Source organism: Castanea sativa, chromosome 3, assembly GCF_040712315.1.
Source record: "Castanea sativa cultivar Marrone di Chiusa Pesio chromosome 3, ASM4071231v1".
In the NCBI taxonomy this organism is placed as follows: domain Eukaryota; kingdom Viridiplantae; phylum Streptophyta; class Magnoliopsida; order Fagales; family Fagaceae; genus Castanea; species Castanea sativa.
The window spans coordinates 11,664,744-11,914,378 of NC_134015.1; the positions used below are offsets into that span (position 1 = coordinate 11,664,744).

A 249,635-nucleotide genomic window follows, 5' to 3' on the forward strand; every position below is an offset into this window, starting at 1 on the left:
ATCAGAAATTTTGTTTTATAATGCTGATGTTTTAAAAATAATGATGACATGGAAAATTGTGGAAGCTTCAGAGGTTTTGGTTTTATATATATATAGATAATTATGGCCCATAAAATTCGTTCATATGTTTTTTTTAGTAAAAGGGTTATGTTAACTGGTGCTTTTAGAATAATTGTTAATAAACCATATCAAGAAAATTTTAATATTATTTTTATGAAAAATATAAAAAAAAAACTGTCAAAAAAATAATTATTTTATCATTTTTCATTAAATTTTTCTAAAAATAGTTTCTAAACCAATATTCTCAAGATTGACATTCGTTAACATTTCCATTAATAAAATAATTAATTTGCAATGGCCTTTCACATTTATTGCAACGGCTAAGCACATTAAAGTTTGTACACTCCTTTCTTCTCAAAAAAAGGGTTATACACTCACTACGGGCTGAACAGATGCATAGTTTTTCTTTATGGTCATGGCCCTTCACATTAAAGTTTCCTGCATTAGACAGATGGTGTATTCCAAAGTCATAACATAAATGATGTTGCATAGTCAGTGTGATGCGGAGATATATATATATATTCTTTTTCATTACAATGTTGATCCATATCTTCTACACTATATTTTAATTTAATCCCTAGCATTCCAATTGTGTCAATTTGATCTCTAATTTTTTAGCGCTGTGCTAATTTAATCCATGTTGTTATCTCTTAGATGAAAAAAGCCAATGTGTCAAATGGAATAATAAAATAATTATCATTTTTACTACATCAATGATCAACTATATTGCCACGTTAGATTAAAAAAAAAACTAAGATATGTGAAATCCCACCAACCAAACCCATCAGCCATCTCCATCTCCTCTCCCTAAAATTAAAATTCCTAACAACGGACACATGAGAAAATTGACAATATGTAACTAGAGCAATAAAATAAAAGTTCAAAATACCAAATCAAAGAGGGATCCATTAATTGTTCTGGTCCACTGATAAAAATCGGTATTCAAAGTCCTAACTCCTAACTACTATAAGTTCCACTAATAATCTTGGAAAATATGTGGACACAAAAAAGCAACTAAGCTCCTCTTGAAGATATAAGATCAGAGGAAATAAAACTATCACCAAATCAACACATAGTCCAGAGGAAATAAATAAAGAAAAGAAAAAAAAAATCATAAAAGCACAGTCATTCTTCCAAAGAGAGAGAACAGATAAAGTAAATGGTATTTATAGGAACAACATTCACCAATTTCAATTAAAGTTGATCTATGAACTTTTTCAACAAATTAGACTTGCGAACATAGTCTAAACTTTAACTAAAGTGGACAAAATATGGTTGTCCTCCCATGTCCCAAGAATTTTAGTTTTGTTGATTTGAATACCAATAATTGTACTTACAACATAGCCACTACAAAATAAGAATAATTCTTAAATACTTTCGAAGCACGGAAAATAGTGTCTCTTCTTTCACATTCATGGTAGAGTTCACTTATTTAATTCATGGTAGGGTCCACCATGAACATAAAAAAATGGAATACCATTTCTCAATATTTGAGAGTACCTAATTATGAATTTTCCAGCAAAGGAACTGCAAGCGACCGCAAAGACAAAGGTGCTGGTAACGAGAATAACTGTGGCACTGGAATCACTAGGCCTAACAGCAGCACTAGCACTGCTCCTATTACCAATGTCACTGCCACCATGGTTATTGCTATTGCTTATATTTTCACACTCTTGTTTTACAAATAGGGACTTTGTCACTATGAAGCACGGGTGCGTTTCGGGACTCGGGTGCGGGTGCGGGACTCGGCAATTTTTGAAAAAGGTGGGTGCAGGTGCGGCGGGACTGAGCAAGCATAGTGGAAAAAAGAATTCTCCATATTTGCTTTCTTGGAATACAGACTGAGCAAGCATAGTGAAAAAAAATTCTCTTTGTATGTGTCTGTGGCACCAGAGAGATTCTGACATTAAAAGAATGATTATTGAGAGAGATATTTGTCATGTGCTCTTATTGAATGTTAATAATTAATACCTGTAAATATCAAGCTTGTAACTTTATAAAAATAGGAAACAAAATAATTATTCTGCTTCTCATGTGAGAGGAGAAGTATTACTCACAGAAAATTGCAAATTTGTATTCAAGTGATGTCTTTATACTAATGCTATCAGTACCATTTCGGTGGGTGTTCCAAATTTGTTAATGGTACAAGATGATTAATTGAAAATACTGTTAATTTTTATATTGTCATTTCAGTCAAAAAGGCATTCCTTGGTATGGAAACTGCATAATTACAAGTTTGGAGTGTAAATTTTAAAAAATAAAGTTGTGGAAGTGTCATATTGACACATCCTTTTCATGGCTTGCTCATATGTTCAAGTGGCAGTTTTGTTAGGTGACCATGTATTTAATAGGTGCAATAGTTAGGTAAGCATGCATATCCGGCTCCTTTAAAAGCATTGATTTCTCCACATGCATACCTGATACCTAATTACATCTACATACCATTACTAAGTTGCCCTCACACTTACAACTGTTATATATCAAAATTGAAATTCCTTGGCCTCAATTAAGTCACTGCAAGCAAACACACTCAGCAATCAGCATGTTTGAAGTAACAACTGAGTCCAAATCTTCTGTCCCACTTTTTCTGCTTCACTCTATACTCCACCAATAAAAACTTGCCACGTGTTTACCTAATTAATTAAATACTACTATTATTGACTTATTTAATGCTACCGTTATTAATTAATAGTAGTATTTAATTAATTAGGTGAACACGTGGCAAGTTTTTATTGGTGGAGTATAGAGTGGAGCAGGAAAAGTGGGATAGAAGATTTGGACTCGTAACAACTATTTAAGAGCAATTACAAGCTACAAATTATGTACAAAGCTCATTAGTAATCTGTACGAAATGCACAATGACTGTCGTTACTTTGTGTGATATGTGTCTTTATAGTGGAACTCAGAAATCATTTTAGTTAGATTCAATGGTATGTATAATCAATTTCCATTTGAAGCAACTAAAGCAAGAGGCAAATTGATGAAAACAGAGAGGAATTGATGAGTTCAGACCTGTGGGCAAAGTCCTTTATTATTAAGGAAGAAGTAAGAATGATGGTTTACCAAGTATCTAAGCTGAAAAATTATTGTTATAGACCCCTACGTGATTAACAATATGGAAATAACAAATTTATTGATTAATTACATAAAATAAAGGTATACCAGCAGATTATATGTATATAAAATAAATAAAATCAACACTGAAAAGTAATAAAAATAGTAACACAAAGAATGATCACGAAGCCAAAACCTGAGGAGAACATCTCCAAAGGAAAAAACCATTGCAGGAGCAAAGACAATCCCATAATAAAAAAAAATCCACTACTAAGGATTTACAATAGTCTTACAAAACCTTTGCAAAGTGCAAGCCTCTATATAATAAGAATAGTAACACAGAAAATGATCATGAAGCCAAAACCTAAGGAGAACACCTCTAAAGGAAAAAGCATTAGGGGCAAAAACAATTCCATAGAAAATCTACTAGTAACTAATAAGGAGTTACATTAGTCAACAACTTACAAAACCTTTGCAAACCTCTATACTCTATGTAATTTATGCAAACATCCTGTTGACCTTCCTACCTCAGAAACCCTAAAACTTCTTGGTAATAGAATATGCATTTTATCAAGCACTTGGCATGGGTTTTTTTGTGATCCTAGCTAAGACATAGGGATAGTAAACAAGATCAAGAACAAGGTTGGAAGCTAAAGCATAGGCTCACTCTAATCTCTTTAAATACAGCTTAGGAGCTAGACTAAAATGGCTTCAGCACCTATGAAATCCCAAAGCCCTTTGTGTGTTTTGTAGTGTTTAGCTCAGGAGCAGTCTCTCTCTGCCTCTTCACTTACAGCTTCAGCTAAAGAAACCAGAACCCCAATACCCTTTTGTGAAAATTAGTTCAGCAAATGGCATGGAAGATTTCATTGTGGTGAAGTTGGCTATGCAAAGCTCCTAAAGAGGTAAGCTTGTATTTCTCCAAGTCTGTTGTGTAATCTCAAGCTGTGTAATAAAACTTAATTAGAAGATTACTGTAACTTGATGTTTATAGTGTGGGTGTAGGCCTAGTGTCAACCATGTAAATCTTGTGTGTGCACTGTGTATCAGTTTATGACTTCTATGTGTTTGATAATTTGTCTCTTAGATTCCATATTAGATATCTTGCTAGCTTAGTCTTGGTATTTGTTGAGTTTAACTTCCGTTACCTTTGTGTTGATAAATTCACACTTGGTTGACAATATTGAGGGAGACTTTGGTCTCACCAAGAAGTGGGTGGCTTTTCCCAACAAAAACAAACTTAGAACGGCTTGATCAAGTGGGCCAAAGGCATACTACAAGCGATATCTCTGAGAGTCTGGATATTGTTCATGGCTGATTGGCTCGCTCGATCAGGGCTTGCTCTCATTCGAGCGATAATCTTCAGTTTCTAAATTTCAGAGTTTTTTGTTTCACAGAATGATTAAGGAATGCAGATCCATTCCAAATACCCTGTCATGGTAAATTGTCAATTTAAATACTAACACTAGCTATTCTAGGAGCTAGAGTTATAATTGATAGGCATTATCAACTGCTCTGATCCTTCATTGAATTACTTAGCAAGAAAGCAAGTGGTAACTGTGGTATGCAGAAATCGTGGGAGAAAGACCAAATTGGTGGTAACTTTCATTTTATAATTTTTAGCATATCAAAGCAGCCATCCATAAGGCTAGGTGCACGAAGAATGGGACCACACCATGTTCATAACCAAATGCCACAGACAGCATTAGAAAGGGCTCACATGATCCTAATCTTTCATTAAATATTATTAGAATATTTCTCCATAATCTTGAATTTGTTATTAGATTTATTGATGCTGAGTAGTTTGCTTCATACATGTCACTAGGGTAACTACCATACCCTTCGCTGCTTGCTGCTTGCTGCTTGGTGATTCTTATTGCAGATTATGAGTGAGTGATGCTTGTATTTCTTCTAAAGCTCGCCATCTAGTCTCAGGTACCAGTTTTGCAGTGAACAAAACACCCAAACCCGACATGCTTGCATATAAGAAAAATGTTCCTGAAATATCATGCATAAAATATCAATCATCATGTACTACGTACAAGAATGCTTAGGAGAGTGACAGTATACATGAGAAAGAAACAGCTGCAAAGAAGCCAACAAAAATGGAGACAAGGACGCATCACCTGCTGAGCTCCATTCTACTAGAAAGTTAAATGTGTATGAAACAAGCCAGGAACAAAACCAATTGACCAAATTGCAAATGCTTCCAGCAGAACCCTTTACATTTATGGGAAATATCTGAAAGGGATAAAGAGAAAAATCATTTAACAGGAGCTACACTGTAATTGCTACAGAGTTATTAATCAAAAAAGTTCTCACCTCTGATATTATAATCCATGGTATTGCTCCAACACCCAATGAATAAGATGCCTTAAAAACCTGAATTCAGAAACCAAGTAATTCAATTATACAGATCTGAAATAGCAGGAAAAGTGAAGGCAAAAAAAAAAAGGATGGGGCGGGCGGGGGGGGGGGGGGGTGTTTAAATTCATGAACCAAGTAGTTTAATGAACTTGAATGAAATCATTCCAAACTCATTACACTAATGGAAAAAGGATCAATTGTTTTTTACCTTGTCCTCATCATCCATATTCTATAGTGACAAGAAAGTATACAAATATGATAATTACAATTGCATTACCAATATGCCCGAAAGCACCAAAGTAGGAGTGGCTTCAGTCCACCAGTTAAGGCTCTGCTCGTGGAAACTTTAAGTTTATAATTAGTAATTCATCAACAATAGACACCACACTTAAGAACCAACCTGTCCCCTTAATAAAAAGATACAGATGCATTTAAATTCTATGTTAAAGAACCTGCAATAAGAATGATAGTCCTGTAAGGACGCAACCTAAGCATTCCCCGGTCGCAGAAATCTGCAAACGTTATTGCAAAGTTTAGAATCAACTCTTTCATCAACTATGTTTTAAACTTTGGACATTGTTTTGTATTCTAACCATCAATAGTGTCCGTCTTCCAAATTTTTCTATCAAGATTGATCCCAAAGCAATTGCTGGAATCTGCACAGAAAATCTGCAATATCTGATTATGCACTAAAGGGGATCACAACATTTTAGTTACACCAAAAAGATTTAGAACCACCTCAGGAATGGATACCACTATAAACCCAATAATACTTGGCACACCTGTCATAAACCCAAAATTGTATAATCAAATATCAATTCAATGCCGTTCACATTTGTCTATCATAGAAAGCATCATTGTAGTAGGCATTATTTACCAGCCAATTCAAAAATTTCGTCCATATAAAATGCAAATCCATTGAGCCCTCCAAATTGTTGCAGTACCATTAGTCCAATTCCAACCTATATCAAGTTTGAGTCATAAAAATTGATAACAAATCCATGTAGCAGAAATGGAGCAACTTTGAGATGACTCTTTAAAGCTTACAATGAGTTGATAAGCATATTTCTGCTGAAACAAATGAAGGATTTTATCTTCTGAGATCTGTTGGATGTTTTCAGTATAATCCTGTCATACAATAAAACCTTTCTTCAATTTCTTGCTTCAACTCTACATATATAGTTAATGATTCCTTTCTTAGTTAAAATGAAGTTAATGTGTTACTTTGATATCAGCAGCCTCTTCAGAAGTATTAACATTCTTTCCCCTAAGGCGTTGTAGTGCAGCTTCAAACTCTTTTTCTTGGCCAATCTTTGCCTGCAGCCATTTAGCTAAATATTTGGAGCACATTTGGTGGGAACATATTTTTAACTTCAAAAGTTTCATTGAATTTGGTGTGAACATATTATAACTCAATATGCATTAGATATAAACTAACTAAAAATTAAAATTCACTGAGCAACATATAATAATATAAACACCAACAAACTCTAAAATTGCACTCACCAGCCATCTAGGGGACTCTGGAATGAAGAATAGACCAAAAAGTAGTAATAAACTTGGAATAGCTCCTAGGGAAAAAGAAGAAGAAGATCATAACTATTATGGAACTATATTATTGGAATATAGTGTAATAGAAGGTACTAGAAGCTACCTATTAGAGCCAAGGCACGCCAGTTGACGACAGAACCAATCAGATATGCAACTGTTACACTAAACGGTATCATTGCCTGTAGAATGGACAAGAAGGAGCCACATAAGGAAAAAGTACATTTTGAAGCTAACATTATTGTAAGGATAATTTACCATGGTGACTGATGTAAATCCTCCCCTAAGATTCTTGGGTGTAATTTCTGATAGGTAAGTAGGTGCCTGTTAAGAAATAGAATTCAAATTTCATTATCTATCATATGTACCATAAGTTAGTGCAATTTAAAGTCTAAAATCTTACAACGTTTACCACATAACAAGTCAGTCCAAATCCAAATCCCAAAGATAGTCTTCCAAGGTCGAGCAACCAAGCACCCTTTCAACAAGTACTGAACATTTAGTAAATGGGTTGAAAGCAAACAATATGATATATGATTTTAACTAACAAATATAATATTGTTTTCCAAGACTCTTTTTGCCATTTTGGAAGTCCTATCTAATTTTTGGAAATTTATTATATTATATTCAAATAGAAAACATGTACTGATTATGGTTTCCTTTTTGTAGAAGTGGCAATTGCTGGTAGTTTTACATTGAAACAAGAAACTCTGCTCAGAACCATAAAAGACCCAAAAGTTCCTGCATTTCTGCCTGGGCACCAGCTCTGCAGATGGAAGTGGGGGGAGAAAAGAGGAAAAGTGGGCAGGTAAAATTTGAACTTCATTTTGAATAGCTTATATTCCTTGAAGACTACATGGTGAGAGACCATAAGTCGGTGTGACGTAAGATGATAGAACCTAAATCCCTTTTGTGCCACTGCATACAAAAGAAAGCAACAAAACCTAGAGAGGGAGAGAGTCAAGTTTGATATGCTCATGAGGTTGGAGTTTTATGAAGTATCCAGAATCAAAGAGTTTTAGGTGATGATAGTTTGGGTGGAGCCAAATCACCTCTCAAAAGGGTCAATTGTCAAGCACACGAGTGAGAAATTTGTTATGGAGTATATAGCTGTGAGTGCAACTTCTTCATAGAAAGGTGTAGGGACAACAGAGGAATAGAAGAGAGCATGAATAGTGTCGAGGATGTGACAACGCTTACGTTTGGCTCTCCAGTTCTGCTATGAGCCTGGACATAACAAGTTGTGAACAATGTCATATTGTTTAAGTGCATTTTGAAGTGCTTGTTGTTGAGACTCCAAACATGGCATGAATGGGTGCACTTGGAAAACTGGGTTTTAATCATCTTGAAAAAAAATTACAATAAATAAATAATAATTCCAAATGAGAGATACCAGTTGATCACTTGATCTATAAGGCTCTTGGCACATGCTGTTTAATTAGAATTGCTATGAACTTCAAAAAACTAAATACATTTTATGGATCTACGTTAGCTTCCAATGTCCAATTTTTAAGAAGCCTAGGAAGAAAATGAAAATCAGCATTTGGAATCAAACAAAAATGATTAAAGCAGAAGATAAACAACCTTAGCAAAATATATTGCAAGCCACCCCATTATGTAAAATATATCCAGAATCCACATAGTCTGCTTCAAAGATTAAATCAAAATTCAAGTGAATTAAGAGCTGGTCAATACACTTGGTTAAAACATATTCAACACTAATCCTACAGATAATAATTTGAACATTTAAAAACTCACATATTTACGACCAATGATATCTGCCAACTTCCCACTTATTACTGCACCTATCATTCCACCAATTGTCATTATGGAACCGAAAACTGAATACTGCAAAAGGGAAGAGTGAATGTGTAAGGAAATTAATAGAACTGACTGGAGAACTAATACACTCTACATTAATCAGATAATGCACCATTTTTTCAACAACAATCACACTCACCAAGTACCAAATTTTTTTCATCCCATATTACAAATATTATAATCTTAATTTATATATGTGTCTCTGATTTCCAGTGTATAGATAAAGGACATCTAATCCCAATACAGCGATGGTCATACACAATCAAAATTCTTGAGTTCTTTCCATAAAAAAAAAAAAAATTTTATTGAGTTCCTTACACTTTTTTTTTTCCTTTTTTGGTAACTATTTTTTGTGGGGTTTTTTTTTTTTTTTTTGGGGTAATAATTCAATAGTTGAGGTGGAGAGATTTGAATTCTAGATGTTTTTATTGAAAACACCCAGAGGTGTCAGTTGAGATATAAAATTTTTGACAAGTATATTTTGTGTTTTAAGTATTAACCTTGTTATCAAACTAGAAATGGCATGTTTATTACTATGACCCAAAAGATTCATATGAAGCAAAGGATTTATATGATCAAAGTTTATTTAGGCAAAATAAGTTTTTATCAAGATTTATTTCAGGGATAATGTAATTTTTTCAACAACTTTCCTCAATTCCTCTCTTGCATTTCTGCAGTTGCATGTGTGAGTGTGTTTACAATTTATGGCAATGAACTGAATAAACTAATTACGAACCTCAGCCGTAGAAAGGCCCAAATCAGCTACAATTCCTGATTCAGCAGGTGCTGAGTACCCCACCTGCAATGTAATCACAAGGCAGAATTTCACTAATACATATATGCTGAAACTATAATACGGTTTTAACTCATTTTTCATTACTGGGAGTTGCTTGGTGATGGGACACTCTTCCACTTTAAATTTCATCTCATTTTATACTTTTAACTCCTAAATTACAAAATGCATAATCAACTCTCTAAACTAAAACCTGTTAACACTTTACCTCTTTCTATCATTTTTTTTAATTAAGTCTAATGGAACGTAGTATTAAAAGACTAATTTACCCTCCACTGATTATTTTGCAAGTAGGGATAAGTTAGTTTTTTAATACTAAATTTCGTTAAACTTAACCTCAAGACAGTAAGGGTTAAGTGTTATATTGAGTTACAACTTTAGAAAGTTAATCATGCATTTCAATAGTTTAGTGAAGTAAAGTGTAAAATAAAATATACTTCAGAATGAAAAAATTCTCAAAAACTAATGCATACATCCCATGCATACTGTCCCACAACTTGTCGTGGATCCCATATAAGACCATATAAGAGATGCCATCTTAACATATACCAACATATGGATTCTCCACAGAACCACAGGCCATATGCCAAATCAATTGTACTTACCACAAATCCACCAGTAAAGGCGCTACAAGCAGTGACAAAGGCACTAAGAAGAAGAACACCGGTGACACCACTTGCAATTGCACCAGTATCATTGGATCCAACGCCATTGCTAATAATTCTGATATTACCAGGCTGTTGTGCAACAAGCAGAGACTCTGTTAGTTCCTCGTCTTCCATATGTTGCTATTTTATCAGGGACAGAGAGGAACAGAGAGATAGAGATTAGAGAGAAACTAATTGATACTTTGTGTTTGATAAAAATGGTTGAAGTTAGTTGACTGACGGATCAACCTGTCATTCATTCAATAATTTTCAACTATATTTCATATCATGATCATCTTTTGCTAATTGATGGTGGGGTCTCGTTATTTGATTTGTTAAAAATGTCCTCGTTGTTAATTAAGACATGAAGTACAATTTATATGACAAGACATGGGATGTTCTTTTTAGGTATTTTGTAAGAAATTATCTTATGGTATTTGTATGCATGTGTTATAATATTTGGATAATCAACTTTAGTTATATGAGATGTCATTAAAAAAAGAGAAATTGAAAATTGTTAGAACTAATATAATTAAAAATTATTGCTTGAATGAATTGACAAATATGTAATTATTTCTAGTAACTTAGGCACATTATATTTTTTTAATATTCATTTTTTTAGATAATATAGACAAAAGACACAAGGACATGGTTTGGAAACTCGGACCGTTCAATAAACCGTAAAAGAAAAAGGTTCAAGATTTTAAAAGTTAGATTAAGGTTCAACCGAGGTTGAATCGTGATGACGTCATAAATAATTTAATAATTAAATAAAATAAAAAATGTAATAAATTTACAAAAATAAAAAATATTGATCTGAAAATATAGAGTATTTGTTCAAAAAATATAGAATAGTAAATCTCTTTCAAATATATTTTTACAACTTTTATATTTTAATACTTTTAGCCCAAAAAAATGTAACAAACCGAATGAAAAAAACGAAAACCTACTGCCTTAATGCCATGAGCCAACAAATGTCTTATCTCTTTTTTTTTTTTAAAAAGAAAAAAAAACTTTACCCCTAATCAGGGAACTTACTGTTACTTTTTATAAAAATTTTAAACAAAACAAGAAACAACCAAAAAAATCTACAGCCACTTATGTATATTATCTTATTTAATTAAAAAAATTACTATTTCCAAAGCAACCCACTCATATGTTATATCACCCTCTCTTCAATAAAACATCAGACCCAACTTGCCCCCACTTACCACTCTCTCCTCTTCCTTTTTCGTCTTCTTTTCACTTTCATTGCCCAAGATTCTCTCTATCCCCATAATCTCTCTTTACGAACATAGATTTATCCTCCCTTCGACAGAAACTAAACGGCAAGAACCAGTGATAATAGAGCAAGATCCAGTGATGGTGAAGCATTTTGGCTAAACAAGATATCAGGCTCTGGCTTCTAGTGAAAAAAAAAAAAAGATAAACCACCGTAGATTTTTTTGCAAAGTATTTGTTATCCAACTGGTAAAACCATGTCCAGTCTTGCAAATCGAGAGGTTTGACCGCAGTCCAAGCAGTTTGCTGCAAATTAAAATTTTTCGGTTTTGTACTTCTAAAAATCAGACTAATGACTAGTTTCCAGTTACCACGGTCTGACCAACCGATCTGGTCCGGGTTTCAAAACTATGCACAAGGAATGAAAAACGAAGGAGTGGAAAGACAAGTCTCTAGAAGGGAGATTTACACATATATACACTTAGATTAGGCTAGAGTAAAATTACTATCTTGTATTAAAAAAAAAAAATTAAAGCGTAACATTTAATGTTGTTTCACTCCTATTAAGTCACATTAGCATCACATCATCAAGCATTTAATTATTTTTCTCTTTATTAATTTGCTAATTTACAATTACAATTTCTCCAACATTTACTTAGTTTTACCTTTTTATCTCCCCACTACTCTATTCCTTAACCTTAAAATTTCTCCATCCCTTCATCTTCATTTTATTTTGACTCTTTTTCTCCACATTTTTTTTACTATAAATTTTTTTCTTTTCCATTTAATCCATATTCTACTCACACAAAAAAGTGAATACTCTCTCTCTCTCTCTCTCTCTCTCTCTCTCTCTCTCTCTCTCTCTCTCTCTCTCTCTATATATATATATATATATATATATATATATATATATTCTTTCTTTTGGTGGAGGTTTAATTCTTTCAATTGATGAATTTTTATATTTAACACTACTTTAGGTTGATATGATTTGATTATATTTTAATTTATTTTATCTTTTTACTTTTATTTTCTTTGTTTGTTACATGTTATCCTATGAAATTATAAAATGATTTAATGTTATTCTATTACATAGCATGACTTGAATAATTTGGTGTTTACAAATATACATTTTCTTTTGAATATTCTTCTACTCATCTTCTTCTATATAAGTTTGTTATTTGTCTCACATTCTCTTCCAAAAAGGTGATTGTTCTCTCTCTCTCTCTCTCTCTCTCACACTAATTCTTTCTTGCAACTCTATTTTAGATTGATGAGTTTTTTTTTTTTTTTTTTTGGTCTCTCTACTTTTGGATGATACACCTTGGTGGTGTGTTTTTTGTGTTATTTATCACATGTACTCTCTATCCCTCTCATAATTTTGATTTGAATTAATTTTTAAATATTTTAGAAGTGACATGATTATGTATTTGAATGTCTCTATAAATTATTTGAGTAATATCAATTATAAATTTGTAATGAGGTTTGGTTATCATGATAATCTTTTTAAGAAAATGAGATATTCAAATAATTAATTTTGGACTTAAAAATTTTAGTTGTAGAAAGAAAACAATAACACACTATACAAAAGTTTAAATAATATAGATCACTTGAAAAAAGAATGCTATTCTATCTTTTATCTCAAAAAAAATAATGGAATAATATCAATCAAATGCAACTGAGTTTTTCAACCAAAAAAAAAAAAAACCTCAAAATAATAGAATGATATATTTGTAGAGATTGATAAATGAAAAATAATTTTAAAAATAATATCTCCAATACGTTTTAGAGAATAAATCATACATTATACCCCATTACAAAATAGCTGTATATTCCCACGCATCACGTGGACCTGCAACTAGTTTACTTTAATTTCCAAATCATTTACTATTATAGAATTTTATATTCCAAATCATTTGTTTCTTATATCAATCTTAGAAAAATAACCATAAAAAACCCCATACAAAGAAACGAAAAATAATTATTACATCATTTGTTTCTTAAATCATTTATTTTTTCCCTAATAATAATAATAATAATAATAATAATAATAATAATAATAATAATTATTATTATTATTATTATTATTATTATTATTATTATTATTATTATTTCTTTCTTACATTTATTTCATTGAATGTATATTACACTAAGTCCACAAAAACCCCATACAAAGAAACAAAAAAGGTACCACAAGGCTCCTTTGGTTTGATGGCCACTCTACAAGTACAAGTTCTTGTGGGTTGGGGGGTGAGGGTCGAGATTCAAGTCTGTGAAAGAAAATTTCATACACATAAAAATTTAGATTATTCCATAGTAAGATTTCTATCTCAAATTTAAAAAATAAAAAATAAAAAGGGTAAAGTTGCACCATGTAAAAAATAAATAAAAAGTAGTTCCAAAATTTATGACAATATGATAAAATCATAAATAAGCAATAGGTACAAAATTAAAAATCAAGATACCAATACCAAGAGTTTTGTAATTCAACTAACACTTCTTGTTTATGTTGTTTCTAATGAGGATATCGAGGGTGTAAATTATTGCCCCAACTTTTGAATTATCAAAAACAAAAACAAAAACAAATGGGGATGCCATCTTAAGTCTAATGCATGTATGTAAATTTAATATAACTAGTCGCTAACCCGTGCAATGCATGGAAAATTCAAAAAAAAATGTTCGAGAATTTTTTTTAATTCATCTTCCTCTAGATTGATGAAAGCTATAAGATTAATTCCTAATATTCATGTACTTAGATAGCAAGTTTAAATGGTTAAATGTTGCAAGTTTGATGAATCCAAAATCATAACTTTTAAAAATACTTCATTCCAGACTTATAAAAGTAAATTTATGAATCTTGACTCCTCCTTTGGCAAGCACAATTATTTTCCAAATAAATTTCCTTTCAAATATTGTTTCTCATTATTGGTACATTTTGTAGTTGGAAAAGAGATATGCAATTCTAATGTTTTGTTCATATTGCAAAGTTACGTGCTATTTATAATTTGTTTATAAGTATTTGAAGATTGATCTATTTAATGAGGCATGTTATATAAACTAATTCATTAAAAAAAAAAAGTCAAATGTTTCTTGAAAATTCAATTGGTTAAAAACACAATCGGCGCTATCTAACAAATTTCCACTTTGAATTCATTATATTTTATTAAAATGCAAAACTCCATTTAAGACTAACAGGTATTTGCTAAACTATCTAGCCATGCAACTATATAATTTGATAGTGTATATATTGTGTGCGGGAATGTGGATATGCATACACAAAAACACACAAAATTAAAATACAAATTCTGTGTTCCTACTTCTCTATAAAATCTAAAAGGCAATAAAAACCAACATCAAAGTGGAATAAAAATTGTTTCCGAAAACATAATATAAAAGACATTTCTTATTAACTTATATCCCAAAATTTTAAGGAACATCTCAACTAGTTTAGTAGCTAAACATAGCTTTTAGTAACTATAGCATTCAGCAAGAACTTTCAATATCTAACCTAATTTACAAATTTTTTTTTTCAATAAGTAGCCTAATTTACATACATGACAGCTTAACAATTGAGAGAAGACTTCCACTGAAACTTCTATGGCACCATCAAACCCCAAACTTGTCAACATGCGCTAATAGCCTTTGAGACATTCGTTGGTTCCTCTCTCCTTTAGATTCAATTTTGCCACCATGTTCTATAATAAGTTACATACAATCATCATAGAACTCCTAATCATAACTTGAGGCAAGTTTTCAAGAACTTCATAGAACTAAAATTATTGTTTTCTTCCACTCTATCTATGTGTGGGAGTGCGTCATCAGGTACACAATTCAATGTAAATATTCATCTTTAGTCTAGAAAAAAAAAGGTAAATAATCATCAGTTGAATTATTTCCATTTAAAACAGATTTTGGGTGCATGTTTGATTCAATAACTAAGTAAAAAAAAAATTAATAGGAGTTTCTTTGAATATATTATGTTGAAACTATGAATATATAAGATTTCAAAGAAAATGTTACCCATTTACAGCTTAATATAAAGGAAAAACAAAAACCTTGAGATAGAAGACAGGTAGCTCATTATCTTTGTCTAAGTCCCCCCACATCACCATTCACATCCAGTAAATCAATACGAACTACAAAACACAAACATAGAAAACTCATCAAATTTTTCCCACAAGTAAAACAATAGTACAAATAAAAAATAAGTTTGTCACTGAATCCTTAACATTAAAATAGTAAGCAAGGGAATTGATGTTAGTTGCATTGAGATCTATACATAAAATAAAAATCCATAAACAATTTCATCTAGAATAAGAAAATTGTGTTATTTCAATTTCAACTAACAAATCAAACGACAAAGCTATATTAGGGGAAGGAAAAGAATTGAAACAAAAACATGCCAACAGACTACCTAGATGTTCATGGCTTTCATGTTGGACTTAAGTTGTTCATGGCTTTCTTGTTAGACTAAAGTTGGCTTCCTAGACAATAAAAGTTTATAAAATTTCCACACTATTACATTCCCCAAAATTCACCAAATTTGAAACAATATTCTAACTACAAAATGTATGTACTAAAACCCCAGTAACTTGCTCAAAATTTAAAAATTAACAAAATTAAAATTCTTTCATTTAACAAAAAAAAACCCTTTCTGGTTAAACTCTATAAAATAAGCAAATTTAAGAGGAAGAGAGAGAGAGAGAGATTTCTCGTGCACAAAATGCTTTCACCAATTTATTACAATTATTTAACATTTCCAATAATCCTACAGCAATATCAGGATCTACATAACTTTTCTTATATTTCTTGATCACTACATCAATTCTATGTCCTATTTCATTATCTGTATCATAGTTATAAAGTTGAGCGAATGTAGTTTTTTCCCCTTCAATAGGAAGAAGTGACTCAATCCTATGATAATTTTGGCCATTGAGATGGAAAACATATGGGCTTGTACCATTATTTATCGATTTGTCTACTTTACCACCCAAAGGTGTAAAAGCAAACAATGAAATTCTTCCAAGCAGAGGTATATTTTCTCTATTTCTTGTCTTCTTTGTTTCTTAAATTTATCATATATTTTCAACTCTTTTCTTAAATTTATATTTTCAACTCTTTTCCTTTCACTTGTGACTCATTTAACTTGAAATTTCATGGAATCAAATAGCTAAATATATAGATAAACAGCAGATTTACATACTCTTTCTAAGAATAACTCCGTTGCCCAACATTTTCATTAATCTTCTTAGTCAAAGTCTAATATAAAGAATATTAAAAATAATAAAAAATATTATTTCTATATAGTATTTTTATAGAATTCAAAACAGGGTTTATATTATTTACGTGTAATCTAACATACACATATTAATGCATTTGAGATCTGAAATATTTGATTAGTTAACTCATGTTAAACATTACTAACATCTCCTTGTTTAAAATATTGTGTCAATTTTTTTTGGTTTGTCTTTTGGTTGTAGTTGCATATTCTAAACACATTGATTCTAATTCCTTTTCATCTATTTGTTAGTAGAGTAGTAGAGCTTAAACAGAACTCATTTGTGTGAGCAGTTGGATTTTTTATTTATTTTTCTTTTTTGTCTCTTCTTTCATTTTTTACTTCAGTAGTTTAGATTGATTTCAGCGTTCTCAAATAGTGGAGTAATAGAATTTTCGTTAGAATCAATTTTCTTGGAGTTGTGAATTTTCTTTATTTACTTATTTTTTATGCAGCAGCTGGAATTTATATGCTTGAGTAAAGTAATACAATAATTTATATAAAATTGGCTAAGCCACAAATCAAAAACCATTGTACAGTGATAAACTAATATTAATATAATTATTATAAATAAATAGTATCTCTCTCACCAAACAATGGATATTCAAAGTACTTAAAATTATTATCCTAATTGTACAATGCCCCACCAATCAAACTACCAAATATGCTAGAACTCGAGTCCTCCATCAATTCCAAATAATGCATATTCTTATGTTATGATTAGGGGAAAATACAAAACAAAAGGGTAACGTGAGAATTGTAGAGAGTAAATGGCAAAAAACCAAAAGCAACACAGAGCAACGCAAATAACCAAAAAAGCAATGCAGAGCAACCCCAATGAAACCAAACGGCATGCTGAGGCAGAGCAAGAGTGATAGAAAAATCAAAAACAAAAGTCAACACACCGTAGCGTCTCACCAATGAAACTGTCTTAGTCCCTAAAACTTGATCCGTCTCAATCACTGATTTGACGGCATGCCGAAAAGAGTGTATACGGCTGATACTCAGACATTGTAAATGCCAACCTAAACCCTGTAAATGGTTTGAGAGGCAGAATCCTCAGACAATGTAAATGCCAACCTAGGCTAAAACCAAAAACACTACCACGTTTAGATTAAAACCAAAAAAGAAAAAAAGGGCACTCCCACACAGCCACAATTCTACACTCCCACATTTAGATTATAAAAAGAACACTCCAATGCGACGGAAATACACTCCCACGTATAGATTAAAAAGAAACATTCCCACCCAAAAAAAAAAAACACTCCACATCCCACGTTTAGATTTAAGAAAGAAAAGAGAAAAAAAAAATAAAAACCCAATCCCTAGTTTAACTCGAATACCCCAAACTTAAAGCATTCTTACCCATATTCCTTAATCAAAATCAAATTTAACCCAAACACCGAATTCAATATCAGTCCGACCAAAATATAAGTATATAACCAAATCCATTAAATCTACATTGACACACACGAAAATTGTTTCAGCTGCAACAATATTGCCTTATTTTGCACATACTACACGAACTAATCTGAGTCGCATCACAACACTCAAGAGGCAGTAGGCAGTAACAAAATGTAAGAAGGGAATAAAAACATCAAGCAATCAAGCAAAAAGAATATAGCAGAAAATAAACTGGGATTTAGAGATACCTGAACTGAAGTATCCAGCTTCTGTTAGTATATATAAACTATGAGGAAAGGGGTAAGGAAGATAGAGAGGCTGCCGTTAGAAGGTGGGGGAAGGGGAAGGAACATATTTTGCGTAAGAAGTTTGCGGTTAGAAAGTGGGGAAGGGGAAGTCACACAATTTGCGTGAGAAAACTGCTGTTAGAAGGTGGGGAACGGGAAGGAACACGTGAGAAACAAAGGGGAAGGAAATTAAGGAGGCTGGATTTTTTTTTTCAAATAACATTAAATATTAAAAAATTTAGTTAGTTGTCATGTTTTAAAATAATGATGAAAAATAGCATCTCGAGTTTCTAAAACTCGAGTTCCAAGATAAAACTCAAGTTTATAAGTCTCGATTTGCAAGCAGTGGGAGCTAATGTGGACGAAAAATCCACGTGGAAGCATTTAAGACTCGAGTTTTAAAGACTCGAGTTTTACCTTTCTTCATCTCTGTTCTTCCTCTCCAGGTTTCTTCATCTGCTGGGTTTCTTCTCCTTCTTCTTCCTTTTGTTTTATTTTTTCCTTCTTCTTCGTTCTTCAACGGCAGATTTGTAGACCAGATCGTGTCTCTTCAAGTTGTCTCTTCGTTCTTCCTCTTCAGATCAGATCATGCCTCTTCAAATTCAAATCGTCTCTGTTCTTGTTTAGATCGTTGCTGTTCTTCAAGTACAAAATCGAGTCTTAGAGATTCGAGATCTATGTGGCATTATACAGCCAACTCACCAAGTGGGAATCGAGTCTTTACCACTCGAGTTTTAGATTGAAATCGAGTTTCTGAAACTCGAGATGCTAGTTTGCATCATTCTTTCAGACCCGTCATAACTTACGATATGCTTTCTCCTCACATTGCTACTCTGAAAATATCCCCAAGGAGGCTGAAACCGTGATTTTCAAAGGGTTTTCAGTTTAGAAGGGTTGGGTTTAGGCTTTAAGTTAGAATTTAATTTATAAGTGGTGAGCTGGTGGAATTAAATTTAAAAGAAGTGGGCTTTATGGTGGAGATAGTTAGGAAATAATTTTAGTTTTATTAGTATTTTAAAATTGATAAAAATTATTTTAAAATTGTAGGATAAATTTAGGAAAATGATGGGAATGACAGGACTGCTGACGTGGCTCAATGTGAGCGTAGCAACATTAAATGCTACACATCAGCTTTTAGTAATATATAGATTAAAACAATAGATTAAATCATTCAGGAAAAAAAAACAATAGATTAAATTAAATTCTTCCAACTACATCCATTAAGGAATTTACAATCAAATTATAAATGAAATTACCACTTTTGAAGTTAAATCACCAACTCCTTAATTTAATGAAGTTTCTGTTCTAACATAAGATTGAGCAAATTCAACATGTCAATGGTACATAAATAAATAAAAAATGCTGATGAGATGGCTGGAGAAAACATGCTGATTCAGCAAAGTAAGTTTGGTAGCATGTTTCATAATATAAAAATGGCTCCCCATAAACAAACAGTCCTAAAAGCATTGATGTGTACTGTTACCAAATCCCAATGGTACTGAAAGCCAATTGGAAACTATCTTGTAAATGGTACCAAATCCTGATCAATCATCGAAATGAAGTAGCCACCACCACCTCAATTTTGCACATGCCTAACTACCTTCCAAATGTCCATTTCTGTTATCAAATCCTGATCATTCCATTTATGTTACCTTTTAAATGGAAATTACCAAAACACCTCTTAAAAACAATCAAACTAAACTTGTTTGTTTGTTTAGATCTCTTGAAAATAGATTAGTTTAACATAATGAATTAGCCAAGTATTTACTTAGTTTAATTATGAGGTCTAGGTTAAACTCATGTAAACATATTACTTAGTGCAGAAAAATTAGAGAAAACAGTAATATAATGACTCAGAAAAACCAATAAAACTAACCGTTTCTTGGTAAAAACCTGAAGAGGATTTAACCTAATTATCTTCAAGATAAACAAATCCACTATGATAGAATGGAAGATTACAATAAATTTAAATCCTAAATCTAAAGCTACCCCAAGTAGAACTTACTAACACAATCACGTGCAGCTCCGACTCTACGGACTCTTCTATCTCGGATTTGTTGAACACAAATGGAGAGTTTGTGACTTTTAGACCACTCTTGAAGGTTTAAATCATCAACTATGTATGATCTTGCTGTTGCAACTTCATATCTATCAGTTCTAATGATATGAGAATGATTTCCGGTAGTGACTTTGAAAGGAGAAAGCACAATACATTTTAGATCTCACAAGAGCACTAAGCACCTCCAAAGTCTTTACAAAACGTGTTTTATATGACGTTTGGTATGGGGTAATGTTTTAGGATTTTCAGGAATGTTTAAAGATTCTCATGTTTGGTTGCAAATCACGCTAGGAAATCAGATGCTAGGGGAATCTGGATTCCCCCCTTAAACCCCTCTCAGTAAGAATGTGGATTCCCTTTAAAACAGGTGGAAATCCAGATTTCCAAGCTTAAAAGAAATTGTATTTTTTATAAATTGACTATTTTAACCCTTTTTCATTATCATTTAAATAATTAAGATAAAATATAAAACAAATTATTATGCATTAAAATCTTTTAAAATTATTATTAAGAATAAAAACATTTGAGAATTTAAATAGTTATTTTTGTATTGTATCTGTCATTTTGAAATGTTAGGCTATAATTTTAATGAATTTGTCATAATTAATAGTTTATATTTAGTTTTTTATTATTTATTTAGAGGAAGATTTAAAAAAAAAAAAAAAACTTGGTAGTTCACATTCAAATCTAAAGATAAAATGGGAAAAATAAATAATTTATTTAAGATTCCTGGGAATAAACCAAACATTATCATCTCATATTCATAGGAATCTTAAGAGATTCCTAATGAAACCAAACATAGAAATAACTACATTCCTAGGAATCACATTCTTAGGAATCTGGATGCCAAGAGTGATGTAGATTCCCTGTACCAAACGCCACATTAGGGTTTCTTTTAAATACTATGTGAAATATATCTGAAACCTTAATCACTTAATGGGCTTGATGGACTATTGGGCTTTAATTAAATTCTACAGAACTCATCGTTCGATCGGTCAAACCTGGCATGTTTTGAATTCTTGAACCTGTAGCTTCCTTTTTCTTGTATTCTGACTTGCAACACCTTGAGAATTGTCTAATCGAACTTATAAACTTAGGAATCTATATCTAGACAAGTTTGTGCCCATGATTTGCCAATTGTTCTAAACTTTTAGAACCTAACACTTGTAATTTGAAAAAAATAAGAAAAAGTAAAGTTTTAAAAAGTTGTACATAAGCTAAAATGCAAAAAGCTAGCTTATATGTTTCCAAACACACACTAAAGCTAAAATTAGAAAACAAATCTGATTGAACCAACCACGAAAATCATTGAATAATATATCATCAGAATTCACAAAAAGAAAGAACTCATATTGCATTGAAAGAATTATAGTCTTAAGGAAAAAGTTAACGAATGTCCTAAAAGTATTAGTTAAGGAAATATTTTTAGAAATTTTTTATAGAAAAAAGAAAAAAATAATTAATTTTTTTGATGGACTTTTATATTTTCTATGAAAGTGGTGTAAAAAATTTTCTAAAATGGTTTATTAGTAATTGCCCTAAAGACATCAATTAACATGATCTTCGTCTTAAAGCAAACATATAGATTATTATACAACCACAAATCACCATTAAACCAAAATTCTTCTCAAAGAAGAAAAAAAAACCATTAAACCAAAAATCAATATTTTAATTTCTTTCTAGTCATTACTCATAACCTCTTAAGTCTTAAGTCTTAACCTTGAAAATTCTATCGACCTTATTTACTCAATTAAGTATTCAGTTATACAAGTTTTTCAACCACATGACCCAAAAGAAGCCCGGGTGGTTGTGGCGTGAAAAATGAATGAAATTTTATCTAACTAACTAAAAGGTTCATTTCTAGATCCTAATTTGAAGAGCAACAATTCATTTGGAGCCACAAATCAATTCGGTGACAGGAAATTATTGGAATCTCAGGAAAAAATTATATCACAAATCACTAACATATAATGAAAGTGAAGTCATTAATTTGTTGGAATTTAGGAACCTCAATGGTAGAGGTCGTAAATGAACCAAGTCGTTTATAATTAGCTTAAGCTTGAGCTTTAGTTTTAGTTTTAGATTTGTTTAATAAATGAGCCAAGCCTAAAAAAAAAAAAAAAAATGTTCATGAACAGGCTCGTGAACATTAGCGCTAAATACAAAACAAACTGAGACTAGGCTCATTTATGAGCTTGATAATAAGCTTAACAATTAAATAGGCTTGATAATAAGTTTGACATGGGCTTGTTAATGAATTTGAGTTGGATTTTAAACTTAAAAGTTTGATATTGAACTTGAGTTCAACTTGACTAGCTAATGAAAAAGTCAAGTCAAGCTCATACTTTTAGACTCTTTGACGAGCTCGACCTCGAACATTATTTATAGCTAAGCTTGAACATTTTATTTTACATTCATTGTTGAGCTGAACCTAAACACTCACTACTCGACAAAACTCAATTTGTTTACAGCCTATAGAGCAATAGACTCGTGTGATCATGCAATATGCATGAATTGCTATGCAACAAGCTCAACCTTCCAAGTTCCTAAATTTCCCCATTCTCCTAAAGATACAACCTTAGTTTCACACAAACACTTATGTGCTCTCCGATGACTTGCATTTAAAGGTACTAAGTACTAACCACCCATTTGAGATAAATTCATGGCTTAAGAAGATGGAAAAGATTTTCACAACTATGGGAATTAGGAAGCATGAACACTTCATTTGGGATGTTGTACCCATGTCAGACACTTGACACTCCTCGAACACTTGTGCATGTGTGTCATAGCCATGTCCTTTTTTTAAATATAAAAAAAATGTAGGACATGGGACAAGAGGACAAGAAAAATCCAATACCCTTTCACCAAACAAACAGAGTATTCATGCTCTGAATAGTTTTAGTGCATTTGAAAATTTAATAAATATCTTAATTCTTGATTTTTATTCTAATTTCCAAATATACTTTAATAGTAAAGGATTTGCTTTATTATCCATTATTATTCTTAGTATGATATATATTTAACATTATATGGAAATAAATTATTAATAATTGTTAGGTTCTAAAAGTTTAGAACAATTGGCAAACCGTGAACACAAACTTGTCTAGGTATAAATCTTAAAGTCTATAGAGTTTATTAGACAATACTCAAGGTGTTATAAGTTAGAACACAAGAAAATACAAGCTGTAGAAAGAAGAGTTCAAATTCAATGAAATCCGACTGGTTGAAAATCGCAAACATGAAATGTTTGCAAAATTCTAGTTTAGCTCGAACTCTACTTAAACATTTTGGGTTTCAAGTGAAACACTTCTAGTATATAAAGGAAAAACCCTTACTATGTTTTTAGAGCTTTTGAGAGACTTTAGAAGTACTCTTGTGAGATCTAAAAGATATTGTGCCTTCCTCTTTCAAAGTTACTACCAGAAATCATTCTCATATCATTAGATTCGGAAGATCTGAAGTTGCTGCATACAAGATCAACAATTGCTGATGATCTAAACCTTCAAGGGTGGTCTTGGAGTCACAAACTAGAGAGTTTGTCTTGATAAACCTTTGAGTGGAATCTCAAAGTCACAAAAGTTGGAGTTTGTGTTCTACAAATCCAAGAAGAGAAAGAGTCCATGGATTTGGAGTTTGCACATGGTCGTGTCAGTAAATTACTACATGAGGTAGCAATAGATTTAGGGCTAAATCTAATTGTAAAAATTTCAATTCTCTTATAATGGATTCACTTTACCTTGAGGATAGTTAGGTCAAATCCTCCCCAGGTTTTTACCTTCAAACAGTTCGTTTCATCGGTTTTCCTAGGTCATTATATCATGGTGTTATTTATTTTTCGCTGCTTTGCATGATATGATTTATTTGTGTTTAACTTAGATTTGAATAATTAATCTAGGTAATCACTTGGTTAATATATTAGGTTAAACAATCTGGTTTAAGGGGTCTAAATGAACAAACGATAATATATAGAAATATGAATAAAAATATATTTATTAATTATTTAATAGACGTATCATGCTGTATATCGTGTCCGAGTCTTCCAAAATTCCCGCGTTGCCATTTGGTACCTATACCCGTACTTGTATCCATATCTATATCCGTGCTTCTTAGCATGGGAGGCACTAGTGAGCAGCATGTGAATTTTTTGCCATTTGGTGGGATGAGGGATGAGGGATAGAGATTGGTTGAATGAGACTGAGAAATAAGTCACATGGGAGGCATTCTTAGAGGCATTATATGAGCTCTACTTAATTTATTGTTCTTTTTTTTTTTTCTTTGATAGGAAGTAAATCAACTTTATTCATTAACTGAAAGAAAAGATACATCATGAGATAATGCATGCTCTAAGAAACATGGTTCTTCTTCAATCCAAGTAACAAAATTGTATACTTTGTTGTTAGTACCAAAGATCAGTTAGAATCAGAATTTTTAAGACATATACAAGGGAAGATTGTATGTCTTTCATTTTACTAAAGATTATGTAGGAGATGGTATCTCATGCGCTTGTCGGATACAAGAATTTTGCATTATGTAGAGGCATCACAAACAGCTAGCTGTCACATGAAAACCTGTCATTTTGATAGAGTTGAAGGTACATATCATGGCTAAAATCTCTTCCTTCAGCTGCACAGCATAAAGATAGTCCCATCTTGCAATGGCAGTTCTGTCTGAATATTAAGAGAGATCCCAATCCCCAACTGCAATTTTTTCTTTTACATAAATAATGAGGGTATTCTCAACACAGACAACACCCATCATCATAGACCACTACCATGACAACAACACAGACACACCCATCAACATGTAACGAGTAAAACTGGGAAATCCAGTGTGGCGTTAATTTGATTAATCAAAAATAAATTTTTATTAGATTCGTTGTTACTGATGCAGTGCAACAAGCACATGTTATTTGGTACCCCTCTAGTGCTATGCTCCTCATTGCAGAATGTCAGTTAGTGATGATTGTATTTCTTCCAATGTTCGCCCTTTAGTCTCTGGAACCAGTTTTGCAATGAAAAGAACACCCAAACTGCAAATGCTTGAATATATGAAAAATGTTCCTGAAATGGCATTCATGCACAACTAAATCACCACTAGGAATAAAAACTCTGGATGACACAGAGGAAGAAACAAGTGAGAGGCATCACCTGCTGAGCTCCACTCGAATAAGAAGTTAAAGGTGTAGGAAACAAGACAGGAGGCAAACCAATTGACCAAATTACAAAGAGTTCCAGCTGAGCCCTTCACATTTATAGGAAATATCTGGAGAAAGAGGAACATTATTCAGTCTGAGCTATACTCATTGTTAATTTAAATTTCCATTGAAGTGATGAAGATATCAAGCTAATTAATGTTAACCAACCTCTGAGACTATAATCCATGGTATTCCTACCATGCCAAATGAGTAAGATCCCATATATACCTGATTTCAGAATCAATCAGTTCAAATTTAAATATATGAGTCAAATACAAGAATATGAAATTATCACCAAGTGTTTGCATTTCACCAAAGTAGTGATGATGGTTGTGTAACAATGCAAGGATGAGAGAGCTTTCTCTGTCTAAAGAGTAAAGACTAGAAAACACTAAAAGAAATTGAAAATGAAATAACAAAAAAAAAAAGCAATTAAACTTGTACAAATCTTCCAAACTTGACATTAAAAGGTGTATGTGGTTACTGATCTACTGTGTTGGTTATGCTAGGGGTTCGGGAGTTAGCAGGCGCCAAGAGGGGACTCATATTGCATCCAATTGGCATCTGTATTACTATTGGGATATTTCCAGTGTTTGAGAATACAGTAGAAGTACTCTTAGGTGCACTAAGGTAATTGGGATCATATATATACCTATGATCTTTGTAACTCCTTCCGGAGTTCATAAAAACTCAATGAGTGTAGTCCTAGTGTGGGAAAACCACGTAAACCTGGTGTTCTTGTGTATGTGCTTTGATCCTTTCTTCTGTTTTTATTGTTGGGGGGACATCAATTCAGAACAAGGTTCTTGCCACTGATCAAATGAAGAGAATTAGGCAGTTTTAGTTCAATGTCTTGCCACATTGTTCAGTTTAACTATTTTATTAGCTTACAGATTAAACGAAAAGGAGAGGGAAAAAAATGCTACATAACAAAATATACATATACAAAAGAGATTGTGAAACCAAAAGTTACCAATGATAGTTAATAGTAAGAAGAAAGTATTAAAATGTTTGACAATTAAAATATCATTACCAATACTCCTACAAGGGCCAAAATGGGACTGACTCCTTTCCACCAGTTATGGTCCTGTTCACAGTATATTGAAAATTACAGAGGGTGATTGATCAACACAGAAATGTCAAATGTTCAAGATAATGTTAAGGAACCTGCAACAAGTATGCTAATCCTGTAAGGAAGCAACCTAAGCAATTCCCCATTGCAGAAACCTGCAACCATTGCAGATTCTCCTATTAAATCTTTGATCAATTAAGCTCTAAACTTAAGAAACTTATTTTGTAGCCTAACCATCAAAATCGTTCGTCCTCCAAGTTTATCTATCAGTGAGGCGCCCAGAAAAATTGAAGGAATCTGCAGAGGAAATATCCACTCTTCTGAGAAATTCCCTGAAAAAAATCACAATAATTATGTGTGCGCGCGCGCGCGCGTTCAAGACCTACCAGGATAACAGCCAGCACCATATACCCAACAGTACTAGAGATACCTGTCACCCAAAATATATATACACACACACACACACATGTAAACATAAGTTTTGTGCTTTGTTTAGTTTTGTATGAAGTTCTGTTAATAATCTCCATGATTTACCAGCAGAATTAAAAATTTCACTCATATAAAACAGAAACCCATAGAGCCCTCCGAGTACTTGCACTAACATCAGCCCGACTCCAACCTGTCCATTAATTTAGTCATTTACATGGATTAGACATATTATATAGCAGAAAAGGGAGTAACACAGGATATGATTGATTTTTTCAACTCACAATGAGTAGATGAACATATTTTCGTTGAAACAAGTTCTGAATTTTGTCATCTGAGTTTTGTTGAAGGTTATCAGTATAATCCTATACAATGCATGATAGACAACTGGCTCAGTTCACTGTGTTGATGTCAAGAATATGGTAATAATGAGTCCAAAAGAACTTTCAATGATATGTTACTTTGATATCAGAGGCCTCTTGAGAGGTATCAGCATCGACTCCCCTGAGGCATTGGAGAGCAGCCTCAAATTCTCTTTGTTTGCCAATCTTTGCCTGCAGATATATTTGCAGTGATCATTTGAGAATGTTGATGCATTCTTGTACTACCTTAAATGTGAACTACTGCAATTTGATTTAATTTTAACATGGTTTTAGCTTTGCTCATCTCTAAATAAAAAACAATGAGAATTCTGTACTCAACTAATAAATTTTAATTAAATTTCAATTGAACTCACCAACCATCTAGGGGACTCTGGAATGAGAAATAGACCAAGGAACATTAATATACATGGAATAGAGCCTGAGGATGAAAATATGTAGAAACCATTAAATAAGAAAGAACCATTAGTTTGTAAGTATAATGTGCAAACAAATCTACCTATTATGGCCAAGGTGCGCCAGCTGATAATTGAACCAATGAGATATGTGAGAGAAGAGCCATAACTTGTCATCGACTGTACAATGAAAAATATGATCCACCAAAAGAAAAAGTAAATTAGAAAATTAAATAGGTTAAATTAGAAAATTTACATTAGAATTTGAAATATATTTCCTTAATTACAAAAAGTTTCTTAAAAAACAAAGTACTTCAATACAAAACATACCTTATCCTTAGGATTCATATAATTCGATTTAGGCGAAGTTTCCATAATGTTCAAACTTCAAATTGTTAATTGGCCATATGTGAGACTCATTTTAATGTAAATCTCATGATATTGCTAGTCCCTAAATGGGTTTGGCTCTTTGTTGGAACACATGGATCATGAATGAATCTATACATACCTAGCTTTTGGTATTGAATCGATTAAAAAACTAAGGTTTTTAGTGACAGTTCTATTGAGGATCGATGAATTTTATTAGAAATCAAGGCTGATCACGGAGTGATTGGATTTATGGGAATTAAACTAGGTCAGTAGTTGGGGCCTTAATTAGTTAGGAACTTTAAGATATCATTGAGCTTGTGGTTAAGGGCTAGATGTTTAAGCATAATGGATGGAACTTATTTGAAATATATTAATACTAAACACAGTATAAAGTTGGCATTTCGATGATGTAGATTGTTTTTGAGTTTGTTAAAGAAACGATACATGGGCATGAGCCGTAGACTCTTACCTGTGATTATCTTCATGCGGGACAGATCTAGGCTTACTGAAGTTAGGAGAATTCCTAAACCTCATTAGTGACAAATATATCTAGAATTGAGGTTCACTTAGTGACCTTTATATATAATTACTTAATTAGGAAAGTGATGTGGACCCATTAGATACCTCCCCGGATGATGCACCCGCACTTCACGACTAGAACATCTGACTGACTCCTACAAGCTCTTGAAGATTCGAACTCTGCATCAACGCTAGGATGATGGGCGGCTCTATGGCTTCAGCTCTTGATCTCACTAGCGAGAAACAACAGGGAAAATGTCTCTATTGAACTCACAAGTACACAAGATGAAGGCTAAAATTTTCTCTCTATATTGCTTACATTATCAGCGTTTCCAAACTTATGAAAGTTGTACTTAATAGGTCATTTATACAGACTCTCACAACACCGCATTTAGTAATACACATCATAATTTTGAGTTCCCGATTTTTGATCGATCAAGCCACAATTGAGGGTAGTCAAACTTTGATGAAGAGTAGTTGTGTCTTTCTAAACTAATTTTCTTGAGCTGCTTATTGCAAAAATGGTCTTGAACATGATGTAACTTGTATGAACTAATGACACATTTGACAATTACAGTGTTATGGAATTTGCCAACTTTAAACCTAACACATACATAATCTAAATTCCACATTCTATCCACAATCACATTAAAAAATATTGTTTCATCATCCAATCAAAGAATAAAACCTTCTTCATGAGTATATACACCTATATTATAGTGCGATTTTTGTCACATACCTAACTTATTAAGTGGGATTCAAGGCATGATACAAAAGTTTAGAAGGATTGAATATACCTGAGTTATTGACATAAACCCTCCCCTTAGATTCTTTGGTGTTATTTCTGCAAGGTACACAGGTCCCTGTTCGCAGTGGGATGATAATTCATTATCGGTCATATTCATGAGTGTATGAATTTGAAAAATCAATCTTACTGCATTTATACCACATAACATGTAATGCCAAATCCAACTCCCAATAACAGTCTTCCGAAGTCGAGCAACCAAGCACCCTTTCAGCAAGCACAAAACATTTAGTATTATGAAATAAATGCAAATGATTATGTGAGATTAAAATTAGCTAATGTATCCGGATTGAAATTAGGTGCAATACCCTAGGTTAAGATTGAGAGTAAAAAAGTAACAAAGTTAAAAAAAAAAATTGTGATAGGAATGAGGAGTAATGGCACCACATGCAATACTTAAGGTATTGCATGGAATCCTAATATCCACACTTATTAAGAGGGGAGAAAAAGATACAGTCTTTAGAATATAATAAAAAGGGGAAGATATGAAACCTTGGCAAAGATTATTGATAGCCATCCCATGATGTAGAATATATCCAAAATCAAAAATGTCTGCTTCACAATATTAATAAAAGTAGAAAGGAATTATAGAATCGCCTGAAATTTTTGAGTTGAAAATCTTAACACCATTAACATTTTGTAGAAATATGGCCTTGAAAAACATACATATCTACGACCAATGACATCCGTCATCTTTCCACTTATTAGTGCACCTATTATTGCTCCAATGGTCATTATTGATCCAAACAGTGAATACTGCACATTTGAGAGAAAGATATAGAAGTCAAATATATCAGTATAAAGAAAAATTAGCAATTTACTTAATTAATTATGGAAAAGCTAAGGAATGTCTTAGAGGAGAAATTATTAGGTCTACTAGGAGAATTGCTGACATGGTCCTTCCTGACCTCCCAATAAAATGCTATTATTTATGCAAATGTAACATCATCTAGTAATTTTTATTTTTTATTCCTTGTGCTAATTAAAAAGCTCATACATGCATTTGCATAGATAACATCATCTCATTGGTCGGAGAGGGTCACATCAGCAGTCCTCCCAGTGTAAATAATAATTTCTTGTGGGTTATTAAGAAACTTAAATAAAAAAAAATTAATAAAAGAGAATTTGAATATATCAAGAAAAAAAAAATTTTACAATTTCCTTCTACAAGTTTTCAAGTTTTGAATTGTTACATAATAGTTCATTATGAGTATTTATTGCCAATGTGGGTAGCTATGACCATTTTATTTTGTTAAGTTAGTCTAACAATTTTATTTTTATGTAGTTATTATTATCTATTAATTTGTCATTTTTTTATAAAACTATTTTAAACTAAATGAATAAACTTAACTCATTGGCTCTATATTAATTATTGACGCACACAACAACATTCATTCATTATAAAATAATACACTACGTGTCTACTTAACCAATTAAATGCTTGAACAATCACTAATTTTACAATTTTTCTTCTTGAACTTTTCTGACTTTATAACAAAAAGTTATTATAACAAAATAACAATACACACATGTAATAAACCGTCTTTATTTCCTAATTATTAAATTATATAAAGTTATATTATATTTATATTATACACACAAATATCCACACACATCATTATCCACACAAATAACATTATAACAAAAAGTAATGCACACACTTAATATTAGATATACTTACACACATATAACATAAATTTATAATAAAAAGTGACACTTACAGTTCACAAACACTTACTCGTACTTTTAAAATTGGAAATACTTGTAGTAAGGGTGTAAAATATTTAAATTAGGGTGTGCAAAAATATTTTTAAGAATAAATTAAAGAATTAAACTAACAAAGAAAATATTATAAAAAAAAAAAAATATATATATATATATATATATATATATATATATATATATATTGAAGTTAAGGGGTTCATTTGAAACCCCTGCACAAAGGGTAGAGCCCCCCTGGACATGGAATAAGTACATATAATTATATATAAAAAAAAGAATAAGTACATGTATTATATCATACCTACGTATTTCATTTGGTTCAAAATTTTAAAAACTGTTTCAAAAACTTTGTAATATATACTTTTAGTATCTTTATTTGATATGATGTATAGGTATACAAATTTGTATGTACATGCAATATACAGTATACTATGTGTGTTTTCACTAAGTATGCCCCATGTTTGCAATATTTGTATACCTAGCGGTTAGCAGTTGTGTAAAATGATGAACGATATACGTAACTTGCATTTGAACCTAGCTAGCACTTATCTACTATTTGCGGCCAATGTTTGTGAAGATAAATTTTAGAAACAATGTAATAATTTCAACTTCATTTAACTTTCGAGGTCTGTGTGTGTTTGTGTGCGCGGACATGAGTACTTCACCTCTGCTACAGTGAGGCCCATATCGGCAATGATTCCATTCTCAGCAAGTGATGAATATACCGCCTTCAAAGAAGCCACAAACATCAATTTATCAGACAAAAGAAAACTTCAATTTCATCCATATCAGATCATCATGTAACCGATGGCCCCAAGCTCAAATAGTATCTCTAGCTGAATCCTACAGCACTGATGTGAATTTATATAACTAGGTTAGAATTAATGTTTGATAGTAGGTAATAGCTTTTTATTTTTTGGCATTTTTTTTTCTTTAATTAAAATTTTTAAAAAAAAATTTCTTTCCTTATTTTTTTATTATAACTTTTAGTTTTTTACTTGAAAAAAAAAATGGAGCTTGACATTCTATCAAATCATCTATACATATATATGAGTCCAGTTAATGTGTGCCCTAAGGGCATACATTAAAACATCCATTTTTGGATACAATTTATTGGGAATTGAAAAAGCTGTTAATACTTTTTCAATTCCCGAGAAAATTTTTTCAAAAATAATTAATTATTGTGTGCCTTAATGACACATATTAACAAAATCCTATATATATATATATATATACACGCGCACGCGCACACACACACACATATAGCCAATGCAGGGAGAAAATCCAATTAAATTCTAAATTAGAGTCTAATTTTGTCCAGCGTGTTTCATTTAATTCTAAAATTTTGGGGTAAAGTGAATTATTAAGTGCGACAATCACAGAGTCTAAATTCAATTAGATTTTAAGTTTGACTTTCCATATTCTGCTTGCTGTTATAGTTCCCTAGGCACTTTGAACCAAGAGAACAATGATTCTATGTAAAAATAAATTAAAACAATGAATTAGAGTAATGGTTCTCTCAAAAACAACATCCCCCTTCCCCTATATATATATATATATATCTGTGTGCGTGTGTTTCTCAAAAAAAAGATACTCAATATTGTTGAGTCATCCCACATCGGTAAGATGTGATATTGAGAAGGAGTTTATCACTTGCTCTGCGACACTAACTGCCGCATGCAGTTTTGGTGTTGATGTGTGAGTGTATTCCCTTATCTCATCCCCTTTCCCTATATATATATATGTGTGTGTGTGTGTATGTGTGTGTGTGTGTGTTTGTGTTTCTCAAAAAAAAAGGCGCTTTATTAATGTTCTATCTCATTCTCACAGCTGGTTTGGTCACTTTGATTTCACTGATTTTGTATTCTTTGGAGTTTAATTTGTATGTGTTTGTCTATGCTAATCACCCATTTTTCAAAAAAAAAAAAAAGTTTGTGCTTTTTATTAAATATATGCACAAAAATTGTTTGACAAGAGACCTTAGTATTAGATTTTCTTCTTTTTCTATAATCTAACATTGTAAAATGTCTCTTTTACAGGTCTAATACATGGACATAAAAATAATATGTATTTTATTGATCATAGTAAATAATAACCAATAAATTAGATAAGTTTTCAATCTGACTTATTATGACTAGTATATATAATAAGTTTTGAAACAATTTCCTTTGTCTCTGTAGTTAGAGGCTTAGCCCAAATTCTATTTTATAAACAAAATAATGTTCTAATATCCTTTTTGGAACTTGTGAACCAAAAAAAAAAAAAACACCTTTGTGAACGATTTAAAAAAAAATGATAAATTGGTTATAATGACAATGATAGGAATGAGTGGAAAATCTAACTTTGAGAAAACGTTAAAACCAAATAGTTTGATGCAAAATATATAGCACTTTCAATCTTACTTTATCGAACCTACTTAGTATTATATATATGTTTTACTCACTAAATTAAAAACAACACCAAGAAAAAAAAAAGTTTTTTGAAACATCATATTTTTTCCATTCTTTTAGCTATAGAAGTATCCAAAGACAAAAACACCGGCCGTGAGCCTCTACTTTCTTTATTTTTATTGTTATAATAAAAAAATTTAGTGAATCGACTAAAAAAATAAATTAATATAAAGATTCTTAATATTTTTATATATATAAAAAAAGAAAATTTTCAAATCCAATAAAAGAAGATAGAAAATATTGTTAATATATATTTACTTTCATACCCCTATAAAATAAAAAAATTAAATTAGAAAAAAATATAATAAAAAAATTTATTAAGAAAAAAGAGATGAAAAAAAAAGGAATGAGAATTGAGAAGTATCAGAAAAAAGACAAAAAAGAAAAAGAAAAAGAAAAATACAAAACTGAAAACATATGATAACAGAAAAGGACAAAAACAGATGGTAAGAGAAAACTAATGAAAAAGAAAAGGACAAAAAATAATTGAACCCAGTTTTTTTTTTTTGAACGTCATTATGGTCCAAAAAGCAGCTCCTTTTTTGTTTCTTTTTTTTCTCTCTAGTTTTCTTTTCAATTTTGGAAAAAAATCTTTTGGTCCCAAAAAAACATCTGGTTTCTACTAACTTTCCTTCTACAATTTTACTGGACCAAACATCCCTATAAATTACTTTTTCTCTAATTTTCTGTCATTCTTTTTCCATCTTCCCTAAAATCCATTTAACCAAACTGACCCACCAACTAATAATGTTACTATTATTTGTAATTTTGAGGTGAAAAATAGAAGAATTTTACTATAATAATTGAATGAGTAATTATACACAAAATGAGATTAAACTTACAACACTGCCACCAGTGAAGGCACCGCAAGCTGCCACAATGGTGCTGATAACGAGAATAGCTGTGGCACTGGAATCACTTGGCCGAACAGTAGCACCACCATTATTATTAGCACCATCACCAACATGGCCATTGCCATTGCCATTATCTACTATGTTACTACTCACCTCTTGTTTTACAAGTAGAGACTTTCTCACCACTTCATCCTCCATATTTCTTTCTTGGAATACAAAAGTACTGAGGCAGAAAACCTGTAGGGAAAGAAATTATGTTCGTGTATGAGAGAGAATCATAGAGAGACTACTATATGCTATGATGCACGGACACGGACACGGACACGGACACGACACGGACACGGACACGGCGATACGACAATTTTAGAAAAACAAGGACACGACACGGCGTGGACACGGCAATTAAATAATTAATTAAATTTTATATTTAGGCATATTTTTAAATATTTTTAGACATAAAATACGTTTATATCTAGAATTTAAATTATGTAAGAACTAAAAATAAGTAAACTAACATCCAAAGTAGTACAATAATACACATAAAATGTTTAAAGTACAAACCAAAAGTTTAAATAGTTTACCTTCAACACCAAACTAAAAACATAAAAGGAAAACAAGCTTTAAACTTTTGGGATTAAAAAAAAAAATTATATATATATATATATATGTAGTGTGAGAGGGATTTAAAAAAAAAAAATTATAACTTAAGTGATATAATTTTATTAAGTCACTAACAATAAACTAAGTCACTAATATGGGCTAAGTCACTAACAGTACACTACTAAGCCACTTTCTTTTTATATCATGGGCTAATATGGGCTAAGTCACTGTCTTTTTTGGGCTAGCAGTGACTTAGCCCAAAAAAGCCACCATATATACGCTATAGAAAACGCGTTATCTGAAAGAAAGAAAAAAAAAAAAAAAAACAAACAGAGGGAGAAAGGAGAAGAGATCGGACTCAGCCCTGTCCACGCCGAGAGAGAGAGAGAGAGAGAGAGAGATCGGAAGGGACAGAGGGCACGGCGTCGACAGCGACTGTCTATGGAGCTCGCCGACTCGCCGATCGGCCCGATCTAGCACCGGCGACTGTCTGGGTTTCAACTTTCACCGGCGACTGTTACAAAATTTGTGATTTTCTTTTTTCCACCTGGCGTGTCTACCGTGTCGGAGCCGTGTCGGGGCCGTGTCGGAGAAGAGAAAAAAAAAAAAAAAAAAAAAGAGACACCGCTCGGACACCGGAGTCCGGCGAGTCGTGCCGGTATCCGTGTCCGACACGTGTCGGACACCGGTACGTCGCCAAAAATGGCGTGTCGGTGCAACCTAGACTATATGTGGGCTCTCCCACGTTCCAGGAATAGCAATAATTGTACCTACTAGAAGTTACTTTAAACGAAGCACTTTGGACCCATAAATTATTCTACAATATGTTTTTTGGGTTGTGTTGGCGCCCTGTTAACACACTTTTGAGTAATTTTTTTAATTTTTGGTAATTTTTTAGTTTTAGGCATTTTTTTTTATAATTTTTTTTTTTTAAAGTAAAATACAAAAAAGAAAATGTTAACAAGTACCGCACGGTACTTATTAATATTTTCCATTTATTTTACCAAAATTGTGATATAACAAACTATGAATGATTAATTATGATTTACACATAAATTTGCTATTTTTTTTTTTTTTTACCAATTGTATTCTGTCATATTACCGTTCATAGTAAAAAGTTATGAAAAATTAGATGTTTCTTGACTTTTCCCCACTACTATTGCATTAATTATTGCATACTGCCACAAAGGTTTTGAATCTTTTGATGAAGATTGGCACTAAAATCACTAAGCAGAAACAGTAGTATCAGGACCAGCGTATTACCACTGTCACCGACACCATGCAGCCTTTGCTAAAGTTTTTTTGTTATCGTATCATGGTCTTGTTTTAAAAGTAGAAGCAGAGACTTCTACCATTATGGTTCCTAGGGAGAAATTAAACCTCCTAAAGGAATAATGACGTGGTCCTCCCAACTCCTGCCACTCAATAGAAAAATGACATCTACCTATTTTTGTTGACTCAGCTCCATACCAGCACTTACCCATTGCCTTAACTCTTGTTAGAAAATCAAACCAAGGTTAAAACTAAAAGACCCAACTGGATTTAACCTCACCTATAAACACAAAAATTATTTCCAAACACCAAAACAAAAGGATGAATCTCATCTATAAACACAAAAATTATTTGCAAATATGATAACTAAAAGCTAACATAGCCAGCGACGGAGCTATGCTTTGGCATTGGGGGGCAATGGCCCCCCCCAACTTTTTTGAAAATTTGATATATATATATATATATATATATATATATATATATATATATAGACACAAGTTTAATATTTGATTCCAAAGTATATACACTTAGCCCCTCTCCAAAATATTTACAAATTACCACATGAAACATCCAAAAATAATAATAATAAAAATCGACTGACCTTCCTTTTTGCCCAATTGCCCCAAGAATAATTGAAAAACCTTAAGACAAAACCTTAAAACTAGAAAAAAAATAAATAAATAAATAAATTGATAAGGTTACATTAAGTTTGCCCCCACTAGGTTGGAAGTCTGGCTCCGTCCCTGAACATAGCTAATATAGCCTAACATACAAACTAATGCAAAGATAACTGAGCTTCTAAAGAGCATTTACAACTCCAAATTAAAACAACTATACCACAACCACATTAACAATTCACATCAAAACCAATTCCTCCAAGTTAGCATCAAGCTTACAATCAAATACCACTAATACAATCTTCCCCACATTACAAATTGAAAAGAACTTAAAACACATATATGCCTTCATCTCATCAACCATGTCCCTGTTAAGATCAAATGTCCACGGGTCTAAAAACCTTAAACCCAAAATTCCCATGTCCCCTACTAGATCGAGTACAAAACCGACCATCGTCTTCCTCTGCCTCTCAGCAAAGCTTAGAGATTGTGTTTATGGCTTTGAAGTGATTCTCCACCGATTTGTCAAAAGCTAAGACCGTAACCTTTTCGCCATTGCAATTCTCTGCAAATCCCGATGGATTCTCAGCGTTCGCTGAAGGAACTAGACCGTCCTTCTTCTTCTTCACTGCTCCTTCGGTTGTCGTCATCGTCTTCTTCTTCTTCCCGCGCTTCGTGCTCAAAAGCTCGGAAATTGGAGGTTTCTCCATATTTTGAAATTATCATTACAGAGGAACCCTATGTTCCGTGTACCGGTTCTCACTTTCCCACCAAATTCGATACCCAAACCGACCGCCATGGAACTTGTTGGCTTTCCCTTCGGCCCTCCACTGACTGTGTCACTGCTAGCTAGAGTTCCTATGGAGATGGTGATAGGTGAAAATAGCAGCCTTCCATGGCCTAACAATTCTATAAATTTTAGTTTCATATAGAGAGAAAAGGGAAATTTCTCCTCTAAAGAGATTTTGGGGAAATAGAGTTAGAGGGAGAGAGGTAGAAAGATGCAGATAATGTTTAAGGGTTTGAGAAAATTTTTGAAATTATTGTTTAGTTGATCTTGGATTAAATCTGGTTGGGTCTATTAGTTTTAACCTTGGTTTGATTTTCTAACAAGAGTTAAGGCAATGGGTGAGCATTGATGTGGAGCTGAGACAACAAAAATAGATAGGTGTCATTTTTCTATTGGGTGGCAGGAGCTGGGAGGACCACATCAATAGTCCTCCTGGAGGTTCCAATAATTTCTCGTTCCTAGGGCCGGCCCTAGACCTAGACCATTTATGGTCTAAGGCCCCTAACACAGAAAGGCCCCTAATTAATATGGGGGCAGTAGGTTTTTTTTTTTTTTTCTAATTAAAAAAAAGAGTGAGTTACTTGCTTTTTTTATTTTATTTCTATCTAGTATGTTTTATAAGTTGACATGTTACTAATTACAATAAGTAATTCAATACTTTTTTTTTATTATTATTATTATTGAAATGTCATATCAAGTTGTAAGTTTTTTATAACAAAATTTGTAGAACTTTAGCATCTTTTTCACACACAAAAAAATTATGAATTAATAGAAATACAACACAATCACCAATAGACCATTAAGTGAGTGAAAAATGCTAAAACTAATACAAATTTTATGACAAAAAATTAACAAATTGATGTGGCAGAAATATGATTGATGCCACTCAAACAATATAATAAATTGAATGTTTAAAATAACTTTTTTTTTATTAGTGACACGTCAGTTTGTAAAAGCTACATAGTAAGTACCACTAGCTCACTCAGGATGAATTAGTCTTATTAATTAGTAAGAATTAATAATAGATTTAAAATTAAAAAATAAACTAAATATTATTTAAATGATATTTAGATATAAAACGCCCCTTTAAAATTTTCTGTTTTAGACCTCAAACTATCTTGGGCTAGCCCTCAGGGTTCCTCCACCATATTTACTTTATTGGAATGCAGAAGAGAGAAAATTTATATAATGGGGAAGTGATAGTGTTTGCTAATAATGTGTTTTTGAATTTGAGACTTGGTTTTCCAATTTTAGCTAACTACTTTTTAAAACACTCGTATCATCATATTAATTCATATTCTAAACCATATATCATTTAAATATTAATTTTTCTTTTGTTTTTATTATTTTTTTCACTTTTCCAAGGAAAACTCTAAAGACACACATATCCACAACATGATTCGGCATCATCTTGTGACACACAAAAATCCTCAACCAAACAGATAGCCTAAAATAAAGAACCTCCTGCTAATAATAGAATGGCAAAATTTTGCATTCAATTCATGAGTAGAAACTAGAAAGGCTTACCCGAAATTCTCAATTCGCCTTGTAAAATTTTACTGTTAATTTTCACTCCATCATTTCAGAATTTTTTTTTTTTTTTTTCTGAAAATGAAGAAAAAAGAAATGGGTATAGAAGGGGGCAACCAGAGTAACTTCTCTACCTGAACGTTACTCTAATCAAGGGCAGCGTCAAGTACTAATGAGGGTGGTCACAAGACCACCATGAATTTTTTTTTAATATACATTAAAAAATTTTGAGTTTTAAATTAATATGAATCTTTTGACCATGCTAGAAAAAAAAAAATTTTTTGATCGCCCTAAAAAAAACGTGAACACCCTTAATAAAAATTGAGCCCATTAAAAATAAAACTCAACCTTTCCAAAATTTTGGTCCAATGAAAGTTGAACAAAAAAATTGCAAGAAATGCAATGTTCACAATATTTTCGTAACAAATTCTAAATAGCAGGTTGTTACTAGTAATCAAAAAAATAACTTCAATGGTAAGTTCAAATTAGAAACAAAAAAACTCACTATTTAAAATGTATACTTTTTAAATAGCTAGTCTGTTATTGCTTACTTTAGTCTTTAGCTGAATTTGTTGGATTTATGTGATATTTTTTTTTAAAAAAAGATAATGCATTTTGTTCATACTAGTACTTATTTAGGCAATACGTAGTAATTGAATGAGAGATCAGTAACATAATAGTTACTTGGTTTCTGGATATTGAAAAGATGTAGTTGATAATATTGATAATGAAACTATCATATCACATAATAGTTTCAAAATATGAAAACTTATGAAAAGAAATTTTAAAACTTTATGTATTTGCATATATTTTTTTTTTGTGATGTTAATATATTCAAGTTTTATTATTGTTAAAATTTTTTAATTTAATTTTTTTTAATGACCATCCTAAAAAGAATTTCTAGAGCCGCCACTGACCCTAATAACATCTTACCCTCTGAATTTGGGTTTGCAAGTAGGGGAATAGTAAGTCATAGTTGTTATTCCAGCCCCACGAGGATGCTAATAGTCGAGCTAGAGGTGTGGGGTTTTTTTCAAGCAGCACTTTTCATCACAGGATTCGAACTTGAAACCTCCCCTCTCAAACCACTCCAGAGCAAGACCAATGATCACCGTACCACCACCATGATGGTTTTCACTTAACAGAAAATTAATTATGGCCCAAAAAATTCGTTCATATGTCTTATCAAAAAAAAATTGCAATGGCCCTTCACTTTAAAGTTTCCTGCATTGGTGCGTTTCACTGGAGTGACAGTTTGTAGTTTGTACACTCCCTAGAGGCCAAACAGATGCACAGTATTTCTTTTTTTTCTTTTTTTTCTCCTCTTTTTTTGGATTTGATTTGAGGGACTGTATTCCAAAGTCATGTCAAGAATAAAGTTACATAGTCAGCACGATGCGGGAGTGATTTGGCTGTGTGTGTATATATATAGGGTCCGGTTAATGTGTGCCCTAGAGGCAAATATTAAATCATTTATTTTGAGAAATATTTTCTCAGTAATTGAAAAACTATCAATACTTTTTCAATTTTTGAGAAAATATTTCCAAAAATAATTAATTATTGCGTGTCTTTATGACACACATTAGCAAAATCCATATATATATATATATATATATTACTACTTTGTCATAAGTCTTAAATTTATTATGAAATTACCAAATATATAGCCGACTTTGAAGTTGATTAACTAGGTAATTTTGCATTGCATGAGGTGGTAGGGTCTGGGGACATGATGAATTTGGTACTTTTAGTATTGAATTTACTTCTAAGAAAACGAATTGGACTGGTCTATTTCCTCCTTGATTAGAGACAGTTTAGAAATTAGAAAGAGATTTTTGAATAGCAATTTCTGTTAGATTAGTGGAGTTTGTAATGCTGCAGTTCATGCTACAGCCAAGCTGAAAAAATAAATTCTCTGTGACTTAGAAGCTGAAATCGCTCTCTCTCTCTCAACAAAACAGAACAAAACAATACATAAAAAAAAAATAATAATAATAAAAAATAAAAAAAAAACTCAAACCTTTATTTTTCTAATTTTATTTTGTTGTTAATATCGCTAGAAAATTTGCCCTTTTTTTTTTTTTTTTCAATATTTGCCTTAGGCCCCAAAATGCACAAAATCGCCCCGATTAGTTTCTCAGCAATGCACAGTGCTTCTGAGAGCTTGTTGAAGTCATAAGGGGACTGTGTCCCATTCCTCCATTAACTTGGTGAAGTTGTAAGAGGAATCACTTTTGTTTTGACTAACAGTTGCAACATGTGATGCAAACTTGTGAGATCTAATGAAAAGGTTTGAGATTAAAGTAGTACCCAATGTACAAAATTCTCACATTGTGGGGTTCTAGAAAGGTATTATGATGCTAAGCAACATTACACTTTTTTTTGGAAGGGGGGGGGGGGGTTGAGAGTGATTTTGGTAGGCAGTGTTACACTCAATTTTCTTTTAAAAGACAACAGAAACATTTTGAGATTGCAATTTAAAAAAAATTGGAGTACAACAAATTTAAATTTAATTAAATTGATTATTACTGAAGAAATGTTAAAAGCAAAAGTCCCAAACTACGTTTCTCTAGAGCCAAAGGCGTGCAGAATAACTTGTTGAAGAATTTAATCTCCTTAACTAACAAATTGGTTAAACAATTAATCTAAAGCTCATCCTTCCCCAATAAGGCAAGAAGAAATGCCTTGTAGTCTCCTGATGTGTCCCTCTCTATGGCATTCTCCAAAGTAACATTGTTTCTCTTAAAATAGATTTTCATGATGTCCTTCAAATCCTTTTCTGCACGAGTGATGATCACACGGCTGAGAGCATCTTCATCAGTTCCTACTGTATTGATGGCAGTACGCAACACCTGAGTTCCAAAAAGAGTCCAATATACATACGTACTTTATGAACTTTTTCTCAATCAAATTATGTACTAATTATATCCTCCAAATTGTAAAGCTAATTTAACTAAGTCTCATAACTTAATGATATGTTGCATATATACCTTTGCATAGTACTTCTGAGGGTCTTTGATACATCGGATAGTTGTACGCAATGCCGCGAGATAATTATCAGTTGGGTCGCCCAACAAACCCTAAAAATTAACATTTCAAACATTTTAATTATCATTTAATTCCAAGGTCCATGAAAATTGAGATACAATAATAATAATAATAATCGTATTGAAGTTGATGAGACCACATTAATTTTGATTTATAAAAGTGAAATTAGACCATTTAATAAGTCAAGCATCTATTATATGTTAGACAATTGAGTGATTATAATAAATTCAATGTTTATTTTATTATAGAGTAAAGCTTATTTTTTAGCTTATATATGTATAATACCATCACTGTAAAAATTTCAGTAAAGATCTAAATCATTATATTTAAACATTGGTCAATTGTGTTATATAGATTTATTTGAATGGTTTAGATTCTACTATAAAAATGAAATATTAATGGCTCCATTAATTAATATTAATTTGTTAAGCCACCATCCTATCATAGTTTTCTCTAATGATAATTAGAATTATTAATAAGCAATTTGTAAAAAACCTGTACTTTCCTAACACCTCATGGATCCCCCTTAGTTGCCATTTCTTTCTTTTTTTATAAACAAACTTTCTATACCTTGGTAATGGATGTGCCATGAATATCTCTGTAGCGGTTGAAAGTTCCCTTGAGCTGTGCCTTGCTTCTTGTACTAAGAATTCTAATCAACTCTTCATGGTTAAAAGCCTTTCCTTGGATTTCCTCATGAAGAATACCTGCTTCTGAATCTGCCATTTGCATATCTAATTCATACCCGTCATACCTGTAGGCGCTTACTACTGCCAAGAGAATCTGCATCAAAGTCCCATAGACATAAAGTGGAACCATTCTTGATTATTTTATTAAACTTTTTAAGCCAAGAGATTAGAAAAGCATTAATGTTCCATATATAATGTACTATTAATATATGCATGGTTTGAAATTTGATTTGATATGATGCAATTCAATCTATCCAACCTATATATATATATATATATATATATATATATATATATATATATATATATGAATGTATTAAAGAGTAAAATGTTAGTGTTACTAAATGGAAAAATGACTTATTTAACATTGGTTTTGATTAACTTGTGAATTCTATTAGTATCTTGACATTTGACACATACTTTCCTAATGTCACCAGTTGTGTAAGAAGCCACATCTTCTTCAATAGAGTGCTTGTAGCGATGCCGATAAGCACGTCTTACTGCCAAGAGCTCTTCTGGAGATCCAATGCATGCTATTTCAATGATTAACCGGTAATCGGGTACATCCTTCTTCAGTGCAGCATTGGTTAAGACAGCATCCCTATCAGCAGGGTCCAGTGTCCAGTGGCATATAGCTCTCTATGTCCATGTCATTTTTATTGTCAAAAATTTCAACATGAAAAAAGAAAACCCAATTGTAATTACATTCAATCATAGGTACATACATGTAATAAATAAATCTAAGTTAAGGATAATCTGAATATGTCATCTGTATGGATATGTAGATTGATAATTTTTGTGGAAATATAAACCTCAAAGTCCCCGGAAAGTTCACATTTAAGCTGCTGGATGAGATCCTCTTGATAAACTTCCTCATAAGCTAGTCCAATAAGCTTCCTCTGATTTGCATTTCTGTGTCCCAGTATGGAAATTAGAGCCCTTTCATCGGTTCCCCATCCTGAGAAGGATATCCAAATAACAGAGGAAAAGGATTAGTATAGTCATTGACTTTTGACAAATATATCTTTTCTCAAGAAGAATTTATACATGTATGGTAAAAGTAATAACTTCATTTTTCTTGCGATAGTAAAAAAATGAGCAATCATTCAAAAATTTATATTTTTTTAAGATGAACATATTTTTGAGGGTGAAGTTTCGGTCCAATGTTTTAATGCAAAAGATGGGACACGAAAGTGACACGTGATCATTTTTGGACACATATAGTATCTGTTTCACTATACAATTTATTAGAACACTGGACCATGAAAGGAAAACCAAATCCTATTTTTGGTTTCAAGAATATATATCAATAAATAAGTTTAGAGAATAAATATGGAGTGCTTTTGATATTTTATCTAACATAAATTTCCCCTTCTCAGTCCTAATTTGCAATGTAGTGCTACAAGTAAAGAAAAATGAAATATGTATGAGCCCGCCTTCGCAAAGTGTCTTTTTTCTAGATACCCCTTTGTTTCCTTTTATATATATATATATGCTTAAATAAAAGCATATAAATGAAAGGATGTTTTCCATATAAATCAGTTTTGGATTAGTAGTTGAACATGTTTCTTTTTTGATAAATATAATTGAACAAGTTTCTACATCAAACGAACATAAGAAACTGTTTATGTAACAAAATCTTTTAGCTGCCATGACAGATTGTTACTGTGAGGACACTAATCGGACTTATCCGCTTTGGGGAGCCAGTCCCTCACGGTTTAATCTCAAGCGGCGTGGAGAACGATACCTGGAGCAAGGGCAGACCTTGGAACTCGGCAGGCCGTCCCACATCGATAAGAGATCCCTCCCACACATGGTTTATAAGCTTCTAGAGCGACCATGTGTGTACCACTACAACATGGCCCTTTTAATGTGAGGACACTAATCGGACTTATCCGCTTTGGGGAGCCAGTCTCTCACGGTTTAATCTCAAGCGGCGTGGAGAACGATACCTGGAGCAAGGGCGGACCTTGGAACTCGGCAGGTCGTCCCACATCGACAAGAGATCCCTCCCACACATGGTTTATAAGCTTCTGGAGCGACCATGTGTGTACCACTACAACACATGGGATCTCTTGTCGATGTGGGACGGCCTGCCGAGTTCCAAGGTCCGCCCTTGCTCCAGGTATCGTTCTCCACGCCACTTGAGATTAAACCGTGAGGGACTAGCTCCCCAAAGCGGATAAGTCTGATTAGTGTCCTCACAGTTACCATTTCTTTTAAATGGAAAATCAATTGAATAAAATTGTTCAAGCAATAAAAAAATATTTTCATTTTCATAAATTTGATGAATAATCTCAATAAATAATTAATTAAAGAATTAGAAACAACAAAAGGAAATTTAATAGAACTTTTTAGCCATATTACCAACATCTGAAATCAGCAGCATATTTGGCATTCACAAAATAAGGATTAAAATAAGAATAACCTAGACAAGCCTTCTTGATATTCTCTGCATCTTCAATCGGGGAAAATTCCTTGGGAGCAATTATGGTAGCCATTGTTTGCTCTTCCCTCTTCCTCTGTCAAAGCTCTGACTATTGTTTTTTTTTTTTTACTTCTTCATTTATAGTGGCCAAACATTTACTGCATCCGTTTCAAAATTAATCCCAATATATGTTGTTATTCACAGCAGTAATTAATAACATTTGCATGTAACTTATAAAGAAGTTGTACCGGTTCCCACAGTGATTATCTCACTTGTATATTTCATTACAATTACTGATAACAGAAAAAGTTAGAATGATATAGTAGCACTTATGACCAAGAAATATGCACAAACGAATGTGCAGCCTCTAAAACCATAGCAATTGAACTACAAAGCTCTTGGCATAACCTCTTTATCACTTGTGAGCATGAAGAGGTCAGTTGTTCGTAGGACAAAATATATGTACAGCAGTTTCTTAAATATTGTATATTAAGGCTGAGTTTGGATACAGCTTCTTCCGCGTTTGCGTCTGAGTTTTTTGTTTTTTTTGTTTTTTTTTTTTTCCTTCTTCTGTTGCAGCAGCACGGGTCAGGGGGACAAGGCTACTGTTCATGTTACTGTGCATGAACAGTAGCCGCATTTTGCTGACTTTCAGCACATTTGTGGGTCCCGTGTACTGTTCATGGGACCCACAAACTTCACTTTACAGACTTTTTTTTTTAATGGGTTCCACGGTACTATTCACATATTTAAAAATTATTTTGCTACAGTGTTTTCAGTTTTCAGTTTTCAGTTTTCAGCAATAAGCTCTATCCAAACGGACCCTAAGTAATTAAGTTTCTCAATTATATTCAAACACATAACTGCATTAAATTTAATTCTTTTTGAAAAGATAATACTATTTGTAATACATTAATCAATGCAACCATGTGTTTGAATGTAATTGAAGAACTTAATATACCGTAAACCAAGGAATTGTAATCTCAAAGAAAGAAAGATGGCTGTTGTGGGATTTCTTACTTAACATTCCGTGAAGATGACAATTTCCCTCGGATCCTTGCATTGTACTACTACCTCCCCCTCCATTTTCTTCTGTTAAATTCCATAGCTTCGACCAGTAGATGGCTCGCCAATTTGGTTGGAGAATGACACATGCACCCTGAGGAAATTGAGTCTTAGGCATGTTGTCTTGTTCCTGTTTTTCTTTGGCCGCGATAAAAGAGCTGGTCAAATGAGTAGCCCACGATACGATTTCAGTAACACTTAGCTGTTGCGCACAAAACAAACTTGATTTCTGTTGTATCCAAATTGGTATTTGAGAATGACACTAAATAAATAGGCAAAGATTGAAGTATAGACTAAGAAGTACTAGTCTTCCTCCTTGTGTTAGTAGCTTATTAGCTTTTCATTTTTGGAATTTGTTGTTTACCCTATCCTCCTAGGGTTGGAATAAGCTTTTTTTTTAGAGGAGCTAAGGTTTAAGTTGAAACCCAATTATTTACCTGGCCTCTCTGTCAAAGGCACTTGTTGTTGGGCTTGGTGGAGCCTAGTCGTGTTTAATCAGGTTGACGACCCGACCCGACCCAAATAATATTGCGTGATTTTTAATGGAAGATTTTCTGAGGCTTAGTCCATGGAGCGGAGGCTTGAGCCGATAGGCCCAAGCCTTTAGCCCGTTTTGTAGCCTATTGTAAATCATATGCGAAGAATATAGAAAAACGATGTTTTAGTGATTAGGGTGGTTGTTGTTTTTGAGAGTGAAAAACTATAGCCGCACTTTGTATTTTTTTTTCCTGATAATAGTGAAATCTCTGCAACTCCGTGAATGTAGGCAAATTGCCGAACTACATAAATACTGTCTTGTGCTGATTATTTTTCTTTGGTGTGTGTTTTTTCTCTATTTTTGTTTCGCACTGGTTTGGGAATTTCGGGTTAATTCCCTACACTTCTAGGATTTCCACTAGTGTTTGCTTGATTTCCTATGCTGTGTTGGGACTACATATCATATCAGATTTGTAAGGTTATACTTTTAGACCCAATAGAGCACAATACCAGTTTATCACTGCTTTGAGTGTTTTATTATTCTGTATGTCAGCTTTGAGGAGAAGATGGTATCACCCACAAACATTAAGTGTGTATTGTTCTTGGGCTGTGCTGCCTTATGGAAATTCCAATAAGGTGCCCAGATTTCTACCTGCATATAGACAGGGCAATGGATGAATAGGTAAGCTATGAAAGGGAAAAGTTGTCGTTCTATTAACTAAAAGGGTACGTGTGTGTGTGGGAGAGTACTGTGAGATTAATTGCCTCCAATGATCACTGAGACACATATTTTTTTGAACTCCCAATATAAAATTCTAACACGTAGGCTTTGGACATATCCACCTTCAAAACTACCCACCTAATTTTTCCTTTTTGTCAACTTAAGGTTATTTTGTCAAATTTAATAAAAAATTAGATTTTCATTCAACTATTTAAGTTCAATATTTATTAAATAATTACAATTGACACAATTGAGTATAATACTTCAATTATTAAAATGGTTTAAATTTAGTCCTTTAATTTTGACTATAATTTTCAAATTGGTTCTTCATCTTAAAATTATTATCAGTTTAGTCCATTATTTAAATGCTCTTTTTACTATTACAAAATTAATGAAAACATTCAATTGTTTCATTAATATTAATTTATTGAAAAAAAAAATGCTTAAATAACGTTATGGACTAATAGATTTAGACAACCACCATGCACCCTTGGCGTGGTGGTCACCCCATAAGTATAAATGTTTGTAGAGGGAAAGATTAGGGTTCAAGTCTCTAGGAGGGAGTTTCACACACATATACACTTAGATTAGACTAGAGTATATATTCTATCTTGTATTAAAAAAAGATAGATTTAGACAAAATAATTAAATTAACTCATTTAGTTATATACTAATAGATTTTACAATTAATATGTACTGAATGGATCAAAGTGGACCAAAATGAACAGAATTGGACTAAGGTGGATGGAAATAGAACGAATGGACCAAACAGGACTGAAGAGGACCGAAATAGACCAAAGTAGACCGAATTGAACCTAACTGAAACAAAGTCGACCGAAATGGACCAAAGGGGACCAAATGGATCGAAATGGTCTAAATGGACCTAACGGAACCAAAATGGACTAAAATGCTACGCTTATAGATTTGGACAAAATATTAAATTAACTCATTTAGTTATTTACTAATAAATTTTACAATTAAAATGGACCAAAGTCAATTGAAATGCTACGCTAATGTTGCTCAATAAAAACGTAACAAGAATAAATGATACACTTCAAGATATTATTATATAGATTACGTCTTATAATAACAATGGGATTCCAAAACCACAAGAAATCCTTTAAAATTCCTTTCATCATGGGCTAGACTTAAACAATTTTTTTTTTGAAAATTTTATGGATGGTAAATTGTCCCATTTTTAGTAAATTGCGAGTTTGGGGGTGCTACAAGTTAAAAGCCAATACATTTTCCTCATAAATTAAATCAAAGATGTCTTTGCTAGAAACACTAAGAAATGACAATTGACCTAAAAGTCATTGACTTATATGATTACATTTTCTTACCTACCAAATTGTCATTAGATTCATTGATGATTAATGTCATATATCACAAAACATTTCTTATTGCAGGGTATGAGTCATTGATGCTTGGATTTCTTCTAGTGTACACCCCTTAGTCTCTGGCACCAGCTTAGCAATGAATAAAATTCCCATACCACATATGACTGCAAATATGAAGAATGTCCCTGAAATGATTTTCCCAAAAATATCATAAAATTAATTATAAAAACAAAAAATTTAATTCATGCTGTATGGTCTAGATGAAATAAAAATAAAAATAAAGATGCGAAGGAAGACTAATGGGAGGCATCACCTGCTGAGCTCCAATCAAATAAATAGTTGAAAGTGTAAGAAACTACCCAAGAACCAATCCAGCTCACCAATGTCACAAGGCTTCCAGCTGAACCCTTTATATTTATAGGAAATATCTGAAAAGCCCCATTATTAAATTTCAAGCCAATGCCATGCTGTAATGTCACACTCTCGCTTAAATTTGTAATAGTTATGGAGCAGAAAAATGAGGCTTAAAAAAGGTGCTCATACCTCAGACATAATAACCCATGGTATGTTTCCCATGCCTAGCTCAAAAGAACCCAAGTATACCTAATTACAGTATCGTATAATCAATACACTTTTATACACAACTATACATTATAGAAGGAACACTCGAAAAACTTGTGCTCATTAACTCTAAGTTCTCATTGTGACCTACTCTTGAGCCAATACTTTGTGCTCCCTAGTAAATGTTGTATGAGCAACTGTGCAAGACAGGAAAGATAAATCAAACATTCATTTATGTGTTACATTGGTCTGTTTTTAAGTGTCGAGAAGTAAGATTGGTTTAGCATTGTTGTTTGATTAAATGCTTAGGTAAAAGGAAGAAAAATGGATTTTGGGTGTTAATGAGAAGTGAAAAACAGACTAATCAAGATCGACCACAACTTGTTTAATGTAATAGAAAAACTAATACATAAATTCCCATGTTAGATTTAAAAGTATGCATATATATATATATGAGAAATGCTAGGTCCACTACATTTTTACATCATTTTTCACAACAAATCCTAAATAGCAGGTTATTACTGATTGTTATTAGTGGGGCAAAAAAGTAATTTCAATGGTAGATTCAAATTAGAGCTAATAACAACTAGCCACTTATGATTTATTGTGAAAGTAGCACTTCTATATATATGAAGAGTACTAAAACCTTGCTTTTGGTATTTCAACCAAAAAAGAAAAAGGAAAAGTTTGCATATGGTGGGTTTGCATTACCAACACACCAATAAGTGCCAAAATGGAAATGAGCTCCTTCCCGCTTTGAAGATCCTGCTTATGGCATTTTCAACTTTTTAGGATACAGTAATACTTTAAAAGAAATCAAACACACTATAGAGGTTTAACAAGTTTGCTTAAAAAACAACCTGCAAGAAGAATGCGAATCCAGTGAGGACACAGCCTAAGCATGCTCCAGTCACAGATATCTGCAGGCATTGGCAGGATTCAGTATTGGATTGTCAAATAACTGCAAGCATAAATTGAATTCTGCTCAGCTCTGACCATTAGAAGCGGCCATCTTCCACACTTATCTATCAAAAGTACTCCTAAAGTTGTCATTAGAATCTGCGGAGGAATGATTACTCAATTTTAGAAAAGATGAAAGTTATAAACCACATATATAAAGAATTACATCAGACCTGAACAACTGCTGCAGCTATAGTCCCAATCTTACTTGAAAAACCTGTCATACAACCATTATGTCTTCATTTTTCTGTGATATGTTTCTTTCAATTAACTGTAAAAAATTACAATATCACATTAATTACCAGCTGACTCAAATATAGCACTTGTATAAAATGCAAACCCATTAAGTCCTCCAAATTCTTGGAATACCATCAGCCCAACTGCAGCCTAGAATGGTTTCAAATTTTCTAGACACCACAAAAGATATTGAAGAAAACAGGCGACAGATAAGAATAATTTATAATGCTAACTATTATAGAATAAGCATATTTTTCCTGAAATAGGTATAGAACTCCATCTTCAGAGTTTAATCGAACTTTTTCAGTATATTCCTAAAACACGAAGAAGGCCCTTTGCATCACTTGTTATCAATGTTAGTTACTCCATGAAATTCAAACAAACAAACAAGATATGTGTGTGTGTGTGTTTACACGTGTGCATATATATTACTATGATATCAGCTGCCTCTTTGGAAATATCAGCATTTTTCCCCCTAAGGAATTGCAGAACAGCTTCAAACTCTTCTATGCGACCACGTTTGGCCTGAACACAATGACACTTATCATATGAGCATACATGGTGATGAATAATATTGCTTCATTAATTCCTGAACTAATATTGCAATGCTAAATTCGGTTTTTGCTTGTTTTAGGCTTCAATAAGTAAAGGAAAAAGAAAAACAACCAGATATTTTCTCCCTTCTTGATTAATGAGCAACATGTATATGCCAACATTATTAAAAATAAAAATAAATAAATAAAAACTTCTAATAGATATTGAATTGGACTCACCAGCCATCTAGGAGACTCAGGAATGAAAAATAGGCCAAGCACATGTACTATACACGGAATGATTCCTGAGAAATGAAAATTATATTACATACAAGCCAAGCTCATGGAGCTATGTTCTGATTGTATTAACAACTATACAAGACTAACCTATTAGAGCCAAGGTGCGCCAATTGACAAGAGAACCAATGAGAAATGTGAGAGCCTTGCCGCAACCTATCATCAACTATAAAATGGATACATATAGACACATAAACGAAGAGGCTGACTAATAATTCAAATCTATGATCAAAACATACCTGATTAAGTGATGTAAATGTCACCCTAACATTCTTGGGTGTAATTTCAGCAATATAAACAGGAACCTGTAAAAGAATTTGTAACTACCTTCATCACATGGATATGTGATCAATTTGAAGTTTAAACCTTATAATTGTAATTACCACATAAGAAAGAACCCCAATTCCACATCCCACTAAAAATCTTCCAAGGTCAAGCCACCAAACATCCTGTTAAAAATCACACATTTTATGTTATGACATTTTTTTTCCACTTTTTGCTAGAGATGTTATGATTTCATTCAATTGTTTTTTATGTCCCCTAAACAATCTATTCTCCATGCACTATGGTTCTTGACCCAACCTTCACTTTTGTTCTTTAATTCAGTCTTTTTATTATATGGTCCTTAATTATATAATCATTTACAATCTGATAACATGAAAACTGTGTCGAGGAACTTCAAGTAACTAAAATTATACCCAAACAAATAAAAATTATTGAAAATATACTACTTTGTGGTCTGTTTTGACGTATATCTAGAATTTGAGCTTGAAGCTCAAACAAAAGCAAAGAATAAAATATGACGTTTTCTAATGTTAAACCCGAAGCTATTCTTCAACTGGGGAAAGAATGTATACTGGAAAATGAGACAAACATAAGTGAAACAAAAGTTTTAGAATCGATATTGGGATTATGATAGAGAGAGAACCATAAACACACAAAAATTAATTTGGTTTGACTTGGCAGCCTATGTCCAGAGCAAAAAGCCTTGAGCAACTACATCTTTGCTATATTGAATAGTATATTATAATGAGCCCATTGGAGGTAAATATAAAGAGATTAAAACTAGGCTAAACATAAAATGACCTGCTGAAGTATGGTACAAGTTAGGCTTGCAATATAAGCATTGTTATTGTTAGAAATGTATTTTACCCAGAATAATATACATGAGTGCCTTTATATAGGAGGCATATGAGTGCTGTATAAGTAAATATGAGTGCAGTACAAGTAGTACAATGTGTGCTTTACAAGTAAGTGATCTAGATGGGCTAAACCCACAGATGAGTGTACGTTAACAGCCCCCTCAAACTCAAGGTGGATGTGAGACCAACTTGAGGTTGTCAACAAAATCACGAAGGTGTCCCTTAGGATGGGACTTGGTAAAGATGTCTGCAAGTTGATCTTTGGAGGATACGGAGAAGAGCTTGAGAGCACCATGAACAAGATGATAACGGATAAAATGACAATCAATCTCAATATGTTTAGTCCGTTCATGGAAGACATCATTGTGAGCAATGTGAATGACACTCTGATTATCACAATAAAGAGGTGTAGCAGAGGATGTAGACACATCTAAGTCTGTAAGAAGCCATTGTAACCAAAGAAGCTCAGATGTGGTATCAGCAAGAGCACGATATTCTACTTCAGTACTGGAGCGGGCCACAAAGGTTTGTTTCTTACTTCGCCAAGAAATCAAGGAAGAGCCAAGTAGAAAACAATAGCCAGTGGTAGACCTACGATCAATGGGATCTCCTGCCCAATCAGCATCAGAGAATGCACGGAGTACAAGAGGAGATTGAGCTGAGTAGAAAAGGCCATGGAAGAGAGTGCCCTTCAAGTATCGAAGAATGCGCAGAACAGCAGCATAGTGAGTCGACTGTGGAGTAGACAAATACAGGCTGACCTGATGAACAGCATAAAAAATGTCTGGACGAGTAACTGTGAGATAAACTAGGCTGCCAACTAATCATCTGTAAAGAGAAGGATTAGACAATGGTTTCCCCCCCGAGGGAGTCAGATGTGCATTAAGCTCAACTGGGGTGTCAATAGTCTTGCTGTCAGTGAGTCCAGCACGAGACAAAATATCAGAAGTATACTTGGCTTGAGTAATATAAAGACCATCCGAGGAACGAGTGATTTCAAGACCCAAGAAATAGCTAAGATGTCCAAGATCTTTCATCTCAAACTGCTGACTAAGAAAATCCTTGAGTTCTTGTATGCCACTAAGGTCATCACCAGTTATGATCATATCATCCACATAGAGGAGAAGTAGAATGGTGCCTTTATCAGTACGACGAAGAAATAAGGCAGCATCATAAGGACTGGCAATGTAACCCAAGCGAAAAATAGTAGAGCTAAATTTTGTAAACCAAGCTCGAGGGGCTTGTTTAAGACCATACAATGCTCGGCGAAGGCGGCAAACCTTGTTGGAGTCAATGGAGAGACCTGGAGGAGGTTGCATGTAAACTTCTTCACTCAAGTCTCCATTAAAGAATGCATTTTTAGCATCTATCTAAAAAAGATCCCATTTGTTAGCAGCAGCAACAGCCAGGAGGGCACGAACAGATGAGATGCGGGCAATTGGAGCAAAGGTCTCTTCATAATCAATCCCATACTCCCTTATAGCGCTCAATGGACCCATCTGAGCGAGTCTTAATCTTGTAGATCCACTTGCAACCAACCATAGACTGTCCAAGAGGGAGCGTAACTAAGTCCCAAGTATGGTTTTTGGTTAATGCATCAATTTCCTCTTTCATTGCAATATGCCATAAAGGGTCAGTGGAGGCCTCACGATAGGTTTGAGGCTCGTGAAGTGTAGCAAGTGCAGTGTAACAATGGTAATCAAGTAAATGTGTAAGAATGGATCTTACCCGGGTTGAGTGACGAGGTGGAATATCTTGTGGAGGTGGAAGGTCTTGTGGAGGATCTTCAGGCGGAGCAGGAGCGAGGGACCTAGGCTCGAGTTGGGGTAGCTCATCATCAATCTGCTCATCTTCGACCTGTCCAGAAGAGACATTAAAAGGATCGGGTGTTTGTATATAGAAGTCTAAAGGAGGATCAAGTGGAGTTGGAGAAGGAACATGAGACTCCTCTGGAAAAACTTCAACTACAGATGAGGTAGTGAGGGAAGAGCAAAAATGAGAGAGTTCAACAAACAAGCGATGTTCCCAGAAGACAACATTACGAGAAACACGAAGGCGATGAGAGACAGGATCATAACATCGATACCCTTTTTGTGTTTCGCCATAACCAAGGAAACAGCAAAGTCTAGATCGAGACTCAAGTTTGTTGTGCTCATGAGACCGAAGAAGAACGAAACAAGCAGATCCAAAAGAGCGAAGGTGATGATAGTCAGGGGGTGACCCAAAGAGACGCTCATACGGAGTTTGATTATGGATGACAGTGCTTGATTGGAATTCGGTTGATGGTGTGAACAGCATGAAGAGCAACTTCACCCCAGAATGGAGGAGGAACCTTGGCAGAAAGAAGAAAAGTACGAACAGTGTCAAGAATATGACGAAGTTTACGTTCAGCTCGACCATTTTGCTGAGAGGTACCTGGACAAGTTAGATGATGTACAGTGCCATAGGAGTGTAATAGAGCTTGAAAAGCATATTGAGTGTATTCAAGAGCATTATCAGAACGAAATATTTTGATTCTTTTGGAGAATTGGGTTTCAACCATTTTTGCAAAGTTACTGTATATTGGCAAAATTTCAGAACGAGATTTCATAGGAAATATCCAACTGTAACGAGAATAATCATCGATGAAAACAACAAAATATCGAGATCCACCAATACTAGCAACAGGAGAAGGTCCCCAAACATCAGAATGAATTAACTCAAAAATACTATTAGAAATAGAATCACTATTATTATAAGGTAAAGCTGGCTGTTTTCCGAACTGGCATGAAGTACAATCAAAATTGTCTTTGGACCCAGAACCTAACAGACCCTTAGAAGCTAACTGTTGTACCCGAGAAGAGGGTGCATGACCAAGACGAGAGTGCCAAAGTGAGAGAGAGGGTAAGGAAGACACCGCAGTAGCAGCAGCAGCAGCAACAGCAGCAACAGACACCGGAGCAACAGGTGGAAGATGAAGATTGTCCACTAGAAACATACGCCCAACTCTAGGGCTGGTCCCAAGCTCTTGCCCCGTCCTCGGATCCTGCACAATACACCCAGAATAGTAAAAAATAAGGCGATAACCTAGTTCAGCTAATCGTCCCACAGAACACAAATTATAGGATAGGTTAGGAACGTGGTAGACCCTAGGAACAGAGAGGTTGGAGGTTGAAACAAAACCAAGACTATTCCCATGCATGGTGGAACCATCAGTTATGTGGATATTGAGGGGATGTGGAGCAGGGTCAAGTGTGGAGAATAAGGACGAGTAAGGTGTCATGTGATTGCAACAGGCAGAATCAAAAAGCCAAGTTTGAGACTTATCGGGTAAAACTGAGAGAGAGCGGTGGAAAGAGATGCATTACCGGCCCATACGAACGGCTTGAGCTATGATCTCCCGTAGGTCAGGTGGGTGAGAGGTTGATAGTGGATCCGAAGACCGGGACTCATTGAAATGGGAGGCATTGGCGGAGTAGACTCGAGTGTTGCTTAGCTGCAGTAGTAGATTTGTTGCGACGGTAACAAGTCTCAATAGTGTGGCCAGGGCGCTTGCAATAGTTGCAGAACTTTTTATTGGTCTGTCTGCGACGATTGCTAGAGCCAGAAGGATCACCTGAATGCTGAGGTTGCTCTATGGAAGGAGTAAGGGCCAGAACATTAAACTTATCCTGGGCTTGAAGAGTTGCAAGACGAGCTTCTTCTCTGACTAACTCATTCACAGCAATATCGAGAGAGGGAGGAGGACAACGATTCAGAAGCTGACCTCGAATGGGCTCATAGTCCTTGTGGAGTGACATCAGGAACTCATAGAGACGAAATTCATCTCTAATAGCAGCATATTGTTGGGCATCTTTTAAGCATGCCCAAGTTGGATCAGAAAGGTCAATTTGGTCCTAAATGAAGCGAAGCTGATCATAGTAGTCATTGATGGACTGCCCCGGTTCTTGCCTGAGTTGATGCAATTCAACCACTAACTGATATTTCATGGATTCGTGAGTGGTAGAGTATCTTTTGGCCAACATATCCCATGCTGATTTCGCATCATCAAAGCTGCCCAGCAAATTGGAGATGGAGGGAATAGAAGTATTTCAAATCCATGTGAGGATCATGTGATTGTGACTATCCCATTCAATCATGCGATTGAGAAAAGCAGCATCTTCTTCACTTGCCCCCTTCACAGGAATAGTGATTGCACCAGTGCAATAATGCCAGAGCATGCGACCCTTAAGGAAATTGCGCATAGCTTGAGACCAAGATAAGTAATTCCTAGTCCCCTCCAATACAGTATTGATGAGGCGAGGAAGAAAAACATCCTTTTATCCATTTAGAGACACAATATGCAAAAACAGACTGCAAAAATGAAATATACGCGAAAAACTGAGTAAGGAGAACCTGGACTGCAAAAAAGTCAACTCCAGGAAAAGTCAACTGTCAAAGTCAATGGTCAAATGTGACGTGGCGGTGACGTCAGCAGCGCGTTGGAAGGTGACGTCAGCGATGACGTGGCAGACTGACGTGGCTAGGGCTGACGTCAGCAGGATCAGTCTGGCGCGTGGAGGCGCGTGAGCAGGAGGTTCGGCACATGGCAGTGCGTGGCGGCTCGGTTTGGCGCGTGGAGGCGCGTGGGCGCGTGACCTTCAGTGCAGAAACTTTGGGCGGCGCGTGAGGGCGCGTGGAGACTCCGATTACTGTGAGGTTTTCACGAACAGGTAGATCGGAGCAAGACGATCTTCATGGTACCTTCGGAAAATTTTTCGGAGCAATATTCACAGCGATGCCGAAAAAGGCAGTAGTCTTTGCAGTGTTCGAACTCTTCAACGGCAGCTGCTACAGGTCTGGAACCTGAGGAAGATGTCTGGAAGACTCGAAGGTTTAACGGCGAAAGGCTGTAGCAGTTGTTGTGACAGCGGAAGCAATATTAAGAATGGAGTTATACTAATAAAGACAAGACTGCGAAGAAAATGTCAGAGCAGTGGCTCTGATACCATGTTAGAAATACTGAATTCAATAGTATTGTATTTTACCCAGAATAATATACATGAGTGCCTTTATATAGGAGGCATATGAGTGTTGTACAAGTAAATATGAGTGCAGTACAAGTAGTACAATGTGTGCTCTACAAGTAAGTGATCTAGATGGGCCAAGCCCACAGATGAGTGTACGTTAACAGTTATACTAATAAAATAGCCTGGACATATATCTTTAGCAACTTCCGTTAAACTCAAAGGTGGAAGCTTGAAGACATCTTGAATCTGAAATGAGAGATCATGAAGGAAACTGTGACCATATAGGACCAACTGGACGTCAAATGAACCAGACACAGTATAGAATGGAACATGCGAGATAATTAATGTTGGCCACAAATGGAGGTTGGAGAACAACTGCATTAGTGGCCAAATTGACAGAGGAACAATGGAGAGGCAATGGCATACTCAAGACAAATGGCAGTGATATACAGTCAATGACAAATGGTGATTAGAGGACCTCGACACCAGTAGCCAAAGCTGAAAAGCATAGCTGGTTAGAAGACACCAGCAAAAGATAGCATCAAAGATACCGCAGAGGATAGCCTACTCACAATAGTCAAAAGATATTGGTCAAGGATAACGAAATATTCTAGGAAAGATTATTATTATTATTTTTTAAATACTAAGTATTTTAACATACACATGAGACCACCGGGCACCCTTGGTGCGGTGGTCACTCTACAAGTATAAGTGCTTGTGGAGTGTGAGGGGCATGGGCTGGAGTTCAAGTTTTTAAGAGAGAGCTTCACACACATATACACTTAGATTAAGCTAGAGTAGAAATTCTATCTTATATAAAAAATAAATAAATAAAAATAAAAAACATACACATGAGGAAAGGGGAAAATGTCTTAAAGAAATTGATAGTAGTATATATCCAAAAAGGGATACTTGCTCATTTTCAATATTTAAGGGGGTTAATTGCTCGATTTAAAAGATTGTGTGGGGATTGTGAACTACACAAATTTATAAAAAGGGAAAAGTGTCTTTTCACCTATAATAATCCTTTTTTTTTTTTTTGAGAAACTATAATAATCCTTGAGTGCAATTAAAGTTAGTTTCATACTACAAAAATAGTAATACTAGTACAATCAATTTGGATGGATATTTCTAACAAAAAGAAAATTTAAATAAAGAAAATTATCATAATAAATAAATAAATAAACCTTTGCAAATACTATTGCGAGCCAGCCGAGGATGCATAATATTTCTGAAACTCCCATTGCCTGCTTTAAAAGATAAACTAATACTTATTAATTGAAAATGTTGGTAGAATGTGAAACTAAAAGTTTAGGGGGTGACAAAACTATTTAGAACATGAAATAACTTACGCCTCTCCTACCAATGAAATCCGAAATTTTTCCACTAAATACTGCACCTAACATTGCTCCAATCGTTAATATTGAACCAAAAATCGAATACTGCACCATATGTGAAAACGAAAATGAGGAAAAATGAATATAATAAATCAAGGAATGTAATAGGGAGAAAAACAAAAAACACAATTATGAACCTAAATCACTTTTATTAATGTAATAATATGTTTTACTAATCAACACATGACTTACCTAACAATTATGTAAATCGATATGATATTGTATTAAAAAATTAAAGGTACCACCGGTCCACCTCTGAATTTTTTTTCCATTTAGCTTTATTTTTACAATATTTTAGTTAGTTGTCTAGTTTGCAAATTATTCAGCAAACTAGCATCTCGAGTATCTAAAACTCGAGTTCCAAGATAGAAATCGAGTTTTAAAAACTCGAGTTGTAAGTGGTGGGAGCAGACCTGGAAAAAAATCCACATGGAACTCGAGTTTTTAAGACTCGAGTTCCACCTTTACTTATTTATGCTGCTTCTTCCCTTGTTCTTCTTTCCTTATTCTTCTTCATTGGATCAGCTTGTGATTCTTCTTCGTTGAATTTGCGTTCTCCAAAGAGGTGAAATTCCGTCATGGTTAAAAGAAGTGAAAATATGCGAAGAGCCTTTTAGCTCCTCTGTTTCTTCTCAGAGTTTCCGAAGATATTCATCCCACAACCCAAATATGAATCGAATTTTCAAAAAAAAAAAAGTGAACATACAGGTGTCTTTTAATGGGTGCGATGAGTGGATGGGAATTCTTTTGTGCCTTGTTTTTGTACCCCGCGAGTGTCATCGATACCCACCTGAAATTGAAGTTTATTCAACTGAAGTTGATGGACGGCATGAGTATTTAGTGCCACTTAGATCTAGGATTGGGGAAAGTTATTGTAAATTTGAATCACAGGCTGATCAGTACTTCTGCTTCTTCTTCCCCTGTTCTGCTTCTTCTTCCCATTTCTGGCTCTTCATCTTCATCGCCATCTTTGTACGTGTTCTTCTTTGGAACTCGAGTCTTTAAGACTCGAGTTCCATGTGGCAAAAACTTGTCCATCTCAGCAATCAGAACTCGAGTCTTGGAGGCTCGATTTTTCCACCGAACTCGAGCTTGTGAGGCTCGAGATGTTATTTTCCTCATTTCTTTCCAGTTCTTGCTAACTAACTATATTATGTGGCAAACTCCTGCTATTCTGAAAATTACCTCGTCCACCTCCACCGGACATCATGGTCCATGTAGTACCTCTAGGGGTTGGAGGGAGGGAGGGGGTTTGAGTAGTAGTAGGATCATTTCTAACAAATATAATAATAAATAATAGAGGTATACTATAAATTACCTCTTTATAAATTTCCTCATAACTACAGTTTTACTTTACTGGATATAAATATATCATGTTTTGAAACAGTAAATATAGTTTTTTAAGCTCACTTTTTTTTTCTTTTTTATTATTAGAACAACCTCACTTTTTTCTAGCTACAACTTTTTCAAACATCCATTTTCAATTTTTTTTTTAAATGGTTATATCAAAAGTATACTTATACGCTTAGCATCAGCTTTTTTTTTTTTTTTTGAGAAGGATCAGCTTATTTAGCTTATTGCTAAAAGTCTGCTAAAATATACTTATACTTCAAAAATGTGAAGTTTTAAAAAGTTGTACATCAAAGTTATAAATAAACAAATAAAAAGACACAAATGGACAACCATTTGAGTGAACCATAGTTTTGAAAGCATGACATTTTTTTAACAACTTTACTATACATTCTACAGCCCAATATGAAGGACCAAAGAAGTAGAAGAAAGACAAGAAAAGCCATACAATTGCAATGGGCATAGGTCTTAAAGATAACCAAAGAGCTTACCCAAACCTCAGAATTTTAATTTTTGAGTAAATTTCACTAACTACCCCTGAGGTTTGGACAAATACCAAGGAGGTCCAGAAGATTACGAAACTGACCATTTCAATCCTTAAGTCCAAATGGACTCTAACACCGTTAATCTTAGCCCTCTCATCCCTTTCTCTTTGCTTTCTCTTCTTCACGCCAAAAACTCTCTCTATGTCAAGCTCAAGCTAGCCATAAGGTTTCAAACTCAACAAAGGACCAATAAGACAATCAAACACATATCAACCCAAACAAACAACCATCCAACTTCAAACCTCAAACATATCCAGATCAAAAACATTTCAAAACAAAACAAAGACCCATAACAAAGACAACCCAGCTACTGCCGTCCACCATGGCACCACCTATCACTGCCCACTCTTCCTCCTCAAACCCAAATAGTTCCAACTGTCCAACATCATATGATTCATTGTCCAAACCCAAACAAACCCAAATTAACAATTTTTTTTAAAAAACCCAGACCCATGACGACGAGATCTGTCATATTAGGATCTTGCTACCACCAACCACCACTCATCGCGACCAACAAAACCTTTGCTCAAACCAAAGCAAACCCACCTCACCGATCCAAGCCAAAATCCACAAACCTCCACTGCTGACCCATTGCCGATCCAAACCAAAATCACAAACCACCACTGCCGACCCATAACCGATCCAAACCAAAATCACAAACCTCCACCACTAACCCACACCAAAACCCACGAACCACTGCTAAGCCATAACACGACGTTGCCGCTCAAAGACCACAAGAACCAACACTGTTCCACATTGAAACCCACCAACACCGATCCACACCGAAACTCACCAAAACTGCTTACCCACACCACCACACTGTCGCAAAGACCATGATAGAAAGAAGAAAGGGACATGAGAGTCAAAGAGAGATTTGAGAGTGGAAGAAGGATGAGAGACTTAGAGAGAGTAACCAGAAGAAAAGATTAGAAGAAAGAGAGTGAGAAGAAAGAAGGACCCGTGTGAGGGTGAGAGAGAGAAACTAAAAATAAATAACGGCATTAGAATCCGTTTGGACTTAAGGACGGAAATGATCAATTTTGTAATCTTCTGGACCCCCTTAGTATTTGTCCAATCCTTAGGGGTAGTTAGTGAAATTTACCCTTAATTTTTTATACAATCACTCAAAAACATTTTTTTTTTTAATCTTGATGTGAAGTTTTATTTAAATATTCTTTTCGCCTTTTTTTTTTCTTTTTTTTTTGCTAGGTAAATCTATTAGTGTGATATCCATTTATTGAACCACCACAAGGTAAGTGTGTATAAAGACAAAAGGCAATTGTCTATTTAAATACTGTTTAATTAATGTATTGAAATTTTCAAATAATACTTAATTTAAATTTAACCTCAACTGAAGTAAGGCCAAGGTCATCCTCAATTCCGGATTCGGATGGTGACGAATACCCCACCTGCAAAACAATCATAAATGATAAATCATTAGTTTGAGTGAGAAATAACATATGTTATAATACTATGATAAATTATCACTTTTTTTCAAATACTCAGCTAGTTAAGAAATAGTAAATTTAATTATTTAACCATTATTCTAACTCCAAAAATCAATAACTATTGAATAGAAAATGAATTTCCTTTACCAAAAAATGAGTTCATCTTTATAGTACTAGACATTTTCCCTCAATTAAACTAAAATAACTACTCTGATGGGCCAAGAAAGCCTCTGTAATACAAACAATTTGGATCCTTTGTTGTTGGAGAAGTTCTAGTACCATAAATTATTCCACAACTTTTTTGCCACAACTCTAACGTGGAAGATTGTGAATGGTTAACTATCACTTACACATAGACCCACAATTTTTTCTTTACTAATCACACATTGCCACGTCACAGTTATGGAAAGAAGTTGTGAAAAACTATGTTGTCCTAGACTTTTCCTTGTTGTTGGGTCTATTTTAGAGAACTTTGCCAATCTCATCAGAGCCTAAAGGCATGGGTGTGTTATGGGCAAGGTAGTCAATACCGTACTAGTACCGGTTGTATCGGCCGGTATGTATCATACTGGTACATATACCGGTATCGAAATGTCAATATTTCGTACCGGTTTAAATAGGACGTATCGACCATGTACCGACCATACCGACCAATTTCGGGCAATACTAACCGGTACAGAAAAAAAGTTTTTTTTTTTTAGTTTTATAATTTTAAAATTTTTGTAAGAGCAAAATGGTAATTTATTTGCATTAACTTATTAGTATTATTTTTTTTCTTAGTATGCAATGAACAATTAAGCTTTTTATTTTTTATATTTTTTTTTTTTTTTAATTGATGCTAAAGTCTAAAATCATGAATAATTTATTTTGAATTAAGGTAGTGTTTTATGGTAAACTTTTATATTTATTATAATATACATACACACACATACATAAATACATATATATATATATATATATATATATATATATAAAATAACAGCAAACTCAAAACGATACATCGGTATTGATCGATACCGAAATATATCGTTCCACTAATCAAACCAATACATCCTCCAGTACGAGATTAACTCTCTTGGTTGTGGGCCACAATTGTAGTAGAGAGAGAGAGAGAGAGAGAGAGAGAGAGAGAGAGTGAGTGAGTGTGTGTGTGTGTGTGTGTGTGTGTGTTAAATTACTAATTTAGTCCTCCAATTATTAGGTAAAGTTCAATCTGGTCCATCAACTATTAATTGTGTTAATTTAATCAATATACTTTCAAAATCAATTCAATTTGATCCTTAGATCTTCTCTATGTTTAAACTTTAACAACAATGAAGCATATAATAAAAAGGTTATCATGGTAAATGTGAAATTTTCAAAATTAAGGCATTTTCAACTATTACATCTGTTAAAAAGTTATATAGAGACACCAGACCAATATCAAGGATGAATTTGACTTAATTTTAAATGTTGAAAGATTAAATTAACAAATTTAATAGTTGAGAGTCCAAATTGAACTTTGTCCAATAGATGAAGGATTAAATTAATAATTTAGTCAAATGAGAGAGAGAGAGAGAGAGAGAGAGAGAGAGAATTCACTAGTGGCAAAACAATAATTTAGCATGATATATATTGGCCTCGTACACCAAAAAAATATTAATAGAGATATTAAATTGTCACATTTAAAATATTTTAAGAGTAAATTCAAAGTTATCAGGTAGGAGGCCTTGATTTCCCCTTGCTTGTAATTTCTTTTCATCAAAAAATTAAATAAAAAAAATCCCGATGGTCATCAATATATATACCAAATTCATATTTTTAAGTTTAAGGGATTAAAATCAAACTTGCTTTAATTGAAAGTATAACTTTTTTTTATAAACTTATTAGTTGAGCTAATTAGAATCCACGAAGGTAAAATCTCTAAACCCACATAAATATGCACTAACAAAGCATTTGAGACACAAATTAAAAACATAAAAAATAAACAATAAAAAAAATTACCCAAGCTTCAACAATGATTGATGGCAACTCCATGTCACCAACGAATAAGAAGGAACATTAGTTACCTAGTTCTTGAAATTAACTTGTATAAAGAAACCCACGCGGTGCTCCCATGCTCTTGTCCATGTGGACGCAGTTTAGGTCTTGCAGTGTTACCTTGTAAGAGTTTTAGTGGTCTCCCTTTAGGTGAGGCTCTGCATCTACAAACACATGGCGGACGAGTTGGAAACGCTATGGAGGAGGTTTAACCTCACTAAGGAAGAGGATGAGGGGATTGAACTAGCCAGTAGCAGTACTAAGGCAGCAAAAGAAATAGGAAAAAACTATCTGGTCATGAAAGTATTAACACAAAGGAGCATCAATCTTGATGCTCTAAGAAAGAATATCAGAATGATGTGGAAACCCAACAAGGGGATTCTTATTTCTGAGATAGAGGAGGACTTATTTCTTGTGGAGTTTGGAGATGGGAGAGACAAGAAGAAAGTTCTAGACATGAGGCCATGGAATTATGACAAACAGCTCATCCTCTTTCAAGACTTTGAAGGTGATCAAATCCCAAATTATATCTCTTTGAAGTGGTCTCCTTTTTGGGTTCAGATTTCAAACCTTCCACTCAAGAGCGGAACTAGGGAGACAAGATGGTCCATCGGGTCCAAGCTAGGCGAGGTCTTAGACATCAATGTGCCGGAAACCAGTGTTCAGTGGGGGAAATATCTTCGGGTCAAAGTCCAATTAGATGCCACGAAGAAACTTGTTCGAGGTAAAAAGGTGACGATTGAAGGTGGGGAGAGCAAATGGGTTAGCTTCAAGTACAAGCGACTCCCAAATTTATGTTACAATTGTGGCTTATTAAACCATGGCATCAAGGACTACCATAAAATTACTCAGAAAGATAACCTGGTAGCCTTTGAGACTCTCCAATATGGGGCATGGCTGCGAGGTGAGCCAGCGAAGCAACTTACTAGGGAACCAACCAAATATGGGGCACCAATCAATTGGGATTCCGTAAAAGAGTCGGCAAGGGGTGAGGAGGATTCGCCAGCAGTGGCAACGCAGACTCCGAGGATAGAGGACAGGGCAGGCAAAAAGCTCAGACCAATCCAACCGTTTATGGGGGAGGGTATCATGGAGAATAAGACAACGGCCTCAGAAGCATCGGGACAGGATCCAGGGGCTTATCACGAAGGAGGAATGGTCAGTAATGGAAGTGAAGAAACAGAGGCTAGCCCTTCCATTTTAGGAAGTGAAAAGCTCGAGGTGCGCATGGAACATAAACGGGCTGAGGAAGGGATGCAGTGGGAGAATACAACCCAATAAGAGAGGGAATCCAGGTTTAACTTCATTTTGGCGCCAACTACTCTTGAGGGTATTTCCACGAGGGGCCCAGACCCTAATAAAACCGAATTGGGCCCAATGGCAATGATGTATGAGCAAGGTGTGGGCTGGGTAGCAGAAAAACTGGGCCCGAAGAGTGGCCACTGGAAAAGATTAGCTAGGAATACAAAACCAAAGACAAGTGATACTGAACTCGGCCCAAGTAATCAAAAAAGGAAAGGCCCGACGCCTTTATCTGATTTAGATCCTTACATCAGTGACCTGAAGCGAAGAAAGAATCAAAAACAAAAAAGCAACAAAGCTGAAAAGGGAAGCTCAAAGGATGGCAATGGCTGCGTTGCAGCACCGCCCAGCCCAATGTGCGTCCTAGCTTGGAATTGTTGGGGTCTCGCATCTTCCCCGGCGATTTGGATTCTCGTCAACGAGGTGAAATCTAGAGACCCGACACTAGTCTTCCTGGCGAAGGCAAAAGCAAATCTAAACCGTATGAAGGGATTTCAAAACAAGCTGCAATTCACTCAAGGAATTTCTGTCCCCAACAACGGCAGAATTGGTGGACTAGTGCTCCTATGGAAGGAAGGCACCGACGTAGGGTTTAGAAGTTGTTCAAATTCCCATATTGATGTAGTGGTCTATGAGGGCAATGGCACCAATCCGTGGAGAGCAATGGGATTTTATGGGTATCCTGACTTAGGTAAATGTTATATTTCCTAGGAACTCTTAAAATCTTTAAAGCTTCAAAGTAATTTACCATGGGTTGTCTTTGGAGATTTTAATGAGATAACCCACTCCAATGAGAAGTTGGGTTGGTTGGACAGAGAAACCAAACAGATGGAAGACTTCCGAAATTTCTTGTATTTGTGTGGTCTAAACGATTTGGGCTTCGTGGGTCAAAGGTTTACTTGGTGTAATGGTCGTTTGGGTGAACAAAGGACACTCATTTGCTTGGACAAAGTGGCTGCAAATGCAAGGTGGATGGAGGCCTTTCCTAATGCTAAAGTCCACCATGTATCTATGTTGGCGTTAGATCACTGCTTATTGGCCTTAACCACGAGAAAGCCTCGGGTTGAAAAACAAAGGAAAAGAAGATTCCTATTTGAAGCTATGTGGACCAGAGACAACGGATGCAAAGAAGTGATTGAAGAAGCCTAGGACCCTTTGAGAGCTGACCTGGATTTTCAAATTCAGGACATAATCAAGAGCTGTCAAGCCCAGCTTAGAGTTGGAACCGAAATGGCTTTGGCAATATCAACAAGGTTCTTAAACAGAAGAAAGACCGTCTCCAATTTCTTGAATCACTGAATTTACTCCATGATATTGTCGAAGAGATACAAACCTTGAAGAAAGAAATCAATGAGACTCTTATTAGGGAGGAGATGATGTGGAATCAGAGGTCTCAGGCTCTGTGGATTAAATGTGGGGATCATAATACTAAATTTTTTCATGCAACGGCTAGTCAAAGATGCAGGAAAAACAACATAGACAGGCTTTGGGATGAGGAGGGGGTATGGAAGGAAGATCAAAGTGAAGTAGAGGGTATCATACTAGAATATTTTGCTAACATCTTCAAGATTGACCTTCCAACCAATGTTGAGGTATGCTTGGATGCAGTAGAAATGAAAGTTACCCAAGAGATGAATGAGGCATTAATCAGTGACTTCAAAGAAGAAGAGGTTCGGTGTGACCTCAATCAAATGCACCCCAAAAAATCCCCCGGCTCGAACGGTATCTCCCCCATCTTTTTTCAAAAATATTGGGATATTATCAGGCCTAATGTTATTAACTGCATCCTTAATTCTCTAAATTCTGGTGTGTTTCCTAGAAACTTAAATGACACTTACATTTGCTTAATCCCAAAGGTTAATTGCCCCCAAAAAATCACAAAGTTTAGACCTATTAGCTTGTGTAACGTACTTTACAAAATCATTGCCAAGGTGCTTGCTAACAGATTAAAGAGGATTCTGCCGGATGTGATCAATGAGTCTCAAAGCGCTTTCGTTCCTGGACAACAGATTACAGACAATGTGATGGTGGCATTTGAAACTATGCATTGTATTGGTCAAAGGAGGAAAGGAAAAAAAAGGTTTGATGGCAATAAAATTGGATATGAGCAAAGCGTACAATAGAGTGGAGTGGTCATACCTTGAGGCAATGATAAGGAAATTGGGTTTTCATAATAGGTGGATCTCTTGGATGATGATGTGCATTACCACAGTTTCCTACTCCGTGCTAATAAATGGGGAACCGAGAGGGAAGATCACCCCATCTAGAGGACTCCAGCATGGGGACCCCATATCACCCTACTTGTTTCTGATATGTGCAGAAGGATTATCAGTCATGCTCATGAAAGAAGAGAGGGAAGGCAAGCTTAGGGGTGTCTCGGTCTGTAGGGGTGCACCCCAAATATCCCATCTCCTTTTTGCAGACGACTGCATCATCTTTTGCAGAGCCACAGTCGAGGAAGGCAGAAATGTGATAAAAGTGCTAAAGGAGTACGAAGGGGGTTCGGGGAAAAAGCTGAATAAAGAGAAAACCTCTCTTTTCTTTAGCAAGAACACTAGCAGTGACACCCAGGAAGAGGTTAAGACTATGTTTGGAGCCCAAGTAATTAAGCAACACAAGAGATACTTGGGCCTACCCGCTTTGGTTGGCCGGGGTAAAAGGAAGGCTTTCAATCGCATAAAGGATCAAGTGGGGAGGAAAATAGCTGGCTGGAAAGGTAGATTGATGTCCAACACAGGGAGAGAGATCCTTATTAAGGCGGTAGCTCAAGCCACTCCCACCTACATGATGAGTTGCTTCAAACTCCTGGACTCGTTGTGTGTGACTTAAATTCTATGATGAGGAATTTTTGGTGGGGTCAAAAGGAAAATGGCTTGGGTTTCTTGGGAAAAGCTCTGTAATCCAAAATCTAAAAACAGCATGGGATTCAAGGACTTAAAAGCCTTTAATTTGGCCCTATTAGCTAAGCAAGGTTGGAGGATTCAGCATGATAGCAACTCCCTCATGCATAAAGTTTTCAAAGCAAAATATTTTGCTAAGTCCACCTTTATGGATGCTCAACTAGGAAGTAGACCATCTTATGTTTGGAGGAGTGTCTTTGTAGCAAAGGGGATCATAGACAAAGGATCCCGATGGTGTATTGGGAATGGTAGAGAGGTAAGGGTGTGGGAGGATAGGTGGATTCCCTCGCAAAAAACCTTCAAAGTAGTAAGCCCGAGGCCCCAAGTTTTTGACATTGATGTAGTGGCTGATCTCCTAAACAAAGAGAATGGCTTATGGGATGCAAATCTGGTAAGAAGTACTTTCCTTTCCCACGAAGCCAACACTATTCTGAGCATTCCTATAAGCCCGAGTCTCCCCCCAAACTCACTAATCTGGGCCTGGACCAAAAATGGTTGTTTCTCGGTCAAGAGTGCATATCAAGTGGCCCTTGGATGGTTGAAAGTAGGCAAACATAAAGCCAATGGAGAGGGAACCTCAAACTCCACAAAGTTGGAGAACCTGTGGAAGGACATTTGGAATTTGAATTGCCCAAACAAAGTCAAGCTTTTTATTTAGAAAGCCTGCAGAGATATACCACCCACAAACCATCGCCTCAAAATAAGAAAGGTGCTCACTAAGGACAGTTGGCCCCTCTGTCAAAGGTGTGAATCATTAGGACACATCCTTTGGGACTGCAAGCTGGCTTCTGAGGTGTGGTTTGAGTCAAACTTAACCCTCCCAATTCTCCCCGACTCTCAAAAGGAGTTCATTGACGTTGTTTGGTTTTTTAGGGAGACCCAAAAAGTAGCAGATTGGGACCTCTTTGCCTTCACAGCGTGGAGCTTATAGAATAATAGAAATTCTGTCAAGCACGAAGGAAGGTGCAAACCAGCAAAATAAATTGCAAGAGAGGCTTTAAACCTTGCTAACGAATTCCGGCAGATTTCCCCCCCCCCCCAAAGCACACTCCCATACCAGAAATTTCTTTTTGGAAGCCCCCTTGTCAAGGTTGGTATAAGGTTAATGTGGACGGGGCAGTGTTTAAGGAGTTGAATTGCTGTGGCGTTAGAGTTGTCATTAGAAATGAAAGGGGACAAATGAGGGGGGCAATGAGCAAAAAGCTCGAACTACCCTTGGGGGCGTTGGAAATAGAAGCGAAGGCAGCCGAGAAGGGAATCCTTTTGGCCAGTGAGCTTGGTTTGAGCCCAATCATTATTGAAGGTGACTCACAAAGGGTCCGTTTGGATAGAGCTTATTGCTGAAAACTGAAAACTGAAAACACTGTACCAAAATAATTTTTAAAGGTGTAAATAGTACCGTGGGTCCCATTTTTAATTTAAAAAAATCTGAAAAGTGAAGTTTGTGGGTCCCGTGAACAGTACACGGGACCCACAAATTTGCTGAAAGTCAATAAAATCGGCTACTGTTCATGCACAGTAGCATGAACAGTAGCCGCTTCTCCTGTGAAACGCGTGAAGCAGAAGGCCAAAAAAAAAAAAAAAAAAAAAAAAAAAAACGCTGAACGCAGTCGCATAATTTTTCATCCGTATCCAAACTCAGCCAAATAGTGATGAACGCCATTTCTAATCCTGACCCGCCTCCAAGCTCCATCAAGAAAGTCATTGAAGGAATCAAAAGTTGGCTCTTGCATAGCAGAGATTGGAAATCAAATGTCGTGCGAAGGTCTTGCAACGTAGCAGCCCACAGGTGGGCTAGACATGCTAAGCTTGTGTCTGAATGTATTATTTGGGTGGAAGATACTCCACCAATTTTGGACTATCAAATTCTAAAAGATATAACCCATTTGGGCTTTGTCCCTTGTCAATGAAAGTTTTAGACCAGTTTGAATTTTTAAAAAAAAAACTTGTATAAAGAAACCAAATTTACGCAAACCAAAAGATAAGAGACCCCAACTCGAATTGTCATCGACCCAACAAAACCTTTTAACTACTACAAAAGGATAGTAATAGTACTTAGTACAGTACTTACGGCATTTCCAAAAGTGTATGATCCACATACGGCCACTAATGTGCTAATAAGCACAACAAAAGATGTGGTGGTTGGTGAAGATTCACTTAGCTGCACACCACCGTGATCACTACTGCTCCGCTGGTCCCTGTTATCAAGCTTTTGTTTGAGAAGCAGTAACTTTGTTGTCGTTGTTGCTTCTTCTTCCATGCTTTCTACTATTTTCACTTTCTTTAGTGAGAGAGAGTAAGGGATAAATTTGATGAGAGACTGACTAAATGTAGCTTTTTAAAGATGTTGAAAAATGGTTGAGGCAAAGGAAAAATGTATCAAACATACCTTATATCTATTTGAGTGATCAACAATGATCTGCATTGACAGGTACGACTGTGGGATGAAAGGACATTCTGACCCAGCAATTCATTTCCTGTGAATTTGTTGTAGAAATATCAGCATCAAAGTGCTATATCAAAGGCCATTGTGTTTGGGGCTTGTATTTGGGGTCAAATCTTACATCTTTGGCTTTGCTAAGCAACAAAAAAAAATTATTGAAAAAGTTTGAAAGGTGCTGGAGTGGTCCAATACAAAGTACTTTTTTGGTTTTTTCAGGATATGACCCCATAAAGAAAACAATAATACAACAGAAAAAGGAAAATGATCCATATATAATGAATCAATGATATTTTATGAGGTTAATTTAACTGCTTCGCTTTGCAATATGCCTCAAGAAGCTGCTTTGTTAATAACTCTAATTTTGGTTCAATATATCTAATCCTAATTGATTAGCGCAATACTACAGCAATATTATTTACAATTGTTGAAGTTAACAAATTTTTACTAGTTTTCATCTGAATCTACCATTAATAAAACTAGTATGTAACCCGTGCTACCGCACGGGAATTGATATAATTTAATAAAACAATGAAAAAAATTGTGTTTTATTATTTAAGGGATACTATTGGTTTTATTTATTTATTAATCATGAGTTTATTCATGTTTAAAAGGCTTAGTTAAGTCTAAATTCATGTTTAAATATTAAACGGGAATGAATATCATTTAATAAAACAATGAAAAAAAAATATTGCATTTTATTATTTAAGTGATACTATTGGTTTTGTTTTTTTTATTATTATTAATCATGAGTTTATTCATGTTTAAAATGCTTAGTTAAGTCTAAATTCATATTATTAACCAGAAAATTTCATTAACAAAACTTAGCATTATGTAATTTTTTTACAATTACATGGATATACTTAAAAAATACACATTAAGATGCATAGTATAATTCTTATATATATAATGTAAATACTATTGATAAATAGTTATCCTTATATTTTGTTAAATCTTTAAAAAATGTTGTAAGGATATTATTAGGTAGATTTATTCATATTTAAAAGGCTTAGTTAAGTCTAAATTTATTTAATTAACCAGAAAATTTTGATTAACAAAGCTTTGTATTATGTAATTTTTTTTTACAATTGCATGGATATACTGAAAATACACATTAAGATGCATAGTATAATTCTTATATATATAATTTAAATACTATTGATAACCGCACGAGAAATGGTTAATTGTAGTGATACTATTGGTCAATTTCTTTTTGTCTTGTTGGGTTTATCACAAAGAGGATGGAATTAGATAAAACATTAAAAATATATAATGCATTTAACTACAAATTTTTGATAATCACAAGGATAAGGTTGATTACACTTTGAATTTTCCACAATCTATAATCATTGATTTTGGCAAACCATTAAGGAAATCATATATAATTGTAAAACTTTTGCAAAGCTTAACAAACAATTAACAATGGAACAGAATATTGTATCTTATTATTTAAGTGATGTTATAATCAGAGTAAAAAAATACAATAAAAGAGATTTAAAGAAGCCTATGCACCAACTTAAACATTTCAAGATCGATTGAGCATCTTTTGCACGTCACTAGAAATTCTTCATAACCGTAAAGATAAGGTTCATTTCGGTTCCAATATCCCATTCCAATTTTGTGGCATGCTTGAAAGTTTGGAATTTTATACATGTTGGTTCCTGCACTAAGTAGTCGAAGCATTTTTTGGCATTTGACAAGCCAATGCTTCCCATGTTCATCATTTAAAATTTCCAAAAGGTTATCAATGCCTTCATTATTTGACTCACAAAGTAGCATGATTCCAAAAATATAAGGTGCAATAAAATTGCCACATGGAAGAGTTTTTTCAAATTATTTTTTTTCCTACAACAACTTTTTCATTCAAAAAATATTGCTAGCTTCCCACAATCAGTAGCGCAGAAGGGATTTCTGCTTCATAACATGAAAATATTAAGTTTTTTTCTTTGTCATGCAGTAGAGCTGGATGATTGAAATATGGAGTCAGCTCAATTTGTTGGAGGACTAATTTTTTTTCTGTTAACTTCTTGAAGCGTTTGCAACTAATTAAGACAAAGGAAAAAATTAAATTAATAGACTGAATTATTTATATAGAGGGAAATGAATAAGTAGATACAAATTGAAGAAATAGTTTTTTTACCTTAACTTAATTTTTCCTAAGAGTGTTGCCGAATCTTTGCCCACTTTCAAAAAGATTTCAACCCATATGTCATTAGGAAGATTTTTTAAAGTTTTCGTATTGTTGTTTTGTTTGAAATAATATTATAACATTTCATCTACTATTTATAATAAAATCATTTTTTAAGGTTCATAGTATGATATTAAATAACAATACATAATAATCACGTGTTTAAGAATTTTGAAATGATTATACATGAGTTTGATGGTGAAATGGTTCAATTCGTATAGAATTTTGTATTGCAATTGGTTCTTAATGAATTTCATTGTTTCTATCCGTTAATATTAATACTTTACAGTTAATGTTAGTGGTTAATTAGGTTAATTGAATTGCTGTTTTAGTCCCCTAATGATTCACAGTATTAGAAAGTGGGCAATGATTTGGATCCTAGGAATATAACATAAACCAGTTCAATGAATCAACAAAAATGAAAATCAATATAAAACATAAAGGAATTGAATTTGCTTAGAAGGAAGGGAAAAAAGTCATAACATAGAGAAGAAAATTGATCAAACTTATTAATTATTACTTATTGAACCGTACAATGAGAAGAATCCAAAAACAACTATAAAGATAGATTCAGAATTGGGTCACTGCTTTCTTCAAATTTATATTCAAATATTGGTAAATTATTAAAGAGTGACAAGACATGTGATTCATTTAAATCACTCAACATATTATGTATTCAATTTCAATTAGTATATATCTAGTTATTATGAGTTTAGTCATGGATGTTTATGTGTGATCTTATTAGTATATGTTTAAAGTGACAAAAAAATGAAAAAGAAAATAAATACGAGTTATTATCATGTGATATGGTGAAACCTCCCATCGAATTTGACTCTTGTCATAGTTTATAGTTTGGGAAAAAAATTATCAAAGACTTGTGGAGTTACTGCTCAATGTGACATGAATTATTAATTGATATGATATAATTCTTGTCATGTATAAGTCAGTATAACCTTGTTAGTTTCTGTTCAAATTGACAAAAATGAAATGAAAGAAAATAAAAAATCTAGCTTTTTACAATGCAACGTGGCAAACCTAATTAACAACTATGTAACCATGTCCTAGTCTAACTTAAAATAAAACTACGAAAAAAATGGTGGAGTTATTACTTGATTTGTAATTTTATAGGCCAACATGAAATAGAAAATAAAAATAAATTAAGTAACTGAAAAAAGTTGTTTAGTTACCCACTTGATTTAAGGTTATCAGCAAATGTAACAAATTAAGTTACTGTTACCTTTTTATTAATTAACTATTTAAATACAATATGATTGGAATATATAATATTTACTTTATAATGATTATTTTTTATCATTAGACCAAGATATTAGTAAATTAAAATTATTTATTTATTTATTTAATCGGGGTTTTCATGCACTAAGAAAATAATCTTTCTGAACATAGATCTTTTCTACAATTTTTAAAAAAAATAATTGAATGGTTATAAAAATTATGAGAGATTTGAACTATGATTCAACTAATTCAGGAAATGATGCTATCCATTGAGTTACAAAATACTCCTGGCTTATCTTAAACTTATAAATTATGTTCCGTCTAATGACTATGCTTTTGAATTTCATATTTGATTTGTCTTCTTTTCAATATTTACAAAATACTCCTGGCTTATCTTAAAATTAAAAATTATGTTTCGTTTAATGACTATGCCTTTGGTAAGAAAATCAGTAGTTCTAAAGACTCAGTTCGTTGGCAACGAAGTTTCCAATATTATGACAATCTCCTGTGGGGGGAAAAGCACAGCAAATTAGGACATAAACTATGAAAATATAAACAATCTTTGTCAAGACAATAAACTGTTTACAGTATATACTATTACACAATCAGGGGAAACCTAATTAACATAAGCAAACGTAAAAACTTTTTTGAAACATGAAATAAACATGTAACATCAATCATAGGCAAACAAAAAAACTATTATAATTAAAAAATAAAAATTGTTCACAAATAGGACGGAAACAATAGGCAGATGAAAGAAATGAGTAATCAAACCTTAAGAATGGTTGGAATTCGTTTTGCAAACCATAAATCGGGACCATTAAAATTCTGGGTTTCCTTGCAACTTGTTATGAAACAGAAAATAAACATGCAATATCAATGATAGGAAAACAAAAAAAATTATAATTAAACAATAACAATTATTTACAAAAACGAACGTAAAGTATAGGCAGATGAAAAAAAGAAGTAATCAAACCTTAGAAAGCATAAACCAGGACCATTAAAATTGTGAGTACAAGCCGAACCTATGGAAAACCTCTTCTTATATAAGATACAAAAATACCCAAATACATGCATCATTGATACCGAGAGATTCTTATCAAATTCCATAGCATTCATTGAACAACAAGGAAGCTATATATGTTATTGGAGAAGGGGAGATGAACCTTGAAATACGCAGGTGTGGAAAAAAAAACACCGGAATTACAACTAATTCACTTAAATTTAGACAAATGAAACCACATGAATCTTGACACATGGCACAAAATTAGGATTCTAATTTAGAATTGCAATTGGAGTTTCTCTCTGCTTCACCTATTATATATATATATATATATATAGACTAGATGATATCCCGCACTATATGCGGATTACATTACAATTTTGTTTGAAATCATTTTTATGTAAGTTAAGACCTACATATAATACTTATTATATTGTAAAATATTTATATTTACCCACAATGTTCTTAAATACTTTGAAACTTGAATTTCTTAATTCATATTTTATTGAAAAAATTTGTATAACACTATAAGACTATAACATATTATAATATTTGTCATTAAAAGTAGATTTTATTTTTTAAACTGATTAAATGATTTTGAAATCTATAAATAAGAATTTAAAGCATAAAATACTTTTATATTCTAAAATTACATAAATTTAAGCAATCTCTCAAACACTTCCTTAACCACTCTATTCTCACAACCAAATGTGGAGATCTCAATCACAAATACCCAATTCTTTATCTCAATGAAATTAAGGAAATCATTTGTAAGTACCAACATAAAGAGAACGTGATTAAACAAAGAAAAATTAGTTAAAAACACATCCATTTATAAAATATAATAAAAAATAGTTGGGCTTCCGTATCCTTTAAAAAAATAGAAAATACTTTGAAATCTTTATTGATTTTTGTTATTATCACTATGGTTCATACCGCACAAAATAGCAGTAAAAAACCTACAAAGAAACTTACAAATTATGAGTTCTAACACACACACAAAATAAAAATAAAAAACTAACTTCATAAATAATCAATTAAAATGTTTCTTATTCTTTTTGTTTTCTTTAGTTCTAAAACAAAATACATTTATGACTTTCCCATACCAAAATCTCAAACAACCAAAGACTCAAAGCGAATCACAACCTTCACAAAATCCACAACATTCAATTTCAACATCAAAACCATAAGCCACCATCACTGAACAAAAAAACACAAGCCCTCTTCCTTGGTCATAGCCTACTCATAAGAATCAGAATCAATTGGTACCACAATGTTAGAATTATGTAGGTGTCGTTGAAAGCCTGAAGGTAAATGACATGTTTTATGTCTGAGTGTATTTGCGATGAGATGGCATAAAGGGTTGTGGACATGTGTATATAAATGAGTAAAAGTGAAAAGGGTGAATAGAAATGCAAAGAGTTACTTGTAAGTGAAAGAGAGGAAAAATCTTGAAACATTGAACTAAATAAAACAAATAATAGTCTTAAAACATTGAATAAAAAAATTAACAAAAAGTAGTCTTGAAACATTGAACCAAAAGAAATAAAGAGTCTTTATTTTTAAATTTGTCCTTATCTCTGATGTGGCTTAAGAGTATTTCAATTCTTTTCATAAAGTGCACCACATGGCAGAACCCCATGATTTCCCACATGAGGTCTCTGCTTTCATATATATATATATATATATATATATATATATATTGATTAATTGATTGATAATTAATTGATGATTGATTTTATATTTACCATTAACATCTTATCACCTAGACATATTTAAAATTATTTATGTACATAGATTTATTGAAATCCTAATTAAAACTCCAATAAATTAATCATAATGTAAATTGAAGTTCAAATTGAGTATTTGTTGAGGTCCAAAATATCATGATATTGTATCAAAGCCCAAAACAATAAAAAAAGATTGAAATCTAAGAACCATTTGGGCTTTCAATGAAAAGGCAAGGCCCAAATCCATCAAGAGTCAATAGGGAGGGACTCAAGCCCATTAATGGGCAAGCTTTGGGTCTTACAAAACAAAGAAAAGAAGAAGTTCAAATCAGCCCTTAAGGGAGAAAATTGTCGGGGAACTAGAGAGAAATCTGAACTAGGATACCTAGGGATTCCCAGAAGCCTAGGATCCTCATGATATGTAGCAAGGTCAGGATGGGATTGAGACAGCACAAGAGAGCATGCCTGAAAACATTTAAAAAAAAAAAAAAAAACAAGGGCAAATATGTCCCATCAGCCACCCAATGATGCAGCAAAGGGGCAAAAGACTTGGGAACCAGCAACTCATGAATAAGGGGTTTGGTACCTCGGGGAACCCCGGAAGATGGACCATGAAGGAAGGTAACTGAGGATCTTTCATCTTGATAGGAAGGAATTTGCCCATTTAGGAAAATTAACAAAAAGGAAAGCAACCAAAAGGTGGTATCTAGAAGCTTTGGAAAAAGAAGGATTAAAGGTCAGCTCTTTAGGACCCCCCCAGAACGGGAAAGTCAGCTAGGGGCTTTTGAAGAGGGAACCTCAAAAGAGAGAAATAATGAGAAAATAAGGAAGGGACCAACCACTAATGTTGCTGACACAACATTGATTCTAGTACCTAGGGCAGCAAATGGAATGAATCAGAGGTACACTAGAAACCCTAGGATGGCTCTATAAAAGGAGGGACAACCAACAGTAAAAGGCATTCAACAACAGTGAATCAGAGGGAAAAGATCCTTGAGAAAACTCTGTTAGAATTCAAAAAGAGAAAAGAGAGGAAAAACACTGTCCGGGATCCTAAAATAGCCACTAGAGAATACACTTGGATTCAAAGGGATTCAAACTTCGCAAGTCTTAGAGGCCTGAGGAGTCTTGTAAGTCTGTAATTTTTGAACTTATTTGGACCTTGTAACATATCCTAATGAGCGTGATGTATCAAAAACTTAAGAAAATAATGAAACATTCCATATCATCCTAAGGATCCCTAACGTTTATATCACTTCTTCATTGTTCCTTGCTGTAGAATATGTATATGTTTTCTGTGTGTTAGTACGTATGTGTTGTAGGATCCACGCTTTGTGCACAACTTGGTTCGAAATCAACCCAACTTAGCTGCAATGAACCAAGCTCAATCCCTTAAACATAAAGCATTGGACCCAGGATCCTTGCTTTCTACTTGAGCCTGTGTGCTATTTACCCAAAAAAAAAAAGAACCCTCACAGTATCATAATCTTGTAGTCAAGTATTATAAATTTATAACCACGGTTTATATTATTATTAGTTTAGAGTTTAGTCTCCTATTATTAATACTCTTCAATAATTTCTCCAAAAAAAAAAAAAACTCTTTCATAGGTCCATTGTAATATGCTGCACACTATGGAAGCACAACACATTCCTTTTCAGTAAATTCCTAAGTGGACACTCTAAATTTCTTAGAGCAATGGTAACTACACAAAAAATTTCTCAATATTTTTAATAATAGTTTTTTTTTATTAAAGATTTTTAATAATAGTTAAGTTAACAAGTTTTTACTAGTTTTTATCTAAAGCAATGTTATAAATATAAAAAATTTCACAACAGATGAATTGGTAATGTTTTACTAGTTTTCCTCTAAATCCATTACCGACATCACTATCTTACCTACAACTAACAATCTGCCACATTAGTTGAGTGTGAAGTTTTTTGTCAATATTTTTGTGTATAGAGTATATACTTTCTCTTTTATCTAAGCTCATTATTAAGGTCATTTTTTTACCTACCATTAACAATCTGCCATATAAGTTGATCTTGGTCTAAAGAAGTGTTTGCGGGTGAGCAAGACTCGACCACTAGACTCATGGATCTCTATACTAACAATGGGCTATTTCTAGGCGGAATATGTAGTCCGACCTTGAAGCCCAAGTCAACATATGAGCAAGGCCATATAACCTTGGTCGCAGATCCCTTTATGGAAGAATAGGTTCTTTCCCATGTGAGTAAGGGTGGATTTGGATAGAGAGGTTGGCGTCTGCGTTTCACGTTTCAAACCTTTTTTTTTTTCCTGCGCACAGATTTTAACAGGAGACATGGCGTACTGTTCACCACTGTGCGTGAACAATAACCGCACAGTGGTGCACTGTTCATGTACTTTTCAGCTTTTTTTTAATTAAAAATGAGACCCACAGCACTATTCACACATTTAAAAATTATTTTACTATAGTGTTTTCAGTTTTCAGTTGTATCCAAACGGACCCTAAGTGCAAAACCTTGAAACCCAAGTGAGCAAATGAATGAGACTAGTAGGTCTTTATGGTGATGGACCTTTTTATGGACAAAAGGGCTCTTTATGGCTGATTACATGTTACACCACTAAGAACCCAATTCATCAGACAAACCATACACAGCCCCTTCAGGCCATGGGCCTTGTTCCTCTGCTATGGATGACTTGAAGTCCCTAGACCCTAGTGACCCTATTCAACCACAAACGATATTTGCCTGATATCATAAGGTCATATGCAGAGAGGGCAAGAAAACATGCTGAATTCATGTGTGACAACCTAACTCATTCCCAAGCCTTTGCAAAGTTCATAGGCTTGGCCATGAGCAAGTGTCGCAGTGATCGAGTGAAGTTCAATTTTTATGATCACTCGAGCGAATATCATGCAAAGTTCGATCAAACTTTCTGTTTGCGGCATTTTAAGCTTCGCGCGATGGTCTAGTTGAGTGAAGCTCGAGCAAGGCAATTTCCATGAGCGAAGCATCTAATAGTGGAATGATGATAAATGTTTTGGTTTACATTAATAAATCTATGGAACCAAGTAGTTTAAAGTTTTCACCTTATATTATGTTTCGCATTATGGACACATACCAATTCATAATGCACCCAAATTGAAACAAATATGTTTTTAAGGTTTGGAAAATTAAAAATAAATTAGAAAAAGGTCAAACCTAGTTAACAGTCAAACCACAGTTCGGTTCGTGAATCGTTTAACCGATTCGTCAGACCAAACTGTGGTTTGACCATTAACGAGGGATGACTTTGACCTCTAAAGTTGACTTTTTTACTACATTCTTCCAAGCAGAGGTGGAGCCAAGGGGGGGCGAGAGGGGGCAAGTGCCCCCCCTGACTTCTCCTAAAATATTCCATATTACTACTATTAGGAATTTTTTAAAATGCTTTACCTTCCTTGATGCAGAAATCAAACACAAATCAGGAAAAATGCTTCCTGGCCTGCTGAAATAAAGGGAAAATGACAAGCTTACCTAATGCCCAATAAGTCAATGATAGCGTGTAAGGAAGGGGAAAAAAAAAAAAAAGGGAAAAAGTTTCTTGACACAAGAAAAAATAAATGGAAGAATTTCCCTTAGGAACAATAACACACTCCAAGAGTTTTGACTTGTCAGCTGTTAGCTTTTAATTATCATGCACTTACCATAATAATAATAATAATAATCATCATCATCATCATGCATTTTAGTGTCTTTCTTATGACATTTCAATTGATAGTCCTATATTTTACACAATTTTTTTTTTATTGTCCTCAATTTCTTGACATTTCAGTTTTAAATTGTGGGTTTATGTTATGAACAAAATTTTAATTATTTTTAAAAAAAAAATACAAAGTCGAATTTTACCTATAATTTCAAAAACAATTAAGAAAAGATAGTGAAACGTGTATACAATTTTGCAAGTAAATTGCTATACTTTTAATATTTTTCAAATTAATTTATTTCCGCAATTTATTTTATAGTATTAACTTAAATGTCTAACTATAGTTTAGGTTTAATTAGTTTTTGTATGACACCTATAGTTGTTATTGATTTTTTTTGTTAATATAGATTTTTTCTGTTTTTTTTTTTTTTAGTATTGACTTCTAATCTTGCCCCTCCTGAATTGAAATCCAGGCTCCGCCACTGCTTCCAAGCTAATTTTTGCGTTGTGAATTCATTTTTGCATTTGAGATTCTCTTATGACACTATTCTTCATACCTCTTTCACTGGGATGTTTTCGTGCATTGGCTTCCAAACTCAAGCTGGTCTCCATTCTCTCAACATAAGTTTGAGGGAGCTATTAGAATATAAGAGCAATTGGGCCATTGCTCTAAGTTTCTTGTATATTTATATATTCAAACCTTGAAAATGACAAGAAGTGGTAGTTGTCCTAAAAGGCTATTGTCCTTGTGTGATTGCATTTTCAAACTTATCAAATTGTGATTAGATACATTGATGATTGATGACATATAACAACAACAACAAAAAATTATTGCTGGATATGAGTAAATGAAGCTTGGATTTCTTCTAGTGTACGCCCCTTAGTCTCTGGAACTATTTTACCAATAAATAAAATTCCCACACCACATATAACTGCAAATATGAAGAATGTCCCTGAAATGAATTGCCCAAAACTATCATTAAATTCATTTAAAAAAATTAGTGTATACAATATAATCTAGATGAAGTTTGATTGTAAGAGGCATCACCTGCTGAGCTCCACTCTAATAAATAGTTGAAAGTGTAAGAAACAACCCAAGAACCAGTCCAGCTGACCAATGTCACAAGGCTTCCAGCTAAACCCTTTATATTTATTGGAAATATCTTTGGGGGGGGGGGGGGGGGGAGACAAAAACATTAATTAATTTCAAGCTAATGTCTTGTTGTAATGTCACACTCGTGCTTAAATTTGTAATAGTTATGGAGCAGAAAAATGAAGCTTAACAAAAGTGGTCATACCTCAGACATAATAATCCATGGTATTCCTCCCATGCCTAGCTCAAAAGAGCCCAAGTATACCTAATTGCATAATTATATGTTCAATACACAACTGGACAAGTAACACATGAAAACTTTATGCTCAATTGCTCAATAACTAAAGCTCCCTTACTCGAGCCAAAACTTTTGTGTTCCCTAGTAAATGTTGTATGTGCAAGGCATGGGAGAGATAAACCAAACAAAAATGGATCTTGGGTGTTAATCAGATGTGTATGTCACAGCAGTTGGCGTTTTAAGATATAGGCAAGCATTGCTACCAAGGCCTGACCAGTGACTCTTTGTTTTGGGAGCAATAAGGTCAACTTGCTTGGACTTTGGCTTTAATTACTTTGATTTATTTGAAATTGCTTACAACTTGCTTAATGTAGTAGAAAAAACTAATGCAGAAATTCCCATCTTAGATTTTTCTTTTTTATTCTTTTTTTTGAAAAACAAAATTGGAGGAAAGTAAAACCTTTCTTCTGGTATTTCAATTTAAAAAAATAAAAAGTTTCCTTATAGTTAGTTTGCATTACCAACGCACCAATAAGCACCAAAATGGGAATGAGCTCCTTCCCGCTTTGCAGATCCTGCTTATGAAATTCTCAACTTTTTAGGATGAAGTAATAATTTAAAAACATTTAAACACAGTATAGATGTTTAGAAAGTCTGCTTAATATTTAACCTGCAAGAAGAATGAAAATCCAGTGAGGACACAACCTAAGCAAGCTCCAGTCGCAGATATCTGCAGGCATTGGCAGAATTCAGTATTGGATTGTCAATTAACTACAAACATAAATTGAATTTTGCTCAGCTCTGACCATTAGAAGCGGTCGTCTTCCACACTTATCTATCAAGAGTACTCCTAAAGTTGTCATTAGAATCTGCAGAGGAATGATTACTGAATTTCAGAAAAGAAGAAAGTTATAAACCATTTATAAAAAGAATTACAAACCTGGACAACTGCTGCTAATATAGTCCCAATCTTACTCGAAAAACCTGTCACACAACAACTATTATGTCTTCATTTCTCTATGATTTGTTTCTTTCAACTAACCATAAGAAATTACAATAGTCACATTATTTACCTGCTGACTCAAATATAGAAGTTGTATAAAATGTAAACCCATTAAGTCCTCCAAATTCTTGAAGTGCCATTAGCCCAACTGCAACCTAAAACAGTTTCAAATTTTCTTGACACCACAAAAGATATTGAAGGAAATAGGTAACGCATAAGAATAATTGATAATGCTTACTATGATTGAATAAGCATATTTCCCCTGGAATGGGTGCAGAACTCCATCTTCAGATATCCATCGAAAGTTTTCGGTATAATCCTGAAAGACGAGGAAAGCCAATTGCATTACTTGTTTTCAATGTTAGCTGCTCCTTCATGAAGTTTGAACAAAAAAGAAATTACAATGATATCAGCTGCTTCTTGAGAAATATCAGCATTTTCTCCCCTAAGGAATTGCAGCCTAACTTCAAACTCTTCTAATCGACCACATTTGGCCTGCATGTAATGAGACTCATCACTCATCATATGAATATGCATAGTGATGAAACACTATTGCTTCATTAATTCCTAAACTAGAATTACAATGTTAAATTTGGTTTTCACTTGTTTTAGGCTTTGACAAGTACCAGGAAAAAGAAGAACAAGCAAAATTTTCCCCCTTCTTGGTTAATGCACCGTGTACAAGCCGACCTAGAAAAAAAATCAAGAATACATTGAACCGGACTCACCAACCATCTAGGAGACTCAGGAATGAAAAATAGGCCAAGAAGATGTGCTAGACATGGAATGATTCCTGAAAAATGAAAATGATATCACATACAAGCCAAGTTCATGGAGCTTTCTTTTGATTGATTAACAACTATACAAGACTAACCTATTAGAGCCAAGGTGCGCCAATTGACAAGAGAACCAATAAGAAATGTGAGAGCCTTGCCACAACCTATCATCAACTGAAAAGTGGATAATACATAGGCACATAAACAATGAAGCTAACTACTAATTCAAATCAATGATCAGACCATCTACCTGACTAAGTGATGTAAATGATCCCCTAACATTCTTAGGTGTAATTTCAGCAATATATACAGGAACCTGTAAAAGAATTTTCAAAAATCATTCTTCATCACTTGGATAAATGATCAAATTTGATGTTCAAAACTTTGTAATTATAATTACCACATAAGAAAGAATCCCAATTCCACATCCCACTAATAATCTTCCAAGGTCAAGCCACCAAGCATCCTGTTAAATCACAAATTTTATGTTATGACCTTTTTTCTACTTTTTAATATCATTCACTTCTGTTTGATTCCACCTAAACAATTAATTATCCACTATGGTTCCTGACCCAGCCTTCACTTTTTATCTTTTATTATGTCTTTTTATTATTTGATCCTTATATAATCATTTACAACCAGATAGCCTGTAAACTGTGAAATTATTCCCAAAGGAAGAAGTATTGCAAATATCCTACTTGGTGACATGTTTTGAAGTATATCTAGAATTTGAGCTTGAAATTCAAACAAAAACAATGAATTAAATATGACTTCTTCTAATGTTAAATTCGAAGCTATTCTTCAAAATTGGGGAAAGAATGTAGGGTGCAAATAATCAAGCATAAGTGAAAAGAAAAAGTGTTAGCATTGATGTTGGGATTATGAGAGAGAGAGAGAGAGAGTACAAAAACACACCAAAATTAACATATTTGAGCTAGAAATTCAAACAAAAACAATGAATTAAATATGCCTTCTTCTAATGTTAAATTCAAAGCTATTCTTCAAAATTGGGGAAAGAATGTAGGCTGCAAATAATCAAGCATAAGTGAAAAGAAAAAGTGTTAGAATTGATGTTGGGATAATGAGAGAGAGAGAGAGAGTACAAAAACACACCAAAATTAACATGCTTTGACTTGGTGGCCTATATCCACAGCAAAAAGCCTTGAGCAACTACATCTTTACTATATTAAACTACATATTATAATGAGCCCATTGAGATTAACCCTAGGCTAACCATAAAATGACTTAGAGTATGTACAAGTTAGGCTTGCAATATAAGCATCATAATATAAGTAGTAAGTACAATAATCTGGACAAATATCTCTAGCAACTTCTCTTAAATTCAATGTGAAAGCTTGAAGATATCTTGAATTTGAAATTTGATTTCATGAATGAAATTAAGTGTGACCATATAGGACCATATTGGACGTTGAATGAACCAGGCTCGATGTACAATGGAACATGTGAGGTAGTCAATGTTGGTAATGAACGGATATTGGAGAAAAACTGCATTGGTGGACAATGGAAAATGGTAGAGGAACAATCACCAGAAGGTGGCATATGCAAGAAAAATAACAATGGTATACAGACAGTGACAAATAGTGGTTGGAGGACATCGAGACCAATAGCCTGAGGAGAGAAGCACAGCTAGTCAGAAGACACCAACAAAGGATAGCATCATGGGAGCCGAAAGATAATAGCGTACTCGCAAGAGTCAAAAGACGTTGGTAGAGAACAATGGAATATTTTAAGAATCAAAATATTCTATTAGGATTTAATAGATAATTTAATAGTAGGAACTATTTGCTCGTTTTTAGGGAAAATTCTTAGGTAGTCCCGGAGTATAGTGAAATGGTACTCCCTCCTCTCACATTCATGGTGGACACCACTATGAATTTAATGAGCGGACCCCACAATGAATGTGAGAGGAGGGAGCACCATTCTCCGTGCTCCGAGAGTACCTAAGAATTACTCCGTTTTCAGCACTTAATGGGAAAAAAATGGAAAAAATTGTTCGGTTTTTTATTGTGAACTGCCCCCAAAAATAAAGAGAGAGAAATGTTTTTTCTCCTAGATATATTAACCCTAAATTAACCATAGAATAAATTTGGTTAATTTAGGCACGTAGTACAAAAATTGTAATACTAACACAATAAACTTGGACAGGCGTTTCTAACAAAAAGAAATTTTAAATAGAGGAAAAGGTCCTAAAAGAAGTGTTAAAATGGAAAAAGAAAAAAAAAAAAGCAGATTACACCTTTGCAAATACTATTGCGAACCACCCGAGGATGCAGAATATTTCTGAAACTCCCATTGCCTGTTTTACAAGATAAACTAATATTAATTAGTTGAAAATGTTGGTAGATTGTGAAATTGAAAATTTAGAGGTTGCAGAATTATTTAGAGCATGAAATAACTTACACCTTTCCTACCAATGAAATCCGCAATTTTCCCACTAAATACTGCACCTAACATTGCTCCAATTGTCAATATTGAACCAAAAATTGAATACTGCACCGTATGTGAAAACAGAAATGAGGAAAAATGAATCTAAATCAAGGAATGAAACAGGCAGAAAACAAAAACAAAATTATGCACCTAAACCACTTTTATTAATGTACATGACTTGCCTTACAATTATGTAAATCGATACAATCTTGTATTAAAAATATATATAAACTATAAATTACCTCCTTATAGATTTCCTTATAATTTCAGTGGATTTAGTACTCATTTGGCATCCCATTTTGAAATAGTAAATGTAGTTTTTAACCTCACTTCTTCTTCTTCTTCTTTTTTCTATTAAAAATTTAAAACAGCCTCATTATTTTCATACTACAAATTTTTCAAACAATCCATCTTCAAAAAGTTTTAAATAAAAATTTAAAAAAAAAAAAAAAAAGTTGTATGAAATGGTCACCAAGTGTCCGTTTGAGTCAACTAATGGTTTTGAAAGCATGATTTTAAAAAAATACAATTGATGATATAATAAAATTCATGAGAAGTGTTATTGATGTGAAAAGTTGTGGTGCGAGAACATAATTTTGCTTTAAAAACAACACTTTTTAAAAATTATCTCATAACTTCATGGTGGTATTGGCCTAATCAGCTTTTAAGGCCTCATAATCTTGGATTTGAAACCCTTAGCCTCAAAAGATTTCTTAGGGAAAAACTTCACTTTATATATATTTTTTTTCCTTTTGATAATTCAATAGTTGGGAAAATGAAGATTTAAAAGCCAAACTTTTCTATTAGAAACAGAATAAACTTTCAATTGAGTTACAAATTTCTTAACAAGAAAAATCATACAATTGTAATGATGGTAGGTGTTAAACATACTTGAAGAGCTAACCCAAGCCTTAGCTTGGGTTGGCTACTGGCAAATTAGGCCCGACCCATAAGAGAGTTCATGCTCATGGCTCATACAACACACCCTACACTATTTTGGGTTGATTGCAGTCTATTAAGACACTATTGGCTTGTTCATCTTCCACACCCCCCCCCCCCCAACCAAAAAGAAATTTTTAATTTTTAATTTTTTTATTAGAATTACTAACTAATGTCTCATCTATTCTTACCTTTCTCTCCAAAAAAAAAAATAATAAAAAAATAAACCAATCTCAGGCTCATTACCCTCTTAAGATATCAATCTCCAAGTGGTTGACAACATCCATCACGATGCTTTTTTGAACCGCAACTAGTATCTTTCTAATACTATGTTAAAAAAGATACAACATAGCCATGATACCATGTGAAAATCGAGAAAAATAAATAAAATAGATGTAGAGAGAAAGAGGGAGAGAGATTACGTGATTCAGAACAATAACCTGCCTACATCAACAACAAAAAAAACTTTGATAACTACATATTTATGGTTAAAGATATCAAGGCCAAGTTCTTTGGAATCGAAAGAAACTCTATTTCTCTTATTGGACTTGGGTCTTGACAAGAAATTGAGCATTGATCTCTTTAATATGTACAAAATTTTCTAACAATTTCTTTTTTATATATAATAAATATATATATATATATAATTAAACAATCACTCAAAAACTGTTTTTTTTTTTTATATTATCTAGATATGAAGCTTTGTTTAATTTTTTTTTTTTTTTTTTTTTTGGCTAGGTGAATCTATCAGTGTGAAATCCAAACATTGAACCACCACAAGATAAGTGTGTACAAAGACTAAAGGCATTGTCTGTTTAAATACTATTTAGATAATGTAATAAAATGTTTAAATACTACTTTAGTTAAATTCAACCTCTGCTGAAGTAAGGCCAAGGTCATCCTCAATTCCAGATTCGGATGGTGAAGAATATCCCACCTACAAAACAATCATAAAATGATAAATCATTAGCTTGAATGGAAAAGAACTTCTTCTATAACAGCATAATACCATGATAAACTATGACTTTATTCAAATACTAACATGGTTAGCGAACAATAAATATATTCATTTAACTATTATTCTAACACCAAAAATTAATAATTATTGAATACAAAATGAATTTCCTTTACCAAAAAATGGGTTCATCTTTATAGTACCTACTAAACTAAAATTACAACTTTAATGGGTCAAGAAAGCCCTTCTTTTTTTTTTAATAATCAGGCCAAGAAAGCCTCTTTTTTTTTTTTATAATCGGGCCAAGAAAGCCTTTGTAACACTGATGATTTGGATCCTTCGTTGTTAGCTCCACGTTTTGTTAGGGAACTTTGCCAATCTCGTTAGAGCCATTAGTGGGCATGGGTGTGTTGTGGGCCTCGATTGTAGGAGGGAGAGAGAGAGAGAGAGAAGAAGAAGAAGAAGAAGAAGACGATGAAGAAGAAGAAAGAGTTAAATTACTAATTTGGTTCTCCAATTATTAGGTAAAGCTCAATCTGGTCCATCAATTATTACTTGTATCAATTTAATCCATTAAATTTCAAAATCATTTCAATTTGATCCTTAAATATTCTCTTTGTTTAAATTTTAACAAGAGTGAAGCATACAATAAAAGGTTATTGTGGGAAGTGTACAAGTTTCAAAATTAAATCATTTTTAACTATTACTTCTTCTTCCTCAAAAAAAAAAAAAAAGTATTACTTCTCTTCTTCTTTTTTGAGAAACGACTATTACTTCTCTTAAAAGTTAAATAGAGATGAGAATTATGGATGATTTTGACTTGATTTTAAATGTTGAAAGTCTAAATTGACTTAATTAATAGTTAAGAGTCTAAATTGAACTCTGTCCAATGGATGAATATTAAATTAGTAATTTAATCAAACTAGCGTGTAATTCCGTGCATATGCATAGGTACATTTAAAATCAATCTCAATGATACATACATACATATATATATATATATATATATATATATATATATATATATAATTTGGAATCTATTTGGATCTAGACTCTTCAATTTTTGCACCCAAAAATTCACTTGCCATAAAAATTTAAAAATTAGATGGGGCACATGGCACAAAGTTAAACTTCAATTAAAATTCAATTTAGAATCTAATTGAATTTAGACTCTTCGATTTTTGTACCTAATAATTTACTTGACACAAAAATAAAATAAAAAAATTAGATGAGACACATGGCGCAAAATTAGACATGATTTAGAATCTAATTAGATCTAGACTCTTCAATTTTTGCATCCAATAATTCACTTGCCACAAAAATTAAAAAATTAAATAGGGCACATGGCACAAAATTGAATTTCAATTAAAATTCAATTTAGAATCTAATTGAATTTAGGCTCTTTGATTTTTGCACCTAATAATTCGCTTGACACATAAATTTAAAATTAGATAAGACACATGACACAAAATTAGACTTCAATTTAGAATTTAATTGTATTTTCTCTTAGCTTCACCTATTATTATTATTATTATTATTATTATTATTATTATTATTATTATTATTAGGAGAGAGAGAAGGAGAGAGAGAGAGAGAGAGAGAGAGAGAGAGATCACTAATGGCACAACAATGTATTATTTATTATTTAACATGCTATATATTTGGCCATATACATACACAAAAAATAAAATTTGATTTGAAAAGTAATAAAGATATTAAATTGTTACGTTTATAATTTAATGATCAAATTCAAAATTTTGAATTTAATGGATCAAAGCCAAACTTACCTCAAGTGTTTGGAATTGGAAGTATAATTTTCCCATAACAATATATAAATTTTTTATTCCTGTAAAATATATATAGAATTTCTAAACCCACATATATATACAGAAACTAAGCATTTGGGACACACCAAAAAAATAAATAAATAACAAATCTAAATACTCAATACCCAAGCTTAAGTATATGTTTAGATAGAGTTTATTGAACTTTTAACTAAAAGTACTGTAAATAATAAAAGGTAAAAGTTAAATAAAATAAGAAAGTGACTTACGTGAAACCTACAAATAATAAGAAACATAAGTAAAAGTTAAATTAAATAAGTAGATAATTCACGTGAGATTTGCAGATAGTAAAAATAATAATAAGCAATAAGGTGGCTTATAAGTGCATTCCGAACGAGCACTTAGTGTCAAAAAAACTCTTAGCTCAATTAACATATTGTGATATTTCGAATGAAGATGTTCAAGGTTCAAATATTTTACCCCAACTATCAAATTATATATATACCCAAACTTCAACAATGATCGCGATCCCATACCACCAAGGAAGACGGAACATTTCCTAGTTCCTGCAATTAACTAATATAGAGAAACCATACATACCTAAACCAAAAGAAAAGAGATCCCAAACTCGAATTGTCCATCAATATGCTTCCCCCATTATCACCATATGTATGAAATTAATACATTTTACCACTCAACTTATTAATTCAACAAAACCTTTAACTACAAAAGGATAGTAATAGGTTCATCAAAAAAAGGATAGTAATAGTACTTACTGCACTTCCAAAAGTAAATGATCCACATACGGCCACTAATGTGCTAAGCACAACAATAGATGTGGTGGTTGATGAGGATTCACTTAGCTGCATACCACCATGATCACTACTGCTCCATTGATCATTATTATCAAGCTTTTGTTTGAGAAGTAGTGACCTTCTTGTTGTTGCTGCTGCTTCTTCCATGCTTTCTACTAACCTCACTTCCTTGTGTGTGTGTGTGTCTGTGTGAGATGAAAAGTAAGGGATATTTCAATGGGATAAATTTGATGAGAGACTGACTGATGCAGCTAGAAGAAGTTGAAAAAAGGTTGAGGAAAAGGAAATAATGTATCAAATAGCACCTTATTTCAAAGTGATGAGCAATTCAGCACCACTATAGAGACTTGTGAGATGAAAGACTTTTTATGTAAAAAGCATTCCGACATATGATATAGAAATATCAGCAGCAAAGTTTTATAATCTAACACTTTCATGAATAGAAAGAGTTGTCAATGAATTTATCAATCAATGACCTATCTTTCTGGGGGGGTTTGTATTTGGGGTAGATTCCCTTGTCTTCACCGCTAAGAACCAAAAATAATAAATTAATTAATAAATCTCTACCAATGTTGTAAAAGTTTGACCCAATAAGAATGATATTAAAAAGAAAAAGGATCAACATAGAGGTGATGAGAGTATGGGACCCTAACTCATCATTTTAAAAAGTTAATTTCACTGCTTCTCTTGACAATATGCCTCTAGATTAGAAGCCGGAGAGCTCATTGTTAATAACTCTAATTAATTTTGGATTATTGAATATAATCCAACTTAAATGTAAATAAATTTTGGATTATTAATCAAAATGCTGCTTTAGTTGTAGTCAAGTATTATAACTATGGTTTATTTATTATTAGTCTAGGATTGGATGTAGTCAAGTGCGCACTTGACTAATTATAGCATGCTCTAATTAATACTCTTCGATAAGTTCGTTGTAATACATAAAATATATATAATATATAAAATTTTAGATACGATAAAATTTCAATTTTATAATATATGCTATATAATGATTGTTCTTTGTTATTAAATCAAGACTAATTCATTTTTTGTGTAGGCAGGATGGAAAATAGAGAAAGGAAAATAAGTTGGAAAATAACATTTTTCACTGTTTGGTTTAGAGGGGAAGGGGGAGAGAAAAGTGGTGGGACCCACCAGTTTTCTTTCCTCCCCCTTCAAAATACAATCTCTCCAAATTAAAGAGAAAATTAAAGTGAAAAGTGAGAAAAATATTTGGACAAAACTATCCCCATCTCTAATTAATGTTTCTAGCTTTGCTTTTTTTCTTTTTTCTAGTTTCCTGTAATGTTGGCTTGCTCTATTTTTTTTCTTTTCTTTTTTTGACTTTTCCAGTTTCCTTTGCAACGTTGGCTTACTTTTCTTTTTCTTTTTTTTTTTGTAACATTGGCTTTTTGTTTTGTTTTCTTTTTCTTTTTCTTTTTTGGTTTTATCAGGTGGTGGGTTCTTCTTCTTTTCCTCCTTTTTTTTCTTAATTTTTATTTTTATTTTTATTTTAAGAAAACACTTTTGGATGATTTTTTTATGTTATTTTTGGAAATGTCTACTTTCATCTATATACAATTTTTTTTAAAAGTATAATTTATTACATTTTGTTTTATTTAAGAGGGACATGATGGTAAACTTATACAAACCTTATTTTCAAATAAACCAAAAAGTTTTCCATCCTTCCACTTTTCCACCCTCTCAACCAAACACAAATGAGGAAAATTAAAAACTTTTCTATCCTCTCACTTTTCCATCATCTCTCTATTTTCTATCCTCTCACTTTTTCATCCTCCCAATCAAACGAATCCTAAATCTCTTATTTAATGACAAGAGAATGTAAGATATCCTAAAGTTTTAAAAAGTCATTAAGGACTCTATTATGGGAATTCGCCTTTATCCAAAAAAAAAATTTTTCTCTTTGCTCTTTATTTTCTACTTCATACTTTCTAACATGGTATATTATATTCTTTATTTTCTTTGATATATTTATATTTTATATATTTTTTTTAATATGGGATATCCTAAGATCAAAATATTAATGCACAAGTGAGATTGATGTGGCTTAGCATTGTAAAATGTGATTGAAAATTCAGATTTATAAACTTTTAAGTAATTGAAATTTTAAGGTTGTACTCATATTAGTACAATACTAAGTGTACTTAACATTGACCACTAGTTGGAACATAATGGATTTTTTTTTTTTAACATCTATCAAACATGTTACAATATATTAGGATATTATATATTAGGCATTAAAAAAAGATATAATATATTATTAGGATCTTACAATAAATATGTAGGCTATTATTTTGTAAAAGGGAAAAATTTGGCAACAAACTTTGTTGTAGCTTAAGGCTACAACCCGCACTAAAGAATTTAACAATATTATATATTTTGAAAATCTAATCGTTGAATTACATACTCTTTATGTTCTTAACACATATGTCAAATTTCAAATAAATTTTATGTTATTTACTATTCAATCCATAAATTTATTTTTTATGTATAATTTTAGACTATAAAAACTTAAAATTTAAACAATTAATTGATGACAAAGTTATTAATTTTTGATCTTCTAAACGTTTTGCAAGTATGAAGTATACAATAAGAAAATTTAATCCAATGGTAAATTTATTAAAATTCAAATTTAATTAAAAGATATTGAGTGGAGCTATAGGAGAAGCAAACTCTCCTAAGTGCTAATTGCTATTGTTCTAATGCTCTTTTTTTTTTAATTAAAATTAAAAATGGTCTAACCCAACCCACATGGATTGGATTGGGATTTTTTTCAACCACTCGTGATGGGTTGGATTGAAAAATCCCCTCAACCCAACCCAAACCATATGCACTCTTGGTTATATATTTTAGTTAAGCACAACCCATGGAATCTGTCATCATCATGATCCTCCTTGAGTGTTACGGACTAGGTTAATAAAGTCTTCCAATAGAGGGAGAAAACAAAAAAACAAAATAAATGCAATAAGGCTAGAGAATTTGTTTTTCACAAGTTCATATTTGTGATAAAAATAACCAATTTTCATGTCGGAAATGAAGATCTTAGAACCAATTTTTCTACAAACAAAATGGTTAGGTGGCCCGTCAGACTCAAGCCCAGCAAAATCATATATGTGTTAGTAATTTATCACAGATCAAAAGTAAAGAAAGTGAAAATGAATCATTAATTAGCCAAGAATTTCTGGGTTGAATTCCATGAATGGATATAGAAAACTCTCATCGATTACACATTAGACTTTTAAGGCCCAAGTCAGTGGATGTCTATAGAGACGAAACTGATGAATGGGCTCTATTTCTTGGTGGAATATGTGTCCGACCTTGAAGCCCAAGTAAACATTATGAGCAAGGCCAGATACTTCGGTTGGAAATCTCTTTATGGACGATTACATTGTTTTTCATATGACCCAAGTCAGCTAATTTTTGTTTTCTGATTTCATTTTTTACAGTCCATTTTTGCATTCAAGCTTTCATTATAGCACAATTCCTCATACCTCTTTCACCAAGACATTTTCATGCATTAGCTTCCAAACACAAGTTGGTCTTCATTCACCCAACATAAGTTTGAAGGGGCCCATTGCTCTAGCCTTCTTGTATATTTATATACAATTCAGATCTTGAAGATGACAAGAAGTGTTGGTTGGCCTAAAGGCTATTATCCTTATGTGATTGCATTTTCAAAGTTCAAACTTATCAAATTGTGATTATGTACATTGATGATGGATGCCATATATCACAAAAATTTTCTTATTGTTGGATATGAGTAAATGATGCTTGGATTTCTTCAAGTGTACGTCCCTTGGTCTCTGGAATCAGCTTATTAATAAATATAATTCCCATACCACATATGACTGCAAATATGAAGAATGTCCCTGAAATGATTTGCCCAAAACCATCATTAAATTGATTAAAAAAAAAATAGTGTACTATAAATATGGTCTAGATGAAGTTTGTATCACCTGCTGAGCTCCACTCAAATAAATAGTTGAAAGCATAAGATACAACCCAAGAACACATCCAATTGACCAATGTCACCAGGCTTCCAGCTGAACTCTTTATGTTTATTGGAAATATCTGAGGGGAAAAACATTAATTAATTTCAAGCTAATGCATTGCTGAATTGTCACACTCTAGCTTAAATTGGTAATAGCTATGGAGTAAAAAAATGAAGCTTAACAAAAGTGGACATACCTCAGACATAATAATCCATGGTATTCCTCCCATGCCTAGCTCAAAAGAGCCCAAGTATACCTAATTTCATAATCATATGATCAATACACAACTGGGCCAGTAACACATGAAAACTTTATGCTCATTAACTCAAGTTCTTACTGTGATTTACTTGAGCCAAAACTTTAGATTTCTCTTTTTCTTTTTTTAAGAAAAATAGGGGGAAAAGTAAAACCTTTCTTCTGGTATTTCAATTAAAAAAAATGAAAAAGTTTCCTTATGGTTAGTTTGCATTACCAACACACCAATAAGCACCAAAATGGGAATGACCTCCTTCCCGATTTGAAGATCCTGCTTATGGCATTTCCAACTTTTTAGGATAAAGTAATACTTTAAAAATAATTAATCAAAGTACATATATTTATAAAGTCAGCTTAATATTTAACCTGCAAGAAGAATGAGAATCCAGTGAGGACACAACCTAAGCATGTTCCGGCCGTAGAAATCTGCAGGCATTGCCAAAATTCAGTTTTGGATTATCAATTAACTACAAGCATAAATTGAATTTTGCGCTGCTCTGACCATTAGAAGCGGCCGTCTTCCACACTTATCTATCAAGAGTACTCCCAAAGTTGTCATTAGAATCTGCAGAGGAATGATTACTCAATTTTCGAAAAGAAACAAGTTATAAACCACACATATGAAGAATTACACCAAACCTGAACAACTGCTGCTGCTATAATGCCAATCATACTTGAAAAGCCTGTCACATAACAACTATTATGTCTTCATTTCTCTGTGATTTGTTTCTTTCAACTAACCATAAGAAATTGCAATAGTCACATTATTTACCTGCTAACTCAAATATAGAACTTGTATAAAATGAAAACCCATTAAGTCCTCCAAATTCTTGGAAAGCCATCAGCCCAACTGCAACCTAAAACATTTTCAAATTTTCTTGACACCAAAAAAGATATTGAAGGAAATAGGCAACACATAAGAATAATTAATAATGCTTACCATGACTGAATAAGCATATTTCCCCTGGAATAGGTGTAGAGCTCCATCTTCAGATATCCATCGAAGGTTTTCGATATATTCCTGAAAGACATGGAAAGCCAATGGCATAACTTGTTTTCAATGTTAGCTACTCCTTGAGGAAGAAAAAGAAATTACAATGATATCAGCTGCTTCTTGAGAAATATCAGCATTCTCTCCCCTAAGGATTTGCAGCATAGCTTCAAACTCTTTTAAGCGACCACATTTGGCCTGCATTTAATGACACTAGTCACTCATCATATGAATATGCATAGTGATGAAACACTACTGCTTCATTAATTTCTGAACTAAAATTGCAGTGTTAACTATGGTTTTCACTTGTTTAGGCTTTGACAAGTGCCATGGAAAAAGAAGAATAAGTAAAATATTCTCTCTTCTTGATTAATGCAACATGTACAAGCCAACCTAAAAATAGATAAAATAAAAAACAAGAATATATTGAATTGGACTCACCAACCATCTAGGAGACTCAGGAATGAAAAGTAGGCCAAGCAGATGCACTAAACAAGGAATGATTGCTGAAAAATGAAAAAGTCATCACATACAAGCGAACTTCATGGAGTGATGTTTTGATTGTATTAATATCTATACAAGACTGACCTATTAGAGCCACGGTGCGCCAATTGACAAGTGAACCAATGAGAAATGTGAGCGCTTTGCCACAACCTATCATCAACTGCTAAGTGGATAATACATAGGCACATAAACAATTAAGGTGACTACTAATTCAAATCAATGATCAGACCATGTACCTCACTAAGTGATGTAAATGTTCCCCTAACATTCTTGCTTGTAATTTCAGAAATATAAACAGGAACCTGTAAAAGAAATTTTTAAATATCATTCTACATCACTTGAATAAGTGATTAAATTTGAAGTTTAAACTTTGTAATTGTAATTACCACATAGGAAAGAACCCCAATTCCACATCCCACTAAAAATCTTCCCAGGTCAAGCCACCAAACATCCTGTTAAATCACAGGTTTTATGTTATTACCTTTTTTTCAGTTTCTGATAGAGATGCTATGATTCCATTCACTTCTGTTTGATTCCACCTAAAAAATGTATTCTCTTCTATGGTTCTTGACCCAACCTTCACTTTTGTTCTTTAATTCAATCTTTTTTATTATTTGATCATTATATAATCATTTACATTCAGATAAAATGTTGACTGTGTTGAGGAACTTAAAGTAATAAAAATTATACCCAATGGAACAATAATTATTGTAAATATCCTACTTGGTGACATGTTTTGAAGTATATCTAGAATTTGAGTTTGAAACTCAAACAGAAACAATGAATTAAACATGACAGGGAAACAGAAACACACAAGAATTATCGTGGTTCGACATAGCAGCCTATGTCCAATGTAAAAAGCCATGAGCCCATTGGAGATAAATATAAAGGAATTAACCCTACGCTAGCCATAAAATGACCTAGTGTATAGTAAAAGTTAGGCTTGCAATATAAGCATTGTAATACTAGCGCAGTAACCTGGACAAAAATCTCTAGCAACTTCTGTTAAACTCAAGGTGGAAACATGAAGACATCTTGAATTTGAAATGTGAGATCATGAAGGGAAGTGTGACCATATTGAGAAAAATTGGACGTTGAATGAATCAGATGCGGTGTGGAATGGAAAGTGAGTAAAGGATAGCGCACTCATAAGGGTCGAAAGACTTCAGTAGAGGACAAAAAAATATTTCATGAATCAAAAGATTTTGTTAGGGGTTAACATATAATTCAACAGTAAAGGGGTGTTTGCTCGTTTTTAATACTTAAAAGATAGGTGTGTCAATTCGGGTTAACGTGTCGGGTTCGTGTTGTGTCGAGGTAGGGGTATTCAACTAAATGGCTCAACCCTAATCAAACCCATTTAATAATCGTGTCATTATCCTTCAACCCTAACCCGACCTATTAATAAGGCGGGTTGACCTGATCCAATCTATTTGATACACTTAATAAACGAGTCGTGTTGGGTCGACACGAATATAACACAACCCATTTCAACCTGCATAATATCAAATATAATATCCATCTAGAAATTTTTTTTTTTTTTTTACATCCCAAAAGCAAAAGCAATGCATACACTTTAGGTCTTCAACTCACATTCAAAATAATATAGTTCAACAAAAATATAACATTCATCTAAAAATATAACATTTATAAGAAGGTTTAGAGATTTAAGATTTGTAGGGTTTAGGGATCTAGGGTTTGTAAAGTTTCAATTTCAAATTATATCTCTTGTAAGTTTTTGTAATTATTCACTTTTCTTTTTAAATTTAAAATATATGTTGAATATAAAAGGTATTTGACAAATCTAAAATAAAATGAATATTTATTTGTTATATGAGTTAAACGGGTTGTGTTAAGTGGGTCATTTCGGGTTGACATAAATAAATTGGCGTATCAAACGTGTCTATTGCAAGTTACGCGGATTGACCCATTTCTTATCATGTCGCTTTCGGATCGACCCATTTATGACCCAAACCTATTAAGGCCCAACCCTAACCCGCAAAAACCCATGTCGCGTTCGTGTCATGTTTGCGGGTTGGGTCAAATATTGACACCCCTACTTAAAGAGAAAGATTATTCAGTTTTAAAGTTTAGGGGGGTAATTGTGAACTATCCCAAAATAAAGGGGGCCGGGAAGTACCTATTCTCCTAGATATATTAATCCTATTTAACCATAGAATAAATTTGGTTAATTTAGGCTTGTAATACATAATTCTAATACTAATTCACAAAATTTGGACAGGTATTTCTAACAAAAAGAAAATTTAAATAAGGAAAAGGTCATGAAAGAATTATTAAAAATTTAAAAAGAAGAGTAGATGACACCGTTGAAAATACTATTGCAAGCCACCCGAGGATGCAGAATATTTCTGAAACTCCCATTGCCTGCTTTAACAAGATAATTAATACTAATTAGTTGAAAATGTTGGTAGAATTATAGGGGTGACAAAATTATTTAGAGGATCAAATAACTTACACCTTTCCTACCAATGAAATCCGCAATTTTCCCACTAAATATTGCACCTAACATTCCTCCAATTGTTAATATCGAACCAAAAATTGAATACTGCACCATGTGTGAAAACAGAAATGAAGAAAAATTAGTCTAAGTCAAGGAATGAAACAAGGAGAAAAACAAAAAACAAAATTCTGCAACTCAACAATTAATGGAAAGTTTTTGATAACTACGTATTTATTGTTAAAGATATTAAAGGCCAAGTTCCTCAAAATCAAAATATCCTCTCTCTCTTGCTTGCAAGCCAAATAGAATTGGACTTGGACCTTGACTAGGAATTAAGTCTTGATATCTTTAAAATGTACAAAATTTTCTAACAATTTCTTTTTTTATATATACATAATTAAAGAATCACTCAAAAACTAATTTTCCATCTCCCTTTGAAGCTTTGTTTTAATATTCGTATCTATTTTTTATTTTTTTACTAGGTGAAGCTATTAGTATGAAATTCAAACTTTGAACCACCACAAGGTAAGTGTATATAAAGCTAAAAGACCATTGTCTAAATACTATTTAGTTAATGTAATGAAAATTTTTAAATAATACTTTAGTTAAAATAACCTCTGCCAAAGTAAGGCCAAGTTCATCCTCAATTCCAGACTCGGATGGTGACGAATACCCCACCTGGAAAAATAATCATAAATGATAAACCATTAATTTGACTGGGAAAAGGATAGCAATAGGTTCATTAGACTAAAATTACAACTCATATGGACCAAGTTAGCCTTTAAGCTTTAACTACAGAAGGATAGTAATAGGTTCTCACTGCACTTCCAAAAGTAATTGATCCACAAACGGCCACTAATGTGCTAAGCACAACAATAGATGTGGTGGTTGATGAGGATTCACTTAGCTGCATACCACCATGATCACTAGTACTGCTCCATTGATGATTACTGTCAAGCTTTTGTTTGAGAAGTAGTGATCTTGTTATTGCTTCTTCTTCTTCTTCCATTCTTTCTACTAACTTCACTTTCTTTAGTGTGTTTGTGTGATTGTAAGAGAGAAAGTAAGGGACATTTTAATTGGATGAATTTGATGAGAGACTGACTGATGCAGCCAAACGAAGTTGAAAAATGGTTGGGGAAAAGGAAGAAAAAAAAAATGCATCAAATCGTACCTTATTTCCAAGTGATGAGCAATTCAGAACCACTTTAGATGAAAGGCCTGTGAGAAAAGCATGTTGACATATGATATGTAGATTGTAGAATTCAGTAGAAATGTCAGCATCAAAGTTTTATAGTCTAACACTTACATAATTGAACAGAGTTGTCAATAAATTTATCAATCAGCATCAAAGTTTTATAATCTAACACTAACATGACTAGACAGAGTTGTCAATAAATTTATCAATTAAATAGAAGAAATATTCCCTCCTTTAGACAAGTGTTTTACAACAAATTAAAGCTAATGCAATATATATATATAGCAACAAACTTTCAAAGACCTTCTAGCTAGATGTCTAATGTCTTCGGGAAGAGGGAAAAACAAAAACAAAAACAAAAAAATGAAGAAGGGAAAGGATTAATATAGTGATTACGAGGTTAATTTCACTGCTTCTCATTGAATCTAATCCTACTTAGTTGTAGTCAAGTACTATAACTCTGGTTTTTTTTATTCGTATTAAAATAGGATTTAGTATTCTATAATTAATAACTCTTCAATAGGCTCGTTGTAATACATATATAAAGTTTTAAATACAATAAAATTTCAACTTATAACATCTATTTTATGTTGATTGTTCTTTATTATCAGACTAAAATATCAATCAGTTTTTATATAAACAGGATTCGAATCTCAAATCTCTTATTTGACGATAAGAAAATATAAGATATCCTAAAGTTTAAAAAAAGTCATTAAGGACTTTGTTATGGATATAGACCTTTAAAGCCATACTACATTAATTCCCTATGTTTTTGTTTGCTCTTTATTTTCTGCTTTATATTTTCTAATATAATATATTATATTCTTTATTTTCTTTGATATACTTTTATTTTATATTTTAATATAGGATTTCCTAAGATCAAAATATTAACGCACAAGGAGCATGATGTGGTTAAGAATTGTAAGCGCAAGATTCAGAAGTGATTGAAAATTTAGATTTGTAAACTTAAATAATTAAAATTTTAAGATTGTACTCATATTAGTGCAACACTAATTGTACTTAACATTGACCGTTAGTTCGAACATAATGGATTGTTTTTCAAACATCTGTCAAAACAATAGTTTTATAAATTAACATGGGTTACCATAGTTTATAATTGACAGGGATTAGAGAGTTTAAAGGGACTTAACCTTCTTCCTCTCTTTTTTATTGCCTCTTGCTTTCTGCTTATATAAATTGTGAGTTGAAGACACAATTTAGAACTTGAAATCATGTCTTCAACAACGATTTTTCAGTTGTTTTTCACTTGTGTGTATGAAAATATATGCAAGTTAGTGCATGTAATTAACACTTTCCTTTTAGTTAAACACATCCCACAAAAACTGTCATCATCGAGATCCTCCTAGAGTGTCATTAAATAGGTTAATAAAGTCTTCCATTAGGGGAGAAAACAAAAAAGGAAAGTAAATGGAACAATGCTATAGAGATAAAATTATTTTTCACAATCTCATATCTGTCCTGTTGTATTTGGAATTATATTTCTTTTATTTCAATTCATTATTGACACCACTTATATTATGTACCTATGGGGTCTTGGGCTTCGGCCGAGAGCGTGGAACTTTGGCCGAGATCGTGAGTAGTCCAAATCTGAGGAGGATTATCTCCTCAGATAAGCTAAACGCAAATCAGGTATAGATCCTAATGATCAAAGTGACCTTCCAAGAAGTTCTAATGATAGGGACGAGCATCATGAACGTACAAGAAGGATAAAGACTCAAAAATATCTAAGGGAAAGCTACTACACCGCATTGAATGCCCTGCAGCTAACTTTCTGACCGCATTTATGTGGAAAAGACCCTTGAACAGTGCTACCTCGGCAACCACAACTCACAGAAGGCCAGAAAGGATGTCTGATGGAACAAACATTCAAGTGGTGGCTCAAAAAATCAACAAGTGTAGGATTAAGGTCATCCAAAAGGAACTACATAATGGAGGAGGCCCTTCATAAAAAGAGTATGGAAAAAGGAGAAGAGAAAGCACTGTAGCAATCTCAACAACTCCTGTAACCATTGTCATCCAATATATACTAGAACAGAGCTCCTCGGACTGTGCCGAAGACAAACTTTCTTGCACAAACCGGGTTCAATTCTTGTTGACTCATCATTCAAAACTATATTAACTGTTATCTATGCACTAAAACCTAACTCTTTGACCCACTCTCTACAAATTTATTGTATTGAGTTCACTGGGTCAAGATCCCTTACATTTTGGGCTTGGTCTGAGAATCGTGTCCCTACAGTACCAATTATGACAAACTATTTTACCAATAACATAATATCAACAACAAAAAATTACCAACAACAAAATTGAGAAAAAATTATTGTTTGAATGTCTAGACATATTGAAAAGGAAAAAAAGAAATAACTTATTATGTTTAAGGATTTTTTTAATTTTTTATAACTATTTTTAGTTTATTTAATTACATGGTCTACTTGTCATGATTTTATTGGTCCAACTAACGCATGTGAAAAGCTTAGGTGTCATTTAATTAATGAATACGTCAACAACAAAATGATGGAGGAGCTAACAATCCAAACAACATATAACTTTAGAGATTAACATTCAAATTTTGAAACAAGTAAAAGTGAGAAATGGTGTTTACCAAAAAATTTAAAAAAAATAAAATAAAATAAAATAAAATAAAAAAAAAGAGAGAGAGAAATGGTATAATTGTTTGGTCAAAGAATAAGTATGTAAGTGAAGCTGATCATAATTATGATTACAATGTTTTTTTTTTCGGGTAATTGATTCAAATCTAATTTGTTAGTGAAATACTGTATCTTTTTTTTTCGTTTTTGCTTTTAAATGTTTAATTGAGAAAAATCTTTCTTGATATTCAAGTCTGAAAAGAAGATTTGAGAACCAATTTTCTACAAACAAAATGATTAGGTGGACCGTCATACTCAAGCCAGAAAGTCATTTTGCAAGAATTCCATGTATTCACACATCAAAACTAAAGAAAGTGAAAATGAATTGGAGTCATAAGTGGGTTTTTTTTTTTTTTTTCGAGTGTCTAAGAATTTTTGGATTGAATTCCATGAATGGAGTCATAAGTGGACTTGACTATGTTTTCCATGCACTAATTTAAAGATAAACCCTACAAACTACTTTAAAATTGTAACATGTATCTTTTCAACTTGATCTAACCCACCCTAATTTGAGATTTTTCATTTTTTTTTTTTAATAAAACTCAACTAACCCAACTTAACCATAGGTGATGTGGGGTTTATTTTGGTCAGGTTGAAATGACACATGCCACAATTTTAAAGTGGTTTGAAGGTTTCTTTTTCAAATTAATTTGAAGAAAAACGTTGTAAGAACATAGTAAAAGTCTCATCATTACACTATTAGACTTTGAGGCCCAAGTCAGTGGACAAGCAATACAAGCCCACTTGGGTAGTGGATCTCTTTACAGAGGAAACTGACAAATGGGCTCTATTTCTTGACGGACTGTGTCCGACCTTGAAGCCCAACTAAACATTATGAGCAAGACCAGGTCACTTCGGTAATTCCTTCCCAGGTGACCCAAGTTAGCAAATGAATGAGACTAGGCCTCTATGGAGATTGATCTTTTCATGGACTAAAGGGCTTTTAAATAATAGGAAAAGAATGTTTAAAAGCAAAGTATATATAATATTATCCCAGATATTATTAGAAAAAAAAAAAACTGAAATAAATGTGTAAAGTCAATCGTTAATCTTTCTCAAAATAAAAAAGTCAATCGGTTAATGTTCCTCAGGAAAAAAAAAAAAAAAGTCAATCTGTTAATAAATTTAATATTATCAGAATTTTTATATAAAATAAAAAATATTATAATAAAATAATAATAATCTAAAACCCTAGCTTTGCGCAAGCTTGGAAACGCAATCTGGAGACTGAGTTCGCAGGTCTAGCCCAATAGATAAAGGGCTAGGGCTTTTTGTTTGGTTGATGGTCCCTCTTTGTGCGAAAAGAAGAACAACAAATTTTTGGGTTTTGGGTTACGTGGGTGGGCGGAATAGAAAAGAAGAGAAAGAGAGGAAGCTTGGGTTTTAATATTGGGCAGCCATTGTTTAAGCTCCTGAGACGAAACTTTGAAGCAAATAAGAGATGGACTTTTGCTCCTTTGCCCATTAGCCCAGATCAGATCAGAGAGTGCCCAAGCCTTAATTTCAAATCTTCCTCTCCCAATTTTTGTTTTGCTTTTGATCTTGAGCAATATTTTTGTATTTCCATGTTATAGCCAAGATCATTCAAAGTGAGCTACTGAACTTTCCTTTTGAGAGTATGACCCCATAAAGTTAAAAGTACAAGAGCACAAGAACACTAATGGGGCTTGCTAGCTGTCACTACTCAAACTCACAACTCTTAAACTTACAGGTGTGATGGGTCACGAGGGCTTCCTACCACTAGACAGCCACCTCCCCAAGTGGTGAATTGTTAATCACCTACCTATTTTTCAAGTATCTTAAATAATGAGCATGTATATTGTAGTTCTTTCTCTCACACATTGCAAAATGATATTTTTTGTCTCCTCGCTGATTGGATATTTAAGTTAAGGCATATATTGTTATCGCAAAATTGAAAGCCATTACATTAACATAGTTCATAAATTGAAATAGAAAGTAAACATGTTTTCAAATCTTACAAATTTTTTAAAGGGTAAAGGCAAGAAAAGAGAGAACGTTTACAAATCCAAATGAAAAATGCAAAAAAATAAGAAAATAATGATTTATTACAAACCTGCTAACTGCTTAGTCTTTGGTGCTGATCTAAAAGACTGGATGAATTATATGATTTCTTCTTCTTCAAATAATTATTGTCATTCTTTGGTTTTTCTCTAGTTTCTTCTTTGACTATGCAATTATTACTATAAAAATAAAAATTTGTACAGAGAAAATGTGGCATATAGTTTTTTTAGTATTAATCGTAATTATCTTTGTTTGGACAAGTTTGCTACTAAAACATGAGTGTTTCTCTTAGCACCAGTAATTCTTTCGAAGCCTAAAAAAAAAAAAAAGTGCTGCATTTACTATAAATCTTAGACACTCTTCCTCTCAAATAGGGATTAACTATGCTTGGATAATTTCCCCACTGAAACCAGAAAGGATCCCATTTTAGTAAGACAAAAAGATAAAGGGATTCTCATTTTAGGAAAGTTCCAGCTAACGAGCGTCCTTAGAGTATTTGTTAATAGACCATTTTAAGAAAGTTTTAATATCACTTTCATAAGAAATATAAAAAATTGTCAAAAAAGTCAATTGCTTTTTTCTTTTTTCATAAGAAAGTTTCTAAAAATATTTCTTAAACTAATACTCTTAAGACATTTATTAACTTTTCCCCTTTAGTAAAACTATTAGGACTATGCTTCTTTCCAAGCGAGAAGGAATATTATTGCATTTTGGCAGACATTCTTCTTCCCAAAGAAAAATAAAAGATGATATATCATTGGTGGCCTATCAGAGTTAAACTTTTCTTATTTTATACATAGGAAATGTTAACAAGCATCGTACGATACTTGTTAAGGTTTTCCTAATGTGGGTCTTACGTAATAAAAAATGAGATAAATGAAAGAAAAAAACGTAAAAGTATTTATAAAGCTAAAAAAAAATGACATAAAACTACAAAAAAGACAAAAGAGTTGTCCAAAAAAAAAGTCCAAAAAAGTTGTTGTTAAAGGGCACCTTGCGGTGCCCATGTACACAACCCTTAATACATTTCAAGTGAGAAAAGGGGACTTGAACCTTGAACATTGGGTTGGAAACACCAAGATGTACCATTTGACTTGAAGGTCATTGACCACGAAAGTTAAACTTCAAATGCTAAGAAGATTGTACTTTGTTCAGTAAACAAGGGAGCTTGCACTTTCTTGGGTCGTGGCACACTAATTATTTTTCAAGTCTAAAATGATTGTACTTTTGTTTAGTAAATAAGGGAGCTAGCACTTTCTCAGGTTGTGCCAATGTTATAATTTTCAAGTCTAAAGAGGACTAGAAGGAAACATATAGTTTAGATATATTTTGGACCCATCAATGAACATGAATGCAATATAAGTGATTGTCACTTTGAAAACCTTGGTGGCCTCACATGAATTTCCGGACTCCAAATGTACAATCTTCTGTATAACTGATAAAGGAGAAATGACTTTTGCTTTGGCGGCTTCATAACACAAATTGATGAGAGACTGCTTTTATGACATTGTTAGCCATTAATCTTTCAAGTCTTTGGACAGCCTGAATTATGACTGAGGCCTTTGGCCAATTGGCCTTGAACAAATATTGCTTTCAAACTCAATACTAACCAATTTAATTTATTTGAGTTCTAATCTCTAAACAATGCAATTTTTATGATGAATATCCAATGGTGTTCTACAAGAAGTAAAACTATAAGTGAATGGACTGAGCATGCCAGAGGCAAAAACAGTCACATAATGTCAAAGGACCTACCTACTTTACAATATAGTAGGGAATCCACTTCATATCTCCCTTTGGTAAAAATTTATAATGCCAGTCTCAATTTTTGCGGATTTAAGTGGCTGCTGAGTGAAGAGTTAGACAAATAACCCACTGCTAGAAGAGCCTGAATACGCTCCAATTGGCAGAGTCAGTCTCCAATATCTTCACAGCCTGCTCCATTGTTGGCCGAGCATGTAATACTGGATGAGCACAAAGAACTGCAATGAGAACATATTGTTCCATCATTTGGCATGACCCCAACTCAGGCATACCTTCTTCAATGACATCCAATGCTCTCCCTCTTTGAACCAATGACCAAGCCCAATCTGTCAAAAGGTAAGCCTTCCCCTCATTTGTTTCAAGTGCTTTTTTCCCACTCAGGAGCTCAAGAAGCACAACCCCAAAGCTGTAGACATCAATCCCCTCGGTTAATTTCCCACACAAGGCATACTCTGGGGCAACATAACCAAGAGTTCCAGCCACCCTGGTGCTCAAATGTGTCATTCCCTCTGCGTTAAACTTTGCAAGGCCAAAGTCTGCTAGTTTTGGCTCAAATGCCTCATCCAAATATGTTACTGGCCTTAATATCCCTGTGGATGATTGCTGGTTGGGCTCCATAATGTAGATATGCCAGCCCACGTGCTGTTCCATTTGCAATCTTCTGCCGAATTGGCCAACTAAGCTTCTTAATTTCTGATCCAAAAAGATGGTCATAGAGGCTTCCATTAGGCATGAAATCACAAACAATTATTCTCTGGTGACCTTCCAAAGGCACTGTTGCGGTACAATAGCCTCGTAATGAAACAAGATTAACATGCCTAACACTTGCAATAACCTCTACCTCATATGAAAAAGTTGCATCCCCAGCAGCTGAGCAATTCTTGGATCTTTTGAAAGCAACGTGGGATCCATCAGGCAATATTCCCTTATATACATTCCCATATCCTCCCTTCCCAATTAGATTCTCCCTAGAAAAGTTCATGGTTGCCTTCTTAATGTCCTCATATTTGAATTTGAACAAGTTGGTACTTCCACTGATTGATCCCAGCCCCAGAATCAAACCAGTCTCATCCTTTGCAGAATTAGTCTTCTCTCTGATAGATTTCATTCGTCGAATCCAAAGAAACCAAACTGTAGAACAGGCCCCAAAGATTCCACCGAGGAAACCCATTATAGCACCAGAAAGTACAATGGTATGTAGCTTCATGTTGGAAGCTCGCAATGAAAAATCCAGTGAGAATAAACACTTTGCAGTTGTTGCATCAGTTGGTCCAAACTTGTTAACTACAGCAGCTGCATACATAAATGGATATTCTGTACAATCTGAGACATTAGCTCTTTCAGGACCATGCAGATATGAATCACCAAGACCCAGCAAAGTTTTGGTGCACAATTCACAAGCAGAAGTATTCTCCAGAGACTGGTTACAGTAAAGCTTAACTGCCCGCAATTTGGATTCAGGAATTAGGCTCTTGAACTCTGCCTTAGATGTGATATTTTTGCAGCCCTTCGAAATCCATTCTGGATGATAGCTACAAGAAGTTTGGATATCAAAGCCAACAAAAAACTTGCCAATTAGGCTCTGGTATGATTCCCAACACACCTTAGAAGCGGTAGGAGGAGGAAGAAAGTACCCATTAGTTCGAAGATACTCAGATCGAACCAGGCGTATCCCCTCAAGAAAGTAATGACACTGAGTTGGAATGTCACGAAATGCAGGCCTACGAACACTTTTAATGACCAGTTTCCTATGAACATCAAAGTTCAAAGGACAAAAGGCTTCAGAAGGGTCTCTTTGCAAGATTTTGTGTTTATCAGCAACTGAAAAACTGAAGCCAGAAAATGCTAAGCCTAGTACCAAGGCAAAGAAAAGGGATGATAAGGGGGACATTTCCGAAGCTACGGTTTTTTGTGTTTGAAGAAAGCAATAACCTTCTTTGCCAATTCCAAAGGGAATATATTGGCGGGAACTTAAAGTTTAAAGGAGTCTTAACTCTTTAACTTTTATAAACATGGAAGAATCTTTTATTATACATAATCCTATGATATCTTTGAATGGAAATAGACAATTAATGGGGAATAACTTAATTCAGAGTCTAACTTAATTCATAAGAGTGGAAAGTTTCAACTTGAACTCAAGTGATTCTCCTAACATAGTTATCCTCAATAAATAAAAAATGGAGGAGGCTTAATATCAATAAGAAAATAACTTGGCCTCCCAAGATCCTAGACAGGTGAAACCAATACCATCTTATTATATCTCTCTCTTCTTGTTGCAGAGTCACTTTCGTGGTACTAATTTATGATTAAACTGATATAATTATATTCATTTAAAACAAATTTAGGGAATATTAATTAGAAAGTAACTTGGCCTCTTAAATTCTAAACACACAATACAATAACCTTAATACATCTTTCATCTTTTGTTGGGGTCACTCATTCAATAGCAAGTTTTTATTATAAGTTGGTGATAAGGTGTTCAAGCTGATGAGGACTTCTTCAAGGTCGGCTGAACAACCTCCAGAGGGCATTTTAAGCTTTTCTAGATAAGATAGTAGCTACATCAAGTGGAACTGGTGGAATTCTAGAAGAAAAAAGACGGTGCAAGAAATGTAGGACAGCATTGTTGTCCATTTTCACTTTTACTCAATGCAGTGAATTAGGAGCGACTATATATATTGATTCACTTGACAGAGAGAATGTGACACGAACTAAGGAACAATTAGAACTGCCAAAATACAACAGAGAAATGGAAAAGGTCAAGAGGACGTGAGTAAATCTGCAATGACCAGACTTAAGTAGTTGAAAAATAGGCAATTAATGCTTAGATTATGCATAGTATCATATATGATGCACTACATAATTAGGTGTATATTTATAGATTAAGGAGCGAATAGCACTGCCAAAAAACAATAGACAAATAGGAAAAGGTCAAGAAGACAATAATGGAATCTACATTGAAAAGACTTAAGTAGTTAACAATTAGGCAAATAGTGTTTGGATTATGCATATTAGTACTTTAGTTTATGATTCACGGTATACACATATATTGATCATACAATTTAAACAAATTGCAGCTTGGGAAGATTTTAATTAAGCAGTGACAGAGTTTCTTAGGTCGACTATATATGGGAAGATTTTCTGCTAAAACAACTTTCAGTTGCTGTTAAACTCTCTCATACCATGGTGCATTAGCAAATGGATGCAGGAACAACTATACTTTTAGTTCTATTTGCAAGTGACATATTTTGGGGCGTCTACAATTGCAATTGATTAACATTTTGGATAGTTTGATTCTTTCATCCTTCTTTTTGCAATGGACATTTAGCAAACTGTATAGAGACAATTGGCTCTATTTGAACGTCAGCTTGACTCTAAATTCAGAGGGGACAAAAGGAAGTAGAATTATTAATATGATCTCATATAACTAATCAAGTAGAACAAAAACCACAAACTCAAGTTATCTCTCACTTTCCATAACAATGTGTGCTCTTCTTCAATGACAAGCTAGCACTTTGACTACTGACCTAATAGATGCAAATTTAGATGCTAGAACTAAGGCACAAACCTGTTACTGCAATGGATCACTTACAAAACGAAAAACTTTTCACCTGTTTTGTTTCTGTTTTTGATATAGAACAGTAAGTGTAAATAAGTGTAATGAACTCTGGAAAGATATGTTTCTTCCATTAACAGAAAGAAGATTATTGGAAAGGGGGGAGGATATATTGTTAGGAAAAACATGACTGAATTAAAATTGATGATCACTATAGAGTACATGAAAACTGTTAGAATACCAGCCCAAGCTAACTGTACTTAATTTTTACCATACTCCTATTTACTTGTACTCACTCATATTCCTGTCTAATAAAGGCAGCCCTTTTTACAGTTTTACACTTTTTTTTTAGAAACCAGTTTTACACATAATTCAATACACAAATCTCTAGTCTTTACATGGTATCAAAGCCTGTACTCCAGAAATTTTCTCTTCTAGGAATTCACCTAGTATTTGGCATAAGAGAAGAGAAGTTGCCATCTCTTAGTCATACGTCCACCATGGAGATGGGTTTTAGTAACAAAGAGTATGATCCATCATCCACGATGGAAAACAGAGAGAACAAAAATCTTACCAAGATAACCGGTCAAACTATTATCTACTGAACTAAAACATAACTTTGAACAATGGTATCAATAATTCCTTTCTGAAAGGAAGAAGTTGATTTTTTTTTTTTTTTTTCATTTCCACAGGGACTAGGGCATTGGATCTAGCCATAAGAACAATGCTTGGCTGATAAATAACCCACTTCTTAGTCTCTGACCCCAATGCCAGCAGCCTGGTGAAGGTTGGCTGTCCAAGACAGCTTAGGGCATGGCCAACTGGGCTTGCTTCTCGCAAGATTAAGGTAATCATGAAGGGGTTCATAAACCAGACAAGCAAGCGTTTGGGCACATGGTAGAGGGGAATTCACAATTCAGTGGAGCATATTCCTCAGAATTTAGTAACTTCAACTCCATAGACAAGCTCTAATGAATCTTTTTTTTCATATTACACCCACTATCTCACTTCCATTTCATCCACCACAGCTCTTGCCAGAGTTGCAGGTACTTCCCACAGTGGTGGAACATCCCAGTGCTAATGCTTTTTTTACATCCCAGTATTTATGTGGTATCTATGATAGAAATGAAAATTTAAAATTTTTCAGTTATAGAACTTGCAGTTGCAGGTTCAGAAACAAATTGAAGTGAAAAACAGGAAGACGTGCTGAAAAATGCTAACAATGCTACTATGGTAACCCTGCTTCTCTACTATTCAAAGAGTTCCAAATCTCAATAAAATTTCTCTCTCTAATAATAAAAAAGAACCTAATCCTCCTATATTGACTACATTAACATACACACTCTGACGCCAAAAGCATAATGTACAATAATGTAAACCAAGTATGCAAGAGGCAGATGAAACTCAAATATCCAATCATCCCTAAGATTTAGAATGGGATGATCACTCTTACAGAAAAATGGATGGCTACAGGAAGGCTTTTTAACTAGAGCTTGATGAGAGCTCTTTGCTAGAAGAGTAACAGGACAGTCTGGGATTGAAGGAACTGGAAAATCAGTTTCCAATATCTTCACAATCTGATCCATACTCGGCCTAGCATATAATAGTGGATGAGAAGAAAAAGAACTGCAACCAAAACATATTTCTCCATTACTTCTGTTAGGCCCAACTCGTGCATCCCTTCATCAATAACATCCAATACTCTACCTTCCCTCACTAACGACCAAGCCCAATCTGCCAAAAGTGAAGCTCCATCACTATCAACTGATATCACTGCTTTCTTTCAAAAGCTCAAGAAGTACAACCCCAAAACTGTATACATCACTTCTCTCAGATAATTTTCCATACAAAGCATACTCAGGCGCAACATAGCCAGGGGTTCCAGCCACCTGAGTGCTCATATGTGACAATCCCTCTGGAGTGAACTTTGCAAGGCCAAAATCAGCCCGTTTTGGCTCAAACATTTCATCCAAAAGTATACTACTAGCTTTAACATCTCTATGGATGATAAGCCAAACCAGGAGCCACTCCAAGAGCAATGTTTTGACGAATTGGCCAAGTAAGTTTCTTCATCCCTGACCCAAAAAGATGATCATAAAGGCTTCCATTACAAATTAAATCACACACAATTATCCTTTGGTGGCCTTCAGGATTCACTGTTGCAGTACAGTAGCCCCTCAATGCAACAAGATTCACATGCCTAACATTAGCAATAATCTCCACTTCATGTGCAAAGCTTTCATCCCCAGCAGCTGAGAAATTCTTGAACCTTTTCAATGCAACTTCAGACCCATCTAGTAATATCCCCTTATAAACACTCCCATATCCACCACACTCAATTAAATTCTCTCTAGAAAAATTCTTTGTAGCCTTCTTTATTTCCTCCAATGTGAACTTAATCACACTATTATTTCCATTGATCATTTCCATCCCCGAAACTGAGTCCCTCTCCATTGAATCAATTTCCTTCCTCTCCCTACATCTCTTATGCCTTCCCCAAACAAACCCAAACCACCAAAACTGCCCCAAATATGCCAATAATGCAACCTACCGGTAACCCCCAATATAGTATCTCATTTTCCTTTGTCTTTCCACCATCTGAACTGAAAGCAAGCATGCAAAAACACTTGACAGTCCCTAAATCAGTTGGGCCAAACTGATTAGCAAAAGCAGCGGCATACACGTATGGATTGCTAGCACAATCTGATTCATTCCCATCACTAGCACCAGGAAAGAAAGATGAATTGACACTCAAAAAACTATGCACACATGATGCACAAGTTAAATCATTCTCCAAAGATTGATTGCACTTATCTCTAATTTCCTGCAATTGAGATTCAGAGATTAGGCTCTCAAACTGCTCCCGGGTTGTAATGTTCATACAAGTCTCTGAAATCAAACTGGGCTTATACCCACAAGTGGATCAAACAATAAAACCCGGTATGTACTCAGAGATTAAACTTTCAAATGACTCCCAACATGCCTCGGAAGCATTTGCAGGCGGGAAAAAGTACCCAGTCCTTTGGAGATAATCTGATCGAAGCACCCAGATTCCTTGAAGTGTGTACATGCATTCTTTCTGGACATAAACAAAGGTGAGGGGCTTAGTGTTCTCAACAATAAGCCTTCTAAGAGCATCAAAGCTATTATCACCCAGTTTTCTATGTGGGAATTCATGGTCAGTGACAATAGAGGAACTTAAATTGGGAAAGCCTAAGGCTAAGCTCAATCCAAGAAAGAGGAAGAATAAGAGAGGCATTTGGGGGGCCAGGTTTTTGGTGAGGGGATTGGAATGGCATCCGTTTGAAGATGTGATTTGTTTGCTTGTGAGTGCTGAGTTTTGACTTGTATATAGTATATACATACATTCTTTAGTCTTAAATGGGGGTTGGTAGTTGAGTTATTGGAGGTAAATGACTTGGAAGTTAGAAGTGGATAGCTGAAATTTAAAAATTGGAGGTCTTGGATATGTGCACTTAGACCCATGAGCACACTTTTTCTTTTTCTTTTTTTTCTTTTTTGTTAAGTGGATATAGATATTGGGAGCAAAAGATCCTTAATTTTAGGTAAGGATAGAGATTTTTAAAAAAATTCATAATATATTTTATGAGACATGACAAGTTATGATTGGAGTAATATTACTTCTACATATAGTTATTTATAATACTATTTTTTTTATTAGCACCAATCACCGTGTAATTTAACAATCACAACGTATCAATATAATAGTTAGAAAAAAGATAATGAAAAATTGTGTGCCTCAATACTTGGCCATAAGTAATTTGAAGAAGAAGATGAAGACTGAATAAGGTGCATAGAGTCTTATTCAAAGCCTATTTTAAAAGTATTCTACAGGAAATTTTTTCTTTATTTTGTTAAAAGCCCACTATTCCATGAAATGTAGAATATGATTTAAATATACTCCATATTTGTATTTCTCATTGCAGCCCTTTAATGATGATGCAATTAAAACCATGGGGATTCTATTCAATAAGAAATATAAACGAAACAAGAAACACTGTAGAATTTCATTGACTTCAAAAAGAATTTACAAAAATAATCACACCCTAATGGCTTCTTCGGGATAAAAGAATAAATAATGGAGTAGACTAAACCCTTCTGTGACGCACCATCCGATCCATGTTATCGTCAGGCGTAGCCGTAAGAGGAGCACATCTTTTCATCCCAACCCGAACAACCTCCTTTGCCTTCTGATCATCACTTTGGGCAGTAGCAGCAGCAGCAATATTCTTTGGCTTTGGTTGACGTAGACCAACACAAACGTCATAGTCTTCTCTATGCTGCTCGTTACCCAGGACCGCCCACGCCTTGTCCATGAGTCTGAGAGCCTCATGCGCCATTGGAGAGGAAAACTTGCTGGGATGCACCCACTTCGCCAAATTACAATACCTTTGTTTGATGAAGTTATGAGTGATTAATGGATGATTACCGGCCGAGAAGCCCAGGAGTGCATAGAGGTCGGTGTAACCAAGCTTGTTCTTCTTGAACTTGCCGGCGTGAATGATAGACATAGCAATGTAGTAACGCTCCACTCCTTCAAAATACGGATCATATTGTTTGGCCATCTTTGCCAATTCGTATGCTTGCTCGTATTTCCCTTCCATCCATTCGCTCTCAACCCAACTTAGCAGACTGTCAGTCATGACTTCACAGAACCAGAGAGAGAAAACAGAGCGGAAACACAGAAACAGAGAGAAAGCAGAAGCAGTAGCAGCGAGAGCAGAACACTAGAATGTGAAATAAACAGAGATTGATTTATAGGAAGAGAATCCTACTCCTTATAGGAATAAGGAATCCTGCTCCATCAAGGAATAGAATTATAATACTATTCCTACTCGGAAAAGGGAAATAAATATTATAATTAACTAAGATAGGAAAAACATTTAGCTTTTTTTAATCTTATAAGTACGTGAAGCAACTCGTCAATAATATATCTGATTTTTTTTTTTTTTTTTTTGGATTCAGGAGCTAAAAATTGGACTAAAAATCACTAAATAGATATGAGAGATAAGGAGAATGTGTGAGTCTAAAAAAGACTATTTAAAAGAAGCTGAGATCTTTGCCGCCATAGTATATAATTATATTGTTGATGATATATTTATATTTATAATTATTTTATTTTCTTAATTGATTTGTGTTTAATTTTGTAATTTTTTAAGTGGTTGTGGAGTACTCTATTATTATTCCTGTTTTAGTTTTTTATTTAGTGTATAACTTTGTGAATATTAATGCTATATACACAAATATTTTACAAATTACTTTCACAAACTACTGATATGTCACACTTCATGTCAGCTTTTAATTTTTAATTTATATTTAAAAATGCCAACTCAATATCTTATAAAATCCACATTAGAATATGCAGTATATTTTATTACAGAAATTTTAAAATATATATATATTAATTCCTAATTTTATTGAAAATAATAGTAAAAAAAATCTCAAACCTACAATTTTTATTTTCTTTCACTTTCTCGGTTACCAAACACTTCTAAAATTACCGTTGCCTTCCCAAACTCGAAATCTAAGCACCATCACCACCGATCTATCCTCTCTTTCCTTTTCTTTATCATCCCTCTCCTCTTTCCACTTTCTCAAATTTTCTCCACCAAACCCATTTTACAATTCCACACCCATTCCAACACAGTCCACGAAACACTCTCATATTACTAAAACAACAGGAAAGGTACCCTCAATTAACTTTAACTCAACGAATGAAACAAACCTGTAGGGATGAAAGGCCCAAGGTGCATTTTTGGACCATGGGCTTTGTCTGAGGTTGCTTACTTGTCTGAGGATGGATTGATAGCGATAAAGATGTCAAACCTAGAGACCCACAAGCAAATTATGATAGAAGAAGCTAAGGGAAGTAATCCGAGGAGGGGTATCTCATCGGCTAAGCAAAGTAAGGATCAGATAGTACGTCATATTGTCCAGAATGATCTTTTAGGAGGTCTTATGGATGAAGATATGTTTCACGGGGACATAGAGAGCAGGGACAGCTGTGAAATATCTAAGAGAAAGCTGCTACCACCACATTGAGTGCTCTGTACCTAAATCTCTGGCCGCATTAATGAGGAAGTGATATATGAACAGTGATTTTCAACCTTACAGCTATTACCTAAAGACCTCCGGAATGGGCTGATGAGACGAGTATCAACATTAGCAGTCTACACCTACACGTGGAGAGTAGAAACGGGAGAGAGAATGAGAGAAAATACTATAGACTAAATATCTGTAATCAATCTTTAAGAAATAAGAAATATAAGAATCTGTTCCTCGGCTTGAGTCCGAGGACAACTTTCATCATACAAACTAATACATCCTTATCATTTTGTAATCTTGGGTCACTGTTGTTGTCATTTAAACTCATTAGAAACAAGATTTCTAACCCACTCTCTACAAATTAATTATATTAGGCTCTTTGGCCCTATACCCTTCCTCTTGTTGGGATTAGGTACAAATTGCGATCTTACAAAACCAGACCACACCAAGTTTCGGATTTTGTTAATTAAAACAATATACATGTGCACATCTAGTTAAAAAGCTATATATATGTGTGTGTGTGCGCGCGCGCGCGTGCGCGCATGTTTTTCTAATTAGATTTAGACGTAGCATTTTTTTTTAATTTGATTTGAGAATACCTGTTTGTTGCTAAATGGGTTCAGTGATTTTCTACCATTTTGATTCTTTCTATTTTTTTCTCTTTTTTTTTATCCAATGGAGAATCTTCCTAAAAATGTATCTCTAGCAAAACACAATTAGCCAAAGGGATAAAAGAGAAAGAAGAGAAAGAAAATGAAGTTTTTATTTTTGGGTCTTACTTTCAATCCAAATATGAGCGCCCAACATGTTTTAATTTTGGGTAAACTATATATTTGATCCCTAACTTTTAAGTTGAATATTAATTTGGTCTTTAACCTTTGGGTATTATATTAAAATGGCCCTTACAGTCAAGTGGTTGATAAAAAATATTGACATGACTAATAGTCAAAATAAAATATTGTTTTTAGACTCACAAATTACCACTTAGACAGTATGTCAGCCTAAATTAAATAAATAAATAATACTCAAATTTGGTTATTTATTTATATATTAATTTCGTAAATTTGATCAATTTGGTCCCTGTATTTTATTAGCGGTCGATTTGATTTTTGTTATTTTCAAATTACAGTCAATTTAGTCATTATTGTCTAAACCAAATTGACTAAATTAACTACTGCGAGAACATATGGACCAAATTGTCAATAACACCAAAATATAAGGAAAAAAAAAATAGTGAAGGCAAAGAAGGATGCAAATAAAGGGCCATGCCCTCCAAAGTTCAAACCATACATCTCCAAATTCTCTAATGGGCTTCCCATGTAGTTTTGGGCCACATGAAGATTCAAGGTGGAGAAGATACAAATAATGGACCCTGAGCTTGTGATATTAATGTGCCCTTTAATTTTCACTTGGGCCGCTTGGGTCAAGCTCATCAAAAAAGATGGGCCCTTTTGACAACAAGTAATTTGTATCTATAATACTAAGAGATTCCCTTGTTTGAGATATTAATTTTTTGGTTAAAAAATGGGCAAAAACCACGTTTTCGTCTTTATATTTTTATGCGATTTTCATTTTAGCTTCTAACTTTTATTTCCACCACTTTTAGTTCTTATCTTGGAAAACGCGTCTCGTTTTTGTCCCCGCCGTTACATCAGAGATGAAAAATGCACACGTGGCAAACAAAATGCTCTGTTGGCACACTGATAGCTGACGTGGCCATTAAAATAATAATAAAAAATGTTATGTCTGCATCTAAATTAAAAATAATAATTTATTAATTTTAACTAAATAAAAAAAATTAAAAACCAAAAATCACATTAATTGAGATCTAAGTGAGTCTTGAATAAAAACAGATACAAGATCACAAACCCATAAATTTTTTTAAAAAATCAAAATCAAAATAAAAAAAACAAACCCAAATTTTAATTCCAAACCTTTCTTGTTAACCAAACACAAACACAAACACAAACATAAACTTAAACTGATCTCTAGCAAGAACACCAAAACATCTCAAAACCCAGTAATCAGCAATCAATCAGAAATCCAACTGAGGATTTCTATCGGAGCTTCAATGTCGACAGTCTTTCGCCATTTCCGACCGGCGGTTCTTGTTAAGCGAAGGGTTTTCGTTGAGCTCCATGAAGAATTTCTTCCTACGGCGTCGTTTCTTGACATGTGGCTTTGCAGCTCGGTACAAGAGAAAACAGAGGGGAGGCGTCGTTTATTCATAGAGCAAAATGGCCATGACTGCACTCAGACGAGAGGGGAGGCGTTTTGCCCCTCTAATCTCTCCTCAACCCATCACCACCGCCATCCAATCAGAGTTAGGTTTTTGAGGTGGTTCATCTTGGGAGTCTGAAACGGCGGCTTTGGGTGGATTTTTGGGAGGTGAGGTTTGGGAATTGGTTTCTGAAATGTTGGAATCGATGGCGGTGATGTGAGCTTGGCGCTGGTTGACGGTGAGAGATGAGAACCATTTGAGGATTGAGGACCATTTGAGGTTTGGAATTACAGATCTATTTGAGAGATGAGAAACATTTGAGGTTTGGAATTACAACGATTTGGGTTTGGTTTTGGTTTTGATATTGATTTTGATTTTTTTTTTCTTTTAAATTTTTGGGTACGTGATCTTGTATCGGGTTTTTGTTATTATTAATCTTGTTCAAGACACATTTAGATATCAATTCATGTGTTTTTTAGTTTTTAAATCTGTTTCTTATTTTTTTTTATTCAGTTAAAATTAATAAATTAATTTTTTTAATTTAAATGCTGAGGTGGTATTTTTTAATGCTAAATAATTTTTTTTTTATTTTAATAGCCACATCAGCTTTTAGTGTGCCAACAGTGCACTCCATTTGTTACGTGTGCATTTTCTGTCTCTGATGTAACGGTAGGAATAAAAACGATATGCATTTTTCAAGATAAGGACTAAAAGCGGTGGAAATAAAAGTTAGGGATCAAAGTAAGAATCGCGTGAAAATATAGGTACGAAATTGTGGTTTTCGTCTAAAAAATGCCCTTACACTCATAAATTTATGTAAAAATAAAATTAAAGGACAATTTGGTAAAAATACAACTTTAACTCCCACTAATTGCTCAAAAAATAAGTTTACTCCTGCTAATTTTTTTTTAAAGAGACTCTGTTAATTTTCAAATTGTTTTATCCAATTATAAATTATATTTTTAAAATAAAAATTATATATTAAAAAATAAAGATATAAGCTTTTTTTATTTTATAAAATAAGACCACTAAACCGATGTGATATGGAAAGTGTGAGCACGTGATCCTCATGGTCCATGACCTTAATTTAAAAAAATAGCCGCCTATCTAAAAGTCTCAACACTATTTCATTTGTTTGGCCTCACCAGACGTTCTCCAACACCTCTCTCTCTCTCTCTCTCTCTCTCTCTCATATACACACAGAAATGAATCCTAGACTGTGAGTCTTGGTATTCACATTTTTTTTTTCTTTCTTGCAAGAAAGCTTGGAAGAGAAAGCATGGAAGAAGACCTGTTGCCAAGGTCTACAATTAATGCAGAAGACATACCACCAAGTATTGCTGGTTCTTCAGCCACGCCTGTTCTTGTACTCAGCACCATAGTCGCTCTCTGCGGTTCTATGAGCACTGGCTGTGCTGTAAGTATTTCATTCTGTTTACAAACATTACCCTGTTAGGGACAAACTTTTTTCATCATCTTTTCACAATAGATTAAGGTTGTAAATTGTACTGGAACAACATTGTTCTTATACGGACATACCACTAATACCTCTTTTATTACGTAACAATCACAATTGTGGGAAAATAAAAATTATTCCTGACAAAAAAATGTTTTAGGTATCTCAAAGCTCAATTATTTATATTTATTTTTTAAGTATGTTTTAGACTTTTAGTACCTAGTTATTATAACTCTGACTTTACCTCCTCTTGTAGCTATATAAAAGTTAAAAGCCCTTTTTTTTCTTTAGATACGGTGGGGGTTTGGACACCTACAGTGTTTAATGCATGATCCATAGGACCAGCAAACTTGGTCTAAGTCTAACCGTCTAACCAGTTAAATTATGATTGGTTTGTACTTTGTAGTTAGGATATTCATCACCAGCTGAATCAGGAATCATGGAAGATTTGGATCTCTCTACGGCATCTGTAAGTACTAAATTATTTCTTTATAAATTTATTTTTATTGATAAGGTACAACTTTAAACGTGTGACAGAGTCTGTGCAAGAGTAAATGCACATGTCCAACAGATAGATACATGAGCCAAACAATTAATAAACATATAAACATTGTGCCTATTAGGTTATCACTAGACATATATGTGTCTTCCAAATTCATAGATAGAACTCACTTTTAAAAATCGGTCTGCAATGAGAAGGTGTCCAGAAGCTTATAAACACATGATTAAGTTTACATTTAACTAATATGAGACACTAGATCATAACAATATATGTATATGAATTTCACAAATTCACTTATCAATTTACACTGGCCAAAAAAGCATAATAATTTTACACTAATATGCATAGTTTTGCACATATGCAGACATGTAATTGTTCTTCATATATTTTATATTGAATTTTCTTTTTTTAGTCTTTATTCCTCTGATGAATTATATTGTCAAAAGTCTTATAGTTTAATAATACATCTAGTTCTCTCAAAGGAGAAACCTAAGTTGGAAGCCCCCCTCCCTTCCACCAATTTGTTGGAAGGAAAAAAGAAAATTGTACATGTTACTGAACATTGGTGAAGTTCAGTAGAATGAAATGTTACATTTATCTGTTTGGGTAGAGATGTTTTCGTTGCCAATCAATTCTTTATCTATTTAAATTGTTTCTGCCTTGTGCAGTACTCAGTTTTTGGTTCAATATTGACTATTGGAGGAGTGATAGGTGGATTAATAAGTGGAAAGATGGCAGACCTCATTGGTCGGAGAGGTGTAAGTTTCTTTTGTCACATTTTCTAAAAATATGATTTTTTTAATTATTATTATTATTATTATTATTATTATTATTATTATTATTAATTTCTATCATTTCTGTTGACATTTTAATGCAGGCAATGTGGTTCTCTGAATTATTCATCTTTGCTGGTTGGCTTGCCATTGCTTTTGCAAAGGTGTTTGTATTTCCATTCTTTCATTCCCCTAAACAACGCTGCACTTGATGAAATATGTTCATCTTTAGAAGGAATGTCTTCTTAGTTTAGTTAATAATTAATCTGTTAATTAATATCAAAGAGAAGGCATTGTAGAGAGATGACAGTGGAAGCATTGCGAGAGAAAGAGAGAGAAGACACAAGGGTTATGTGATTCGGCATAACAACCTACGTCTACAGTATAAAGCCTTAGTTGGTTAAATTTTTTATATGTGATGCGGTGAATAATACAAAGAACCCTAATAGGGTATATATAGAGACTAACACAACTAATGTTAGCTGTAGATGGACTTTACATTAAGTTGGGCCTCGTAGGCCATATATAATACCAATACATCTTATCTTTAACAAATTCCAATTTTCTTCAGTTACACGTCCATTCCCTGACAAATTGGAATAAAATGCCAAAAGTAGGGACATTGGAAATCATTGTGGTAATATTTATGGTGATTATTCTTTGAATTTGCTTCCATTGGTTCATTATTAAATGTTGTTAAAGGATTAGATCAGTGAAAAAAAATTATTCAAAATTAGCATGAACTGACTGAAGGAAATTACTGCTTCTACATTTTTCTCTACTGGGCTTCAACTACTAATAGAGTTCTGTGCTTGGCATAGACTGCTCTTTGGCTGGATTTTGGAAGATTGTTGATGGGTTTTGGCATTGGAGTTATTTGCTACGTAGTAAGTTTTGTAAGTTTGACATTTTATAATTGATTTACCTATTTAAAAGACAAAAAAAAATAATGATTCTTATAACCAAACAGGTACCAGTATACATTGCAGAAATAACACCCAAGAATCTTAGGGGACAATTTACATCAGCTCATCAGGTTTATCTAAATTATTATGGCTTTAAAATGAACATCCAATTCATTGTTCGCTTACTTACCTTTTGTTACTTGTGCAGTTGATTTTATGTTCTGGACTTTCACTAATGTATTTTATTGGAAATGCTGTTACCTGGCGCACCCTAGCTTTATTTGGTATTGATTTTTCTCTGCATAAATTTAATCAGAAATTAAATTCTAAAAAGATAAATTTTATTCAAATAGATTTTATTTTCAGGTGTCATTCCATCTCTAGTACAACTTGTGGGATTATTCTTTATTCCGGAGTCTCCCAGATGGTTGGTGAGAAATATTACTTGTATGTTGTTTGGATTGTGTGATGAAATAGAATACAATACATGCCTTAATATGTTTTTCGTGGCTTGTTCAACTTGTTAAAAATAACATCAAGTCATTATGTTCACTTTATCAGCTTAAGCTTTTGGGATGCTTTCAGGAGAAACATCTAAACTACTTCTTTTCTTTGGTTTATTTTGTAAAGAAAATATGAGCAGCCATTAAAATGCAAAAAATGATAGAGTATGTTAAATTACCAATTGTCCCAAAAGTTTAAGCTACTAAGATATGGTAAATTTAATCATTTAACCAATACTTCTAACACTCCCCCTCACATGTGGGCCGAAACTACCCTTTAATAGGTGAGGCCCAACATGCAGAAATTTAAATGGGAGATAGAATTGAGGAAACAAGGATCAAACTCGGGATCTCATGCTCTGATACCATGTTAAATTACCAATTGTTCCAAAAGCTTAAGCTATTAGGATATGATAAATTTAATCATTTAACCAATACTTCTAACAGAGTACAATTTCTCCGCAGGCAAAAATTGGAAAAGAGAAAGAGCTTGAAACTGTTCTACAGCGTCTTAGAGGGAAGAATGTTGATATTTCTCAAGAAGCAGCATATATCATAGTAATTTTCCAACTACATGATTTTATGACAGTGTATCAGTGTCATACCCTTAACATTTCTAATTTGTTATGTTTTAAAAAGTTCTTTGGCACAACCACAAAAAATGAGATGTGCTCCTGTCTTTTCATAGGATTATACAGAAACCTTTCAACAACACTCGAAATCTAGAATTTTGGACTTGTTCCAGCAGAGATACACCCATTCCCTAATCGTAAGCCTCACTCATTGTGGCATTTTTACTTTTCATGGCTTGTACAACCTTTTTACATGTTTTATTTAAATTCATTTAGGTTGGACTTGGGTTGATGTTACTGCAACAGTTTACTGGAGTCAATGCAATTTCATTTTATGCTAGTTCTATATTTGAAAAAGCTGGTAAATTAACAGCTTTAAAATTTGTTTCATATAACTAATGATAATATTAAGAAATGAAGGAATGATGATTATTACCTCTTGTTTATGGTAGGTTTTTCAAGCAGCATTGGGACTATCACAATGGCAATTATCCAGGTACTTGGCTCGCCATAACTTTGATTGGATATAGGATTTTGCTTGATACATATAACAAACCATGTAAACAATCTTTTAACAGATTCCAGCTACTGCCTTAAGTGTATTCTTGACAGATAAATCAGGAAGACGGCCACTTCTTATGGTGAGGACATGACAAAATCAACTTTAAGCCTATGGTGTGTAGTTAAGTTGATTGCATTAAAGTCTGGTAACTCTTGTAGGTCTCTGCTGCTGGAATGTGCTTAAGTACCTTCCTTATAGGCTTGGCATTTGCCTTTCAGGTTTCTATTGAAAACAAAATCAAAGCTTCTCTGTCTGTTGTTCTGTTTTCCACATATATGAATGATCATTGTTTAAACGTTTTTGTTCCGAGCAGGGGAACTCCCAGTTGAAGGAGCTCACTCCCATCTTGGTGTTCATTGGGATCCTGGTAATAAGGCATAACCTGAAAGATGATCTTTCCCTTCTCCAGAAAAAGCTAGAGATTTCAAAATATAATTTCTCACATTCTGCCTTATCTACACTTTATTGATCAATTAGAATGTTGGGGCCTGTGGGAATGGGAGTTTCTTAGCTTATTTTGGAAGAAACTCACTGCAATGTTACTGCTAATTGGCGCATTGATAATACGAACTACCAAAAACATGGTACCCTTTTGCAAGAAAAGAACTAAAAACATCTTAGTTGAATTTCTCAGATTTTATCTAATCTATGCTTCAAATACAAATTAGAATGTAGAAGATTTAAAGCAATTAAGTTATTCGAAGATTGAAGGGTTGTTCTACATTCTATAACTTTCAGGACTAAAAAAAGCCTTTTTATCAGCTATTGCTGCAATTACTGCAATGCTCATACTATGAGCTTTATTATGCTTGTGTTTCTTTTAAATCCTTAAAAAGCAATAAAGGGGTGTTTATTATTCTATTTTACTTCACTTCTGGGCTGAGGTTTTTTGACATTGAGATGCTTGTGATTGACTGGCTAATAATCCATGCAGGGTTATAGTGTGGCTTATTCATTAGGCATGGCAGGATTACCCTGGGTTATAATGTCAGAGGTATGCCGATAATTGAATTCCAAATTGATTTAAAAATTTGTTCACAGGAATTTTGCATAAACAAGCGGGTATATTGCTCTAATTCAAGGATGAATTTCTTTTTCAGATATTCCCTATAAATGTCAAGGGTACTGGTGGAAGCCTTCTGACTTTAGTGAATTGGTCCTGTTCTTGGATTATTTCATACTCTTATAATTACATGACTGAATGGAGTACAGCAGGTAATTGTTTCTACCCTATTAATTATGTTATGGAATGGATTAGTATTGAGTATTGACACTTTCACTTTTTTTGTTTCCTGATTACAAACACTTTCAATTTTAGTATAAGTTTCTTTGCTCTCTCTTTCATGATCATACATGGATATTTTTGACATACTACATCAGGAACATTTTTCATCTACACTGGCATTTGTGGTTTGACTGTTCTATTCGTCACGAAAGTGGTACCAGAGACCAAGGGGCGAGCTCTAGAAGAATTACAAGCATCAATTAATCATTTTCTCTAAACAAACAAAGTCAAAGTTCATGTCATTCATAGTATATTATAATTGGAGTAATGTTATTACAAAAATTTGGAAGAAATCGTTAAAAAATTTTAGTGTGAGCAATTATATTTCCATCTTTTAGTATTTGTAAAATTTATAGAGATGACACTTTTTGTTGTTGCAACTATCAAGTACTTTTACTCAGAGTACAAGGAAAACCAACTTTAGACTTGGAGGGGACATTATCCAAGAAACGAGCCATCAATGTGTCCTACAATATAAAGGATATTGTGATGTTGATATTGAGAAACTAGTGGCCCACTTCAGTCTTCACTGCAGCTGCTGCGAAATGACTAATAATAAAAGCTTCTTTTTTTTTTCTTTTTTTCTTTTTGTGCTGAGAGACTAGTAATAAAATCTTACGCTTATCTGTGGTTCTCTCATTCATAGGTGGGCTTAAAGCCTTGAACTGCTTATTTGCTAAAATTTGATTAAATAATGATTAGAACATTCACTAAACCTAGAACATTTTAATACTTTAATCATGTCTGAAAATTAATTGGTTGTTAAAATAATTTTAGACACCCCATTGCTTAAAAAATTCATCACTACTAAAAACAATCTGATGAAAATGACCAAATTTGGGCACAGACACGAGTTCTTTATAATAGTAGTTACAGTTGACTCCAAGTCTGCAGAATTTTATTTTAATGATTATGGTGCAGTTTATAACCCGAGTAATAATAGTTACACATTGTGTATACAAGACGCATAACTAAAACCATGTTTTTAAAAAGATAATCTTAGCTGAAGTGTGTGCAGCAATATACAACTTAACGTGTGTAACAATAATTAACGTTTTAGGTCCCAGCCTAAAGAGATACGATTTTACTTTCTAGGTCCAAGCCTTCACACACGTTATCTTTCACAATGGGAAAGATCGGAAATATTTCATAGCCAACATGCTGGATGATATATGGTACGGGGCAGCCTCATGAATTGAGAGTAAGTAGTTTCAAGCCAGAGTTGAAGATCAAAAGTTGTAGTCTGTAGCTTCAAGCTTCTAATCCAACTTGAACATTGAGGGTCCCTTCGACTGAAATTCTTAAGAATATTGGTGATATTGAGAAAATATATGGGCTCCAAGCCCAAGCCGTTAGGCAAGATTGATACGGGCCATCAACTAGCCATGTGATGTGGACAACGATATGGGCCATGAACCCAATTTCCAAGTACCAAGGTTTGGGCTTATAGTGAAGTGAAAACAGAGATGGCCATGAGCCTCATTTATAGGTCATCAGCCAATTCATGAAGTCAAAGAATATACGGGCCATGAGCCCGTTACATGATATAGAAAAGATGCGAGCCAATGGGCCTATTCCTTGAAGTAAAAAAACTTGTGGGTCATGAGCCCAATTTGAAAAAGCATGAAAGTTAGAAATGAATTTGGTCCTTTTTGGGTTAGAAATGAATTTGGACCAAGATCCATATTTTTCTTGTGTAAAATAATGCTCAAGTATCTTGAATTGCCCGAAAAAATTATACCACTTGGTTTGAGCAAAAGGTGAACTTGAACAATGTAATGAACTTTAATCGTTGATCTAATCAACGACATAAGCGTTCATAAAAGCCACCTAATTTGAATTACTTTTATTTATAATTGTTGCCCTAAGTCCTAACAATAATACTACATATAATATTTTAAGAGCAAGACTTAGGTACAGTACTAGCTCCTTAGGTTCCTATTTTAAAATTTTGTCATGTGGATTTTTTCTCATGAGATGGAAGTGTATTTTTTAGTTAAGTAACCACATGGCTGAATCTTAAAAGAAAATTTTAAAAAACAACACCTAAGATACTGTACTTAAATTTTATCTATTTTTTAATTGTTTAGGTTGTAGACTACTACAAATGAGAAATGATTTTTAGTTATAGACAAGACAAAGCTTTGTAAAAAACTAATCAATAATCATTACTATTTAATAAGCCAAGTGAATTATGGGCAATGAGTTAACCACATGGCTTCTCAATGATTTTTTTTTTTTTTGCTGAATAAAAAATAGGGGGTCTCTAGTATGAGCTTATCGATCCCACGCCACGTGACGGTAATAAGTAATACCGCATGTACCACATGGGCCTTACTAGAGCTATTGCTCGAACTGCTCCTATCTGGGTGCTAGAATAAGGACTCCTATCATCAAGCCACACTCTTGTGTGGTGTTTCTCAATGATTATTAGGCATGACCCAATCTAAATGATTATATAAAGTGTGGGTCCTTTATTAATTTAGTCAATTTGATAAATTTGGTTCTTTATTTATTATTTATTTAGCTTTTTTTTAATTACATGTACCTGAAGCAATTCGTCAATAATATATTTGAATTTTTTTTTTTTTTTTGGGATTCTGGAGCTAAAAAATTGGACTAAAAATCACTAAATAGATATGAGAGATAGAGAGAGTGTGTGGGTCTAAAAAGGACTTTTTAAAAGAAGCTGAGATCTTTGCCACCATAGTATATAATTATATTGTTGATGATATATTTATAATTATAATTATTTTCTTAATTGATTTGTGTTTAATTTTGTAATTTTCTTAAGTGGTTTTGGATGACTCTATCATTATTCATGTTTTAGTTTTTTTTATTTATTTAGTGTATAATTTTGTGAATATTAATACTATGTGTAAGCGCACAATTGCACCTGGCCCCAAGAACAGTGACGGGCTCAGGCCCAATGAGCCTTAAACAATATGATTTGTAGAGTGTGGGCTTGAAACCCAAGTTAGAAGTGTTTGAGGATTAAATGACAAACCAAAGATTGTAAACACTTGAAAACAACAAGGAGAACCGTAAATCAACCTGCTCGGACGTAAGCCGAGAACTGTTCTTATATTATCTCTTTCTCTTTTTTCTCTTTCTTTTTAATTACAAAGAAGGGATCCCCTATTTCTGTTCTAAGTTCCTCCTTAAATACTCATCTTTTTGATACTTTGTACACGTGTTGCCCCAACTCCCCCTTAGCCTAGATATTTCTTTTCTCAGTGCCTTTGAATAGTAGCCAGAAGTTTCCCTTCCACTGTTCAGGTGTCACTTCCCCATTAATGCGGCTAGGGTGGTAGGTGCAGGGTCTTTAATGTGGAGGTGACAGCCTTTATCCTTGGTATTTCCTTACCATCGGTGCTTCTAGGACATTCAAGGGTTTCCCCCCTTTAACCATCGGTCTTGACAGTGTCATTCCCTGACCTTTATCATGAAGTCCCGGGTTCTCCGGTGTCCGTCCGAAGAGAAATTCACCCTCGGCTGGATCCTCGGATCCTCGGCATATGGGCCGACCCGTAGTACTAACAAGTTCTAAACCCAAGAGCAGGTCGGCCTTCCCTAGCATGGCCCAAAGGCCCACATCTCCATCAGGGTCTTTTTACTCCCCACAAATACTATATACACAAATTATTTTACAAACTACGAATATGTCACGCTTTATGTCAGCTTTTAATTTTTAATTGCATTTGAAAATGCCAACTCAATATCTCATACAATCCACATCAGAATATATATTTTACTACAGAAAATTTTATAAAAAATATTAATTCCTAATTTTATTAAAAAAATGAATTAAAAAATCTTGAACCTACCATTTTTATTTTCTTTCACTTTCTCAGCCACCAAACACTTCTAAAATTATCGTTGTCTTCCCAAACCTAAAATCTAGCACCATCACCACCACTGATCTATCCTCTCTTTCCTTTTCTTTTTTCACACAACTAAAAAACCTTTGATGGAGACTAAATTTTTCCTCACTCATCTTATCGGTAGAAACCTTTAATTGATTCTTGTTAGTGAGAATGTAGGCGGCTTTGAGAAGATTCAAGTAAAAGAGGACATTTCATTTCCACCTCTTGAAGTGGGCTCTCTTAAAGCAAAAGGGCTTGTTGAGATCTCCAACTGGCTCATTTGGTTTCGTTTATGTAGGCTCCATGTATTAAATCTTCTTAAAGTTGTTGGTGCAAACACAATGATAATAGAAATAACACAAAGAGAAACTGAATAATACTTCTGAATTTTATTAATTTAAAGAGAGAAATTACACAACACTATTTGGACTAAGGTGCGACACTCGCTCTCTTTTTGGAGATTCAAGCCTTTGGTTGGCTAAACTTTGTAACTAGTGCAAACCTTCTCTGACTTGTTTCCCTCATGATACAACAGCCCAACAAGTGTCATATGGTACCTCCACCCTTCACATTCCCCTTACGCACATATCCAGCCCAATATCTTATTCAATTCATATTAGCCCATTAATCACCATAATTAAAATGAATAAAATAGTCTCTCTCCTTTTCAATGTGCGATTAAATATTTTCACTAATTTCTTATCTTCCATATTAACTCCCACATCTTTACATTTATGTTGTAATATTTATTCATTTTAATTAATTAATATTAAAATGCTCCAACAATTAGCTTAAAAAAAAATTCTTTGATTAACATTTCTTTTTTCTTTTAAATATATATATATATGAGAGAGAGAGAGAGAGAGAGAGAGAGAGAGTAACTGTTATTGTCAAGACTAGTCCCAGGTAGATCACCAAAATGTTGAATTTCTTGGTGGTGGATTGGCCCTTCATGTATAGTGTGATTTGAAGTGGACTGAATGGACCGAAGTGAACCAAATTGGACAAAAATGGACCAAAGTTAACCAAATTGTGCTACGCATATTGCAAAGTGCATGTGTATTATTGCCTACATAATTTACATCCTAATAAATCTGCCATGACAAGGTTTTGTGTGCAAAGAGAGGAGGAAGAGTGCAACTATCCATTTTACTAATTGAACTTCTATGTCAATCATGGAACAGTTGGACATGCTACTTAAAAGTTTGGGCTTCACACAGAAAAATGAAGACTCTCAAGTCAGATGGTTTGTGCTCAATTTTTGTAGGAGCTTGCCTTGGCATTATAAAATTGCTTTTAATATAATAGTATTAATAGGCTGGTTAAAATAATATTATTGCTTTTAATATAATTGACTGATCTCATGGAGAAATTTGTGAAAGTATATATATTTATAAATAAATAAATATATATATATATATATATATATATATATATATATATATATATATATAAGTAGCTTGATCACAATTCAGACTTTTTGTATATATAATTAGTTTGATTAGAACCTACCTTTTATATATATATATATATATATAGCTTGATTAATTACAAGGTACTCAAAGTTTATACAAGAAATACAAGCAAACAAATAATGCTTGAAACTGTCAAGGATCTGGTCACACAGGCTTGTAATAAAAAAAGTAGAAAACTAAAGAAACCCAAATTCCAAAAGCCTGTATCAGATAAGTACATGGAGTCATGGGCCATAGAAAAGGTCTAGTCTAGTCTAGTCTTACTCTTACTCTTCCAATCAAATCTTCTCTTTTCTTCCTATCAAGCTAAGGCTGCCTCAAAAGTCAAAACAATTCCAATAATTCCTTGAAATCTCTTTTTCTTTTTTACAAATTTTACTTCCATTAGAAAGTTACTTATTAGCTCATGAACTCCTAAATTGTCTAATTTCTTAAAACTACCATTCTAAGTAAAAGAATAATTCGAGGTAGTAAAAGTAGCCAGCAAGGGGATTTGTAAAAGCCTGGAGTGCGAATTCTCCCAAGGCGAAAAGTCTAGTGAAGAAGAGGCAGAGCTCCAACGGAGCACAAAGAAGGCTAAGGATGCAAAGGGAGCCTCTGAGTTTGGCTCTCCACCGTCCTATAGAGATAAGCTCGTCGATGAAATGCCTGGCGCTTTTGCACAGGCTTTCAATCTTGACAACCACGAGTTGGATATGTCCACCCCTTCGATGGGTATGGGTGAGCTGGTCAATGGCATGGTGGCTGTCAACCTGACTCCGAACACGAGAAAATCTATTAGGGCGAGATGGAATCACGCTTTGATTGTGAAGGTTTTTGGTCGGACTGTGGGTTTCCATTACCTCCGCTCCAAGGTCATGGGTTTATGGAAGCCAGCAGGGCGACTAGATTGTGTCGACCTTAGGCATGATTACAATCCTTATGAGATTCGGGCTGGTTGAGGATTTTGAGAATGTCATCAAAGGAGGGCCGTGGTTCATTGGGGGTCATTTTTTGACGATTAGAGCTTGGGAGCCTAATTTCAAACCAGCCAATGCAGTTTGTAACATGGTGGCTATGTGGGTTAGGCTACCGGGGCTGCCTTTTGAATACTACGACCCTAGGGTGCTAAGAGAAATTGGTAATGCCATTGGACTGGTCTTGAGGGTGGATTTAAATACAACGTTAGAGGCGAGGGGGCGGTTTGCTCGAATTTGCATTCAGGTAAACTTGGATAAGCCTCTAAGCACGTGCATTCTTCTCGAAAGGGTTGTATAAGAAGTACTCTATGAGGGTATTAACACCTTGTGTTTTTCCTGTGGATGGGTGGGGCACTGGCGATAAGCTTGCCTGTTTACAATCAAGGAAAGGACGCCTAACCCGAAGATGGAGGGGTCAGGCTCACCTGCCGATAAAGTTGATAATAGTAGGGAGGCTAGGGACTGTCCAAATGAGGCGAGTAGGGTGGAGACTGATTTGAAGGGTGATGGGAAGGATACGTATGGCCCTTGGTTGCTTGTTAAGAGGAAAAAAGCAGGTATAAAGTCTGAAGGATCTCGTTATCCCATTCAGGGAGTGGGCGTGGGACGGGGCAAGGGTTTGCTTTAGCATGGTGTTAATCCAACTATGTAGGTACATATGGCATGTGAGAGTTCACCCCATAGTGCTAGTCTTGGGCCTGACAAAGAAAATGAGGCAGTACTTAGGACCGGTCCAAGCCTAACTATGGTTAGAAAAAAGAAAAAGCAACTGGCCTTTTCAACAAGTCAGAAGCTTCGGTCTTCTCAAGTAGCTCCTTTTCACAACTCTGAAGCTGCACCCATCTTTTCTTTTGGTGCTAAGACCAACCCCAAGCACGTGACGCCACCTGCTATTTGGGATTCTGGAGATAGAAGGCCTGGTGGTTCAGATACTCCCCTTGGCTCGGTGAGTAGTGGGAAGGGAGATGGAAGGACTGGAAGGTCAGAAAAAGCAAGAGTGGGAAATTCTCAGAAGGGGTAAAATCATGGTGGTCTCTCTAAGCATGCTGGCATAAATAAAAGCAAGCCCTACCATGATATGGGGATGGTACGATCCGGAAGAGATGCAAGCTTGGCAACACATCTTCCCTTTAACTCCAAAAAGCAAAGTGAAGGGATGGCTTCCTTTGTCCGACTCGGCGTGGATGGAATGGGCTTGCCCTTGGTAGATATTTCTGTCAGACAGTCTGACAAAAGGGGAAGCACAGGTTTTTAGGTGGAGAGCGCTATCGCCACAATCTCTGAATCAAAGCTTGAAAGACTTGGAACTGGAGGAAGAGGACATGGTAAGGAAAATTTGGATGTCCAAGATGGGGGCAGTGAGGTGCTGGGGAAACGTAATTTCCAAGAGTCTGATTCGAGTCAAAGCAACCATGGGGGGGGTTAAGTCTGCTGATTTCATCAAGGGAGTCACAGATGGGAATTTTAAAACACATGGTGGTTCTTGCACAGGGAGTGGGTATCTCCAGGAAGTCTATTAGGGAGTTGGGATGGAGGTTACTGAGCAAGATGGAAGCTCAGAATCTGCATGAAGGAGCCCTGGTTCTTCCTTTTATTGTCCCAATGAATATTTTACTTTGGAACTGTAGGGGGCTTTGAATCCCCGTTTTCATGTCACTTTGAAGAATTTGATCGATATCCACTCTCCCACAATTGTGATTATTACAGAAACTCGCGTTGGGAGAAGAGGGCTAAGGATATTACGGATGGGCTCCCCTTTGATGGAGCTTTACATGCTGACACTATTGGAAACTCGGGTGGCATTTAGGTGCTCTAGAAGTCAGATGCTGTTGAAATTACGCAATTAGCAAAAACGGAACAAGAAATCCACGTAGTGGTTAAGGTATGTGCTCTAAACTCTTCCTGGTTACTTTCTTCAATTTATGCAAGTCTTAGATTAAAGGAAAGGAAATTGTTATGGAAAAATTTAGCTACTATTGCTCCTATGCACGAATTACCTTGGCTGATGTTGGGTGATTTTAATGAATTACTATCTAGTGACGACAAGTTAGGAGGGAACCCTGTAAATCTTAGAAGAGTTTAAATGTTTAAGGAGTGCCTAGACTCTTGTGATATGGTAGATTTGGGCTTCCATGGGCCTCGTTTCACTTCGGTAAATAAAAGGGAGGTGGGCCATTACATTCAAGAAAGGTTAGATAGAGGGTTTGCAAATTCTGATTGGAGAGGTCTGCACCCTGAGGCGGCAGTGCACCATTTAGCCCGCACTCATTCTGATCACTGCCCTGTGTTGCTTAAACTTGATGATCTTGGCCTATCTTATTTATGCAGGCCTTTTAGGTTCCAGCCCATGTGGATGTCACACCCCCTCTTCCCAGGAGTGGTGGCTGACTCTTGGTCTGAGGATGGACCCGTAAATTTAAATGTTGAGAAGCTCACTACTGAGGTTAAGATTTGGAATAGAGAGGTCTTTGGAGATATTTTCCAAAAGAAAAGAAGATTAGAGGCTAGGCTTAGAGGAATTCAATCTAGAATTGCTGACGGGCCAAATCCTTATCTCCTAAACCTGGAATGTCAACTTAGAAAGGAGTATTTTAAAGTTCTCTGATACGAGGAGGAATTCTGGTTTGTAAAATTCAGGTACAATTGGCTTATACAAGGAGATAGAAACACTAAATGTTTCCATACCTCTGCCTTGATTCGAAGAAGGAGGAACAAAATTCTCTGCCTTAAGGACAACCTTGGGAATTGGGTTCAAGGAGAAAGTGTAATTGCTAATCTGATTAGAAGTGGATTTATAGACCTTTTCTCTTTTAGTGCTACTAGTGTTCCTAGGACGAGATGAAGTATGAGCATTTGGCCTAGTTTTCTTGGGCATGATGATGCTAGCACATTATGTACAAATCTGACTAGATTAGAAGTTGATGGGAATGATTTTTCGTGAACTCCAATATCGTCCATGAAAGTCGTCCTAGAGAAAACTAGGAAGATTAGAAACCTCGTCCATACAGGAAGGTGCTTGGACGAGGTTAACATGCTCATGTGACAAAACTGTTGTCTCGTCCAAGATTCGTCCACCTCGATCTGAATAAGGTCGTCCATGGAGGGGACGACCTTCCATAGAAGTGACATGCTCGACTAAAGGATCTCTGGACGAGCCCTTGACACTTGGGAAAATTCCCGTGTACGAGTAACTCTGAATTACCCGTATAACCTTCAGTGACCGTTATGTAAGAAAAATGCAACTCTTAAACGGTTATGGAAGTTATACCCGAACCCTTACACCTCCTCAAATTTAGGGGAGGTTACAAGTTTGATAACTGTTCTTAGGACACTATATAAACGCTCATTCGGGCAAAACAAAGGTACACTTTATATTTCCCAAAAAATTGGAACTCCAAAAATATAGAGAGCAAACTAACTTTGTCATCGGAGGTTTCTTGGCCGGCAACCCCGATCACCTTTGATCGCTTTTCTTTTTTTTCCAGGCCATCGAAAAGAGCAAGTAGTCCTTTCAAGTCCGAAGCATCCAGCCTACTGATTTTCTTCGCATTATCAGAAGTGAAGGAGGGTTTATGGAGTCTTAAGCCTTTTAAAGCCCCATGACCTAATGGGATGCACGTAGGTTTCTTCCAAGCTTACTGGCAGCAAGTTGGTACTTCAGTGGTGAATGAGGTGTTTAAGGTGTTCCAAGATTCCACCATGCCCCCTCATCTAAATGAGACTCTTATCACTCTTATCCTAAAGCATCTGGGGGCTGATTGCCTGGCCTCTTTTAGACTTATAAGCCTATGAAACACAGTTTACAAAGTGGTCACCAAGATCATTATCAACAGGCTCAGACCTTTTTTGCCAAATCTCATATCTCCTCTTCAAACCGCATTTGTTCTAGGAGGAATGGGGTTGGATAATATGATCATTGCTCAAGAGCTTATTCATACAATGACACTTAAAAGGGGAAAGTCAGGGTTTATGGCCATCAAAATTGATTTGGAGAAAGCTTATGATAGGCTTGAGTGGCATTTTATTAAGGATGTTCTTGAGCTTTACAGGCTGCCCCCTCTTTAATCAAGCTCATTATGAGTTGTGTGTCTAGCTCATCGATCTCAATTCTTCTGAATAGTGGCAAACTTGAGCCTTTCTATCCGTCAAGGGGTATTAGACAAGGGGATCCCCTCTCCCCTTATTTATTCATCATGTGTATGGAAGTGCTTGGTTTCTTTATTTCACGAAGATGTGAGGAGAATCTGTGGGATCCGGTCCGGGCTTCTAGAGGTGGGCAAGCTTTCTCCCATCTTTTCTTTGCCAACGACTTGGTTCTTTTTGCTAAAGCTGGTATGAAGAATTGTATTAGTGTGAGAGAGACTTTGGATACCTTTTGTGAATTGTCGAGTCAAAAAGTCAGCCTAAACAAGTCTAAGGTGTATTTTTCCCCAAATACTTGCCCTGAAACCAGAGGGGAGTTATGTGAGGTGCTTGGCATTCACTTGACCTCGAATCTTGGTAAATACTTGGGCTTCCCGATCAAGCATCCGGGATCTACTTCTCAAGATTTTAACTTTGTGGTGGAGAGGGTGCAAAATAAGTTGCAAGGTTGGAAAGCAAACTTACTTTCAATGGCTGGAAGGGTAGTTATTGCTCAATCAGTTCTCTAGACAATCCCTGCCTATGTGATGTAGGGGTGCTTTCTCCCTACCCGAATTCTTAACAACCTTGATAAGGTTACCAGGAATTTTGTATGGGGATCGACGGAAGACCATAAAAAACTGCATATGGTTGCCTGGAAAAAAGTTACCAAACCAAAGAGCCGAGGGGGTTTGGGCATTCAGGAAGCTAGAGGAAGAAATTTAACGCTAGCTGCTAAATTATGTTGGAGGATGGAGAACTCAAAAAATGGGGGCTGGGCTGATGTGTTGAGGAAAAAGTACATGACTGGACATGCTAGAAAGTCCAAGGCTTATACTAGAACTTGGAATGCAGTAAAGACAGGTAGTAACATTTGTGTGAAGGGAGCTAAGTGGATAGTGGGCTGTAATAGCCTGCTTAGCTTCTGGAATGACAAGTGGCTGAACATTGGTACAATTAGGTGCCTCATTGAAGGTCCATTGAACCAAGGGGAGAGTGAGATGTGTGTTAAGGATGTGATTGTGAACTATGGGTGGGATTTAGCTAACATCTCCTTTGTCTTCCCTAAGAACATTTTACAGGCTGTTAGAGCCACCCCTCTTCAAAGATATGCTATGAGGGAGGATCATAGGAGCTGGATTTCCAGCTTAAATGGGGATTTTGACCTAAGAAATGCATATTTATTGGCAGTTGAGGAGAACATGGAGGATCCGGATTTTCATGACAAATGGATTTGGAAGATCCGAACATTGCCCAAAATTAAAAATTTTCTTTGGAAGTGCCTACACAAGAGCTTACCAGTGAAAAGCATCTTGACTCATTGAGGCATTGGCGGTTTGGGGGGCTGTGACAGTTGCACAGGAGAGGAGGAGAGCATTATTCATGTTCTGAGGGACTGTCCAACAACAAAAGTCTTTTGGGAGAACTCTAGCTGCCTTGGCAGTCTTAAGCAATCTTTCACGGACGATCTTGAGTCATGGATCAAAAAGAATGCCACAGGATCCTCTAAGGCATATGGAAAAGATTATAAATGGTGCGAATTTTTTCTGCTTGGTTTGTGGAATTTGTGGCTGCAGAGGAATAGAATGGTGTTCAAGCAACAATCTAATAATCCAAATCTGGTTCAGGTGGTAGAAATGAAAACTCGTGAGCTTATGTATTGTGTGTTGGAGCCTAACACGGGGAAGGATAGGCAAGTTTTGCAGGTTAAATGGTTGATGCCAGCTGAGGGTTGGCTTAAACTTAATACTGATGGTGCCTTTGTAAATTCTAATGGGCACTTGGGCTGTGGTGGTTTGCTAAGAGATAGCATGGGACGTTTGGTAGTGGGTTTTGCAACAACCATTTGTGTTAGCTCAAGTATTGTTGTGGAGCTGTGGGCCTTGAGGGAAGGTTTGGGGCTGTGTTCAGAGAGGGGTGTACATGCTGTGGAAATAGAGCTTGATGCTACCGCAGCAATTTCCTTAGTTTCTAGCAATGTCAATACAAATGGTGACTTAACTAGTCTTATTGATGATTGCAAGGAATTGTTGCTGCGTCTGCCTCAAGTTAAATTGATACACTGCTTCAATGAAGCAAATTTTTGTGCCGATGCCTTGGCAAAACTTGGCTCAGCTTTTGCTGGGTTGTCTTTTGTTTTTGAAACCCCCCTGCTATATCCCATCTGCTGTATGATGATATGATGGCCGTTTATCTTCTTAGACACTGTATTGCTGCGCTCCTGGTAGTGTTTCTTAGTTTAATGATATTTCCTTGTTTACAAAAAAAGAAAAAGAAAAAGAATAATTCGATCCCAAGTATCTAGTGTGAACACAAGTCAAAAGCATTACCAATGCAAATATGTGACTTTTTCTTCTTTTTTGCCCTTTTGCCGAGTAGTATATGTTTCTATGTTAGTTGACAATTTAAGCTTGTTCAATATAAAATATCATTATTTTAATTAGACCTGTGAAATCAGAAAGGTTACCAGTAACCAAATACGTATGTATGTGGACAATTTTATGCTCCATTTACGTTAAGCCTTAAAACAATCATATTATGATGTTTGAAAATATTTCGAATAAACATTCTACTATTATGTTATTTAAACAACAATTTTTGTTATTTAAACAATACAATACGTATTTTCATAATACTTTTTCACCTGTTTATCTTGGGAGAGTGTTGAATTTATTATAAAAGTTTGTGTCTCACACATGGCGTTTTTTCATAAATAACTAAAAAATCCAAACTATATCATTAGTAAGCAAAGGTTTGAAACAAATTTGGTTTCTAACAAATCGAGTTCATTGGACTCGATTTTTGGCTTATAAATCAAGTACATTGTACTCGATTTCTCCATCACGGCACGGGCTGAGCTGGACAAGGAGTCCACGTAGGCACAAAAATCGAGTTCAATGAACTCGATTTTTGGTCATAAAAATCGAGTCCTTTGTACTCGATTTCCAATTTCCACATCTTACCATGTGAAGGTCACGGGCGCACATGATCACTTTAAAGTAAATCGAGTCTACTGGACTCGATTTTTGGTCCCCACCGGTTTTCGGGCACGTGGACATAACTTGAGTAAAGGAGACTCGATTTATTTGCTTCTAAAAATTGAGTCTACTGAACTCGATTTCTGTGAATGATCCCCAGCCCATCCACGTGTCATGTGGGTCCCAACTGAGACCTTTTTCCCCCCTTACCCGGCTCACACCCTCTCTTATGCTCTCACATTTTCTCTTCTGCTCTCACAGCAGCATCACTCACACAACTTACCTCATCACTCACACAACTTGCCTCTCATCACTCACACAACAATCACACTCAACTTTCATCAACTCTCAGGTAATGTTTTTACAATATTGATAATATTTTTTGTTAGTTAAATATAGTGGTTATTTGCTAGGTTATTTTTTTAAGAAACAATTAGAACATATTAGGAAAATTTTTGTTTTTTTGTTTGTTAGTGTAAATATTGTGATTAATTTATTTGTTAGTATATTGTGGGTAGTTTGTTAGTATATTGTGGGTAGTTTGTTAGTATATTGTGATTATTTGTTAGTTTTTTTTAATTATTATTATGATTAATTATTGGAAATACTTAGTACTAAATATTGTGATTAATGTTATTGCAACATATTTGGAAATATTGTTTTTTTTTTGTTAGTGTAAATATTGTGATTAAATTATTTGCTAAGTTTTTTTTAGAAAATTAATGTGATTAATTATTGGGAATTTTTAGTACCAAATATTGTGATTAATTATGTTATTACAACATATTGGGAATATTTGCTTATTTTTTGTTAGTGTAAATATTGTGATTAAATTATTTTCTAGGTTTTTAAAAAAAATTAATATTGTGATTAATTATTGGGAATATTTAGTATTGGGGAAATATTTAGTACCAAATATTGTGATTAATTATGTTATTAGATATTGAGAATATTTTTTTTGTTAGTGTAAATATTGTGATTAATAATATGCTAGGTTTTTTTTAAAAATTAATATTGGGAATATTTAGTACTAAATATTGTGATAAATTGTTAGGAATATTTAGTACTTTTAGGTTTTTGTCATTGGTATGAAATAGATTATGAGTTTGATACCTAAGACGCCCATTACAGTCTTTTTAGTATAAATTATTTCAAGATATAGTTGTTTCAGATTTGTAACAAAGATTTCAATGGGTAACTAGTTGCTATAATATTTTTGTTCATCATATCTTATTTGAATGGGTTTTGAAAGTCATGCCTCTAGAATGATTTGGATGTGAGTATATGCAAATTTGGTTGAGGTTAGTATTGTTGGCATGTCATACCCAAAGTTTTGTGATTGATGTTGATTGAGAGTTATAAATTTGTCACTAACACAATTGCACTTGATGATCTATAGGTTGATAATGATCTATATAAATATATACTACGATGGATCCCTTAGCAATGCCAACTCTTATGACGGATTTCCATTTCAAGGTCCGGGTATCCAGTGCTGTTATATGATGATACGTCATAAGTTAAAGACCTTGAGTGATTTGAAGATAAAAATTATGGAAGAGCTGCAACTGAACCCTGCTTTGCACGACATACATATTACTTTTCGTTCTCCACATGAAGTCCTCAATCAATGCATTAATTACAGATATATGGCGATAACAGAAGACAAACATGTGAAGTTCATGTTTCACAAGATGCGTCAATGGGAACAAGTAGCAAATTTTGATTTGGATCCTCTGTCCTTTAAGCACCACAGAATTAGTAACAATTCCAAGCATTTGCTCACATTCAACAGCCCACGTCAAGACACAACTTCCAACAATTGCCTCACCATCGATTGGAATCCCCAACAAAACTTCCACGTCTTGTAATGTGATCGTCATCTCACCATGTGGAAGGTGGAAGGTGGAAGGTGTGGGTTTCAGGCCGCCATCGCTCAACAAAGGCCGTTATCAAGTTATGATCAAGCTCTCTAAATGGGGTCCTATACAGCCCCTCTAATCCAATTCTCTTGACAATGTCGAGGACGCGATCATCCACCATCGGGCTTCGTTTTCGAAACTCCTCATTACGACCACGACATTTCAATACCCCCGGATCCTGCACATGATAGAACCATGGTGATGAGATGCAATATGCCAACTTATTTAACGAAGCGTTTGTAGTCTCCTTATTTTTTTTATACAAAAACCAAAAATACAAAAGCTATATATCAAGATTAAGGTTATGCTCAAGAAGAATTACATCAACAAAATCAGGATTATAGCCTAAAACGAAAATGATAGAGGTAGATAATTATTAAGCGACCATTTTGCAAGAGCATAAGCAATCTAACTCAATCCAACTAATGGGCATGACTATGCATTCAAAGCTAGCGATACCATTGACAAACTTAGGATTTTAGAAATGAAAAAAAAAATCAACATAATGTAAAAGGATAAGAAAAGAATATAGAAATTCAACAAGTCGTCGATTTTAATTTTACCTTGCCTTCCCAAACAGCAGACAATCGATGTTCTGTTAGAAACCTTAACACCGAAGGAACCCTGGGACCAAGACCGAACTCATTAACCACCTCAGCAACGGCAGCCATACTACATAAATTTTAGGGAGTCAAGAGTAATATAAGCCCATGTTCAAGATAAATTGGCAAGGATCTCAATGTATAGCCTAATTTATTGCACAATTCTCCAAATACCACTATGCACACATATAAAGATAATTTTCAAACATATTTGTTCCCTAACATCGTTTTCAAACTAATTACGAAACTAACATCTCAAGTTTCTTAAACTCGATTTCACTGTAGCAACTTAAGTATCAGAAACTTGAGTTCCACGTGAACTTGACTCTTTAACACTCGATTTCTCTTAAACAAAAACAGAACTAAAAGGAGAAATTAGCATAAGACACCCATTTTCAAACATATTCGTTAGTTAACATCGTTTTCAAAGTAATTAGCAAACTAACATTTCGAGTTTCTTAGACTCGATCAATTATCAAAACAATAACACGAAGCAACTATCCATTAATATATTACCAATTGCACAGGTAGTACATTTAACTTTTTAAATTTGAGTTAGAGTGGAAACATGAGTGACTACTGTGCCAAGCATGTGAAGTGTCCTGGGGTGATCGTGAAGCATACATATTATAAATGAGTTTCTAGATGTCCTTTTCTTAGCTTATGACTATGAATGAGTATTCACCACCCAGACTTGGCTTGATGATTGTAATCAGTGGCTTAAGGCTTAGTACATATTGTCCAAATCTTGCAAGAAAAAAAAAAGACAAGAAATATAACAAAGCCTCCTGGGCATGAGGATAAGTACATTCATTTCAAGTTTCAAACTGATATATATATATATATATATATATATATATATATATATATATATATATATATATATATATATATATATATATATAACAAAATCATTTCAAATTCAAAAAGCGTAATTCGAATGAAATGCAAAAATTAAAAATTCTGCCTAGTCTAAAAATTAAGACAAGCTTGTATAAGCATTAAACCCAAACCCTAAAAAACTATAACAACAAAAACCTAACACACTCCAACTCGAATTCAGCGACTCTAAACACTAAATTCCTATAATTCAGTGAAACAGGAACCTAACTCTTCAAACAAAAAGAAAATAAGGCAAAAAAAATAAAAACCTATCAAACTCCTTCAGTCGGGGAAGAGCTTGATGAACCAGGTGTGGAGGCGGACACTGTTAGAGGATCACAGCCAGATGTCGGAGTGAGTCGGAGTGTGAATGGATCAGCGTGGAGCAGTGGACATCGGCATATGTGGTGCGGGTTTGATGGTGATGCCGATGGGTTCACTGCAGTGGTGGTGGAGATGGTTTGGGTCTTTGGGTTGGGTTCACTACGATGGTGGTGGGGATGGTTTGGGTCTTTGGGTCAGATTTGGGTGTGTGGAGAGACGGTGGGAGAGTGTTTGAGAGACGATGTGGGTGTTTGAGAGACGATGTGGGTGTTTTTGAGAGACGATGGTGTGACTGACAGAGACGGTGGAGACTGAGAGAGATTTAACAGTGAGAGACAGTGGAGACTGAGAGAGATTTGAGAGTCAGACTGAGAGAGACAGTGAGAGTGTTTGAAATTGAGGGATTAATTGAAATTGAGCTTCAAAGAAATCGAGTTCAATGGACTCGATTTACTAATTTCCTAATTCGTCCAATGGACTCGATTTCTAGGTCGACGTGGACTCCCTGTCCACGTCAGCTGCTACCAGATGAATAAATCGAGTACATTATACTCGATTCATAAGCTCAAAATCGAGTTCTCTGGACTCGATTTGTTAGGAACTAAATTTGTTTCAAACCTTCGTTTACTAATGATATAGTTTTGATTTTATAGTTATTTAAAAAAAAAAATTCCTCACACCTGGCAATTGCCTAAATACCAAAAGAATGAACCTTTATGTTAAAAAAAAAAAAAGAAAAAAAAGAATGAACCCGCCCAAGAAGTGGGGCAAAAGGGAGAAAACGTAAAATATGTAAGGGCATATTTGGAAGAAGTAGAAGAGGCAGAGCAGAGGAGATCGGCGTGAGAGACAGAGTGAGACTGAGATCGAAACTGATTTTGGGTGCAAGGGGTGCTCTCAAAACGCAGCGTTTCAGGTTTGGATTTATTTTTTTTTACTTCTTCTTTTGCCCCTCTCCCACCGTGTCCCGCCCCAAGCGTACGACACGGGCACGGCAGGCAGAAATTGCCGTGTCTGTGCTTTACGCACTCTTGATGTGGACACAATACACAAGATCATCAATTTTTTTTTTTTTAATGGCAGCATCTTTGTGAAAATTGAATTGAGTTTGGTTTGATAATATGAAATGGGATTTGTTTAGTTTATTGAATGACGGTGTCAGTGTGTAGGATTGTGATGGGAATTAGTAAAACGGAAGTGAACTTAAAGAGGTTGCTTGCGGCTGCACCTCAACAAAAAAACCAGGCAAAACTTGTACATGTATGTCTCTCTAAACTCTATACATCTCTCTTCTCTTCTGATATGTATATATCTTAGCAATTATTATAGTGAAAAATATATAAATAAATACCAATTTCTGTATAATATATGCATGTGAATTTTTGTAGTATGTTGCTACATTACGAGAACAATTAGAACAGCTTGCTGAAGAGAGAACTTCCGAAGGCTTACCAAGGTCACCATTCTCTATCTCTCTCGATGTCTATAAGTATATTTTTTTGATAAGTAAATGGTTTTCCATCTATACTAAACATGATAATTGGTGACTTGAGACATTTTTAATTAGAGGTCATTGATGGGGTTGGTAGTGCCTGCCAACCATGGGTATGGGTATTAGCGGTTCAATGGAAGGCGGCCCGGCATGGAGTTTCTCAAAATTCCCATCCATCAATTTTGATTCTTTGAATTCAGTGGATTGTGTTTAGAACTTACTATTATTTTTAATTTTCCAAAAAAAAAAAAAAAAAAAAAGCTTACATAGGAGTGTCCTGTTTGTGTGGTGACTTGGGTTGCAAGATATTGATGTAAGTTTTAATCACATTTCAATTTTAGGAGTTGGGAGTTCTTTCCAGGTTGAAATGTTGGAAAGAGAGGGCAGAAAGATAAAGACGTTGCCAAATCGTTATTGTGTTAAAGTTAATACCTTTGCTATTTTATTTGGGATTTGAAAATAGGTTACTCATTAGAGGAGTTTTCGTTGTGATTTTTAAAGTCATGAATCATTGAAAAAGTCCCTCTTGGACTAATTGCCAATGAGCTCTAGATTAATTGGCACCTCTTTCACTTGTAAGTGTGTGGAAGTTGCAAGGTGGAGGGTGAGGTCGTAGGTTCAAAATCCATAGGGTGCATGTGTTACTTACAAATAGAAAAAGTCCCTTTTTGACTGATCAAAATTTATTGGTTTCTATAGTAAAGGAAAGAGCCCAATACCGAACAGGCCAGGTATCAAGTTGTGCACTCAAAATAAACATGTCTCCTTGTGGTAGCAATGCGACCTCGTATGGTGAATTTTAAGATAATACAAGCCACATAGAACAAATATTATTTTCCTTTCTATTTTTTTAGAATATTTTATTTCTATAGTGAATTTTTAGATATTCCCTAGCTTCATTTTTTGAAGGTAATGACAAGGGATAACTAAAAAAGCTTTAGGTCGTAGGTCTTTTTTTTCTTTTTCAAAGGACGTTAGGTGCTTAGTTGCTTATGGTAATTAGATCAGAAGGTAGTTCTAGGAATGAAAGAGAACATTTTTCCAATCCTAAGCCTCTAAAGAAGTCTAAACTTGCTTTGAAAATGTCATTGAGATGTTTCATGAAGGTTTTTAAGGTTTGGGAGAGATTTTAGCGTGTGTATATACATATATTTAGTCACTTTTTTCCCCCTGCTGCAACATAAGTAATTAATCTTGGACTCAGTTGATTTTTTTCCCCTTCTTTTCATATTTTAAATGGAGTTAATGCTGATGGTTGCTCATTATAATTCCAACAAGAAATCTTTGACTGAATTAGCTTTGAAAAGATACTTATTGCATACTACCAAGATTTCTTTAATAGAAAGTGCTACTTATGCACGATTTAACACTTTTTTCTAGGGTTACTTGCATACTGTTACATAATAGTTAGTTAGTTTTTTTTTTTTTTTTTTTACAAGATAGAATTCTACTCTAACCTAATCTAAGTGTATATGTGTGTGAGTCTCCCTCCTGGAGACTTGAACCCCAGCTCTTGCCCCCCACACCCCACAAGCACTTATACTTGTGGAGTGACCATCGCACCAAGGGTGTGCGGTGGTTAATTCTTCGTTTATCAAAAGAGTTCATTCTTCATTGTTATTCTTAGATCCAATGAAAACCTGTTTGACAAGAACCATTTGCAATTGGCTGACTTTGAAATGATAGTTATCTTCACTCTTGTTTTTTTGGGTTGCTGATTCAGGTGCTCTACTGGTGCTATTATGGTTGTTAGGATTGCATTCTTATTTGTCTAAACATCTCTTGAACATGTTTGTACAGGGTTTCAAAGGCAGTGGTCAATGATTATTCAGAGAAGATTGAAGCAATTGCTTCCAAATTAGCTGCCCCATTGGTGCGTGTACATTATAAGCAGGATTATATGTTGGTTTACATAGGTACTTAAGATTTTGGTCATTTAAGGAGAGTACTATTAAATTCGTAATTTTTAGAATTATGTTTTTGTTATGAGTTGAAGAAGCTTTGCTTATGAAAAAACTAATTATGCTAACAAAAGATTAGATTTCTATAATAAAGAAGTAGATTTTTCCTTCAAGAGTTGAAGATGCGTCAAACTTATGTGGTGATTTCATTATTAATTGGGAGGGAAGCTGGAATGATTTTGGTGAATAAAACCTGTACAGAGTTTGTCAGTAGTGATGAAAGTGGCAGGAATACTTTTTTTTCTTTCTTAAAAAGGGTTGGGGAGGGGGGGGGGGTAGGGGGCAGTGGGGGTGTTTAAGTGATATATGGGAAGACTAAACAGAGAAGGGAATGGACATCAAATAGCCTGTAAATCCTGTACTGCTTTTTATCTTGAATTTATGGTAATGAATTAAAATTTAAAGAGATTGGGTGTTCCAATCCAAACATCATAATTGATTCATATATGTGAATAACAGGTTTAAGTTTTCAATTCAAACCTAATGGGCCTTCTTTTCACTGTTGTGAAATCATGGCTCCGATTAGTTCTATTTGATACAAGTATTGTAGAGGTAAAGCTTGTTGATTTGTCTGTCTCTGTCTCTCTATTTTTGTTTCTTTCTTTTTCTTCTTGAGTTATTATAAACCTCACAAAATGTTGTTCTTCGTTGACTACACTTGGATAATGAAAGTATTATTTATTTGGCACTTGTCTGATGCAGTGATTTGTCACTGTTTTCCTGTGACTCCCTATATAATTTTAATTTTATGAGATTGCCTTGTTTCTATGTTCCTAAGTTAAATTCACATGTTAGAATAGATTTTCTTGATCCTAATAATTATCCCATTTTCAGACTACACCTGATACCCAGGTATCCCAGGAGCCCTTGGAAGAGACTGCTGTAAATGAAAGCCCTTCTAAAACAGGAGAAAATCACATTCTTCCTACTCCAAGACTAAGAAGAAGATTTGTGTATGTGAATTGGAATTATCATGATTTGGTTAACTTGTTGGCTCTTTTCTATGTCGTGGCTTGTCAACTCTTACCGTTTTGGTTTACTGATCAGGCCTGCATCAAATAGTGAAGATAGAATTCATGACACTACTGGGGCTGATTCATCTGCACCTGTCAAACTGGATGCTGCAGCACAAGCACACATTGAAAAGCACAGGTAAAATTTTAAATTTCTGTTGTTATGCAATAACGAATTCATAACATAAAAGGTCATTTCCTGGTCCTGATTTTTCCGGAGCAGAGTCCACAAAAGCAATGTTTATGCCAGTGAGGTCAAAGGCAATATGATCTTGCCTAGGTGTTTGGGTGAGGCAAAGCACCGTATAATGGATTTGGACCTTTCAGTGGAGGAGACTTTAATTAGGTGCTTGTTTTTTGCCTAGCGTGCATCCTGGCCAAAGTGACAGCTGCCTGGAGCGTGCATATCATCAAATTAACAGATTTTGTCTTTAATTTAGCATAATTACCACCAATTTACTTATTCCAATACCAGTAGAATAAGGTTTTTCAATTCAATAAATCTTGACCTTCTTGAAATGACTATACACAATTAATAAAACTTGTCAATATAGTGCCAGCGAAATGAAGACCATAGAACCAAGTCAAAATATAAGCATTAAGAAAGACATTGTTGTACCTTTTATATGTGTCACTATATGTTAGTTGTCTCAAGTCAATTTTTTAAGGTTAAGTCTGTTTCCTTTCTTTTATTTATTTCTCTATGATTTTATTTAAAATTTTCTTTTTCTCTTTCTTTGTAAAGAAAATCAATTACTTATAAGAAAGAAGAAAACGTTAGATCAAAATTTTTAATATTTTATTTTTTATGAACTAATATTTGATGATGTTAACAATGATAGGTTTGTGAATGTTTATAACTTTAATATCCTGCATATTTTTGGCTCCTTGCTGCATTCAAAAGTGCACATCTTTTTTGGTGCCTCACTATTTGGGCAATATAGGTATCTAGTGCATCGAGGGTGAATTTTCCCTTTGACTACCTGGGTTCCAGTATATGAGTTGTTTAAAATGGATCAAAGGTTCTTTTTGCACAACACTGACTATGAACATGATTGGATAAATTTATGGGATTAAATGTTGTTGTTGACTCAAATACCTTATGCTAGTTGGGTTTAAGTGCTCACTTCACTTTAGATTTTTTAAGTAATAGTGTGAGGGAACTATGTGGCAAACTAAATTACTTTACCGCTACAAGAACTGCAATTTTCTTTTAAAAGTTTTAGAAAGAAAAAAAGATCAATCTAATCCATACATCCGTTTTAATTGTGGAGGTTTGGAGTTGAGAAGGAGCATCTTTGGAGACTTGCATCATTTATGTGAAATATGGATAAACTTAGGGTGTTCGACAACAGAGGTGGTTAGGGGATCACATGGAATTCACCCATGGAAGAAGTATTAGAGCAGGGTTGAATAAATTTTCTTAATATATTTTGTTTGGCGTTGGAGTTGCTCCCATGTTCATCTTTTGATTTGACCTTTGTGTCCTTTCAAAGAGCTTTTTTTCTTTACCTGTTTAGATTGGCAATGGATAAGGACTCCTCAATTCACTCAGTCCTTTCAAGATTGAGAATTAGCACCCACAGAGTATCTGTTTGACGTATTGTATTCAAAGTTTTTGTCTAGTCAACGAGAGTATCAATTATCCTAGATTTCAACTAAAAATGTAAAGTTTGAAGTCAGCTTTAATCATGATGTTCTGAGAGAATTTATAGGATTACATTTTGCATGGAGGTGCATTTGGCACACTAAGGTACCTGGGAAGATTGCTTTTATTGTTTGGACTGCAACATTGGGTAATATTTTGAAGGTGGATAACGTTTAGAAATGAAGCATTGTGGTTGTTGATTGGTCTTGTATGTGCGAGAATAGCAGGGAGTCAATTGAGAACTTTCTACTTCTTTGTTCAGTGGCTCAAGATATTTGTTAATTTGTTCTTTATTTGCGGTATTAAGGGTTATGCTGAAGACTGTACCACAGATGCTATAGTATTGGCAAGGAAGATTTTAATGTCACAAGAGTTCCAAAATATGGAAAGCAGTTCTATTATTTGTGTTGTGGACAATTTGGCTAGAGAGGAACTGTAGATGGTGTTGGATGCCCAAATGCCCAAGTCAAGTTCTTAAGCAGTTTTTATTAAGATCTTTGTATGATTGGATGACAACCTTGTTAGTATCTCTTCATTTTGGGCATTGCCTAAGATAATTTAGACGTAGGCAGACATAAAAAGAATAGAATATTGAGCTCTAACAGAAATGTTAAGTATATTAATTTCGTATGTGTATACGGTATTGGCTCTGTTGGTTGAGAAACTCAATATCTCTTTTTTATTTTTTTTGATAAATAATGAAATTTTATAAATCAAAAGGCAAAAGCCCCAGGTATACCGGGAGTGTACATGGAAAGTGTTACATCAAGATCGAAAATTACAATGATCAAGCATAACAAAAAGATTAGAGCAAGAAAAAGAAGAGAAAATAGAACACCAAGCAAACAAAGAGTGGAGAAGGAGAGATTTAATCTCAAGAATCAACCGTTCCATTCCCTCAAAGCATCTATTGTTCCTTTCCCGCCAAAGACACCATTAAAAATTTAATATTTTACCTAGAGATTGTTCCTTTCCCGTCAAAGCATCTATTTATGTTTACCTAGGATTTAATATTTCTTATTTGCCTTATGAAAGTTATGATATAAAAAATACATTTTGAAAGATAGATCTCTATATTTATTTGGACTATTTTAGTTAATTTTTCAATTTTTCTAATTTAATATATTTATTTATCTTTCAAATAATTATTAAATTAATAATGACATCATCACAGTTTAACCTCAATTTAATCTCGGTCCGACCTCAAAAATCTTGAAAAGGATAAAAATTACTTTTCAAAAAAAAAAAAGGATAAAAAAATTAAATTAAATCAAATCCTTTTAATAGCATCAATCACAAACAGTCTGGTCCAACAATATCAATTAGCATTAATAGGTGTAATTTTGTATCCAATCACTGTTCTACCTATTGTGTGGTTCTGAATCTTTTCTGAATTTCTTGTCACAGAAAGCTTCAAGAGGACTTGACTGATGAAATGGTTGGTTTGGCACGGCAACTTAAGGAGAGCAGTCTGATGATGAGCAATTCCTTGCAACGCACTGAAAATGTAAGAACTCTCATATATATGTAACAAGTCTTGCATCACCTGAAATATGTAAGTTCAATGCATAGTTTCATAAGTATGTTAATTGGTTAAAGAAAATGTTGGAAGAATCAATCCTGCATCTTTTAGAGGAGGTGGGAGTGGATAATCTGGTAATCACTTTTTCACTTGTGGGCAGTTTTGCTAATATGCATAAAAGATTGTAACTGCTATTCTGTTGTTCTGGAATCTTCTTTCCTTCAGTATGCCTTTTCCTTCTTTTTTCCTGTTTGGGGGGGGGTGTTTAGGGGGAGGGTGTTCTTTCGTAAATCATACTTAGTCACATAGTCTCTTATTCATTTTTTGGACATCCCAAAATTTTGTGCCATTTAAAAAGTCATATTTATAAAGGTTTTTAAATAACATGCACTTACACCCGTTGAACTTTGGTTAGTTGCAGTTACGCCCCTATACTTATCCAAAAAAAAAACTTTTTCTTTCGACAATTTAGTATATAAATTTTGATACTATAGTAGTTAGATTCCCTTAAAAAAATTTCTTTCAATCAAATTTAACCTCTTTTGCACCAAATCATTAATAAAAATGATGTAAATGAGGGTGTCTTACTTCAACAACATAAAAATTTAGAGGGTCTATTCTATTTATTACAGTGCCAGAGTTTATGTACTAAATTGGTAAAAAAAAGGGTTAAGGGGGCCTATGTGCTATGGTACTATAGTTTATGTACTAAATTGGCTAAAATAAAAATACAGGGATGCAAGTGCAACTGTCCCAAAGTTCAGAGGTTGTAAGTGCATTTTACTCAAATTTTTTGGTTTCTTAAATTACCTTTGTAAAGGGAGAATTTGAAATGTTACAGAACATTATCAATGGGGTTCTAAGTTTTGAATTTTGGTGATTTGCCGTGCTCTAAATCCATGATCCCTTTAACAGTTGGATTTTGTAAAGGGGGTATCTCTATTTGGATAGAGGCTACATATGCTAAAATTTAAGACAGAAGAGATTGCTTATTCTATGTATTATGTATAGAAAATTTTGGTTTTGCTTTAACACTCTTGAATGGTTAAGGGTTAATCCCAACTGTTTTTCTTGGTCTTTTGTAATTGGTTTTTGGTTTTCCCTTTCTCCTTTTATTAGTAAGTTATATACATATCCAGTGGGCTATGAATGCACAATATCACCCTCCAAACTATTCTTACTGGAGAAGGAAATGCCATTTGTGCTAGAGCTCATTGGCCTTTGGAATAGTGTTTGAATGCACGACTCATCCTCAACTTATGCTCTCTCTTTCTGTCTCTCTCAGTAAATTGTACATGCACCCAGTGGGTGTTGCGCACATTATCACCTCACTCAGGCCTAAACTACAATAGCTTGAGTTTTTTAGCCTTTGGTAATAGTTAATTAGAGAAGGTGAATGAATAGGCGCTGCAGCCTGCAGCTCTCTGGTACATAGACTAAAAAAAGTTTTAGATCTATTTTGTTAAATTTTTTCACTAAGATTGGCACCATGTTTTTCTTTGGGTTCAAATTGTTGTTCTAAAACTACTAGTAAATTATCAGGAAAGGAACAGATAATTAGATGGTTGTTCCTTGATGCCTCAATGGGTTTCCACTTTTCATTCCTTTAATCTGCAGTTCTCTGCTAGCCATATTACCTAGTTTTCCATGCAAATGAAAACAAGGTGAAGAGGATCCACCCTGGTGTGACTCTTCGGCAGTTCCCAAAGTACTAAAACTTTCCATCATTCCAAAGTACTGATCTCCTTGTCAAGCTAACATCGTTAACTGTGAGAGTTACCTACTGATCTTGAAAACCCAACTACCAAGGATTTGTTTGGTGAAGTTACTAGCTATTTTAGTTTAGTGTTAAGAGTGTCACTCGCTAATCTCAAACCCCAAAAACTTGTTTAAAGAAGTTGCATTTTGTGCATCTTAAAATTTTTCCATGTCAATATTCAACTTCATGCTAGACCATTTCCTTTTTTTACATTTTAAGTAATTGAGCATTTCCTTGCAAGTACTATGTTATAACCACACTGTTTGCAAAGTATAAAGTCATGTTGATTTAGAGCAATGACTATGTGATGCGGGCAATGCAAGAAATTTTTTAATTAGTATTATTTATGTTTGCAAGTCAATTGTACTTTTATATTTTAGGTCCTAGTAGTTTATTATGCTATTAGAATTTTAATTTTGAAGCAAGGTTATTTTTGTAATAAGGCAATTAGGGTTTCCTACACCAATTAGAGCTAGTTTAATAATCCTTTATAAGCAACTTATTGTACTCCTTGAGGAGATGGTTGATATTTTGATGAATGAAAAAAATGGCATTTTGGTCTCTCTTTGGTCTAGTGCTCTGGTGCTGACTTCAGTTCCACCCTAAGTGTTGACTCCTAATGGTTTTCCTGTTTGGTACTAACTCCAAGCCAGGTCTAGGTGCTGACTCGTAGGTCATATCCTTTTTTATTTTACTATTGTTTTAGTTTTGGTTTGGTTGTCCTGCTTCACTATGCATGGAGATCAGGGAGCAATGACTAGTCATGAAGTGTTTGATTCTAACTTCAAGGTGTTAATTCTGTGAGCATGTTATACACTTCGGACATGAACTAAGTGGATAAATGGCATTCTAAAGATTGATTTTCCAATCATTTTTATCTCACCATTTCAATGATAGTATGATTAGGATACCTTTATTCTTCTTAGTTACCTCCGATCATTTCAATGGAAACCTTATGTGAAGATAGTTTGTGTTTTCTAGAGTTTGGTAGAATCTTAAGAAATGGGTCAAAGGAAAACTATGTATGATCAATGAAAAAAGTATGGCTTATTTTTTAGAGGTTGTTTTCTGCTAAAATTTTCTGGAAAACAACTCTATCTCACGCCAAGCTAAATAAAAGAAGCCAAGAAATAGTTTTTCAACTCATTTTAAGATTGCTACCAAACATAGGAAAATGAGATAGATTTTTAGAAAATTCTTCTTGGAAATTGACTCATTTTTCAGAAAACATTAACGTTGAAACAATTGATGTCATAATAATATTGAAAATGCTACAGGAAGTCAATTTATTTTACGATAATAACTGTTGAATTTTTAAATTGTTTTAAATTTCAACAAAAATCAGTTGTACCACCATCACTGTTCTGCTTTTCATTTATGCCAACTTTTAGCCCCCCGTAACCCCACACCTCTTTCACTGCATCATTGCTGCTATCTCATTACCGCTATTCATAAGCCAAGGCTACATTCAAATGACCCTTTTTCTTCTTACAAGAATAGAGTAGAGGATGAGTCATGGGTTCAAGATCCGCTACATGTGTCATACTTCTCATTTTCAAGGTCTGGGATTCAATCTGTGGTGGGTGCAGGATTAGTGGGATTATCTTGTATAGTTGTAAAAAGAATTTGGTTTTGGCTAAATGCAATCAGGTACTATTTTGAAGTCTGTACATTCTCAATATCATTGCCTTCATTTGGAGTCTAGTCACCACAGGGTTTTCCATCACTGCACCACCCTGTACTGCAACAAAAACATAATCAGCCATTACAGATCCCTCTTTCACCTCCACCACAATTTCTTTATTCTCTTGGATTGTCAACACAATTGTCATGCACTGGGTATGTCCTTTGATAGAAACTTGAATACATGCCTATTCATCCCATGGTGTCGTTCTCTCGGAAGGATCATATTTAAATCACATGGTGTTCTCTTGGGAGGATCTTATTGTAATCACTTCATTACTGTGTTTACCCTGAACAATAATGACTGAATTCTTAATCTCGTTAAATAGCTTTCACCTTTTTCTGTTTCATGTTTTTGGTGTTGACTGATGATCAAGTAGTCTCATAACTTGATTGTGCTGAGTGCAGATACTTGATTCTACCGAGGAAGCTGTTGAGCATAGCTTGGCAAGTACTGGGCGTGCCAATGTGCGAGCCATGAAGATATACTCTGAGAGCTCTAAGACATCGTGCTTCACATGGCTTGCGATGTTTGCAATGACATGTATTTTCATCATGGTAGTGCTTCTAATTCGTGTAACCTGAAGAGCTTCCTGTTTTATTCATTTTTCTTCAGGATGTTTGTTCTTTCATCTTTGAGATGATATTCCAAACACAGTGTTTAATACTGTTCATAACTGTATGCCAAGCATTGTTCAGTTTAAAGTAGCTAGTTTTACATTTTCTCTTCACAACTCCACATATAGATGGACATTTTGTTACACAAAAAATTAATAAATAAAGAGGATATACAACAGAGGTCAAGGCATGCTTTTGGCTGTATATGGACATTTTTATCTCTGGATTTCAGTATATAAAGTTTATTTATAATTTTTTACCGATAAAAAAAGTTCATGTATAAATCTAAGTTGTGGTTTAAAATTTATGGTAAGTTCCTGAAAGAGGTCGTCTGAGCAACAATAGTTTTCTCTTTGGTTATAAATGGAACACCCAAAATTGAATACGCATTTTGAAAATTGTTTTTCGATACCCACATTAACATATGACAAAAGGCAAATATATCAAGTTCAGCATTGCAAAATTGCTGGTTGTACCCGGCAGTGATGAATTGAAGGAATTGGAGGTCTGTCAGCGATGCTTGCTCTCTCCAGTGGGGACTTTTCTTCTTGTTGCAGATCTGTTCCAAGTACTTGCTGCCAGTGAGTACAATGATGTGTCGACGGGCTAAATTCTTATCTTGTAAGCTTGCCTCCAATGCTTCCTGAATTGCCATGTTAGTAGTTGAGGCTCCAGTACTATTGCATCCTACAAACATTCTGGTTCCTTCATTGTTCTTAGCTTCATAAGCATGCCCGCTTCTTCTAAATTTCTTGTTTCTCTTCCCATCAATCTTGATTATATAGCTGCCAGTTCCTGATAACTCCCCCCACCCCCATCCCATCTTGTTTTGACACTCTTGCTGAGAGGGTTGATTTAAGCTTAAGCTTAAGCTTCTTGGTACCTGCATGAGAGTTTAAGATGTGAGTAAAACATCAGTTGGATTGGGACACTTCCCTTACGGGCCTACGGCCTGGTTTCTGTCATTCCAGATTGTCCAGAGGGTGGTGAAAATGGTTTGCAAGTAAATCATATTTTTCTTGTTCCAACCTTTAATTATTTAAGACACAACTAGCCTGCCATTAATTAACCTCAATCTGGTTGAGGTTCTTCTGCAGTTCTGATAGGAAGAACAAAACCATGCCACGCTGCTCTAACAAGGGGGCAGTAGAGAAACGGATGTGAGGAAGTTTCGCTATCTTCACTGCACAAAGGGTAAGTGACAATAGCTGGTTACCTCTACTGCCAAGGTTCGAATTCACAGGAGACAATCATGGAGAAGTTTCCACACAAAGGTCAGAATTTTCGTTGGGAGTTTTACTTATGAATTGTTTGAGCGGTTTTAAAACCAATTAGGTTGTGATTGGTTACGAGAGATTGAGCATAAAGCAGCACAATAAATGGTCTATGAATTTTGGGAATTTCTATATCTATATTGATATATAATATGAGCCAAGAGCTTTTAATTGGTTAGCACTTCTTGGTTTTTTTAACATAGACATTTAGAGTTCAAACCTCTTCAGCCCCAACTATTGAATTATAAAAAATATATCGAGATATAATTTGTTATAATGGGTATAATTTGCTTTGAATAATAGAAACGTCTGGCCAGCTGGACAAATCATAGTTTTTTTTTTTGTTGAGGGTGTGTTTATCTATAGATATGAAGGATTTAAAATGCTTCGCATAGGACAAAGGGCTTTCCTTGAGCCTTGTGGTTGAGTTGGCTTTATTTCCTAGTTGGGAAATTATCAAGGTGAAAGTAATACTTGATTTTAGCTGTAAAGAGAAAGATACTTTCTAGAAAAGATAAAAGGTAGTTGGGAGCATTTAATATAATGAATGACAGCTTGTATCATGAGAAAAATAATAAGAAAAAATAATATACGAAAAATTATGTATGAGTAGACTTGAGTCAATCCCTTGGTTAATGTGCTCCAAGCTAATACATTGACTAACATGTTAGCAATTTATCAAAAATCACTCTTTTACTTGCTAGACCACTACTTCCCTTGTTGAAGACTTAGAATTGGCCATGGACTTAGGCCATCGGTAAGAAAAATTGAGTGTCAACTCAGTGGGTCTGATGCCATTATTTGAAGATGGCCTAAGTTGTTCGTGGTTGAATATGGGTATTGGGCTTCAAGCCTTGATGAAGTATACACCATTTATCCTCAATCTAATGTATATATAATTTTAGTATTAATTTTTAATTGAAATAAATTTATTTGTTTATTTATTTTTGATTGGATGCTGAGATTGTTGAGAATCAGGTCTTAGTCCACTAGAAGATTAATATTTTTGGTTATTGGCTTAAAAGAGAAAGAGAAGCAAAGCTCATGAGAAAATTTAAGTCTAAAAAGTAAAAACCAGTGGAGAAGATGAGGAGTGGAAATGAAAGAAATACGTTGAATAAGGGGATCGTTAGGAATTCCTTATTCTATTGAGTGAAGGGGTATTTATGGAGCATGGGGAGATAGCTTTAGCATGAATCGATCTAAGACCTAATAATAGACTTGCTAGCAGGTTGGCTTGTTAGGTCAGTTGAGGCAATGTGTATTAGGGAAGCAATCCCAACTGCCCTTAAACTAGGCAGTTAGAACGCCAACTAGTTATCTCCTTAGGTTGGCTAAAAAGAATAGTGTGTTAGGACAGCAATCCCAAGACGTAGATAAATGGAATAAGTCTAAAGACATTAAACTCTGTGTTAGGTCTGTTTGGCCACTCTTTTAGACTTGTGTTAGCTAGGCCATTGTGTTCAGGTCTGTGTTAGGTCCTTTAGTTTGGCCTTTTTTTAGGTTATTCTGTTAGGCCTCTTTTGTTATTAGGTCCTCTGCTAGGCCTCACGGGTAGGTCCTTAGGAAGTATTAAAATTTTGTTAGCAATTTGGATGTCTTTGAAATTGTCCCAATCCAATTTTAAAAGCATACAATAGGTAAACATGGGATTTAAGTCATCACACACACACACACACACAAAACTTGGGATTTACTTGGGATTACCTATGACATTTGCACGAGATCTTATGACTTCACTCACTTGTCACAAAACTTAGCATTTACATGAATAATCACTTATAAACTCAGTAGGGCAAGAGTTGGGTTCAGTGCACACCTATTGAGATGTGGATACATGACAATTACTTGACATGTTCCAAATTCCAATTACTTTAGTGCATAAGAGTATTGAACCCAATAGACCACTATAAAAAGAGACCAAATTACGTCATCTTCAATTGAATCATCCAATGCCTTTTAAGTTTTAGTCAGATGTATAACACATTATGTTTACTGCCTTTGAGTCTTTAACCTGCTTGAACTTTGCTCATGAATGACATGAGATTATCCAAGCAATTTGTAGGACGTGTCAAAGAACTCTTAAGACTCAACCTCAAACTTGCTAGGTAAAAAGTTGGAGGGCTTACTAAACAGCTCTAGGAGTGGTTGTAAAATAATTACATTGAACCATATGTTAGGAGTGGTTGTAAAATAATTACATTGAACCATATGTAGGGACAAAGCTAGGACTTGTATTTGGGGGGGGGGGGGGGGAACATTAACAGAATTTTTTTCATGAAAATCCAAGCTACCATTCAATATTAAAGAAATATCAATAAAAGAGAAGATACAAAATAACCATTTTTCAATATTTTTTTTTATTAATACATTAGAACTTCAATCTATGTCATCTGTTTCATGATGGAACTCGACATTTATTTAAATCCCAAAAATCACATATAATTTATTTTGTAATAAAATTTGCATCTCTCTTTCCCTTTTAATATACACTATCAAAGAGTCTAATAGAAAATGACATTCTAATTGAGTAATTATGTTGATCATAGTTGAATAACAACGTTGATCCCATTAAAATTTGAATAGTTTCTTAACTAATCAACTAACAAATTAAAAATTAAAAAAAAAAAAAACCCTAGTGGATTTTAACTCCGCCAAACACAAAGTTCACTAACTATTATTTATTACTTTTTAATAACTACTACTATAGTACTACTTTGCTTTTTTGAACATAATACCACAAAGTAAATAAAATAAAATAACCCCATACACTATAACACACCACAAGCATCGTAAGTCCGTAACTCACCACACTAACACAGTAACACCACATATTCACTAACACACTCTGGGAGTCAATCTAGTCTTTAAAGACCCACCACTCACATAAGAAATGCTATCAAATTTCAAATAGAGAAAGAGAAGTCTAGGAAAAAAACAACAACAACAACAACAACAACAACAGAGACACCAGAGAGAGATGCAAGCTCACAAGTTGCAACATAACATTTAAATGGTCACCCACTTTGCCTATCTCTAACCAGTTCCTGATGTTTTCACTTTGCCTCCTCACAGAGTCATGTCTCGGCCTCCACAAGCGTCTCTGATTAAGATTTTTCTCTCTCTTTTTTTTTTTTTTTTTTTGGAATTTGATGGAATGGGTTTTGAATTCTGTTGTGGTATTGAGTTCAGATTGATTTTGTTTAAATTTTTCAAGGGCTGGGTCTAAAGTTGGTTGATTCGGCTAAATTTTCTTTAGCTTTTCTCTTGGTCATTTTGTGGCTGGGCTAATTTTTTTGAACTTAATAATTTGTATTTTGGGATTCTAGTCTCTAGATCAGTAAATAGATTTTTTTTTTTTAGGCTTCTTCTTTTTGTTTAAGAGGGCTAATGATTTTGTTAAGGGTGCAAGTGTAATTTTTTTTTTTGGCAAAATTGCTTAAAAGACAAAATTCAGCTATAAAATTGGTGAGGCTATAACCTTGCTAAATATCTTTTTTATTGAAGACGAATTTTGACAAATTCATCAATGGATTACATTTTTCTCTAATATTTTCCATACTTGCAAAATTTTTAAAAAATTAAAGATCAATAGCTATGTCATCAATAAACTATTTTAACTGCAAGTTTTTGTAATTTAAAGTTTTTCATAAAATATAAACTTATAGAGTATATAGTAAATAATATCTGATTGCAACAAAATTTGACAGGTATATAAAAAGCATAAAGAACATTTAATTCAATAATTAAAATTTTAAAATATGTAGTAATATTTATTTTATTGAATAAGATTACGACAAATTTTATAATCTATCTTCAATAAATTTTATAGATAAATTTTGTCCTTACTAAAATAAATTATTATAATACACTATTAACTTTTGCCCCCAAAGCCAAAAATGGCTCCGTCCCTGACCATAAGATACAAGAAGAAATATAAAGTTCATTTTTTTATTATACGATTTACATGTAGATGATGAATGGCCCTTCTTTTGTAGCCTGCATAATTTCTGATTCTTCCCTCGCTGGGCTTTGATTAACTTGGGTTGGGCTTGGGCCACATCAGTTTTTTCAAGCTGGAATATGATGGTTGTGGTGCTAGTATTCAACGGACTAGATCGTATGGATGTTTACAAAGTGATTTAAGGTTAGATTCTCATGATCCATTCCGGGTGAAGAGATTAGTAAAGAACAAGAGATTAACGATTAAATTCTATGAAGGTTTGGCGTTGAAGCCTTTATTTATAACCCTATACCATCCTTTTAGATTTTCTGTTATTGTAATCATATCCCCTCTAGTTTGAAATAAAATACTCTCCTTGAAATTTAAATTATTTAGTACATACACGTACTTTTTCTAAGTGACTTTTTTTTAATTAAAAATTTTAAAGAAAAAGTTTTTAAAAAAATTAAAGCAATTTTTCAATCAATAAGGGAGGTTAGTGCAAATAGTTTACATTTTACAAAAGTTGAGTGTTTATTCCAAACTAGAGGAGAAGTGAGTACAATAACGAAAAACCTCAAAATATAGGTCAATGCAATTTTCCCTAAAATATTACTACATTAGGGTTTTGTGTGTGTGTGTGTGTGTGTTGTTGTCGTCAAATAGAAGAATAGGCAAACATAAAATATCACACACAATCTAATTAAAAACCAATTCTACAATTTGTTTTACACCAACTCCTGATTGAATCTAAACTATATTCATAATTTAAATGATGTTAGGATTGAAAAGTGTTTTTCATTTATAATTATTCATTGACGGTCTATTAAGTTTGAAGCATTGTCATATGAAATTCATTAAGCACCCAACAGCCAATCATCAAATCCCTAATCCAATTTCAAAAAGGACAATATTTGGCTTCAAAAATGTTTGGAGCTATCTTCTCTAACCACCATTGGCTGCCATAACCACAACTCACCAAAATCGGCCCACTGCAACCCATCAAAATTAAACCACAACCACCAAAAAAAAAAACCCACAGCAACAACCCAAAAAAATCACCACCACAATAACCACCTCCACAACCAAAACCATTGCTGCAACCATAACACCACCACCTCTCAAAATAGAGCCAAGCCACCACATTCACATTGTAACCCAAAGGCCACAATCGGACCACCCAAGAAACCCAAGGCCAAAAAACCACCAATATTGAACCACCACTAGTTGATCTCCACAATGCTATCTCAGAGAGAGAGAGAGAGAGAGAGAGAGAGAGAGAGAGAGAGAGAGAGAGAGAGAGAGAGAGAGAGAGAGAGAGAGAGAGAGAGAGAGAGAGAGAGAGATATTAAAAAAATAAATTTTTTTTAGCACAATAGTTTGTATGCTTCAACTAATAGAAGTGTATGAACATAAATGCTAAATTTTATTAGCTTATGCAATATCTAATGATAGGGTGTTTTTGATGTTTGGTGTGCCAAATGCTAAAAAATTAGCATTTGGCACAATTAATGCTAATTCTTTGAGTTAAAAGATTTTTAAAAACTAAAAATAAAAAAAGATACTGTATTGATTATCTTATCTATTTATTAAAAAATAATTGAGTATCTTAATTTTAATGGATTATCTCTTAATACACGATTAAAATAAAAAGATAAATCTTAGAATGCTGATATTATCATCACAAGCTTGTGAAAGAGGAAAAACTAAAAATTGAGATACTTATTGTATTAAGTAAAAGCTTTATATTGTACCGTGCACTCTACGCAAGCCATAATGAGAAGCAATAGTCAAAGAGAAAAATCTCCTTCAAGAGGAGAGTGTATTCAGAGATACTCCATTTCTTCTCACTAGGAAAAGAAGGATTTTTATTGAATCAAACTACCCATTGCTATTGACACTTGAAATCCATTGATGAATCAACACAGCCCAACTTTTCTCCATGAGGATTCAACAATTTCAACAACTCAGTGGCCTTCTTCTTTACAGTCTCATCACAACCAACCTGCAAGAGAGCCAGAAGCTTCAGAAAAGCACCAGCTTGAAGTGCCTCAACTAAAACACTGTCATCATCATCTTCATCCCTCTTAGCATTCTTGCACAGCTTCCATAGAGAGTGCACAATGAAAACTCTGTTGCCATCTCTGATATCCTCAACATCTTCTTAACCAAAAGAGGCATAGTTAGAGCATTCTTATGCCAAGATACATCTAAAGTATTAATTTTTTCTTGAATTCTATTTGTTTTGTATTTTTCCTTTTTTGATAAACAAAAGAATATCTCAGTTCTATTGTTAACTAGTTGCTAAACTGTGCGATGCACGTGATAATAAAATAAATATTAAAACTATTTAGTTTACTTGAAGGTACTAAGATTTGAAAATGATAACAAAAAACTTATGCTACATGAATATATAGTTAAATTCATTACTATAAATGTGAATTTAAATTTGCTTTGAACAATCCTTTTTATATGAGATTAGTGAAAAAGGTTCAAATCATTATTATTATCTGCAAGGATACAATGGTAATGATATAGAAGATGGTCGAAAAACTTCTTCAAATTGGTTAATAAATATAGGCCCAAAAAATTAAATCTAGAAAACATTATGTCCTCATACTGCAATTAGAAAAGTAAGATTATGATAATTGGTGAGTGTCAAATGAATGTGGCGGCACTTATAAAATTAATTTATAGGTTGAAAGTTTCAACTCTTATATCTTTAAACAAGAGTTCTTATTTAATTTGAAAATTGCATAAGAAATTTTAGAGCAAACCCTTTTTTTATAGGAATTTTAGAGCAAACCTTATTTTGGGTCCTTACATCTATTGGTCCTAATTTTCAGAACTTTTATTTCCTACCCAACACTGCAAGTTTGATTCCAGAAAAGAAAACACATGCCCCATTTAAGATAGAAAATTGTAAGTTTAAAAAAGGTAAAGGGAAAAACAAAGTGAACATGAGATAAATGAAAAAGGAACATGCTATTATGTCTACACTATCATATAAATCACCAACCCAAGTTGAAGCTTAAGCCTATTTATAGAGAAGATGATATAATATCCATTATTTGCTATGACACACCAAAAAAAAAAAAAAAAAACCCTCATTGCTTAAAGCTTTTTAAGTTCCAAAAGTGATGTTTCCCCAATAGCTCGACACTATTATTACATCCCATAACACGTTAATCATCTACTATTACAATAGTCCTTCCTACGCAAACTTCATCCTCACCTACAAATGAGCTTTTAAGAGAAGAAATACCTCATATTCTCATCATTCAAATGGTTATCTGCAGATAGAAACTAAACCCAATGCAAGATCTTTATCCAACCTATTTAAACTATCCATAAAATTCAACTTAGACATTTCATCAAGCATGTGGAGTAAACTTTAAAGAACAAATAAATGATACCAAGAAAATAAATAATCTTCTCAGCTAATGGCACAACAAAAGAAAGGCACACCCCAAGAATTAATATTTCCTTATACTTCATTGCTTTGTTAAATCTTTTTTATAAAAAAAATATATCTAAAAAAACCTACAAAATAATCTACAATTTCAAACCAAATTTATAGTGCATAATATCACTAATCCAGAAAAATAAACATGCACATTAGACAAAACTCAAAGTCAAAAAGATTCTTAAACCCAAAAAGGGACTCTGCCCTCATTCACATAAACAACAAATAAAACAATAATAAAACGATAAGTTAGTCTCTATTTGCAACAACCTCAGAATGACTTCGTGTGATATGAAACTCGGTGTTATAATGTGTGTGTATATATATATATAATTTTTTTTTTGATACAAGGTGTTATAGTGTGTATATATATATAATTTTTTTTTATACAAGATAGAATTTTACTCTAGAATTATCCAAGTGTATGTGTTATATATACAAGATAAAATTCAACTCTAGAATAATCTAAGTGCATGTGTGTGTGAAGTTCCCTCCTGGAAACTTGAACCCCGGCCCTTACCCTCCGAACTCCACAAACACTTATACTTGTGAAGTGACCATCGCACCAAGGATGTGCAGTGGTGTTTTATAGTATATATAGATATATAGGTGGGTAGTAATGTCATTATGTCACCAATGCATTAATTTCACATCTTCTTTTTAATAACAATTAAGTTGACAAGTTTTGGTTGGCTAGACTCATCATTAACATCATTTTTTTTTACAAACTAATAGCAACTTCCAACTTCAGAATTTGTGAAATTTTTGGTGCCTCTGAACTTATTGATTACAATAACTAAGCGCAAGTGACTTTTGATGCAACATGCACTCCATTTATTTCACTGAAAAATATTTTATGAAAAACATCCTTTACCCCAAAGAAGCGTTTGACCCAATGCTTTATTTCTCTGTCCTAGTTGATCCCAATTCTTTTTTTCTTTTTTTTTTTGAGAATGTAGTTGATCCTGATTTGACATTAGAAGTATATTGATTTTTACCCAATAACCAAATACTTTTGTCTGTAAATATTGCATATTTGATTCATTCATAAATCTATTTTCTTCCCTATGAGTGTTAGTCTCAATAAGAATGCAATAAAACATTTTTAGCATTTTACCATATTTTACACTAACCATAAAATTCTTTGTAAAATTTTGTAAACGTTTTACCTTAAAAAATTAGTAAGATATTTTACAAAAATACATAGTGGCTCCCTCCCTCCATCTAGTGGTTGGGTTGCTAGTTCCGCCAGTTTGGTGGTCAAAACCGATGACTGTGCCGTCATTTTTTGTTGTTTGTACTTGAAAAGTTTTACATGTAGTACCAAATACTAAAAAATATTTTATAGCGAAATAAGTGGAGCACAGTACAACTATGAACATCATCTACATTGGCACAATAAACCCAATATATATATATATATATATATATATATATATATATGTAATATTCAAACAAAACTAATAGCTAACCCATGTTTGGTTGCTTCTAGGAGACTAAAGAATACTTTTGGTCCTTAAAAGTTTGAGGTTTTTTTTTCCCATTTTAACTCTTTACATTTCTAAATTTTCATTTTGACTCTTTATATTTGATTCAATTTTTATATTAGCACTACCAGTAGTGGAGCCAGGGTTTAAGTAAACAAGGGGAGGGGGGGGGGGGAAATCATAAGGCAACTTTGGAAACACGATTAAACTAAAATATATAGTAGACATCTAAAATAAATAAACTAATACAAATTTAAAATGTAATATAAATGTCAGGGAAAAAATAATATAAATGTAAACTGTAATTTTCTTTTCATACCTATGCTAATTTACTTGGTTCCCTTGATAAATTTTCATATTTTGAAGTCAATACATGATTTCTTTATTTTCAATAATTTTAATTTTTTTTTCTATATATGTAGCTAAGAAATCGTTCATCTATTCATCAACCATTCATTTTTTAATCAATTTTTAACATTTCATTTCTAAAAGGTCTCAAAGTTCAATACCGAAACAAAGAATTTGAAACAATAAAAGAGTCAGAGAGATTAAGGGAAGAAAAAGATTAGTGGAAAAATGCAAGCATTAGAGATTTAATGTCATGAAAAAATAAGACATAATTTGAAAGTATGGATATTTAGTAAAACTTTATTGATAAAAGTACAAGTGTGTAACACATCTCATGACAACACAACTAGTTCATGCATGTGCTGCTAGTGAATAATAAGCCACCTCATAAGGCACTATCTCCCACAAACATACATGATATAAGCTCCGTAGAATGTAAAATCTCAGTTACTCAAACTTCAGGTAGTTGATAGATACATATTTAGCAGCTCCTTGTATTAGAACATTGCGGTAACCAATTCTAATTCTACAGGTTTCTCGAAAGCTGTTAAGTAGCTTTTTGTTTTCGTTTTAATATGTATAAATCAAACTATCAAATTTGTGTCATTTACGTTGTTATAGAAGGTTAGGGGGCAGTTGCCCCCCTTGGAACCCCCCAACCCCTCCCGCGGGCTCTGCCCCTAAGCACTACCATCCATTTTATTAGTAAGTTAATGGTCCATAATATGTTTTTCTACCTCCAACAATAAAATTCATATATTTCACATCATTTTAGAACTATAATTTCATAAAAGTAAAACAATTAAATATACCAACATTCGAGTAACCTAGTTGGTAAGATACCGGGACAATAAATCTCAGGACTTGAGTTCGAGCTTCAACAACTAACTATGTATTGGTGCCCTTTATATCTCATCTCCATCCCAACACAATCCAAAAAATAATAAGTGAGTTTTACACAGACCGCGAGTATAAGGTCTCGCTTGGAAACCGGTAGGATGCTATTATAGTCACGACCAGGTAGGAAAACCACATTAGTCACCCCCCCCTTTACCCATTTTTTGTTTACCATTAAAAAAAAAAGTTAAATATGACAGGAACTTAATAATCAGAATACTAAATTAACGACATGACCAATATGAAACGAAACCAAATGTAAATGGTCAAAATAAACATTTTAAAATGTAAGGGGTCAAAAAAAAAAACTCCAAACTTTAAAAGCCAAAAATATATTTATAAAAAAAAAAAAAAAAAAAAGAGAAACAAAAATCAAATCTTTGTCTTCGCTCATCATTCATCAAGCTACCGTTTCACTCACCAACTTCCTTTTGCCACCCAGTTGAGTCTCACCTACCAAGTTGTCATTGCCCATCAAAGCACCCATCTTGCCAAGGGTAACCCGATTTGAGGAGGGAGAGGCTCTTGAGAATAGAAAGAGAAAAAAAGAAAGGAATAGGAAAGAAAATGGTTATTTTTTTAAGAAAAATAATTTCTTATATTCAAAAACAAGATATATATATATATATATATATATATATATATATATATATATCAAAAGTGAAATAAATCAAAACTAGATCGATGTTGGTACTTAGAATTATTCTACAATCACTCACAACAAAATCTCATAATATTTTCACAAGAAGTTGAGATAATTGTCCACTATAAATTAAATTAATATAAAAAAAAATTATACACAAACTCACCTCAACTAAAACAAAGTTATTGTGAAAATGTTATAAGATTCTATTGAGTCCATAAATATTCTCGAGCACTCAATAACAACTCGCTTGATGAAAGTGGATGGAAGAATTGAATTGATATGAAATGAAAGTTTTTCAATGATGGGCTAGATATTGAACCACAGAGTTACTCGATCGGGTTCAAAAAAATCTTCACCATCGAAAGAATTAATTGGGCCTAGGTTCAGATAATGGGCTACAGGCTGATGTGCCATTTTGAGTCATTCTTAAAGTAAAAAACAGAGGTACTTTAAAGTTGAGCCCATTTTAGGGGATCATCAATTGCATGCATTGTGGATCAGAAATAGCTTAATGGGCATCAATCAATTTTCTTCATTACAATTTTGAAGGAACTTTTTTTAAAATAAAAAATCAAGAAGCCCGTATCTCAAAAGAAAAAAAATAAAAAAATAATAATAATCCGATTTTTTTTTTCTTATTTAAACCCCTTGGTTACAAAGTGTTCTAATTATTTTTTAGTGGGGTATGGTATAAATAATTTTATAATAACCTTGTCATAATTAATACAATTATACATGACAACCTTTTTGTGTCAACGATTATTCTCAAGGTTGGAAGGAAAATTATTAGGTACTCCCGGAGTTCTATAAATGCGTACTCTCCCATCTCATATAAATGGTGGATCCTACCATAAATTTAATTAGTGAAACTCATCATTCATGTTAGAGGAGATAATACATATATATGGTACTCCAAGAGTACACAATAATTTTCCAGGTTAAATATTCAAATTGTAGATCAATTTTGTACTGCCTTGAGACCATTTTAGTGGTTAAAATTAAATGAATATGAGTATACCTTTGCTTATATCACTCATGTTCATTTAAATTTTTTTCTATTGTAATGTAGTAAAATCTTAGTCTAAACTCTAAACTCTCACAATAAAAGGATTTATTTTTTTATAAATAATTTCAACTTATGGTATTTGTTCGTGATGATAGCTCTTTATCGTCAGACTAAGACACTAATTGGTCATAATGAGTATACCTTTGCTTATATCACTCATGTTCATTCAAATTTCTTTTTATTGTAATGTACTAAAATCTTAGTATTCGTTTAAATAATGTTGAAAAGCACGGTGTTTGCGTCTGCGTTTCACGTTTTCTTTTTTTTTTCTTTTTTTATTTTATAGGAGCGTTTCACGTGGGATTATGTTTTTCCAGTGGGTCTCGTGTACTGTTCACAAGACCCGCAAGTACTTTATTTAGAAAAAAAAAAAAAAAAACTTTAAAACTGAGTCCCACAATACTATTTACACATTTAAATTTTATTTTGTTACAGTATTTTCAGTTTTCAGCAAAATAAGCCGTATCCAAATAGACCCTTAGTCTAAACTCTAAAATCTCACAGTAAAAGGATTTTTATTTTATATATAGATAATTTTAACTTATGACTTCTATTTTTTATGATAGATTTTTATTATTAAACTAAGATATCAATCAGTTTTTGATATAAGTAAAATTGAATTCTAAACTTCTTATTTAATCATAAAAACTTTTACTAATTAAAGTATCTGAGAATTTCACCGTAAAAAGACTTGGCTCGTCCAAGAAGTCCTTATTTGTCAGTAAAATTTTTGAATTTCCCCCCTCTTTTTTCTTCTTCCTCATTGTGGTAAAAACTTAAGATACCATTTTTTTTTTTTTTTTTTTGCTAATCTAAAGATACCATATTATCCACACAGCTCTGCTGCAACTATTAATGTGCCTCATTCAATGCCTTGACTTTTTGACAATGAATGTAAGAGCAGCAGGATAAAAAAAAATGTAAGAGCAGCAGTCGGCCCACCCGGGGAGAAATTATAAGGTCCCAGGCGGGACCATATCTGGCTCCAATTTCACAAATCACAATACATTCATTAACACACAATATAAATATTTTTTTTATCGTATGTCACACCCTTTTTAATTTTTTCCTTTTTCTTTTTTAAGTATGATAAAACTTATATTTATGACTCTTTCTTTCATGATAATTACTCTCTATCACCATGCATGCGATTTAAAAAAAAAAAATATATATATATATATATATATATATATCACCGTACACAAAAAAAATCACTAGATTAAAACACTAATTAAATTTTAGTATATACATTTGAACTCCAAATCTAGAAAAAAAAAATTAACTAGTTGAGTTTTTCATTTTTTTGGAGAAACAAACATATACACATAAGAGAGAAAGAAAAAGAATTTAATACAAAAGTACACCATAAACTCTACTAAAAAAATTACTAATTAAGCGACTTACATATATCACATCATTTATATCCATGTATCTAATGTTTAATTACTTTTTTTTTATTTAGAATCAAGCTCTTAATTACTATGCATGTGTGTTTTTTTTCTTTCTGTTTTTTAAATGAGAGTGCATGCGTGCGTGAGAGAGATAAGCAGGCAGGCAGTGCAGTGATATGCACACAAACAATCATTTCCTTAATCCCAATTTGGCAATAAACAAATCAATAAATTGTTTGATTCAACTCAAAGATCGCTAAGATTAAGAGACAAACAACATTGATTCCAGTCAAAACTCCGGGAAAATCACGGAGCAATGTATTTATAAAATTATGCCAAAGTGCCTTGATATTATTAGTGCGTTTGTGTTGAATATAAACAAAATACAGAATTGGTCCATGCCTTTAAGGACAAAACAACATTCTTAACTCTTCTGTCTTTGTGTCTCAAATTGTGGAATGTTGTCAAGGATGTTTCTGAAGCAATTCGATTTTGAGGAACTTAAAAGGCCCTTGTACTTTTTTCTATATACAATGTAGGGTCCCTCCTTAGAATTTTGCAGTTATTAAGCTTGGTCTAATATGGTTCCTAGCAAAACATGGAAGCAGGAATGAGCATTAGTTGTCTTTTTAGACTTAAGTTTCCCATTTACCTGATTTCCTGGACTCTGTTATGTCAAAGTGTAAAATGTTTATCCTTTTGTTGTTGAGAATTTTATTATGTTTCTAGGAACTTAAATTTTTTTGGCTCATAACATTGCTTCTTGGGAAGCATTTGTAATTGGGATGAACCTCATAACCATCTCTAATTTACCTGATTGAATCTTCTGCCAAAAGGTAGAGATGGGTTTAAGCATGTTTCCTCTATTTTCTTCTTAATACAATTATTCTTAAATATTAAAAAAAAAAGAATGAGTACTAGCATTGAGTTTCAAACCACTATTTTGCAAGTTTTTTTTTCTTTTATTAAATAAATTTTTTTGTATGGATTTGGAATAAAGAGAAATAAGAGGAGAGCAATCAAGGGAAATAAGGGGGAGAGCAAATCACCAAAATTTACTAAAATTTAATACATTCCAATCACATTCTTCTCACTTCTCCTTTACCTGTTCTCTCTCCAATTATAATAGTATTTTTTTTTAGAAACATAATATTATTATTATTTCAACTGTCTCATATAGTGTAGGATATTTCTAAATCAGTTTGTTAAATACTATCCATTACCACACAATGACAAGTTAGTTCATTAGGACAATATATGAAAGATCTTGAATTAACTCATTTGTTCAATTAGATAATTTAGAATTTGTGGATTCCAGTTGACTTAACCGGTAAAGTTTTTAATGGTTGAATTAAAAATCTGAGGTTCAATCTCTGCCTATACCAAAAACCAATTGATATTTTGGTTTGATGATAAAGAGCTATTATCAAAAGCGGATGCCATAGGTTAAAACTATCTTCAAAAAAAAAATTGCATAGTATCAATATTGTGTTGAAATATATGCCTTCCTAAAAAAAAAAGTTGAAATATATGCTTTTTTTGAGAATGAAGTTGAAAAATATGCTAATTGCTTTTTCTTCCCTTTTCCCCCTTGAAAATGTATCTTATGTATCCACTATATATAGCGCATAATAATTCTCACAACCCCCTCCCCCATGTCTACTTCCCTTTTTTTTTTTTTTTTTTGGTGCCAAATTATGAAAGAATCCTTCTTTTATTTTTGGTAAAACCTCACTTATAATGAATCCATTTATCCTAATAAATCAAATCTCTAATCTTTCTTTGAATAAAATAACCATTTGACTGTAAAGATTCATTAACAGACAATAGATTTATAAGCATGATAAATTATTACTTGTTTCAATAGTTTAAAAAATAATATATTTAATTATTATTTTAATATATAGGGTGTGTGTTGTATAAGTTGTTTACAAAACAATGTTTTGGGTTTAAAATTAGTGTTTGTAAAAAAAAATTACGCCAAATTGTTGTTATAAAATAGTGTTTTAGGTTTTAAAAATACATTTTTAAGCTCTCAAATCATCTAACCAAACGAACTCATGCTAATTAATCATATATAAAGTTCATATAAAAAGCAAGTCAAGAAGATGAGATCATGTGTCAAAAATGTTTTGGAAGCGAGTAAGGAGGTTCATTATAGATTTTGCATATTATTCAATTCAATATAAATCTTATACTCCATTAATTTGAAAAAAATACAAAGACCCTCATGATCACTTTCTTGACATAACCTCATTTAATTATTATTTTCCTTTTTTGGATTTATATAAGTGGTCAAAAATCAAATACAAAGACAAATTTGTGGGTCCAAGATCACTATAGCACAATAGTATAGTCCTGCAAACATGGATTGGCTGCAGGGATTTGAGATCAAAAGCAATATTTAGGGTATTGCACCTGATGTAATTCCTTTGAATGGTTGAGATTGATAGTTGCAAAAATCAACTTTCAATCTCAACCATGGATTCAAAAAAGTTTAAAGAAGTAAAAAGTGAAAGTTAAGAAGGTGAAAAGTGAAAAAAATTTGTGAATGAAAATGGTGAGTTGCACCCGGAACAATACCTTAGGTATTGCACTGGATCCTACTCCTGGTTGTGGGGTTTGTCTAGTTAAGTTTCCTACAGAGGCCAGACAGGTAGACACAGATTATAGTTGTTAGCAATGATATTTGTATTTAGGATTAAGCATTGGTACAACCGTGCAGCTCAATTTGGTACAAAGTGATTGTGGACAAGTAGTGAACTAGGGTAGTGAGGTTTTGCACTATGAGTAGATTTGCTAACACCTAAGCAACGCCAACTTGAGTTCTTTTTTATTACTTCTATTAGTGTTATTTTAAGTCTTCCTCTACCTCTTTTTTGTTTTCTCAACTTGAATCAACTCCCTCTTTCTTATTGATGCATCTCATCTAAACATGACTAAACCATCTCAAATGACTCTCCCTCATATTTTCATCCTATTCCTATTTTAAGCAGATTTCCTCATTTTAGATCTTATATTTTCATGTATTTTCACTAATCCATCTTACCATTCTCATCTCAACACAAGTGCTATCCCTTTCACAAAATTAAATACACATAACAGTTTGTTCTTTATGAACTTTCAACACAAGTGCTATTTTTATAACTTTCAATTAGAAGGCAACTATGGAAGAGGTTGAACCTCTATCCCAGGTTAATCTGATTCAATCTCACTGTGTGCCTACTTGTCTATGTTATATCGAAGGATATGACCATAAAAATAAGGTTAGTTCACCAACAAACTGTAAATCTTTTTCCTTAATTTGGATAGGAATAATGAATTCAAGTATTTTAGTACATGCGCATTACTCCAACGTCACTAAGAGCTATTGGCCTATTAGAAGAAATCCAGATAGAGTAAGAACTAAGAACTCCAAATTAACAATGCTGACCAAAGATACAACGTTTTCCAACCTTATATCCCATAAAAAACAAAAAACCACATACACACACAAATATAAAATCTTCAACTTGGTTGGCACCGTTCTTGACAAGGAAAATAGCACACCTATTTGGATTTATGGTTAGCTATTAATTATATTATGTTATTCCCTGTTACCAAAAATATAAGGAAAACAAATAAAAGCTATTTCCAGTTACTAAAGAACATAGGTAGTTTGTTCACTTAAGTCTAAAGTACCGCAATGGTTCACATAAGCATATATGTTTATGCCACTCAGTTAATATTTGACTTCTATTTTGGTTTTACTAGACAAACTGAATCATATGCCAATGACTTTTTACGTCTCATGTCTCTTCCATTAATAACCAAGACACCACCGTATGAAATTCATGTTGCTCCTACATGTAAGCATATGATTTTCTATTGTCGCTTAATTGGACAAATTGAATTTGATTGGGAACTAGGTTGGGGTGTTTAAGATGTACAAAATTTACCAAATTGTTGGGTCACAATTTCGTACAAGAAACCTTTACAATCGATGATTCCATGATTTAAGTATAAACACTCTAAACCTACAAGATGCTAATAATGCAAAATTTTAATGTTATTTTTCTAAGATTTTCTTTTAACCCATTTGTTGATATTATTTCCAATGGTCAATTAATCTAGCCAATCAAAGGGACCATTGCATGAAATTGATTGGAAAAAAAGATTATAGAAATAATTAAGGTCCTAATTAAAAAACGAATTAGTCAATGAATAAACCTTTAATAAATTGTAACAATATTTGGCTCTTAGAAACTCTTAAACTAAGGTTTAGCATTAGGGGTTAGGAAGGGGATCGGATTAGTAATACTCTAAATGGTTAACTGTTCTTTTCGTTCTAGGTATCAGAGCAAATATTTTGAAAGATGATGGCATGAATCTTGAGATGATTGGAGTATTTCACTAGCATACATTCTAAAAGTCATCCTTGGTTTAAGTAATAATACATATATAACAGCAGACAAGAAACCTTATAGTATTGAATGCTATATATTTTTTTTTTTTTTTTTATAAAATCATAAAAGCATGCAATTCTTTTCATGTTAAAAACACATTCTAGCTATGACAATTGACAATACATTTCAAAACATGAATCACCGCCCCTTTTCAAGTAGTTGTAGAATGCTTATTGCTTAACCATATAATTTTTATTTTCTTTCCCTTGTTTGTTAAATAGTTGTAACCAAAGCCAGCAAATTAATTAGTGACATTTTCAATATGTTCAGTTATATTCTATGAAACAATACTATGTCCACATACAACTATTTCAACAACGTAATTAGTCAATAACAAATAAACAGAAAATAAGCTTTATCTAAGTCTTTGGTATTAGGGGAACCAATTGACATAATCAAAACAATTATGAGTTGTTCACTGGCTAAATTTTTCTGGAATTTTAAAAACATATGTTCTAAAATAAGGTTAAAATTTTTCCAAACAATAGGTCTAATGATTAAAATATTTCACAATTTTTTTAATTACCAAATTGACATATTATAATTGGTATATAACAAAAATAGAATTATTAATGAATTCGTATGAAAGTATTGTAACTGATTTACAATGTTAAAATTGTGATTTTTTTTTTCTCAAAAAGTGAGAAGCTGACAATGAATAGGTGCAATATTTGAGATAACTCAAAAGTTTAAAAACGCAAGAAGAAAATTTTGGGCAAAAGTACTTAGATAACTAAAAAGTTTAGTTTGTGTTTAGTACATCATTTCAAAAAGAAAAACACATATTTTTAAATAATATTACGTATATTTTTACTAACTTTTTTATCTACAAATATTTTTATATAATAAAACACATACTTTTAATTATATGTACCAAACACCCGCTTAGAAGCCAACAATAAACTTTGGGGGAAAAGTACTTGATGTGTCATATTTTAACTCAAAAGAAAATCCAAGGTTGTGTCCAAACTAAATCTACGTTCTTTTCTCTCTGACTGAAACTCTCTCTTTCACTTTCAGTGCGGGGTGGTGCTAAGTTTAAGGTTCGAGAGTACAAGTCGCCACACAGCTTTCACCACATGTCACCACCCCAGTAATGCAGAGCAGCGACTCTCGCGGACCCATGTAAAAGAAAGAGAGAAAAAGACAGAGACTTTTTTTCCCCCCCACAGAAGGACTAAATCTAAAACAAATATTATGATACTTTGCCATATTTAGCTTCAGAATTTGTAATTTTAGAAGGGAAAGTAAATAAATTAAGCACATTGGTCTACATATAGTAGCAGTTTCTTTGGTGTGTTTCTTTCACTGTATATCACATTGTTTCTGGGTTGCTTTCTCTTTCTTCTCTTGTCTGTCCATGGAGAATGGTACGGGGCACAGAGCTTCATCATGGTATGCGTGTGTTCTCCTTCATGTTCTCTCAGTAGGGTATGTCTAATATCTTCGTTTATATAGATATATGCAGTTTTTTTTTTATGGCCTATGGGTTGTTGAGTTTGAGCTTGTGGGTTTTTATGTGTATGTGCAGTACTTGAGCTTGAATAGAGAATGTGATGTTTGTGTTTTTCTGATTCTTTTTTTTCTATTTTGTTAGTTTTTATTTGGGTTTTCTTAGTTTGAGCTTTTGGGTTTTGAGGATTTTGTATGTTTGTTGCAGAATAGAGTGTACATGTATATAGGGACTGATACTAATTGTGTGATTTCTGGAGTATGTGACCTTTTCTTTTCTTTCCTTTCTTAAAAAAAAAAAAAAGTTCTTTTTTTGGGTTTGAGCTTGTGGGTGGATTTAGTATATTTGTTGCATAATAGGGGCTCTGATACTATGTATTGTGTGATTTCTGAAGTATTTGAGTATCTTTTTTTTTTTTTTTTTTTTTTTTTGAATTTGTTGTTCTTTTTGAGTTTAAGCTTGTGGGTGGATTTTGTATATTTGTTGAATACAGAGCATATAGAGAGCCTCTGATGTTATATTCTGCTAGTTTGTGCTGTTATGGGTTTTGGGGATTTTATATATGCATGTGATGGCATAATGATTCAGAGGCTTTCATCTTCATAGTATGTGTGATCTTTTGAAAGCTCATTCAGTAAGTCTCCCTCTTTTGTTTCATTCATTTGAGTATTGCCTAAGTAGTCTCTAAATTCAATCTGTTCTGGCATTTAGTGAGTATATCATTTTATTCTTATGGATTTTGGATGTTCATGTGACAACAGAGAAGATACAAAATTTCTATTTATGTCTGCTCCTCTTTGTGATATAATTTTAGGCTTATGGGTTATGTAGATTTTGTATATTTGTGTGATAGCTGAGTAAATCTAAAGATTTGACATATGGGTTTAAGATGATTTTATGTTTCCTAATGTTAAAAAGTTTAGCTTGTGGTTCTTTTTATGAATATTTCCAGTATTTGCGATAGGAGCAGATTTGAGATTTACATGGCTTATGGTATGCATTCTGTTTTTATTGTTTGTTTTCATTGGTGTCTCATGGGCATGGGTTGAATTGTCTGCTAAGACACCACTTTCTATATATATATAAAAAAATTAAAAAAAATCTTATATTTCTTCAAATTTAGCTGATCGTCCTTGTGAAAAATGTATTTTATTGCAAAGAGGTGAGATTTTCAATGGAATTGGTTTTGTATTCGAATATTTTAAATCAATTTGCTTTTGCATTTTGGGAAATTTCTATACGTAAGCAATTAGAGATAATAATTAAATATTTTATACTTCCGAATTCTCAGGTTTTTGTTTATACTTAAAATCTCTTCTAACATTGTGGAAATCTCCCTTGTGTTCCACCTTTTTTGGTATATTGATGTGAAAACATAGCATAATTAAACTGTTCTTATGACATGTTTACCACAACTTTAATGGTTTCTTTGCTGTTTCTTAGTTCATATCTATAAGTTTCTAGGTTTCGAGTTCAGCTCTCGGGAATTTGTTGTTATGGTATATTTTGCTGTTATATATCCAAATTCAAGAGTTCCTTTCATTCTCTTAAATTTTGGTCTTAACAAGTTTGGTTGATGCTTTTGAACTTTTCTTTCTACGGTCATCATTCAAACAGACTAGGAGTGATAAATATACTTCTCTTGGCCTGTATGACACAGATGATGTCCTTAACTTTTATTTCCTAAATTTGTGGTGCCTTTGTAATTTCTCTTTCATTTATTCAATCACTCACCAAGTCCAAGTTGACTCTCTCTCTCTCTCAATTTCTTTTCCCATGTTTGACTGATTAGTGATTCTTTGCTCACATTTGGAAGTATATTTTATTCAGTGTGGTTGATAATGCTGCTGACAACAAACCAAAACAAATCCAGACAGATGGTACTTCTAAGTTAAAATATAGAAGACAAGGCAGTCTGCTTCCTTGCGCTGCTTCTGCCCAAGGTAGTTCTTTCTAACATCATTTTTTCCCCAGCTCTCTATATCTATACAACAACCACCACAAAGCCTTAGTCCCAAACAGATATATATATATATATATATATATTTTGACTGTTTGTAGTTTTGTGTAGAATTTTCACTTGCCTCATGCTTGTTTTTCTTATGCAGACTTGAGATGTTTAGACATGGAAAAGGAAAAAGAAGATGTGTCATCTCCTAGAGGAGTTTTAGAAGCCTGCATTAGAGGATCGGAATCTGACAGTGGTTCTTCCAAAAACAACTCTACTGAAATTGAAATCCGTGGCCCAAGTTCTAGTTGGAGCAGATTCTTCAAAATATGGAAGAAAGGACCAATTAAGCGCTTCGCCTCCTTCCCTCCTCTTGGTGTCCCAAAGACATCACAAGGAAAAAGCAAGAGCTCAAGAGAAAATTCAGAACTGAGTAATTTATGCAACATCAAGTCTTCACTGGTGAACTTCAGCCTCTCTGAACTCCAAACTGCAACGCAAAATTTTAGCAGTGGTTTGTAGTACAATGCAATCTTTTGACTTACTTTTTTCAATTTTATAGTAGCATGCATCCTGCAAAATGGTAATTTCATGTTCATTTAGACATAGGTTTTGTGATCTAGATTTACGGTTCATATTTCCTGTAGAAAATTTAATTGGAAAGGGCGGTTATGCTGAAGTTTACAAGGGCCGTTTGCAAGATGGGAAGCTGATAGCAGTAAAGCGGCTGACAAAGGGAACAGCTGACGAGAGAACATCAGGATTTTTGTCTGAGCTTGGCATTATAGCCCACATAGATCATCCTAATACTGCTAAGTGGATTGGGTGTGGCATCGAAGGAGGAATGCACCTTATTTTTGAATTATCTCCACTGGGGAGTCTAGGATCTCTTCTTCACGGTTTGTTCAGATTTTGCATACTCCTATTCTTTAGTTAAAATTTCAGTCTGGTTTATGGTCTTATGGATTTTCTCTAATTGCATTTCCAGGTTCAATGGATTATAAACTAGATTGGAGTAAAAGGTATAAAATTGCTTTGGGAACTGCAGATGGTCTGTTGTATCTTCATGAGAGTTGTCAGAGGCGAATCATTCATAGAGATATTAAATCAGATAATATTCTGCTTACAGAGGATTTTGAGCCACAGGTATCTTTGAACACAAGCAACCATGGTCAAACAGTAAAGCTTAAGATATTGCTGAAATTTGAATATTCGACCGTCTGTCGAAAAGATTTCCTAAATTGCAACCTAAATATGGGTGCAGTGTATTCCTTGAATCCTTGATATGTGAAGCTTAATCCCCACCATCTTAAGTAAATGGCCAATAATCATATTTATAGCATGTCTAGTTCCTTGCAACCTACGGAATACAAAAAGGTTACAGTTAGCACTTACAGTTGCTCTTGATCTTAGGCTTAATGGTCCTCATCCACTTTTATCCTTCCTCAAATTTACTTGGCACAAGAAGTACCTTTAGGCCCTGTGGCATGGTCCAATATTCCTAAGTAGAGAGTAAAAAATAATTGTTATAAAGTACTTATGATAGCTTGGGAGTTAGAACACTCCTTTTGAGGTGGGTTTGGGATTATGTTTGACAGGCATCATCTACTCCTCTACTTCAACTTCATTTTTTTTTTCTTTAAAAAAAGAAAGCAAAAACACTCTACTGTATTGTTTCATTTTTATTCGGTATTAGAATGGCCCATTGCACAAATTTTTTGGAAGTATATATCAAGTATGAACTACCCTAAGATATAGGAAACTGGAGTGGTTATCTGAAACATTTATACACAAGTGTCATATATACTGAACATGATTGAAGTCAGTAATAAAAAGAATTGACCCTTTGGTGACTCATTCTCTCTCAATATTAATTGACCCTTCATCCCTTTAATTCACATGTGCTTTAAAACATATAAAATTGCATGCCAGCAAGAGTATCCAGATCCCCTTTGTTCAGTGATAGAGTTTGAGCTTATTCTCTCTCAATGGCTTTATTTATTAAAAAAAAAAAAAAACACGAAGTTTGGTGATACTGATTTCTATTATTATATTCGAGAAGAGATTTTTAGGAATTAGGCTAGCTGATGTATCCTTTTACCCCAAAACTGGACTCCATGATAGGGTTTGTTTGATATAATATCCATAGACACGAAGGGTACCTATTGCTTAGACAGTTTATGGTTTGAAGATGGGCAGGTGGACATGATGATGTGTTTCCAATAAGCTGTAGCTCAAATAGGACCTCCTCTTGTAAGTGCAAGTTGGAGGATGAGGTCGTGAGTTCAAAACCCATTGGGTGCATGTAGCTCAAATAGCACATCCTCTTGTAAGTGCAAGCTGTTACTCTTCCATCTTGGGCTATCAACTTTTTCTTTTTTGCGCTACTTCCATCTTGGGCTATCAACTTTTCCTTTTATGTGCTTCTTTTATATGTAGACGAGGGGACAACCAATAATGATGGTATCATTGTTGTTGGAATTGAAAATTTATGCAAAATTTAACTCTGCTTGTCATATATTACTCTGCTATGACATCTAGTGGTCTTACATACACCTGTAACTTTTTTAGATTTTAATTTTTTTTCCCCTAAATTAATCACTCACTTTTTAGTGCATCATTCCAGATTTGTGATTTTGGGCTTGCGAAGTGGCTACCCAAACAATGGACTCACCACAGTGTACCAAAATTTGAAGGCACATTTGGGTCTGTAAGCCTAACTATGATTTGAAAGCGTCTAAAGTTCTCTCCAGCTTAATGTTTTCTTTATCTCTTCAATGACAGCTATTTTGCTCCTGAATACTTCACGAATGGCATAGTAGATGAGAAAACTGATGTTTATTCTTTTGGGGTTCTACTCTTGGAGCTTATAACTGGGCGTCGAGCTTTGGATCAGTTACAGCAAAGCCTTGTGATTTGGGTAATTTTCTTTTCTTCATGATTTTTCATTACCTATTGTCCCTATATTTCATGCCTTAAGCCACTTTTTCAATTTCCATCCCTGTTTTAGGCCAAGCCTTGGCTTGATAAAAATGATATGAAGGAGCTGGTTGATCCTTCTCTTGGTGATAATTACAATACAGAAGAAATGGATCATGTGATTTTAACCGCCTCTATGTGCATTGAGCAGTCCCCTGTCCTGCGTCCTCGAATGAATCAGGCAAGTACTTGATTTTTTTTTTTTTTTAGTTCCATAATCATATATTTCCTAGATTCATGTTTCATTTAAGTTCAAAAGGTGTCACGGTTACCATCTCAGTGGACAAATTTTGACAATTGAATTGTTTTTGTTCGAGAGAAATGACTGGTATTACCCCTTTCCTGCTGTGGCATGCTGCAATTTAAACCATAAAACTAAACCCGCAATTTCATGCTATCTCTTGTGTAGAATGATAAGATAAATATTTGTAGTGAGTTACACCATTGATCCCTCCCCCTCAATCCAAACAAACCATAAAGGAAGCAAATAGTAGATATATTTTGTCCAAAGAGTAAGAACTATCTTCATTCCCTATTCGGAAAGCAAGGTGAACAAATAGAATGTACAAAATCCAAAAGTTTTACCAATTCAAAACCCCTGAACCTCAGACATTGTTATCCATGTGACATCCAAAACTGAGGAGAAGACTAGAGTGAGCCAGACTAGACCCTAGGCAGTATTATTGTTGCTTATGAAAGCTAAACTTATGTTCAGTGCCCAAAAGCAAAAAAAAGCCTCAACCACAATGCTTTTCAATCATTATCTTATTTAATTTATGTACCCTTGCTGATCTTGATTTTAGTTATGGTCAATCTTTCCTAGAGAGACAATAGAACAGAAAGGGAAAAGGAAACAAATAATCTTAATAAATATGCATGCTCTCTCTCTGTGTTTGACTCCATTGGGTAGGTCATCTGTCCTGAGTTCCTGAAGGTCAGCCTTCTATACCTCAAACAGTGGATATGCCACAATCAAGCATAGAAGGGTTACTCAAAGCATGTATTATTTCATTGATGTTCTTTTGTTCAATGCAGGTCGTGATACTGCTAAGAGGTGAGGAATTCGTATCAAATTGTTCAACAGAATGTAAAAGGAGGTCGTTCCAAAGAACATACTCTGAAGAGCTGTTGGATGTACAGGAATACAACTCAACAAAGTATCTGAGTGACCTCAAACGACATGAGCAGGTTGCTTTCAGTTCTTGAAAGCAATAGAGAAAAAAAAAATTATGGTATATAGTAGGTATAAAAGTTCCTGTAAATCTTTTAAGGGAAAAAGGAGACCCAATAAAAGTTCCTTATGATTTTGCAGTTCTGAGGGGTATTTGGAAGTCCCATGAAAATGAATTCATAGTATTGTTTTCCACTGCATTTGAAAGCAAGAGTTCATCCTTTAGACTCGGGCCATTACCAACAGGTAAAGTGATCATCAAATATGTTTACGAACATTGGGGTCTTTTGTAAACAGTCTCAAGTATGATCATTTCCATAAACTGTTGCATAGGTCTTATTTCAAATGTAATGAAAACTTGAACACCAGGATTGGCTTGCTTCAAATTCCATGTAAAACAGTGTGGAATGACTTCATTTTCAATGGACGCCCAAACAACCCTTCTTTCAGTGTTATGTACGTACAAGGTTTTGTGCTCAAGCTTGTAGGATAAGTAATGAATGTTAATTTTTAACTTGAAAGATTATATATATAGAGAGATGCTGTTCAAACTAGCTATTAGTACAACAATTTCGTATGGTTATTTAGGAGTTGTATAGGCATATGTTGAATTTATAAGTGTACTTAGAGAAAGATAATGCTGGTACGCTATTGGTTGATACAGTCGCATTCGTTGAATTTAATTAAGAATATAAAATACTTCACCTAGGGAGCTATTTATTTATTTATTTTGTTATTAATATTATTATACTCACCCACAAGTGAATTTGAATCCACCATTTCACTCCATCTTATTTTAATGGAAGAAGAAATGTAGTTTATTGGATACCACACCTAAGTTTTGTCTATATTCTAAAGAATGGTCTAGAACTAACAAAAAGACTATGTTCAAAAAGGGCGTAGAGCAATGTTTTGAATTCCTTTCCATGCCAACTGAAATATTCCGAAACAATATGTTAACCGGGTGCACTAACCCCTTTATTTTATCTTAGCCAAAATTTCAATATATACTGATCATTTTGGTGGAATTCTAGCATTTTTGGGAGGAACATGCATCCTGGATTGAAATTGCTTGTATGGCTTTCTTTTTTCTTTACTTTTTCAAGAAATAAGTCCACTTTATAAGATTTTATGAACTTTTAGGTTGTCTAATTATGAATAATATTTTATGGGCCTTTGATTTGCTTAATTATGCAGGAGATTTTATGAACCCTGTTTTTTTCTTTATTCTTTCTTTAATGTTATATCGTTTATGAATTTACATTGGTTAATTATATGACATAAATAATAAAGTATGGATTTATTAAATAGCTATTGATATAAATGATATACCAATACATATTAGTATCGAAACATTTTGTTCTGATAACTAATTTTGAATGGTTTTCAAAATGAAATTTAAAACTTTGGTGTAGAGTTCTATAAGGAGGTGGCAGGAGTAAACCACCATTCTAGGTGTTTTGGCCTCCCTAGTTAGTTCCAATCTATGCACTGTTTTTTTAGACATGGCAAAACGGGTGGTTCGGGTTGGGTCAATTGGGTTGCGGGTCAAACGGATTGCGGGTAAAAAATGGGTCATTTTAAATGGATTAAAAATGGGTTTGGGTCAATCGGGTTGCGGGTTGGGTCGGGTTGATTTGAATTTTTCACATGAATTTTTTTTTTTTTTTTATAATAAAAACATGTATTTGCCATTTGGAAATTCATGTAACAAATTACTTGATGTAAAATGCATTACTTTGAATTTACCACTTATATCAAGAATAAACTCAGTTAAACTTATTAATACTTATTTAATCATTTTAAAATTATACAAATCCTAATAATGCTATCTAAAACAAAATAACACAAAATATAAGTAAAACAAATACACAAGTTTTATTTCTACACAATATCAACGTCTCAAAATATAAAGCAAAATTACAAATGACTTATTGGATAACTCATTTGATAAAGAATAAAAAAATATAAGAAATTTACAATCATGAAAATTAATTTTATAATATATTATCAATTGTGGTTGTCACTCTATTTAAATTTAAGATATACATTAAAGTTTGACTGTTTACTTATTTATACATGGTCTTTTATATGAATATCATATCATTGTTAAGTAACACACACTCTAGGAAATATCATAATTTTTTTGAAAAGTCGTTTATTTTGGACATAAATTGTTAAATAGTAGGTCTAAGCATTCATAATTTATACTAATTTGATACTTTGGCTTCACTATTTTCACATTTGTGAATGTTTCTCACATATGTCTACAATTTTAAATCTATGTTTTTAACTCTACTGTAACTACGTTATCTTAGCATGTATTTTGTTATTTGATATCTAAAAATCTTTACTCATTATAGAATGCTCAACCATTTATCTTTCAATTAATTTGCATGCAGTTATGTAAATGTCTCAATTGTTTCCTTAAAGTTCATAACAAACAATTAAGCCCATATTGTCTTAAATTTATTTATTTATTTTACCAAAAAAAAGTTATAAAAAATTGTTTGGGTTCTGGTCACGGGTTGGGTTGACCCGCAAAAACACGGGTCAACCCGTTTTTGCTTTGGGTCAAATAAATTGGGTTCGTGTTGATTTTTTTGGGGTCGGGTCAATATTTTCTGACCTGTTTTTGCCATGTCTACTTTTTTTTTATGGGTAAAAGGTGGGGGGGGGGGTGTTGGCAGGGGGTTGGGAAGAGGTGAAATTATAAGGAAAAAAAAAAAAGTAGATTGCCCAAAAAAACAAAACAAAAAAGAAGAAAAAGAAGAAAGATATATAGAAAACTTTGGGCCAATAATCTCATAGGTTTTAAATTCCAATATAAAATTTTTGGAATGTGCTTACCTTTTTATAGAAAAACAAAAAAAAGTTTTGAATTTAAAGTTGACTTAATGAATGTTGAGTTGTTGACTGTCTAATTCCAAAATAAATAAATAAAAGAAGAGAGGGAAAGAATAATTATAAGAAGAAAGAAAGAAAGCCGTCTGGGCAATGTTGTTCTACTTCTCCCATCAACATGGTATACTAAATTTACAATATAAAATGAGGCTAAATGTGTAAAATTATTATTATTGTTATTATTATTATTATTATTATTATTATTGAAGTGATCCTCTTTTGTATCCACCTTCTAAATTCTTCAAAAAGTATTTACTTTCTAGTGTCAGGACATTGAAGCTATTATTCGTTGATTTTTTTTGGGACAAAGAGGAGATAGCCGAAAAATATACTGGGTCAAATAGCAGAGGTGTGCAAGCCTAAAACTGAAGGGCGCATGAAATTCAAGGACTTATCTATGTTCAATGATGCTCTCTTGGCAAAGCAGACATGGCGCCTACTCCACGACACAAGTTCTTTGTTCTACAAGGTTTTTAAAACAAAGTATTTCCCCACATGTTCAGTAATGGAGGCAAAAAATCCAAATTCGACATCCTATGCATGGAAGAGCATCATCAAAGGTAGAGAGGTTATTCGGCAAGGAGGAGTATGGAGACTGGGGGATGGCCAATCAATTAGAATTTGGCTTGATAATTGGTTTCCAGTGAAACAAAAGCCAATGACTATTTCACCAAATCTACATATGGATCCTGATGCAACAGTAAGTAATTTCATTGATCAAGAATCTCGGACTTGGAGGGAGGATATCCTGGAGAATTCCTTACTGGACTTTGAGGCCTCGACGACCAAAAAAATCCCACTGTGTAGAACTCCACAAGCTGATACCTTGACCTGGCCATATAACCAAAATGGAGATTACTCTGTGAAGTCAGGGTACTAGTTCCTTCAAGATGAATTTCAGACCCAACAACCTGGCTCTTCAACCTCAGACATTTCGAAACCTCTCTGGCAGGCCATTTGGAACTTCAATGTGCCAGGCAAGGTCAATAATCTACTATGGCGAGCTTGTAAGAAAGCCTTGCCCTCAAAAACTAATCTGGTACGTCAACAAGTTATCCCAGATGCTCTTTGTGAGGTTGGCAAAACTCACCATGAAGATATTATCCACGCCCTCTATCTCTGCCCATCGCTCAATGCCTCAATGATATATGGGATCAGGTGCCACTTTGGAACCATGCCAACTTGAGACACAGTTCAAACTTCATTGAATTAATGGGGTGTATCTTTGCTGAAAACAGATATCCTTCTCTATTTGCAATGGTGTGTTGGGCATTATGAAATCGACGAAACAATCTCAGGTTGGGGAAGAACTCCTGCACACTCGACCAGATTCTGCAGCAAGCCAAAACGAGACTCCTACTGGAGTATACAGCTCATCACATGGCAGCACCTCCTCGATTGACTAGACTAGTAGCATCCTGGCCGGAGACCTCCTAACTTATCATGGTACAAGATGAATTTTGATAGGGCACTATTCGAGAAAGAACAACGGGCTGGAATTGGAGTCATCATTCGAAACCACGTTGGACTAGTTTTGGCTTCCCTCACCTAGCAAATTCCCCCTACCTTCCACGGCCATTGAAGTGGAAGCACTAGCAGCACGACGGGCTTAGGAATTTGCAGCTGAAATTGGTGCTGGTCGGGTTCTTTTAGAAGGAGATTCAGAAATACTCATCAAAGCGCTGTGAAGTGATTCTACCAGTTTAGCTCGGTATGGTCACCTAGTTAATGATGTGCAATCCCATGACTCCACTTTCCCCACCCCAGTACATTTTCTCATGTAAGATGTCACTGCAACTTTGTAGCACATTCTCTAGCAAGAAGAGTAATTTGCACCCCTCTTTTATTAGTCTGGATGGAAGATGTACAACCAGACATTGTCACTGTACGTCAAGCTGATTTACAACAACCTCCCTAATTTTTGAATAAGAGTTGAAATTTTCTCAACAAAAAAAAAAAAAGTCGAGTCTAGACTTGTTTATTGGCTTTGGTAATAAACTTGATTTTAATATGAGTTTGAAAAATAAACTCATATTTTACATAGCTTTTAGTCAATTTGGAGTTAAGAACACTTGTCCAAATTAAATAGGATTAATAATATGTTCAATATGGGCTTAATAAAGTACTTACAGGTTCTCGTGTTCAAAAACTTGATATTAACCTTAAGCTCGGTTTACTTAATGAATCAAACATAACTCAAGTTATTAGACTTTTTGACAAATCCAAGCTCGAACATTTTTTGTAAGCTGATTTAAGCCTGAGCTAAGCTTAAAAATTCAATACTCGAAAAAAGGCTCAACTTGTTTATAGCCTTAGATTGTGCCAATCTAACTAGAAGCCATTCACTTTTTTGTATTTAAAAATTTTATTACCAAGTAAAATATATCTTTTTTATTTATTTTAAGTTTCAACTTATGATGTCCACTCCTGATGATAACTCTTTCATTTAATTATCAAAGTTTTTACTAGTTAAATTAACTGGAGCTCACTGTAAAATATATTTTTTATTAGAAGATATATATTAGAAGTTATTACTTAAAGTATATCTTCTAATAAGTAATAATTTTGACAAAATATATTGTGTTACTAAGTAGTTAAATGTTGAAATAAAAAATCTTTACAACCTTCTCAATATAATATTTGACTTTCATAAAGCTTGAAATACGTATGGTGTGTTATAGGCTCATCACATGTGTTTATTACCCTATTTATTTATACTTTGTTATAATTCTAATATAATAGATTGTGAGTGATGAATTAAATATAATAAGTTCATACGAAGATGATAGATAAGATAAGCCACTCATAGCAATTGGCAAAATTGTTTTTCTAGCACTGCTTATTTTATATTCAAATTCAAATAGCACCCATTTTTGATTTAGAGATAAAACCATGTGATAGTGGATAAGGTGAAGCTGAAAATATATGCAACTTATTGGATTAGCATGGTGTTTCTCTCTCTTACTCAAGCATGTTTGAAAGGTGGTGGCAACAAATAATTGTAGCCGTAATATAAAAAATGTATTCATCAATCATTATTCAACAGGAAGCAGAAAATCAAGAAATTTGCTTCCGTTTGTGGGTTCGGCATCTCATATGAGATATTCTCATCCCTTGTCGTGACGTAACCAAAATGTTCCCTATTTAAGCTTCTTTGTTTTTCTTTACACCCTACGTTTTGGTTTATTTATATGTAGCCTCCACGCAATTTTCAAAAATATTTTACAACACCCCAAAGTTTACATTGATAAGACAAATTTAGCCCTTTTCACATTCTTTTATTATTTTATTATTTTTATCTTCATCTCTACAAACACATACATATCCTAAAAAGAAAAATTAAATCCAAAGAGACATTGTTGCAAAGAATTATCCTTATTGGTTGTTCACAGTCTCATTCACCAAAGACATAATTAATGAAATATAAAATAAAAAAACTCTAAGGAGGTATTTTTTGCTAAGAAAAGAATATCTTTATACTTCTCAATAACTCAATATTAATGTGTACTAGTTTGGGATGTGATACGTTATAGGATATGTGAGGTTCCGAGGACCCGAGAACCCGAAGACCCGAAGAGAGGAAGGCCGACATACAGTAGGTAAGATGGAGCAAAGGAGTAAGGGAAGTTACCTGAAAATACCCGAAGATGATGTGGCATGGGCATTGCTGACATAAGGGTTACAGATATCCGAAGGTGGTAGGCAAAGTTAGAGAGGTGCATTAAATGCCCGGCAACAACCATTCTGGCCGTATTAATTGGAAGATATCAGATCAATCCGTTGCATTAATGTGGATATGACCTGAACAGTGTTGAATGCAAAGCTAGAACTCTGCTCCATTACCGACAGACAGGTGTCAGAAGGAAAAACATAGTAGATTGTGAGGTGTAGAGCCATGATGAAAAGAGCAAATAGTATAAATAAGAGTCGGGGCATTATAGAGAGGGGCTTTTTGTTGTTGAACCCTCTCTACTAAATGTATTGTATGAGGACTTTTAAGTGAATAAAGCAGCAGTAACGTTTTTAAGCTGGTTTTATGAGTTTTTGGTCCTTACAGGATAAATTATGATGAAGCATCATTAATTATATAGAATATATCTTTATACAAAATAGGTCTCTTGCATGATATTTCTAAGAAAAAGTCACAAATACCCTTATTTGATAAAATTTTAGTGTTCCTTTTTAGAAATCTAGCATAGACTTCCAATAAGTTTTCTTTTTTAATAATAAAAAAAAGCTTTCAAAAAAGAAAGAAAGAGATAAACTAAAAAAAAAGTGACGATAATAATTATATTAATAGAATCTACATTAAGCGGCTTAATACATTAGAAAGGATTCTAAAAAAAGAAAAAGAAAAAGAATAGAGGATTAAGAAAAATACAAACCTTCTAAAAAGCTGATAATAATATTCGGAATTTGAAACTCTGAAAAATGTATGTAGATAGATAATTAGTTAATATTAATAGTATTGAAATGTAGTATCTATTATTAACTAATTACCTATCTACATACATTTTTAAGAGTTTCAAATTCTATGCTCACTAATATTATCATCAGCTCTTTGAAAGGTTTTTTTTTTTTGTTTTTTGTTTTGATGAGAGCTCTTTAAAAGGTTTTAATTGATGGTTTTGGGAAAATACTTTTAATAAAACTTCCTCCACATGAATTTCTCAATTCTTCTTAATGCACCATTTGTGTACGCAAATTCATTATTCATTCATTCGTTGAATTCACATTTCCACATTGATTAATGATTACTTTTCCTCACTTCTTATCGCAAAAATTTGTTCTTTTTTACTTCTATACATGCACCACATCAATACATTACATCTAACCATCAAAATCTTAACCATTTATACAAAAATCCAACGCACATTTGATCCCATTCCCCCACATTAATTCACTCAAATTAAAACCCTCCAAATCCTTAATTTTTACTCGCCAAACTTTTAACCTTGAAACTTTTACAAAGCAGTAACAATACTTACGAACTGTTCAACTGTGTTACGTATCACGATTATACAAAATTACGTTGAGGATAACCTCGTAACTTCACTATTCATTTGGAGGCAGTTGACAGTTGATAGATGACACTTGAGTCACACGTAGGGACACCCTAGTCATTTCCTTAATCTTTTTTTGCTTCAGCTGCAATTAATCCTCCATCCAACTCTCTAAAGTCTAAATAAACCCATAAATAATTAAAATTTTTTTTTCTTCCAAAAAAAAAAAAAAGTAACTCCAAAAAAAAAAAAGACAGCGACAGAGAGAGAGAGAGTTTGGATACAAACTTGCAATATAAAAAGTGAAGGAACCGTGTCCGTTAAGGTCAAACCCACCAACACCAACACCAACACAACCACCACCGCCGCCGCCGCCGCCACCAGCAGCAGCGTTAAAAAACGCCACCGTTTACACTCGGCGACTCTCGCCGTTGGGTCCCATTTCTGGGTTTTTTTCTATTATTACTATTATTATTCCCGGTGAGTTTTCCCGGTGGCCGGTAACCTCAAAGAAAAACCAAACAGAGACAGAGAGAGAGAGATAGAGAATCTCGTATTTTTTTTTTTGACTTGATGAAGAGCCAGGCCAACAGAGGAAACAAGAGCAACAACATCAACAACATCAGCAACAACAACAACAACAATAACAATAGCTATAATCTTAACCACCAAAATAACCACCACCACCACCACCACCACAGTAACGGTTTTATACCTAATTCTTTGAAATTTATATCCTCCTGTATCAAAACCGCCTCCTCCGGTGTACGGTCCGCCAGCGCCTCCGTCGCCGCCTCTATCTCCGGCGACAATAATCACTTCCACAAAGACCAGGTTTAACCCCCTTTTTTTTAAATTGTTTTTTTTGTTTTTGAGATTGTTGTGTAAAGTTTGAATTTTTAAATTTTTGTTGGGATTTGGGGAATTCTGTTTGGTTGCGGAGAAAAAAACGTGGAAGAGAGAATGAAAATCGAGGGAATTTTTGTGGTTTAATTGTTGTGCTTGGTTGCTGAGAAATGTTGAGACTCGAAATTCAAGTTTCTGAGTGGAATTTATAGTATGAAGCTGAAGATTGCATTTTTTTAAAAAAAAAATGTTGGAGCATTGGAAATAATTGAAGTGCTGATTGATTACTAGGGCAAGTGAAATGTAGTAAATAATTCTATGGTTAGCAAATATTGGATGGTTTGTATTGTTAGCATAATTTGTATATAGTTCTGTTTGGGTGTCGAGAGAATTGCGGGAATGGATAGAATTGAAAATGAAATGGAAGCCTTAGGTTTATGTTTTAGTGTTGTTTTGGCTTTAGTTGAAGTGGAAGGGATTTGATGTTTTAAGGAGTCATGTTTGGTTGCTGAGAAAGTTTAGGAAAAAAGAGGAAATTGAAATGTAGTAGAGGAACCTTTTGTTTTAATTTGAATTTTTCCCTTAAAATTTTGTATTTTTTTGGACTAGCTTCATTATTGAAGTTCGGGAACTTTAAGAGATAGGTGATTGGTTTTTAGTTGAGAGGAGGAATTTGTTTATAATGTGAAGTCTGCCACTTTCTTGGTGACCAAATTGAGCATTGGGTTGTGTTAGTTGAAATGATGGATTTAGAGTGGTTTGATTATTTGATGAAAGAAATAAATGAGACACTGATTGATTTCTAGAATAGAGCAACTTAAAAGTAGTTGCTAAGAGCCTTGTAGCTCAATTGGCACCTCCTGATGTTTCCAACAAAGTTGTCTAGTGTTCAAATCCCCCTCCCCCAACCAATGAGTTATAAAAAGAAAAGTAAGTTAATGGTAGTTTTAATCATTTTATTATTAGCTGTTAATATTGGACTATTTATTGTAAATTAATTTGAGGGTACTAGGTTTGTGCTTGTTGAAAAGGATGGTTTAAAAGAGATTTATATGTTTGGGGGCAAGAAGTGACGTTGAATTTATGATGCCTTAATGTTTAATTCTTTTACCCATTATGTTTATGGTTTGCTTTTATGTCCAACAACATTTAGTATGACTTTTAGTTTAGTTGTTTGAACAACATAATAATTACATCAGTCAGTTGTTGGCATTTGGTCATTTAAACATTAGGTATTTAGAGCTCTATAAGACTACATTAAACGATGCTAATACTGCCAAAGTGGCATTTGGCAGCCAGAGGGTATCTGGTTATCCTTGCTTCGTCCTATCATCATAGTGAAGTGAAGATGCCTTTTTTTTATAATTATTTTCCAGTTATGACATTTATAAATAAATAAATAAATTCCATTTATGGGGTTTCCATCCAGAGCCTCTCAAAAATCCCTATATGATGATAGCTGGTTATTTTGAACCTGAATCTTCTCTCATATACTGACTGAGAGGTATATTGATTTTCATGAATTGTGGATAAGCATGCCTGAAATTTTTTTATTCAATCTCATGACTATCATGTTGACTTTAGATACATACAATCAGTGCCTGTTACTGCCCGGTAAAATCCATGGTACTCTCTCTGTCTCATGTCCAATATTGAAAGAGATGAAGTGCTCATTGAAATTCAGAAATAATTTGGAAGATCAATTTTCTGGCCATCTATATTTTTCCTTTGTGTCTGTCAATTAAATGGGTTGATTATAGTTTTAATTTCTCGGTGTGTCAAGTAGGTGTGAGCAGTGGGTATAGATTGGGGGGTGAGGATGGCTTTAATTAGTAAATCACAACTAGTGAGAAGAGACTTAGTATATCTTCTTTGGCTGTTGAAGATTGCTTTTCAAAAAACCATATTAGCAGGGTAGAGTATAAGCTTTGTCCTTTAATTGAGCTAATATTTTATTCTCCCACTTCATCAATGTCTTCATGGTTTTATGGTTGCTCTTTCTATGTAGACTCTTTATTGTGCATTACATTTTTTTTATTTATTGGTAAGTTACACACGCAACCAATGGGTCTATTGCATTATTTGTAGTGGCATGATCTAAATTATTTTGCCCAAACAGGTATTATGGGCTGGCTTTGACAGATTAGAGCTTGGTCCCTCTGCCTTTAAGCATGTTCTCTTACTTGGTTACTCCAATGGCTTTCAAGTCCTTGATGTTGAAGATGCATCTAACGTCAGTGAACTTGTTTCGAGGCGCGATGATCCTGTTACATTTTTACAGATGCAGCCCCTCCCTGCAAAAGCTGAGGGTCATGAAGGATTCAGAGCATCCCATCCTTTACTCTTGGTTGTTGCAGATGAATCAAAGAGCTCAGACCTGATGCAAAGTGCAAGAGATGGGTTGGTCAGAGATGGTTTTACTGAGCCTCAAATAGGAAGCAGTGTCATCTCTCCTACGGCTGTTCGGTTTTACTCACTAAGGTCTCACAATTATGTTCATGTTCTGAGATTTCGGTCAACTGTGTATATGGTTAGATGCAGTCCTCAAATAGTGGCTGTGGGCCTTGCAACACAAGTAAGCATTAGCTTATGCCAAGCATTTAAAGTTACTATATTGTGCATGTGTTTGAAGTATATCTCTTACCTTTATTGTTGACAAAACATGGCACAATGGATGACAATCTGTGTTGAATAATTCACTAAATAACTTCAACAACCTAGAGAAATCAATTTGATGGTTGCTGAATTGGTGGTTGTTAATCAGAACAGAAGGCTATATTGTTGAGATGCGAAAATTTTGTTATTTGTATTTGAGTAAGTTCACAAATGGAGTAATATAAATCTTTCTAGTATCTCATATTTTCTTTTAATTTTTTGTTTTTCTGCCAGATATACTGCTTTGATGCTCTGACTCTTGAGAATAAGTTCAGTGTTCTCACTTATCCTGTCCCTGAATTGGGAGGCCAAGGAGTGGTTGGGGTCAATATTGGCTATGGACCCATGGCAGTAGGCCCCAGGTGGTTAGCTTATGCTTCCAACAACCCATTGTTGTCAAACACAGGCCGCCTGAGTCCACAAAGTCTTACTCCTCCAGGTGTCAGTCCATCAACTTCACCTGGCAGTGGAAGTCTTGTTGCTCGATATGCCATGGAGTCTAGTAAGCACTTAGCTGCTGGGTTAATAAATCTGGGCGACATGGGTTATAAAACCTTGTCAAAATATTGTCAAGAGCTTATACCTGATGGTTCTAATTCTCCTGTGTCATCAAACTCAAGTTGGAAAGTTGCTCGGGTTGCATCACACTCTCCAGACACAGATAATGCTGGAATGGTTAGTTTTATAATCTGACAACCATAATTCTCAATGTTACATGGGAATCTCATAGTTGCTACACAACATGTTCCAGACAAAAGAAAGCTGTTTTAAGTCACTTATATTAAATTTTCTCAATACTGTTTTTTGGTTAAGTTACACACACACACACACACACACACACACACACGCACACCCAAATTTGCTCAATATTTTGTGAGAGTAAAGATACATGTATCACAGGGATGTGGCGATTTCTGCTACTATTAGAATTGAGAATGTATTCTTATTTAGAAAAAAAAACGTTTATTGCAGGTTGTTGTCAAAGATTTTGTTTCCAGAGCTGTTGTCTCACAATTTAGGGCCCATACTAGTCCAATTTCTGCTTTGTGTTTTGACCCAAGTGGAACACTTCTAGTTACTGCCTCAATACATGGGAACAATATAAACATTTTCCGGATTATGCCATCCTGCTCACGAAATGGATCATTAACTCAACCCTACGATTGGGGTTCTTCTTATGTGCACCTTTACAAGCTCCACCGTGGCATGACATCAGCTGTATGTTCCTACCCACTCTGTCTCCTGACCCTTTTGTTTTCTATGTCCATGATTGTTCTCTTTTCCCTTGTGCTTAACGCAGGTAATACAAGACATTTGTTTTAGTAACTATAGTCAGTGGGTTGCCATTGTTTCATCTAGGGGAACTTGCCATATTTTTGCTCTTTCCCCTTTTGGTGGTGAGACGGTTCTCCAAATGCAGAACTCTGATGCTGATGGTCCTGCCCTTTTGCCGGCTGTATCTCGACCATGGTGGTTCACTCCATCTTTAATGATAAACCAACAATCTCTTTCTCCCCCGCCCCCACCACCAGTAACCCTCTCTGTGGTTAGCAGAATTAAAAATAGTAACTCTGGGTGGCTCAACCAAGTTAGTAATGCTGCCTCTTCTGCAGCAGGAAAGGTTTCCATTCCATCTGGTGCTGTTGGTGCTGTTTTTCATAACTCTGTCCCTCATGATCTGCTACCTGCTCACTTAAAAGTCAATTCTTTGGAGCACCTATTGGTTTACACTCCTTCTGGTCATACAATTCAATATAAACTACTCCCATCAATGGGAGGAGATTCAAGTGAAGCTGCTTCCAGAACTGTGCCAGGTTCTTCAGTGCAAATGCAAGACGATGAGTTGCGAGTAAAAGTTGAACCGGTTCAATGGTGGGATGTTTGCCGAAGAAGTTCTTGGCCTGAGAGAGAGGAATGCATTTCTGGGATTACTCTTGGCAGAAACGAAACTGCAGAGACAGTCATGGATGTTTCTGATTGCGAGGATAATGATATTGGAAATAAGGAGTTCATAAAGCCTCACGAACGATCTCATTTATATCTCTCCAATGCAGAGGTGCAGATTAGCTCTGGGAGGATACCAATCTGGCAAAAATCTAAGGTACTCGTTATGGATTTTGTAGTGAGACACTTCTCGTCACAGTCGGCAATTATGTTTATAATTCTTTCATCTGTATTTTAGATATCTTTCTCCACGATGAGTCCTCTGGGAGCTAATGAGCAGAATTTCACTGAAAATAATACTGCTGGAGAGATTGAAATAGAGAAGGTTCCTGTTCATGAGGTTGAGATTAGGCAGAGGGATTTATTGCCTGTTTTTGACCATTTCCTCAGAATTCAGTCTGATTGGGGTGACAGGTAATTGTCATTTCATACCTGTGCTCAATCTGTCATCAAGTAATATCTAAACTATTAGCAGTTGATAGAAGGAATTTTTTTTTTTGAAATTTCTGTTCTAGCAGGAAAATGATATTAATTGTTTCACTCACATTCTCCTTTTATATTAGTTTTAGCATCATGTTGATCAGTGTTGTTGGTATTTATTGTCCTTATTGGCCTTCTGTGATATCGGTTCTTGTGAGAAATGTCTTCTCAAACCCACGGTGTCATCTAATTACATGTGGTATCCCATTGGACTACTATGTCACAGACTGCCTGTAGTTTATAACTAGTAACAGAAAACCTTTTTGTTGGGTCTCCTGTCTTGGAAAGTGTGTTTTGGCATACAAAGTTAATTATCCTACACGCATAACTAATATATATATGTGGGTGATTTCAATGATACCACAATAAAAACCAATACCAGTTCCCCTCAAGCCAAGATGTCTATGTCATACAATTCCCAACTTGTTACATAACAAATCCAAATAAATCTTACACAAAGCTTTGGTAAGTATATTAGCTACTTGGGTTCCTCTAGAAATATTTGGGGTAGCAATTATGCCACTCTCCACTTTTTCTCAAACAAGGTGATATTTTACCTCTACCACAGCCCCCTTCCCTTTGATCATGACTATGGCCTCCACTGCCACCTTTAGAGAATCCACCACCTCCCATTCTATTAGTAGTAGCAAAAGTGGATTTCTCACAATTTACTGGATGATGGTGAAATAGAATGCGACTTAGATAAGGAGGACTGTCTAAGTTGACCATGGACTTTGCCGAGAGATTGAAGTTCCTTCACTAGGTGAAAGATTAGGCAAGCAAGAGAGAATGGGCAACATGCATATAGTCTCTTTGCTTTTGCATGGTTTTAATTTCAGCAGAGATAGGCTGGTAAAGGATAAGCTCTTCACATATACCTTTAAACATTGCATAATAATCTTCCAAAGAGAGATCATTAAAAGCAAGGGAGAAGTAATTTTGGTGGCAATCATAAATACGTCTGAGGTTATTAACATCGTAATACAGCTCTTGAGCCTTGTCAAGTTTTGCAGTGGGCAGAAAAATTAAATTACAGCTTACTTTAGACTCCATATTGTTCCATAAACAATTCCTGATCTGTGCTTCCTCTACACCCCCCCCCCCCCCCCCAACCCAAAATGAACATAGGTTCATCAGTTAAATAATTAAACTTCTTTCAGCTGAGTAAAAAGACCTCAACAGCTTAGCCACTGGGCATAATTGCTTCTATTGAGAGGAATTGAAGTGGTGGAAATCATATCAGCATATAATAAAAAATTGGGTTGTATACCTTCTTTGGACTCCATTATTACCACAAACCTCAATAAAAAAGTAAATAATAGGTGGACCCGTGAGGGACAGTTGAACCTAATACCAATTAAACATAGCAACAAAAATGATGTGCCATTCATCAAAAACTGAACCACCAAGAAATTCAGAGAGCTACCAATTACATAGTATCCAAGCAACATAGACAATTCAGATCGACACATACAGATTCGTCAGCGACAGGGAAAGGTGACACAGCACATTGTGGCTGGAGAACTCATCTGGGCTTTTAAGTCTGACAGAGGGATTTGTTGAAACCATCACAGGTTCAATCGACACTAGAGAGCATCTTTGCGACCGGTCTTACAAGGTCAATGGTGCTTGAAGGTGATTTCTTGTCTATTTGGTAGTAGTGGTGAGGGTTGGGCTTTTTGAGCTTCTGACAGTCAATGTCTCATCAGATTCAGGTGGCTTGATTTGTGTGGTCACCAGCAATGGGCAATGCTGACTGTAGCAGTGACTTCAGTGTTGGTGGCGAGAGGTAAAAGTAGGGGTCTAATACCATGCATCAGGAAGTGTGTTTTGGGCATATAAAGTTAATTACCCTAACGCATAAATATTATATATATGTGGGTGATTACAATGACATTACTATTTTGCTTGTTACGTAATAGTTAATACAAACTCATAACAAGGTTTTTGCTATTAGCTTGTAATATTTGGTAGTGAAGCATTTCTGGCTAGATGCATGGCGCTCCTATAGAACATATCCATTTTATGTTCTTGCTTGGTAAGAATACATTTATACATCTAAACATGCCTTGTATGCATCTAGATTCTAGAACTTTACGAAAAATCTCTAGGATTTTAATGCATGTTTGCCGTGTAACTAACATGGTGGAGAATGCTAGTTCTTTAATTTATTTTGGGAATGATAGTCTCTGGAGGCACATAGTGGAGAAATGATATGTTGAGTTGTTTGGCTATTGGACTAGTAGGCAAGTACGGACATTGAAAATTAACAAGGAAACTGATGTGGTCCTAATGTTTTATTTTTCAAGGTTGGATGTGGTGACCCATCTATTTTGGCTGGAGATTATTAGGGATTTTTTCCCAATATGAGAGAGAGAGAGAGAGAGAGAGAGAGAGAGAGAGAGAGTCTTCTCTTATTTGAAACTGTACTATATAACTATATAGGCATTTCATAAATGGATTTTCTTTAGGAGCACTGCCTTACTTTTGGTTTGGGTGGCTGCTCTTGAGAAAATTCTGACAGTTGATAATCTGATCATGCAAGATTTAGTGTTAATTGGTGAAGTATGCACAAAAGTTTGGGAAAGTAAATATCAAAGATTTTTATATGGAAACCTATACATTTAAATTCAATTAATATATATATATATATATAAGATTAATGTTGTGGGAAAATGTGGGCTCTCAAAACATGTGTCAATATTAGAAGAAATTAACATAATGTCAAAGGCTTCGGTAATAGATATATATTATAGATTATAGATTTGAGAGCTGAGATTTTTTCAAGTTGGCATGTGATGCTTAGGTTGGAGAAACAGTGCCACTTTGAAGTAGTTGAATCAGTGGCGGCTCTAGGAATTTTTCTGAGGGCGTTCTTTAAGAAGCATAAATTATACTATTTACCAATGATGCACATATGTTTCAGATTTCATTGATTCCGTTTCTTTTCTAGTTTCAACTGTAATTCATGAATATTGTCATTTTTGGGGAGAGCTTCATGTATACATTCTGTGTGCAACTATACATGAGGTTTCACTTCTATTCTAATAGACTTTTTATTACTTATCAAAAGAAAATGGCAAGGTAGTTTTTCTTGCATGCTTCATATGTCCTTGGTGATTTTAACGAACTTATTAAAAGAAAGAAGTTTCTCCTATTATGTTTTATGTAGAGATGAAAAATATTGTATATGTATGCGTGAATATATATAATATGGGTTGGGTTCAAGTTACACCTAGTGTTACTTATATCAATGTACGCGACTCAATAACTTTTTGTTGGATGCATTTTTTTTTTTGGACAAATCCATTGTTAGATTACATTCTTCTTATACACTATAGGCATGACAATTAAAAATTAATAACTATATCATCAATAAAATGTTAAAAGTTCAAGTTTTTTGAATTTTAAAATTATATACAAACGCATGAGTTTATGGATCAAAAAGTAAATAACATTCAATTGAAATGAAATGTGGTGTGCGTTTTAAGAACTTAGAGAAATTGTGATCTAACAGTAGGATTTTTTAAATATTGAAGCTAATAAAAATTTATTAGGTGCTGTAACTTCATGGAAAAGTCTAGTTGTAACTTGGTTCTTACCCTTTATAACTTCATGTGTGTTCTGGTTGGTATGTTTGTTACATTTTGGTGAATGAAGTTATTTGGTACCTATCAAAAAATGTATAATTTTCTTTATCTTTTTATGTGTTTCATTTATATAGGCAGTGCTTGAAAGTTTTTTACAAGTAAAAGTTCATTTTATTGAAATGAGAAGTTTTGGTTAGTACACAGGAACTGTACTAGAGTAACTCCTAAAATATTGGACTCTCTTCTGGCTATAATATTTTCCTCCAATAATACAAACTTTGGAACTTCAGAACCTTAAGTAAGTTTAATTACATGCATGGTTAGTTATCTTCTTCATTGTTGTTCCAATGTGTCTGTTAGTGACGGTTTAAAGTTTTAATTATAGACCTATTCCATTTACTAAATTTCAGATTAGGTTCTTTTTATTTCTGTTTCTTGTTTTATGACATACAAAACTTGTACTAAAACCACTGAATATTCTGTCTCATCCCACCCGAAAAAACCAACTTGGACCTCGGCCTAGAGATGTACAGACACACAGTGGAAACGAGCAATTTTGGCTCAATAGGATGGACATCTGCAAGTGAGAAGAATGATCACATTATGGTGGACATCTATGTCTTAAGGGTTACTACTTACTAGTGTGTAGTCCTTGAAGATGTGCTTGCTTCCATTTTGTGGCCTTGGTGTGAATTCTGAAGCTTTTAAAAATAGTGCATACAGTGATGATATGAAATCGCAATACAGGGTTGTTTTGCACTGCAGTGCTAATTTTGCCTTAAGTATCCTAATGCATTTTATTAGAAATGAAGTTGATGGAAGCAACACAATTTAGCTTCTGGATTGGATGAGATGCTGACTCGTTTAGTGTCAGGCAGATGTTTGTCATCCATGTCTTGTTGAGATGCAGTTACTGAAAAATGCTGATATGTGAGTGAGAGAGAGAGAGAGAGATTGATTTTTCTTTTCCTTGATTGTTGTATTCAAGGAAGTAAGCATGCTAAAATACTGTGCTTGACTCAAGTTGAATCAGTGGCAGTGTTACACGTGCAGGCAAAAACAACTTTTTTTCTTTAAGAAATATAGAATATTGTTAGGATAAAATCATCCCCCATCAGATGTGAAATGTATGAGGGAATTTACAAGGAAAACCAGAAAATGAATCTGAATCACTGTAATCAGATATTTAGCAGTGTTGTTAAAAGTGCGTTTTACGCACACTTAAGCCCAAAGATTGAAGCCCCAAGCTCTCAATGGTTCACTAAGCCAAAAAAAAAAAGTTCATTTAATGAAGCGCATTAGGCACGCTTTTTTGGAGCTTTTTGAAGAAGCACGAAGCATGCCTAGGCACGCTTTTTTATTTTACCGCTAAAATAGATATGGATCATCAAAATTAATTGCTTGATCTTGAAAGAAATGACATGAACCAATTATTTACTGCACAACCACTTTCCTGAGGGTGTTTTATTACACAAACAAATTTTAATTTTTTAGTTACATGTCATAAGATATGAACAAGGTTAATTTACAATTTTTGTGCTTTTTTGGTCTTTGAATTTTAGATTTATTCTGATTGAATTATATACACCATTTGATCATAACTATCATGTTTATGTACTTTTATAAAGTACAAGAGAATTATATAAAATTATCATGTTTAAACTTTCTATGACTAGATCATTGTGATATTGACCATTGATAATTGTTTTCAATTTACTATATAAAAATTTAAGAATTGAAACAACTTAGGTAAAATTTGAACTTACAAACATTATACAATTTCACTTACCTAATAGGTAAAATATACAAATTTTGAGTTATTATTACTATTTTTTATTATGTAACAAATATTTCTATTAGAAGTTATGAAATATTGAAACTGCGCTTTACTTCTACTAGGCGCAGGCTCTGTGCCTAGCTCTAAGAGGCCTATGTGCTTAACGCTTTTACAAACATTGATATTTAGATTTAGTTCCAGACAATCCAGATCCAGGTAATTTAGCTGTCGTGCTGTGAGTTGGAATGTACTATCCTCCCAACTGGATTACTAACCACGATATTTGGATTTCAAAATCTTTGTTCCACTAAGCATTGTTGGTCATCCAGTCAACACATGCTGCTATCTCACTCACTGTTTAAAGTTATATCTTTGTTTGATTTATCTTCTTAAATTTTTGGAAAGTGACAAGTTTTATCTTCTTAAAATTTCAACAACGCAATTTGGGGTGTCAGACATTTCATGGAATGCATCCCTATATATATATGTGTGTGTGTGTGTGTGTGTGTGTGTGTGTGTGTGTAGAATTTGATTAGGTCCATAATATTTCCCTTTGGATGCTGAGTGATTCATGTGTTGTCAATAGAGAAAAGTTTTTGGGATCTCATGGACTGGTGTTTCCAAATTTTATTATGATTGTTTGATATGTGAAAAATAGAGTAGGGTTCCAATTCATGTTGTCCAAAAGTGTCCTTGGGCCATTTCGGCATCCTGTAATGTGAAGATTCAACCCATCCCATACCTTCTTCTGGGGATGAACTTTTCACAGCTTTCCAGGCTTGCTTTAGGACTCATTTAACTGGAATTATTTGCAGAATCTCTACAACCTTGACACTCATGAGGTGTGGAGGCACATGTATGCCTGGGTTATTTATTTAAATAATGTAATCAAAATGGTTTTTTCTAACAAATTTTAACCAAAAATTAACTTTCAGGGTTGATTTGTGCAGGGGCCTTGTTGGCGGAGTATGCCCAAGTTCATCTTCTGATTCTCATGGAGCTAAAGAACAGTTCTCAGAAGATGCCGTTATTTGCCACTCTAAGTTGGTATCACCTGGTGCAGCTGAAAACTCAGATGGTAGTAAGATAAGCCTTTGAATGTGGTAGTATCATCTTTTGATTCTTTGGAAATGCATTGCTTACTTGTTTATTTCCTGGCATTTTTATCAGGATTATCCCAGGAATTGTATCCATCCATTGTCCAATCTGGGAATGAAAATAAGGTGGAGAAAGGAGGGAGATCGGTTTTGTCATCACCTCTGCTGAATAATAACTGTATTAATAAAAATAGTAATTCAATTTCTGCCAAACAACCTACAGCCGGTGCCTCTCTTGTTCAGGATGGTAATTTCACTGATAGTCTTTCCAATTTAACAAGTGATTCACTCTCTGCTGATAGAACTATTGCAAAAGGAGTTCAGTCATCAAACAGTGGAGGGATCAGTGAAAATTCAAATATAAGTTCCAACCGTTCTGATATGAGTATGAATATTCTTGATGAGGGACTAGTACATAATTCTCTAGACTTTGAGCAATTTTTTCAAGAGGGGTATTGCAAAGCACCACCTCATGATACAGCTGAAGTTGTTACTGATGTGGACAGCAGTAGTAATCCTTGTGATAGGGAGAAATCTGAGGAAGATGGTGACAATGATGACATGCTTGGTGTATTTGCCTTCTCAGAGGAAGGTAGGAAATTGAAAGCAAGTTCTCATATTTGATCATCCCTTAATTTATACATGATTTTTAGCATTATGGCAAGAAACCAGAGATGCATATCTTTGATGAAAAAACCACTGATGCATCTGATCCTGCTATTGCTGGACGTATAATATCTTGATCATTTGGTACTTTCAAATGGAACCCTATTATTCAGATTATTCAGTATATATACTAAATATAGCAAGGATGCCCGTTGAACACTCGTTCAAATGGTACCTCCCACTTATCAAAAAAAAAAATGGTACCTCCCAACTATAGGAATCTGGTGGAGCATGAGTCGTGGATTCAATAATCATTGGATACATGTGGAATCTACTATATATATATATATATAATGCTAATTATATTTATTTTTACCTTTTTAGACAAATTAGGTTTGTAGTAGGATTAGGAGATATATCATATATTACAATCAGACACAAAGGGCTGTTGCAGAGATGTATAATTGAATGACGGCTCACTAAATATATTAGTGGATTGTAACAATAATAGGATCAAGCAAAATTGTCAAGAAATGTCATGTTTTTATTATAAGGTTTACAGAGCATTTAAGGCTTTAAATTATATCAAGTAAGCACCAAAGGGTAAGTCCACAGAGTAGAGTTGGGGGTACAATGGCATGCAGTAATTTTCTAGGGAAATAGTTATACTTAAAAAAAAAAGAAGGTAATTTGGATGATGTGTTTCTTTATGTGTATTCAGTATACATGTGATAAATATATTGCTTCTTTCAAAACTTATTATATCACTTATTTGTATATTACTTCATTTTTGTTTCTTTCCTTCGTTGAATTATTACCTTTTCTATTATACAATTTATATTAGGAAGATATATTGCTTTTGTTAACATGTTTGACTTTGTTAATTGCCTTGCAATAGTTGGTCCTAACAACAGGCATTCTAATGTTTAATCATCTGTTTAAACGCTATCCCACTAATATTGCTTTCATCTGCAGGTTGACGTGTAACTTATTGTGTCTAAATCGTGCTGAACTGATGCCATCTGCTCTTGCATTCAGAGTGTTGTGTAATGATTGGTCTAAGCTCAGCCTAAAGGAGGGTGAGATTCTAATTGAGAAAAATGGGTTATTTTCTTTCAACAACTGAATACCTACTGACTGATTGATACAAGTGAAATGATCTTGACGCATCAAAGCATTGCTGTTGCAAATGCCCAGCTTCTTCCCTTCTAATCCCATGTACATGTTGTAGATTGAAATTCATAATACAAATTATTTGTGTGGAAAGGTTCTTTCTATGCTGTGTAACATTATTTATTCGTCAAAGAAAAAGAAAAAAAGGAAATAAAGAAGGAAATGAAAGAGTTTATTACTGTACAAAATGCATTCCTTGTTTGCCCAGGTTTCTCTTAGATGATACTATTACTTTTAACACCTATTCTTGAGTTTAGATGAACTGTTTTTCACATTTATTGAGTTTGGTGGACTCTTGAGCTTCTTTGTCAGTAAAATGATTCTCTTACCCTAGAAGGTAAGGCAATTTGAAGCAAGACATATTCTTCAAGCTAAAAAAAGAAAAACAGAAAGAAAAAAACATAAAAGGGATATTTCATTGCATGAGGAGTCTATAATTTTGTACTTGGCAGGATAGATCTTTCTCAGGGATAGGCATAATTACAGGAGCTGAAGTAGAATTTGAACTTGGCTAGATACTTCATAGACATAGTTTGTTGTTGTTGGTATTATTATTATTATTATTTTGTCTTCTATTGTTAATAATTCCATAGGTGTAACAACAGGCATACATAGCTTGAACCATGATCGCCTCAGTGGTTATTACTGATCCTCGAGACAGCTTCGGTTGAACCTTCAGACTGCCATCTGCACTTCCTACCTTCACTCTTGGAAATTCAGATAGGAAATAGAAATTTATAATTGCCATTTAGCCAACACTCTGGGTTCCAGAATCACTTACTTTTCTCTCTGAGGCGTACGTAGCTTAGTTATTGTTAATTCTCAAGATGCCTTTGGTTTAATGTTCTGACTGATCCACTGTCTACACTTCCTACATTCACTCCTGGACATTTAAATAGAAAATAGGAATTGTAACTTTTCCATTTAGCCAACACTCTTGGGTTCTAGATTCACTTATTTTTCTTAGAGCATTCTCATTAAGAAAGCTAAATGCTATAAATGCTAAATTTTAACATCAAGTTTGTAAAAAGCACCAAAAAGCAAGCTACACGAGAGGGTAAAAGATATGGGATGGTCAATGTGGTAGTACTTTATACTAACATTGTCCTTTCATTAATTTGGTGTGGTAGCCTTTTGGTTGAGTTTTACCTGTTTTACTGTTGAGTCTTCTATAACATTTGGATGAAGAAAATAGTATAAATGTTAATTATAAACAACTGTTCTCCGTGCAATCTGCAGAGTAAAGACTTTTACATGATCTCTTTTGATTTGAAAGGACAAACAGAATGAGAGGGTAGAGATAATGCCATATGTCCAAAGAGATTATTCATATTTTAGAGGGATTCGAATTCGACTTGTATATATATTAAATGGGGCATGGCAATGACATAATATAAGAGGGGGACCATTTAATTTGTCATGTGAAGGTAACAGAACTTCTCCATAGCCATGTGCAACTTCACTGCTAGCATAATCGACCTACTTTCTGCTGATGCTGAATTTATAAGGTTGAGACAGTACCTCTGTATTATTGTTGGGCCCATATCATTTAATTCACACTTGCATATCATGTGCCTTTTATTTTATCATTCAATAGTCATGCGACTTATATGTTATGCTCAGAAACATTCTTTTTTCTTTTTAGTTTTATTTTTGATTACATAGGTTTAGTTTTTAATGGATTGACATGGAGAATGGAGATATGATTGAAATGTATGCCTTGTTAATATTACAATTTTACAATCCATTTAATTGCACTTTAAGTGGTTTTAGAATCAAATTTGAAAATATGTATGATTCATAAAAATGTTATGGGAAATGAGAGTTTGTCCCTAGTGTGCCCATTGTTGCTTTCTTTCTTGCTTGAAATTAAATATGTGAAATCAGGAAAATGTTTAATTAACTATAATAAATATGATAAAATTTAAGCACAGTTCTTAATTAAATTCATTCATATGGTCGGTCTTATTTTTACCAAGAACAATTAAATCCAACAATGTGATTTATTAGCCAATCTAAAACTTAAAACAAATTTACCATAACAAGAACTATATTGTCATGCTGACAAAAGTATTACTCTTAAGAATATATATTGTCCTATGTGGTAGAGTGGGTGGGCTCTAGCAACTAGCAAGCTAGCATGCGTGCTTGCTGGTTTTGAGAGAAAATGTGGGAATTTAAATCTTTTGGTAAGAGCCGAGAAAACACGTCATATCAAAAAGGTTGCGAGGTACAATTGTTGTAGATACTGACAAAGAACATTCATGCAAAGTTTCTTGATGGTCTCTGTTCATTCATGGCTTTGGATACCCAATTATCCAACATCTTTGTATTTTCATGGCTTGCCTTGGGCTTCTACATTAATGGCAAGAAATCCACCAAGTATTGAACCCCACTTTAGGTGCTCTTCAAACCAAAGAGAAAAGGGAATCACACAACACAATGAGAGTGGTCCCATGACTTAATTTATCAATGAAATCTCTAAGCTTGAAAAACATGTTGAACCCCTGTAAAAATGGCAAGTAGCTATACCATTTTGTAAGGAGCTTGTTTACGCCTTGTGGAGAAGAAACTATGTTGTCCTTTGGCCAGAACTGATGCAGTCGAGTTTTGTCCTCTAGGCCTTGGGTTGTTTTAGTCGAAACAGTTGAAATGGCTGATACAATGGCTTTCCAACATTTATGCAAACAAAGTAAATGCCATGTTTTCCAATTGTCCTAATGTGGTGGTGTAGACATTTGAAGGATATGGGTCATTGGTGTGGGTTTTTACCCTAAAAGACCATGTAATTTAGGATTAGCCACCTACCATGTGATTGGCTACCCACAAAATGGTGGGTGGCAAGGAGCGTTGCAATAGATTATGTTAGGGAGCACGTGAAAATGTTAGTAGATCTTTCTCTTTATATGTGAGTCTTCTACCATACAATTTCAAACTAAGTTATGATTAGTCATTATAATATATTATGGGAGTCCTGAACGCCACACAATGTGTTGGAACAGCACTTATCGGTTATCAATACACACTTCTATTACTTTTATTCAATGTGAGATTTCATCACTTAATCAATTAAATTTCTTATGTGTTAATATCACCAAAGTTGTACCTTCAATCGCTTTCAAATTAAGTCCTCTCTCTCTCTCTTAAAATGATTAGGTTCTTATCCATTTGAGACATAATTATTAGCCTTTAAATTACAATGAAAATCTCTCTTCTATCCCTTAAGTCAAATATGAAAGTTACCTCTTATTAAAAATTAAAAAATAAATAAAAATGAAAGTTAGTTGTCCAAGCCTATAACAAATGGGGGTTAATTCAATCAAAATTAGTTCCTTTTTTTTTTTCCCTTGCAACCAAACTTATTGGAGAAGTGGATAATTTCATTGAGTAGTGGGAGGTATTATAATTTGCGCTTTAGGAACCAAATAGCATGGCCAGCTCAAAATAATTCATTAATTTACTGGACTGGGCTCAAGTAATTTTCACCTTTAATGTGCTTTATCACTTAACTATTTTTTTTTTTTTTTGAGAATATTTATCACTAACTATTTGAAACACATAAATATGATGACCAACCAAAAAAAAAAAACTTTATAAATTAAATTAAAAAAACTTGTTCTTGTTCAAACCCAGAAAAAAAAAAAATAAATGACTACTAAAATTGTTGTTTCGACTCCTCCATCTCTTAGGTAGTGCATTTCATCAATGAAACAACAATTTTAGTTGCTAAAACTAGATCCCGAGAATTTGGGAAGAAAATTAAACATGCTCTCAAGGTCTGTCCAAATTCTACATTAATTCACTTCCAAAAGCCATTTTCAAGGTATGGTCCATGGAGATGACTTTCTAAGTTCTAACTCACGCGAGAGGGCCCGCCAATAATTTCACCATTTAGACAAATGGCTTTTCGTAAATCTTTATGAAACCAACCAAATTTAACCCTTTTTCTTAAATCTAGGAGAGTATAGCATCGGGCCCAAACATGATTATGCTTAACCAAATAAGTCTTTGGTTCCCACTAAGTTAAACATTGATGAAAGTACCATAAGTGGGTGAAGAAAAAAAAATTAAAAAGGGGGTCAAGACATTGATTAAAACACCTATTTGTGGGACCAAAGGCCATCAATTACACAAGCTATATATGTATGTAAGTACCCTAGCTAGTTGGGTATTAAAAGGCTTTCTACTCAAGAATCTAACTAGGAATTTTCTTTAAAAAACCTATCATGAAATTATTATATTTTTACTAGATTCCCTAATAATATCATTTCTCAATTGAATGCAAATGCCACTCTCTAGGTGAAAGGTTGTTTTCTTCATTCAAGGTGACTGTATAGCTTACTTTTAAGTAGCTCGCAATAGAAACTAGTCACCAAAAAGTGGACGTTAGTGCTTTCCAATGCAAGTACAATGTATACATGCCCCTACAAAGTGCCCTAAACTCATGACACGTGTGAAATCCCCCGCAAAAAATTATTACTGCACCAATTTTTTTCCCCTCGTAGGTTTAAACATTTCAACATCACATCAATAATTTAAGAAAAAAATGAAAGATGGTATATATAGTTTACTATTATATGCTCTTCATGAAAGAGTAAAGCCAAGAATTAAAGTTTTTATTTTTATTTTTTTTATGAATAAAGCCAAGAACTAAGGTTGTGGCCCTGGTGGGGCATATTACACAGTAAGATGTCCCTTTTATTTTTTGAGTTGGTTAATATCAATCATCCAATGAATTGTAGTGCCCAATGAAACAATAACAGCAGCACAAACAACAACAACAAAAACAAAGAGCAGCAGCTATATATAAAGAATCTTGAAAAGATTGAAAGCATATATAGGCATGGATTTTGAAGAGATAAGGGATAAAAAGGGGGAGTAGGTAAGAAAGAAAAACAAAAACAAAAACTAGAAACAAGATAATGCTCTTTGAACTATATCGAGTCCTATCCTCTATCATGATAAGTTCAGTACATGATGAAAGGATAAGTTAGGGTTTGCTAATTACTTTTAGAGTTCTACATCAACTAGAAGGATAATAAATATGTGCACTCATTAATTTCTATTAGAAGGGTAGTGCCATATTGATAAAGAAAAAGAATGAGGTGTTATAGCTCGTCTAGGATTTATCATGTGTATGAGAGAGTTAAAAAACAAGATTTTATTTGGTGTGAAAATATCTTTGGGTGTACATTTAGAGATTTCTATTGGTTTATTTTTGTAAGGTTTGTAAGAGTTTGTGAATGTGGTTATAATTCTTATTATTAATAATTATTTTTATTTTTGGTTGGTGTTGCCTGCGGATAAAGACAAAGAGCTTGTTGAATCACATTAAATTTTGTGTCTTGTAGTGTAGTGTTTGTATGTGTTATTTTGCATGTTTTTAGTAACATATTATACTAACTAATTTTTTCTATAAACATTATACTAACTAATTAATGTTTGAAGAAAGAAATATATTTTGAATTTTCACCTTTTATTGCTTATTTGCTGTATATATCTGTTTTACATTTTCCTTTTTGAAGAGACAAAATCTATCAAAAGATCTAAGAGATGTAACATAGCTTTAAGTCACTTCCACATAATCCCACTCTAAGCTTAGCTTGAAAGTGTGGGTTTTGTTTGCTATCTTGTTGTCTTTGGAGCAGTAAAATCTTATCATGTCCATATCAAAAAACAAATCATGGTACACATGACATATTATCGAGCTCCAATTTTTTTATCCTTTGTTTGGGGCTAAGATTAGCTTTTTTTCAGTGAGATTCAAACCATGTCATTTGCATTTCATCATTCCATGTGCCTTCATACATTCTAAATTTTTTTAATCAATAAGTTACGCACATCAATAAGTTTTGAATACAAAATATCATTTGAGAACATCAAAACCATTTGGCAATATTTTAAAAGTATTTGGTTTATTAAAAAGAAAAAAGGTAAAATATTTTACGCTAAATATTACTATACTTGATCAAAAAAGCTGGGGGAAAAAAACACATATATTAGGATTTGTGTTCACTATAACAGACTGGAATTTACTAGAAAAGAGGGGCAGACTTTGAAAATTACTTGCCCCTAGTAACTTGGAAGGAAAAACATTAAGAAAAACTAGTTGAAGAAACAAAAATGAGAGAGAGAGAGAGAGAGCAATAATTACTGAAATAAAAAGAAGGGAAGGTGAATGGTACATAGCATCAAGTTTTGGATCTTGTGATTCTTTTAGATTTCATAGTTAAGTTTAACTATGCTCATAAATGAAGAGTACTTGAAAAAGAAAGTAAAGAAAACAGAAACACAAGTAAAAAGAGAGTGACTTTATTGCTGTATGCATATATAGTCCACTCTACTCCAGAGGCAGGAATCTTTATCTGAGAGTTTTTTAAGTCCTAAACAATGTAACTCTTATTACATCTGTCTAAGCGTTTTACTCTTTCAAAGGGAAAAAGGCGTTTTTAAGATCTGGAAGTGATTGGCAAAAACTTGAGAAACCTACAATATGGATGTTGTGGTTCAGTTGCAGAGGCAGTTGACTGACCACACTGCCTCTCTCTTCCATGAGGTCAGTATGCTATGAACTATATGCACATTGTAGGGAAGCAAAGAATAGACATATTTTCTAGCTTTGTTATATTTTTAGCTTCTTCCTTTTATGCTTGTTGGGTTAGGTTATGATGTTAGGTTGTTTTATATGTGAAGGGATTTCTAAATGAGCAGTTTAACCAGCTTCAGCAGCTGCAAGATGAGAGCAACCCAGATTTTGTGGTTGAAGTTGTGTCTCTTTTCTTTGAAGACTCTGATAGACTTCTTAATGAGCTAGCTAAAGCTCTGTGAGTACTAAAGTTCCCATCTTTCAACAATTGTTTCCTTCCTCTCATGACTTTCTTTTAAGGAGTATGGTTTTACTTAGTAAACTTTGTCTTAAAGTTGGGTTCCTGATTTTTCTCTTATTTAGAGAACAGCAGGCTGTTGATTACAAAAAGGTGGATGCCCATGTTCACCAGTTGAAGGGTAGCAGCTCCAGGTAAATCTAGTTTTCCCTACTTTTCCTTTTAAGCCCCATTTGCTTGGTTGAAACACATTTCCTGAGAATTCGGTAGATTACACTTCTTAAACAAGGTTAAGTAGTTATTTTTTGTGTATAGGTGGGAGACAGATTAGACTCATTTCCTACTAGGTACATATTGTTTTTCCACTTTCAGAACCAATTTTGTCTAGCATGAGAAGGAGCACATTCATAACTGTGGTTATTATTGCCTCATTGGTTAATACACCTATTTCTGTCCCCATAGTTTCACTGCTCCATACACATGTTCCTTATGGTGCTTTCTTAGCCACTGAGTTTAAAAGTTTCCGTCAATCCCATATGATATAAACTAGTGGAATCGCCATATATGTTTTTTTGAAATATGGACTTAAGCCATCAAGTTAAAATGGCTCATTCAGATCTGAAGTACAATTCAAGAAAATGATAGCTAAGAGCTTACCTAGCTTAAATTTACTTCTTGACCTTTCATGAATGATGTACAAAGGATATAGTTAGTTCCAACACGCTTACCCAAACATGAAGGAAAGCACATTGACACCATCACCTGGCCACAATCATGAGGATTGTATTCAGTCATATTTTTCAAGGAAAATGCTTAAGTTTCTATCAATTTTATTAAAATAAATATTTACAAATTGACGTGAAAATAAATATAATTTGAGTTACTTCAATAACCTAATATATAAATATTCAAATTATTTTTTTTTTATTACTAATGACACATCAATTTGCACAGTTTATGTGATAAAAATTATAGTATTTCTAGTATCAATAATTTTTAATGAAACAAAAGGAGTATGCTGAGGAAAAATTGCTCTTTTACTTTGGTTTTGGTTCTACTAGATTTCATATTAACCGGGTTCTTTCATAACAGTATTGGTGCACAGAGAGTTCAAGCAGTCTGCATTCCGTTCAGAAATTTCTGCGAGGAGCAGAACATTGAAGGGTAATTTTCTTCACTGCACTATACCACTAATTCATATCTCCAGACATCTTTTGATTCATTTTAATGTCATGAAAATGATTATATGATTAAAATCTTGGCACAGTTGTCTCAAATGTCTGCAACAAGTAAAGCATGAGTATTCCCTCGTGAAAAATAAGCTTGAAACACTATTCAAGGTAAGTAGAAGATTTTGTAGAGAAATTATACTGTTCTGAAAACACTATTCAGATTCTTTATCTCCAAGCCTTATTTTTCTACATGTTTACTTGTAGCTGGAGCAACAGCTTATTGCTGCCGGTGGCTCATTTCCTACATTGTGAGGTCAAGTAGAGCAATCTGAGCAAGAAAGAGAAATGGGGTTTGGATCTGTAGAACAGCTTTTTAATTTCTTTCTTCTTAAGTTTTATTTAGTCTGTCAACTTTGGTGAAGGGTTCTATGAACTTTAGAGCTAGAGCTTGTTTAATATCCTCTGTAAGAGCAATGACAAAGAATGTGAATAAACCCTTCCTCTTTCATCTCCATGCTATATATATCAACTCTTCTTCATCTATCGTCTTATAATTATTCTTTGGTGTCTCAAAAACCTAAGGATAGCCTGTGGTACTTGTGGACACACACACAGACCTTCTCAAACATTCCTCCCCAAGATTATTATATAGTTGATGAAAATGCACCATTATATATGGTTTGGAAAAGATGACTTTCAAGAAAGCAACCAATAGCTACTCTTGGTTGATGCTTTCAGATATTTACATATTCTTTGATCTAGTGTAACAATGTTCCACAATAGCTGCCGCTCATTCCAGGCATATAAGGCTACACTTCTACGATGGCATATTTTACCACACAGGCAAGGATCATTAATGTTTTATTTCATTTGATTAGATGTCTTATACAATACATGTCCTTTGGGTGGTTCATATCAGAAGTAACCTATCTAAGGAGTTAGGTAAAGGTGGTTTTCATTATGTGTAAAAGCTTATCGGATATTTGTGAGTCATCCTCCAGTTAAGAAGTGGAGAATCCTTTGGCATTGGAAATATATAACCCATATTACATGACAAGGAAAGCAATGTACTTTGGTAAAAGTTATAATGGTTCTGTAAATTATTCTTAAAAAGAGTTCTCTCATTTAGTCTAATAGAAAATGTGACATTATTTTAATTGATCAGATCGATTTGGTAAATCTTCGAAGTTTTCGTTTCTTTCCAGGAAAAGGATGAGATAAATCATTGCACTTGCATAACAAGAGAATCCTTGGGAAGATAAACTGAGTATTATCTTAATGACCATCCTTGCATAACTCAAGATTATTATTATTATTATTTTGGTTACTTGTGTAATGGCCATAACCTAATTCAATTAATGAGTTTGGAGCTCATCTTCGCAAGAAAAAATAAAACTAAAATAACTATTAAATTTATTACAATTTTTTTTTTTGAATTGTCATAACAACTAGTGTAGTTATTGTTGCATCAACAACGAGATATATAAATTTCATAACTAATTTTTTGTTTGTGTATAAAAGTGAACACATTAATTTATAATACTTATATGTAATTAAATTTGTAGTATTCCTAACATCACTTCTTCTTTCTTTTTTCTTTTTGGATACTTTGTTAGAATTATTCCCTTGAGGACACTGTACTACTATATACACAGCCAAATTAAATTATAGCCACCGACCACCGACCATTTGTTATTTGTAACAAAGCCTATTAATATATTTTAAGCATGAGCACCAATGGTTAGCAATGTGCATGTTTGTGTATCGAAAATGGAGACCAAGACTCAATCAGGTCGGTAAGGTGATTTTTTAATTGAAGCAAGTATTATTTATAACTTTCAATCAACAGTGTATTTTATAAGGTCAACTGTATCAGATTAGGGTGGATGTCTCGTCATCTGCAGGTAAATGTGCAAGCAATAAGGACAAAATACAAGCTGTAATGAGAACCACCTAACATTGTTCCTTGTTGGTCATTTTTAGATGTTTTCTTTTCTTTCTTTGGAAATTCACAATGTTATTTGATGGTTGCTTTTAGTTTATAGATTTCATGCACTTAATTTACAAACCAAATGGCTGATCATTTGAAGCTAGTAATAAGGTCAAAAACTCCAAAGTTCAAACCAGATTATAACAGATTTCATGCACTTGATTAATGTCCTAACTATTAACCTATGCCACAATCAAAATTATCCAAATGTATCCCAATTAGGACCATAGTTTTCCACACCCCCATCTTATCACTAATCTCAGGGAATAGGTCAAGAAGTACTGCTAAAGCTTGTGAGGAATCTTAAAAGATGGACACCAGTTTAAGTAAAATTAAAGATAAAGTCATTGCAGGAAGATATAATAAGAAGAAAAAATATAGTAAGATCTAATTTAGAAGACCTAGGCAGATTCTGTGCTCAAAGTTTCCAGCTCGGCAGATTTCACCATTAGATGAATCATGTATCACATATATTTTAATTCAATCAGGTCGGCCTAATCTGAAGTGTATGGCCTGCTTTTCATTGTTCATAATTCTTATATTATATATACATGATTATGTTTTTAATATGAGTAATGAATTGGTGCATGCATGTACAAGAGCTAGGATGCATGACCTGCCTATTTGTCTGCACAGTTTGTGTACAACTAACTAGTAATATACTACCTCTGTATCCAACGGCCACAAAACTAGTAATATACTACAAAGTCCAATATGTCAATCAACCCCAGAGTTGTACTAACTTTCAACAAAAGTCTGACATGTTCACTGTCAATAGGGGAGAAATAACAAGAGTGCCCTATACAACAATTTTCACAATTTTTTCACAACATTTGAATTGTTAAGCATTTTTACTGGTTTTCATCTGTATATATTATTAACATCACTTTTTTATCTACCATTAATAATTTGTAATAAGTTACGTATGTGTATAAGGGAGCACATATGCACAGAGGCGAAATTAGAATTTAAAAATGAAAAGACCAGAGTCGTTGAGTTCATAATGTTAGGTTGGCAAACTGTGAGCAAATGTAATCTTAAATTAGTGTCTTGAGTGTGTTTAACATGACTTTAAAGATCAAGACATTTGCCTGTTAAAACTCATGAAGAATTGCTATTGTCAGGAATTTCAACACATCTTCGACATTTAGTCGATCAATTGGAACTTGTGTCTTATGTTGATTGATTAAGAATCGTGCTGAAAGAATCCTATTTTAACTCAATCAACTATCATGCATCGAGTGTTTTGTAAATTCTAAGCCAAGGTATAAAACAAGACCTAGAGCACGTTAGTTGAGATTTATGGATAGTCGTGCATTGTACATCTTGTGTTAGAGTTAACCAAGCTCTCTCAAAGCATCAACTGGAGTTCAAGTTGAAGAATTTGAAAGATCCAGCGATCCGGTTAAAGTTGCTGCATCCAATACACAATTAAGCTGTTGAAAAATAATCTTCAAGAGGGTTCTTGAAGTTGTGAGCAAGTATTTATGTTCAACAGAGTCTAGATATAAAAGAGTCCAAGAATTTGGATCTATGTGGGGTCATGTTATAAGTAAATACGACATGAGCTAACGATGATTTTAGTGTTAATCTACTGTAATAGTTTTCAATTCTATATATATTAGTGGACTTCCATTTTCTCTTGAGTTGATAGTTAAGCCCCTGGAGAGTCTTTTCCTCACCATATCACATGTCTCTTTTATCTTCGCAATTCTATATTGTGATATGATGTGCATGTGTTAACAAGGAACATATAATTTACAGATCATAATTGGCTAATTAACTTGGCTTAAAATTTGATAATTGGCACACCATGGTCTAAATTGTCCCAAAAAAAGTAATGACAAATATAAAAATCTAGCATTGAGAATGTCATATAAGAAATATGATGAGTTTAGGGTGCCAATCATATATTTTTTGAAAATTTTGAATAAATAATTTAAAGGCTGAAATACTATTTTCATCCTTACATTTTCACTACATTCCCACTTTGGTCCCCACTTTTTTATTTTACCACTTTTAGTCTCTAAAATGAAAAACGTGTTTTATTTTAGTCCTTATCGTCATCTCACTAACGGAAATTATTTACGTGGGAGACGGAGTATACTGTTGGCACATTAAATGTTGATGTGACCATTGAAATAATAATTATAATTTTATTTGGCATTAAAAAATGTCACATCAACATCTAAATTTAAAAAATTAATTTATCAATTTTAACTAAATAAAAAAAATTAAAACAGAATTAAAAACAAAAAATCACATGAATTGAGATCTAAGTGTATCTTGAACAAGAACAACAAGAACACCAACCCAAATTTAAGAACACAAAATTGAAAACCAAAAATCACAAACCTAGAAAATAATGAAAAATATGAAACAATTATCTATTACAATGAAGATATCGTTGCAATAAATTAACCTAAATTATTGTTGTCAATTATTTGTGATCGATTGCAATAAAATTTGTGAATAATAGCTTATTGCTACAAGATATTTGAAATAGTAAATTATCTATTGCAATAGCAAATATATTATTACATCAAAATTGTTATTAAAATATTTAAATTTTATTGCAACAAAATTTTTGTAGTACAAACCTTTTACCTCAAATTTCATTGCAACACTTTGTATAAACTATTACAATGACTCTGATATTATGGCAACAATATTTTTCGTTGTAATAAAAAAAAATTGTTATAGTGATGAGAGAATAAAATTTATAAATATGTTACTTATTGATTGCATGATTTGCATCCTCATGAATATTTATCATAACAGAATATGGAATTTCTTCAAGCCAAACTTCCTCTCAAGGCATGATTTGCCTTTGAACTATTGATATTTTGCAGGGTGATTACAAATTCACAACATAACAATGATGCATCCCTCATACTATACTTTCTACTTTTATCTCCTAGACCTAGAGCAATGGTGATGATTTTTCATAAATTTAATTTCCATAATGAATGTATATGACTCTACCAAGGGTAAAGGGTTGTTTTTCTCAACCAAAAAAAAAAAAAAAGAGTAGAGAGTTGGGTTTGTTTCTAACTTAAAACTCTTACGAAGGAAATAACTCATTCCTAAAAAGGGTGTCTTTAAATTGACTAGTAAAATCAAGTTTTTTTATCATCTTTTATGAGAATTGTGTCAATCATAACCTTCTATATAGGATTTTCTTTTTAATGTACCACACAGGGCGCATACATTAATGGAGAAATGAAAAATATCTAATAATACTGTAACATGAAATCATCGGCCAAAATATTAAAGGCTCAAAACAAGCCCAAAATGAATTTCTAAGTCTACACAGGTTCCCCTATTTTTCCAAATTTCATTGGGCCCAAAATTTTTAACAGCTTTGAATCTGTCACAACACCAAACATGCATAGAAGCTAAAAAAATTTGCCAAGAAAATTGGGCTTGAAGACCCGAGAGGCCCAAAACTTCAATTCAGCTAAGGACCGGGCCTAAAGCCTGTTGTGTTCCTCACGAAAGCCCAAATTCCTTTCTTACATAAAATAGGCAACCCAAGGGGGTCATGGTCTGCCCAAGGACTAAAAAAAATGATTTTTTTTTTTCTCTTCAACTCATTTTAGATCCAGAATTCCTTGGACCATGTCCCATTTCAAGCACATGAGAAATTGAGCACAACCCACTTAGTAAGGAAGCAAAATGGGAAAGAATAAAAAGCGGATAGGGGAAACAAGATGATGATACGTGTACAAGAAATTAAAAAAAAAAAAAAAAAAAGTACTTAGGACATTTATTAATTGACTATTTTAGAAAAAAAAATTTATTCCACTTTTATAAGAAATATAAAAAATTGTCAAAAAATTAATTTTTTTTTATTATTTTCTAATAAAAAGTTTCAAAAGATATTTTATAAGCATATCCTTAAGGAATCTTATCATGGTTTTAAAAACCGGTACGGTGAACGAACCGGAAAAGCAGCTAATTACCGGTTTTAAGGTCGGACCGGGGTCCGACCGATGGTCGAACCGGTGACGTCATAAATAATTTAATTATTATTTATTTAAATTATATAAATAATTAATAAATTTTTTAAAGAAGTATATAACATTTTTTAAAGAATTTAACATAAAACATTACAAAAAAATCATGCTTAACATAATAAACTATCAACAAAACCAAATAAATAAGTTCCTTAGTCATTATATTTACATCCAAATAGCAAATAACAAATAAGTTCATTACATCCAAATAGCAAATAAGTTTTAAAGTTTCAAACAAACAACTAATAAGTAATAAGTTTGAAAAGTCAAGCATCATTTGTTATGAAGAAAATTGAAATCAATATCATCATGTAAACCAAATGCCCCACCACTAGCATCATTATCATCATCCTCATCCTCATTTTCTTCATCTTCAATAGGAATAGGATGATTTTTATCTCTAAATCCGGGAGGAGCATCATCTTCATCACCAAATGATTCCAAATTGATGTCATCATCATCCTCAATCACTTCATTATCCATATCTATACAAATTCCAAAACCAAAGAATAATAAATGAAATAACGATTCTAATAATCATTTATCATAAATCATAAATAATCTAATTAAAATATGCAATTAGGCAAAGAATTGTTATAAGCTAATCTCTTTGTACATGACTAGAAGACCCTTCTTCGATTGGATGAGCTCCCTCTTCATATAATGCATTCTCTATCTCTTCATGATCCAGAAATGGAGGTTCCTCATCTTCCACTACCCAAAATTCAGTTTTATCGATACTTGCATAATCAATAGGATCAAAATTGAACTTCTTCCTTTTGACTCTATATCACAAAATGAATATAATGAATAATTGATAACCAAATCACTTATATTTCACAATCACAAAGAACCCACTCAACCAAATTAGTGAATCACTCATATTTTCCCACAACAACGTTAATTAAAAGAGATTATATAATATATACCTTTCTTTCAATCGGTAGTTATAATGAACATACACAAGATCATTAAGTCGTTGATGCTCCAATCTATTTCTTCTTTTGCTATGTATTTGTTCAAAAGCACTCCAATTCCGCTCACATCCCGAAGAGGCAGCTGTTTGGCTAAGGATCTGAATTGCAAACTTTTGTAAGGTTGGAGCACAAGATCCAAACAACTTCCACCACTCATCTAAGTTCCATATACAACACAAAACAAAGATACAATGAATCAATAAACATACTTATCCCAAAAATATAAAAAAGAGCTATAATCTTTAAAACATAATTAACTAAAGTAAATGATATCTTACCCGGCTGAGATGTCTTGGCTGATTCTTGAGCAAGTTGGGTTCCAAAAGTTTGTTCACGCTCTCGAAATAGCCTTAATTCCTCCACCAACTTCAATCGGCCAACTGAAACTTTTGATTTAATCACATCTGTCACAGCAGATTGTGTCTCTAGCCTCTTATTAAGAGTAGATGAGTTATATTGGAATGCAGGATTCAACCAATAAGCAGCAGCATGAATATCTCTATAGAATTGATTATCCCAACGATCCTTGATAATATTAACATAAGGCTCCCATAGTCTCTTCTTGTCCTTAAATTTTTTTTTGATTCCATCAATTACTCTATACATGCCATCATATACATAACCCATAGCTGGTTTTTCATCAGAATCAACAATGCGTAATAAACGAATCAATGGTGACATAATATGCACAATTACATGACAATCATTCCAAAATTGATTATCAAGAATGATTTTCACCACTGCCTTTGCTTTCTTATCTTTTGCATATCTTGATTCAACATAAAATTTGCCAGTCACCAATGCTTGTAAGTCATGCTTATGTTCCTTAAGACTCCCTAAGGCAATGAAAGTAGTAGCAAACCTAGTTGGCCCTGGACGCACAATTTCCGTCCAATTTTTTCTAGTCCTCAACCAAGCTTGCAAAGCCACATGATTATAGATGAACACTGTGATCTTGGATGCACGCTTTGCAAGTTTAGCTACATGATCCATCTTCCCAATCTCCTTAAAAATTAAGTTTAGGCAATGTGCTGCACAAGGTGACCAACTAATGTTCCTATATTTTCCACACAAAATTCTTCTAGCAGTTACATAATTTGCAGCATTGTTAGTAACCAAATGTACTATATTTGCAGGACCAACCCAATTAACAATTTCATCAAACAAGTTACTCAAATTAATAGCATCCTTAACCAAGTCAGAAGCATCAACAGAACGTATAAAAACAATTCCTTTAGGACAATAAACAAGGAAATTAATCAATGTTCTATGCCTAGTATCAGTCCACCCATCAGCCATTATTGTACAACCAGTGTCAGCCCAATATGAACGATAAGAATCAACAATCAATTGGACTTCTCTTTTTGCTTCTCTCAACAAAGGCACTCGAAGGGCATGATAATTTGGGCCTCTATATCCAGGACCATAAGAAGCTACAGCATTGAGCATAGGTTGATAATAACTAGAATTCACAGCATTAATTGGAATGCAAGCATCATACATCCATCTTGCTACAGCCATATTAACCCTCAATTTCTTTTCTTTGCCAGCAAGAACACTTTTAATAGAAGGTTGAGCTCCCGGTGTTGTTCTAGGAGCAAAGTAATTACCAATGTCACCAACCTTTCTCTTGCCAAGATTAGATCTTAATGGAAAATTACTAGGACCACCACTTCTATTTCCCCTACTTAACCCCTACCTCTAGGAGTAATTTCTTGGACATCTTCAAATTCTGGTGAGTTCTCTAATGGAGAATAATTAGATGCTTCTTGATCCTTTTTTGTTTGTTCTTTAGATTTAGCAATTTCCTTCAAATTCTCAACCATTTGAAACCTAACATCATAAGGTACACCCATACATGCAGCTACATCACCTTTAATTCCAGCTAGATGTCTTTTCATCCTATTAATGCCCCCTCCTTTATAACTTTTCCCACAATGTATACATCTATAGCTACTTTTTCCGTCTTTCAACTCTTCAGTCACATGATCCCATGTAGGATCACATTTCGCTCTCACAGATGAAGAATTAGCATTAGACCCGGTTGTAGAAGCATGTTCATTAGATGTTACAGAGGCAGACTCCATTTCACTCAACAATTTCAGACTTGCAGCAACTATTTTACCAACAAATAAATTCATCAACACAACAATCAACATAATGACATACACGTATAATTCTCTATAAAAAATATTTCGCAAACAATAATCTCTGTAAATCAAATCCACAACAAATCCCCACCATACAGAGAATCCACAACATGATCAAAAGCAAAATCAAAAGGAAAGAATGTTACCTGATGAACCCAAGCAGAGAAACAGAGAGCAACACTTCAGAGGAAAAAAAAAAACCCAGCAAACAAGAATTGAAAAAAACCCAGCAAACAACACTTCAGACTTCAAAGTCCACGATCACAACCATAAATTTCTCCTGCAAACAAGAATTGAAGCATGGAAATGAGAAATTTAAGTGAAAAAAGAAAAGAAAAATGAAAAGAAAGAAAGGGAAATTGAAATGAAAAAACAAAGGCAAAAATGAAATTGAACCATAGTTAGTTAGTTACCATACCCATTTTTAACTATATGTGGAGGCAGAGAGAGTGATCGTGGGTGTGGCGAGGGGCTGGGGCTGGGGCTTGCGCGTGCGAGGGGCTGGGGCGCGCGCGAGGGTCGCAGGCGGGCCGGGGCCGGGCGCGCGCGAGGGGCCGGGGCCGGGCGCGCGCGCGGAGGGCGAGGTGGGGCGCAGGCGTGGGGGCGGGGGGCTGGGGCGCGCGCACGCGAGGAGCTTGGGTGTGCGCGAGGGCCGCGAGGGTCGCGAGAGGCTGGGGCTGGGGCGTGCGCGAGGGGGCGAGGGGCTGGGGCGCGCGCGAGGGGCTGAGCGAGGGGCTGGGGTGAGGGCGAGGCACTGCGCTGAGCGATGAAGGCGTGAGGGAGAGCGTGATCACAGGGCTGAGAGCTTGAGGAATGAGTTGAGGAGGCTGGAGGCGACTGAAGAGAAGTGAGAGAGGCAGAGAGCTGAATGAATCTGATAGGTTAGGAATTAGGATTGATTAGGTTTAATTTTTTAGGCAAAACGGCACAGTTTTGAAATATGATCGGTTCCCGGTTCGACCGGCCGGTTTTCCGGTTTTTAAGGTTGAACCGGCCGGTCAGAACTGTTCACCGTTTTTAATGTTATTTCCAGTTTTACCTCATAACCGGACCGGATTTGAGGCCGGTTCCCGATTGAACTGGTCGGACCGGCCGGTCCGGTCCGGTTTTTAAAACTATGAATCTTATATCCAATCTTCTTAACTTCTTCGTGCTACCAGCTCAAGCGAAAAGACAAAACTAAAAGTAGCCTCATCTTGCCTTGGAGTTTCAACCAAGGAAAGCTATGCCCAAAGATCTAAAAGTGAGTTTGGTTCAGCTTTTTGAATTTTTTTTTTTTTTTGAAAAAGTGGCATTTTTAAAAAATGTGATATGAAATTTAACTTTTTTCTAAAAGCATAATGTTTGATAAAAACTGTTAAAAATACAATTAATAACACGTATACATTTAAAAATACTGAACAATTGTGTCCTTTCAATATTTTTAATAGTCACATTTTTTGTTAATAGATATTTTTTTCATTTAATAGGGACATTTTCAGTTAATAAGCATTTTTTTGACCAATAGACACATTTTCATTCAATAGACATCTTTTCAACAAATAAATGTGTGCTTGATCAAAGGAATTTTTTTTGGTTATATACATAAGTTTAAGGCAACATATAGCAAAGAAAAAAGAATCAATTTACGTTCTTTTGATGGAATGCAAATAACATGTGTAAGTCAAACCAAATTTGTAGAATAGTTACATAGTTCTATTATCTTAATATCTTACACTCCTTCGACTCATTGAAACACACATGTATTGAAGTATGACTCATTGAAACATACATGTATGAAAGTATGGAACTAATACCGTATATACCACAGTACTTTGTTGTTGAAAGCATTGCCCCCTTTAACCATCATAGATATCACGTTCATTAAGAAATTTCAAATTAAGGTGTGTGGGATCATACTTAACTGGATCTTCAAATTCATAACCCAAGCAGCGGCTACTCAACTCTCTTTGTTCCCTATCAAGGTCCAGCAAATATCTGCATCGTCATCATAACCCAAATTCTTTGATTTATCACCCACAATAATAAAAAAGATGAATGAGAAGAAGTTACCAAATGAAGAAATCATTTGGTATTATTTTTTATTGCTACCGTTGGTGTGGTTTGATTCAACCTTTTTACTACTTAGCCACAAAAAAAATGACTTACAAATAGCAATTTCAAAGAAGACCCACAGATTTCTTGTATTTTTAAAAAAGATAAAAGAGAAGAAGTTACCAAATGAATATGAACCACTATATATACCCAAAGAATTATGACCTTTCAAAAAACACATTTTCATTTAATATACACATTTTTGGTTAATATATATATTTTCATTCAATAGACACATTTTCATTCAATAAGCACATTTTTGTTCAAGAGACACATTTTTGTTCAATAAGCACATTTTTTTGTCAATAGACACATTTTCATTCAATACGCACCTTTAATATATATCCAATATGAAGGGTTATGACATTTTCAATATGCATATTTTGGTATATCCAATTTGAATGGTTATGACCTTTCAATAGACATCTTTTGGTATATATATTACAACCTATCTTGTATATACCTATATATACAATACAAATCAAACTAGAAATGCAACATTATGTCCCTTATTTCTTTCCATAAAAAACTAATAAATAAAACATCATTACTTTTTTTTCTTCACAAAACTCATTCAGTAGTTATTCCTCTGCATTGCATGGGTTAGTGACTAGTATACTATAAAACCGAAACATCTGACTTTTATTTGACTTCTTTAGAGCTTGCCACTTTTGCTTTGCACTCTCCACAATTTTACACATTAGCAATATTTAAAAAATAAAATAAAAAACACTCTCCTTCTCCCTAAAAACAAAACCCAATCAATTTAACACAAAAAAAAACTCTCTCTCAAACGCAAACTCAGCCCAAGTCCCCCCAAAACAAAACCCCTGTTCAAAACCTCTCTTTCAAACACACTCTCATCTCCTTCTTCTTCTTCAACTATCTCATTTAACGCAACTCCCTCTCCTTTTCTCAGCCTCTCCTTCTTCTTCTTCACCCTGTGTTGGTGAGATTTTAGCCCCGCACCATGAGGTGGGGCAATGATGGGTTTAGACTTTTTAGACCCACCCCACGTTTATAAGGTTAAATTGTAATTTTTTCATATCTTTTTTTTTTTTTTGGTTAACAGGATGCTTCATTAACAAAACTACCCATCCTCTAGAACAAAGGGAACAAACCGGTCATACAAAGTTCCAACTGAATCAAGGCTGAGAAGGAGAGCAACATCAGAAAGGGGTTCTAAAAAAATGGAAAAATCCTGACCTAGGAGTGCACCCCATCTAGTGAGGGCATCCGCACACTTATTTGCCTCTCTAAAACAATGCTGAATCCTAACTATGGGAATATCTCTTAGGCTATTCCTATAATCAGCCACCAATACATCAATATCATTAGGATTATCCAACTCTTTCTTCAAGAGATCCACAACCAGCTTGGAATCTAGTTCAACCTCAACTGCTGCCAGCTTGAGAGCAATACATAATCTGATGCCATCTCTAAGGGCCCAAAGTTCAGTTGCTACACTAGTTGTAATCCCGATTGCACGAGCAAAACCCTTAACCCATTCACCCTTCTCATTCCTAACTAGACCACCTCCACCAGCCAAACCGGGGTTACCCAAAGAGGATCCATCTGTATTCAGCTTGAACCAGTTGAGAGGAGGGAAATGCCATCGAATCTGGATTTTATACTTGGTTTGAATCTACTTCCCATTGATTCCTAGACAGAGAAATTAAGTAGCTTTAGCCAACGTTTCAGCTTTAAAGTCCTGATGAGAGCGAGATCTTCCAAAGGCAATATTGTTTCGGTGAAGCCAAAGATTCCAAAGTACAAAAGGAAAGAGAATGCTCCATTGAATACCCGAAGTCGTGTTAATCCTAGAACTTGGCAGTTCAGCTTCAGCCAGTCCACCAGGCTAGCTCCGTAAAACAATTTTTTTTGAATCGGGGGAGTTAAGGAATTCCAAAACATTTGTGCCGTGGGGCAATCCCTTAAGGTGTGTGTGATTGTTTCAGTAGCATTGTTACACATGGGGCAAAGAAAAGGAGTATCCATACCTCGTTTACGCAGAATGGCTCGAACCGGTATACTGTGGTGGCAACATTTCCAGAGAAAGCACTTAATCTTCGGGAGGGTTTGCACTTTCCACACCCAATCCCCTCTAAAGATTCAGCCTGCCTTGTTGTTGTCATCCAAATTGGCCAGGCAGTATGCCTCCTTAAGCTTGAATTCACCATTAAGGGATGAATACCAGGAGAGTCGGTCTCCACCTTGGTTGGAGAATGGTAAAGGGGTAGCTTTCATTTCCAACTAAATAGATGCAGGGAGCTCAAATGACAAACCCTCCCATTTCCACCCCAAGAAACTAGAGATATCTTTTAACATAAGATTTTCCTCACCTTTGTTTAAGGGATCTGAGTTCAGACTTCGCAAAGGGCCTATGTTCAGCCACTTGTCAAACCAAAGAAATAAGAAGCTATCTTTACCAGCAATCCATTTGGAGCCTTCAGAAAAAATATCCTCTCCTTTTTTAAGGCCTGCCCAAGTAGTGGAACATGAGGAAAAGGTTGTTGTGCTCCTTGGAGTTCTTCCTTGTCTTCAGTATTTATTAGTCAATACTCTCACCCACAAGGAGGACTTTTCCAAATGAAATCTACAATTAAGCTTGGCTAACAGAGCAGTGTTTTTCGGTTTGGCTGCTTGAATTCCTAGACCACCTTCCTCTTTTGCTTTTGTGATTTTATTCCAGCCAATGAGATGTATCTTTTTCTTGTTTTCAGACGAGCCCCAAATAAAGTTTCTATTCAACTTGTCTATTCCCTAAAGAATTTTGGGAGGCAGAGCTACACATTGCATCACATACTGGGTGGGGCGAGGCTTCGCGTGGCCCCAAGGAGCAGGGATGGGGGCAAGAATATTTTCCCTATCATGTGGGGCAGAGTGGGGATGGAGCAAGACAAAGCCATGCGGGACGAGAACGAAGACCTCATCCTTCGGCCCAACCCCACCCCATTGCCATCCGACCATCCCTATGCCTAGTTGATTTGATGGCACAGTTGAGCTTTAATTCAAATTTTGTAGAGTACCACTGCAACAATCTACCCAATATGGAAACAACTACTTTTGTTTTTATTATTATTAATGTACTAAGAAAAACATGTGGAGAAGTTTAAAAGAAGGAAAACAAATAAAAATAACCTAAAAGGTAGAGAGAATAAGTGAATGAGAATAAAATAAGGTAAAAAAAACGTTGGTAGGATATTTATTTAGGGTAAAAAATATAAATAATGCTAGAGATATAACAAATTTCACTACATCACATCTAGAAACTAATGTCATCAGTCATAAAATTTTTTCTTTATATTTGTTTATTATTTATTTGAATATTAATGTCTGACAAAATTGACTCCCAAGGTACAACATGTGTCTGACAAAATGTCTTACTTATGTATTAATTTAAGTCAACTTTGTTCCTCTTGGTTTAGTTTCCACTGTTTTTTTTTTCCCATATGCATTTAGGCATACTGGGCCATTAACATAATTGGTATTTTTAGTACGTTATAAGTTTCATCATAAAAACCGAAATTGCAATATTAGAATGGTATTCTTATTTTCTCAAAAAAGGAACAGTAGCCTTCTTACAATGGAATTTTTTTATGAATTATATGTTTCATATTAATTTGTGTTTGCGAAAAAAAATCAAACAATGGAAAAAATTATAAATTTTATAACATTAAAACATTAAGGGCTGATGGAGAGGTGAATTCGTTGGTGCGGTATCTATCTCTATGCCGCTGTCTCATACCGTTGCTGATATGGAAGCCTTAGCGTGTCAAATTTGCTACTGAGATTGGCCTGCAGAGAGTAATTTTTGAAGGGAATTTCAGCCATGGTTATCAATGCTTTAAATCAAAGTAGTGCTGGATTATCAACCTATGGAGTTGTCATTGAAGACATTTGCTGTCCAGCTTTGGTTTTTTAGTCCTCTGTTTTCAATCATGCTAGTCGTTCTTGTAACTGTGCTGCTGATGCCTTAGCCAAAAAAGCTAAAGGCAGTCGGGGTGCCCAGGTGTGGCTCAACGATCCACTTGAGGATATTGCCTCTTTGTTGTTATTTGATGTTCATTAAGTTCTTGTTCGTTTTCAATAAAAGGCCAGGGTTCTTGTCTGGTTTCTCAACAAAAAAAATATTAAGGGATAGAACCATTACTAAGTGAGAGACAGAGTGAAAAAATTCTTTGAAAAAAATTAAAGCTATTTTTTAAAACCTCTTAAGTTGTGGGTTAGCAACAAGTAATATATATAAAATCAAAACAATTTGACTTGTGATTGGCTTCCTATTAAATTGCCATATAACTTTTTGAGGCCTTCCATATATAATATCCATTACAATCTCACATAAAATATTTTATTAATTTTATAGATTTTTTTTTCATGTGAGAAAACAATTTAATGGCAAATTTTAACAAGATTGACGGAATGCCTGAATTGAATAAATATAAAACTTAAGAGACTCAATATAAAAAAAATAAAGTTAGAGGACTAAAATGAATTTCAGTCAAACTTAAAAATTACAATTTGCATTTAAGACAAAACTAAAAATATCTATATTTAAAATAGAAAAGGAAATATTTAAAAAAGTGAATGCGAAAAACTCATTTATCGTGTAAAACATGAAGAATCTTTTTTTTGAAAGGAAGGAAAACGTGAAGAATCTGGCCCATGTAGGGATGGCAATGGGGCGGGGCGGGGCGGGGCCGAAGGATGGGGTCTTTGTTCCCGCCCCGCAAGGTTTTGTCTTTCCCCATCCTCGCCCCGCATGACAGGGAAAAAATTTTCACCTCATCCCCGCCCATTAGGGCCCTGCGAAGCCCCGTCCCACCCCGTAAAACTCTACTTTTTGTTAATTTTCTTTACAACTAGTATAATTTTTTTAATGAAACTTATTTCATTAATAAAAATATAGTTGAAATTACAACTAAATTTATCCCATCAAATCAAATCAATTTTTTTAAAAAATTGAATAATATATCCAATTGTATAACAAGACAATCATAAATAAAAAAAATAAAAAAATCTCATAGTATAACACATAACAAAATAAAGGCAGAGAACCACATTAGGTAGAATAAAATAAGCTAATATTGATATGTTTGTTTAATATAATAGGGTTTTAAGGTATAAAAAATTTATAATTATAACATTTAGCAACGCGGGGCGGGGATGGGAACGGGGAGGGGGAGAGGCGAGGCGGGGTGAGTCTAAAAAGTCTAAACCCTTCACCGCCTCGCCCCGTGATACGGGACTAAAATCTTGCCACATTCCCGCCCTACCACCTTTGCGTGGTAGGGAAAATCCGTGTGGGGCGAAACGGGGAGAGGCAGGTTAAGCGGGGCTGAAAAAAATTGTCATCTCTAAGCCCATGGTGTTAAAGAGTGTATGATAAAGTAATAATTTTATTTTAAATACAATGGCTACAACATTTTTATAATAAATATTATGGTTAGTTACTAGTTATTATTAGTAAGTAAAAAAGTAATTTCAATATTAAGTCTAAATTAAAATTGGTAACATAATATGATTTGTTATAAAAATGTGATGAAAATATTATGTACATGCATTTTTTTTTTAATGCTGTAAAGCAACATAATTAGCTTCTAGAAAAATTCAAATAGTCTTGTGAACCATGGCGCCCCAAGGAGGAAAAGACAAATTGGTCCACCACTCAAAAAAAACATGAAGCGTACGGGATCGACTCACTCCACACAACAAACACATGCTCAACAGCTCAAGTTTGCATTATTGGAACTCAATGATTTGATCTATATTTCATGAATTTAATGGAAGGAAAACGTGTCAAGGTGCCAATATATATTTCACCTAAACGTTAGTTCCATTCTCAGAAATAACACAGTAGTGGTAATGGATCTAAAATTGTTGCAATCATTGTGGCAAGAGTCGCATGGAGTACTAGCACATACCCTTCACTTCCTTATTCCTCTTCTTCTTCCACTTCTTATCCTTCTCCTTTTGCTTAATCTCAATAGAGATAGGAATCTCAATTTACCTCCATCCCCACCAAAGCTACCAATAGTTGGTAACCTTCATCAAATAGGCTTACTTCCCCACCGCTCTTTCCAAGCCCTTTCCAACAAGCATGGTCCCTTAATGTTCTTGCACTTAGGCTGTGTTCCAACTCTTATAGTTTCCTCCCCAGAAATGGTGAGAGAAATATTGAAGAGCCATGACATTGTCTTTGCGAATCGAGCAAGAACAACTGCTGTAGATATCTTTCTCAATGGAAGCACAGACTTGGCGTTTGCACCCTATGGTGAGTATTGGAAACAAGTTAAAAAAACTTGTGTTCAAGAGCTTTTGAGCCTCGATAGAGTGCAATCATTTCAATTCTTGAGGGAAGAAGAGGTTGATATTATGATCAAGAAGATACAATGTTCATGTCTAGGAGGAAAACAGGTTAATATAAGTGAAATGTTGCTTACTGTCACAAACAACATTGTGTTTGGAACAATTATAGGACAAAGAAATGAAGGAGAAGATGGTAAGAGAAGATATGGGTTGTTGTGGATGAAGGTAATGAAGGAATTTGCATGTTTTTGTTTTAGAGACTATTTTCCTTTTTTGGGATGGTTAGATGTGCTTACAGGTTTTACCTCAAGACTGAAAAGGACTTTCAAAGACATAGATGCATTGTTCGAATTGGTGATTAAGGAGCACAAGGACAAGATGTTGACAACAGACGGTGGCCAGTCCGATAAGAAAAATTTTGTAGAAATTCTCCTCCAGCTTAAGGAAGATGGCGTGCTTGACTTTGATCTAAATCAAGACAGCATCAAAGCAATCCTACTGGTCTCTCTCTCTCTCTCTCTCTCTCCTTTTCCTCTTTTTTTTTTTTTTTTTCTTTTCCTAGCGCGGTGTAGTCTCGACTGTTTGAAGTTGAACCCCTAACCCATTCCCCGAGATGATTGCAGTCTCTCATCCCACACACATCAAAATTACACACAAAAAAATCCCTCGGTGTGGCTCTATAATGTTAAGGATAAATACTCATACACATACCTTATTATTGTTACGTAAATACAAAGTTGTGTGATTTTTTTTTTAACTGAAATCATGTCTTCAAATGTAACTTAAAGGTTTCAAACTCTTGATCTCATAAGGCCTTATACAAACCACAAGTGTCGATCCTTCCACCATGCCACTTAGATAATGACCTAAGGTCCTAAAGTGGAAGAGAGTGGCTCTATTAGCCAATGTAATATATTTATTATATTCATATCTCATAGCATAGAAATTTTAATTAGGGTTCAAACATTAGCCAATAAATAAAAATTATCCCCTCACTCTTCTAATGTTGTGCCCTCTGTTTAGTACATTCGTATTCCCCAAAACAAGAAGGTAAACCCACTCCTTTCTCAAACTATCAAAATAAAAATTCAAAATTAATAGTTTCCCAAACAAAACCGTGATCACCTCTAAGAATGAAAGTCCAAAATAAAAAGGTATATTCTCTCTCCATTTTGATTCTGAAAAAAATCAAACAGTAAAAATTTTGTTTTTCAGCTTTTTTTTTTAGGTGCTCGATGCTCCTCAATCACTACTTACCTTTCATTCCATTTCTTGTTGGCTTTCCCTTTACCTTTCTCTTTTCTTTTTTATTTAAATTTATTCTTTTTGTTGCTGAGCTTAACTTTGAATTTTTTTTCTTTTTCTTTTTATAGTATTCACTTTGTTTTTCTTTCACATATAAACTTAATTTATTGGATTTAAATCCTCTAGATTTCTTAGGATACTCCACCAGTAAATTTTTTTAAATCCTAACCACTCTAGTCACAATTGTACTTCTTATAAACCCGGTTTTTATTGTTCTATACTTTAATATTTATTTTATTCTAGTTAAATTACAATTTTCTTTTAAATATAGTTTTTTATAAAAAGTTTTACAAATAAATGAAAATTTCTCTAATTAAAGTACTAAATTTTATGAAAAGGCTAGCTTCTTTTATAAATACATATACTGCTTACCGTTACTAACAATATATGTATTCCTTCAAAGTTTATCAAAATTAAAATTGATAAAATTTTATTTAAGATAAAATATGTCACAAAAAATATTACGTGATTTAGTCATATTATCAATTGAGAATAAAATATTAACAAAAAAAAGAACTAGCAATAAGAAGACATTTTAACGAAAAAAACTATAAAAAAAAAAAGAACTAAATAAATTGCAATTAATTAATACTTAAATATAAGAAAGTATCCTACTTACAATTTTCTCCTTAGGCAACAAAATACATCAAATCGGCCCTACAAACGACTAGACTAACCATTAGGTTTATACATATATACATACACATACAAACAAATATAGACTAAAGCTTTTTATTTGGTCTGAAATTCAGGATATGTTTGTGGGATCAACTGATACTTCCTTAACAACAATGGAGTGGGCAATAGCGGAGCTCATGAAAAAACCAAATATCATGAAGAAAGCACAAGAAGAGGTCAGACAAGTGGTTGGAAGGAAATCAAAGGTGGTTGTAAATGATGTCAATCAAATGTGCTACTTAAAATGTATCGTCAAGGAAACACTACGATTACATCCTCCTGTGCCATTCTTGATTCCTAGAGAAACATCTGCAAATGCTAAACTTGGAGGCTATGACATTCCTTGTAAAACAAGAGTGTATGTCAATTCTTGGGCCATTCAAAGAGACCCGAAATTCTGGGACAAGGCTGAGGAGTTCCTTCCAGAGAGATTCAATACTAATAATAGCAATCCGATTGATTTTATAGGCCAAGACTTTCAATATATCCCATTTGGAGGTGGAAGAAGGGTATGCCCTGGTATGTCAGCTGGACTAAAAACAGTTGAGTATGTTCTTGCCAACCTCTTATATTGGTTTGATTGGGAGTTTCCTGGTAGTGCAATAGGAGAGGAGTTGGACATGAGTGAGGTCTTTGGGCTTAGTGTTCATAAGAAAGTCCCTCTTTATCTTGCCGCAACTCCTTACTATCCTTAAACCTATGAGTCTATAGATATTTGTGAGCTACTAAGCTTCAAGTATCAGTGTAGTTGCCATGTTCTTGTTTAAATCTTTTACTTTTCACAAAATTATGTATTCTTGTATTGCTGAATAGCTTTTGGAGCTAATATATACTAGAATAAAGGTTCCAAATATGTTAAAAAGCTTCATTTAGATTAAAATTGTTAAGTAGTTGTAGCCTTTTCCACATGGAAGTACCATAAAAGTATATTTTCAACACTGAGAAAAATACCTTTTATAAGCAAGAAATGAGAGAAATTCTCAATTCAATCCACAGTATAAATCCACAAATATCTTGACATGAGTTACATGACCATAAGCATGATGTTTTTTGGAGCAATAATTGATAGCTTTGTCGCAAAAGAAAAAAAAAATCTCTTCCACTCATTTTACATCCAATGTTTTACTTAATAGCCATAATTGAAGCATTAATGTATACATTTTAAGTGGTAAAATAGTAATGTCCACAATTGAGACATGAAAGATTATGGCTGCACTTTTTGCAAGGGGTTGTTCAGTTTTTTACAGTGAAGCAACTGAAATTTTGGCTTGTCATAGATAGTGGCGGAGCTGGGGATTAATCTTTGGGGGCCAAATAAAAAGCAGAGCAATTAAATTTTTTTTCCCATGTGTTGTTTTCAAAGTTACTATCTTTCCTTCTCTTTAAGAAAAAATAAATGATTAATAAATTAAAAATTCTAAAAATTAGACAAATAGGAAATAATCATTAAATCCATGACAAAAGTTCTAATCAAATAAGAATAAAACCCTTCTCAAAAAAAAAAAAAAAATAAACCAATTAGTAATTACACATTATATTAGTTTATTCATAATATATTTTAATTTATCAATTTTAATAAGAGTTTATTATATTTAGGCTGAGTTTGGATACGGATGAAAATTATTGCGTCTGCGACTTCAGCGTTTTTTTTTTTTTTTTCCTTCTGCTGCACGCGTTTCATAGGGGACAAGGCTACTGTTCATGTCACTTTCAGCACATTTGTGGGTCCTGTGTACTGTTCATGGGACCCACAAACTTCACTTTACAGATTTTTTTTTTATTAAAAATAGGTCCCACGGTACTATTCATACATTTAAAAATTATTTTGCTACAGTGTTTTCAGTTTTCAGTTTTCAATTTTCAGCAATAAGCTCTATCCAAACGGACCCTTATATGTTATATAATATCAATATTAATTTAATATGAAAATAGAGAAGAAAAGTCTTTATCTGAGTAAAACTTTGCTTCAGCTTTTGAAGACTTGAACTGTGAACCATACACGTGGTAGGACTTAGAGTAAACCAGGTGTAAAGAAACATTGTCTTGGACTTAGAGATTCATAAATGACATGGTCGAAGAGCTAAAGAAGATGAAGAAGAAGAAAAGGAGACCAAAACTAACTAGTGCTTCCAGACGCCAAAGATTAAGAAATCAAAGAAACTAAGAAGCAAAAAATTCACTTATGGTGTACAAACAGGTGTCTCGCTGATCTGTTGTAGTCTGGTCGATTGCGTGCTATCAACATTGTTGCGGTGAATAGTCTCCTTCCATCGCCAACTCCAACGTGAGACAGATTTTTTTTTTTTTTTTTTTAATGAGAAAGTGGCAAAAATAAAGTCCTTTTTTTTTCTCTTTTATTTTTGGACAAGATAAATTTTCAAATAACTTTGTATTCATCCTAAATTTTTGAATGTACAGTTAATTTAATTTATGTCTGTGATATACGTATACAATTTATCACTAAATAGGATTGTAATTCTATCTAAAAATAATTATCCAGAGATTTGGGGGGGCCAAATTCATAAATATTCTTTTTGAAAGTTCAAATACTTGGTATACTGATATTATCTATTGAATTTTTTTTTTTTTTTAAATTGAGGGGGGGGGGGGGGGGGGCGCATGGCCCCTTTCAGTCTCAACGTGACTCCGCCACTGGTCGTAGGGCAATATGTTTTGCTATCGAAGCTGGATTCAGGGAACTGGTTATCGAAGGCGATAATGATTTTGTAATGTTTGATGTGAGGCTAATTTTCTACGGGTTGGACATATTCTACGGGTTTAGTTGCTTCTTACTTAGTAATGTTTGATGTGAGGCTAATTTTCTAGCTCACATTTTAGCTCATTATGCTAGACATGTGACTGATGATATTGTTTGGCTGGATGATTCTCCACCTCTTGCTGAGGAGTTTGTTTTTTTTATTTAGCTCATTTACATTAAATGAAATCCAATTCGTTTTCCCAAAAAAAAATAAATAAATAAAAGTTGAGGTAAAAAAGTGGACAATTGGACATGGGAGAATAATATTCCCAAATATGTATGTATTGGTAGCATCCTCGTGAATTTATTTTAGGCGAAAAACATATCCTTACATTTTTATGTGATTCTTATTTTGGTCTTTATCTTTTATTTTCACTGATTTTAGTCCCTAAAATAAATAAATAAACGATTTCGTTTTTGTCTCTACCGTTAGTGCCCTAACGGCAAAGTCCTAGGTGGTAGACGAAACAACCTACTAGCTGATGTGGCACTAATGTGACAATTAAAATATTATTAAAAAATATTATTTGGCATTTTTATATGTCACGTCAACATTTTAATTTTTTTTAAAAACCATGTCAGAAAATTTAAACCAAAAAAGAAAATAAATTAAAAAAAAAACATAAATCTAATTAAAAAACGGTTTCAAAAAAAATCTAATTAAAAAACAAACCTTTAATTTCTTAATTTTAATTTAAACTAAAAATGCAAATTTGATTTAAACTGAAAATTGAATTTCTCAATTCTCATATTTTCTTGCATTTTATTTTTTCTTAACCAAACACAAAAAATATGGTAGAGCTTCCCAAATCTCAGATCAAATCAAATTCTCTTCTCCTCTCGATCTCTCTAAGCTATGGTCTTTCTTTTCCTCTCTTACTAGTGGTGGTGGTGGATTCATCCCACAATGAGGAGAGGAATGAGTAGTGGCGGACGGATCGAGTTGCAGTCGACGGATGGACCTCAGTCTGCATTGGAGGGAGCCGATTGGGTTGGATGTTAGGTGAAGAGAGAGATCGTAGATCTAGGTTTGCTTACCCAAACGAAAATCTCTAAACCTCTCTTTCTCATATCAAAATCTCCCTCTCTCTTTCATCTTTCTAAAGCTCTAAAGTCTCTCTCTCAGATCGTGGATTTGGGAAAATCTCTAAAGCTCTCTCTCGGATCAATGGTTATGAAGTGGTGGTTGGTCTGGTGGTCGGTGGGGGTGGATCGTTGGATGGGTTTGATGTTGGTGTGGGTTGCAGTGGCTTGATGGACGGATTGGTGACAGTGGTGGTGACTGGTGATCTGATCTGTTCATGTGGGTTTCAGATTGCATGAGTAGTTGGTTGGTTGGTCAGATCAGTGATTATTGGTTGGGCTTGTTGTTGGTTAGGGCTTCGAATTGCAAGGTATTTTCTGGGTTTCGATGAGGCGATTGACCAAAAACGCTAAGGACAACAATGTCAGGCTGGGTTTCGGGTTGCTGCTGTGTTTATTTTAAATTTATGGGTTTGTTTTTTTATGTGGGTTTGATGATTTTTCTGGGTTTATGGGTTTGATTTGTTGGGGGTTTCGGTGGAGGATGGTGTTTGGATGGAAAATGGGAACATCGTTGATGGTGGCCATGGCATGCATCAAGAAGAGAATCCATTGCCCATGAGTGGGTATTTGGGTTTGTTTGAAACTTGCATGAATGGGTATCTGGGTTTGTTTAAGACTTGTGCGACTAAGTTTGTTCAGATTTGGGTATCCTTGCTCTTGTTCTGGGTTTGTTTGTGTTTTTGTTTTCTTGGAGAGAACATGCAATTGTTTGTTTTTATGGGGTTTTCTTTTTGTGTTTGTTTCTGAAGAAAAATTATGGGTTTATGGGTTTGCTAGAGATTGAATTGGTTACTGGGTTTATGGGCTTATTTCTTCGATTTATTTATGGTTTGGTTTAGTTTGGTTTCTTGAATTTATTTCTTGTTCTTCTAGATTTGATGGAGTAGATTTGGTTGCTAGATTTGGATTTGGGGTTTGCTGGAGATTAGTTTATTTCATGGATTTAGGAAGAACACGAAGAACAACTTCAGTTCTTACTAAAAAAATAATGAAAGTAAAAAAAATAAAATAAAAAATTTAAGTTTTGTTTTTTAATTTATTTTGTTTTTTAGTTTAAATTTTCTGACATGGCTTTAAAAAAAAAATTAAAATGCTGACGTGGCATATAAAAATGCTAAATAATATTTTTTTTAATAATATTTTAATTGCCACATCAACACCACGTCAGCTAGTAGGTTGTTCCATCTGCCACCTAGGACTTTGCCGTTAGGGCACTGACAGTAGGGACAAAAATGAGATCACTTTTTTAATTTTAGGGACTAAAAACAGTAAAAATAAAAATATATGGTCCAAAATGGAAATCGCGTGAAAATGTAAGGACGAAAATGAGTTTTTCGCCTATATTTTATAATAGAAGATGGAGTTTCTTAAAGCCAAACTTCCTCTCAAGGCTAGTTGTATGCCTTTGGCTAACGCCTGTGCAACTTTAATTTGTCTAGTGGATACATAGTGGAAAGTAATCTATTTAAACTGCTGATATTCTACAAGGTGATCACAAATTCACAACATAACAATGATGCGTCCTTCATGCTAGATTTTCTACTTTATCTCCTAGACCTAGAGTAATAATGGTGAAAATTTTTCATAAAGTTAATTTCCATTATGAATGTATATGACTCTAGTTTAAACTCTTAAGAAGGAAATAAATCATTCCTAAAAAGGGTGTCTTTAAATTGACCAGTTAAATCAAGGTTTTTTTTTTTATCTTTAATGAGAATTGTGTCAATCATAAGTTCATAACCTTCTATTCAGGACATCCTAAGGGTGTGTTTGGATACCACTTATTTTGCTGAAAACTGAAAATACTGTAACAAAATAGTTTTTAAATGTGTAAATAGTGTCGTATGACCCATTTTTAATAAAAGTTTTGTTGAAAAAAGAGGTTTGTGGTCTCATAAACAGTGCACGAGACCCACTAAAAAAGCATAAAGTAGTTGAAATGCGCTTCTAAAAAAAAAAGTGAAATGCAAACACTCATTTTCAACACTATCCAAAGGAATCATAGGCCAATCTATTAAAGGCTTAAGACAAGCCCAAAATGAATTTTTAAGTCTACACAGGATGGACCCTTGTTCAAGAAAGCTTCCTCTATTTTTCCAAAATACAGGACCCAAAATTAACAACTTGAAATCTATCACAACACCAAACATGCATAGAAGCTCAAACAAACTTGCCACAAAAATTGGGCTTAATGACCCGAGAGGCCTAAAACTTCAATTCATCTAAGGACCGGGCCCAAAGCCCGTTGTGTTCCTCACGAAAGCCCAAATATCTCCTCACATAAACTTAGCAACCCAGGTGTCTGCCCCAGGACTAAATAAAGTTATTCAGGCCAGAATTCCTTGGACCATGTCCCATTTCAAGCACACGAGAAATTGAGCACAATCCACTAAAGTAAGGAAGCAAAAAACGAAATGGGATTTTTGTAGAGTAGTTTGGTAGAGTAGTTTAAGATGGGATTTTTGTAGTTTTTTGAAATATGTGTGGATAAAAAAGTGTGTGAAAATATATGTAATGTTGTTTAAAATGCAAAATGTGAGTTTGAACTCTAATACCAAACAGGCCCTAAAAGCTGAAAGGGGGAAAGGGGAAACAAGATCATGATAAGTGTAAAAGAAATTAAATAAATAAATAAATAAATAAAAATCTCGTTAACAGGTGCCCTAAGGACTTTTTTTTTTTTAGTAAACAATAATAATTATTAGAATACACGCAAAAATAGTAATAATAGTGTCCTTATGACATTTGTTAATTGACTGTTTTACAAAAAATTTGATACCCACTTTCATAGGAAATATATAAAAAAAAATTGTCAAAAAATTAGTTATATTTTTCATTTCCCATAAAAAGTTTCAAAAGATATTTTCTAAATCAATACTCTTAGGGAATTTTTTATCCGCTCTTCTTAACTTTCTTCTTGCTACCAGCTCATGGGAAAAGACAAAACTAAAAGTAGCCCCATCTTGCCGTGGAGTTTTAACCAAGGAAAGCCATGCACAAAGCTCCAAAGATGAGTTTGGTTCAACTTTTTGTAATTGTTCTTTTTGAAAAAGTGTGATATGAAAATGAGCTTTTTTTTTTTCCTTCTAAAAGCAAGTGTTTGGTAAAAGCTGTTAAAAAATGTTTTTTGAAAAAGTTGAGTATTTAGCTAATACTTCTCAAAACTGTGATTTTTGTTAGGGGTAAAATTGGATTTTTTGAAAAAAAAAGTTGAGGGTAAATTAAGGAGAATGCAAAACTTTTCCAACGGTAATGTTTTAATCCATTCAAAGCGACTTTCGCGTTTTGCAATTGTAGCTCCACAGGTGCCACACAAAAACACAAAAAAATCAAGTTTTGGGGATTGAAATGCACAATCCTAAAATTTTACCATACGCTTAAACTCACATTTTAGACTAATAACATGTTTTTTGGACCCAAAAAGCTTAACCAAACGAGCTTGCTACTTTTCTCATTTACATGCGCCTTTTCAAAAGGAGAAAAATCCTTGCAAGATTACATATTCTTTACCCATGCACATTCAAGAGCGAAAAACTTGGGATTCATAGTTTGGAGAGCCAAAAAGTGTGTTCAATAAAACTCCAAAAGCCCAAGGCTGAATAACTACATGAAGTTTGACATGTCTTCTCCAACTTTTTGAATCTATGATGAGCTAAGATGCAACAAAATTATATTTGATAAACATCATATCTCATGCACACTTAAGATGATGAGATTTCGCATTGGCTCTTTAACCAAGCATTAAATGCATGCAAGAAGACTAAACATTCGTGCTATAGCATGTTAGGACATATGTGATTCGATGTTAGAAACATATGTCAACATTTTATGTATTGGTTAATCTTTTAACAAAACACACTTTACTTGTAATTGGGCAGATCTAGGATGTGTTTAATACTTCAAGAAACAAGATTTCAAGTTCAAGTGTTAAAGTCATGCAAGTCTGTCCAAGAATCAAGTGAAGAAGTGCTAGATTTTAAATCTCGACAGCTAGCTCAACAACTAGTATCTATCGAGATTTAAAAGTTGTTGAAGGTCGTGGCTCGACAGCTAGCTCGATAGATGGCTATCTATCGAGGTTTATGAAACTCAATTTTTCAGAGTTATTTTTCATCCAATCCGTGAGTATGTGTTTGAGCTTTCTTTTCTCACAACCCTAAATATATATTGATGATGCAAAGAAGATCAGTAGGCTGGATGCTTCGGACTTGAAAGGACTACTGGTTCTTTCTACGGCCTGAAAAAAGAAAGAAAAGCGAATCAAAGGCGGCCGGGGTTGCCGGCCGAAAACCCTCCGATGACAAAGTTAGTTTGTCTCTCCATGTTATGAGTTCCAACTTTTTTGGAGTAAAAAATGAACGTACCTTGGCCTTGTCCGAAACAGCCCTTTTATAGTGTTCTTACAGGCGGTTATCAAGATTGGAACCTCTCCTAGATTCGAGGAGAGGTAGGAATCAAGTGTAACTTGCATAACCGTTTGGGAGTTATGCTTCTGTTCCACAACGGATACCTGGCGGTTATGCGTGGGATAAGGGATTGTCACGCCATGCTCGGAGATTTTCCTAAGTATGGTACCCTCGTCCTGGGACTCCTTGAATGTGTACTGGTATGCGCAGGGGCTGTTTCGTCTAACAGACGAATTCTTTCAGGACGAGGTTATTAGCGATCTGGACGAGTGCATCATTCTGGTGATGCTTACCTCCTCCAGAACTCTTCTTCCTTCAACGAGGTAATTTTGGGTAGGTTCTTGAGGGTATTTACGATGGTAGCCAGGTTATGGACGACCTTTATGGACGACTTGGAGATAGGCTAAATCAGCACCCTATCAGTTGCCCCCTGTTTAAAGGTCGTCCAAAACTCTTTGGTTTCTGGACTCGTTTCAATATATTATTCCACGTGTCTCAAGGTAAAGGGGACCCCAAATTATGCCACGCGTCATTATTTACTCGGATCAACCGTTGTGTCGATTTGGGTTTTTGAGGAGGCTGCCACGTGGTTTTTCTTGATTGGACACTTCGTTTCAGGTTTTACTTTTCAACGCCTATAAATAGTGGTTTTCCTCCCATACCCTCTCCATTTTTCAAATTCTCTCGTTTGACATCTCTCGTCCATCGCCTCGTCTAGGAGTATTCCAGCATCTCTAGTTTCCTTCGTCTAGAACCAGGTATTTTCTCTACGCTCGTCTTTAGGCTTCCCTTACATTTCCACAATGTCTGAGATTTTTTCTTCGTCTAGCAATAGTGTTGATAGGGAGATAGACGAGTATCGCAATACGACTAGCTATAGTGGCTCTAGTAGTGATAGGAGTAGTAGCGATGGCCATACCACAGACGAGTATGTTTCTGGGGTTCCTGGGGTTCCCTTAGAAGTGTTCCAGGAGGAGTTTAGGACGAGAGTGTTGTTGGGGTCTAAGGCTGGCCCCTCTAGTGCCTCTTCGCCCACTAAGAGGGACGAGGTTGTTGAGACTGTTTATAGATGTGCTGTAGGGACTCCGGCCAGGACAGACGAGAGAAAATTAGCATCCCTGCGAAGTTAGTACCAAATTCCAGACGAGCTAAATCCCAGATTGGTCGTCCGTAATGAATGGTGTTGCCAACCTCATTTTGGTGTTGGGGTTTACGAAACCTATCTCCTAGGGGGTCTTAGACTTCCTCTTAATGCTTTCGCTAGGGAGTTACTTTCTAGGTTAGGTATAGGTTTGTGTCAACTAAATCCTAATGCATGGAGACTAGTTGTTTCTATGCAAGTTTTGTGGAGAGAGGTTTTTGAAGGGGATCGTCCTCTTACCGTGGACGAGTTCCTTTTTTGTTATAAACCCTCTGAAATTAGTCAATCTCGTGGCTTTTATTAGTTCACGGCCAGGAGAAAAGACTGTAGGATAATAAAATCTTTGGTTACCTCAGATAGGAGTTGGAAGACGGAGTTCTTCTTCGTCTTAGGTCCTTGGGCAGGACGTCCTGCTGAGGTGGGCAGAGATTCATTTCCCCCATATACAGGAGAATTAGGGAACCTTCGTCCTGAAGGTATGCTCACCACTACCACAGCATTACCTTTATTATGTATCTTTCTGAGCTAATATCCTCATTCTTGTTGCAGGTGTTAGGAGGCCATCGTTGAGCAAATTCCATCTAGGACGCGTTCAGAAAGCTCGTCTTCATCCAGAGAGGGACTTCCACTCTTTGGTCACTTTGCAGCGTCTTGCAATTTGGGGACTTGGCCTCGAGCCCTCTCCTGAAGCCTTAACCCACGAAATTACAGTCCGTCGACGTGAGTTCTCGTCTTGCACTTCCTCTCCTCTTCTTTCTTTTTTTTTTTTCTTTTTTTTTACTTATTATTATAATTATTTATTTTAGGGATGGCTACAATGAAGGAAAACAAAGGCAAGGGAGTCGCAGACGAGCGTCCTAAGCAAGACACCGAGACGAGGGCTCGTCCTGCTGCTGGCGACAAGAGGAGCCTGTCAAAGGCTATCAATCTTGAAAACCTCCCCAGCCGGAGGGCCAAGCACAGGAAGTCGTCTAAGTCTGGGGTCGTCTCTCCTGCTGTCCCTGTTCCTCCTCCTCAACCACCGTCCGTCCAAATTTTCGACGTGGAGTTGTCTGAGCCTGCTCCCACTCCACCGTCCAAGACCAGCGTGCCTCCCTCATCCCAACCTCCCGTTGATGTTGTGGCCAACCTTCTTGAGAGTGAGGGCTTGGCTTGGGAGAGGTTCCAACAGGCAGTGTCTGACGAGGACGTGGCTGCATGCTACAACATGTCCCTGAAAGATTTTGAGCACTCGGGTGTCCACGATCTTTTCAAGGTAACATACAAATTTGTTCCCGTCATTAGTTTTTTATGCTTGTTTACTTTGCTTGATACAAAAATTCTTATTTGTTTGTGCAGGCCATGTCCAAGTTTATAGCTGCGTCCAGGCAGGCTACTGAGCTGGACAGGACGAGGCTGCTGTTGGAGAGGAGGATCAAGGAGGTCAAGGATGAGTGCAAGGGCTGGGCTGAGACGGCTGCCGAGGCTAAGGACGCAGCCAAGGGTTTGCTAAACCTCGTCGAGGAATTAAAGGCTGATGTAGTGGAAAAGGACTCTCGTCTTGACCATTTTCAGAAGAAGATCGACGAGCTAAGCAATTCCCTTGTGAGGGCTAGGGATGAGGCCGTGGAGGAATTTAGGGCTTCAAAGCAGTTTACGGACCTTCTGGACGCCAACTATGCGGCTGGATTTGAAGACTTTCACATGGAGGCGAAAGAAAAATTTCCAGAAGTTGATTTCAGTCCTATCGTCCTTCAACTTGGAGGTGCTGCTAGTTCTTTTCTTCAGACCAGCTCTGAGGATGTCAACGTTGAAGACGATGCCTCGACCAGACCCGCTGAAGACGACCCTGACGCCTGATCTTTTATTGTTGAAAGATTTTATTACTATTTGTTCAAGTGTTTTGCCCCCCCCCCCCTTTTTTTTAGATGTATAATACATTTACCTCGTCTAGAGTACTTTTAGCAAGTTCATAAACAATTGCCTTTCAAGGCTTATTTCTTAAGGGTTTTTGGACGATGGTCGTCCACCCTTTAATGTTTAATGAATGTTTACTTTCGATTATTATTATTGTTTCATGGACGAGTTTATTCATTTTTATGTTATTCCATTGCCTTTTAAGCAATATTCACAAGTATTAGGTGATCGTTTACACAATTCCCTCATGGACGACTAGCTTAGGACGATGATGCTTATTTTGCCTGCCCTTTAGGCTATTATTACTCGTATTTTCACGAGTTTGTAATCGTCTTAACCATATGCTCGTCGTTGGGATGTAATGCGTTAAGGCCTACTTTCCTTCTTAGACGAGTGGGCTTTGACTAAGGAAAGCTTGGACGAGCATGCCTTAGCATTTTTTCTTTGCTTTATCCTCATTCTTTTCTAAGGAAAGCTTGGACGAGCATGCCTTAGCATTTTTTTTTCTTTGCTTTATCCCCGTTTACAGGAAAACTTGGACGAGCATGCCTTAGCATTTTTTTTCTTTGCTTTATCCTCGTTTAAAGAAAAGCTTGGACGAGCATGCCTTCGTCCAGAGATTCTACTTGTCCAAGGCTTTTGCCTCGTCCGTAGGTATTATCAGGGAAACTGGAACTCAAATACATAAGAAATCCAAACCATATTATTACATGAACATTGTTCACAAATTTGGCACATGCTTACAAGCTAGTGCCTTATTAAGATACTCAAGTACATAGCATCGTCTTTCATAAGCTAGCGCTTTATTAAGTAGTGCAAAAGTTTAAGAACTAGTGCACTTTTATTCATAACACACCATAACAGTAGTAAAAGCAAAAGTAGATATAAACAAACACGCAAATCTCAACTGTAATTTTGCCAGACTTCCCCTCGTCCTTGCTCATCACTGATAGTACCTTCGCAGATGTTCCACGTTCCAAGGATGCTCTAACTTCCGCCCGTCCAAGGCTTCTAGGTAGTAGGACCCCTGCCTTTTGCAATTGATTACCCTGTAGGGTCCTTCCCAATTGGGTCCCAGTTTTCCATGAGCTGGGTTCCTGGTTGCCAAGGAGACCCTTTTGAGGACAAGGTCCCCCACACCGAACCGTCTGGGTTTTACCATGGCATCGTGCTGTCTAGCCATGAGATTTTTGTACCTTGCCGTCCTTTGCTCCGCATCCATTCTTACCTCATCAATAAGATCGAGGTCAAGGCAAAGTTGTTCCCCGTTGTCTTTCTCCTGGTACTCCATCACTCGGTGACTTGCCATATGGACCTCCGCTGGTATGACGGCTTCACTCCCATAGGCTAGTTTAAAAGGGGTCTCTCCTGTCGGAGTTCGTGCAATCGTCCTATAGGCCCAAAGAACACCTGGTAGCTCGTCTAGCCATATCCCTTTTGCCCCCTCAAGCCGAGTCTTGATGATTTTCAGCAGGGATCGGTTTGCTACTTCCGCTTGCCCATTTGCCTGTGGATGGGAGGGTGAAGAATAGTGATTCTTGATTCCAAAATGATTGCAGAAGTCCCTAAAGGGTGAGTTGTCAAATTGACGTCCGTTGTCAGATACTAATACCCTGAGTACTCCGAACCTGCATAGGATATTCTTCCATACAAAATTCTTCACGTTCTGCTGAGTGATTGATGCAAGAGGCTCGGCTTCTACCCACTTGGTAAAGTAATCTATCACTACCACCAAAAACTTCATTTGCCGGACTCCTATGGGAAAAGGACCCAGGATATCCAGTCCCCACTGTGCGAAGGGCCATGGGGCTATCATTGGGGTCTGATACTTTGACGGCTGTCTAGGCACATTGCTATAACGCTGGCATTGGTCACATACCTTGACATAGGCTTTAGCGTCTGCCTGCATTGTTGGCCAATAGTAGCCAGCACGGACGATCTTATGGACAAGGGACCTTGCCCCTGAATGATTTCCACACGATCCTTCATGAACTTCCCTCAGAACATAGTTTGACTCGTCAGGAGCCAGGCATCTTAAGTAGGGTTGAGAAAAGCCTCGCTTGTACAACACCTCATTTATAATGACATACTTGGCCGACCTGACCCTTAACTTTCTCGCTTCATCCTTGTCTTCTGGAAGCCTCCCATCTTTGAGATAGATTATTATCGGACTCATCCCATTTTCTCCTCCTCCTATCTACTGTATGTCAGGGATGTCTATGCTCAGCATGTACTGGATGTCGTCGAACTCGTCTATGACTCCTGCCGAGGCGGCTTTTGCCAAGGCATCTGCTTCAGCGTTCTCCTCCCTGGGAAGTTGAATAAAACTTATGGCTGAAAATTTCCGGGCAAGGCGTTTCACTTTGTTAATGTACTTCTTCATTCGATCTTCTTTGACATCACACATCCCATTCACTTGGTTAATGACCAGTTGCGAGTCTCCTCTAATTGTTAATGACTCCGCCCCTAAGGACTTGGCCAATTCCAACCCCTTGAGTAGAGCCTCGTACTCAGCCTCGTTGTTGGTAGTTGGATACTGCAGACGGGCCGCATACTCCAGCTTGTCACCCTCAGGGGACTTCAGTACAATTCCAATCCCTCCTGCATACAATGTGGACGATCCGTCTACATTAACCACCCACATTTCATTTCCTTCGTCCTTGTTCGGGTCGTCCTGACTGGGGGTGAATTCCGCAATGAAATCTACCAACGCCTGCGCTTTTATCGCGCTCCTCAGAAGGTACCTGACATCAAACTCGCTGAGCTCAACGGCCCACTGTACCAGCCGTCCAGCAGCTTCCAACTTGCTCATCGCCTTTTTTATGGGATGGTCTGTCAGGACGTTGATGACATGTGCCTGAAAATAATGTCTTAGCTTCCTGGAAGCCGTGATTAGTGCGAAGGCTAGTTTCTCCATCATCGAGTATCGTCCTTCTGCCCCTCTCATCGCGTGGCTTGTGTAATAGACCGGCTTCTGGACTCTCCCCTCCTCTCTGACTAACGCTGAGCTTACTGCGTGTGGGGACACTGCCAAGTACAAGTACAACTCTTCCCCAGGTACAGACGGACTCAACAGTGGTGCCGTCATTAGATATGTCTTCAAGTCTTGGAAGGCCTTCTGACACTCGTCCGTCCATTCAAAAGCCTTCCTAAGGACTTTAAAGAAAGGTAAACATTTGTCAGTAGCTTTCGATACAAACCTGTTGAGGGCGGCGACTCGTCCAGTAAGAGACTGGACTTCCTTGATATTTTTCGGTGGCTCCATGTTCAGTATCGCCTGGATTTTATCCGGATTCGCCTCAATTCCTCTGTGCGACACCATAAACCCCAAGAATTTACCCGATGAAACCCCGAAAGCACACTTGCTCGGATTTAATTTCATGTGGTACCGTCGCAATGTATCAAAAGTCTCTTGAAGGTCGTCAAGATGTTTATCCTCGTCCTGGCTCTTCACCAGCATGTCGTCCACATAAACCTCCACATTTCGCCCGATTTGAGGACGGAACATATGGTTAACCAGCCTTTGGTAGGTCGCCCCCGCATTCTTCAAACCGAAGGGCATAACATTGTAGCAATACAACCCTTGGCTCGTGACGAATGAGGTCTTCTCCTGATCCGCTTCATTCATATGAATCTGGTTATACCCTGAGAAAGCGTCCATGAAGCTAAGTATCCTGTGACCTGCCGTCGAGTCCACCAACTGGTCAATGCGCGGCAATGGGTAGCTATCCTTGGGGCAAGCTTTGTTTAGATCAGTAAAGTCCACGCACATCCGCCACTTGCCGTTGGCTTTCTTGACCATGACTACGTTCGCCAACCAGTCTGAGTAATGAACTTCTCGGATAAACTTCGCGGCGACCAACTTCTGCACCTCTTCCTTAATCGCTTTGTCTCGCTCGGGAGCAAAAACTCTTCTCTTCTGACGCACTGGTTTCGAATAGGGACATACATTCAGGCTATGGGTAATGACGCTCGAATCGATGCCAGGCATGTCCTCATGACTCCATGCAAAGACATCGAGGTTTTTCTTCAGAAACCGAATCAAAGCGTGCTTTGCCCCCTCTTCCATGTTCGCCCCAACTCTGGTAGACTTCTTGGGTTGGTTATCGTCCAAAGGGACGTCCTCCAACGCTTCGGTGGGCTCAGCCACAACTCTTCTTCCGTCTATACTCATCACCTGCATGTGCTCGTCCATGGCCAGCATAGCTAAGTAGCATTCTCTGGCAGCCAGCTGGTCTTCTTGTACCTGGCCTACTCTGTGCTCGGTCGGGAATTTGATGGACAAGTGGTAGGTAGAGGTTACCGCTTTCCAGCTGTTCAAAGTCGGCCTTCCAATAATCGCATTGTATGACGACGCACAATCAACAACAAGGAAATTCACCTCCTTGGTTATCTGCTGCGGATATGTTCCGACGACCACTGGCAACGTGATGGTGCCCACAGGTTGCACCTTCATTCCTCCGAATCCTACCAACGGCGAGTTCACTGGTCGAAGCTGATCTCGTCCTAGTCTTATTTGTTGGAATGCGGGGTAGTAAAGAATGTTTGCAGAGCTGCCATTGTCTATCAGCACCCTCCTGGTCGTGTAGTCAGAGATGAGTAGGGTGATGACTATCGCGTCATCGTGTGGGTGGTGAACTCGTCCTGCCTCCTCGTCCGTGAAAGTAACAGCCTGCTGGTCTACCTCCCTCATCCTAGGAGGTCGTCCAGACTGTTGGATGTTCTGCACCACCTTCAAGTATGTCTTCCTTGACTTGGACGACTACGTCGTCGAGCTCCCTCCTATAATTACCCTTATTTCTCCTAGTGGGGGGCGTGATGATTCTTCCACCTTGGCCTTCATTTTCTCATCTCTCTGGTCTCGTCCAAGGAAGTTCCTCAATTTCTCCTGTCTAATGAGATTTTCTATCTGTTGCTTCAAGTCAAAGCACTCGTCTGTATCATGCCCGTGGTCCCTATGAAAACGGCAGTACTTGCTCCTATTACGCTTGTTGGGGTCTCCCTTCAATTTGTCCGGCCACTTCAAGGACAGATCTTCCTTGATTTGCATAAGAACCTGCTCTAATGGCATAGTCAGGGGCGTGTATTGCTGATTCCTTGCAGAGGAACTGGCCTTCTTACCATCCTTATCTTTTCTCTCATCTGCTCGAACTTTCTTTGGACGAGGTCCCTAGTCCGGATAGCGATGGTGGCCCATTTCCGAGCGCTCTGCCCTCTTTCTTTTCTTGGCTATGATAGCGTCTTCAGCATTCATAAAATTCTGGGCTGAATGGACAAGCTCAGCCATTGTCTGTGGTTCCTGCTCGTAGAGCTTATGAATGAACAAATTAGAATTGACCCCATTGTGGAAAGCGGCTAGCAATAGCTTGTCATCCATCTCGTCCACCGTTAAGACTTCTCTGTTAAACCGGGTGATAAAAGACCGCAAACTCTCGTTGTCCCCTTGCTCTATGGTCAGCAAGCTAGAGGAGGAACGCTTGTGACGCTGTCCTCCAATGAAGTTGTTGACAAACAGTTTACTCAGTTCTTCAAATGATCCGACTGAGTTTGGGGGAATCTTGCTGAACCACACTCGCGCTGGTCCCTTGAGTGTGGTGGGAAAAGCTCTGCACATGATCTCGTCTGGGACCCCCTGCAAGTGCATGGTCTTCTTGAAAGTTGCAATGTGATCGCAAGGGTCGCGATTTCCATCGTACGAGTCTAGAGAAGGCATTTTGAACTTCGGGGGTAGAGGGTGACTGTTGATGGAAGTTGTGAAAGGGGAGTCCGTTCGGTGGACCATATCATCTACTGGGTTTGCTCGCCTCATATTTTCCCTCATTTTCTCCATGGCTTTTCTCATCTGGTCCATTTCTTTTTCCAAGTGTGGCACCCTTCTTGAAGCGGTACCCCTTGTTTGATCTTCGGACTCTACATTTTTCCCTCCTCCTTCCTGACTTGGGGCCCTTCCCTCCGTGTGTCCCTGACGCTGCCTCCTGAGGTTGATCTCCTTATTCAACTCCTGGTTCTGACGTGGCAGTTCTGCCATAGCGGCAGCCATGGATTGTATGTGCTGAATAGAAAGCGGTTGCATTACAGGCGCTGATCTGCGATCGCAAAGGGGATTGCTGGAGGCATCCCTACTCTCCTGGTGGCCTGGGCTGGTAGCCCTTGATCTTGTTCGAACCATTCAGCCTTTTGTCTGGGATAGAATAACAGTCCCCACAGACGGCGCCAATTGATGATGCAAAGAAGATCAGTAGGCTGGATGCTTCGGACTTGAAAGGACTACTGGTTCTTTCTATAGCATGAAAAAAGAAAGAAAAGCGAATCAAAGGCGGCCGGGGTTGCCGGCCGAAAACCCTCCGATGACAAAGTTTGTTTGTCTCTCCATGTTATGAGTTCCAACTTTTCTGGAGTAAAAAATGAACGTACCTTGGCCTTGTCCGAAATAGCCCTTTTATAGTGTTCTTACAGGCGGTTATCAAGATTGGAACCTCTCCTAGATTCGAGGAGAGGTAGGAATCAAGTGTAACTTGCATTACCGTTTGGGAGTTATGCTTCTGTTCCACAACGGATACCTGGCGGTTATGCGTGGGATAAGGGATTGTCACGCCATGCTCGGAGATTTTCCTAAGTATGGTACCCTCGTCCTAGGACTCCTTGAATGTGTACTGGTATGCGCAGGGGCTGTTTCGTCTAACAGACGAATTCTTTCAGGACAAGGTTATTAGCGATCTGGACGAGTGCATCATTCTGGTGATGCTTACCTCGTCCAGAACTCTTCTTCCTTCGACGAGGTAATTCTGGGTAAGTTCCTGAGGGTGTTTACGATGGTAGCCAAGTTATGGATGACCTTTATGGACGACTTGGAGATAGGCTAAATCAGCACCCTATCATATATAATAATTATTTTAAGGGCCGTATGAGGTTACACAGTCAATAGCATAATTGCACAAGAGCATAATTTCACAAGTGTGACCAGAAACCTAATTTGCCCTAATTCTTGAAGAAACTGTTGTGTTTATACACCATAGGGTTTTGTGATCAAGCAACTTCATGATCTTCATCGTGTGATAAATAGAAGAACTTCGCAGCCAACAATCTTCTCAAGTTGGTGATCAAGCCGCGTACTAGGATCCGCCCATTTTTTTGGTTAGTCACATACTGGGAGCCGTGCAATACAAGGAGATATTGTCACCACAAAATAAGTCCAATTGGGTATTGGGGTAAGGGTTCAATTGTAGGTTGGTATAAGGTACTTGGATTCCTTTACTTGTAACCACTAGTTTTGATAATAGTGGATTCTCGAGAGTGATGACCTTAAAATCACCTAGTAGGATTTTTGCCGTGTAGGTTTTCCCCATTCATAAACAAATCACCGTGTCATTTAATTTTTGCTGCATATTTAGTTATTTGATAATTTGTTTGTGCTACCACGCTCATTGCATGTAATTGAACATAATTAATTTACTTGGCTAATTAATTGGTTAATTCATCACAAGGGGTCAATACGTTTTTGGCCTATCAAGTGGTATCAGAGCAAACACACTCTGATTAGGTTTTAATCTTTGCTGTGAGATCCATTGACCTCTGTTTGTCATGGATTGAGGACAGTCTCTTATTGTACCTCCTTTATTTGATGGAACTAACTGTGCATACTAGAAAGTACGCATGAGAGCTTTCTTGCAGTCCTTAGATAAGAAGGTGTGGCAAGTTGTGGAGATGGGCTGCACCAAGCCGAAGAAAGTGTCGGCCGACTGGGATGATGCAAAGATCAAGGCTGCAAATTTCAACAGCAAGGCATTGAATGCTTTATTCAGTGCGGTCACAAATGAGGAGTTTAAGAAGATCTCCTCTACTGAAAC

At 34.5% G+C, this 249,635-nt stretch overlaps 13 protein-coding genes, 2 long non-coding RNA genes and 2 pseudogenes across 30 annotated transcripts; 8 read left to right on the plus strand and 9 right to left on the minus strand.

Moving 5' to 3' along the window:
- Window positions 1–4,690: 4,690 nt before the first annotated feature.
- On the minus strand, window positions 4,691–71,455 carry LOC142627206 (sugar transporter ERD6-like 5). 4 transcript variants are annotated; one of them, XM_075801016.1, is made up of 19 exons: window positions 71,368–71,455; window positions 71,050–71,259; window positions 62,656–62,718; window positions 59,370–59,459; window positions 59,205–59,264; window positions 52,271–52,336; window positions 52,127–52,192; window positions 51,978–52,053; window positions 51,831–51,895; window positions 6,706–6,798; window positions 6,529–6,609; window positions 6,359–6,443; window positions 6,220–6,263; window positions 6,075–6,137; window positions 5,934–5,993; window positions 5,759–5,812; window positions 5,437–5,496; window positions 5,241–5,355; window positions 4,691–5,112 (listed from the first exon to the last, which is right to left on the minus strand). In XM_075801016.1, the coding sequence occupies exons 1-19, from the start codon at window positions 71,401–71,403 to the stop codon at window positions 4,988–4,990; spliced, it is 1,512 nt and encodes a 503-aa protein (XP_075657131.1). In that variant the 5' UTR covers window positions 71,404–71,455; the 3' UTR covers window positions 4,691–4,987. The 4 variants fall into 4 exon arrangements, with proteins under 4 accessions (XP_075657131.1, XP_075657133.1, XP_075657132.1 ...); XM_075801018.1 differs by lacking the exons at window positions 51,831–51,895; window positions 51,978–52,053; window positions 52,127–52,192; ... (4 more) ...; window positions 71,050–71,259; window positions 71,368–71,455 and adding exons at window positions 6,988–7,052; window positions 7,136–7,211; window positions 7,288–7,353; ... (3 more) ...; window positions 9,587–9,649; window positions 10,249–10,425; XM_075801017.1 differs by lacking the exons at window positions 51,831–51,895; window positions 51,978–52,053; window positions 52,127–52,192; ... (4 more) ...; window positions 71,050–71,259; window positions 71,368–71,455 and adding exons at window positions 6,988–7,052; window positions 7,136–7,211; window positions 7,288–7,353; ... (3 more) ...; window positions 9,587–9,649; window positions 10,249–10,425.
- Window positions 14,978–18,630, minus strand: LOC142627218 (uncharacterized). Its single transcript, XR_012842785.1, has 3 exons — window positions 18,439–18,630; window positions 17,692–17,818; window positions 14,978–15,644 (listed from the first exon to the last, which is right to left on the minus strand). It is a non-coding gene; the product is annotated as an uncharacterized LOC142627218 (long non-coding RNA).
- LOC142627208 (sugar transporter ERD6-like 5) lies at window positions 24,987–34,968 on the minus strand. Of its 4 annotated transcripts, none has more exons than XM_075801021.1 (18): window positions 34,711–34,968; window positions 32,084–32,146; window positions 30,363–30,452; window positions 30,189–30,248; window positions 29,838–29,903; window positions 29,689–29,754; window positions 28,108–28,183; window positions 27,965–28,029; window positions 27,690–27,782; window positions 27,513–27,593; window positions 27,337–27,421; window positions 27,189–27,232; window positions 27,037–27,099; window positions 26,898–26,957; window positions 26,764–26,817; window positions 25,899–25,958; window positions 25,684–25,798; window positions 24,987–25,565 (listed from the first exon to the last, which is right to left on the minus strand). In XM_075801021.1, exons 1-18 carry the CDS (start codon window positions 34,918–34,920, stop codon window positions 25,489–25,491), a joined length of 1,428 nt encoding a protein of 475 aa, XP_075657136.1. In that variant the 5' UTR covers window positions 34,921–34,968; the 3' UTR covers window positions 24,987–25,488. The 4 variants fall into 4 exon arrangements, with proteins under 4 accessions (XP_075657136.1, XP_075657135.1, XP_075657137.1 ...); XM_075801020.1 differs by having other exon boundaries at window positions 24,987–25,596; XM_075801022.1 differs by lacking the exon at window positions 30,189–30,248 and having other exon boundaries at window positions 24,987–25,596.
- Window positions 42,177–45,769, minus strand: LOC142627232 (annexin D8). The gene is made up of 6 exons (XM_075801051.1): window positions 45,697–45,769; window positions 44,081–44,226; window positions 43,689–43,907; window positions 43,150–43,362; window positions 42,522–42,611; window positions 42,177–42,383 (listed from the first exon to the last, which is right to left on the minus strand). Exons 1-6 carry the CDS (start codon window positions 45,767–45,769, stop codon window positions 42,177–42,179), a joined length of 948 nt encoding a protein of 315 aa, XP_075657166.1.
- Window positions 66,503–70,332, plus strand: LOC142627219 (uncharacterized). Its single transcript, XR_012842786.1, has 2 exons — window positions 66,503–69,771; window positions 69,852–70,332. It is a non-coding gene; the product is annotated as an uncharacterized LOC142627219 (long non-coding RNA).
- A 10,467-nt stretch (window positions 71,456–81,922) lies between the features above and the next one.
- LOC142627217 (sugar transporter ERD6-like 5) lies at window positions 81,923–91,478 on the minus strand. The gene is made up of 18 exons (XM_075801038.1): window positions 91,252–91,478; window positions 88,611–88,673; window positions 86,771–86,860; window positions 86,607–86,666; window positions 84,750–84,815; window positions 84,600–84,665; window positions 84,448–84,523; window positions 84,302–84,366; window positions 83,976–84,068; window positions 83,812–83,892; window positions 83,644–83,728; window positions 83,511–83,554; window positions 83,377–83,439; window positions 83,241–83,300; window positions 83,092–83,145; window positions 82,538–82,597; window positions 82,288–82,402; window positions 81,923–82,192 (listed from the first exon to the last, which is right to left on the minus strand). The coding sequence occupies exons 1-18, from the start codon at window positions 91,435–91,437 to the stop codon at window positions 82,068–82,070; spliced, it is 1,452 nt and encodes a 483-aa protein (XP_075657153.1). The 5' UTR covers window positions 91,438–91,478; the 3' UTR covers window positions 81,923–82,067.
- A 3,353-nt stretch (window positions 91,479–94,831) lies between these two features.
- On the minus strand, window positions 94,832–100,755 carry LOC142627123 (sugar transporter ERD6-like 5). Of its 4 annotated transcripts, XM_075800919.1 has the most exons (19): window positions 100,689–100,755; window positions 100,335–100,544; window positions 100,130–100,192; window positions 99,530–99,619; window positions 99,379–99,438; window positions 97,440–97,505; window positions 97,290–97,355; window positions 97,138–97,213; window positions 96,991–97,055; window positions 96,655–96,747; window positions 96,499–96,579; window positions 96,331–96,415; window positions 96,198–96,241; window positions 96,061–96,123; window positions 95,925–95,984; window positions 95,776–95,829; window positions 95,500–95,559; window positions 95,268–95,382; window positions 94,832–95,180 (listed from the first exon to the last, which is right to left on the minus strand). In XM_075800919.1, the coding sequence occupies exons 2-19, from the start codon at window positions 100,521–100,523 to the stop codon at window positions 95,056–95,058; spliced, it is 1,455 nt and encodes a 484-aa protein (XP_075657034.1). In that variant the 5' UTR covers window positions 100,524–100,544; window positions 100,689–100,755; the 3' UTR covers window positions 94,832–95,055. The 4 variants fall into 4 exon arrangements, with proteins under 4 accessions (XP_075657034.1, XP_075657037.1, XP_075657036.1 ...); XM_075800922.1 differs by lacking the exon at window positions 100,689–100,755 and having other exon boundaries at window positions 100,430–100,682; XM_075800921.1 differs by lacking the exons at window positions 97,440–97,505; window positions 100,689–100,755 and having other exon boundaries at window positions 100,335–100,682.
- A 6,526-nt stretch (window positions 100,756–107,281) lies between these two features.
- On the minus strand, window positions 107,282–109,058 carry LOC142628515 (putative LRR receptor-like serine/threonine-protein kinase RKF3; annotated as a pseudogene).
- A 2,802-nt stretch (window positions 109,059–111,860) lies between these two features.
- On the minus strand, window positions 111,861–114,031 carry LOC142629606 (putative LRR receptor-like serine/threonine-protein kinase RKF3; annotated as a pseudogene).
- A 6,136-nt stretch (window positions 114,032–120,167) lies between these two features.
- LOC142626909 (sugar transporter ERD6-like 5) lies at window positions 120,168–126,074 on the plus strand. 2 transcript variants are annotated; one of them, XM_075800630.1, is made up of 18 exons: window positions 120,168–120,427; window positions 120,873–120,935; window positions 121,637–121,726; window positions 121,846–121,905; window positions 122,563–122,628; window positions 122,712–122,777; window positions 122,855–122,930; window positions 123,013–123,077; window positions 123,615–123,707; window positions 123,838–123,918; window positions 123,998–124,082; window positions 124,174–124,217; window positions 124,300–124,362; window positions 124,442–124,501; window positions 124,597–124,650; window positions 125,218–125,277; window positions 125,384–125,498; window positions 125,664–126,074. In XM_075800630.1, the coding sequence occupies exons 1-18, from the start codon at window positions 120,290–120,292 to the stop codon at window positions 125,783–125,785; spliced, it is 1,401 nt and encodes a 466-aa protein (XP_075656745.1). In that variant the 5' UTR covers window positions 120,168–120,289; the 3' UTR covers window positions 125,786–126,074. The 2 variants fall into 2 exon arrangements, with proteins under 2 accessions (XP_075656745.1, XP_075656746.1); XM_075800631.1 differs by lacking the exons at window positions 124,442–124,501; window positions 124,597–124,650 and having other exon boundaries at window positions 125,664–125,863.
- Window positions 126,075–136,061: 9,987 nt separating this feature from the next.
- On the plus strand, window positions 136,062–136,520 carry LOC142628516 (uncharacterized). The gene has a single exon (XM_075802599.1). The coding sequence runs from the start codon at window positions 136,062–136,064 to the stop codon at window positions 136,518–136,520; it is 459 nt and encodes a 152-aa protein (XP_075658714.1).
- A 6,935-nt stretch (window positions 136,521–143,455) lies between these two features.
- LOC142627065 (uncharacterized) lies at window positions 143,456–154,510 on the plus strand. 2 transcript variants are annotated; one of them, XM_075800865.1, is made up of 8 exons: window positions 143,456–143,614; window positions 143,868–143,958; window positions 144,087–144,154; window positions 145,991–146,063; window positions 146,986–147,104; window positions 147,199–147,303; window positions 150,220–150,319; window positions 154,185–154,510. In XM_075800865.1, the coding sequence occupies exons 2-8, from the start codon at window positions 143,875–143,877 to the stop codon at window positions 154,359–154,361; spliced, it is 726 nt and encodes a 241-aa protein (XP_075656980.1). In that variant the 5' UTR covers window positions 143,456–143,614; window positions 143,868–143,874; the 3' UTR covers window positions 154,362–154,510. The 2 variants fall into 2 exon arrangements, with proteins under 2 accessions (XP_075656980.1, XP_075656979.1); XM_075800864.1 differs by having other exon boundaries at window positions 143,477–143,614; window positions 143,861–143,958.
- Window positions 154,511–174,338: 19,828 nt separating this feature from the next.
- LOC142627505 (receptor-like cytosolic serine/threonine-protein kinase RBK2) lies at window positions 174,339–181,531 on the plus strand. Of its 2 annotated transcripts, none has more exons than XM_075801383.1 (9): window positions 174,339–174,788; window positions 176,641–176,753; window positions 176,919–177,272; window positions 177,406–177,657; window positions 177,747–177,904; window positions 179,385–179,464; window positions 179,543–179,678; window positions 179,769–179,918; window positions 180,773–181,531. In XM_075801383.1, the coding sequence occupies exons 1-9, from the start codon at window positions 174,718–174,720 to the stop codon at window positions 180,941–180,943; spliced, it is 1,485 nt and encodes a 494-aa protein (XP_075657498.1). In that variant the 5' UTR covers window positions 174,339–174,717; the 3' UTR covers window positions 180,944–181,531. The 2 variants fall into 2 exon arrangements, with proteins under 2 accessions (XP_075657498.1, XP_075657499.1); XM_075801384.1 differs by having other exon boundaries at window positions 174,339–174,752; window positions 180,773–181,530.
- A 7,538-nt stretch (window positions 181,532–189,069) lies between these two features.
- On the plus strand, window positions 189,070–203,171 carry LOC142627909 (autophagy-related protein 18h). Of its 4 annotated transcripts, none has more exons than XM_075801809.1 (9): window positions 189,070–189,649; window positions 191,781–192,236; window positions 192,551–192,991; window positions 193,289–193,534; window positions 193,617–194,417; window positions 194,499–194,674; window positions 201,043–201,188; window positions 201,278–201,796; window positions 202,786–203,171. In XM_075801809.1, exons 1-9 carry the CDS (start codon window positions 189,389–189,391, stop codon window positions 202,788–202,790), a joined length of 3,051 nt encoding a protein of 1,016 aa, XP_075657924.1. In that variant the 5' UTR covers window positions 189,070–189,388; the 3' UTR covers window positions 202,791–203,171. The 4 variants fall into 4 exon arrangements, with proteins under 4 accessions (XP_075657924.1, XP_075657925.1, XP_075657926.1 ...); XM_075801810.1 differs by having other exon boundaries at window positions 189,075–189,649; window positions 201,043–201,185; XM_075801811.1 differs by having other exon boundaries at window positions 189,075–189,649; window positions 201,058–201,188.
- A 6,088-nt stretch (window positions 203,172–209,259) lies between these two features.
- Window positions 209,260–211,518, plus strand: LOC142627235 (histidine-containing phosphotransfer protein 1-like). The gene is made up of 6 exons (XM_075801053.1): window positions 209,260–209,539; window positions 209,677–209,807; window positions 209,933–210,001; window positions 210,900–210,971; window positions 211,075–211,147; window positions 211,244–211,518. Exons 1-6 carry the CDS (start codon window positions 209,477–209,479, stop codon window positions 211,289–211,291), a joined length of 456 nt encoding a protein of 151 aa, XP_075657168.1. The 5' UTR covers window positions 209,260–209,476; the 3' UTR covers window positions 211,292–211,518.
- A 5,937-nt stretch (window positions 211,519–217,455) lies between these two features.
- Window positions 217,456–219,486, minus strand: LOC142628517 (uncharacterized). Its single transcript, XM_075802600.1, has 4 exons — window positions 218,244–219,486; window positions 217,918–218,122; window positions 217,605–217,773; window positions 217,456–217,473 (listed from the first exon to the last, which is right to left on the minus strand). Exons 1-4 carry the CDS (start codon window positions 219,484–219,486, stop codon window positions 217,456–217,458), a joined length of 1,635 nt encoding a protein of 544 aa, XP_075658715.1.
- An 8,550-nt stretch (window positions 219,487–228,036) lies between these two features.
- LOC142627491 (cytochrome P450 71A1-like) lies at window positions 228,037–231,342 on the plus strand. The gene is made up of 2 exons (XM_075801368.1): window positions 228,037–229,019; window positions 230,576–231,342. The coding sequence occupies exons 1-2, from the start codon at window positions 228,075–228,077 to the stop codon at window positions 231,194–231,196; spliced, it is 1,566 nt and encodes a 521-aa protein (XP_075657483.1). The 5' UTR covers window positions 228,037–228,074; the 3' UTR covers window positions 231,197–231,342.
- Window positions 231,343–249,635: the final 18,293 nt, after the last annotated feature.

Excerpts from the sequence above, each read along its gene's own strand:
- LOC142627208 (XM_075801020.1), bottom strand. The coding sequence starts at position 34,920 with ATGGAGGATGAAGTGGTGAGAAAGTCTCTACTTGTAAAACAAGAGGTG. Across the intron at positions 28,184-29,688 it reads GGTTTATGTCAATAACTCAG|TCGATGACAAGTTATGGCTC; the intron begins GTATATTCAATC and ends TTCATTGTACAG. Across the intron at positions 25,799-25,898 it reads CATGGATTATAGTCTCAGAG|ATATTTCCTATAAATGTGAA; the intron begins GTTGGTTAACAT and ends CTCTTTCTCCAG.
- LOC142627232 (XM_075801051.1), bottom strand. The coding sequence starts at position 45,769 with ATGGCTACCATAATTGCTCCCAAGGAATTTTCCCCGATTGAAGATGCA. Across the intron at positions 44,227-45,696 it reads TATCAAGAAGGCTTGTCTAG|GATGGGGAACCGATGAAAGG; the intron begins GTTATTCTTATT and ends TATCCTTCTCAG. Across the intron at positions 43,908-44,080 it reads AACTTTCCGGGGACTTTGAG|AGAGCTATATGCCACTGGAC; the intron begins GTTTATATTTCC and ends ACATGGACATAG.
- LOC142627206 (XM_075801016.1), bottom strand. The coding sequence starts at position 71,403 with ATGCAGATCATTGTTGATCACTCAAATAGATATAAG. Across the intron at positions 52,193-52,270 it reads TTGGGGTTCTTTCTTATGTG|GTTCCTGTTTATATTGCTGA; the intron begins GTAATTACAATT and ends ATTCTTTTACAG. Across the intron at positions 5,497-5,758 it reads TGGTGCTTTCGGGCATATTG|GTTTTTAAGGCATCTTATTC; the intron begins GTAATGCAATTG and ends TTCTGAATTCAG.
- LOC142627217 (XM_075801038.1), bottom strand. The coding sequence starts at position 91,437 with ATGGAAGAAGCAGCAGCAACAACAAGAAGGTCACTACTTCTCAAACAA. Across the intron at positions 86,861-88,610 it reads TTGGCCTTACTTCAGCAGAG|TATTCAATTTTTGGTTCAAT; the intron begins GTTGAATTTAAC and ends CATACGGTGCAG. Across the intron at positions 83,729-83,811 it reads AATATGCTTATTCAATCATA|GTTGCAGTTGGGCTAATGGC; the intron begins GTAAGCATTATC and ends AAACTGTTTTAG.
- LOC142627123 (XM_075800919.1), bottom strand. The coding sequence starts at position 100,523 with ATGGAAGAAGAAGAAGAAGCAATAACAAGATCACTACTTCTCAAACAA. Across the intron at positions 99,439-99,529 it reads ATTTCATTGGTAGGAAAGGT|GCAATGGGAGTTTCAGAAAT; the intron begins GTAAGTTATTTG and ends TTGTTAAAGCAG. Across the intron at positions 95,830-95,924 it reads GATTCTCATTCTTCTTGCAG|GATCTTCAAATCGGGAAGGA; the intron begins GTTAAATATTAA and ends TGCCATAAGCAG.
- LOC142626909 (XM_075800630.1), top strand. The coding sequence starts at position 120,290 with ATGGAAGAAGACCTGTTGCCAAGGTCTACAATTAATGCAGAAGACATA. Across the intron at positions 123,708-123,837 it reads AAGAAGCAGCATATATCATA|GATTATACAGAAACCTTTCA; the intron begins GTAATTTTCCAA and ends GTCTTTTCATAG. Across the intron at positions 124,218-124,299 it reads TCACAATGGCAATTATCCAG|ATTCCAGCTACTGCCTTAAG; the intron begins GTACTTGGCTCG and ends ATCTTTTAACAG.
- LOC142628516 (XM_075802599.1), top strand. The coding sequence starts at position 136,062 with ATGTGTATGGAAGTGCTTGGTTTCTTTATTTCACGAAGATGTGAGGAG.
- LOC142627065 (XM_075800865.1), top strand. The coding sequence starts at position 143,875 with ATGGGAATTAGTAAAACGGAAGTGAACTTAAAGAGGTTGCTTGCGGCT. Across the intron at positions 143,959-144,086 it reads ACCAGGCAAAACTTGTACAT|TATGTTGCTACATTACGAGA; the intron begins GTATGTCTCTCT and ends GAATTTTTGTAG. Across the intron at positions 144,155-145,990 it reads ACTTCCGAAGGCTTACCAAG|GGTTTCAAAGGCAGTGGTCA; the intron begins GTCACCATTCTC and ends ATGTTTGTACAG.
- LOC142627505 (XM_075801383.1), top strand. The coding sequence starts at position 174,718 with ATGGAGAATGGTACGGGGCACAGAGCTTCATCATGGTATGCGTGTGTT. Across the intron at positions 176,754-176,918 it reads TTGCGCTGCTTCTGCCCAAG|ACTTGAGATGTTTAGACATG; the intron begins GTAGTTCTTTCT and ends TTTCTTATGCAG. Across the intron at positions 177,658-177,746 it reads TCTAGGATCTCTTCTTCACG|GTTCAATGGATTATAAACTA; the intron begins GTTTGTTCAGAT and ends TTGCATTTCCAG.
- LOC142627909 (XM_075801809.1), top strand. The coding sequence starts at position 189,389 with ATGAAGAGCCAGGCCAACAGAGGAAACAAGAGCAACAACATCAACAAC. Across the intron at positions 189,650-191,780 it reads ATCACTTCCACAAAGACCAG|GTATTATGGGCTGGCTTTGA; the intron begins GTTTAACCCCCT and ends TTGCCCAAACAG. Across the intron at positions 192,237-192,550 it reads CTGTGGGCCTTGCAACACAA|ATATACTGCTTTGATGCTCT; the intron begins GTAAGCATTAGC and ends TTTTTCTGCCAG.
- LOC142627235 (XM_075801053.1), top strand. The coding sequence starts at position 209,477 with ATGGATGTTGTGGTTCAGTTGCAGAGGCAGTTGACTGACCACACTGCC. Across the intron at positions 209,540-209,676 it reads CTGCCTCTCTCTTCCATGAG|GGATTTCTAAATGAGCAGTT; the intron begins GTCAGTATGCTA and ends TTATATGTGAAG. Across the intron at positions 210,972-211,074 it reads GAGGAGCAGAACATTGAAGG|TTGTCTCAAATGTCTGCAAC; the intron begins GTAATTTTCTTC and ends ATCTTGGCACAG.
- LOC142628517 (XM_075802600.1), bottom strand. The coding sequence starts at position 219,486 with ATGGCTGTAGCAAGATGGATGTATGATGCTTGCATTCCAATTAATGCT. Across the intron at positions 218,123-218,243 it reads AGCCAAGACATCTCAGCCGG|ATGAGTGGTGGAAGTTGTTT; the intron begins GTAAGATATCAT and ends TATGGAACTTAG. Across the intron at positions 217,774-217,917 it reads AACTACCGATTGAAAGAAAG|AGTCAAAAGGAAGAAGTTCA; the intron begins GTATATATTATA and ends TTTGTGATATAG.
- LOC142627491 (XM_075801368.1), top strand. The coding sequence starts at position 228,075 with ATGGATCTAAAATTGTTGCAATCATTGTGGCAAGAGTCGCATGGAGTA. Across the intron at positions 229,020-230,575 it reads GCATCAAAGCAATCCTACTG|GATATGTTTGTGGGATCAAC; the intron begins GTCTCTCTCTCT and ends TCTGAAATTCAG.